Here is a 240,442-nt window from a genome sequence, read left to right as displayed (position 1 = left end):
ATGGGCAACCATAGATGAGTTTTCAAAAGGAGTATAAAATGGAAAGGCTTTTGTTTGGGTCTTTTCAAGCCTAACTTTCTTGCATCCTGATATATAAGTAAAAACTGTAAAAAAAAAAAAAGGGGGGGAGGGCTCCACAGTGTACAAATATGATCAGTGTTCTTTTTTCTCCACAAAAGGAAATCATCTCAATCCTCTCTGTATCACTTTAATAAATTCAGAATCTACAAATAGGGCCCCTGCCCACCTTTTTCAAAAACTCATAGCAGGTTAAGCGATCCAAAAATTCCCAAAGGAAAATCCGGCTGTGACACACCTGAAGGGAAGGCCTGGTGGCCTTTGTCATTGCATCTTATAGCCACACGATGTCACTGTTCGCAACCTGTACTTTCCAATTGGGCAAAGGATGCAAGTCTGTAGCACAGCAGGTCCCACAAAGGCCAACAGGGATCTCCCACGGAGGGCATGGTGTCTCTCACAAGGAGGTCTCAGGGTCACAGCTTTTAGGATTCAACTTTCAGGCCCATACTCAGCCTTCTTCCAGGCAGCTGGAGCCACTATGAGTTTGATCTCTGTGTCTGTCTGCCCCATGCAAACATGTCCTCACCCCACCGCCACCCCCAGCCCTTTCCATACTTAGCTATTCACACTAGCCTGGTTGGCAGATTTTCATTTTCAACACTTGGAACACAAAGAGTCTCACTGCTTGACTTTTCCAGGGTAATATGGTGACTTACCCACTTTTCTGAGTGTAGCTGCCCTAATTATAGCTAGGAGGCCAAACATCATTGGTCAATTAGGATTATTTGCCTGCAAATAGAATAGAAAATCTGATTTTAAAAAAATCTGATTCAAACTGTCTTCTTAAGCAATAAGGAAATTGATTATCTCACATAACAGGAAGTCCAGGGGCAAGACAGACTTTGGACTTGTTTGATGCAGTGGTTCAACAAGTTACCAAGACAAGTTATTGGAAAGTACAGGATATCAAGTTTATCAAGTTACCAAGGAAAAGTTTACCCTCTGGTGTGGGTGTTCCTTGAGTCACATGGATTACAAGAAGGAAACATGGCTACTTGGGTAAAATTGGAGTTCTGTAAGTATCAAGAGGAAAATGGACACTACATGGATGATCACCAGTATCCTTCACAATCTTCAAAGCAAAAAAGGCTGTTTATTCTCTAATTCCTAACAATAGAACCTCTCTCCCATCACTCCTGGATTTTGTATGTAGCAAGTGGAGAGGAGGAAGCTCTAGAGCACTGTCCTCCAAAGGAATCCCTTCTTCTGAACCCCTAAGGCTTTTCTAGCACCTCTCTGCCAGAAAAGGAAAGGGCCCTGCACACAAGTTCAGTCTTTAGGTCAGCATCCTGCTGCACTGGTCTCAAGAGTCTTCTATGGACCTCATCTACCCACCAGGATTCTAATGGTTCTAACACTCATTTAACATTCGTTCATTTACAAAAATTTATTAAGCACCTGTTATATACCACCGATTGAACTAGATACTTTCTACGGTGGTGAGTAAACCAGATGTGGTTCCTGCCCTCATGGAGCTTACAGTATAGTTGGGAAGAGAAATATGGAATACAAATAAGCATATAATTATAATAATTGCTATGAAGGAAGAGAATAGAGTTACATACAGGAGACCTCCCTGAGGAAGTGGCATTTAAGCTGAGATCCAAAGCCTGTCTTCATTTCGTCGTACTGCTTTCCTCTGTGTTTTGACTTCCCAGTATAATTTTTTTAAGGTTTTATGTATGTATGTATTTAATATGGCTGCATTGGGTCTTAGTTGCAACACGTGGGATCTTTGTTGCCGTGTGCATGATCTTTGTTGCAGTATGCGGGATATTTTAGTTGCGGCTTGCGAACTCTTAGTTGCGGCATGTGGGATCTAGTTCCCTGACCAGGGATCAAACCCGGGCTCCCTGATTGGAAGCGCAGAGTCTTAGCCACTGGACCATCAGGGAAGTCCCCCGCAGTGTAATTTATAGCCTACATTAGCAATTAAAATAGATCTATTTTCTAAATTTCTAAATTGATTCTCAAATTTTCTCCTGAGTATAGAATTATCAGGTGCCACAATAAGAAGTATAGCAAATATGAATGAAGAATTCTTGCAGATTCTTTGACTCACAAGTCTTTTAGACTTAGAATCCTTTATTACACTAATACATTTGCTCTGCCTCCCCTGGGGAGGTATGATCCATGGGGACATGGATCATACCTCACTAATCTTTTTCCAGTACCTAGTTTAGTCCCTGGCACATAGTAGGTGCTCAATACAGTGTTGAATTACATTGTTAAATCTGAGTCAGATTTATACAGCAGCATTCACCTTCAGTAGCCATTTTCCAGTATGAAAGACAATAAGCAAACAGCTCAGGCAAATATATTAATAACAAATGCTTAAGAATCCATACAGCATAACAACAGTTAAATGAATCGAGCCCTTAAAATGTGTCAGGCTCTGGGCTAAGTACTTTCATTTTCTAACTTGTTGACGCTTCACAACTTTAATGTAAGTACCGTTATTATCTTTGTTTTACAAATGATCAAATTAGAAAATAGAAGTTTAGAGAAATGACTTGCTAAGGTCACACTGCTAGTATGTGGCTGAGCCAGGATCCAGGATCTGAAACCAGCATTCAGGCTCCAAGAACCACTTCTCCCAATGGGCATCTGCTCTACCGTAAGATTGGTGTAGGCACTTATTCCAACTTGCAATTATTTCATCTGTCTCTGTATTAGTTATCTATTGATGCATAACAAATTACCCCTACTCATAGCAGCTTAAGCCAAACATTTATTACCTGGAAGTTTCTGTGGGTCAGGAATACAGGAGTAGGCTAACTGCAAGGTCTGGACAGACTCTTTCGTGATGGTGCACTCAACGGGTTGGCCGGGGCTAGAGTCATCTCAAGGTTCAAGTGGACTGAACGATCCATTTCCAAGCTCACTCATGTGGTTGCTGGCTGGCCTCGGTTCATTCCTTGTCAAGTGGACCTCTCCACAGGCTGCCTGAGTGTCCACATACGTAGCAGCTTCCCACAGAGGAAGTGATGAAGAGAATGTGTGAGCACCTAAGACAGAAGCTGAAGTCTTTTTTATAACCTGATCTTGGATGTGATATAGCATCACTTCTGCTGTATGCTACTGATTGCACAAACCAACCTTGCTAACACTTGGACAAGGGCTATACAAGGATGTGAATACTAGGAAGTAGGGAGCTCTGGGAGCCATCGTGGAGGCAACCTACCTCATTGCATCCGTTTGCTAATTTTTGTGACTGTCTTCTCCACTAGAATGTAAACTTCACGGGTGGGGAAAAGCCATCAGTGCTTCTCGTTGTCATATCCCCTCACACGCTGCCTGCCATATAACAGATTGTCAATAAATAGTGAATAAATGTGATGATGATGGTGATACTGTTACTGAATTAAGTTGTATGGACCCTACTCAGGCCATAGCCCGGCCAAGGGCCTCTGCCTTGTCAGGGGAGGGTTCTTTTTCCGTTTGGGTTCGAGTAAATAATGAAACGGAAGCTGAGATGAACACAGCACAGGCTTTATTCAGTGGCCAAAGAATAGAGAAGCGGGGAACTAAGTTCACAGATCATCTTCTCACCCACCCGGCAAGAGGGATTTAATGTTAAAAAGTACTGTAGGGCTTCCCTGGTGGCGCAGTGGTTGGGAGTCCGCCTGCCGATGCAGGGGACACGGGTTCGTGCCCCGGTCCGGGAAGATCCCACATGCCGTGGGGCGGCTGGGCCCGTGAGCCGTGGCCGCTGAGCCTGCGGGTCTGGAGCCTGTGCTCCGCAACGGGAGAGGGCAAAAAAAAAAAAAGTACTGTAAAGACAAAGGGAGGAGGAGTGAGGCTAATGATAGGGAGGTATATGCATAAGTCTACCAGGGAAGGGGCAGGGCTTTTTCCAAAGGAGTGGCATACCACCCGTTTTGATCCTTTTTGTTGTATAATGTCCAGCCTTGGTGGCTGGTAGGGTGTGTCATTTAATATGCTAAGGTAGTTAAATCAACATATAATGAGACTCAGGGTCTGTTGTAGGTCAGATTCATCACCATCTTGGTCCCAGCTGGTTCCACCTGTTTTTTTTTGTTTATAGATTCCTTTCTTATCTCTGGACCCTTTAACTTAAAGATTTAGGTGAACTCGTGCTAAAGGTGGGGGGTTGAAGGGTGTGAGCAGAGACCAGGGTCAGCTCTGGCAACAATAGGAATTCCAAAGGGTGGCTTCCTATAATCCCGTCCCGCTCTCACACAAATTCCCAGTTGCCATGCATGGTACCATGTAAATACTTTTTTAAGGCAGAACTATATCATGCCCTAAAACATGTACTCATGTATATAATTTCTATATAACTATAGAAGGTGGACTTGGAAGCAAACACACCAAACCCCTGAGAACGTTGGCCTTTGGGGAGGAGAAGAAAGTAATGGTGCTGCGGGTGAAAGTCAGATAGGGTTTAATCTTCTACTGGGATTTTTTTTATTGAGCCAACATTTAACGATGGTCAATTCTGGGTGGTGGGAATATGGGTATTTTTCTCTGTACTTTTCCATATTTTTAAAATTTCTCAAAATAAACTAGATATAGATTTGTAGTCCTAAGCAATTGGAACATGTGCCTTGGAATGATCCTTAGGCACTTAAAAAGTGCCTTCCTTTGGCTCTTTGCTCTAATTAAGGGTGTATCTACAAACCCCACTCTCCAGATGACTCAGACCAAAACCTATTTTCTCCTGAAATTGTCAAACTTTTCTGGTTTGAAGTTCTACAAAATCACCTTGGTTCGCCGCTTCTCCACTTTCTGTGTTTTGTGTAGATAGAGCCAGAGCCTCCATGGGCTGAAGGAGAGAGACCCAAGCAGCAGCAGCAGCCTGGCTGGCAACAGGGGGTGTGGTTCCTGGCACTGGTGCTGACATACAATCCTTTGAGGCCAGAGTCCTGGACCCCGGGCTCGTTTGAAAAGCACTGGTGCCTCTTCCTTTAACACACAGACAACAGTCACGCTGGACCAACACTGGAAGGGTGCATGGAAAGTTTTAAACCTGTAGGTATCAGATTATGCAACTTTTCCCTTTTTTTTTTTGTTTTTTTGCGGTACGCGGGCCTCTCACTGTTGTGGCCTCTCCGGTTGCGGAGCACAGGCTCCGGAGGTGCAGGCTCAGCGGCCATGGCTCACGGGCCCAGCCGCTCCGCGGCATGTGGGATCTTCCTGGACCGGGGCACGAACCCGTGTCCCCTGCGTCGGCAGGCGGCCTCTCAACCACTGCGCCACCAGGGAAGCCCCTTCCCTTTTATTTTGATGTCCATTCATGCTGTTTAAGTAGTAAGTTCAGAAAATCAGTCAATCCATTAACAATTTCCTTTTCCAATGGAGGCCCGACGAAAACATGGACTATTGTGAATGAAAGCACTTTTAGCTGCTGTCTTAACATAAATCACTGACATCCATGGGCAGGTTGGTGAGAGGCAGCTTAAGAGGTTAGAGCAACATTTAGGTACTTCTTGGGTAACAAGAAGACACTCTGAGAGTGGAAATAAAGTCAAAAGCAGGATCAGCCAGATGAGTACGTTTCACACTCAGTTCAATACCTTTCACAGTATTTTGTTCAGACTTTATTTCTTTCCATGACAATCCTGTTTGATAACAAGCGACTATTCCTATCTCCAGTGTCCTGGACCCAGGGAATGAGTAGGTAGAAAATACAGCCCAAACTGGTGTGTTCCTTAATTCCAGGTATCCCAGAACCTATACCCAAGGAGGAAACAGTGGCACAGAAGAAGCCAGCGGAGAAATCCGACTGCCTCGCCTATTCTGGGGACAGACTTGGGTACACTTCACGAGTGGGCTGACCCCCACTACATTCTGGGGCCCCTGGGAAGAGGGGCTCCCCAGGCCTCTAAGACAGGACCTATATTTCTGTTCATGCACAATTAATACTTTTTTAATAACAGGCCTTGTTAATATGAACTTTTCAAATCCCACAGGCCTGGCTCCACAACTTCTGAAGGGCTTTGGGTCTCTCTGCAAAATGGGTGTAAGTATAATCACTGGACTGTTGTGAGAACTACAGGCAATGATACACAAGGCACAAAGCAAGCATTCGATAAATTACACATCCTTGGTCTTGTAAAAGATATTCTGATTCCCAAAGTTTTACAAGAAAATATGACTCTTCATTAAACAATACTTTTGAGCTGCTGCCCAACCAGGGTTTCCTGGTCCTAGCCCAACAACTCACAGCTGTTTCTCAGAAGAACTAAGGATTGGGAGAAAGGAATTAGGGAGGTATCTTCAGCTAGCCTTGTCTCATCTCTGGAAATCACCACTCTGAGGCCTTTTACCTTTGCCCCCTAATTCATTCTTTTAACAATCATTTATTGAAAACTCTCTTTTCAGGACATTAGTGCAGAAAAAAATACAAATATGAAAAGTCTTTGTCTTCAGGGAGCTTTCAATACAGGGTGGCAAACAAGAAATCAGTGCTCTCTGAGATCCAGTCTACTACTTTGCAGAGAGGTTGACCTAATCAATAGATTGCTCTTTATTGTTTCTCAACTCCCCTTCTCTCACATACTTGCTCAGCACCCTCACTACCAATCCCAGAGGTGAAACAATCCTTTTTAACGTTAACATCAAGCTGCAGGAAGAAATTACACAATGGGGCCTAGATGTCCCTGTACCTCCAAATCTTCAGAGCCCCAGGACCCCCGGAGAATCACTTCACATGTCTCTACTTTGTTGCTGGGACCCACTCTCCACAGGGACCACTCACTGCTCTTCTCAGATGGCCCACTCACCCACGGTCCTCCCTCCCTGCAGTGATGCTGTCTCTTCCTTAAAGTGAAAAAAATCGAGGCCACCTAAAACATTACTCAGGCCTGCTCTTCATTCATTCATTTAACAAATATTTATCAGAGCCTAATACAAGCCTGCACTGTGCAGACGTGGGAGATGCTAGAGTGAGAACCGATCAGCCACCGTCCCCGCCTTCTCGGACCTCGGTGTACAATTACACTGCACATTCAGCAAAGATTACAAAGAATACTTGCACACCCTGAATGGAGCTGAGAAGGAGAATTCCAGGTGTTGCAAGCCTTAGGGGCCAGCGTAGTTTTCCTTAAGAAACGATATTTGAAGAACAATCTCAACAGCAAAATGGAGGTTAACTAAGGGAAGAGGCAGGGAGGAGCGTCCAGGCAGAGGGAAGAGCACGTGCAGAGGCCCTGGTTGAGAAGGACCTTGCAACATTTGAGGATCTAAATGAAGCCAGAGGAGGCAGGGGCAACATCAAACACAGCGCCTTGCGCCAACCCTAAGGAGTTTTGATGTTTAAAGAAATAGCCAGCAGCCTTACAGGGTTTCAAGGAGCGAATGCCACGATCGGATTTACCTGCCCCGCGGCTACAGAGCAGGTAGGGTTTGGCCCACCTGTTTTTCCCCGGCGTCCGACCAGCGCCGGCTATCCGCTGGCTCTTACCGAGGAGCCTAGGGAGGGGGTGAGAACACAAAGCCGGCGGCGGGAGCAGCGGGCGGGGTTGGGTCGCCGCGCGGGGAGGAGGAACGCGGCCTGCGCGGGGCACCCCTGGGGACCTGAAGCGCGACAGAGAGTCGGCGCGCTCGGGACTCGCGCCTGCCGAGCTCTCGCTTCCGCGGAGGCTGCGTCTGGTTCTCGGCGACGGGACGAGGCCACGCGGCCTAAGTGGCCGAGTCGGCAGAACCCACCGGTCTCTGGGCCCAGAGCCCCGCCGCGGCCCACAGCGCCCAGGTGAGCCCCGCGCTTCAGGTGGGGCGACCAGGCCGCCCCGGAAGCCCTTGCCCGCAGCCCCAGGCGACCCCGCCGCGGCGCTAGCGGCCGCCATCTCCGGGCGGCTGCGGCGGTGGGCGCGCCGAGCGGTGGGCGGTGTCTCCGCGGCCTGGCGACCCTGCGGTGAGGCCCGGGCCCGCACGGGGGGCAGGGAGGGGGCTCCTGGTGTCTCCCCGCGGCCGGGCCGCGGGCGGGGCGGGGCAGGGACCGGGGTGGGCGGCGGGGCCCCCCTACCCGGCCAGACCCCGCGACCCGCGGCTCTGGCCTCTCCCCGAGTATAAATTCATACTTGTCGCCGTCGGAAAAGTGGAGCAGAAAAGCACAAGCAAGGAAGAGCAGGAGCCGAACCCCCTCTCCCGGGAGACACTCGGGTTAACATTAAGGTGTATTTCCTTCCAGTCCCCTTTTCCCTGCAAGCATGAGCGAGCTGCAGTTTTGCTGAACCTGGATCATAAAGTGCCGCAGCTCGGCTTCTTTGTCTTACTAACACATCCCACGCGTCTGCGCGCGGCTTTCGATGTTTTTCTCCATCCTTTTCATTGGCCGCGCTAGGCTGTGTTGGGGCCAGGTTGACCGCGCCTGGCCGGGGCTTGACGCTCGCTGAGTGACAGGACTGTGATTTACATAATGGATTATCTCTCTGATGGTGAACGTACAGGTGGTTTTCAGTTCTTAGCTATTACAAAAAGCAGTTCGTTGAGCACTGTTCCGTCTGGTTTTTTGAGCACGATTATTTGTTTAGAGAGAATCCCTCGTAAGGCTTGTGGTATACGTTGCAAAAATGCACCTCGGAAAAGTTATTTCCGTTTTTGTGCCTCGCATTTGGGAACACCTGGCTTAGGGAGCTTTCTGACAGACTTTGCTGGAGATCCCAGTGCTTCACAAGGGATCCGCCGGACGGTGTCAACACCTCTTTAAGTTTGACCTGCCTTGTAGCTGGCCTTACCTAGAGCTTTGCTGAAAAGGAACTGTGAGTACCTTAGTAAATTTTAAAACTGACTTAGGTTTAGCTTGGATAAACCATTACAGTCTCCAATACGACTAAACCTAAGTTAAAGCAAAATTCAAGCTGGGGTTAGATGAACAGTGGAAACTGTTTTATATTTAAGTCATACTCTCTGATACATGGATGCTGGGTTGCTAGGGAAGGGATTTTAAAGGATTATGCTGATGGGTATGTCACCAGATACTCAGAAAGCTTCCTTTGAAGACATGTAAAGTTTCAAGTGAGTGAGTGACATTGCCCTTATCAGTGAAAATAAATGGAATTTGTTTCTCCATCCTTTTTATTTACATCCTTAAAACTTTGTGTTGAAACACAGGGGATTTTTCTTTGTAATAATCATTTTCCAGTTTGGTCACATGGTCGTGATAATTAAATGTATGTATGGTGGATGAATTTAGAATATGACATGTGTTTATTAAGTCCAATTTGTAGCTTAGAGATCTGTGTGAGACAGATATTTCTCATTATTCATATGAGTAAGGTAGAAATCGGGGACATGGACAGCTCTGATCATCTCTTGGTTATAGGTGTAATTATATTCCAAGAAACACTACTGGCAGGGCACCTGGGTTTTTTTTTTTTATATATAGTAATCTTTTATTTATTTATTTATTTTTATATTTATTTTTGGCTGTGTTGGGTCTTCATTTCTGTGCGAGGGCTTTCTCTAGTTGCGGCAAGCGGGGGCCACTCTTCATCGCGGTGCGCGGACCTCTTCACTATCGCGGCCTCTCTTGTTGCGAAGCACAGGCTCCAGACGCGCAGGCTCAGTAGTTGTGGCTCACGGGCCTAGTTGCTCCGCGGCATGTGGGATCTTCCCAGACCAGGGCTCGAACCCCTGTCCCCTGCATTAGCAGTCAGATTCTCAACCACTGCGCCACCTTGGGAAGCCCTGGGGTTTTTTTTTTTTAAAACAGTTTTGCTGAGATATAATTAATATAGCATACAATTCCCCCATTTAAAGGGTATAATTCAACGGGTTTTTTGTGTATTACAGTATTAATTTTTTAAGTTGTGGTAAAATATATATGACATAAAATTTGCCATTTTAAAATGTACAGTTCAGTGGCATAAAGTACATTCATGATGTTGTGGAACCGTCACCACTATTTCCAAAACTTCTTCAACACCTTAAACTGATACTCTATAAATAAATGTTGAATGTATAAGTGAATGTTGATAGTTGAGGGAAAAAGTTTTTTTCTGTGATCTTGATTTCTAACCTTTCTAATTTGCTGTGTTGTCTTTTATACTTTATATGAATTATAATTATAATTAATATGGTACCATGCCTTATGTTAGTGTGATAATATTTGAAGTTCCTTATAATGGAAAATTGGGCAGTTCTTTCAAGTTCGCTGAATTACTGAACTTTCTAGAGTCTCTAAAAGTTGTAGAGCAAATTTTGAATGATATCCCAAAATCTACTCTGATTTACAAAGGATGCTTATTTAAGTTTATATTATGCTGTTGGCTTACTCTATTGCTATGTATTCTCTTTGCTTTGATAGTTGCAGGATACCCTCCGCTTTCATAGGAGATATCCTAAGAATTTTTTTTAAAGATTTTTTTTGATGTGGACCATTTTTGAAGTCTTTATTGAATTTGTTACAGTATTGCTTCTGTTTCATGTTTTGGTTTTTTGGCCATGAGGCATGCGGGATCTTAGCTCCCCGATCAAGGATGGATCCCGCACCCCCTGCATTGGAAGGCAAAGCCTTAACCACTGGACCACCAGGGAGGTTCCCCTAAGAAATATTTTTAAGACTAGAAAAATCCACAAATATATATAAGGTGCTAAAAAAAAGAGGGATTTATTTTAGGTACAGTGTGTTTTGAATCTTTAGCTTTCATTCCAAAATGCTTAGCTTTTCTTTGCCTGTTGGATCGCTTTTATGGATGCTAAGGTCTTTAATATCTTTAAATTTTTTTAATTAATTTATTTATGGCTACGTTGGGTCTTCGTTGCTGCGCGCGGGCTTTCTCTAGTTGCGGGGAGCGGGGGCTACTCTTCGTTGCGGTGCGCAGGCTTCTCATTGCGGTGGTTTCTCTTGTTGTGGAGCACAGGCTCTAGGAGCACGGACTTCAGTAGTTGCAGCACTTGGGCTCAGTAGTTGTGGCTCACGGGCTTTAGAGCGCAGGCTCAGTAGTTGTGGCGTACGGGCTTAGTTGCTCCGCGGCATGTGGGATCTTCCCGGACCAGGGCTCGAACCCGTGTCCCCTGCATTGGCAGGCGGATTCTTAACCACTGCGCCACTAGGGAAGCCCTTAATATCTTTTAAAAAACAATTTGTGGCTTCTGGCTGTTTCCAGACCAAAACGATTGTCAATCTCCCGTTTTTTACAAGGAGTGAGCACCCTTGGACATCTATACAGAAAAGGCTAGACTGGAGTAGATCTTGGGAGCAAAAAATAGTTGAAATTATTTTTCAGTAGGTTTGGCAGGGGTACAACTGTTAATCCCAAATATTCAAATGTGGGGGGTTTCCTATGTGTGTGAGTATAATGTGTGCTTCTGATTTTAGCATTACAGCCCAGATACTGTTTAGTGAATTACACAGGAGTTCTGGACTTTAGTTTTGGCTTGGGCTCTTCTAGTGACCTGAGCAAACTACGTAACTTTTATGGATTCATTATTGGCACTAGTAAATTAAGTGGGCTTGAGTAAGTGGGCAAATTACGTTTGCTCTTAGAAAGCAAACTGGCATATCCCTGGATGCTTCTTGCAAGCTTAACACATATACCATACATTTCACCCATTTAAAGGGTATAATTCAATGGGCTTTTTATATATTACAGTATTAATTTTTTAAGTTGTGATAAAATACATATGACATAAAATTTGCCATTTTAAAATATACAGTTCAGGGGGCTTCCCTGGCTTCCGTAGTTCAGTGGCATAAACTAGAGTTTATTCTCTGGTTTTAGGAAATTATAAATCCATAACAGGTAAAAATATGATTGGCTAATTTGCGTGATTTAACTTCTTTCCCTGAAAATTAGATATTGCAATTCTATTGTATGTAAACGCTGTTTCATCAGAAACTGCGTGCAATTTAAGAAATGGATTGCAGGGTTAGAAAAACTCTTTGCAGATGTCATCTTTGTTGCTCTCAGTCTTTCTTTGCTGCAATTCTCCTTTTCTCTTTCCTGGCTGCTAATTGGATTAAAGACTGTTTTGCCAACCATGGCATCTGGAGATGACAGTCCTATCTTTGAAGATGACGAAAGGTAAATGTCTTACATTGCAATAAAACTAGCTTAATGAAAATTTCAAGAAGGTTTTAATCATTCAGGAGAGGTATTTATCCAGGCTACTTTTTAAAGGACACATTTTGTAATATTGCAGAACACATAGTTTTGCTTTTCTGTGACTTTGAGCAAGGGTGGTAAACACCTGGCATGGAGGTAGCCAGCACTAATGTGGCATCCTTTCCCATAGGACCTGGATGTAAGGTCTCCAAATCCATCTCAGCACAAAATTCTTGGCAGTCACTTCAACATGATATAAAATCCATTTACTGTCTTTGATTTAGACCCTACAAAGGAGATAGAGTGAATGAAGAGTAGGATGTAGTTAAGAGACAGACTCTGGAGCCAGAGTCCTAAGTTTACATCCCATCTGCCACTTACTGTCATTGTGACCTTAAACGAGCCCTTGGCCTCTCTGAGCCTCAGTTTCCTCATCTATAAATAGAGATAATGATAGTACCCACCTCATGGTGAGGATTCTTTGAGTTAATATATATAAAGCTCTTAGCACAGTGATTGACACACAGTAAGTACTAAATAACTGTTAGCTATGATCATTATTGCTGTAATAAATGTTACTTCTCTCAAAGCTAAAGATCTATATCAGTATCAAAATAGTACTTACATGTTACATATTCATTATACATAACAGGTTATTCACATAGGACACACATATAATATATATTTTATATTAAATTGTGCCAGAAACTTGACAAAACAGAATCCTTTATATTTTTAATAAGATTTCCTATAATAATGACAAGATTACTATCTTCCATAACATTTTTATATCTATTATAGAACATTTCTTCCATGACTTCTTTTTTCCTCAGTCTTAGTATTATAAATTAGAACCTTTTTTGTTAAAATTAATCCCTAGTTATTGGTTTAAGTATAAAATGTTTTGAGAATTCTTGCTTTAGAGTGATTGGACCTGAAAAAGTAAAACCAAAATTAAATACTGTGCTTTTTAAGTGACGGGAGGGAGAAGTAGAAACTTTTTACTGACCTTTCCGAGCATTATTCTGTGGCCTAGCTTAGAATACTGTCGTGGATAAACTGACTGATTCTTAATCCTATTATATTAAGGTGACTTTGGAATTATCTGACTATATACCCATATATAGTAATTTCATCTTAAAAGAAGAATGCATAAGAGGGAGAAGATAGTTACATGTACTTTAAGTAGGCTTTCTTAGCTAATATCACTTTAATATTTTATAATTTCAGGGCTTTTTGAAATCTGATATTTTCACCTTGGAAGGATTAATTGGTTATTCTGTTACTGTTTTGGCCTATTATAATTGCTTAATTTTATTCCCTTAGCCCTCCTTACAGCCTGGAAAAAATGACAGATCTCGTAGCTGTTTGGGATGTTGCTTTAAGTGATGGAGTCCATAAGATTGAATTCGAACATGGGACCACATCAGGCAAACGAGTGGTATATGTAGATGGGAAGGTAGGAAAAACTGTCACTTTGTAAAATATGGTGTACAGGGAAGCTTGATTTTGCTAATGTCGATTCTTCATATGTGAATGCAAGGCTTTTCTCTTACAGTGGTTATCTTTATATATTGGCCTGTATCATTTTGCCGTACAAAGTAAACTAATAATAGTTGTGCAATTCATAGACTATAGCATCTAATATTTAAACTTAAAATGACTTTATTTTCTAAAACCTTTGTATCGTGAAAATATTAAATTTTCTTCCATTTATGTGTTTTCAACTTTTATATTTTATTACTTAGGAAGAGATAAGAAAAGAATGGATGTTCAAATTAGTGGGCAAAGAAACCTTCTGTGTTGGAGCTTCAAAGATGAAAGCAACCATAAATATAGATGCTGTCAGTGGTTTTGCTTATGAATATACTCTGGAAATTAATGGGAAAAGTCTCAAGAAGTATATGGAGAACAGATCAAAAACCACCAATACTTGGGTATTACATTTGGATGGTGAGGACTTTAGAGTTGTGCTGGGTAAGTGAGAGCCGTTTCTGCAGAATTTGTTGGCTTTTTATGGTGGCCATTTAATTAGTTCCTCTAACTTTCCAGACCTTTTATGGGAGCTTTGAATAGGAGAGAATGTTAAGTGCAGTTATATTTCTCACGTGTCCTGTGGAAATGAAGTATTCATTAAATCGACTGATTTATATGGAAAATATGAGAGCCAGATTTTATAGTGATGGATTCGAGGATTATAAACTTGGGTTTAAAAAAAGAAATATTGATATAGACATTTGTTATTATTTGATATTTCTCTTTAAAACTATGTCTAAAGGCAGTTGGAAATTAAAGATTCATCAGTAAAAAGGGAATTTTTCTCTAGATAGCAATAGGTTTAGGACTGCAGCAGATCAAAATCATCAGTCCAGATAAAGTAGATTAAAAAATAAAAAGTAAGCCATTACTCTTTGAGCTAAGTTCTGCTATTACAGATTGCCATCTGTGTTCTCAGTTTCTATTGGGCCTACAAAACTTGCAAGACAAATATTTACTACCTTTTCACTCTTCTGGTTACTCTTAGTATTTCCTGCTTCTCATATCACTAAGTTAAGACTATGTAGATCATCTCATTAATTCACTGATTCATTTATTAGGTAATATTGAGAACCTCTTAAAGGGCAGTTTGTGTACCAGGCCTTGAGGATCCATAAATGAAGAGACTTTGTCTGTGTCTTTTAAGAGTATATAGTCCAGGGCTTCCCTGGTGGCGCAGTGGTTAAGAATCCGCCTGCCAAGGCAGGGGACACGGGTTTGAGCCCTGGTCTGGGAAGATCCCACATGCCACGGAGCAACTAAGCCCGTGTGCCACAACTACTGAGCCTGTGCTCTAGAGCCCGCGAGCCACAACTACTGAAGCCCTTGCACTTAGAACCCGTGCCCCTCAACAAGAGAAGCCACCACAATGAGAAGCCCGCGCACCGCAACAAAGAGTAGCCCCTGCTCGCCGCAGCTAGAGAAAGCCCGCATGCAGCAACGAAGACCCAACACAGCCAAAAATAAATAAATTTATTTTAAAACAAAAAGTATATAGTCTAGTTGAATGCTAGAAAATACCTTAAAAATTTTTTTTAAGAATGAAAAATGTTTATCAGGTAATAAATGCACATAGTTGGGAAAAAAGGAAACCAAAAACTCCTGTATGGTTTATTTATTAAAGAAATTGGGTCAATTTTTCTTGAAGAGGATAGGAAACCACCAAATTGTCTTCCAAAATGGCTGTACCATTTTGTGTTCCTCCCAGCAATGAGTGAGAGTTCCTGTTACTACACATCTTTGCCAGCAGTGTTGCCAGTGTTTTGGATTTTGGTCATTCTAATAAGTGTGTAGTGATATCTCACTTTTAACTTGCTAGTCCCTAATAATATGTGGTGTTGAGCATCTTTTCATATGCTTATTTGCCATCTGTGTATCTTCTTTGGGGAGCTGTTTCTATAGAGCTTTTGCCCATGAGAGCCAGATTTTATAGTGATGGATTCGAGGATTATAAACTTGGGTTTAAAAAAAGAAATATTGATGTGGTTTGTTTTCCTACTGTTGAGTTTTAAGAGTTCTTAGTATATTTTAGATAACGAGTTAAAAAAAGTTGGAACCATAACTTTAGTGCCTTATGAGATTTACGTATCATGAGAAAAAAGCAGATTAATTTTTTCAACCATTTTGGCTTCAGTTATATTTAAAAGACTATGTCTAGGTTGCCATTTAAATACTTCTTGTCAGTCAATAATTCTAAAAATGTAACAAAGATATTTAGATACACGTTCTTTATCGGATACGTTTTGCAGTTATTTTCTTCCAGCCTGTGACTTGTACTGTCATCTTTATTTCTTTTGATTTAAAAAATTTTCCTCCTCTTCATTTTCTGTTTCTATTAAGGAATTATTTATTATGTTTGTTTTGTGTTCCTTTTAGTTGAGTCCTCATTTATGAAATTATTTCTAATTTTTACTGAGTTCTATACTTCATTTCTCAGTTTCTCTAATCATTGTTTAGTCACTTTCATATCTTGTATGATTTTCTTAATTTCTTTCAGCTCGTTTTGAAATAGTATTTTACAGCTTTACCTTTCATGTAAGCATGTCTTTCTGATACTTCTATTATCTATAATGATGGCAGTCTGTTCTTTTTTCTTACAATTTTGTGTGGATCTAGAGCTCAGTACCTCTCTTTGGTAATTCTTATATGATCTTAGTTTTTCTGAATTTATAGAAGGGAGTGTGGTTTTGTGTAGCTTTTTAAACTTCAGGTTCTTGAGTTCCCTTTTCTGTCGTTTTTGGATGATGTTAAAAATCATTGGGGCACACTTTCTGAGATGGCTGCTGTTTCCTTACCCCGTTTTTTCTAGATTTTCTCTTTTACTCGTTTCCCTGGGTGCTCAGTTTGGATTGTCTTCCCACCTCAGTGTGGGGTTTGTACTGTAAGGGAGCTTCGGCGGGTTGGTTTCAGGGTTCCTGGGGCCCAGACTGCTGTAGCCCTTTCAGACCCCTCCCGCTGCTCCCACACCCCATCCACTGTCAGGATGTAAAAACCCTTATAGTTCAGCTGCTCTTCACACATCCCCGCTCCGAATGCTCCAGTTAGAACCGGGACTGCTGTCTGGGGATTCTTAGGTCCACCAGAGGCTCTGCTGCTTCCCTCTGCTTCCTTCTGCATGGTTGCTGATACTACAGCTACGGTCTTGGAGTTGCCGGTGGTTCCCCCACCTATTGGTACTGTAGAGTTTGTGGTGTAGATACTGTCCTTCGGGTCTTTGGTTCTGTTCTGTTGCCCTGTTTTAGCAGGGGAAATTTGGAGACTGTAAAAAACTCATGCCTGTGCTACCACTACCACCATCTTCATCATCAGCTTTCAAATTTACTTCATCCCCTGTTGAGTAAGATAAGGCTGTGAACATATAGTACCCCCGCCGCTCCTCTCCCACCTTTACCACCTTCAACTTCTGTCTTCTCTACCTTTTCTTTGACATCATCAGAGTAGTTAATATTTTTATTCTGTTCTGTAGCCATAACTGTGTTGTTTTTTCTATAGGTTGATTCTAAAATTAAAAACCAATAAATAATATTTATATTATTGTGATTTTGTAAATATTTTTGGAGTGGGCCACGGTTACATTCTTTCTCTATATTATTGTCACACCCCCTGTGCCACTCAAAGGAAGTTGTTTTTAGTGTCAAGGTCAAGTAAGTGAGTTTTCTGTTCTATAATCTACCAGTTTCTCAAAATTATACCTCATTTTTTGTTTACTTCACAATTGGACCTTGATTTTTTTTTTTTTAGTCATTTGTTTTTCTGGGCTCTTCTGGTGGCTTTTCTCTTTTCTTGTTGGAAAGGGAAATATATCTTCTTTGCTCATGTTCCTAATGTCTGTTTGCATTTTTTACTCCTATTATCTATTGCTTTGAAAACTTCTCATTCTTAATGACAGTATTCTTGGGCGTCTGTTGACTTCCTGTTCAAAACTAGATAGTTGCTTCCCAGGCCTGCTGCCCAGTGGCTGTCCTGGGCTTGCTTTCATGGAACCCTGGCTTTAGTTCCATCAGTTATTGAATCCCACAGCTGCCAGTTTTACCTTTGTTTACTGGAAAATATCCTTAAGTGATTTCCTAATAAAGGGTGTCTAGGAGCTAAATATTATATGAACCTTATACGAAGTTGATACTTTTGTGGAGTATAGAGTTTGAGCTTTAAAATGTGTTTTTTTTTTTCCCCTGAGAAATTTTGAAAGCCTTGTTCCATTGTCTTCTATTCTCCATTGTTTTGAATGAGAAGTTCTATGCCAGTCTGAATCTCATTAGTTTTTTCTTTCTGGAAGCTTTTGGGGGCTCATCTTTATTTTCCAGAATTTTACAGTGTTGTGTTTAGAAATGTAGTGGCTCACCAGTCTTTACTTTTAGGTGAAAAATGGTATTTCAGCATGTTTTTTATTTGCCTCTTTCAGAATTGCGTGAGGTTGAGCCTCTTTTCATGTGTTTAAGGTCCTTTTGTGTTTCTTTTCTGATAATGCCTGTACGTGTCCTTTGACCTGTTTTCCCTTGGGTTGTTGGTCTTTTTCTCCTTGATTGCTAGGAGTCCTTCTATTACTAAAATTAGCTCTTTGTATTGTGAGCTTCAAGTATTTTTCCCAGTCTGTCATTTATTATATGACTTTGCTTATACGTATGCATGTGTTTTTTTAATCATGCAGAAATCTTTTTTACTTTCATGTAGTCAGATTTACTTACCCCTTTTCTTTTATGGCTTCTGGATTAGCAATGTTCTTCAGAGGCATGTTAATAACAGCTATTATAGAAAATATGAGTACAGGTACACATTCAGTTGGCCCACTAAATAAAATTCTGATTGTCACCACCGTCATGGTTTATTTGAGCACCCTGTGCTCTGACCCAGGTGGCTGAGCTGGGTTTCCCCACAACTGTGGCCGTAGATGCTCCCCACTCAGGCTGCCATTGGGCTTCCCCTCCCATACCTCCTGGGCCCCTCTGCTCTTCTCTTTCCCTCTAGCCCAGTTCAAAGTCCTTTCTCCACTCTCTAAGTGAGGCTCACATCTCGAGGTGCAGGGAGAAGAGACCGTGTTCCTGGAGTAGACAGCTTGTCAGTGTCAAGGCATCCAGCCTTGACACCCAGGCAGGTTTGGTTGGTTTTTTTTTTTAATATGAATAGTACTTTTTTTTTCTTTTTAAGAAGATGTTGGGGGTAGGAGTTTATTAATTTATTGTTTTTGCTGTGTTGGGTCTTCGTTTCTGTGCGAGAGCGTTCTCTAGTTGTGGCAAGCGGGGGCCACTCTTCATGGCGGTGTGCGGGCCTCTCACTATCGCGGCCTCTCTTGTTGCAGAGCACAGGCTCCAGACGCGCAGGCTCAGTAGTTGTGGCTCACGGGCCTAGTTGCTCTGCAGCATGTGGGATCCTCCCAGACCAGGGCTCGAACCCATGTCCCCTGTATTAGGAGTCAGATTCTCAACCAGTGCGCCACCAGGGAAGCCCGTGAATAGTACTTTTTAATGATTTGAAATTTAAATGCAAACAATTACCAGAAGAAAGCATGTAATTTTTTTTTGAATTGAATTTTTAAATTTAATTAATTTATTTTTTATACAGCAGGTTCTTGTTAGTTATCTATTTTATACATATTAGTGTATATGTGTCAATCCCAATCTCCCAATTCATCCCACCACCACCCCTCCTTTCTCCCCTTGGTGGCCATAAGTTTGTTCTCTACATCTGTGTCTCTATTTCTGCCTTGCAAACCAGTTCATCTGTACCATTTTTCTAGATTCCACATGTATGCGTTAAAATACGATACTTGTTTTTCTCTTTCTGACTTACCTCACTCTGTATGACAGTCTCTAGGTTCATCCACGTCTCTTTAGATGACCCAATTTCGTTCCTTTTTATGGCTGAGTAATATTCCATTGTATATATGCACCACATCTTCTTTATCCATTGCTTCCATGACCTGGCAATTGTAAATAGTGCTGCAGTGAACATTGGGGCCCAGGCAGGTTTTGACCCCTGGGCTCCGTATGCACACACAGGTCCCGCTTCTCTCTAGTCTTCGTTATAACACCCAAAGCTTGTCTTCTGGCTGCTTAATGAGTGCAGTCCTCCCACCTGCCACTCCCTGGGACATTGACATTCACAAGTGGCTCTAGGGATCCTTCCCCAAAATGCATATGCGTTTGTGACACGCGCACACATGTACACACCTCCCTGGAGTGAGCTGCGGCCGCTTAGCTAATGCCCAAGTGTATCGTGGCAGCATTTCGCTCTATCATGTCAGCACTGTGATCTGAACAGTCTGTCAAGTACTATGCCTATATTTTTTTCTTATGATCCAGTAATTTTCCTCAAAGTGAAACCATAACAAAATGAATAGAGATTATTGTGCTATCCAGTATGAAATTTAAGGCTAAATTGCTATCTATCCTGTATGAACAGCAAGGTAGCCTTTTTTGGCGGTCTCTTTGTGCCATCATCCAGTCGGGTTAGTGAGAGGCAGGAGGAATCATCTAGTCACTGATGTTAAAGGACATTCTAGGAGGGATAAATTAGGAGTCTGGGATTAGCAAATACACACTACTATATATGAAATAGATAAATGACAAGGTCCTACTGTATAGCACAGGGAACTCTACTCGATATTCTGTAATAACCTATAAGGGAAAAGAATCTGAAAAAGTTGTGTGTGTGTGTGTGTAAATGAATCACTGTGCTGTACACCTGAAACTAACACAACATTGTAAATCAACTATACTCCAATAAAAAAAAAGAAAAGCAATACTTGCTATAATCCAAAAAATAAAAATAAAAAAGGGATAAGGTCAAATATTGCATTACTTAAAGTACGTATGTTTTTTAAAGGCCAAAAGCACTCTTTAATTTGCTAAAATATATTGGTATCCTAAATGGAAACACATTGTAATCCTGGGAGTGTGTAAACCCTTCTTTGATTCACAACCAGACCTTAAAATTTTATTAAAACATTTCAGATGATATGAAAAAAAAGATATTCTGTGTGGAAAGGTCCCTCTTCGCATTCATTTGTCTGCATCCTCCTTTAAAGATTTTCTTTAACAAGTCTTCATTAATTTGTATTGGGATCATGATTTTTTCTTAAAAGATTGCTTTCATTTTTATTTCGTCTGCGAACAAAAGATAAACACAGTTTCTTCAAATTTGGAAGAATTTCAAAGCCATGAATGGAATTAATGGAGTTTTCAAAATCCAGTGTAACAGACTCTTCTTAAAATAATAAAGTGTTAACTTTAAATCACAGATTATAATTTTTTTTTCATCTGTTACTTTTACAGAAAAAGACACTATGGATGTATGGTGCAATGGTAAAAAAATGGAGACAGCAGTAAGTTGACCTTTTGATTACTCTCACCATGTGCGTGAGTGACCATTGAAATGTTGCTGTGTTTCCTAACTGGAGATTTTATAAGTAATGAAGGTCCTCTTGGTTAAAAACAAAAAAGAGATGAAGTAATACTGACTCCAAAATCTGAAGAACTTTTCTGGGCAGTGCCTGGGGCAGTGAGAGTTTGGTAACAACTTATGTGTGGCACCAAGCTCATACTCTACCTTTCCTCTCCTGGACCAGCCTCTACCCTGAAAAGAGTTCCCACATTTACAAAATCCTCCCCGGCGCGGTGCAGCACAGCGCAACCTGCTGCACGTCGGGACCGGGGTCCGTAGCGGAGAATCCTTCGTCCTGGGACACGGGCGCGCGGCTAGAAAGGTGGCCGCCCCCTCGCTCATCACGCCCATTTCATGAGGACCCTGGTGCTAAACCATTCAAAGATGATCTCCTTTTGGGTCTGGGTTTCGTACCTAGCAGAGCAGCTCCCTTGCTGCAAACTTATTGAAAGTCAGTCCTCGACACAAGGGTTTGTAAAAAAAAAAAAAAGAAAGAAAGAAAAAAAAGTCCTCCCCAAAGGTTGAGTCCTCCTGTATTTATCCAGGTTAAAGAGGTGCTTTATACCACTGCTTCTCAAACTTGCATGCATAGAATCAGTTGGGGTCCTGTTTAAGTGCATATTCTCACATGTCCTCAGGTGTTGCCAGAGCTGCTGGTCCACAGGCCACTCTGAATAGGAAGGCTTTACGCCATACACTCAGAAAGCAGATAGTACTTCTCTAAAAGCAAAGATTGTGAAAAAGAAATGATGCACACAATGTCAGGTGACACAAAGGCAGGTAGGAAAGGGCACTGTCACGAACCCCAGAAGACAAGTGGAATTTGTAGAGTAGCAGTGCTCAGAGGCTACCCCACCCATTGAAGCCGAGCACAATGAAATCCCCATCCAAACCCCAGTGTGTTGGGCTTTTGCTGCTTGCACTGTTAGGGCTGTGGTGGGATGAATATAGGAGTGCATCTCAAGTGGGAAGGAAATAATAGTGGTATGTACAGCAGGGGAGGAAGTGAAGCAGGGGAGGTGGTCCTGGACAGCTGGGAGTGTGGAAGCAGGAGCTGAAATCTTTGAGTGGAAATTCCCATGTGTTCTGGGGTCAGCTGGCAAGCAGGTGGTATACCAGCCCTGGTGTCCCCTTTCATGGCTTCAGACGTGAACACCAGGGCTAGAGATCGTGAGAAGCTCTCTTCCCCTGGCACAGTTTAGCTAGTTGCAAGTTGTGGTTGCTGCTGTTATCTCCCTTCTCTATTGTAGGTCTGGGAAGGTGAGGAGATGTGCTTGGAGGGAAGGTCTGGGATGAATGTATTCAGCAGACTAGCTGGGTCTTATAGCCAATCTGCTTCTAAGGAAGTGCCCAAGCCAGAAATCAAAGGTTACAAAGATTAATGCTTTTCTCTTTATTAATCCTAGTTTTAATTCTTGAAGGGAAATGTAACCAGGGCTCAATCAAAATTGATCCTCCAGAGTTTGATCCACCCTCTGGGTTAAACCTACCCATCGAGACTTTTATGCAGAGAGGCTTGGAGAGCTCTTCAGTATTTTATGTCTCCTTTTGGACCAGCTTAAGTTTCCATGCCTACTGTGTGCCCGATGCCACATCTACTAGTCCTTCCTATTCTCTCTTTCCTACCCTGGAATTCCCTAGATGGAGAGTCTGCAGTTTGGGATCACATTCCTTCCACCCTCCAGGAATTCTCCAGTGCAAATGTAAAGAGAGATTTAAGAATGTGGTTGTAAATAAGTAGGGAGTTGAAAATAATGTCCATCCACAATGTCTTTGTTCCTCAGTAATTGACAAGAAACCACAAGTGTTTGGACAATAGCTCTGTCTCACCCAGTTGCCTCCTCATTGTAACTACGACCTAGTTTGCCGGGCAGTCTTCCCCAGCACTATGCACACCTGCTCTTGCTGCCTGTGAGTTACAGCTTATTTTCTCCATTTCCTTTTCATCTCAAAGCATCGTGACCAAGACCATGTATCTGTCAAATTACCAAGAAGCTACTGACAAGGATTGTATTATTCAACCCTTCCTCTGCCCTCTAAATTGATTTTTACAGAAGTATGACCTGAGGGATTTTTTCAAAGCTCAATGTGAAAAGGGGTAAAAAGAACACACTAGACTCCAGGGCCAGCACCCCCAGTCCTTGTGGTCAGTACACCTCCGTGTTGGCCAGATTCTTCCCAGAGCGAAGAAAAAGCTTCCCTCTCTGATGCCTCCTGTGCTTTCTTTGGTTAGATAATGTTAGCTACGGGGCCTTGCTCTGTCTGCTTTGGCTGCCAGGAAGCTCATAGCCAAGTTGTGAGTCTGATGGTGCTTCCTTGCATAATTCACTTTTATCCTCTAAGCCTCCTGCTCTTCCTTCCTTCTCCGTACCACTTGGCCCCTATCTTTTTACTCTAGATCAGTGCTGTTCAATAGAAATATGAGCCACAGATATGAGCTTCATATATAACTTTTCTAGTAGCCAGATTTCAGAAGTTTTACAGTGAAGTTCATCTTAATAAAAATTTGACTTAAATCAGTATATCAAAAATATTATCATTTAACATGTAATAAATATAAAAAGTTTCTACTGAGTCATTTTACATTCTTTGTTTCATACTAAGTCTTCCAAATCCAGTGGATATTTTACCCTTAACAGAGTATCTCATTTTAGACCCACCTCATTACATGCTCAGTTGCCACATGTGGCCAGTGGCTACTGTACTGGACAGAGCAAGTCTAGACTCAGTAGTGTTTGGTTTTATGTTATTTTTTATGTATTTATTGTAAGCCACCTTATACACTGGGGAATCAGATGTTCAGAGTGGTTAAGAGCACTCCATCCCTTACTGACTGGGGCCTTCAGCAGGTAATTTAACCACTGTGTGCCTCAGTTTCCTCACATATCAAATGTGGATAGTAATCGTACTCCAGTCAGGTTATTGTGAGGATGCAATAAAATAATGCATGTAAACCATTCTTTGTATAGAATAAATCACTAATAAATGTTTGCTATCAGGTTTATTATTTTTACTTTTGAAAATGGTCTACATTGTCTACATAGTATATGTTATAGACACATAGCCATTAGGTACACTTTTTTTTTTTCTCTGAAACTTAAGATTCTTAAAGATTGTAGGGGGTACAAATAAGAAACCTTCATAAAAGAGACGTAAAAGCATCTAAATACAAGCTTCTAACTTTAATCTTGCAAAGTTTAACATTGAACTAATATGTACTTCATTATACCTCCCTTTTTGGGTGATGTTAATGCTCTAGACAAAGATAAATGTTTCTGGAACACTAATTCCTCCTTCTTTTGTTTGCCCAGGGTGAGTTTGTAGATGACGGGACTGAAACTCACTTCAGTATTGGGAACCATGACTGTTACATAAAGGCTGTCAGTAGTGGGAAGCGGAAAGAAGGGATTATTCATACTCTCATTGTGGATAATAGAGAAATCCCAGAGATTCCTGAATGACTTCATGTTAATGAATTTTAATCTTAAGATGTAAAGATCAGGACTTTTAAATTACTGTGGTTATTAAATATGTTCAGTATGTACTTTTCAGTACATCTAGTCGCCATGTTTTTATTTTTTAGTTACCTGAAACTGTAATGTTCCAAAGGTCAGGAAAAAAAATTATGTATCATAATAAATATTGCAATTTATTTTGTAAAGAATGTAAAATGTTTTAACGTCAAATGGAAAATAAGATACGGACCAAAAATCACTAGTGTTTTACAAGAGCAACTTTTACTATAATAAATGCTATAAAATGAAATTGGTGCTGCTTGATTTGTTTCTTAAAATGGATGTCTTTGTATATTTTTAACCTGTGCAGATAGATTGTCTAGTTTAAAGCAGTTGGTATACAATGATATTATTAGTTTAACTGAAATGAGAAACATTTTCTATCTGGAAACAATGTTAAGGAGATGTCAGAGTGTCGCGTAAGAATAGGTTTCTGAAAAAAAAAATAGGTTCCTGAAAATCCAGTTGTTTAATCAGCATGATCAGGACAAAAAAAAAGGAAGAAGCAAACTTCTTTACACCAGACAGCATTAGTTGCATTGCCAGGCAGTGTTTAGAAAGAGTTGCACACCTGTGTGGAGGTAGCTAGCACCAGTGTTAGCGCTTTGTGACTGAAGCACACCCACCCAGGCAGATTCACAGAGATGCCGCCTCAGTATGGGAAGTGGTCCAGATTGTGTCAGTACTCGTTTCTGAAGGTCTTTCAGAGCAGGACATGGTTTAATAGTAGAGCCTTTTATCGGGATATTTCATGTCCATTATCACATGGGGATCCTCCATAAGAGGGAGAATTCTCCATTTTCTAGACTTGCTCTGTCCACTAGGGTAGCCATTAGTCATGTAGCTATTTAAGTTAAATTAACTAAAATGAAACAATTAAAAATTCCTCTACCACACTAGCCACATTTCGGGTCCTCAGCAGTCACATGAGGCTAGCAGCCACCACATTGGACAGTGCAGATACAGAACATTTCCATCATCATACCAAGTCTGACTGGACAGCACTGGCCTGGAGACATTGCTTCAAGCTTAGTGAGCTGTTCTGTACTGGAACAGGCAGGATTTAGACCCAGGTTTTTCTGACGCTAAAACCCATGTGCTGTACCTTCTTCCTGCCGCTCACGTATTTCTAAGATTTGGGGCAGAACAGAGGCACAACCACGCTCTAACATCAGGCACGAGGAACTGAGGGGCAGGACAGCAGCGAGGGAACGTGGCTCAGACAGGCGGGGCCCTGGCAGGCAACATGCGTGGTGGCAGAGCATATTAAAATTAGCCTGTGAGTTACCTACTCTGACATTTGTTTTATTTGAAGTCTTAAGACTGGAAGGTTAGCATACCACATGTATAGAAATCATCCCCCTGCTCTCCCCATGCCACCCCCCAGCCTTCCTTCACTGCCACTGGAAGATTAGGACATGAATGAACTAAGAGGGACTCTTCTGAGGCTTAAACTCATTTTGGGGTTTGCTTTCAAGTGTTTGGGTGTGGTCATTTTCATTTCCCTCGAATAAAGGACGTTATTTATTTATTTATTTATTTAATGGCTGTGTTGGGTTTTCGTTGCTGTGAGCGGGCTTTCTCTAGTTGCAGCAAACAGGGGCTACTCTTCGTTGCGGTGCGCGGGCTTCTCACTGCAGTGGCTTTTCACTGCAGTGGCTTCTCATTGTGGAGCACGGGCTCTAGGCGTGCGGTCTTCAGCAGTTGCGGCATACGGGCTCAGTTGTGGCTCGCGGGCTCTAGAGCACAGGCTCAGTAGTTGTGGCGCACGGGCTTAGTTGCTCCGCGGCATGTGGGATCTTCCCGGACCAGGGCTCGAACCCATGTCTCCTGCATTGGCAGGCGGATTCTTAACCGCTGCACCACCAGGGAAGCCCCTAAAGGGCGACTTTTAATGGTCATATTTTATCTGGTACAAAAAATGTTTTGTGCCATGTCCAAAAGCAAAGCAATTATTTTTAGGCACTTTGTTTTGAACTCTAGCTATTAGCAGTCAGAACTGTACTTTGCAGTGTGTTATTATGTTCCTCAGCAAACACATGGGGATACAGTTTGATTCAGTCTTATGGAGACCAAACCTTGAGAATGTAGTTTGCCTTTGACTTGGTGAACCCATGTTTTTTCTTTTGTTAATTTAAAGCAGCTTGGGGGAATTCCCTGGCAGTCCAGTGGTTAAGACTCAGCGCTTTCACTGCCGAGGGCCCAGGTTCAATCCCTGGTCGGGGAATTAAGATCCCACAAGCCTTGCGGTGCAGCCAAACAAACAAACAAAAAACCCAGCAGGGTCACGAGGAAGGTGTACAGCCTGGGTTTGAAGTTCGGCACCAAAGGTTAAGTTCTTGAGCCTGTGTTTCTCCAACCTAAAAAATAAGGCTATTTGTTTTGTTGTTTTGCTTAATGAGATATTTTAAATGTAGAAAAAATAGAAAATAATAAAACAAACACTTGTATTATTTAACTGGGTTTACCTATCATCCAGTTTAATAAGTAAGGCATTAAAATACAACTGAAGAGCCATATACCCTTGCTATTCCCATACCCCTCCCTTGCCAAAGTAATCACTATCGTGAACTTGATGTTTACCATTCCCATGCAAGTCTGTATTAAACTGTGTAGGTATATATCCCTAAAAAAATACAGTATTACTTAAAATTTTAAATGTTATATTCTCTGAATCCTTCCTGCATCTTGCTTTTTTTCCATTCAATATTGATTTTGAGATTGATCTAGGTTGGTACATGTAACTCCAGTTCCTTTTAACTCTTGCATTCAACCATATGAATTTAGCCATCCACTCGCCTCCGTAGTTTTCAGATGATCATTATACCATCAAAGCTCTAATGAACATCTTTGTGTCTCTGTGTGTCCCTTGAGAATATGCTCCAGTTTCTCTAGGGCTTTGCTGTTTAAAGTGTGTCCCTGGACCAGCAGCAATGACATCACCTAGGAGTTTGTTAGAAATTAAGAATCTCAGATCTTTCCAGCCTACCGAATCAGAATCTGGGTTTTAATAAGATCCCATGGTGATTTGTATGTGCATCAAGGATTGAGAAGCACTGCTTTAGGTATGCTAAGAAGTAGAATTGCTGAATGAAAGAGTAGTGCAAATCATATTAAAGATTTGCCAAATTGCTCTCAAAGGTGGTTGTACCATTATAAACTTTGGCCAGCAGCTTTTTTTTTTTTTTTTTTGTGGTACGCGGGCCTCTCACTGCTGTGGCCTCTCCCGTTGCCGGACGTGCAGGCTCAGCGGCCATGGCTCACGAGCCCAGCCACTCCGCGGCATGTGGGATCTTCCTGGACCGGGGCATGAACCCGCGTCCCCTGCATCGGCAGGCAGACTCTCAACCACTGTGCCACCAGGGAAGCCCTGACGAGCAGAATTCTTTACCTCGAATCTTCAAAGCTTGATACAGTCAGGATTTCAGAGTTTTGCCAATCCAATCGTTTTTTTAAAAATGGTATGTCATGGGAATTCCCTGGTGGTTCAGTGGTTAGGACTCCACGCTTTCACTGCCGAGGGTGCGGGTTCAATCCCCGGTCAGGGAACTAAGATCCTGAAAGCTGCGGGATGCGGCCTAAATAAATAAATAAATAAAATGGTGTATCTTTTGAATTTTCTCTGATTACTAGTTGAGTGTCTTACATGTTTATTGGCCATTCAGGCTTCCTTTTCCAAGAATTACCTTTTCATTTCTTTTACTTATTTTTCTGTTGTCTTCATTTTCTAATAGATATGTAGTCCTTTGACTGTAGTCTTTCCCTCGAAGCAGTACAAAATGTGCAGTGGATCAGCAAGTATCCCAGTCATCCCTTCCATTCCACACAATATATCCTCTAACAAGCTCTGAGGGCAGGGACAGCATACTGCTGTATCCCCCAGGACCTAACACGCCCCTCACAGATGGCGGGCAATGAGATTTGTATTACTGCAGCTCAGAGGAGAGGTCTGGGATGGAGATATACCTGTGAGCATCATTAACATATACAAGAGATTTCATGCAATGGAAATGAATAACATCAACTAGGAAGGTTGTAGAAAGAGAAAAAAAGAAGCGACGGTTAAACCCTGAAGGGCTACAGCATTTAGGCAAGGGAGATCTTCATTAAGTAAGAAAATCCTGAAGCTATCAAACAACAACCTATCTGATTATCTAGAAGTTTAAAAGTTGTATGGTAAAAGATACCATAAGCAAAGTCAATAAACAAACAATAGATATGGGGAAGACACTTATAATGTAGATGACAAAGTCCAACATATATATAAAGAGCTTTTAAAAATTGATAAGAAAAGTCAGGCTAATTGTAAAATGGATAAAGGATGTTAATAGCCTATTTACAGAAAAGGAAATCCAAATGGCCAACAAATATATCTTTTAAATGCTCAAATTAATTTATAGCTAGGGGTATTATTTTAACAATGAAAACAGCAAAAAATATTTAAAAGAGCAATGACATATTACTGACTGTGATATGGAAGAAAGGGTACCCCTTCACACTTTGGTGATGAAAATAAGTAAGTTCTTAGGAAAGCAATTTATTAAATTGAAAGTTCCATTTATATAAAGCTCAAAAACAGGCAGAAACTAATATATAGTTTTAGAAGTCCACATAATGCTCACTTTAGGGGGTAGTTAGTAACTAGGAGCACGAGAGAAATTTCTGGGATAAAGGTAATTTTCTATTTTTGATGTGAATGCCGTTTACAAAGATGTATTCACTTTGTGAAAATTAATGAAGCTATATACCAATATGATTTTTACCTTTCTGTCTGTATGTTATATTCTGTATGAATGCTTAAATTTCAGTAAAGATTTTAAGGCGTACTTATAAAGTTTTTAAAAACACAACTCACACACACACACACCTCTCACACACCCTTCTCTTTGGGAATCTATCCCATAAAAACAAAGCCTTCAGTATCAGCATAAGGATATTTTTACAAGGATGTTTACTGCAGCATTGTGCATAGTGGGGGGGAAAAAACTGGAAATTGTGAATGCTTACCTACAGAGAAATGATTGAATAAATTATTATACACCATTAACTACAATTCAGCCATTTAGAAGAATGAACTGGAGAGATTTCCTTAAAGTATTTTTGAATAAAAATACTTACAGTAGGGCTTCCCTGGTGGTGCAGTGGTTGAGAGTCCACCTGCCGATGCAGGGGACGCGGGTTCGTGCCCCGATCTGGGAGGATCCTGCATGCCGCAGAGCGGCTGGGCCCGTGATCCATGGCCGCTGGGCCTGCGCATCCGGAGCCTGTGCTCCGCAATGGGAGAGGCCACAGCGGTGAGAGGCCCGCATACCGCAAAAAAAAAAAAAAAAAAAAAAATACAGTAAACCAAAATAAAAGCAAATTGCAGAAAAGTGGGCATAATATAGTCCAATTGTGTAAAAAAAAAAAAAGAGAAAGAAAAATAGACACCTTGTATAATGTGTGTGTGTATATATCTTTTTCTGTATACGATTATACAAGCATGGAGAGAAATATGAAAGGTTAGAAACAGGTGGCATGAGCTACCTAATGGGGATAGAGAATGAGGCTGACAGTGGGGTGGGGATAACCAAACAAAATTCAAGAAAAAAAAACAAGATTTCAATTTTAAAAAAGAAAGCATTTATGATCACATTTATGCATTTGTTAAAAATTTTTTGTAAGAAATGTACAAAGGAAAAACAGATTGTATAGAAGAGAAAGTGTTAGAAAAACAGACTGAGGAATGTTTTGAGACAGTGGAAAATCTTAAGGTGTACAAAGTATTACAAAACAGGAATAGTTAACTATGTCAAATTGCTGCTGAGAAGATGAGAAGCATGAGAACTGAAAAGTGTCCATTTGATTTGGCAACATCAAGGATGCTGGTGAAAAAATTAATAAGCTCGGTCTCAGTGAAACGAGGAAGAAGCCATATGAAAGTGGATGAAGAGTTAGTAGAGAAAGGAGTAAAGGTGGACAAGGTAATGCTGACAAATCTCTTGCCAACAACTGAAAAATTGGTCAAAATATAAAACATATCTTCTTGAAGGCACCAGAAAGCAAAAGAGGCAGTGATGAATTTCTATGCCAAGGTGCAGGAGGAAAGAGAAACCAGAGTAGTAATCCAGGCGTTTGGATTACTAGCAATCCTGGGAATGTTTACTGATTCCGCAACAGGAGGTCAGGCATCTAAACAGCACTCTGGACAGCCTTGCAGGGCTAGGGAGATGAACGTGGGGTCCAAGAATGCCAATGTTGGAGGACTCTAGCAAAACTCCCACATTCTGGGCTGGGACCCAAAAGACCATAACTTAAGAAATAAGAGGAACTTCCCTGGTGGTCCTGTGGTTAAGAATCCACCTTCCAGTGTGGGGGACACAGGTTTGATCCCTGGTCGGGGAACTGAGATCCCACATGCCGTGGGGCAACTAAGCCCATGCGCTGCAACTACTGAGCACACAGGCCACAACTAGATAGCCCGCATGCCACAGCGGAGGATCCTGCACGCTGCAACAAAGATCCTAATGAAGATCCCGCGTCCTGCAACTAAGGCCTGATGCAGCCAAAAATAAATAAATATTTTTAAAAAAGAATAAAGAGTTGATCTGTTCTTGAAATAAGAGTTACCTTGGATGTGAGTATACAGCATAAATAAATAAATGAGCAAACAAGGCAGGGCAACATGAATGGGCATCAACAGAAATAACCAACAATAGAAAGAGGCCCACAGGGTCTGCAGATTAAGAATTCATTAGATGTAAAGCTTAACATAATTATGTTTAAAATGTTCAGGGTAATGAAAAGACAGCTCTGAGAATTTCACAGAGAACAGAAAAATATAAAAAGACACAGCAGAATTTAAAAAGAACCAAATAGAAACTGTAGAACTGAAAAACGCAATAATGAAATTAATAACTCAAAATCAGAGAAATAATAAACTGGGAAATAGGTGAAAAGAAAATAGGAGAAAAATACAAAGAGATTATAGAGAAAGGAGTAATTAAAGTATAGACTACATAATTAAAGGTCAAATACATGTAAATGGAGTTCCAAAAGGACAGAGAATTATGCAAAAGCAGATTTGAAGAGAATTTTCCAAATGATGAAAGGTAGCAAGCTATAGATTCAAGATCTGCAGACACCAAGCAGGAAGAGTAGAAAGAAAACCAGCCCTCAGTATATCATAGGAAAACTGCTAATAACAAAAGACAAACAAAATCTTTAAAAGTGGCTAGTAGAAAATAAATACACATTAAAATACTGTTAACTTTTTTGTGTGTGTGTGTGGTACGCGGGCCTCTCACTGTTGTGGCCTCTCACGTTGCGGAGCACAGGCTCCGGACGCGCAGGCTCAGCGGCCATGGCTCACGGGCCCAGCCACTCCGCAGCATGTGGGATTTTCCCGGACCGGGGCACGAACCTGTGTCCCCTGCATCGGCAGGTGGACTCTCAACCACTGCGCCACCAGGGAAGCCCAATACTGTTAACTTTATAAAAGAAATGATATAAACAAGAGGACAATGGAAAAATCCCTTCAACGTGATGAAATAAGCAACTTCCAACCTAAATTTCTGGGCCCAGACAAACAAAAGTTGAAGGAATTAACCAAGAGTAGAACAACTTAAAAAAATATGAAATGGTATTCCTTGGTCCAAGAAACAAATGATCCCAAATGAAAGCTTGAAAATGCAGGAAAAAAGATAAAAAGCAATGATAAGAGTAAAAAATGTATATACATTTGACCCTTGAAAAACATGGATTGGAACTGCACAGGTCCACTTATAATAAACTTTTTTCCCAATAAATACGTACTAAACAATTCACAGTTGACTGAATCCGTGGATATGGAACCACATATAGGGAGGGGTGACTGTAAAGTTATATTCAGATTTCTGACTGTGCAGGAGGTTGGCCCCCTCAACCCCCATGTTGTTCAAGGGTTAACTGTATATTTAGTGACAGTGGCTGTATAAAACAATACTTTCTTGTGGGATTTAACACTGATATATCATTAAAATCCAACAACGATAGCATATAGGTTGGGTGAGAAATAAACAGATTTAAAGAGTTCTAAGGTTCTTGCATTGTCTGGGAAGATGATAAAAGTACCAATAAACATTAGACTCAGATAAGTCTAATACGCAAGTTGTCATCTAGTGTAATCAATAAAAGAATGGTAAAAGAGTGTATGATTTCCAAATTAATGGGAAAAGTTATTTCAGCATTCCATTAAAATGGGAAAGAAAATAACTCAAAAAAGAACACAAAGAAAGAAAATCTAGGAAAAATAAAACTACAGAGTAAGGTGGTTCACTTAACCCCAAACACATAGGCAATTACATTAAATATAAATAGACTAAATGTTTCAATTCACAGGTAAAGACTGTCAGAGTGGATTAAAACAAAACAAAACAAAACTACATCCTATTTACAAGAGAGACATTTATAATATAAGGATTCCAAAAGGTTGCAAGAACACACCATGGTTGCAAGAACACACCATGCAAAAACCAAATGAAAGCTAATATAACTCTATTGATATCAGTTAAGCAGACATTGAGGCAAAACACATTATCAGAAATGGTTTAACACTTTAAAATAATTTTTTAAAATGGTTCAATTCACCAGGGATATAAATCATCTCTAAATTTGGATGCACCTAATTATATTGCTTCAAACTCCATAAGATAAAAATTGACATAACTAGAATAAGCAAATCCAAAATCATAGTAGGGTATTTTAACTTATCGCTTTCATAAATGCTAGGCAAAAATTCAGTAAAAATATATAAATTTAAACAACATAGCAGAATTGATCTAATGAACATATGTAAAACAGCTGATCAAAAGCTGCAAAATATGGATTTTTTCATGTGCACACTGAACATTTATAAAACTTGACGATACTGTGAGTCATAAAAAAATAAGTCCCACAAATTTGAAAGAATTTAACTCATAGATAAGTTCTGTGAATGCCATCCAATCTAGAAATCAATTTAAAAAAATAAGAAAATTAATAAATACTTTGAAGTAACCAGCACGTCACAAAGAAACCAAAATGATAATCAGAAAATATTTTCTATTGAATGGTTTTGAAAAGACTTCGTATCAAAACTTACGGGATGCAGATAAAGACTGTTATTATAAAAGCTAAAACTGATCAGCTAAGCAACCATTTTATAAAGTTGTAGGAGAGGAATAACAGCAAAATAAACACAAATAAAGTAGAAGGAAGGAAATAATAAAGGTAAAAGCAGAGTAGAAAACAAACATACAACAGAGGGTCAAAAAGGTCAAAAGCTTATTTTTGTAAAGACCAATACAATTAAAAAACCTCTAGTGAGACTAAAAAGAGAGAAGGCACTAACCAAAACCAAGAATGAAAAGAGGACATCACTATCAATCCTGCAACATTAATGAACTCTTAACACACGGGTTACTTTATAAAAATAAATTTGAAAAGGTGTATGAAATGGACACATACCTAGAAAATCACAACTCTTCAAAACAAAACAAACAATATAAAAATCTGAATATTCCTCTAGCTATTAAAGAAATTAAATCCATACCTCAAAGAAACATCAGACATAAAGTCACTAGCAAAATTCTATCAAACTTTTAAGTAAGAAATAATGCCAATCTTACCTGGGTTATAAGGTCGCCAAAACCTTGATAACAAAATCTGAAACAGACCTTAAAAGAAATTTATGGACCAATCCGATGAAAATAGACACAAAAATCCCAAATGAATTACTGGCGAATCAAATCCAGCAATATATTTTTAAAAAGATAATACATCACAATCAAGTTGGGCTCATTCAAGGAATGTAAATATTTGGTTAAATATTTGAACATCAATCAATATAACTCACCAAATGAGTAAAACCATATGATCATCTTTGTAAAATGCAGAAAATAACTTGATAAAATTCAGCATCACTTCATGATTTTTGAAACAAATTCAGTGGGAATTGAAACATGCTTCCTTAACCTAGTAGAAGATCCAGATTCCAGAGCAAACACCATACCTAATATGGAAGACTTTCCCTTTGAGATCAGCAAAAGGTAGAATACTGCTTCCATTCAACCTTTTCTGGGAATTCCTAACCAGTGCAGGTCAAGAAAAAGAAATAAAATGTTGAAGGGAATGGAAAGAAAGAAATAAAGCTACTAATCATTTGTAGATGATACAAGCAAAATCAAAATAATTTCTATAAATAGGATTAATTAGAATGTTTCATATGTCTGAGAAATAGAAATATTATTTGTATATCTACTGATTGCTCTGAAACTTTAGTTAAAACTATTAAAATTCAGGTTGCTCTATTCCATCTCCCAAGTTTCTGATTTAGTAGGTCTGGGGTGGGGGTCAAGACTTTGCATTCTAATCAGTTCCCAGGTGATGCTAATACTCCTAAGTCAGAGGACCACACTTTGAGAACAATTGCTATATAACAGATCAACAACAAGGAAACTTAAAATCACTTACCCAGGCAGGACAGGAACAAAGACGCAGATGTAGAGAACAGACTTGAGGACACGGGGATGGGGAAGGGTAAGCTGGGAAGAAGTGAGAGTGGCATGGACATATATACACTACCAAATGTAAAACAGATAGCTAGTGGGAAGCACTGACATAGCACAGAGAGATCAGCTTGGTGCTTTGTGACCACCTAGAGGGGTGGGATAGGGAGGGAGGGAGGGTGGGAGGGAGACACAAGAGGGAGGAGGGGGCTTCCCTGGTGGCGCAGTGGTTGAGAGTCCGCCTGCCGATGCAGGCGACACGGGTTCATGCCCCGGTCCGGGAAGATCCCACATGCCGCGAAGCGGTTGGGCCCGTGAGCCACGGCCACTGAACCTGCGCGTCCGGAGCCTGTGCTCCGCAACGGGAGAGGCCACAATGGTGAGAGGCCCGCGTACCACAAAAAAAAAAAAAAAGGAGGGAGGAGATATGGGGATATATATTTACGTATAGCTGATTCACTTTGTTATACAGCAGAAACACACCATTGTAAAGCAATTATACTCCAATAAATATGTTAAAAAAAATCACTTACCCAGGAATCTAACAAAATATAGACAAGGCTCTCCATAGAAAACTACAAATCACAGTGGATATAAACTGAAGAGGATCTAAATAAAAGATACTCCACTGTCATGGATTTTAAGAGTCAATATTCTGAAGATGTCAATTTGACTCAACCTAATCTACAAGTTAGTGCGATTCCATTTAAAATTTCCATATTTTGGGCATCTCGACAAGTAGATTCTGAAATGTATACTGAGGCATCACTGATAACTGTGAATAAAGAGCATGGACACTTAAGACAGACTCCCTGAGTTTGAATACTGGCTCCTACTTTGTGGACAAAATGCCTCCATTTTCTCATTTGCAAAGTGGGAAAGAACAACTGTACCTATCATACAACATTGTTAAAAGGGTTAAATATATATAGTTTAGATGCATGCCTAGCACACAATATGTACTATGCATGAGTTTAATAATTAAAATAAAATAAAATAGGGAGATGAAATCTACTGGATATCTTCTAGAGTCCAGAAGCAGACTCATGCATATATGGACAGATGGTTTATGACCAAGGGGGATATAGAACAGTGGAGAAAGAAGGATTATCTTTCCAAATAAAAGATACTAGGAAAAAACACTTCATACTATATATAAAAAGCAATTCCAGGTAGACTACAGATCTAAATGGATTAGGAAAAAAATGAAGCTTTCATAAGGTATTCCAGGAGAATATCTTCATGACCTTGGAATAAGGAAAGATTTCTTAAATACCACATAAGGGATATTAACCACAAAGGAAAATAATAATGTTTGACATTAAAATTAAGATCTTGTGTTATTATAAGATAAGGCTTGTAGACAAAATATATACAGAATTTCACATAACAAAAACGAAAAAGCAAAATTAAAAAATCCTTCCTTAAAACAAAAAACCAAGATGACAGGTAACCAAATTAATAAATGGATAAAGGACTTAAGAAGGCATTTCACAAAGCAGAAAATCCAAATGGCCAAAAACAAACATGAAAAAGCAATTCAATGTCATTACTAATCAATCAGGGAAATGCAAATTAGCTCACTATAAACACCAGAACAGCTAAAATTTTTTAAATGTTGGTTAACCGGGTGTTGGCGAGAGTGTGGAGCAACAAGAATTAAGTACCAGGAAAAAATAAATTGGTACAACTACTACTCATTTTAGCATTACTTGGTAAAAAAAAGATTACATAATTCTATGACCCATCAATTTTAATCTTAAGTATATACATCCAAAGAAATATGTACATATGTGAAGCAGGAGATAAATTATCACAGCAGCATCATTTGTAATAGCCTCAAACTAGAATCAACCTGTATGTGTCCCAACAGTAGAAAGGATATGTAAATTATAGGGTATCCATAACATGGAATACTGTACAGTGATGATAAATAATGAACTGGAGATACATGCAACTAAATGGCTGAATCTTAAAAACATGATGTTGAGGGGAAGAATCCTGATGATGGCCATAAAAGAAGAGGTGGTGATTACCTTGGCAGAGAGGGAGTCTTCACCAGGAAGGGGAATTTGTAGGGTTCTGAGGTGTTGTCAATGTTCCTTCTTGACCTGTGTGGTGGTTACCTGGATGTTTGCTCTATCATATGCTAATATTATTTATGTTATTGTTTTATGCACTTTTCTGTATGTGCCTTTTTCCACAATAAAAAAAGGTAGAAGAGGAGAAGGTGGAGAAGATCTGAAAGGCCAGACCTCTAAGTGTTAAAACTGAGCTTTGCTAAAAGTAGAAAGGTATTAAGAGTTCCAAAAATCTATTAGTTATACATTTTCATGTAGGAATAACCCAGAAAGTGTTGTCAGACAGACAGTTTTTCCATCACTGGAAAAGGGGACAAAGCTGCTACTGCTACTGAAAGAGGAAGAGGCTCCAGGATGTCATGACTGGTGTTTAGATCCTACCTGGGAAGAGATGCAGCATTCTGATGTGGAGGAAGGGCAAGAGGCAGTAGAAATAAGCAATTGCTGATCCTGTTAATGCCCATGAATCATGCTTTATATATGCTGTACCTTCCTGCCTAATATGCTCTTCCCATTACCTGTTCACCTAGCTCCTATCTGTCCTTGAAGACTCAGCTCAGAGGTCCACTTCTCCAGGAAACCACAGCCCCTGTTTCCTCCCTCCTAAGAGCTGCTTGTCCCGTATAGTAAGGGTCACATGGCATGGTACCTCTCTGTTTTCCACTTCATGGACCAATCTTTCACCTTCTGCAGACAAGTGAATCCTGCATTACAGGCTGCCTGGCTAAGATCTGGTGCTGACAGGGATATGGGCTGCACAAGGCAGAACTGAAAATGCACTGGAAGACAGGAGACAAGCATAGAGCTCTGGAAGGGGTTTCCCTTCCCTGAGATTCCTCCCTTCAGGAGGGGGAAGCAGGGAAAGAAATGAGATTGCCTCTGAGTTGGGACTCAGCACACGTTCCAATCACAGTCTTAAACTAGCCTCTCCCACAGAAGTGAGTGGGGCAGTTATTACCAATCCCACTTTACAAATAGGAAGCTCAGATCCTGAGAAAGAAAATAAATACCTTACTCCAAGGTCAGAGAGGCAGAGCTGGATTGCAAATACTAGCTTCTGCAGCCCAGGGTCTTGAATATAGACATGAGAAGAATACTCAGGAATTAACTTGTTCAACAAAGTCATCCTTTGTCTTCCCAGTCCAGGGTAGACACAGATGCTGTCCTCAGGTATGGAAATGTATAGAGCTTCCAAAATCTTGTTTTGGGAAATAACCAAAAGACAGGGAGCCAAAGCATTGGGTAACCAGCCCCCAGGCAAGGAACTATTCCTACAGCCCAGAGCCCTAATCTGCTCTGTTGGTTGGCTATCCTCTGCCTTCCACCTCCAACTGTCTGGCTCAGGCGGAGGCCCTGAGAATCAGGGACATGCAAGTCAGCAAGTGTGTAGGGAGCACCTGGTAGGAGTGCTCAGCAGCTACTGAGGGCTATCGTGCTATCTATGGGGGGTCTACGGCAGAGGTGGTGAAGAGCCATGCTGGCCTCAGGTCCAGCACTGTCTGGGGAGGTTCGTTTCCCTTTCTTACTCTTAAAGACATTCACATTCACCGATTTAGCATATATTTACCAAGGAAACTATGGGCTGAGGAGACCCCTCTGGAAACAATGGTGCCCACTTCTGCCTGGCAATGCTCACCACTCTTCAAACCCCTGATCCGTAACCTGGTACATGTAATGGTGGACTGCTATCAGACAAAGATCCCTGAACAAACCTGTCCTCCTACAGTCCTATTTCTGCAACTCTCACCAAGTCTAGAGCAGCCCTGGGAATGGTCAGTTCAGAGTTCAATCCCCACCATCAGCTGAGTTATTTCCAAGAAACTGTGCTCTGAGCACCTGCCCAATAGAAGAGAGCTACAAAGTGGCTAGTCTAGCCTTGGGTACCAAGTAACTGAAGGGATGTTCTTCCAGACCTCAGGATACCTCCCAAAGGCATGGAAACTCAGTGAAGACACCCTCTTGCCTCAGGCTCCCAACCAAAGTCCAAAAGGCCTCCCATACTGCTTGATGGGGTTGGGAAACAAGGAGAGAAGTCACGGAAGAGACCATGAGCCTTAGCTTACCCTGAGGTTGGTTCGTCTATTGACTTGACCATTTCTTAAAGAGTCCCAGTGCCAAGGTCCTGTGCTGCCCATAAAGAAGAGGCCCACACATCCCAAGAGCAGCCAAAAACAGCTCACCCATTTATTTGACTGAGAACATTAAGGAAGACAACAAAATTAAACAATCTTTAATAAAATTCCTATAGAAAACTCAGTCGCAGGGCAAATACTCAGTTCTCTTTCCCATGTCATTGAGGATTGAGAGCTCCCAATAGTCTTTGGAGAATAAGCAGTAGTTTTGCTGGATGTTGCCAGTGCTCAGGAAGAGCATCCATTTACACATTCAAACCAGTAGTTCCTATTGCACATATTAACATTTTCTGCCATCTAGCACCCTAAATATATGGTACCTCAACAAATAAATTAAAGAATTCCATGTGGCATGAAACATTTCAATTTGAACTAATATCCTTGAAAAATCACATTATTACAAGTTTTAATAAATACAGTAAGAACAGCTGGCATTTTACTAAAATACTGAATTTTAGGCCTGGAGTTTATTCCATAAATAGTTTCCTTTTCATTTGCTTTCTGTCTTGGATACATTTGCTCAAGTATTATGCTCTATGAAGTGAACTCTTTCATAGATACCACGTAAAAACTGTATTAATATGTGCCTCATTATAGAAGCAGCTGGAAGAACTGGATCACATAGTTAACTAAAAAGTAACTTAGGAAAAAGCTCTGCTTTTGTAAAACTTTAAAACACAGGCTGAAGAAAATCAAAATAACATCCTTTTTATGTAGAACTCCCACTAGAAATTTTATAAATATATATGCAGCATAAATTATATTTGCCTCACCAAGCAGATTTTCATCAAGTCTGGCTGGGATGATGCTATCACAGTAGATAAGTATCAACAAAAGAATTAATGTTTCCACAGGTTTAAAAGATTTTTGAAAAATCATAATTTCAAATTATATTATAATTTGTAGTTTCCACATTTAAAAAGGGAAGAAAGAAAGCTTTCTTTTAAGCCTCATTTGGAAAGTAAGAACAGCTACTAGTCCCCAGGTGTGGATAAGTTGGCTGAGTGATAACACTTGGTCACAATATGAAAAAGAAGTATTTACACCTTTCCAGAAAAGTACCAAATACTTAAAAAAAACAAAAACAAAAAACAGAAAGACAAAAAACAATCTCTAGTAGCATTCCTTGGCGTGCAAAGTCAGCAGGAAATGATTATCCATAATGTTGACAGTTTGCATGATGAATCTCGGAAGCATTCAAAAGCAGAGGGTGGTCATCAGGGATTGTTCAGATTAGGTTTCTGTGGGATGCCATTGTTTTTAATTTAACTCTGGGTTCCAGGATTTCATTCCCTTTATAACATCTCTGGCAGGGTCACGTTCAATTTAGTGCAAGTGCAAAATGAAAACTAAACGAAACCAACAAATACATTAGGAGCAAAGGCTGATCGTTAAGATCTGTAGTCTTTCCGAACTGTGTGGGCCATCCAGTTCACTTTAGTAGTCCAGCTTTCCCTGAGTGCCTCATCAAATTTTTGCTTAAATTGCTTGAGTGCTTCTTCTTCACTCTTCCCTAAGGCAAGAGAGTCCTGAAAATGAAGGGAAAAAATCTGATTTTATATATTCTCTGTAGTGAGATGCGAATCTCAAAAGTCTGCAGGAGGCTGACTTGGCCACACAGCATACCCCATGTCCTTATTCAAATACCATTTATGGGAGAGAGAATGAACACCAAGGTATGGTGATAATATGACCTCTGCCAGAGGCTTTTTGAAGATGAAATGAATTTATGATTACTGCAAGACAACTACTTAGCTGCTTGTCACTACCACTCCTGGGTAAAACTGTCTCACAGGAAATGACTTTGTTCCATTCCCTTTGAACATCTGAATGAAACAGGTAGGTACGGCTGAGCTCTATGCTCACAAAGTCCAATTTACAAAGAAAAGAGGTTTATACCTTAAGATACTGTATATCCTTGACTGATGTGAGCTCAGGAAGCCCTGCAGTCAACATCAGTGCAAAGAGAGTGATGAAGAGATTCCCATGCCGTCGTAAAATCAGATATGCATCCTCACAACACTGGCGGAACCTTCAGTTGATGCAGCAAATCACAAGAGTATGATGTTAGAACGGAAATAGCAATTTCATAAAGGAAAATGAGTGATATAGCTAGACTTTCCATAAGAGCTGGAAAATTTCTACTGAACTAAAGGTTCGTTTCTGAGTTTTACCCTTTTGAAAATTGTCCCAGGACTAAAATTTACATAAAATAAATCAAGTTCTCTAAAACCACACATATCTTTTTCAAAAACAAAATTAAATAGAAATTATATGGTAAAAGGCAATTTAACACTTAATCTAGGCTTTTTAATTCTATGTGTCACAAAAATTAATTATAAAAAAGTGGTGATTATAATCCATAAGGATTTCTAACCATAATTCTAGATTCTAGATTTGTGGTCTGACTCCAGAGACTTAATTTCTTTAATGTCCCCCAAACCAGTGTCAATGAATTTGCATTGTACCTTTCTATCATCTTGCCTTCCCTCTCTCTCCTCTTCAAGCTGGTCATTCAAGATGACCACCCAATCCTATCTCCCTAATTTTGCCAAAGAGGAAAATGGATCCAGAGTTATACTCTGCAGAAACCCATGCGGAACTCGAAATGATACTAGCAATCATTTGGTAAGCATATGGATGAGTTGATCACATCATGTAACATATCTCTCATTATCAAAATATCCCTGAAATATAATTATTTTTGTCCCCATTTAAAATGAAGAAGACAAGATGACAAGTAATGTGCTTGGAAACCTACAAACAGCAAGGAATAGATCAGAGATTACAAGGTCTTTCCCTGAACCCTGACTCTCTTACTGCACTTCACACAGAATGACAGCAAAATGCCAGTCCCTCTCAGCATCTCACTATCAAATGTCTTAACAGTTTCAGAGAATTTTCTAATACAGGTAAAAGGTGGTATACTATTGGAATAAAACAATAATGTATTTCAAATTTCTAGCTTTTTTTTTTTTTGTGGTACACGGGCCTCTCACTGTTGTGGCCTCTCCCGTTGCGGAGCACAGGCTCCGGATGCGCAGGCTCGTTGGCCATGGCTCACGGGCCCAGCTGCTCTGCGGCATGTGGGATCTTCCCGGACCGGGGCACGAACACGTGTCCCCTGCATCGGCAGGCGGACTCCCAACCACTGTGCCACCAGGGAAGCCCTCTAGCATTTTTCTTCTCTTCTTTGAACCAGAACAGGATCTGACAGGCAAGTTCCCCCAAAGCCTCCTGTTAGCAGACTGACTATCTCCCCAATCTAAATATACCTCTCAGCTAAATGCTAGTCTAGCTGGTCAGTTGAGAAAACATTAGATGTGTTTACACTGACACGAGGACAATACTCACCGGCCAAACTTTTCCGTGTTTCCTGTTTTTCCTTGTTGAATCACATGAATGAAATCATAGGTAAGAATAAAAGGCACTCTCTCCCTTTTAATGCCAAATTTAGACTTGAAATTTCCAAGAATATGTCCAAAGTCAATGTGGAAGAGCTGGAAAACAAATGGGATTTAATTTCCCCTTTTTTTCTGGTGGGTTCCAAATAAAAATCCAAGGCCTCAGCAGTCCTAGATGCCCATGCACTACATCAAATGGAGTAGTAGTAGACACACTACACGGCCTCCTGGATCATTTGGGAAAAGAGTGCTCTGACATTCGAAGGTCTTTTATATTCAATAATAACCCTGATATTAAACTGCATATACACAGTGGGAAAGATGAATCTTTAAAAAAATACATCCAAATAATAAACATGTTTGATTTTAAAAAATCAAATAGTTTTATACACAGAAATAAAACAAAGAGAGAGTACATCCTTGCCCCACCAGTTCCCTCACCACCTTAAGCGCTACTACTTAGAGGTAACTTCTCCCTACCCGTCCACGTGTTTTTCCTGATATATGTCTCCATTTTTCTAAACAGTATGTTTATAATTATTTTTTACTTCCTAATTTTGGATTATTATGGAAGGTAAAGATTTAGTACTCCTGTGCTGATGTCATGCCTCATAATGCAACACATTATATCATAATTTCTGGTTAAATCAATATCCAGTGTTTACTGTTCGAAGTACATAAGCCATGTGGTAATAGTATACTATGATTACACTTCCTTTTCTTGCTCATCTTTTTTCTTGACAAAACTATTTTTTGTCTTAGTGTTCTATGATCTGGTCATTAATTCTTCACAAAATCTTAAAAATCTAAAAATCATTTCACAACAGTTTTCCACATGGTCAGGTAATCTGTTAGCTCCTGTCTGGGCTGGCTGTTCTCTAAGCCTGCCAAAGAACCATCACCCCGTGCTCAACCTTCACTCTCCTCCCATTTGCAGTCCCTGTTTCCTGGGTTCCACATCATTTCTCTTTTGGTGTAGACCAGGCTTTCTCACTTTTGGCATTACTGACATTTAGGCCCTAAAATTCTTTGTTGTGAGGTTCTATCTTACATACACTATAAGATGTTTGGCAGCACCCCTAGCCTCTACCCACAGATGCCTGTAGAATACCCCCTCCCGCATCCTGACAACCAAAACTGTCTTCAGGCATTGACAAATGTCCTCCAAGGGCAAAAGCACCCCAGTTGAGACCCTTATTTTCATGGATGCCCTTATTCTGGCATCCTCCTGAAAAAAGATGCAGAAGAGACACAGCTTTTGAAACCTTATGTTTGAAAATGTCTTTGTTCTACATTCATACTGAAAGTCTGGTATAGAATTCTAGGTTAGAAATCATTTTCACTCAAAATCATGAAGGCTAATTCCCACTGTCTTAAACAGTTTCCAACGCTGCTATTTTAGAAGTCAAGTCTTTCTGACTCCTGAACCCTGGTAAGTGGCTTGCTGTATCTCTGGGAAGGTTTTAAGACCATCACTTTATGCCTGATGCACTGAAATGTCACGGTGCATGGCCTTAGTAAGGGTTGTTTCATCTACTGTAAGGGAACTTCCGTGCCCTTTTGACTGGATAGTCACAAACATCAGCTTTGGGAAATGTTTTTGTATTATTTTTGGGTAAGTTCCTTCCCTTCCTCTTATGTGCTACTTCTTTCTGTAACTTTTATTAGGCTAGATGGTGAACCTCCCTGGACTGATCCTCTATCATTTCTGGATCCTCTTTCTTCTACTTATCAGATATCTTGGTCCTCTTCGGGATATTAAAGGGCAATACATTGCCTGGTGCCTAAAAAACAGAATCTGGGCCAAACTGCCAGGATTTAATCCTGGTATGTCCACTCTCTGTTGTGTCAATCTTCTCACCTGTAAATGGGGATAACACTACCACTTACTCTGTACGGTTATCATAAGGATTGAAGGAGTTAACGTATATAAAGAACTTAAAGCACTGTGCTTTCCACAAGTTAAAGAGTTCAAGAAATGTTAGTTGATCTTTAGTTTATACTATTTTATTTGTTCCTCTTTTTAATTTACAGGAATTCCATTTTCTAATTTTTAAAAATAGAATCTTACTACTTCATAGATGCAGTATCTTTTCTGTTTTTACTTCTTAAATCATCCTCTGTTTACTGCAGGTACTGTTTTCCCAGAGTTCTTCTTTCCCCCTCCCCCCATTTTGCTTGATTTGGTCTCTTTCATGGTGGAGGCTTTCAACAAATGTCTGATAATCTTTGGCTGACCATTCATATTTAAGAATGAGTCACTAACAAGATGAATGAAAAATCTATGGACATGGTAGGATTGTTGATCAGTGGGCTTCCTTGCAGAGTATCTGGGGAAAGACCTCAAAAGTCAGCATCTGTAAGCCTTTTCACTGGAACTGATCAGTTTCTCTTGAGAAGAACCATGTAGTCTATTGCGAGAGTGGGAATATACACCTGGTTGCTACTGTTCTTGGAGCAAAGCAAGCAGAAGTGGCTGGGAATCATACCATTTATCATGCCAACTTTCACTCCATCCCTATTTTTAATATGGCATCATACCCTTGGCTTCCATAGAAGCTGTTTGTCCTTGAGTCAGAAGAATTGGTTTCTTCAGAGAATAAATCCTCTAGCCCTTCTTGGAGTTGGGAAGGAGATATAAGCACCTAATTGCTCCATATATAAACTGCCAATCAATCCTGTTTTCAGCCTCTTCCCTTCTCCCCACCTTCAGCAGCACCTAGTGCCCCTGATTCCAGAGCTTTCCTCAGACTGACACACCCTTCCACAAGTAGCCATTTTCTCAGTTATGCCGAGTCACTGCTATTTTTCCATTTTCCTTTTGCTCATCCCCAAATCTGTTGATGTCTTTCACCCACTGTTGGCCTCTTTTCCTATTATCTTTGACTTCTTGGATTTACATATTTCTTATTCCTCAATATATTAGAAGGGCATCAAGAAAGAATGGAGAAAAACCTGTGTTTCAGCTTGATTAACCAGAAGTCGGAGGGAATCCTTTTAAGTGTGAACACAAGGTTCAACTCTCAAAAGATCAAGCCAGAACTACCCAGATCTCCAAGGAGGTGTAAAACTCTGGGTCCCACCTAGGGCCAGAGTTCACAGAGTGACTCAGAGTCTTTACTCTGGAATGCCCCTAGTGTCAGGGAATTCTAAGGGTGGCTAAACTGAAAAAGTCTCAAATTATTTCATCTGTCTTTGCTTAATATTAAAGAATTTACAAACAAAAGTCACTCTGAAGAATAAGAAAATTTTCACTTCAAAACTAAGAGCTTCTTTGTATTATATAACCTGGTCTAGCTCCCTAGCTACCCCAAAATGATATTAGGCATACTCCGTATCGCCTTACTCCCACAGATGATTATATTTGATATTCTAAAAGAAAAAATGCCTCAAGTGGGGTTTGTCTCAACTTTTTCTTTTTTTAACACTTATCTTCTTTAAAGTTAATACATCCTGCACATTATCTGCTCCTTCTGCTCTTGGGCACATATGTGTCCCAAATACAATTTCTTATATTGAAGGAATAGGTCACTTGTAAATAACCTAAATAATTTTTTAAACATTTAAATAAATGCTTATCACCTAACTTCAAGCAAACAAACCAATATATGAAGCAGATGGCATATGAAACAAGGGGTGGGAAATAAAAGGAAAGACAAAGGCATGACTGAGACTCATAAAGAATCTGAGTTTCACAAGAGACTGTGCTGCACATAAGTAACAGCATCACTGAGGCCCTTGGCACTCTGGGAAGTTGCTTACCTGGCCAGTTTTTTTGACCATGATGTTATCACTATGTCTGTCACCAATCCCAAGGACATAAGAAGCTACACAGTAGCCGGCACAGGACAGGGTAAACTCCTCAATGGCTCGGTCCAGGTCATCCCTGAATAAGAGAAAAAAATAGGAGCAAGGAAGGTTTTCAGCCTCCAAGTGTGTGGGACGGAGCCAATCCACACTTCTGTCTCCTTTTTAATGTGAGAACAACTGCAACACAGAGCTGCCAAAACCATATAAGGAGAAGATGCTGGATCAGCCAAGAGTGAGGATGATGATCAGAGGAGCAGGGCAGGGAGGAGTCAGCAGGCTTGCTCAAAGACATCAGGTAACTGGACATCAACTATTCAAACTGCTGTGTCCTGGGGCTCACATTTCTGTCGGGGACGGGGGTAGGTTCATATGCATAGTAATGAGAGGAGACCATCAGCTTGGCTGAATGATGCTGGGCTTTGGAACATTTTTGTAGTTTTGACTGAAGACTAGAATTCCACATTTAAGAGTTAAGTATTACAGTGCCAACCATTAAAGTCACTGACTTATATCAGAAGTAACTAATATAGACCCTTTAGGGACAAGGCCCTAAAATCAAAATATGAAAATTAATTCTCACATACAAGTTCTTGGATTTTATTTATTTATTTATTTATTTACTTTTGGCAGCATTCGGTCTTCACTGCTGCATGCAGGCTCTCTCTAGTTGCGGCGAGCAGGGGCTACTCTTCATTGCAGTGCACGGGTTTCTCATTGCGGTGGCTTCTCTAATTGTGGAGCACGGGCTCTAGAAGCGTGGGCTTCAGTAGTTGCAGCACACGGGCTTCAGTAGTTGCAGCATGCGAGCTCAGTAGTTGTGGCACACGGGCTTAGTTGCTTCACAGCATGTGGGATCTTCCCAGACCAGGGCTCGAACCCAAGTCCCCTGCATTGGCAGGCGGATTCTTAACCACTGTGCCACCAGGGAAGTCCAAGTTCTTGGATTTTGCCAATGATAACATTTAAGTCTGACTTCAAAATCTTCAGCCAAAAATACTTGCAGTGTTTTCCCCTCACTGTGAAATTCCTTAATTTCCTATGTATTAGGGCTTTTCCAACACAATAATTGTAAGTAACACAATTCCTAGCACTGTATTTTTTAGTTTGGAAAGATCAGCCTACAAGCTCATTTACTTCTATTTTAAAAATCTATTGAAAATTTACTTAGGTTCATACATTCACATAATTATGGAAGTTCATGCACTTAAAAAGTTATATGTTATTTGTTAAACACTTAAGTTCTTAGATTTTTAAACTACTGCCCAGCTCTGAAATTTGATCTAGATGAAGCAGAATTCAATGCTAATCTTCAGTTAAGATTTTAGGAAGGCCTATTTGTCATTTTGATCTAACCTGAAATGAAGCAATAAATAACACTAATATTTCCTCTAGGACACTGATGATTCTAACTGCGAGAACAGTTACTTGTTTGGCAGTTTGTTCAGAAGAATGATAATCAAACAAAATACACTAACCCAGAATTGTATTCTTTAAGCCAGTTCAGAAGGGCATCTTTGTTGAAGGCTGCTGCTGCAGCCACATTGCTACTGTTCAGCTGAATGTCAGCAATTGTTTCAGAGGTGCTCACAACTTCAATGAGGCCAGAGTGGTCTCCTGTTGCTAAACAGCCATAAGGCAGCATCCTGAAAAGAAAAAAAAGGGGCATAAAGAGTCACATGTGTATGCTATCCATAAAATGAAAACACTGAGAGAGTATGTTTTTTCTTTGATTTTTAAAAAAGTTTTATTACTATTGATAACCTTGCCATTACTGTATCAGTCATATAGAAAAATATTAGTTCCACTTTCTATTAGAGTGTAAATACCTTAGTGAACAGATGGAGTAATTTACTAAACTCCAATGTGCTAGCTAAATGTATAATTTGTTATCTAATTATTCTGGTGAAATATTCTATTTGTTTGTGTAGGTGGACACAAGCACATCAGATAAAGGAAAAGTCTTTCATTTTTACCCTAAATTTTGGGGAAGGGAACCACCCTTTATGTAGCATCTAGTAGATGCCACACAGCAGGCTAAGCACTCTACACGTTACCTTGGTTAACAACAACTCCATCCTTCCAGTTGTTCAAGCCCAAGACCTTGTAATCTTTCACTTTTCCTCTCATGCCTAATATTTACGTACCTTGAAAATGTACAGAGTCTAAGTAGTTCTCTGTCTCCACCCTTCCTTAAGCTACCACCCTAGTCCAGGTCACCATCAACCCCTATTCAAAATTCAAGTTTCCTAATTAGTCTACCTGCTTCCACAGCATAGTCTGTTCTAAATGCAACAGCAACATAATCCATTTAAAATATACTCATATTATGTCATTCCCCTGATTGAAATTTCAGCCATGACTTCCCACCTAAGTGAAAGCCAACCCGCTTGTTGTAGCTCACAAGGCCTTCAATCTCGTCCCCCTTCACCTCTCATAGTATCTTCCACTTGATCACTTGTTCTTACTATACTGGCTCCATTGCTATTCCCCAAACATATCAGGTACAATATTCCCTCATTCCTTTATCTGTGTTATTTTCTCTACTTGGAACATTCTTCCCCAAGACATCTACATGGTTTACTCCCTTACCACTTTGAAATCTTTGCTGAAATGTCACCGTCTCAGTAAGGGATTCCTGAATCATCCTATTTAAAATAGCAACACAGTGACATACTAACTGCCATCCCTTCCCTCCTTTATTTTCCTCTATAGCCCTCAACACTATCCAACATCCTGTACATTTTATTTATGTGTTTGTTTATTGTCTGTCTCTACCATTAGGATGTAAATTCCATCAGCCAGGGATAATTTGTTCAGTGTGTATCCTCAGTACCTGAGAATGTGTTTGGGCACAAAGCAGGCACTCAATAAGTATTTCTGAATGAATTAAACAAACAATAACAAAATCCCTATAAATAGGTAAACTCCTAATTTTATAAACGAGACATAAAATTAATTTGCAAAAGAGTCATACATTTAACCAAGTGGAAGATCTAAGACTTAAAACTAGGTCTGAGTGGCTCTAAAACTATCTTTTTAACCTAACACAGTCTACAGAGTCACTGTGTAAGAGGTCTCTCAGGCTGCTTCTTGTGCCAAATAATTTTTGCTAAATCTATAGGTAGGATTTTGCTTTGCTTTGCGTTTATATGATCCCTAGTGCAAATAAGCATTTTCTCAGGTCTCTTTTAGCCATTTTATGTAGAATTTCTTTTGTGAATTAGCTAATCACATACTTGGTCTATTTATTAGAGTTTTAAACATTTTCCTTAGAGATTTATATGAGTCCTTCATATATTAATATTATCCTTTTCTCATTTTGGTTGTCAACATTTTCTTCAGTTTTCTAAAAATGGTATTATCACTAGAGCAAATACAAAATGGAATAAAATACCTCGCAAAGTTCAAATAAAAGTCAGGTGACTACAGAAAATGCAATGGATGGAATTCACGGGTTCTATACATATATGAGTGCAGCTATGTGCCAAGCATTGTGTTAGCTGCTGGTGACACAGAAATGAGCCAAAAATGCAGTCCCTGCTCTCACTGATCAGACAAACCACAAATGCACAATGTGCATGTGATCAATGGATAAATGAGAAGTGCCAGTAGAACGTGTCAACAGTCAAGAAAGATCTCTGTGAGGAGGAAGGACATGAGGGACAGAGGAAAGTACAGGGGGAGCAGGTGAGGGGAAAAAAGAGTCAGTGTTGGAAAGACCATGCAGACCTCTATCTGCCACATAAGGACTTTACCAAAGAGAAAAAATGTGTGTGTGTGAGTGTGTGTGTGTGTGTGTGTGTTGGGGGAATGAATGAGTGTGGTAGCCGTGTAATAATCAGATAAAAGAGGAGAGTTTCATTTAATAGTTCCTAAATTTCCTTCCAACCAACAATTCAATTTTATGCCTCTTTAAGCACTTCCCTAGTTCTAGCGAAATACGGTTGGAAGCAAAATTGTGAAACTTCATGCTGACAGCCTGATATACCAATAGCCTGCTTTACATATGCATTATTAATTTATTTCTCTTTTTTTAAATTTTATGCTTCACTAGAAAAGGTAGCTATGGAGCATGAAAGTTTTTACCAATACCCCTATCCTTATCGTGACACAACACATGTGAAGTAAACACTGTCTGGTTAAACTGCACTTTGGCTCACTTTCCTACATCTCCTCCTACTCTACTTGCAGTCAAACTGGGCAAAAGTCCAACAATTTCCTCTTCAAAAGCAGACAATGATGAAAGCATTTAGCGTCTTGAGGATGGAATGCTCACAATGGGAAGGAAAAAACAGCCTTGTCATAGAGACAGTTTGACAGAAGTCAAGCTGGGGACAAACTCTTGGAGCCCTGACCACCTTACGGGGGCACCCTTTGCACTCAACTTCTTATAAAGGCCATGACAACGCTTAGTAATGTTTATCTTCCTTTCTCAGACTCTCTGACCCAAGGAGCAATTTGTTATCTTTCCATTAAAGCAAGAATTGTAAAATGAGATAAATTCTACAGCAGTGGGGATGGCAGCCCCATCACCCTACTCTGAATGAGTATGTAGAAAGTTTTCTCTGGCCTTGACTCCAAGTCTCAGTGGTACCTTAGCCCACTGCTTCAAAAGGAGGCAAGTATAATTCTTTTACCTAAGGCTTGCATTGCTTCCATCTTCTTCCTTCATCCTTCTAACTACTGAAACCAGTGTCATTAGAACTGCTGTGTAGCTCTCTTAAAAGGGAAGTAAACCCCATTAGTGCAACTCAAATATAAAGTCACAGTGAAGACAACTCTCCAAAATTCAATGTCATCTGTATGGGGTGGGGGTGGGGGCACGAGATGGGATTGTCAAATCTACCAAAAATCCAGGTAGACTTACATGCAACCTATCAGACTTGACAGAAAAGTCTAATTACCTATTTGTTGACCAAAGGTCAGGGTGTTCTAACATATTGATTGCTTACAAATGTTCTAATTTGGCATGGAAGATACCAAAAGAATATTTTGAGACATCAGAGAAAAATGAAAATGAAAAATATGCACTTTCATTCATGCTAACATGGCACTTTTGCAGGTGCTAAAATATTCTGATCAAAATAGTAATTTGGAGAAGGTATCTGAAGATTTGACATTGAACCTAAAAGAGTGTGTGCTACATGAACAGGTTTAACCTAAACAGCTGGCCAAAAGAAAAACACGTACAACAGGAACACTGGGGCATGTATATTTATAGAAACAGTAAAAAATGTTTGGTGGGAAAAAAAAGCTATTGGTTTGAAAATGAACTCAAAAGAATTGAAGTCCTGCATATTTTTTTAAACATGGGGTCAGAGTACAAAAAGTCAGCAAAGATCTCACTGAACAGGCAAGTTCCTTTTTCTTGTTACACACATATTGCTTCCCCTCAGACAGATACCAGGTTTATTTCTAGCACTCCCACATGTGGCTGCCTCCCTTTGCCTGAGGTCACAATGAACTTTATTTGATGCTAAATGTGCTTTACAGTTAAATAGAATGGGTAAAACAAAAAACTAAGAGAAAAGAACTTAGTTGAGGCTTTCAATTAGTCTGACTGAACTGAGGACAAAGTCTTTAGCTCAGCCTTTCATAATTAACAAGACATCATATGGCCAGAATCTGCTCTTAGCAAAGGAGACCACTATGTAGCTTATGTGCTGACCTTGGAAAGAACCAACAAGTTACGAGCCTATGCTTGAAAAGTTTTCCCCATTTTTTACGGACAAATAAAGTAAAATCATTTTCACTGGGGTTTACTTTATAAGAAGGGTCAATAAACATTTACTGGACTGAACCAGATAGTAAATATTTTAATTTTAGGTGCTATAGACTATAAGGTAACTAACTCAATTTTGCAGTTATAGCATAAAAGCAGCCATAGACAATATGTTAACAAACGGGTTGCGGCTGTGTGCCACTAAAACCAAAAGAAAAAGAAAAAAGGTAGGCCAGAACCCTCTGGGTTTGTGTTCCCCAGGGAGAGTTTCTTAAAATCACCCATTCTCCTCTTATCTACATAGTATTTCTTATGAGTAAGTGACTGACCAAAAGTTTTGCTACCTATTCAAAACTACCTATTCTATTTTTACACAGCCGTATTAGAAATTACTGCTAATTTAAAAGCAAAGCTCTTTGTCATTTATGGTACTCAAAGGTCCTTTATATATGAACCATAATCTCACTTCTGTATTCCGATACTTCTGTATTCGGTATTCCTACAAGTCCCATTCAAGGAACAAAACCCACAGCAAATTGTTCTTTCTACCTCAATAGCACTAGAAAAGTGTATGCTGGAAAAAAAATCTAAAGACTAAAAACCTCTTAAAAAAAAAAATCAATGAAAAAAAAAAAAATCAATGGACAATTACATATTTGGGGCACCAGAATACTTTGATAAACAAATAGTTACTAGATAGGTCTTACCACAATTTTTCTCACTTACACTACCAAAATAACAGAACTGAAATCAAGTTTAGTGTCTGACAGACCCCAATTTGAATCCAGCTCCCCACTTATTATTTTTGTAACCTTTGACAAACTGTTTAAAGTCCCTTAAGTTTAAATTTCTCATCTGCTAAAAAGGAATAACACAACTTCATAAAGTTGTAAATTACATGTCATTACACATGTGAAGAACCTAATACAAAACCTGTTTCAGTCAATAAATATCAACTGTTTTAAGTTTTTAAATAAATTAAGCTTAAAATGAAATCAAGAAATACTTATAATCTTGCAGGGATAAAGTCAATCACAAGTGTAACTGTTTCTAGCAACCTTGTGGACAAAGTTGCTGTAGATACTAAAACATATTTAAAAATAACAGATAAAGTAAAAAAGTTTTTTAAAAGTTATGATTAATAAAGAAAAAAAGGAGACTTATATATCTCAGAAATATAGATTATTCATAGTAATGGCTCAGGAAGTTACTGACTTGGTTAACATTTTAATGCCCATGAGAAAAGAGACGGTCTTGAGTCCGAGAGGCAGGATCAGGACATGGCAGGAGCTGGGGCTCTAAAAGGGCTGTCAAATGTATGAAGGGAACTAGAAAAGGTCTGCTCATTGATGAGACGATATACCATGAAAGTCTGCCATCTAACCTGGGCCCTGGGTGAGCAATAAAAATGGGGGGGGTGTTCATGAAAGTGCAAAAAAACCCAAGCCTTCCCATATTCTTATGAGATTCAAATATAATATAAATACTTATGAAGTATGAGAGCCTGAAGGCAAAGAATTAACATAAAAACTGATTGATCGTGCATAAAGAGCTTGGGCAAAAGCACAAACTAGACCAAAATTCATTTTGGGGGGCAAACTTTCACACCCTAGGGAGGAAAGGACCCTTACAGAAAACACAAAACTCACCAATAACGAATTCAAAACCAAATATTATTAACTACACAAGGAAATGAATAAGATTAAGCAGATAAATGAAAAGGTGACACCCTAAGAGATAAAACAGAACAATATGAAAGAGATGCTAAAATGATGAAAGACATGAAGAGGAATAGAAAGCATAAGGAGAGTACAGTATTAAAAAAAGAACAGGTATACAAAACAAAATCAAATACAATTCCTAAATAAAAACAGTCATTGAAATAAACATACTACACTGATACACAAGAGATGAGACAATACTGAAGAGATAATTAGTAAAATGGAAGAGTAAAAGAAACTACAAAAAAAATGCTGCATAAAGAAGGAGAGAAATAGGAAAGAGGCTAAGAGAAACACAAGGCAGAACAAGGAAAACCAATATACATCTATTAAAGTTGCAGAAGACTGTGAGAGTGAGAGAACTGCAGTGTTGAAGAATATGGATACATTCTGTAGAAACTAAAAGAGGTGATTTTCTTTGATTGAAAAGATACAATAAGAATGGGGAAGTAAAAATAAAAAGAAATCCATACACAGACAAATTACAATAAAACTGCAGAAATGAAAGGCAAAGAGAAATTTTTTTCTGCAATGTCAGTTTAGACTGACAGCAGGCTTTTAAAAATAACAACAGACGTCTTCCCTGGTGGCGCAGTGGTTGAGAGTCCGCCTGCCAATGCAGGGGACACAGGTTCGTGCCCCGGTCCAGGAAGATCCCACGTGCCGCGGAGCAGCTAGGCCCGTGAGCCTTGGCCGCTGAGCCTGTGCCTCCGGAGCCTGTGCTCCGCAACGGGAGAGGCCACAACAGTGAGACGCCCGCGTACCGCAAAAAAAAAAAAAAAAAAAAAAAAAAACCAGACATCAGAATACCATGGAATAACATCTTCAAGGTGTCTTTGGAAAGCAGCTGTATAACCAGGTAATGTCAGCAAAAACAGGGGGTTAAGGACATTTGAAAATCCACTCTTCCATAAAAACAACAAGAAGATTGGCAAAAAATTGTCAAGGATCAACTATTTCAGTAATATGGAAATACAAAAATGTGCTGCAACAATCTGGGGAGTGTTTCTTGAAGAAAATGGCTGAATCTCAGTTGAGTTTTACTGTTACTTATTCCAATCTTACCTACTTCCCAGTTCTGCAGTAGACTTGGCAACAAATGGCACATAATCATTGTGACTACAGCAATCTGGTAGCCACTAGAGGGGGCAAAAATGGGGCTGGAGCTCCTTCAAAGCCTCATTTCAACGTAACTGTCATTCTTTGAACTCTCTAGTAGTTTCCAGGAAGATCCCACTCACACTGTTTCTTTGACCTGACTCAGACCTTGCCTACTGTGAACTGCCTTTTAGCTGGAGGTGTTTCTCAAAAATAATCTGAATCAATTGTTTAACACTGCAGCTGTCTTAGGGATAAATAATAGTTGGGGTAAACAATAAGCTAACTAAAAAACTTAAAGAATAAACTGTGGAATGAGATGTTCACAGGGGACAGTGAAAGACTACAACATTCCCATAGGAATCTAGAAGCCATGTGCATGGCGATGGTTGTATGCATTCCTGGGGCTGTGCAAATGGACAGGAAAGAAGCTAGAAGGCCCTAGCTCTCACCTCTTACTAACTCTGAGGCTTACACAAGTTAAGGCTAAGGCACAGCTCTGAACTACCTGGCTGACTCCTGACGGAATGCCCCAACATGCACACAGAACCCCTCAGTAAAGACTGAAAGACTTAAGAATTCCAGGCATTTAGGGAAATCTGTGGTCAATCATTAGCTGACCAATAAACTAACCAGGCAGAGAAATCAGTGACAACACATGACAAAGAACAAAAACCTTACATAATTAAATGAGAAGTCACGAAACAAACAGCAACAACAAAAAATCCTGAACAAGGGAGAGAATCTGATTTGCAGGGTTGTGAAATTTAAAACCCCTATTTTAAGTATGTTCAAAGAAGTAAAAGGAACCATGTCTAAAGAACAAAAGAGAAGTACAAGAATGATGAATTACCATAGACTATAAATAGATATCATTTAAATGAACCAAATACCATGACATTTTTCACAGAACTAGAACAAATAATCCTAAAATTTATATGGAACCACGAAAGACCCCAAATAGCAAAAGCAATCTTAAGGAAGAAAAGAACAAAGCTGGAGGTATCACCCTCCTAGACTTCAGACTATACTACAATGCTACAGTAATCAAAACAACATGGTACTGGCACAAAAACAGACACATAGATCAATGGTGCAGAATAGAGAGCTCAGAAGTAAACCCATGCATGTATGGTCAATGAGCCTACGATAAAGGAAGCAAGAATATATAATGGAGAAAAGACGGTCTCTTCAATAAGTGGTGCTGGGAAAACTGGACGGCTACATATAAAAGAATGAAAACAGAACATTTTCTCACACCATATATGAAAACAAACTTAAAATGGATTAAAGACCTAAATGTAAGACCTGAAACCATAGAACTCCTATAAGAGAATGTAGGCAGACAATTCTCAATTTCAAAACTTACTACAAAGTAATCAAGACTGTGCACAGAGACAGACATGTAGGTCAATGAAACAGAACTTAGACTCCAGGGAAAAACCCTCACATTTACAGTCAATCCATGTTTGACACAAGTGCCAAGATCATTCAACGAAGAAAGAACAGTCTTTTAAACAATGGTGCTGAGACAACTGGATACCAATACAAAAAAAATGAAATTGGACTCCTACCACATACCATATAAAAATTAACTAAAAATGGATTAATGACCTAGATAAGGGCTAAACTAAAATTTTCAGAAGAAAGGATAGGCATAAATCTTCATGACACTGGATCAGACAATGGTTTCTTAGACCTGACACCAAAAACACATGCAGCTAAAGAAAAAAAATAGATAAATTGGACTTCATCAAAGTAAAAAATTTTGTATATCAAAGGACACTATCAAGAAAGTGAACAGACAACCCACAGAATGGGAGAAAATATTTGCCAGTAATTTATTTACTAGAAGTCTAGAATTCAAAATATATAAAGAACTCACAACTCAAAAGACAAATAATCCAATTCAAAAATGAGCAAAGAACTTGAATAGATATTTCTCCAAAGAAGATATACAAATGACAAGCACATGAAAAGCTGGCCAACATTATTTGTCATTAGGAAAATACAAATTAAAACCACAATTAGAAAATTAACAAAATTGCAAGCAGAAATTGACAAATGCACTTATAATGGTTGGTTTTAACATATGTCTGAAGTGACAAACAGGTAAAAGTTTGATGAGAATAAAGACTTGGGCATAATTAACAAATTTGATCTAATGGACTAATTTACAATCTTATGGTTAATAATTACAGCATCTGGAACCTTTTCAATCACAAATGTGACAGAAAAACTAGACATATGGTAAGGCATAAATAATCTTAAGAAATATGACCCTGATCTTATACAGACCACATAATCTGACAATAGTCAGGTACAATAAAATTAGACGTCACAGGAACAACAACAACAAAAGTCCAGTGCAATTTGGGAGTCAAAATAATTTAAACTAGCTCAGGAGTTGAAAAATACAAATGGAAATAAAACATTTAGAACTGAATTCCATATAGTGTGATGTATTATGAAAATGCATAAATAAGTATATTTTAAAACTTATGGGATGCAGCTAAGGCAGTAGTTAGAGGAAACATGGTTTTAATTTGTATATATGAAAAAAATGGAAATTAATGTTCTATGTGTTCATCTCAAAAAATCAGAACAACAGAATTAACACAAGTAAAAGGAAGGAAACTATAAAGATGTAATCAATGATAAAACAGAAATGAAAACATAAAACTAGAAGGACACTTTTAAAATACTAAGATGGAAACCTCTAATAAGGCTAATAAGGAAAAAATACTGCATACAAAATAATTTTACAAATGCAAAAGGAGAAAAAAGTTAAACATAGTAGAGGTTTTTAAATTACAAGAGGATGTTATAAAAAAAAGTATGGTAATAAATTCAAAAACAATGATGAACTGGACAATTCTTAGCCTCAAAGTGACTCAAGAGGGAAAACAACCCAAAGAGTCCAATAACCATTAAGGAAGATCAGTAGTCAAAAAAACCTATATTCCAAAAAATCAATACCAGGACCAAACTTTTGCAGAGACAGAAGAGAAGAAAGCATATCAAGTTTTAAAATTTGGAAAATAAAATATAAGACAGCATCTTTAAGATAACTGTACAGGGAAGGATTTTTTAAAAATAATAAAACAAAAAGCATAAACCTTGAAGTAACCTAGGTAACTTATAGCAGAGAGAAAACACAATACTTATAAACATTGAAAAATTACTCAACCAAACAAATGCAAATTAAAATTCTATGAGATACTGTGTTGTATCCATTAGATTTGCAAAAAATTAACAAGTCTGATTGGCAAGGAGATATTTCTGGGTAGAAACATAACACTGGTACAACCATTCTGGAAGCCAGTTGGGCAATGGTGGTAAGGTTGAAAATATGCATGCCTTATGACCTGGCAATTCCACTTCTGGCTATATAAACTGAAGAACTCTTCCAAACGTAAGAGAAGTGTGTAAACTTTAGGTTTAAAAAATAAATAAAAAACAAAAACAAATGAACACAAATAGCTTCTAATAGGGGAATGGATAAATTTTTGTATTTACTCAAAACATTAATAGAGAAGTGACAATAACAAATTAGAACTTCACATATTAATCTTAATATATCTCAAAAAATGTAATAAAAAAGTAAACTTCAAAAAGTTACATGTGATATGACAGTATTTACTGGAAGTTCAAAGCATTCAATGGATACATAATATATAATTAAAGCACAAAAACATATATATTACAGTTTAGAATAATGGTAAATCCTGAGTTGTGAGAAAGTAGAAGAGGATAAGAATGCATTAATTTTAACTGAATATTTAATTCCTTTTTTAAAGAAGTTAATATGGAAACATGTTAACATCTGTCATTTAATAGCTAAATGTATACTCAAGTCTGGGTTTACGAACACAAAAAATGTTGTCAATTATCATCTATATTTCATGTTTGAAATATTTCACAATTAAAAAAAGAATTAGGTAAAAGATGAAGTTATTCATTAATAACTAGCATAGAAAAAATTTTTTTAATTGTATGGCCCTGTATTGTATCATGAAATATGCTTAATGTTTTTTCCCCCTTGATTAAAAAAGGAGTACACCATAGAAAACTAGCTAAACAGGTATACCAAAAGGGGGGACAGGGAGGAGAGATTGTATCACCTTTAATCCTACCACCCAGAAGTAATGTCTACTATACATTTTAGTTTCTGTCAACATTTTAGTGTGTCATTTTTCAGGGATTTTTAACTGGCTGAAATCATTCTATAAAAATATTTTTTTGCATCTCACTTATCTCATTTGACATTTGAAGATAGTACTTTCTCTAAATTGTTAGCAATTCTCCATAAACATTACTTTTAAATACCTGAGATGTTTGGTCATATGTGAAAGTTAATCATCTTTTAAACTGTTGTTCTATTGAGCAAATGTTCAAAAGAGTGTCCCAATGGTTTTTTTACTGTAAGTAAGTCAAGGATGAATATCTCTGTGCATAAGTCACTGTTCACATTTCTAATTTTAAATTAAATTCTGGAAATATTGGATATAGGGAATAAATAAACTTGATTCAGAGAGGTTTATATTCATTCAAAATGGTATATGACAATATTTTTGTTTTTGTTACTTCAACCGTGTTCCAGACTACATTTCACTTAACAGAATTTTTGCAAGGAAATCAATGCTATATAATTGTTCTTTTAATTCATACTTCTACATTAGAACTGACAGTCTTCGCATAATTACTAGTTTTTTTATTTTATAACTTGAATGGCCTTTTCATATCTTCTCCCCATATGTTTATTTCTATGAACTCTTTAAATATTTAGAATTATTATCCCCCTGTCCTGTTCATTATGAATATAATGCCCAGAGGCTTGATTTTTGTTTGTTGACATTCAAATCTTATATTTTTATGTGGTCTTGTTTGCAATTATCTTCATCTGCTCTTTATCTTGAAAGATTTTATAATATTATTTTATAATATTTATATTTATATAATATTTATAATATTATTTTATAATAATTAAACTTTAAAATCCATTATGTTTCCTCTTTCTTTGTCTCCATAAACCTGTTCTACTCATTGTCTACCCCTAACAATGGTGGCCAGCAAAAAACCCTGAAAGCTAACCCTAAGAAGAGAGGCAGGCCCTTCTCTGTCTTATCACTCCCATGACCACCAGTCATCCTTCCTGAGACCACCTTCAAAACCACAGATTGGGATATGACTCTTGCTGTCACGTGTATAGTTTTACACTTGATGAGGTTTCAATAAGATAATGTATTTGAGAGCACATTGTAAACTATAAAGCGTTATATAAATATAATTATGAACGACCAATAATAATAGCAGCAAGAAATCAAAAAATCAAGTTTTTATAATTTTTAAATTCTATTGTAGAAGAACTACAACATGAGATAAAAATAAATTCACTAGAAATCTCACCTAAGATCCAGACCAGCTTCTTTCCAGAGTAAATCCATCAAGCGCAGCATTTGGAGTGTCAACATATCCTGCCGTAAATCTAAGGGGAAAGAACCCTGCTATGTTATAAGTGCTTTCCACTTTATGCTTAATAACATTTATTCAAGATTAGCTAATTCAACCAGAATTAACTGGGTGGGAAAAAACATTGACAAATAACTGCTCTGTTAACTTTTAACAGAATTTTAATGCTGACCATACTCAATATGTTAAATACTAGGTTTGTTGGTTAGCATGCTCCAGTAACTACTTCAGAAATTAAGTTTTAAAATATTTTTAGTTGTTTACCATGTGCAAGCTACTATACTACTTGTACGGGTGCTGTAATACTGCTATAATACAGTAATGCTGTGTTACAGCATCCATACAATTCACATTGCTAACTTTTCTTCTTCTTGTTTGTCTTTTGGGATGCAGAAGAAATTCTTAAGAATCACATAAGTAACTGTATGATGGGTTCACAAAACTGTAATAGTTGATTTTATTTATTATCATGTCCAAGGGTAAGTTTTATGTAAGAGGTGGTGAAAGTACAGACTTCCACATAATGACATTTTTACTATCAAGTGGGGTTAAATGTCTAGGAAATACTAAAACTTCTTTTAAAAATAGTTGTAAGCAGAGAAATGGATAAAGAAAATGTGGTAATATATACCATGGAATATTACTCAGCCATAAAAAGGGACGAAATAGTGCCATTTGCAGAGATGTGGATGGACCTAGAGATTGTTGTACAGAATGAAGTCAGAAAGAGAAAAACAAACATCGTATAATATTGCCTATATGTGGAATCTAGAAAAATGGTACACATGAACTTATTTGCAAAGCAGAAATAGAGTCACAGATGTAGAGAACAAACTTATGGTTACAAAGGGGGGAAGGTGGGGTGGGATGAATTGGGAGACTGGGATTGACATATATACACTACTATGTATAAAACAGATAACTAATGAGAACCTACTGTATACCACAGGGAACTCTACTCAGTGATGTGTGGTGACCTAACTGGGAAAGAATCTAAAAAAGAATGGATATGTGTATACGTATAACTGATTCACTTTGCTGTATACCAGAAACTAGCACTATAAAGCAACTATATTCAAAAAAAAAAAAAGTTGTAAGCATATACTATGCTAAACACATATACTTATGTTATCTCACTTAATTCCATTTAATAAACCCAACACAGAGATGCTATAATCCTCATGGACAAGAAGATCCTGAAGCTCAATGAATTTTATGTGATTTGCCTGAAATCACAAAACTAACAAGTGGTAGCAGTCATGACTGCCTTTTGGTTGGTGTGATTACTTCACAGGCATTTCCTTTATGAAGTATGGGTAAGATATTTTAATTAAAACACAAAACTATGAAACAGGATGTATGAATATATTATTGAAAATATTCTCTTGCATTTCAGAAGCTTTTTACCAAAGGAGTAGACAGCTTTGTATTTTGTAGGAAAAAAGGAAGGCTTATTAGAACAACGTATGTAAGTAAGCTGTAGAAATCATTCTCCAAAGCGAAAAAAAAAAAGGGGATTTATGACATGCCAAATTCAAATTTATGACCACTGATAGCTACCTCTTGGCTGCCATCTGTTCGTTATACATTTACACATCACCTTTCAGATAAAGCAAATGGACAGCAAATGAAAAATACTAAGGAATTTGGCACTGTGAAAACCTCTGTACATACCATCACCATTTTTAAAAATCACTCCAACTGAATCCTCACCAAACACCTTGTTGTTGTACACCAGCCACAAAGGCTTCATTTTGGAATCCATGTATTTACACTTTTCAATACTGAAAGGAAGAAAGGGGAAAATTAGCCCACTTCAATTTAAAGATACGGCAAGACTGTAACGTTGCCATGATATACTAGGCTTGGGAAAACCCCTCACCTGTTCCAGGTATACAGAAGTCAGAACGAGAACATTTCCTCTTGGCAGAAAAGCAACCGCAATGTTAGCCTTGGCTGGCATGTAGTGACGCCAGGTGAGCTGGACTGAAAACCCAGATTTGCCCTTCTCATGGCTACATTTAAAATTCCTCCTTTCCTTCCCTTATTCTTCCTTAACTTTATGTTATTATACATAAACAATAAAAATCAGAATGTAACATTGGGTTGTAACTCCATTCTTGATTTCTTAAAGAGGGATCAATTTTGCATACTGATATACTGAACATAATTATCACTTTCCCATTATTACTTTTGTAGGAAAAGTAAAAATGAGAAATAATTTTCTAAATTCATTCAAAAATCTCATTTTGAAATAGGAAAGTTTAATTAGTAAATAATCTATGATGGCTGCCAACATTTTGCTTACATAGGATTTTCAACTCTTAGAAACCAGTAATATAGAAAGCAAATTTAATTACATACAATTGAAAGGAAATGAACTTGCATTAACTTTCACTAATCCCACAGGTAAATTTAGCTAGAAGGCATATGTCCTATTAACACCAGAATAACTTTTGAGAACTTTAACATTTTCCTTTTTTAATTATATTCCGCTTACTGAGGCTAACAGCTGTCCCTACTGCTCCCCTAAGGCAGTCACTCAGAAATCCCTTCTGCATTGCTATTTAATGGGAGATTCACTAAGCCCAGTACAGAAGGTCACTTACTAGAGTTCTGAGAGGATAACACATGGGTTCAGAGGTGATTGCAGGTCAGAGAGGGCTTCCCGATAAGCATTCTGTTTTAAACAAGTGTGCATTGCTTCTTTCCCTTTGGCTCTATTTAGCTTCATTGCATTCAGTTTGATTAAACTATTTAAAGTTTTTAACTTATTGAGTGCTTCAACCTGAAAAATAAGTTTCCCCACCACCAAAATTCATTTATGTTAAAAATAATATCATGTGATAATATTAATCAATACCATTCCCTCACCACCCTCCTCCCCACAATACACAGGCAGGACAACCAGCTAACATAAAAACAGTGCTTGCTTTATGACAAGAATATTAGATACAACGAAAAAAATTGTTACCTCTTGTTACTTAAAGCACCATTTTTCAAATGTTCTTGAACCTTTTCTTAAATAAAATCTTATAAATTAGAGAAAAGTAAAGAGACATAGATTATAGGTAAGAAGATAAGTATGAAACTTTACTCAGAACTCTGCAACTAACTGAGTAATAGAGTTTGAAATACAATTAATCTGAACCACTGTAATTGGGCAACTCCATAGTACGAAAGGAAAATCTACGTACAAGTAACCCTGGGGTTGACATTCAACCTTACTAACTTTGTCATCACTCTTCTATAACATCTTCTCAGTATATTCTCTTTCCACTAAGAGTATAAAGTAAATTTTTGTGCAATAAAATAGATATGAATATAGACAACAGTAGCTATTGTTCAAGTCTAAATTAACTGGTTTTTATAATGAGGTAACTCTGGCTATCAAAACTTATGCAAAAAAAAAAATCATGCAAGTAGTACAAGGGGAATCAACAATGGCCAACTGGATCAAAACCATGTGTTTGGGACTTCCCTGGTGGCGCAGTGGTTAAGAATCCACCTGCCAATGCAGGGGAAACGGGTTCGAGCCCTGGTCCGGGAAGATCCCACATGACGCGGAGCAACTAAGCCCATGCGCCACAACTACTAAGCCTGGGCTCTAGAGCCCGCAAGCCACAACTACTGAGCCTGTGTGCCACAACTACTGAAGCCCTCGCGCCTAGAGCCCCGTGCTCCACAACAAGAGAAGCCACCGCAATGAGAAGCCTGCGCACCACAACAAAGAGTAGCCCCCGCTCGCCACAGCTACAGAAAGCCCATATGCACCAACGAAGACCTAGTATAGCCATAAATAAATAAAACCATGTGTTTAAAAGTCAACTTTACTGGGCTTCCCTAGTGGTGCAGTGGTTAAGAATCTGCCTGCCAATGCAGGAGACACGGGTTTGAGCCCTGGTCTGGGAAGATCCCACATGCCATGGAGCAACTAAGCTCATGCACCACAACTACTGAGCCTGCGCTCTAGAGCCTGCGAGTCACAACTACTGAAGCCCACACACCTAGAGCCCGTGCTCTGAAACAAGAAGCCACTGCAATGAGAAGTCCGCGCACCACAACAAAGAGTAGCCCCAGCTCGCTGCAACTAGAGAAAGCCCGCACACAGCAACAAACACCCGACACAGCCAAAAATAATAAATAAAATAAATAAATTTATTTAAAAAAAACAAGGAAAGAGAAGTCAACTTTATTGTTTAGTAACTCAAGGTCTTTCCATGTAATATTATGTCAAATTCTGTAAGACCCAGCCTCAGCCAGGTATAAAACATAAAAAGGAGTATTTTATTTTATCATTATGTCATTAAAACTGGAAACAACAAATGATAAAAACAGAATACATATATCAACATGTGAATTGTGTAAAACAAGCATATAAAATATGTAGGCAAAAAAAAATATGTAGGCACAAACATTATGAACACCATGGCTTGCATTTTGATGAACAGGAGATTTATTTTACACCATATTTTCATTTTTGAACTTTGCTTCTATGCAAGGAAACCACTAAGACTCTGTAGGGAGGTGAATTCGGCATGCAGTTTTTACAGACAGGCTGAGGGCTTGCTCACAGGAAACTGGGAAGGTTCTATGTAGCCTGGTGATAAAATTGAGATTGCTGAAGCTTGCCAAGTTAGCCATCTGTCAAAACCACAGACACCCCATTTCTCAACAATTTCAGGAGCTGTACAAACACTGGTGAAAAGGGAACTCGCTGAAAAATGGGCTATGCAAACAAGAACTTTTTAAAGTATTTCAAATTTGAATTTCTTCCATGTTTGTACAGTTGTGAATTTTCAGGGCCTAACCCTAATTATGTTGATATCCATTTCCTGGAACAGCGTTCGGAATACCCACATGGCCATAAGTCAAATACTTTAAGTGTTTCAACACCTTGTCACACTATAGGTTTACAGTGATAACAAGAACTGCCATGTAAAGGGTACAATCTTCCCCTGGCTATTCATCAGTCAAGAAAAGAGTAAGAATAATGTGATCAGATATATGTCATATGTTTGCTGGTATAAACGTCAAACTGAGGTTCCCAGAGAACCAAAAAAACGTCCAGTGTTGTCTGCTCATATGAATGAGGCCAAAGAAGTAGGGACCTCATCAAGTGGGGTCTTAATAGCCTTTGTTAAAATTTGGATTTTATTCTCTATGCAATGAATATTACTGCAGGGATTTTAAAAAGGGAATACATCTACATTTTAAAAAGATCATTTTATCTGCTGGGTAGAGGATAAAGGTACGTGTGTGTGTGTCTGTGTGTGCGTGTGCACACATGTGTGCGTGCAGAAGAATGGAAACAAGGGGCACAATTTAAGAGGTTAATGAAGACATCCAGGTAAGAAAGGATGGTGGGTTGGACAAGGATGGTAGTCATGAACACAAGAGAAACTGATAGGTATGAGATATCTTTAAAAGGACTATAAAATTAAGAGGACTAATAGTATCTGACTATAAAATTAACGGGACTAATAGTATCTATCTCATATTCTTGTGAAGAATAAATGGCCCACAATAAGCGGTGAATAAACATTAGCTATTATTACCATCATTAAAGGGCTTTCCAAAAAGGAGGGATCAGATGCAGTTATTTTAACATGAATAAAAAACCGTAAATATTTTTTTACATCTTTATTGGAGTATAATTGCTTTACAATGGTGTGTTAGTTTCTGCTTTATAACAAAGTGAATCAGTTATACATATACATATGTTCCCATATCTCTTCCCTCTTGAGTCTCCCTCCCTCCCACCCTCCCTATCCCATCCCTCCAGGCGGTCAAAAAGCACCGAGCTGATCTCCCTGTGCTATGCAGCTGATTCCCACTAGCTATCTACCTTACGTTTGGTAGTGTATATACGTCCATGCCTCTCTCTCGCTTTGTCACAGCTTATCCTTCCCCCTCCCCATATCCTCAAGTCCATGCTCTAGTAGGTCTGTGGCTTTATTCCTGTCTTACCCCTAGGTTCATCATGACATTTTTTTTCTTAAATTCCATATATATGTGTTAGCATACGGTATTTGTCTTTCTCTTTCTGACTTACTTCACTCTGTATGACAGACTCTAGGTCCATCCACCTCATTACAAATAGCTCAATTTCATTTCTTTTTATGGCTGAGTAATATTCCATTGTATATATGTGCCACATCTTCTTTATCCATTCATCCAATGATGGACACTTAGGTTGCTTCCATGTCCTAGCTATTGTAAATAGAGCTGCAATGAACATTTTGGTACATGACTCTTTTTGAATTATAGTTTTCTCAGGGTATATGGCCAGTAGTGGGATTGCTGGGTCATATAGTAGTTCTATTTGTAGTTGTTTAAGGAACCTCCATACTGTTTTCCATAGTGGCTGTATCAATTTACATTCCCACCAACAGTGCAAGAGTGCTCCCTTTTCTCCACACCCTCTCCAGCATTTATTGTTTCTAGATTTTTTGATGATGGCCATGCTGACTGGTGTGAGATGATACCTCAGTGTAGTTTTGATTTGCATTTCTCTAATGATTAATGATGTTGAGCATTCTTTCATGTGTTTGTTGGCAATCTGTATATCTTCTTTGGAGAAATGTCTATTTAGGTCTTCTGCCCATTTTTGGATTGGGTTGTTTGTTTTTTTGTTATTGAGCTGCATGAGCTGCTTGTAAATTTTGGAGATTAATCCTTTGTCAGTTGCTTCATTTGCAAATATTTTCTCCCATTCTGAAGGTTGGCTTTTGGTCTTGTTTATGGTTTCCTTTGCTGTGCAAAAGCTTTGAAGTTTCATTAGGTCCCATTTGTTTATTTTTGTTTTTATTTCCATTTCTCTAGGAGGTGGGTCAAAAAGGATCTTGCTGTGATTTGTGTCATAGAGTGTTCTGCCTATGTTTTCCTCTAAGAGTTTGATAGTTTCTGGTCTTATATTTAGGTCTTTAATCCATTTTGAGCTTATTTTTGTGTATGGTGTTAGGGAGTGATCTAACCTCATACTTTACATGTACCTGTCCAGTTTTCCCAGCACCACTTATTGAAGAGGCTGTCCTTTCTCCACTGTACATTCCTGCCTCCTTTATCAAAGATAAGGTGACCATATGTACGTGGGTTTATCTCTGGGCTTTCTATCCTGTTCCATTGATCTATATTTCTGTTTTTGTGCCACTACCATACTGTCTTGATTACTGTAACTTTGTAGTATAGTCTGAAGTCAGGGAGCCTGATTCCTCCAGCTCCGTTTTTCGTTCTCAAGATTGCTTTGGCTATTCGGGGTCTTTTGTGTTTCCATACAAATTGTGAAATTTTTTTGTTCTAGTTCTGTGAAAAATGCTAGTGCTACTTTGATATGGATTGCATTGAATCTGTAGATTGCTTTGGGTAGTAGACTCATTTTCACAATGTTGATTCTTCCAATCTAAGAACATGGTATATCTCTCCATCTATTTGTATCACCTTTAATTTCTTTCATCAGTGTCTTATAATTTTCTGCACACAGGTCTTTTGTCTCCTTAGGTAGGTTTATTCCTAGATATTTTATTCTTTTTGTTGCAGTGGTAAATGGGAGTGTTTTCTTGATTTCACTTTCAGATTTTTCATCATTAGTGTATAGGAATGCTAGAGATTTCTGTGCATTAATTTTGTATCCTGCTACTTTACCAAATTCATTGATTAGCTCTAGTAGTTTTCTGGTAGCATCTTTAGGATTCTCTATGTAGAGTATCATGTCATCTGCAAACAGTGACAGCTTTACTTCTTCTTTTCCGATTTGGATTCCTTTTATTTTCTCTTCTTCTCTGATTGCTGTGGCTAAAACTTCCAAAACTATGTTGAATAAGAGTGGTGAGAGTGGGCAACCTTGTCTTGTCCCTGATCTTAGTGGAAATGCTTTCAGTTTTTCACCATTGAGGACGATGTTGGCTGTGGGTTTGTCATATATGGCCTTTATTACGTTGAGGAAAGTTCCCTCTATGCCTACTTTCTGGAGGGTTTTTATCATAAATGGGTGTTGAATTCTGTCAAAATCTTTCTCTGCATCTATTGAGATGATCATATGGTTTTTCTCCTTCACTTTGTTAATATGGTTTATCACATTGATTGATTTGCATATATTGAAGAATCCTTGCATTCCTGGGATAAACCCCACTTGATCATGGTGTATGATCCTTTTAATGTGTTGTTGGATTCTGTTTGCTAGTATTCTGTTGAGGATTTTTGCATCTATGTTCATCAGTGATATTGGCCTGTACTTTTCTTTCTTTGTGACATCCTTGTCTGGTTTTGGTATCAAGGTGATGGTGGCCTCGTAGAATGAGTTTGGGAGTGTTCCTCCCTCTGCTATACTTTGGAAGAGTTTGAGAAGGATGGGTGTTAGCTCTTCTCTAAATGTTTGATAGAATTCACCTGAGAAGCTATCTGGTCCTGGGCTTTTGTTTGTTGGAAGATTTTTAATCACAGTTTCAATTTCAGTGCTTGTGATTGGTCTGTTCATATTTTCTGTTTCTTCCTGATCCAGTCTTGGCAGATTGTGCATTTCTAAGAATTTGTCCATTTCTTCCAGGTTGTCCATTTTACTGGCATAGAGTTGCTTGTAGTAATCTCTCATGATCTTTTGTATTTCTGCAGTGTCAGTTGTTACTTCTCCCTTTTCATTTCTAATTCTATTGATTTGAGTCTTCTCCCTTTTTTTCTTGATGAGTCTGGCTAATGGTTTATCAATTTTGTTTATCTTCTCAAAGAACCAGCTTTTAGTTTTATTGATCTTTGCTATCGTTTCCTTCATTTCTTTTTCATTTATTTCTGATCTGATCTTTATGATTTCCTTCCTTCTGCTAACTTTGGGGTTTTTTTGTTCTTCTTTCTCTAATTGCTTTAGGTGCAAGGTTAGGTTGTTTATTCGAGATGTTTCCTGTTTCTTAAGGTAGGATTGTATTGCTATAAACTTCCCTCTTAGAACTGCTTTTGTTGCATCCCATAGGTTTTGGGTCGTCGTGTCTCCATTGTCATTTGTTTCTAGGTATTTTTTGATTTCCTCTTTGATTTCTTCAGTGATCACTTCGTTATTAAGTAGTGTATTGTTTAGCCTCCATGTGTTTGTATTTTTTACAGATTTCTTCCTGTAATTGATACCTAGCCTCATAGTTTTGTGGTTGGAAAAGGTACTTGATACAATTTCAATTTTCTTACATTTACCAAGGCTTGATCTGTGACCCAAGATATGATCTATCCTGGAGAATGTTCCATGAGCACTTGAGAAAAATGTGTATTCTGTTGAAAAACCGTAAATATTAAAATCATCTATGAAAACCTACGGTAGTTCCTCTGGCAATGCAAATGAGTTAAAAAACTGTAGTGGGGGCTTCCCTGGTGGTGCAGTGGTTGAGAGTGCACCTGCCGATGCAGCAGACACAGGTTCGTGCCCTGGTCCAGGAGGATCCCACATGCCGTGGAGCGGCTGGGCCCGTGAGCCATGGCCGCTGAGCCTGCGCGTCCAGAGCCCGTGCTCCGCAACGGGAGAGGCCACAACAGTGAGAGGCCCGCATACTGCAAAAAAAAAAAAAAAAAAAAAAAAAAGGTGTAGTGGAACTGGAAATTATAATACTACAGAGAGCTGATATAAAATTAGGGTGTGATACCACAGAGGCATAGGAATGAACAGCAGGTTAGGAGTGGTGAAACAAATGGCCTTCAAATGAGATAGAGAAGTTAGAAAAGGTAAAAAGGTAGGGGAGTCTTTGCCACAAGGAAAAAACAATGTAGTACCGAAAAGTAAAGTCTGGGAGAGAATATTTAATACTACAGAAAATTTCAGTTATGTGGACTGAATATACTGATTTCAGTTTATATCAGCTAGATGAAACTACCCTGCTAATACTTACAGCTTACATACTGTAATACTTACAGTCACATACAGCTTATGGTCTACGTTTACACCATGACAATAATAAACATCTCACTTCTCTAACATGTACTCATAGGCTTAGACACACTAAAAAGTTAATAAATCCCCCAATACTTTCATCAACGCTGAATGATGCCTGTGAACTCTCCTATATCAACCAGACTGAAACTGACTTTTCCCTGGCTTTCCCAAAGGGACCCATGGCCTTTTACCATAGCAACTGCACACTGGGGGAAAGGAAATAATCAGAACTTTCAGGGACTTCTGGACACTGGTTCTGAATTGACACTAATTCAAAGAGATCCAAAACATCAGAGGTCCACCAAAGTAGGGGCTTAAGGAGGCCAAGTTAACAATGGAGTTTTAGCACAAATCTATTCCATGGTGAGCCCAGTGGATCCCAAACCCATCCTGTGGTTATTTCTCTAGTTCTGGAATGCATAGCTGAAACAGATATACTCAGGAGCTGGCAGAATCCCTATGTTGTTTCCCTGACCCGTGGAGCGAGAGCTATTATGATGGGAAAGGCCAGGTGGAAGTTATTACAACTGCCTCTTCCCAAAAAAAACAGTAAAAACATTCCTGGAGCAACTGTACAGATTAGTATTATCATCAAGGACTTGAAAGATGCAAGGTGGTGATTCCCATCACATCCTCATTCATCTTGCCTATTTGGCCTGTGCAAAAGATTGATGACTCTTAGAGAATTACAGTGGATTGTTACAGCATTAACCAGGTGGTATACCAGATGTAGTTTCACTGCATAAACACACCCCCTGATACGTGGTATGCAACAACTGATCTGACAAGTGTTTTTCTCCGTATGTGTCAATATGGGCCCCCATAAGTAATTTGCTTAAGTTAGCAAGGCCAACAATACAGTTTCTTTGTCCTAACTCAGGGGTACATCAATTCTCCAGCTCTATGTAATAGTTTAGCTTGCTGGAACCTTAATCGACTTTCCTTTCAATAAGATATCATGCTGATCCATTACAGTGATAACATTATGCTGACTGAACCTAGTAAGTAACATGTAGGAACTACTCTAGACTTAAAGAAATTTGTATGTTAGAAGGTGGGAAATAAATCCGACAAAAATTTGAGGCCTTCAATCTCAGTGCATCTTCTAGGGTTAAAGTGGTATGAAGCATGTCAAGATATCCCTTCTAAGGTGAAGAATAATTTATTTGCTTACAACCAAAAATAAGGCACAACACCTAGTGGGCCTCTTTGGATTTTGGAGGCAACATATTCCTCACGCACTCTGGCCTATTTACTGAGTGACCCAGCACCTCAAAAGGTGCCGGTTTGTTTTTTTTTTTTGCGGTATGTGGGCCTCTCACTGTTGCGGCCTCTCCCGTTGCGGAGCACAGGCTCCAGATGCGCTTGTCAGCGGCCATTGCTCATGGGCCTAGCCGCTCCACGGCAATGTGGGATCTTCCCGGACCTGGGCACGAACCTGTGTCCCCTCCATCGGCAGGCGGACTCTCAACCACTGCGCCACCAGGGAAGCCCGAGGTGCTGGTTTTGAGTGAGGCCCAGAACAAGAGAATGCTCTGCAGCAGGCCCAAACTGCCATACAAGTTGTGGCCACATGATCCAGCAGATCTAATGGTGCTAGATCTGTCAGTGACATATAGGGATGCTATTTGGAGCCTTTCGCAGGCTCCTATAGGTGAATCACAGCACAGGTCCTTAGGATTTTGGGGAAAAACAAAATCTACCATGCCCTACTGATAACTACTCTCCTTTTGAGAAATAGCTCTTAGCTTGCTTCTGGGTTTTAGTAGAAACAACGCTTAACCACTGGCCATGAAGTAACCATGCAACCTGAGCTGCCGGTCATGAACCAGGTGTTATCTGACCCACCACACATAAAGATGGGCAAGCGCAGTGGCACTCCATCATCAAGTGAACGTGGTTATATACGAGACTGGGCCCAATCGGGTCCTGAAGGCACAACTGACATGAAGAAGTGGCCCAAATGTCCGTGGTTTCTCACTCCTGTTATACTACCTTCTCTATTCCTATCCTGCAGCATGGCCTCATGGGGAGTTCCTTATGATCAGCTGACACAGGAAGAGAAGACTTAACCATGGTTTACAGATTATTGGATTACAATAGGTAGGCACCATACAAAAGTGGACAACTGTGGTACTAGAGCCCCCTTCTGGAACATTCCTGAAGGACAGTGGCGAAGGGAAATACTCCCAGTGTGAAGAACTTCAGAAAGTGCACCTGGTTGTTCACTTTGCTTGGAAGGAGAAATGGCCATATGTGCAATTATATACCAATTCACGAGCTGTGACCAACACTTAGCTGATGGTCAGAGACTTAGAAGGAACATGATTGGAAAACTAGTGACAAGGAAATTTAAGGAAGAGGTATGTGATAGGCCTCTCTGAATGGGCAAAAAAATAAAAGATATTTTTGTCCCACTGTATGCTCACCAAAGTTTAACCTTGGAAGATTTTTATAATTAAGTGGATAGGATGACCCATTCCATGTACACCAGCCAGCCTTTCCTCAGCCAACCCGGTCACCATCCAATGGAGAACAGTGGCAGGGATGGGGGTTATGTATGTGCTCAGCAACATGAACCTCCACTCACCAAAGCCCACCTGCTACGGCCACTGCTGAGTGCCTGATGTGCCAGCACCAGAGACCAACACTGAGCGCCCGATATGCCACCATTTCCTGGGGGTGATCAGCCAGCTATGGAATGACAAGTTGATAACATGGGACTGCTTCCCTTCTGGAAAGGGCAGTGTCTTATTCTTACTGGAACAAACACTCTGGATATGAATTTGCCTACAATGTTTCTGCCAAAACTACCATCCATGGACTTATAAAACACCTTAGCCACCATCATGGCATTCCACATAGCATTGCTTCTGATCAAGGAACTCATTTCACAGCAAATAAAGTACAGCAATGGGCTCATGCTCATAGAATTCACTAGTCTTACCATGTTCCCTACCATTTAGAAGTAGCTGCCTTGATAAAACAGTGGAATGGCCTTTTGAAGACAATTACAGTGCTGGCTAGATGTGAATACCTTGCAGGGCTGGGGCAAGGTTCTGTAGAAGGCTGTATATGCTCTGAATCAGCATCCAATATATGATGCTGTTTCTCCAATAGCCAGGATTCACAGGTCCATGAAGGTGTGAAAATGGAAGTAGTACCCTCTCACTATTACCCCTAATGACCCACTAACAAAATTTTTGCCTCCTGTTCCTGAGATCTGTTGGCACAGAGGTCTTAGTTACAGAGAGAAGAATGATTCTACTGGGAGACACAACAATTCCATTGAACTGGATGGTAAGACTCCTGCCCAGCCATTTTGGGCTCCTCATGCTTCTGGATCAACAGGCAAAGAAGTACATTATGGTGCTGGCTAGAATGATTGATCCTGACTGCAAAGCAGAAATTAGGGAAGAGTATGTCTAGAATATAGGTGATCTCTTAGTATTACCATGTCCAGTGATTAAGATCAATGGGAAATTACAAGTCAATCCAGGTAGGCCTAGACTCTTCAAGAATGAAGCTTTAGGTCATCCCAGCATGTAAAGAACACAACCAACTGAGGTGCTTGCCGAAGACAAAGGGAATACAGGATGGGTTAGAAGATGGTAGTGATAAATACCAGATATAACCACGTGATCAGTTACAGAAATGAGGACTGTCATGAATATCTTACTTTGTTAAGAATATGGGTGTATGCACACATATATACACACACATATAACAAATATCTTTGTTTCCTTCTCACTCTTATTCCCTTAACATGTAACATAAGATACATTAACTTTATATCATTACTTAAATCTTAATATTTAAGTATTATTAATTTTACAACATACTATTTAATTTACAGGGAATTAAGGAGAAGAACAAACGCCACTCAAGGAGATTATCTCCTCCTCTGAGAAAGAAGTTAATGAGTAATTGGTGGTACTCAGCCTCGTTGTATCATGTTAGGTGGAATTTTGACCTTGTTATTGGCTTTATTTAGAGATTAAGTAAGGGTTTAAGGAGCTACATATGGATGCCAAGTTGACCTGTGATGGCTAATTTTACATATCAACTTGACTGGGCCACGGAGTGTTCAGATATTTGGACCAACATTATTCTAGGTGTTTCTGGATGAGATTAACATTTGAATAGGTAGACTGAATATAGCTGACTGCCCTCCCTTATGTGGGTGGGTCTCATCCAAACATTTGAATAGAACAAAAGGCAGACCCTCCTGCAAGAAAGAAGGAATTCCACCTGCCTGACTGCCTAGAGCTGGGACATTGTTCTTTTCCTGCCTTCAGACTTGAACTGAAACAATGGCTCTTCTTGGGTGTCAAGTCTGTCTGCTTTCAGACTGGTACTCATATACTGTTGGCTCTCCAGGTTCTCAGGCCTTCAGACTCAAGGTTGGAACTACACCAACTCTCCTGGATTTCCAGCTTGCTTGACTGCAGATCTTGGGACTTCTTGGCCTCCATAATCACATGAGCCAATTCTTTATAATAAATCTCAATCTCACCCACCTGCCCCCTTCACTCTTTCTCTATATAGACACAAACACAATTGTCTCTCTGTAGAGCACTGACTACCACACTCTCCAACTAGCTAACCAGATCATCGAAACCCACAACAAGTGTCACCTGCACTGTGACCTCTTGCCTAATGCCCTAAGCTAGAATATGTGCCTCTTTTTTCTGCTACCATACATAATACTCCCATTAATAACACTGCCATCATAATATCACTAATTTGTGTACCTACTCTGTGGAATATAAAATCCTTGATGACAGCAACATAGCTAATATGACTTCACATCACCAACAGCAACACAAACCCTAGCATATAGCAGGTTCTGAGTAAATATATATTAAACCATTTTAAAAAATCTTCTTGAGTTATGTTAGATAATATTCAATTTAGGAAAAACTATTGCTAGAGAACAAGAGCATATCGTTGCTATCTGTCAATGAAGGATTCCAGCATGAAGAAGCTAATACAGGGCTGCTTTACCTGACGGCAGAAATGCTCTCATCTCATCCTTCAGGGGACCAAGAAGACAGCAACAAATCAAGCTTGGGCCAAGGTTATGTTTCTCATTTGCAAGAAAGCTCTTTAAAAACCATTACTATTTGTAATTACTTAGAGGTATAAGTCAGGATTATCTCCAAAATAAAATACACAAATAACTGGATACTGAGACAACTGTCAACAATAACGCCCGATGAAATTCTGTGTTCAATAAAACAGCATCATGATTCTGTTTAATGGCTTATGTTTTATTTTAGCTTCAAAGATACATTTATACTGATAAAATGACATTGTTGTCTATTTTGTAAGATGGGTCTATCTTTGAGTTTTGATTTTAAAAAGAGAGGTTTTGCTTAAAAGGTTTGAAAACTCCCGGTATAATAAAAAGAGATTTAGTTTTATAGTTGGACAGAGAGCTAAGTCTGAAACTTACTCTTTTACTTAATAGTTGTGGGTTTTTAGGCAAGTTACTTAATCTCTTGGAGAGATTGTTTTTTCACCTTGTCAAATCCAGACAGTAACAGTAAATACTGTGGCACATTATTAGGAGAGTAAAATAGCATACTTTAAACACTTAGTATACTTCCTGGCATACAGTAAGCATTTAATATCTGACCTATTAGTATCACTAATAACTCATCACCTGAAATGATTAGAAAATGAAGGCCTAGGAAGAAAATGAGGGAATGTGGGAGAGCATCACAATTTCAGGCATGTATATATAGTTTGAAAAAGCAGCTTGAGGATTCTGAATTCTAGAAGCTGTAACACCTACAAAGTTAGGTGTCAAAATATCTCAGTTTAAAACAAATGGCAGAGCGTATGAATCATAAATACTATACTAACTGGAAAGAGTAACTCAGGGGTATGGAAAAACAGCGTCTAAAGATTTCATAATCTTTGTTACCATCAAATCCATTGTTAAGCATGTCTAAATAGGTATTTCCTACTAAAATTTAAGGCATGGTGTTAATACTATAAGGAATCCTAATTTTTCAGATAGCATTCAATTAATAATATTCTGCTGAATTTGTTGAAAATTCATTTCTTGGCTTACATTTTGATTAAAAAATGTATTAACTGGGTTCAGTTATTGAAACTTCTATGAAATACTGTGATAGGAGAACCAGCATATGACACAATTTATCAAATACCATGTGACAAAGTGAACATGAAGATTAAAATAAGCTGATACCTGCTTGGAAAGCGCTTTCATGTGACCTACGCTTCCCCGGCAGTATGCTTCAAGGATGACACCAAATTGTACTGAAACAGCAGGAATGTGCACTTCTGACCTGCAGAAAGTTAATATTATGAAGATTTATCAAACACTTCAGGTCACCAAATAAAAATACTGACTTCTTTATTCTATTATGAAATTAACTTATTATGCTAATCAAAGAAAGGGAGAACACATCATCTTGTACCAATCACAGATGGGATGCTCAACTTTTAATTCTTTAAACACTACAGTTCAAAAAGATATGTGATTTTATCATTAGTTAATTGTTTACTCCAAGAAATCCAAAGTTATCACATCTTATTTGTTTTTTTGGAGTGAAATGGTAATACTACCAATTTACAGACAACTCAGATGAAACACAGATCTGACTCAGATCACACAATTGACTAATCCCTCAATTAGCTTCTATGTGATTTTTTTTTCACTTAAAGAATGGTGTACACATTTGAAAAAGGAAGGAATACCTTATTTTGTTATTCCTTGAGGGATTTAAAAATAAGAAGATTGAAATGGATGAGAAAAGAAGACAAGTTAAAAACAAGAAAGGAAAAACTATAGATAATAAAGAAATCAAGATTCAGAAATATAACTCCTAAAATTAACATCAAAATACTATACAGCTTATTTTCCTTAAGAAGCTTAGCCAAAAAGGAGAAAAGTTATTTTTTTCTGTTAATGATTAGCTTCAGTACTCTGAAGTCCAGATGGAAAAAAATCACAAATGTCCAAGTATAGAGTGAGAAATGAGGAATTGACAACCTTCCTAGGCAACAAAAGAACTTTAGTTCTCTTTCCCTATTTTACTCCTATATAAACTTGGTTTAATAAGATTCATGTATTTCTGAAAATGACCTAGTTAATAAAGAAGCAAAAAATAAAGTTGCTGTTGTTATAGGAAAACTTTAAAATCTTTATTTATGCAATAGTAGCAATGATGATACCACTACCCAATAAGTACGTTTTTAGTCCAAAAATATTAACACAATAAGTAAACTTTACTGGAAAATAGCAATACATTATAATTATTATTAATTATAATAATTATCATAATAAAAATTATTAATTTCAGTTATAAATCAAGGAGGCATAAAGGGACACTTATCTCAGTTACTTTGCCAAATCATGAAAATTGAGAGTCTGGGTATCAAGAAATAGGAGTAGATACCAAGAAAGCATAAATGTTATGGATGACTCAGAAACAACTAAAGCAGCTAGACTGTTTTACTACATGCCCTGTATTATGCTGGTTAATATTTACAAAAGCACGTGGTGGATTTGATTTGAAATATAAAAGACTTACCTAAGGTGCCAAAATAAAAACTGCCCTATCCTCCGATTAGCAAGTGCTCTTTCTAGTAGGAATCTAGAGAGGGCACAATCAAGAAAAGGCTCATATTTTAAAACTTGCACCAACTGTAAAAGATACTGAGAGAGTTCTTCATCACTGAAAAAAACAAAAGACACAGTAAGTCACTCAACAATCGGTGCTGGAAAAAGACCCATTCCTATCAAACTTATCAAATACTAACTTACTGAAACACAATGGTTCTTTTGGGTCAAGCTTGGGGCACACTTACATTCACTGTTTCACTGTTACAATAACATAAGAAAAGCTGAGAATTTCTGATGGGCAGAAGAGTGAAAAGGAGCAAAGAACAGATATATGGGGCATTTTTATTAAGTTAACTAGGTTTATACAACTGATGATTGTATTTATAATCAGCCGAGAGTTATAATAAAATTAGGTAATAATTTTCTGTTCATGCTGAAAAAGTTACATGCTCAGTCAACCAACCAGCTTTTTAAAATACAAATTCCATCAGTACTTCAACTTATTTTCCTTTCATATCATTGGGATTAAGTAATTTTTGCTCCCAGAAAATGAATGAAACAATTAAAATCTTCAAATAGTCTGAAGGATAAAGAGTGTATTTGTAAGTGGGAATGGATTCATTGAATTGACATAATATTGTAATTAAATGAGCTGAATTAATTAATGTTCGGGCTCTCTATTTTGTATCCATCTCCAAACCATTCACATGTAAACACACTCCCATCAAAGGCAATTCCAGTAGTCAGGTAAGATATGTATCCCAAGTCCTCTACTTGGTGACTATAGTCTTGGACAATAAATGGTTAAGCAGTAGTCTAAAGCAGACCTGGGAATGAAACCTACGAGACTGACCTGGGACTGAAACCTAGGATACTATACACCAGAAAAAAACCTCATACCAGAAAATTTAACATAGGAAGATACATTAGAATTACCTATATGGAACATGGGGATCACAGCAATCTCCTCCTAGGGATCAATATATTTAAGAAAAACACTTAGCTCAGTCCAAGGGGGGCCAGGTAGCCCCTCCCCTTCAGATCTCCAATGCAAACAGAGAGACTGAGGAACAACTGGGAGCCTCATTTTTTAAAACTATCTATAAAACCATCTTAAGTTTATTGTAAAATCCATGCCCACTATAAAATCTGTAAGTAGTGTAAAAGATAGAAGTATAGAAAAGAAGAGGCTTCCTCTTTCCTTACACTTCTTATTTCACTCCCCCAAAATAACCACTGTTAAAGAGTTTGTATAATTTGTTTTGGAGAGCACACAATTTAAAACATAAATGATTTATTTTAAAAAGAAGAAAAGGAAAAAAAATGTATCACAGTATCCATAATTTTCTGAGAACTTTTGTTTTTCAAATGACCATATGGTATAACCCTTCATTTTGAGGCTAGTAAGAAAATGGATAAACCTGAAAATGCCCATTGTCTAAGACTGTCTCAATAATGACATTTCATCCAAGAAATCCCATAGATTCTCACACATGTACTACCCTAAAGAGACTGTACAAGCATGTTCACTGTAGCATTGTTTGTTAAGAGGGAAATTTTGAGAAAATTTAAAATGTTCCTCAATAGAGAAATGGAGTAAATACGATACATCTCTATGAAAGAATATTACACAGTAGTGAAAGGAATAAACTACATTTATATGTAACAGGAGAGACTGACCTCAAAAACCTAATGTTGAATAAAGGAAAAAAACTATGTAAAACAATATATATGGCAAGACACAGTTGTGTGATTTTTAAATGTACAATATTATCCCATATCTGTATTTTATAGATATATAAATGTGGTAAAAACAGAAAATTATGCTATAGAAGGATATACACCAAATTCGTGATACAGTTGCCTCTGGGAAGTGAAAATAATCAGGATTGAGTAAGGAAACTATGAGGACTTTAGCTGTAACGTTAATTGCTTTAAAATACAAACTTAGGGCTTCCCTGGTGGCACAGTGGTTAAGAATCTGTTTGCCAATGTGGGGGACACAGGTTTGAGCCCTGGTCCGGGAAGATCGCACGTGCCGCGGAGCAACTAAGCCCGTGGGCAACAACTACTGAGCCTGTGCTCTAGAGCCCGCGAGCCACAGCTACTGAGCCTGCATGCCACAACTACTGAAGCCTGCGTGCCTAGAGCCCGTTCTCTGCAACAAGAGAAGCCACCGTAATGAGAAGCCCGTGCACCGCAGTGAAGAGTAGCCCCCGCTTGCTGCAACTAGAGAAAGCCTGCACGCAGCAACGAAGACCCAAGGCAGCCAAAGAATAAAAAAAAAATTTTTTTAAGTTTAAAAAAATAAATAAAATACAAACTTAAAAAAAGTCAAAAATATTAACATTTTAAAAAAGAAAAAATATTAACATTCCTTCATTGTGGGTAGTGGACAGAAAAGAGTTAACAGAGGAGCAAGCCTGACTGCTATCCTTTGATAAAGCATGCTTACAAGGTTAGCCCTTGACTGGCATCTGGGAATGTAGATTTCGGAAGGCTTCCCACCACCTTAACAGATAAGAGTGGCTTACTATGCCTAAACTGTTTTTGCAAACAGTATGTTTTATGCTCAACACGCATTTTTGTTCCGGGAGTCTAGAATTTGGGAATATACTAGGCAGAGGGTGCTCATGTGACTAGCACTGCCCTCCCCGCAAAAAAAACCCTGGCCACCAAGTCTCTAACAAGCTTCCCTGGTAGACAGTATTCAGGTGTGCTGTCACAACTTGTTGCTGGGGAATTAAGTGTATTCAGTGTGATTCCACTGGGAAAGAACTCTTAGAAGCATCTCCCTGGTTTCCTCCAGACTTTGCCCCATGAATTTTTTTCCTTTGCCAGTTCTGCTCTGTATACTTTTTCTGTAATAAATCTTAGCCAAGAGTGACGATATGCTGAGTCCTATGAGTCCTCCTAGTAAGTCATGGAACCTGAGGGTGTTCTTGGGGACCACCCGATGCAGTTTTTGCTTGCTTTTTTGTTTTACCATATAAAGTGGGGACTTCCCTGGTGGCCCAGTGGTTAAGACTCCACGCTTCCACTGCAGAGGGCACAGGTTCGATCCCTGGTCAGGAACTAAGATCCTGCATGCCAGGCAGCCACGCCAAAAAAAAAAAAAAAAACAGAGAGAGAGAGAGCACGAGAGAGTCGGGGAGGATCGGAGGAGATAGGGCGGGGTGGGGGGAGAAAACAGGAGAGACTGTGGGAGAGAGTGGGAGGAAGGAGGGAACAGATGCTTTGAACTCGGTCATTCCTATCCTTTTCCTTTCTTACAAGACATTCAAGCAGACATCAACTTCTCTTCCCACCCACAAGTTATTCCTTGACCCAAAAAAGCCTCCTGCAGGAGATACCTCATCTGTTGCAGACAGCCCACAGCATATTCTCGCACGTACTGATCTGGATAGTTGAAATCTAGAAGCTCCAGGGCCTCCCGGGGGGGCAGTTTAGGCCAAATCTGAAGTAGTGCCTGAAGCTGTTTAAAAATTGAAAGTGGTTCAGAAATTATAGGAGAGAAAAGTAATCTATTTTTCCTTGGTACACAGGAGCAGAGATGGGTCAAAAGAAAGGAGAAGCATACTTGCAGTTACTAAGGCCTCAAAAATCCACTATTGTTAATACAGATTAATAAAGATTGTCTCTGTTGAAAGATTCTATCGGTAAGCAAGTGAAAAAGCTATTATGTACTTACCTGGAGGTAGAATGATACATTGAATATATGAATTCTACAATCATTAAATAATTTTTTAAAGGAAAAAAAGATGGGGGCAGAAGGTAGGGAGGAAGGGGAGAGGGGAAACAGCAGAAGGAAATAATCAAGAAATACTTAAAGGTCAAATTCAAAGTACAAATATAAGCTGCAAGGCTCAAACTAATGAAAGGCAATTTACATATAAAAAAGTGCATTATAACAACATAAAATTATCTTGAGGAAGTTTACTTTTAGTTCTTAATATTTTTAAGAGTATCACTTTACAAAACTTTATTGACTATAACATGTTTAAATCCATTAAATCACAGTACCTAGTTATTTTATATACACAAGATAAATACAGCCAGTTTCCCATTTACAGATGCCGCTTAGAAATGACCTAGATATAGGATAAAAAAGAGTCCCATGGGTGAATGAGCTGGGAGTACTGGTGAAGGGTGGGTTCAGATGGACATGGCCACATCTTTGGAAACCCTAGTTCCAGAAAACCCAAATCTCTAGAAAGGATTCTTACCTGCCTCCCATCAGAACACAGTGAGACTCATCAGGGTTGATTTTTTTTTAAGGGTCGATTTTGGAAAGAGTCCCTTCCTCCTCATGGTTTTGATATGTTTATAGCTTACATCCTTATCAGGGATGGTAAGTGGGAAGAAAAGTGGTTATGGAGGAAAGCAAAACATTTTTTGATAATTATGATTTGTGGCCCTCCAAAGCTCAACCTTATCGGACAAAATCTTATTCCTTAATATCTGATTTATATTGTTGGGTTTTCTTGGGTATCACTTATGTAGCACTGACATCAAGTCCAAGGAAGAAACACAAAATGTATGCAAGATGAGAGCTACAAGAATATGGCAAATAGATGGCAATGGTTGGAGGCTTTTCTCTCAGTTGCCTGCTCAATCTCAAAGTCATGTTGCAAGAGATGGCTTGCAGTACCTGCTGCCTGCCTTGTCGTTTGTCACTTGAGCATCTGTGAGAGACTTGGGCTTTGAAAATTACATAAAAATAATTTACATTTTATTATTTTAATTCTCCAAATTATTCAACCTCTCATTAACTTGTCAAGTGCTCAAATAAGTCAATATCTAAATGAGTATCTAGCAGCTAAGTTAAAAGGTATCTTCTCATATGAAGCAAATTTAAAAGTTAAGTTCTCTAATGATATAATTTTTTAAAAATTAATTTTCAATTATTTTACATTAGCAGAAAAAATAACCCTTTTGAGTAATTTTTAAAAGTTGACTGCATTGCCTTTCTAATATATATTTACATAAATTACTAACATGGATATGAAATGTGATACATTACAATTTACATAATGAATTACATCAGTTATTCGACAAATACAACAAAATGTTAGTTTTTACATTTTAACCTTTACCTTAAATTTTGGTTCAATTATTCTTAAACTTGTACTGAATAAAAAGATTGTCTTATACTTGCTCTTTTAATATACAAAGTACATATATGCATACACTACATAGGCAGACATACACTTATCTGTGGTATCAAAATCCCATGGGGATGGGGCTATTGGGGAAAATATGTAAAAAGGGTCCTAAGGAGTGTAATAATTGAACAAAAGTTTGAGCAATACTGCTTTAAAGATATGAAACACCTACATCACCCCACATTTTATCACTGATGGGGCTCCCTGCCCACTTTCCCCAAGGCCCTAATGGACTAGTAGTCCTCCTTATGGATAAAGGGGACTGTTTTTTGAGGGTCTGAAATGATAGCTAAAAAAAACCTCTTAGCATCCCCAGTTAACACATGGAATATACACTGCTCCACAAAAACAATACTGTAAAGGATAGATAATGTTATGTAATACCAGAGGTTCAACTATGGTATAGGTTAAAAACAGCCCTACTATTGAAAAGTTATAACTTTTGCTAAGATTATTAAATTATTAAATCAATAATATAAACATAAAATTAAATAAATTACCAAAACTCATCGCTTCAGTTTGGAGAAAGCTATGGAAGCAAACAGGGAAGGGAAATCTGACTCAGCCATATAAATAGTGAAAGCAGTGCTGACTAATTAATTACCTGTCTGCTGCAAGAGACTATTGAAACCCCTTCTGCAGTATGCCAACAGAATGTTTTCCTGTGGATTAATGGGAGGCTACCCTTCTATAGAATTTTCACCTGTGGCATATGCCTGCAGAATATGTGCACCAGGTTCTGACTCTCCACTTCTCTTAGGTAGTCAATTCATTGAAAATACAGTTTATATTCTCTTATACCAGTTCAGTGTAACTGGCAATGGGATAGGGCTGGGGGAGAAGCCAAAACACATTACTTTTTATTTCGTTGATTTTCTTTTCTAGACTACTAAAAGGGGGGATTAGGATCATGAAATTCATGCCTTCCTATACTTCCTTACACACATTTAGGTTTTTCTATAAGAATATTAAGTTACACTACAGACTTTCTTCTACCACAATGGAGGAAGTTAAGTTATATCTGAAAACAATGCTTTAGATTTACTCATGGAAATGAGACAAGTATACTAAACTAAACTCCTCAGTGTAAAAATTTCTGCCCCTGGGGTTCGAATAAAGAAATATTAAGCCTGAATTGTCTCATTCCATTTTCTGACAGTTGACATACAAAACCTCCCTCTCAGATATCTTTAGAGTACAGCAAGAAATTTTTTTCTATTCTAATTATATGTAAAATAATAATATGATGCATTTCTTGGATAGGCACTTAGAAATGAATGCTATTCATTGAGAAGTAGGCAAATGTGCCAGGTAAAAAATGCTTATATTCAACCATTAGGGGGGGTTCACAGAAAACTAACCTTGAATTTAAATAAATAAACGGTTAGAAGACAACTGTGTCAGAACAATTAAAATCTATCTAGCTGACAAAAATAGTTCCTTTTCAGAGTAAGTAATTTTCACGTGGTCTGTGTAACCAGTTTAAACAAGGCACATCATATAATTTTGTAACATGATTCCAAAAAAATTGTTAGACCCTAGGAATAAATTCAAAAGAAATACTTTCTAAATTTAATTTACAAAGTAAAACAATAAAATCAAAGATTTAAAAAAAATATACCTGATTAAAAGAAATATACATTTCTTGACTAAATTTTTAAAGTCATTATAGATTTAATAAGACAAGAAAAATTTTTAAAAGATCGGTTGAATTCAAGTAAGGTGAATATCGTTATTTTAATATGCCAAATGTATTCATTCTGATTAAGAAATAATTTCAAGAATCTTTCTGTAGAGCACTGATAACCAAGTGAATTTAATAATGCCAGTGCTTTTTCACATAGTCTTGAAAATTAAATCAAGTAGCTAAAATTTGGTGACTTTTTTGGATCAAACATTTTTTCCCCTTTTGCTTTTCTGCTTAAAGACAAATATTCATCAACACTGACCAACTTTAAATAAACAGTAAAATTGATCTGAATGGCTTATGATCTAAAATGTTAACTTTTACAAATAGAGGTAATTTTCAAACAATACATATTCACTTTAGGACACTCACTGCAAAGGGTCTTAAGATTCAAACCTTGGAGTTCATTGATGAAACTGTTAGAAGTAGCCGAGAACCTACCACATGCTGGTAGTAATTACAGATGATTACACCAAGGCCTAAGTCTTAACTATCTGTAGTAAAAGATATAGAAAACTACCCGGAATCTGGGATTTTGAAATCTTAAAACTTTCTGGTTTACCATTTAGACCAGAATATGTAAGAGTTGAAAACCTCAAAATTTCTCCTGCAGAAAATTACCCAACCTTTGGAAACATACCTATGTAGGAAAGGACAATTTACATGAAATCAACAAAGTAACATATACTGCTGAATGGAGTTACAGAAATGATCTTTTATTACCTGAGCAACATCCTCAAGTTTATTCCACTTGATTGACAGCAGTAATTTTGGCAATGACTGTGGGAAATTCTCTCTGCAGTCTTGTCGCAAAGTCCAAATAAGATCCATTTCATTCTCACACAGTTGAGACAACGGATCCCTGTCCAAGATTTCTTTCAGTACAGCAAGAAACTTCTTTCCACCTCGACTCTAAGAAAGTAAAATTACTCATTACAGAACAAAACTGTGTGAACATCATGGGCAGGCCTTGAACACAGGGGTTAAAGGCACCAACCCCCAAGCAGTAGAAAATCCCTAAATTCATAGATTCAACCAACCACGGTTCACGTAGTACTGCAGTACTTGTTTATTGAAAAAAATCCACTTGTAAGTGGATCTGCACACTTCAAACCCATGTTGTTCAAGGGTTAACTACACAATGAATTTTTCAACAATTTATGAGCTTTAAAATTTGAGATATTAACAATCTAATTCCATAAAAAGCTGGATACCCCTTTTAAAGTTTTTACTAAGCTGAATATTAAATTAGTAAGCTAAGGATGAAGGAAAAAATTATTCTCAGTTTTTTAAAAGAAAAAAGAATACTGTTAAAAAATCTGTATGCAAACACTAGGTGGCAGAATTGTAATTTGGATTAAAAAGAAGTCATTATTTGACTTTCTCATCTTCCTTTTTTAATTTTTAATTTCTATAAAGAAAAAAACAAACAAAATCAAAGATGAACCAAATTTATAGTTTTAAAAAAAGTTAATAGGTGCCTTCTTGGCTCTGAGGCATTAAAACATTTAGAGTAAGGACTGAAACTTGGCTAAAAGTAAACATAAAAAAAATACAGTTATCCCATTTTCTTTCCCAATCCTTATAAGAATATATTAAAATAAAGAAAATGGACCATACTATTTTTTGGATCCAGACTCTGAATTACACTAACATTAAAAGAAAAAGGGGGGCTTCCCTGGTGGTGCAGTGGTGAAGAATCCGTCTAGCAATGCAGGGGACACTGGTTCGAGCCCTGGTCTGGGAAGATCCCACATGCCGTGGAGCAACAAAGCCCGTGCGCCACAACTACTAAGCCTGCACTCTAGAGTCCGCGAGCCACAACTACTGAGCCTGTGTGCCACAACTACTGAAGCCTGCGTGCCTAGAGCCTGTGCTCCACAACAAGAGAAGCCACTGCAATGAGAAGCCAGCACACCGCAATGAAGAGAAGCCCCTGCTTGCTGCAACTAGAGAAAGCCCGCACGCAGCAATGAAGACCCAATGCAGCCAAAAATAAATAAAGAAATTTATTAAATAAAGAAAAGGAAAAGAAAAAGGTACATTTCCCCATACTTAAAGAAAAACTAAACCATTTAGGCGAAAGCATATCCCTTCCTTATCCCCCACCCCCACAAAAAAATCTCCAGAATTATCTGACAAGATTCTGTAAGGATTTATGTTCCATTAGCATATTATTTTGTACTTGAAATTATTTTAACTGGGATTTCATATAAACATTAAAATAAATAAAAGTCATATCACTAATTTTCTGAAGTAGTGAGATTCAAAATAGTATATGCATATGTAAAAATAATTAGGATGACATGATTGTCTATGTAGAAAATCTGAAAGAATCAACAAAACCACCATTGGAACTAATAAGCAATTACAGCAATTGTGGGATACAAGGTCAATATATAAAAGTAAATCCTTTTCTTATGTATTAGCAATAAATAAGCGGAATTTGAAATTAAAAATGCAATAACATTTACATTAGCACCCCAAAACAAGGAAACAGGTAAGAAATTAACAACATAATTACAAGATCTATATGAGAAAACTACAGAACTCTTACGAAAGTAATCAAGTAATTAAACAAATGGAGATATATTCCATGTCCACGGATAAGAACATTGTCAATATTCTTATCCATGAACTGACAATCACAATATTGTCAGTTCTTCCCAACTTAATATCAACAGATTCAATTTAAACCCAATTTAAATCCCAGTAAGTTATTATGTGGATATCAACAAACTGATTCTAAAATTATATGGAAAGGCAAAAGACCCAAAATAGTCAACACAGTATGGAAGAAGAAAGACCAATGTTGAGGGACTTCCCTGGTGGCGGTTTCACATTTCCTTATTTTAAAACTTACTACAAGGACCTCCCTGGTGGTTCAATGGAAGAATCCGCCTGCCAATGCAGGGGACACGGGTTCGAGCCCTGGTCCGGGAAGATCTCACATGCCACGGAGCAAGTAAGCCTGTGCGCCACAACTACTGAGCCTGCACCCTGGAGCCCGTGAGCCACAACTACTGATGCCCGCACGCCTAGAGCCCATGCTCTGCAACAAGAGAAGCCACCGCAATGAGAAGCCTGCACACTACAAGGATGAGTAGCCCCCACTCGCCACAACTGGAGAAAGCCCGCACGCAGCAAAGAAGACCCAACACAGCCAAGAATAAATAAATAAAATTTATTAAAAAACAACAACAACAACAACAACAGGGCTTCCCTGGTGGCGCAGTGTTGAGAGTCTGCCTGCCGATGCAGGTTACGTGGGTTTGTGCCCTGGTCTGGGAGGATCCCACATGCCGCGGAGCGGCTGGGCCCTTGAGCCATGGCCGCTGAGCCTGCGCTCTGCAACGGGAGAGGCCACAACAGTGAGAGGCCCGTGTACCGCAAAAAAAAAAAAAAAAAACAACGCTGAAGGACCGATACTACCTGACTTAGATAAAAATAAACGTGAAAAGCAAAACTATAAAACTCCTAGAAGAACACAGGAGAAAATCTAGATGACCTTGGGTTTGGCAATAACTTTTAACCTGTAACACCAAATGCATAATCCGTCACTGAAAGAATTGATACCTTGGACTTCATTAAATTTAAAATTATCTGCTCTGCAAAAGACGCTGTCAAGAGAATGAAACGATAAGGCACAGACTGGGAGAAAATATTTGCAAAAAGACATACCTGATAAAGGACTGTTATCCAAAATATACAAAGAACTCTTACAACTCAACAACAATAAAACAACCAGACAAAAAAATATGGATCAAAGACCTGAACAGACACCTCATCCAATAAGATATACGGTTGGCAAAAAATATATATATAAAATGATGCTTAATATCATATGTCAGCAGGGAAATGCAAATTAAAACAAAAATGAAATATGACTGCATACCTATTAGAATGGCCCAAATCCAGAACACTGACAACATCAAATGCTACTAAGGATGTGGAGCAACTCTTATTCATTGCTGGCGGAAATGCAAAATACTACAATCCCTTAGGAAGACAATTTGGCGATTTCTTACAAAACTAAACATACTCTTACCATACAATCCAGTAATCATGTCCCTTGGCTATTTACCAAAAGGAGTTGAAAACTTATGCCCACACAAAAACCTGTAAACGGATGTTTATTTGGCTTTATTCAAAATTGCCAAAACTTGGAAGCAACCAAGATGTCCTTCAGTAGGTGAATGGATAAACTGTAATACATACAGACAATGGAATATTACTTAGCACTAAAAGAAATGAGCTATCATCCCACAAAAAGACATGTAGGAACCTTAAATGCATATGACTAAGTGAAAGAAGTCAATCTGAAAAGGCTACAGGTAAAATGATGCTGACTACAACATTCTGGAAAAAGGCAAAACTATGGAGACAATAAAAAGATCAGTGGTTGCCAGGGATAGAAGGTAGGGTGAGGGAATGAATAGGCAGAGCACAGATTTGCAAGGCAGAGAAACTACTTGGTATGATATTATAATGATGGATATATGTCATTATACATGTGCCCAAACCCACAGAATGCACAACAGCAAGAATGAAACCTAAGGTAAACTATGGACATTTGAGTGTTATGATGTATTAATGTAGATTCATCCTTAGTAATAAACATACCATTCTGGTAAGTGATGTTGATAATGAGGGAGGCTATACATGTGCAGGGGCACGGATATATGGCAAATCTTTGTACAGTCCTCCCAATTTTGTTGTGAGTCTAAAATGCTCTTAGCAAAAATAAAGTCTTACACACACACACACACACACACACACTCTCACACACACACATACTCTCTCTATGTATGATTACAGTTTTATATTCAGAGCCTCAATCTAAAAAGGTATGCTTTATTTTACAAAATTGACTGAGTTTCTTTTTTCTTTGCAAAATGATCATGAGAAGTTATCAGAATTTGAAAATGTAACTCCTACACTTACATATAAAAGTGAAACCCGTTACTGCAAACAACAAAAAGTATAAATTGTTCATGCCGGAGAAAGGCAGACTGCTGTCAGGTTAAATAGCACAAAACCTAGCAGACTACTGTAATTTCATGGATCAAAATTAGATGCTACAGACCTACTGTAAGTAAATATCCTGAAGACCTAGGAATAAATGAAGAGGGAAGAGCAGGGGGTTAGCTGTATAATTGTAGTGTGATTGTTTACTGAGCTATGAAAAGCACAGCACTGGATAGAGCCAAAGTAAAAACAAACAACTACCAGAAATGTGGCAGTAAGCCAAAAAAACCCACAGAATCTTACATCCTTTTACAAAACTCAAAACAATCAGCAATGAAAAATTACACTGTAGTGCAACTGATGAACTTACACACATGTTAAAATGCTTGCATTAAAATAGTGGTAAAAAGCAATGAAAGTTAACACCTATATTCTCTGCTTTGTTTTTATGTTTAGATTTTTCGTAATTATATAGACATTATGATATAATAGTGATTACTAACCAAAATAAAACACAACATATATATCTTGCCATAGGCAAATGAAAAAAAAGACTATGGCTCTTTCCCATTCCTTACTGGGGTGGTGGGCCTGGAAAACTCATCTGTCATATTCAGAGGGGCTAGAAACTCAAAACAGCGTGTTAGCCATGTGCTTGTCAAGGATGGAATTAACTATGTGTTGGCCAGACTGACCAACACACAACTGGGGATGAGACAGCCCATGTAGTCAGGGCTGGTGGGAAAGAGACTGAGAAGATGTTTATATGATTGGGAGATTGATTACAGAGGATTGAGCAAATAAGTAAATATGTTAAGGTTCATAGGAATCCAGACTTCTCACTGTCAGAAAAGGTAATTTAAAATATGTTAAGGCAGAGGCTAGAAAAAAATCCTGTGGTGGTGAATCCAAATTGGAGACATTGATAAGAACTCACAGTTTTTAACAGACAAAGAAATATATCTCTGTGCTTATATATGCTCAAATAGTATGCAGTCAAACACATACTACCTAGTTCTGTTTCAGGAAAAGGCCTAGATGCAATTGCATGCCAAGGGTAATGAGCATACCCAGTGCCCAGAACTTGGATTCTAAATACTTTTAACAAGTAAAAGGAATCAGATCTCCTGGGAAAAATGACTGAATCCAAAGCTAGGGTAGAGAAAATACCAGATGAGCCTTGGAACACTTTGTTGTACCAGAAAGAAGGAAACGCTCAAAGAATGATAAAGACATGTCAAAAAGACTCAAGATGGAACATGAATGGGTTGCCACTGGCCAAATCTAGGTAAAATCTGAACATCAAAATTAATGACAGTTACTAATTATAAGTCATTAAATAAAACAAATCACAAATCCAATAATTTTTTTTAAGTAAGTAAATAAATGGGGGAGAAGAAAAACCTCGACCCTATGGTATGTCAACTAACAAATCCAAAAGGAAAATAAATTTGAAAATCAGCACGGCAAACCACTGTAATAATACTGGTTCAGGCAAGATATATTAATATTAAAACAAGTGGGTGAAAGTTAGATGTGAAACAGTATGTTTACTTAGTCTCAAAATATGCCCACAAACTACTTACTTATTAACTTTACAGTAGAAAAACCTAGTAGACACTATCCTAACCAAGTGATGTAATAATTAACGTCAATAGTAATAGGACAGGTTGACATTGTTTGCCTTTGAGTGAAATGCAGTAAGAACAAACTACCACTTCAATCTATTTATGCTAAAAATGCGTAGCTGGAATCTGATCATGACAAAACATTAGGCAAATCCAAACTGAGTGACATTCTACAAAGTAACCGGCTTGTATTCTTAAAAAACATCAGAGTCGTTAAAGATAAGGAAAGACTGAGGAACTATTCTAGAATGAAGAAAACTAAAGACACATGTTAAAGAAATGCAACAAGTAATCCTCAGTTGGATCCTGGACCTATAAAGGACATTATTGAGACAACTGGCTAAATATGAATGGAATGTGTGAATTAGACAACAGAACTCTATCAATATTATTTTCCTGATTTTTATGAATTGATTCTGGTTAGTTATGAGAATGTCCTTGTTTTTAGGAAATATACACTGAAGAATTAAAGGATAAAATGTCATGATGTATGCCACCTCATCTCAGATGATTCAGAAAGAACTGAATACACACACTCAAAATGATAAAACAAATGTGGTAAAATGTTAACCGTTGGGGAAGCTGGATGAAAGTTGTATGGGAATTCTTTGTACTCTTCTCCCAAGTTTTCAGTGAGTTTGAATTTTTTTTTAAAATGTTTGCTCTTTCCTTCCCTAAAATTGAAGGCTGTAAAGACCCCAAATCATTCTACTAAGAAAACATTCTAGGTAGATCCCCAGAACCTCTGAACTAAAGGCTGAGTCATCATCTTCATTAACAAAAGCCAGCCATTAAGATTTGGTTTCTCAGCCCCCATGCTATCTTGTTGTAGGAGGATGGTCCTGTACATGGTAGACAGTTTAGCAGCCCCTGAACTCTACTCACTACGTGCCAGAAACAACCTCCCATGACTTGAGATAACTAAGAAAATTTTAAGACAATGCCAAATGCCCCACTGAAGGCAAAACAGCCTCAGGTTGAGAACCACTGGATAGGAAGATCAAAAGCTGCCAATTCAATAATCATAATTCACAAAGGTCACATTTTTTTCTATTCTACAGACCCACGATCCTTGGCAACCACCTGTTTAAAAAAATGCCAACACTGGGACTTCCCTGCTGGTCCAGTGGTAAAGAATCTACCTTACAATGCAGGGGATGCAGGTTCAATCCCTGGTCAGGGAACTAAGATCCAACATGCCATGGGGGCAACTAAGCCCATGAGCCTCAACTAGAGAGCCTGCGTGCCGCAATTACAGAGCCCATGGGCTCTGGAACCCTCACGCCACAACTACAGAGCCCACGTGTCCTGGAGCCTCAATGTCACAACTAGAGAGAAGACCGTGCACAGCAACAAAGATCCCTTGTGCCGCAACTAAGACTTGATGCAGACAAAAAAAAAAAAAAAAATTGCCAACACCTATTAGGCTTAACACCATCAAAAGAACAGAAGTGGTGGGAAGGATATGGAAAAACTGGAATCCTTTTGCAGTTGGTAGGAATGTAAAATGGTACAGCCACTGTGGAAAACACTGGCAGTTCCTCAAAAAATGAAAAATAGAATTACCACATGATCCAGCAATTCTACTTCTGGGTATATACCCAAAAGAATCGAAAGCAACATCTCAAAAATATATTGTACACTCATGTTCATAGCAGCGTTATTCACAATGGCTAAAATGTGGATGCGAACCAAGGGTCCATTGATGAATGAATGGATAAACATAATCTGGTACATACACGCAATGGAATATTATTCAGCCTTAAAAAGGAAGGAAATTTTGACATGCTATAACATGGATGAACCTTAAAGACATTACACTAAGTGAAATAAGCCAGTCACAGGAAGATAAAATAGTGTATGATTACATTTATATGAGGTTTCTAGAATGGTCAAATTCATAGAGACAGAAAGTAGAACAGTGGATGTCACGGTCTGAGGGGAAGGGAAAATGGGGAGTTGTTTAATGGATACAGAGTTTCAATTTTGCAAGATTAAAAACTTCTGGATATCAATTGCATAACAATGTTTTAAGTATATTGTGAATATACTTAACACGTGTGAACTGTACACTTGAAAATGATTAAGACAGTAAATTTTATGTGTACTTTACCACAATTAAAATAAATTTTTTTAATTCCAAGAGCAGGTTTAAGTTCCTTAGTAAGGTGTTGGTAAATTCAAAAATAAATTGTATGTGTGTACATATTATACGTATACATGTTTAATATATATATATACCTATAAATGTACACACACACACAATTCAACAAGTCAACTTACCATGATCTTATTAAGGAATGTAACATGCTCTTGGCATATACATGAAAGTGGATTAAACAGTGGAATGAGAACTTAGTTCTCTTCATTCCTTTCATTCAAAAGACCATGAAGTGCCTTAAGTATTTAAAAATACTTATCAGTGGGACTTCCCTGGTGGTCCAGTGGTTAAGAATCCACCTTCCAATGCAGGGGACGCGGTTTCGATCTCTGGTCGGGGAACTAAGATCCCACATGCCACGGGGCAACTAAGCCTGCATGCTGCAACTGCTGAGCCCGCACACCACAACTAAAGAGAAGCCCGCACCACAACAAAAGATCTCGCATGCTGCAACGAAGATCCGTGGGCTGCAACTAAGACCTAACGCAGCCAAATAAATAAATACAAATATAAATATAAAACTATAAATCAGTAACAGTTCTAGGATACAAAGGAAAATGCGTAACATAGGAATCCTTTAATGAGAGAAAGTAGATAGGATCAGGGATCAGGTCTGCTGAGATTCAAGCGGTAGTGAAACACACAGTTCCAGGAGGCATTCCGGCTCAGAATCAGAGGATACAAGGGATGAGAGGAGGCCGGCGGGGGGGAATCGTCAGGGGAGTTATCCCAGGATCTGCATATGGAGCAGCTGCTTTGGTCAGGCATGCCCCTTGCTCTGTTTATGCTGAGCTGAAACAGCAATGGGATCAGCCCTAGACTGAGGTGAGGAGCATGGGTACTGAGTCATAAGGAGCCACCTGATCTCAGAAGGTATGGAAATCTTCATACAGGAGACCCATTGTCAGCACAGTCTACCCTAAGTCTTACAGATATTGAACACAGATTACAGTGAATAAGCAAACAACCAGGGAGTCACAAGTACAAAAGAGCTAAACTAAGAATCACCAAATATTGAGAAAAACCCATATGAAGATAGATAGATGTCAAAAGCAGAAGCAAGACCACTTCAAAAACAAGATTATTTAATTCCTCAGAGAGAACTAAGGTGACATTATAGCCATGAAAAAGGAATTAACAGAAATCTTTTAAAAGATAAATAAAATTTTAAAAAGAAAAAAGAAACAAACTCCAACCTGACTAAAAAGAATGCAAGTTAAAATAATGTGACACCATTTTTATGTTCACAGTGTGGGTGCGTTGTAAATTTTAACTCTTTTAGGGTATGCAATTTGGCAGAATTCTTATTAAAAAGGGACATACCTTTCAATCTATAATTTCATTTCTAGGAATCCATCATACAAAATACAGACATGTATATAAAGATGTACAAAGTATTCATTGCAACACAGCTTCAGTGGAAAATAATTAGAAATAAGCAAAACATCCATCAGTAGAGGTATGAATATTTAATAACTAATGGCCACCAATAATTAATGCCATGAAATATAAACAAGGCTTTATAAAGAGAGCAGTGGAGCTCTTCATACAGACATGACAAGATCCATAAAATGCGTTACATGAAAAAGGACGAAACTACATATATAAAGATCTCATATATTTTTAAAATATATAGATATTTACACACAAAGCTAAACTGTATAGTTATCTCTGGGCGAGAAAGGTAAGTGGCAGTTATTTTAAAAACTTTCATTTTTGGTTTCACACAATTTATTAATGTACCCACCAAAAAAAAAAAAAAAATACATCAAACCTGGGCAAGAGGGACTTCCCTGGTGGTCCAGTGGCCAAGACTCCACACTCCCAATGCAGGGGGACTGGGTTTGATCCCTGCTCAGAGAACTAGATCCCACATGCCGCAACTAAGAGTTTGCGTGCCACAACTAAAGATCCCACATGCAGCAACTACAAGATCCCACATGTCACAACTAAAGATCCCGCATGCCGCAGCTAAAAAAGATACCACATACCACAAAGATCTTGAACATGGGATTATTTAAAAAAAAAAAAAAAAAATCCGGGCAAGAATATTGCATCGTCAGTAAGGAGGGAACTCTCTGATTTAGGTAAGGTAGCAGTAGATCACAGCAGAAATAATAAAAATTAATTTACGCTTCTGATGTTCAAGGAGCAATATTAAGACTAATAAAAGGTAACTAAAAATAGGCATGAGAATGAAGATAGGCCTATATAAGTGTTATTTCTTAAACTGTAATTATATGTTTCAGTAATTGTCAGACAAGCTAGTAAGTGTATACTTATAATAAACTTATTTCATTAAAGAGAGCTACCACGCTTGACCCTTGAACAACATGGGGATTAGGGATGCAGACCACCTGCACAGTCAAAAACCTATGTATAATTTTACAGTTGATACTCTGTACCCAAGGTTCTGCATCCATGAATTCAATCAAACTGCAGATCATGTGGTGCTGCAGTAACTATTTAATGAAAAAAAATCTGTGTTTAAGAGGACCCACACAGTTCAAACCTGTGTTGTTCAAGGGTCAACTGTACTCTTAAAGTATTTGTAGTAGCAGATAACTTGCAATGAAAGGCTGCTGAAATTTTTGAGAACTCTAATGGTAAAGCAGAAGACAGCCTGCAGAATAGCCAAAACAATTCTTGAGAAAGAAGAATGGAACTGGAGCAATCACGCTCCCTACTTCAGACTATGCTATAAAGCTACAGTAATCAAAACAGCATGGTACTGGCACAAAAACAGACACATAGAGCAATGGAACCGAACAGAAAGCTCAGGAATAAATCCACACACTTATGGTCAATTAATCTACAACAAAGAAGGCAAGAGTACACAACGGAGATGACAGTCTCTTCAATAAGTTGCACTGGGAAAACTGGACAGCTACATGTAAAAGAATTAAATCAGAACATTCTCTAACACCACATACAAAAATAAACTCAAAATGGTACTATAAAAATCCTAGTGGAAAACACAGGCAAAACACTCTGACATGAATCAGAGCAATATTTTTTTGGATCTGTCTCCTAGAGTAACTGAAACAAAAGCAAAAATAAACAAATGGGACACAGTTAAACTTAAAAGCTTTTCCACAAAGGAAATCATAAACAAAATGAAAAGACAACCTACAGAATGGGAGAAAACATTTTCAAACGATGCAAGCAAAAACGGATTAATTTCCAAAATATACAAACAGCTTATACAGCTCAATATCAAAAACAAACAAACAACCCAATAGAAAGATGGGCAGAACACCTAAATAGACATTTCTCCAAAGAAAACGTACAGATGGAAACAGGCACAAGAAAAGATGATCGACATCTCTAATTATTAGAGAAATGCAAATCAAAACAACAATGAGGTACTACCTCACACCAGTCAGAATGGTCATCAACAAAAAGTCTACAATTAATAAATGCTGGAAAGGGTGTACAGAAAAGGGAACCTTACTACACTATTGGTGGGAATGTAAACTGGTGTAGCCACAATGGAAAACAGTATGGAGTTTCCTTAAAAAACTAAAAATAGAGTGGCCATATGATCCAACCATTCCACTCCTGAGCATATATCTGGAAAAGATGAAAACTCTAATTTGAAAATATCCATGCACACCGATGTTCATAGCAGCACTATTTACAATAGCCGAAACATGGAAGGAAACTAAATGTCCAATGATAGACGAACGGATAAAGATGTGGTATTTGCATGTACATACACACACACACACACACACACGCCACAATGGAATATTAGTCATAAAAGAATGAAATAATTCCTATTGTATAACACAGGGAACTACATTCAATATCCTGTGATAAACCATAATGGAAAAGAATATGGGTATATATATGTATAACTGAATAAGTTTGCTGTACAGTAGATACTAACCCAACATTGTAAATCAACTATACTTCAATAGATTTTTTAAAAGATGAAATAATGCCATTTGCAGCAACATGGATGAACTTAGAGATTATCATACTAAGTGAACATACAAATGAACTTATCTACAAAATAGAAATAGAAAGACATAGGAAACAAACATACAGTTACCAAAGGGGTAAGGTGGAGGGGATAAACTAGGAGTTTGGGATTATAGATACACACTACTATATATAAAATAGATAATCAACTATATTCAAACTATTGAATATAGTTTCCGGTGTATAGCACATGAAACTATATTCAATATCTTGTAATAATCTATAATGGAAAAGAATGTGAAAAAATATATATAAATATATATGAAACCGAATCAGTTTGCTGTACACCTGAAACGCTGTAAATCAACTATACTTCAATTAAAAAAGAAAACAAGGGCTTCCCTGGTGGCGCAGTGGTTGAGAGTCCGCCTGCCGAAGCAGGGAACACGGGTTCGTGCCCCGGTCCGGGAGGATCCCACATGCCGCGGAGCGGCTAGGCCCGTGAGCCATGGCCGCTGAGCCTGCGCTCCGCAAGGGGAGAGGCCACGACAGTGAGAGGCCCACGTACCGCAAAAAAAAAAAAAGAAAAAAAAAGAAAAGAATAAAAGGGAAGCAAACAAAAAAAGAAGACAGCCTGGGCCAGACGTTTCTCCAACTAACCAACATTAAATAGTGCTTTCATTCTGTGCAAATAACAAAAGGATATACATTATCTCCATTTGCCTCCTGGCTTCTATCTAATTACCATTCTATATAGAATGGCATTACTAAAATCACTCGAAAGTTATAAACTGGTGACATGAAAAGAAAAAAACAGATGAAAACTCAGCGAAGTCTTAAAGTGAACGTCAAAAAATTAAATTAAAAAATATAGATGGTAGAAATATTATATATATTGTAAACTAAATAAAGTAATCTATTTTGTAGTCTTTGGGCAGAAACTATGGGAATGGTGTATGTAGCAGAGACTGCTATTTGTCTCTCAATATGCATTCTCCCCTTCTTACTTTATTAACTACAATCTCTTACTCTTAGCCAAGCCCAGGACTGCCCAGCTAACGACTACATTTACAAGCCTCACTTATAGTTAGGTATGGCCATATGACTAAGTTATGGCTAATGAGACGTGAGCAGAAATGAAGCATATTAATGATATCCTCAAAAAGAATGGGTACGGCCTCTAGTCTTGCTTTTCCTGTTCCTGTGGGCTGGAAAGTAGTAATGTAGGAAGCTGAAGCACCGATATTACATGAGACAAAAACTACATATTAACATGAAAGAGTGCCAAGATGCAAGAAACCTGGGTCCCCAGCATTGTGAAACCTGCCTTGAATATACCTGCTCTGTTATATCAGAGAAATAAAGAAAATTACAGCCTCCTCATTCAACTGAATAATATTTAAAAAGATGGTATTGTTAATCTATGAAGTGTCATAGCATCCCTTACAGACTACCTGCTGAACCTGTGCTTGTATCAGAAAAGGGCTTACCACCTGAACACAGACCAACCACAAACAGCTGCCATTTAACAAAATATTAGCATGTTCATACTCACGCACACTCAGACTGTTCTTGCATATAAGTATGGTCTCCTGTATGACATGAAGGTAACTAATAATGAACACAACTTTGTAATAAGGGCTATTTTAAAACCTTGATACTTACTGATACATTAGCACTATCACTGCTTGCAATCTCAGCTGCCTTTTCAATAATCTGTTTAAAAAAATTAAGAAAATTAAAATTTGGCTCTTGTATTCATAAAATTTTAAGTGTAAATTACTACATTTGTACATACACTATAAGGAGCTACATATGATCTGGCATTTCTATGGTTTATAACGTAAGCATGAATTTTAAATGCAAAATGGTATTATGCAGTGATTCCCAGTCTTCAAACTCTTGACAACCAGGAAGCAATGGTATTACTATAAAGGACTGTTAACTCCCAGGGTACACTAGGATTGCCTATAGATAAAATAAGCAGTGGCTTGTATATGTGAACGAAATTTTAATATAGGTAAATATTTTCTGGTTAAGAAAATGCAAAGTTAAGTAAGAGTTACAAAACAAAGAATAAGTTTTTGTCATTTGTCATGTTTTCTTCTGAATTAACATATCAAAAGTAGAAGTAATGTCAAGGGAGAACCTAAAAATATTTTTTAAATTCATTAAGTTCAAAAGAGGCTCTGATTCTTGAAAAGATGGGGAACCCACTAGTCTACTGGGAAGACTCAGCAGGTAAAAAAATCTGAAGATCCATGTCCAGTTACTGAGTTGACTAATTCTCCACAAATAATTTAATTGAATCCTTATGTTTAAAATGTACTGGTAATTTCCATCCTATTTCATAAGGTTGTTATGTGATAAAATGAGATTATATTTAATAAAATTAAGCAATAACCATAAAAGTTGATTTGAAAAGCAAAATGTATACAAGTACAGCAAAAAACATTAAATAAAAATACAAGGAACTTTCACTTTTTATATCTGCATTATATTTTTAATGATCATATATAAAATTGTACAATTAAAAGAAAACTAATAAATATAAATATATTATACATATTTAAAGACTAAAATCTCCATCCCAAGTAGATCTTCAAAGACAGACTCTCCAAGGGATCAGAAAGGCAAAAGGAAAGTTTAGTGGCCAGTTGTAGACGACTCTGTTGACAACAATGCTGAAACAGAACATTTTAAAGAAACTGGACTTATCTTGAAATATTAGATTAAAAATACTTAAATTTGCCCAAGATGTTATATTTGTAAAAACACTTCAAAAAGCACCTCATTTGATCCAAAAGAAACTATAAATGACTGCTGAACATATACCATAATTGAACACAAAAAAAGTCAGAGCTTGGACTTTTAACTGTATCACAAGTAGCTATAGTCTATGGATAAATTCCTATTCTAAGGAATAAAGCCATAGCAGAAATGTAATGGATGCATCAAAATGTACCTTCTTCTACTCTGTGTAATACAAGGTATATGGCTCTTGACATGTGAGATTTCTACTACTGTAATAATCACAAATTTTAATTTTGCTGTATATTACTGATCGGAAGAACATTTTAAAAAAATGAAATGAAAAATTACTTCTAACGTGGATAAAATTCAACTAAATTGAAAGTAAAGAAACATCTGAGTTACATTAATTTAATTTACATACTATATTTAAAATCTACTCTGTATAGGTCTGATAGTGCTGAATGTTAAATACAATTAAGTATATAGGTAGATTAGCTGAAATTTTAGTATAATACCAATTTTTAAAGGCAGCTTGGTCTCACATGGATTAAGTAAATCAAATAAAATTCCTGTTTATTATGTGAGAATTTGCTCAAAGATTTCCTCACGAAAATCAGCATCAATCATACCTGAAACAAAGAGGCCAAACCTGAAGGTACAACATATGACAGCTCAGCTCTCTTAACATATAAATGATCACAGCCCAGTTTTCAACCCCCACCAGACAGTCTCCATATCCCCAAAACATGCAGCTTGTAGACTAAGGAAATGTGTTGAGAAATAGAAGCCCTTGCTATAGATTCTACAAAAATAACAGCACCTTAGGAAGTCTTATTATATTTTCAACATAAATAATCTGTTCTTTGAATACCAACTCTAACACAGTAGTGATTGTCTTTAATCTGAACCAACATGCTGGGCACGTTTCACATGTTTATTAGAGTTACATATGAATGCATTTATAGCCCCTGTAATTGAAAAGGACCTCAGAGAACAATTATGATTTCCTCATTTTATAAATGAGGAATCTGAACTCCAGAGGGGCCATGTCTCACTTGGTCAGTGATAAAGCCAGTACTAAACACAGTTGGCTTCCTGCTCAGTGGTCTTTCCACTGAACCAAGATGTAAATGTATTTGATGTCTTGAAAGAGAAAGACATATATCGCGTAAATGATAAACATATAGACCCGAGAACTAATAATCCAATTATTTCATACACAGTGGACCTTTAAATAATTAGCTTACCTTATCAAAGGGAGGATAGTAATAAGGTTGTTTTTTATTCTCTGGGAATCTGATGTGCAAAGCTGTTGCATTTTCAGTATATGGATTTGTTTGAACAGTTCCCATTGGATTCAACATTTCTTCAAGTTCATCTAAAACATGCAAATAATTTTGATTCTTAGGAAATGTTTTTGAAACTAAAACAAAACTTTAATGGATTTCAATCCATTACTTTAAAAGTGTGTCACCTAAGGAAGTTTGGCAGACAGTATCAGTAAGCCTCTAATTTTCTTAATGCTTGGCACAAAATTTGAATATGAGTTTATATACATTTTTAAAATGAAAAAGTTAACAGAAATTAATGGCTACCTCACCTCTTTCTTCAAATGTGTTCAAGTATTCTCAATCTACAAAAAAAAAAATTGGAACTGCTCTCGTCCCCTCAAAATTAGGTGGTCCATAGGAATTTTTATTATTTCATCACTATATATCAATTTCTTAATCACATGTTCTGATTTCCGTGGTCATCACAGTACCCAAACTGATATTTTGACAGTCATTAATAACATTCCTTTTGACAAACCTAATGTTGGTAATGTTCCTCTATGATCTCATAACTGCTGATGTAGTTAAACACCTTCTCTGGTAGTTTCTCAAACATTCCATCCAAGTGGTACTTCTTTAACCTCACCAACTGTGACATTCTTCAAGGCACTCCTTCCTCTTCTCTACCACCCTAAATATGTTCCATTCACAGACTGGGCATGTGAATCAGAATTTCAATGTTATCTTAGACCCTAGAGCTCATATAACTTTCTCATTTCACAGAGAAGTAAACTGTTGAAGAGACATTAAACTCTGAGAAAACAAGAGTTAGCAGTACAAACTAAAGTCTCCCCTCTGCAAACTAATTTCTCTCTTCTTATAACTGATTTTTTGCACAGTTGTCCTTTTGTACTTCCTAAGGAAATAAAAGATAAAAGTACATTCTGTCCAGGCCTAATGTCCAGGTGGTATGCACACTGAGAATTATCTCCCAAAGCTAGAAAATCTTTACAAAGTACAGGGTGGTCCAAAAGGTTCGTTCAGTTTTTTCCGTTAGATGGCTCTAATAGCACTTAGTTGTCTTTAACTTCATTCGAAACAATTTTGTTAGACTGTATGTGACAGCTGTCATATCAGCGTGCATTTAAAAAAAGACATCAAAATTGGTGAATTTTTGTGTAGACATTTTAATACTGAAGATGGAAGAAAAAAAGCAACATTTTCGGCATATTATGCTTTATTATTTCAAGAAAGGTAAAAACGCAACTGAAACACAAAAAGATTTGTGCAGTGTATGGAGAAGGTGCTATTGACTGTTCGAATGTGTCAAAAGGGGTTTGCTAACTTTCGTGTCGGAGATTTCTCGCTGGACAATGCTCCGCGGTCGGGTGGAACAGTTGAAGTTGATAGCTATCATATCGAGACATCAGTTGAGAACAATCAGCGTTATACCACACGAGAGAGAGACGACATACTCAAAATATCCAAATCAAGTGCTGAAAATCATTTGCACCAGCTTGGTTATGTGAATTGCTCTGATGTTTGGGTTGCACGTAAGTTAAGCAAAAAAAAACCTTCTTAACCATATTTCCGCATGCAATTCTCTACTGAAACGTAATGAAAGCATTCCGTTTTTAAAACAAATTGTGACGGGAAATGAAAGGTGGATGCTGTACGACAATGTGGAATGGGAGAAATAGCGGGGCAGGCGAAATGAACCACCACCAACCACACCAAAGGCCGGTCTTCATCCAAAGAAGGTGATGTTGTGCATATGGTGGGACTGGAAGGGAGTCATCCATTATGAGCTCCTTCCGGAAAACAAAACAATTAATTCCAACAAGTACTGCTCTCAATTAGACCAAGTGAAAGCGGCACTCGACAAAAAGCGTCTGGAATTAGTCAACAGACTGATCTAAAACGCATAATCTTCCATTAGGATAATACAAGACTGCATGTTTCTTTGATGACTAGGCAAAAACTGTTATCGCTTGGCTGGAAAGTTCTGATTCATCCGGCTGTATTCGCCAAATATTGCACCTTTGGATTTCCATTGATTTTGGTCTTTACAAAATTCTCTTAATGGAAAAAATTTCAATTCCCCGGAAGACTGTAAAAGGCACCTGGAACAGTTCTTTTCTCAAAAAGATAAAAAGTTTGGGGAAGATGGAATTATGAAGTTGCCTGGAAAATGGCAGAAGGTGGTGGAACAAAAAGGTGAATATGTGGTTCAATAAAGTTCTTGGTGAAAATGAAAAATGTATCTTTTATTTTTACTTAAAAAACCGAAGGCACTCTTTTGACCCATCCAATATTTACAAGTTTCAGCTCCTTAATCAACCCTTTGCTTATCTTGTTTAATACTCTCACATCTCACGGATTCCATTTTGACCTGGACTGAAGGAATTCTCATAATTTATACACTTCTGAAGCTGATTTCTCAGCAAATTAATATCCTATATTTGTGCTATCTAGTAGCATTATATTTATTAGTCCTATCAAATGCAACCTATCTAAAGTCAAGTGTACCAATTTAGTATTATCTGCCCCAAACATATGGAGAACAGAACACTGCACAGAATATGCTATTTTATTTAAGAATAGGGAGAAAAGTAGAAATTTATATTTGTATTTTCTTCTATATACATGAAGAATTCTGGAAATACAAAAGCAACCAATAAATGTGATTATAAACCTTCTAATGATGACCTAGGTACTCTAGAAATTAGAGTATTTGTAGTTCCTGTGTTTCTGGCTTGCTCGTACTAGGATAAATGTGAATTCTAGAACCAAACATGCAGAACAAACATCTCTAGCATTTTGTTAGAGATAAATTCAGGTCCATGATATGCCAAGTTAATTGCAAAAAATTGTCAATTTTTCTAAAAATATCAGTTAAGTTGCTTACTGATTTTGGAGAACATGTGTGAGTCTAAATTAAGATTTTCAAAAAAGTTTACTGCTGAAATGAATAATTTTTACTCTAACTGTGAAACTACAGTTCCTCTTAAGAAGAGCACACTGCTCTCCTATATTTGGGGAATAATGTGATTAGTGAAAATTATTGGAGGTATATGCAGGAAAGGGTAGGAATAAAAGAATATACACAAATAAAATGCTAGGATATGAGCAGTTTATAAATATGTTCATGGATAACTGATTATCCAAAAGCAATTTCTCAGGTAGCAGCTACTAAAATAGAACATTTTTAAATGTCTGTCACCCACAAAATAATTTTTAAATGCAAGTAAGGGCACAATTTTACTATATATATTAACCAACTATGAAGACCAAAAAAAAAACCCTCACTATTATAATGCAAAGATAACACTGAAAATTTCCCACATTTGGGAAAGCAGTAGGAACAATGGAAAGAGTCAAGCAATCTTTTGCACAAATCCTAGGTTTGAAGAACCAATTATGTAAGACTGACTTATGGCTGAACTTCACTTTTCTCATCTATAAAATGGGACAAAGCCATCTACCTCACAGGGATACTCTGAGTAGTATTTGAGAAATATAGGCTTATGGAAGGTGGTCCTCTTAGCTCAAATTTCAAGATAACGCCAACTAAAGAGGAAGTGTCTTTACTATCCTTCCCATGTTAGAATGTTCCTTCTAGTGCAGAAGCAGAAATTCAGTACAACTAGGAACCACAGAGATTGTTATAAAGAAGACATTGTTCCTTAGAAGAATGTCTCAAAAACCTGTAACAATAAAACATTTGAAGTGAGAAAACAGTTATCAAAATAAATATATTCAGATACAAATCACTTTTAAGTATATTAAAATAATCTTGGGAAATCTGTTTTAGAATAAACAATAAAAATATGGTTTCTTAACTGGACTGAAAAAAGAGTGAGTCATAAAAAAATGTTAACTAGTCCACATGCCAAAAATTCTTCTTTAACACTAAGGATTAGGATGTAAATCTTACCAGGAAATGAAGACCAGCTGTGCAATATTATATCTCCAGATCTCAACTGTCCTTTAAAGTCAAAAACCATCGTATTTACCCAGGCTACAGGATAATCCTGTTGAAAAGATACCATTGCGTAAATATACTAAGAATAAACTTTAAGGTGTGAACACACACATACCCTTTGCTTCAATAATGTTAGTTCTAGAAGTTTCTAGCTTTCTAGGTGATTTCCTCCAAAACCATCCAATATAAAAACAAGATGTACATGGAAAGATGTTCAGCATCTTTATAATGGTTAAAGAAAATCCTAAAAGCCAATTAATGTCTCAGAATAAAATACAGTATCCAAAACGTAGAATATTTATTGTGCAGCCATTGCAAATGATGAGGAATTTTTAATGATTCAAGAAAATATGTGCGATATGTTAGATTATATGTTTTAAGATCTTTCAGTCTATATAAATCTTAATTTAGCAGAAGGCAATGTCTCTAGGTATTGTAGAATTTATTTATATTTCTAAAAAGGAGGTACCAAGCTAATAGGACTTTTATGTAGACACTCAGACTAATTAATCTGGTCACAGTCTATGAAAAAACTATAAATACTTGAACACTCTGAGTAAAATTCTCTATCAGTGGAGGAAAAAAACTAAGGAAATAACTCTATGTGACTTTTTAGACAATAAAATTCATTTTTTTAAAAACTATATGATAATAACCAGAGGAAAGGCTTATATTCTCATGTTAAGAATAAAAGGATACAAATTCATGTAGATAAATATAGTCACCAGACTTTTTAAAATGCATAAAATTCATGTCTCCATCCTCCAAAAAGAAACGTTCCATAAAGAAGAAAATTAAAAAGACTTGAATAAAAATATGAAATGGAAGATGAGAACATAAGAACACGTTCACCATCCTTTATCCACAATTTCAAAGTCCAAGAAACTCTGACAACTAAAGGTTTGTTCATAACTCATTTAACAGTAAAACATGACCAGAAATAACATGAAGCTAAATGACAGCCTCCATTTGTCTCATTTAGTGAGAATATTCATATATTTCACTGCTAGAAACTGATGTGTTTGATTACAGAGTTGTGTCCCAGACCCTACAAGGTGTGTTGAGTGATCTATGATCTTTCTAAAATGCATAAAATTTTGAATTCTCAAACGTATCTGGCACCTGAAACTTCAGTTAAAGGACTGTGGACCTATAATATTTTAAATCTCTTCATTCTTTTTAAACTATTTCCTAAAAAGGATTACATTTATAATAGAACACTTACAGTATGACATATACTAAAATAAAGTTGCCAAAAGAAAAATGACAAGGACATAAAATGGAGACTTACTGTCTTTTTTAGAAATCAGTTCTTAGGGACAAAAGTTATATGACATAATTTCATTTATATTACTCTATTATTTCAAAGTTTTTAAATTATTCCATTATGTTATTATTAGTCCATTATAAAAACTTTTCAGAAGTTAGTATATAATTACCACTTTTCCAGATTTCCTGATGGTCTGATATTTAGAGGGATTAATAGTTTTAGTTGATTTCTTCGTTTTCACTTTATCCAAAACTGCATAAACAGCGAAACATAATCGAGCCATTCGTGGCAGGTCACAAGTACTGATATCAAATTCCAGTGGTTCATTCCAAATATGATCGTTTTTCCCTGATATCTCTGAGCTTACGACGGTTTTACACAGGAGTTCGGTACCATGAAAAAGGCCAGCCCTGACATGAACCTGTAATGATGGAGACAAAAACAAATACAGAATCATGAATACTGCACCACTAAAACACCTTTATTTGGGAGAATGAAGAAATACATACTGGCAGAAGCAGACAAACTCTAGGAAAGCATATTCGTCCACAGAACCATTAGACTATAATTCATCAGCATATAATTCACCACACTGTTAGTATAACCTATTTTTCACTTACTAAGCAGACCAGCTAAAAAATGCCAAAGGTCTCAATGGTATAAATGGGTCTAAAGAAACCAAGACCATAAATATAAAAACTACTATCGGGCTTCCCCGGTGGCACAGTGGTTGAGAGTCCGCCTGCCGATGCAGGGGACACGGGTTCGTGCCCCGGTCCGGGAAGATCCCACATGCCACGGAGCGGCTGGGCCCGTGATCCATGGCCGCTGAACCTGCGCGTCTGGAGCCTGTGCTCCGCAATGGGAGAGGCCACAACAGTGAGAGGTCCGCGTACCGCAAAAAACAAAATGTGTATGTACCATGTGAAAATAGAGAATGGAACTGAATAGATATCTGGGGTGGAAGCAAAGGCTTGAGAACCATAAGCAAAGGTAGGACAGTTTTTTCAATTTTCTTACAAAGAAGGTATTAGTTATTGTTTTCCAAGATCTGAAGAATATGAGCAGGAGGTAAACCACTAAGAGGTATTGAGGTAGGGTCCACATGCCTGAAGCAAACAATCCATCTGACCTCTGAGGACCTTGCCATCAAGATCTCCACAGTACTTTCTCTCACTCTCTTCAGCCACACAATCCACAATCTCACCCTGAATTTGACTTTACCACACCCTAGCACCTCCAAATCAATAATTCCTACATCTTACTCTCCAACTATCTCACCTTCCAACTCACTCCAACACTCCCAAAGGAACACTTCCCTGCCCTCACTAAGGCCTCCATTTCAATAATCAACACCTCCCCATTTCTCCATTAGCTTTGTTTGCCTTCACCCTCACCAAAACCCTCTGCCAGTGCCTGTCTCTCCTTTGCCACACTCATCTGAGGCCCATGTCCTGGATAAACCTGATTATCTGCCTCTCCTCCATGCCAAATATTACTGGGCAGACCAGCACCATGACCGACCAAAGCCAAATGTAAAATTATTCTTTCATCACTACAAGAACTATTTCTTACCTTTCCTTCACTGCTGAGAACTTCCACAGAGTTACTCTCCTCTGAAAGCCCTATTTAAGCTACTTGTTTTGTCTGGTTGTCTATTACTTGAAGATGACATGTTCTGAAGGATATGTCCTATCTGTCAATCTACTCTATTTAGAAGTTATGAAACATTAGGGCAATAAAATACTAAACAACTATTATTTATAAGGAAAACAAGTAATGAGGAACACCAAATTATGTACCGACTATAAAAATCAGAATCCAATACTTACCAACTACAGACAGATCATTGTTACTAAATTCTGAAGTCATGTGGGTGGGGCAGATTGAGGATAGGGTGTATGTTACATGAAGTAGAAGGCTTAAAGTGTATTTTCTTCCTGAAAAATGCAGGTTAATTCATAGACACCTGACACTCCACAGATCTCCACGTAAAGGTGTATGGCTGATGGGATGGGGTTGTCATCTATTCATACGTAAAACCCACGTAGGAAATCCATGTCTATAAGACTACTTTAATTCCACTCTAGGCTTTGATCTTTATATATATATATATATATATATATATATCAATAATCAATATCAGATATATATATATATCTGAGCTTAAATGGCCACAACAAAGTCTCTGCTGCCCAATCTTTATCCAAACCCATTTTTGAGTAAAAATACATATACGGAACTTCCAGAAAGTCATGCAATATATTTATTTCTTCGGAAAGTCCAAATATTACCATTCAACTAAATACTCACATGGTTGAGTATAGCACTTAGACTGAATTACAGTCAATATTAAATTTTAAGTCTACCCAGTGAAAGACTGGGTAAGAGACAGATATGTGAAACATTATAAGAGACAGATATGTGAAACATTATTTATGAGAGACAGATATGTGAAACATTATTTTACCTACTATAATGATGTTGGCAGGGATTTTGGTGCACACTTTATCACCCACTGTGTCTCCTTCATAAGGAACTGCTAAACATCTCTCCATTTCCAACATAAGGATGAACTACAACCATATGAATAACTAGATTATTTTTATCTCAGAGATTCTAAATATTATAACTGATCATGTTTCCTTTGCTTTGGCTACTATCTACATTGCCAGCAGAGAGTGAAATTGGTAGTCCACATCAAGCAGTTATACAGGACCCTATTATATAACTACCTGCTGCAAATCTTGCTCTTGGCTTTTTCAACTAATAAATATCCTCGATTATTTTTTAAAAAGTCACACTTTGTATATTTTTTTGTGTATATATGAGAGACTGGGTGTGCGTGGTGGGGGTGGGGGGACACGCAAGCGAGTTTACCTCAAACCATTTGTGAAATGAGATTGGATAAATCATAAATAAAACAAAACATACATAAAACTTTCGTATGATAGGATGGAAGATAGGCATTTCAGAATAAAAATGATATTCAATTCTTACTCTCAGTGACATTAAAGACTTATGAATTTATCACCTTTTGCATAAAGAATATATAGTTTATTCAGAAAAATCACAAGTTTAAAAATAAATATTTTTCCACGTTTTTGTGATAAAAACAAGCTACTTAAATTGCTGAGCTTAAAAACATTTGCGTCTCTTGGTTTTTGACAGTTTTTGAGAAATAGAAACAAATGAGCCCACTACATTATAAGTATTCAATAAATGTTTATACTTAAAAACCAAAACAAAAAATGCTGGTTATAGTTCTATCAACCAAATTCTGGCAAAATTCAGATATATGGAACACAGTAAAATTATGGATCGGTTGGATACAAAGCTCAAAAAAGAACTCAAGTATAATGACCTAGGAAAGTCCTATACTAGCTGTAAACAGCAACAGCCAAGGGTGTGGTGTGGAAAAGAATAACAATAAAGAATGAATCTAACTTGGGTGTGGTAACAATAAACAAAAATGACCCTGCACATTCTGAAGAAAACTGTTGAAATATCATTCTCTAATAGTCAAAGTGTGATATATTTAAGACCAAGTCATCAGGACTATGTTTCATTGCAAAATCTCCTGGTAATTCACTAAAATGACTGAAGTTCATACATGGTTAAAAACAAACAAGAGAAGAAAAAACTATCTACATTTAAAATAAAGTGAAAAAATCTGTGTTTTCTGAGCTTAGAATTTCCCATAGTAGAAGACATTAAAAAAAGGGTTTTGTTTTCAGAAAAAGCAGTAAGAAAAACCATTCTCTAAATTTATATCATGTGAAATTTTGTCAAAATTGTCACATTTCCTGATGCTTTGTCTCAATCACCTTCAGGCTCTGAAAAGTTGAGAATTTTAAAGGACCATCATGTTTAATTACAGTCACATGTTTCATTGTCCAACTTCAGCAAGCTTCCAAAGACACTTTTTCACAAGTCCCAGAATACTTGGAGATGGAGAGAAGGCAGGCTTTGTTATGTAAAGGACGTTCAACTGTGCCACAGCAAGGGTGTGCCAAGCCTGCAGAGACCGCATTCCTGAACTCACCAATTAAAAATGTTGTGTTGGCCAAGATGTGAAACTTTTTCCCAACATCAACACCTAATTTCCTTCTTGTTCGACGATATGGCCAAAATCCACTACATTTACCCTTCTGATATTAGACACCCAAAAAAAGATCAGTAACATGAATAGGCTGAAATTCCCAGGGTTTCATGAAGTATATCACAATAAAAAGGCAGGTTTGTTCTGGCTTAGTGGGAGGAGTCCTGTGCTACCTTTAACTAAGGATATAAAGATGTTAGAGACAGTTACATTAAAATGTATTCATTCATTGCACAAATATTTATTGAGTGTTCTAGGTACTGAAATAAGAAGATAAAAAGATTAAGATAGTTTTTTCTTTCCTAGGTTGTATCTATTTTAACAGGTTAGGAGTGGTGAGAGCCATGTAACTAGGCTTATGAGGTGTTATGATTTTTAACTAGGAAGAGTCAAGTTATGATTTTTGATACGGAGTATATCTGAGCTTGGAATTCTCTGGGTTTATCACGCTTAGGGTTCGTTGGGCTTCTTAAACATGTTATATTTATGTCTTTTGCCAAATTTGGAAAGCTCCCAGTGATGATTTCTTTAGTTTAGTTTTTCTCAGCTTCATTCCTTCCCTTTTCCTTTTGAGATGCAGATTACACATGAGTTAGACCTTCTGATATTGTCATACAGGTATGAGACGCTGTGAAGTTTTTTCTCCTCCAACTATTTTTCTCTCCATTCAAACTAGAAAATTTTATTGATTAATCTTCAAGTTCACTACTCTTTCCTTTCACACTACTTCCATTATTGAGTCCATTGAGGGTTTGTTTGGCTTTTTTTTGAGGTACGCGGGTCTCTCACTGTTGTGGCCTCTCCTGTTGCCGAGCACAGGCGCCGGACGCGCAGGCTCAGCGGCCATGGCTCACGGGCCTAACCGCTCCATGGCATGTGGGATCTTCCTGGACCGGGGCACGAACCCCTGTCCCCTGCATCGGCAGGCGGACTCTCAACCACTGCGCCACCAGGGAAGCCCCACTGAGGGTTTTTTTTTCCCCAGAGTTTTTTAATTAGCTGGCCCTCCTTATCCACAGGTTCTGCAACCACAGATTAAACCAACCACTGATCAAAAATATTTTGGAAAACAACTTCCAGAAAGTGATAAAAAGAAAAACTTGAATTTGCTGCACTCCAGTAACTATTTACGTAGCATTTACATTGTATTGGGTATTATAAGTAATCTACAGATTATTTAAAGTACAGGATGTGGGGCTTCCCTGGTGGCTCAATGGTTGGGAATCCGCCTGCCAATGCAGGGCACATGGGTTCGAGCCCTGGCCTGGGAGGATCCCACATGCCACAGAACAACTAAGCCTGTGTGCCACAACTATTGAGCCTGCGCTCTAGAGCCCACGTGCCACAACTACTGAAGCCCGCACACCTAGAGCCCATGCTCCGCAACGAGAAGCCACCTCAATGAGAAGCACACGCACCGCAATGAAGAGTAGCCCCTGCTTGCCGCAACTAAAGAAAGCCCACGTGCAGGAACAAAGACCCAATGCAGCCAACAATAAAATAAGTTTATTAATTTTAAAAATAATAATAAAGTACAGGATGTGCATAGGTTGTATAAGAATACTATGTCATTTAATATAAGGAACTTACTTGAAATTCTGGGGCTTTTGGTGTCCTCTGGGGGTCCTGGAACCAAACTCCTGCAGATACTGATGGACAACTGTATATGTTGGCTGAGGCTTTCTATTTTTCCATTCCTTTTCATTGTTTGTGTTTTGCCCTTAGTTGTTAGAGCATTTTTATAATAACTACTTTAACAGCTTTGTGAATAATTCCAACATCTATGTCATCTCAGCACTGATGGCTGTTGATTCTCATGGTCCGTACAACTTGAGATTTTCCTGGTTCTTTATATGCCAATTAATTTTGAAATATATCCTACATATTTTGACTATTATGTTATAAGATGCTCGGTTTTGTTTATATTCTACAGAGAATGTTGATGTTTGTTTTAGGAGACAATGGTTAGGTTCAGGCTGCAAGTTCCAACAAACCTTCTGTGAGTTGTGGTTCCAATACCAGTTCAGTTTTCAAATCCTTTGCAGGGCTATCTGGATCTGTCCTGCATGTGCACCATACAGTGACTAGTCTGAGACTTGGGTGGTGGTTTAGGCCACAGTTCAGGTCTCAAAGTATACAGGCAGTTATGACTCTGATCCATAGATGTACAGCTCAGGAATAAACCTAGAAATTTCCTGAGCTCGTCCCACTCTGAAATCATCCAAGTATTTTTTGGTTGCCTGGGGCCCCTCTTCTTGTCACCTAGCCAGAAATCTGAGGCGTTATTCACCCACATTTCCTACAACTATGCCAAAAAGAGAAGGACAGAAAGGGAAAGGGGGGAGGCCAATCAGGACATGTCCAATTCTCTTAGGGCTACAACTCCTCTAGTCAAAGAGGAAGGCTCAACTCTGCATTTTAGGCCTGTCCCCAATGCTGTTGCTTCTGCCACTGCCGCTCTGCTACTGCTGCCACAGGACTTCTTGGGATACTAGGGCAAATAAGAACAGAGAAAAGAACAGAAAGCAAAAAGGAGAGGGAAAAAATGGGGAGATCCCCACTCTCTCTGAGAGTTAGAAGAACCCATTCCAACTAGTGCTATAATTAAGAGGGCTTTCTGAGTTCTATCTGCACTAATACCATCTTCTAGATTTTGAGCAACACTGATATAAGGCTTCTGCTGAATATTAAGATGCAGACCTGAAAAGGGAAATGCCACGAGGCGGGGAAAAGATCAACCAGGAAGCTGTATACTACAGAATTCAAAGCACTTTAACAGTGAAAGACATTCAAATGCCAGCCAGGCAGAGTAGTGAATCTTCACCGAACACCTAGGATTTCATTACAGACTCCAGAGAATCATGTGCCCAGTAAGATCTCTGGGACTGCCATTACAATGGATTTCACTACCGTGATTACGTTTTACTATATGACATAGGTTACTTTAAGGAAGGGAGGGATTTCCCTGGCGGTCCAGCAGGTAAGACTGTGCTTCCACTGCAGGGAGCGCCAGTTTGATCCCTGGTCTGGCCACATGCTGAGCGCCATGGCCAAAACAAAATAAAACAAAGGAAGGGAGATTATCCTTCATGGGCCTGACCCACTCGTGAGCCCTTAAAAGGGATCAGAATCTTCTGGCAAGAGATTCAAAGCGAGGAAAGGATTTAATGCTTAGGAGAGCCACACAGCTAGGACCTGAAAGGTGCTTCTAGTAACTGAGAGCAATCCATAGCCAAAATCCATCAAGCAAAGAAAACCTCAGGCCTACAACTGCAAGGAACTGAATGTGGCCAATAACTTGAATCATCCTGGAAGCAGATTCTTCCCTAGAGCTTCGGGAAGGAACGTAGCCCAACTAACACCTGGATTTCAACCCTGTAAGACCATAAGCAGAAAACCCAGCCACACCATGCTCAGACTTCTGAACAACAGAAATATGAGCTAATAGATAGGTGCTGTTTTAAGCTGCTAGGTTTGTGGTAATTTGTTACACAGCAACATAAAACTAATTTGAGGGGTTATTATGAACTTAATGCCAAAAAATTTATCAACTTAAATTCTTCAAAAGACAAAAATTATCAAAGCTGACATAAAAGAAACAGAAAATATGACTATCTATATATCTATTAAAGAAATTAAATTTCTAATTAAAAACCTTCCCATAAAAAAAACTCCAGGCTCAGGTGGCTTGGAGTAAATCCTACCAAATATTTAAGGAAGAAATAATACCAATCCTACATAAACTTGTTCAGAAAATTGAGGAGGGGAAGGTTTCTCAACTTAATTTATAAGGTCAACATTTTCCTGATTCCAAAACCAGAGGAAGACATTACACAAAAAGAAAAGTGCAGACCAATATTCCCTGTGAACACAGACATAAAAATTCATAACATAATATTAATAAATCAAATCCAGCAATATATAAAAGGGCTACTACATCTTCAATGTGTAGTACATATTTCAGAAATGCAAGGTTGGTCTTAACTTTTGAAAATCAATCAAATTAACTGACCAAAATATAAAAACTACACAATCACCTCAATAAATACAGAAAAAGCAGTGGACGAAGTGCAACTTTTTCTATCCCTTTCAGGATAAAATCTCTTGGCTAAGTAAAAACAGAAGAGAACTTCTTGAATAAAGGGCACGTACGAAAAACCTACAGGTAATATTATACTTAAAGTTGAAAGACTAAATGCTTTTCTTTAAGAACAAAACAAAAATGTCTACTATGATGGTTAATTTCGTTTCCCGTGTGACTGGGCCTTGGGGCATTCAGATATTCTGGTTGTTTCTGTGAGAGTGTTTTTTTTTCCCCCTGATAAGATTGACATTTAAATGGTGGCCTGACAAAAGCAGATTACCCTCCTTAGAGTAGGTGGTGGTAATCCAATCAGTGGAAGAAATGAATAGAACAAAAACACTTGTCCTACTTAGAGTAAGAAAGAACTTTTGCCTAACTATCTAACCTCAGCTCTTCCTGGGTCTTGAGCCTACAGAACTTCAACAGGAAATTCATGATAGGTGCCTCCTGGTTCTCAGGCCTTCAGACTCAGACTAAACTATCCGTTCTTCTGGATTTCCAGTTTGCCAACTATTTATGTGAGCCAATTCCTTAAATAAATCTGTGTGTGTGTGTGTGTGTGTGTGTGTGTGTGTGAACACAAACATGCATGCACACACACACCCTATTATTTCCCGCCCCCTTTGGAGAATCCTGACTAATACCATCTACTCTCAGCAGTTCTATTCAACATCATACTGAAAGTCCTAGCCAGTACATTAAGAAAAGGAAAAAGTCTGGAAAGAAAGTTCCCTGCTCCGCATCTACCCCTCACCTTCTTTTTTCCCCCCAGATTTCTCTTCAACTTTGTAAAGGAACTCCTAACCTGTGTAGCAATTAAAAAGAATGAGGTGTACCTACAAGAAAGTCATGCCATAATTGCATTAATTTACTTAAATTCAACTATGTAACCCCACTGGAAAGAGAAAAAGGTGGAGGAGGGGGAACTAGAGAATTAGCTGGAGTGGGGGGGAGGGTACTTTAAATTAAGCCAATTATTCCTATGAATATATGACCACAAACAATAGAATGAATCCAGCTTGAAATAGCTGATGGAAGTTGTTAAAACCTATGAAAATAAAATGTCACTCACAAATAATCTGTCAATGACAAATATAAAGCATAATGCTCAAGAAAAATAAAGCATGTAGTGAATGCTTATTTGGTCCTCCTTCAGGAAGAAACTAAGTAACAACAAAAGGCTGTAGAGAAATAATAACTACAAAAGCATTAAATAAGTAATAAATACAATAACCTAAAAAATGGGAACAAGTAGGAATTCCCATTTTTAAAATGTAAATTATACATGTATACATACAAACTACTAAACAAAATCATACATATATGTTAAAAAAACCACTCCATATGACTTGAGGGTATATTTGCCTATACGTGATTTCTGCCTTTAGAAATATAATACCCGAGGGAGGAACCAAGATGGCGGAGTAGAAGGACGTGCTCTCACTCCCTCTTGCGAGAACACCAGAATCACAACTAGCTGCTGGACAATCATCGACAGGAAGGCACTGGAACTCACCAAAAAAGATACTCCACATCCAAAGACAAAGGAGAAGCCACAATGAGATGGTAGGACGGGCGCAATCACAGTAAAATCAAATCCCATAACTGCTGGGTGGGTGACTCACAGACTGGAGAACACTTATACCACAGAAGTCCACCCACTGGAGTGAAGGTTCTGAGCCCCACGCCAGGCTTCCCAATCTGGAGGTCGGCAACGGGAGGAGGAATTCCTAGAGAATCAGACTTTGAAGCCTAGTGGGAATTGACTGCAGGACTTTAACAGGACTGGGGGAAAGAGAGACTCCACTCTTGGAGGGCAGACACAAAGTATTGTGCCCATCGGGACCCAGGGGAAGGAGCAGTGACCCCAGGGAAGACTGAACCAGACCTACCTGCTAGTGTTGGAGGGTCTCCTGCAGAGGCGGGGGGTGGCTGTGGCTCACCGTGGGGACAAGGACACTGACAGAAGAAGTTCTGGGAAGTACTCCTTGGAGTGAACCCTCCCAGAGTCTGTCATTAGCCCCTCCAAAGAGGCCAGGTAGGCTCCAGTGTTGGGTTGCCACAGGCCAAACAACCAACAGGGAGAGAACCCAGCCCCACCCATCAAGAGTCAAGTGGATTAAAGTTTTACTGAGCTCTTCCCACCAGAGCAGCAGTCAGCTCTACCCACCACCAGTCCCTCTCATCAAGCCTCTTAGATAGCCTCATCCACCAGAGGGCAGAGAGCAGAGCAGAAGCAAGAAGAACTACAATCCTGCAGCCTGTGGAACAAAAACCACATGCACAGAGAGACAAGATGAAAAGGCAGAGGGCTATGTACCAGATGAAAGAACAAGATAAAACCCCAGAAAAACAACTAAATGAAGTGGAGATAGGCAACCTTCCAGAAAAAGAATTCAGAATAATGATAGTGACGATAATCCAGGACCTCGGAAAGAGAATGGAGACAAAGATCGAGAAGATGCAAGGAATGTTTAACAAAGACCTAGAAGCATTAAAGAACAAACAAACAGAGATGAAAAATACAATAACTGAAATGAAAACTACACTAGAAGGAATCAATAGCAGAATAAGTGAGGCAGAAGACGGATAAGTGACCTGGAAGACAGAATGGTGGAATTCACTGATGTAGAACAGAATAAGGAAAAAAGAATGAAAAGAAATGAAGACAGCCTAGGAGACCTCTGGGACAACATTAAATGCAACAACATTCGCATTATAGGGGTCCCAGAAGGAGAAGAGACAGAGAGAAAGGACCAGAGAATATATCTGAAGAGATTATAGCTGAAAACTTCCCTAACATGGGAAAGGAAACAGCCACCCAAGTCCAGGAAGCGCAGCGAGTTCCATACAGGATAAACCCAAGGAGAAACACACCGATACACACAATAATCAAATTGACAAAAATTAAAGACAAAGAAAAATTATTGAAAGCAGCAAGGGAAAAATGACAAATAACATACAAGGTAACTCCCATAAGGTTAACAGCTGATTTCTCAGCAGAAACTCTACAAGCCAGACGGGAGTGGTGTGATATACTTAAAGTGATGAAAAGGAAGAAACTACAACCAAGATTACTCTGCCCCCGCAAGGATCTCATGCAGATTCGATGGAGAAATCAAAAGCTTTACAAACAAGCAAAAGCTAAGAGAATTCAGCACCACCAAACCAGCCCTACAACAAATGCTAAAGGAACTTCTCTAAGTGGGAAACACAAAAGAAGAAAAGTATCTACAAAAACAAGCCCAAAACGATCAAGAAAATGGTCATAGGAAAATACATATCGATAATTACCTTAAACGTGAATGGATTAAATGCTCCAACCAAAAGTCACAGGCTTGCTAAATGGATACAAAAACAAGACCCATATATATGCTGTCTACAAGAGACCCACTTCAGACCTAGGGACACATACAGACTGAAAGTGAGGGGATGGAAAAAGATATTCCATGCAAATGGAAATCAAAAGTAAGCTGGAGTAGCAATACTCATATCAGATAAAATAGACTTTAAAATAAAGAATGTTATAAGGGACAAGGAATGACAGACACTACATAATGATCAAGGAATCAATCCAAGAAGAAGATATAACAATTATAAATATATATGCACCCAACACAGGAGCACCTCAATACATAAGGCAACTGCTAACAGGTATAAAAGAGGAAATCGACAGTCACACAATAATAGTGGGGGACTTTAACAGCTCACTTACACCAATGGACAGATCATACAAAATGAGAATAAATAAGGAAACAGAAGCTTTAAATGACACAACAGACCAGAGATATTTAATTGATATTTACAGGACGTTCCATCCAAAAAGAGCAGATTATACTTTCTTCTCAAGTGCGCAAGGAACACACTCCAGGATAGATTACATCTTGGATCACAAATCAAGCCTCAGTAAGTTTAAGAAAACTGAAATCATATCAAGCATCTTTTCTGACCACAATGCTATGAGATTAGAAATGAATTACAGGGGAAAAAAACGTAAAAAAAACAAACACATGGAGGCTAAATAATACGTTACTAAATAACCAAGAGATCACTGAAGAAATCAAAGAGGAAATCAAAAAATACCTAGAGACAAATGACAATGAAAACACGACAATCCAAAACATATGGAATGCAGCAAAAGCAGTTCTAAGAGGGAAGTTTATAGCTATACAACCCTACCTCAAGAAACAAGAAAAATCTCACGTAAACAATCTAACCTTACACCTAAAGGAACTAGAGAAAGAAGAACAAACAAAACCCAAAATTAGCAGAAGGAAAGAAATCATAAAGATCAGAGCAGAAATAAATGAAATAGAAACAAAGAAAACAAGAGCAAAGATCAATAAAACTAAAAGCTGGATCTTTGAGAAGATAAACAAAATTGATAAACCATTAGCCAGACTCATCAAGAAAAAGAGGAAGAGGACTCAAATCAATAAAATTAGAAATGAAAAAGGAGAAGTTACAACAGACAACGCAGAAATACAAAGCATTCTAAGAGACTACTACAAGCAACTCTGTGCCAATAAAACGGACAACCTGGAAGAAATGGACAAATTCTTAGAAAGGTATAACCTTCCAAGACTGAACCAGGAAGAAATAGAAAATATGAACAGACCAATCACAGGTAATGAAATTGAAACTGTGATTAAAAATCTTCCAACAAACAAAAGCCCAGGCCCAGATGGCTTCACAGGTGAATTCAATCAAACATTTAGAAGAGAGATAACACCCGTCCTTCTAAAACTCTCCCAAAAAATTGCAGAGGAAGGAACACTCCCAAACTCATTCTATGAGGCCACCATCACCCTGATACCAAAACCACATCGAGATACTACAAAAAAAGAAAATTACAGACCAATATCACTGATGAATATAGACGCAAAAATCCTCAACAAAATACCAGCAAACAGAATCAAACAACACATTAAAAGGATCATACACCATGATCAAGTGGAATTTATCCCAGGGATGCAAGGATTCTTCAATATACACAAATCAATCAATGTGATACACCATATTAACAAATTGAACAATAAAAACCATATGATCATGTCAGAAAAAGATGCAGAGAAAGGCTTTGACAAAATTCAACACCTATTTATGATAAAAACTCTCCAGAGAGTGGGCATAGAGGGAAACTACCTCAACATAATAAAGGCCATATATGACAAACCCACAGCAAACATCCTTCTCAATGGTGAAAAACTGAAAGCATTTCCTCTAAGATCAGGAACGAGACAAGGATGTCCACTCTCACCACTATTATTCAACATAGTTTTGGAAGTCCTAGCCACGGCAATCACAGAAGAAAAAGAATTAAAAGGAATACAAATTGGAAAAGAAGAAGTAAAACTGTCAGTGTTTGCAAATGACATGATACTATACATAGAGAATCCTAAAGATGCCACCAGAAAACTACTAGAGCTAATCAATGAATTTGGTAAAGTTGCAGGATACAAAATTAATGCACAGAAATTTCTTGCATTCCTATACACTAATGATGAAAATCTGAAAGAGAAATTATGGAAACACTCCCATTTACCACTGCAACAGCAACAAAAAAATACCTAGGAATAAACCCACCTAGGGAAACAAAAGACCAGTATGTAGAAAACTATAAGACACTGATGAAAGAAATTAAAGATGATACCAACAGATGGAGAGATATACCATGTTCTTGGATTGGAAGAATCAATATTGTGAAAATGACTATACTACCCAAAGCAATCTACAGATTCAATGCAATCCCTATCAAATTACCAGTGGCATTTTTTATGGAACTAGAACAAATCAACTTAAAATTTGTAAGGAGACACAAAAGACCCCGAATAGCCAAAGCAGTCTTGAGAGAAAAAAACGGAGCTGGAGGAATCAGACTCCCTGACTTCGGACTATACTACAAAGCTACAGTAATCAAGGCAATATGGTTCCGGCACAAAAAGAGAAACGTAGATCAATGGAACAAGATAGAAAGCCCAGAGATAAACCCACGCACCTATGGTCAACTAATCTATGACAAAGGAGGCAAAGATATACAATGGAGAAAAGACAGACTCTTCAATAAGTGGTGCTGAGAAAACTGGACAGCTACATGTAAAAGAATGAAATTAGAACACTCCCTAACACCATACACAAAAATAAACTCAAAATGGATTCAAGACCTAAATGTAAGACCGGACACTATAAAACTCTTAGAGGAAAACATAGGAAGAACACTCTTTGACATAAACCACAGCAAGATCTTTTTTGATCCACCTCCTTGAGTAATGGAAATAAAAACAAAAATAAACAAATGGGTCCCAATGAAACTTCAAAGCTTTTGCACAGCAAAGGAAACCATAAACAGACGAAAAGACAACCCTCAGAATGGGAGAAAATATTCGCAAACGAATCAACGGACAAAGGATTAATCTCCAAAATATATTAACAGCTCATGCAACTCAATATTAAAGAAACAAACAACCCAATCCAAAAATGGGCAGAAGACCTAAATAGACATTTCTCCAAAGAAGACATACAGATGCCCAAGAAGTACATGAAAAGCTGCTCAACATCACTAATAATTAGAGAAAGCAAATCAAAACTACAATGAGGTATCACCTCACACCAGTTAGAATGAGCATCATCAGAAAATATACAAACAACAAATGCTGGAGAGGGTGTGGAGAAAAGGGAACCCTCTTACACTGTTGGTGGGAATGTAAATGGATACAGCCACTGTGGAGAACAGTATGGAGGTTCCTTAAAAAACTAAAGGATATGATCCAGCAATCCCACTACTGGGCATATACCCAGAGAAAACCATAATTCAAAAAGACACATGCACCCCAATGTTCACTGCAGCACTACTTACAATAACCAGGTCATGGAAGCAACCTAAATGTCCATTGACAGACAAATGGATAAAGAAGTTGTGGTACATATATACGATGGAATATTACTCAGCCATAAAAAGGAACGAAATTGAGTCATTTGTTGAGACGTGGATGGATCTAGAGACTGTCATACAGAGTGAAGTAAGTCAGAAAGAGAAAAACAAATATTGTATATTAACGCATGTATGTGGAACCTAGAAAAATGGTACAGATGAACTGGTTTGCAGGGCAGAAGTTGAGACACAGATGTAGAGAACAAACGTATGGACACCAAGGGGGGAAACCGTGGTGGGGTGGGGATGGCGGTGTGCTGAACTGGACGATTGGGATTGACGTGTATACACTGATGTGTATAAAACTGATGACTAATAAGAACCTGCAGTATAAACAAACAAACAAAAAACAACTAATATTAAACTTTCTTTAGGTTATTTGTATGGAAATATGTTAATATAAATGTTTCAGGCATTACATGAAATTTCTAAAAATCTTATACGTTCTGGTATAATGTTACAGTCATAATTCTAGTTATTACTTTAAAATATATATCTCAGAAATAACTAAATTTCCTTGTCAATTGCATTATTATGAACTCTCATCAAATCTTTAACCGTGGTCATTTTTAAGTCTTTGGTCATTTACAGACAGTTCTGGGTATAGTCTGATGCTTTCACAAAAATGTTCCTATAAAGGGGTTTCATCTTCAAGGAATTCATGGAAAAGACTCTGACAAGTACAGGTTTCTGGTAACTGACTATACTACTGAACTGAATGAATAAGCATTTTCAGAACTCTAATGGAAAACTGATGAATTAATAAAAGTGCTAACAAAAGATCAAGATGAAAAAAAATTAATTACATGGGACTGGGTGAACTGATGAGGATGATTATAATTTTTGTGACTTTCTGTTTGAATAAAAAAAAAAATCCCACAAGGACTCAGAGGCAAAAAATATACAAATCAATTTTCACTGCAAAGTAAAGGAGCTGTTACAGTGGAGGATTACTGGACTGAATGTCAGTATTATGACATTGTATAAGTGTGTTTCGTGTTTGGTAATTGCAATCATTGTTGCTTTTGTGGTCATCCATTTACAACGCTTGGTGTCAGTTTATCTCTTGTAAAAATAAAATACAGTGTGTGTGTATGAAAAAAATAAAATGTCAAAAAAAACCAAAAACCATTAAAAAAAAAAGAAATATAATTCCCGAGGAACTCTACTAAATATTTAATAATCCAGAGGACCATCCAAGATATAAAGTGAAGAAATCAAATTATAGAATAAATATATATAACATCATCCCTTTTCTTTAAGAAACCGACCAATCAACAAAATAAACACAACCATATGTTTATATATATTTGTATAAACCATACGTGTATATATATTTGTATAAACATGGAGGTCACTCAAGGCCTATTGACCTTGAATCCCATATGATGGTAAAGAGATGGGGAGGAGAGATCAGCAGCTTTTTTCTTAAATAATGTTTGGACTTTTTTTGCCTGTTGCAACAATCATGCTATACTTTTGCCCCTGGAAAAAATTAATAAAGAAAACTTAAATTAAAGGGAAAAATTAAATTACCACTAAAATAGAAAACAAAGGCTAATTGGCCATAAGGATACTCATTAAGAATTAAAATCTAGCTAAGAATAAAAGTGAAAAAAATCCCTTATTTTAATGACAGCTACCCAAAGAATCTTTAATGTCCATTTATAAAAGCAAGCCACTGGTAATCTTTGGCAAGGTGCTCCTGAATATATCCTCATGCCAGCAAACATCTTAAACTAACTGAATCTCTTTCTTGGATCACAAAACTATTCATTTAATTTCCTGCCAAGCTAAATAGAGGAAAATGTATGCTTTACACTTTCAGACAAAATGCCTTGTTAAGTCTTAACTGTAGGGGTGGTGCAATAAATCCTCATGTGTTAACAAGTTGTGGTCTACAACAGAGTCATGTATTTTATTTCAGGAAAAAATATTACATTTTCTGTGTTTTCAGCAAGTTTAAATGGAAAAAAAAGGGGGGAGGGGGTAAGAGAGGCTATTGTGCAGCTCTAAGCAAAGCTGAGAAAAGAGAGTAAGCCTGCACAGAAACTTGTGACTTATAGGTTTGGCTTAAATTTCACTTGCTGAATTCTTGATCTAAACCCATTTCTTTTCCATAATATACACTGGGAAAATGTCAATCTATCCAGTACATCTCAAACTATTCAAAGAATATTTTAAAACAAAAATTCTTAATTGTCCTATATACCATACTCTATCTCCTGTAGTTAACCAATATGGGTAAAATTCGTCTCCAATGTGACTTTCACTGAGCATATCAGTGACTTATTCAAATAATGGAGCTGAAGATAAATTCAAATCTTAACAAGTACTCACTTTTACAGTTTCTTCTGTGTTAAGTTTATTTCCCTTAACCAAGACAATTTGGAAAGGGTTGTTATTTTCCCAAACATGCTGTAAAAAAATGAAATAAACAGAGTATTTTAACGAAAGAAATGAATATTCTATGCTAGCAATGAAATCGCCTTATCAGTTCTCATTTCCATTGGTAAAGTAATGAAAATACACCTCTGAACTAACAACTGAAAATCACATATATTAAATTAACCATCACAACCACTAGCACTTAGTTCTCAAGGCAAAACAGGCAGCATTCCAGTATTGCTAAGAAATTCACTAAACACCATTAAAAAATAGTATTAAAAGTTTTGCATAAATTAAGAATTGACCAATAAATTAATATAAAGATAATAACTTAATCATCAAGGAATGGTTAAACATTCAATTTCTTAAGACTGAAGAACTATTTTAAAACTGTTGTGTTCTAATGAATACAAACTTAAGATTTGCTTTATACAAATATATTACATTCAAGAAAAAAATGATGGCTTTGTTACATTTAAAGTCTAAAAGTATTCAATAAGAAAGAAAGAAGAAAACAGACACATTATACCAAAACACTATTATAGATAAACTGAAAGAAATGAGATATACCAGAAAATCAACTGTCTCTGCACATCTAACTTTTCTACTAGAATGCTCAACTTGCTCTTTGAAGTCCCATTTAGCTCTAATCTCAAAATATCTCAAATTTGAGGGCATTTTTCTTTAGCACCAAAAGATAAACGAAAACATAAATGGCCTGTTTACAATCATATGTAGCCTGAGTAAGGAAAAAGAAGGGTAGCTAAAAAGATAATTACTAATAAATGGTGATGGATCTTTGGCAAATATGCATTAATATTCTGTGGAATATTAATATTAATTCATATTAATATTCTGTGGAAAATATGCATTTTCCACAGAAGGAAAAGTGAGCAAAGAATATACGTGTGAGGCTTAAGCATACAACCTAACCAAAAAAATCGCGTGCCTTCTGGGGTTACCAAAGGTTCACACGTGAAACTTACAGAAATAATTCGAGTTTTCTTTGGTGGTAAAGGAAGAGGAAGGTTAGATGAATTTCGATTTATGGCAGCCTCTATGGCAATCATTTCCTGTTCATACAGCTTCTTGATCTTGCAACATTCCACAAGTATAAAATGGGGCAAGGTCCTATTCATTACACAGTTCCGGATATACTACAGTGGCAAGAAAGAATAAGGTAAGGATTTTCAAGCAAAACTTAAATCAACAGAAGCATAAAATTAAGCTGAACAACACTAGAACAAATGCACTGTGAAAGAGTATCTTAAATAACAACTCAATGTCAAGAATATGAGCAATAAAAATCACAACATAAAATTGCTACAATTAATTGAACATCTACATACCTGAGAACTGAACTAGATACTTCTTATATGTTAGAGCTAATCTTCATAACTCTCAAAGACAGATTTTCCCCTTTTAATAGACTAAAGAAATGAAAATCAGAAAGCTAAATTACACAGCTAGTATCTTTAACACCTGGATTTAAATCCATTTGTCTGACTTCTTTTCTGTTCGCTAAACTTTGGAGAAATATGTGCCACAGTATAGATGTTTTATTTTCTCTTCTCTGCACTTAAGACCTGACAGTATCACCAACTGGCACACCTTTCCAGGGGCAGGACTTGATCGTCATAGACTGTGATGCCACATTGCCACCTCTGACCAGTAAGTCAGGAAAGGTGAATATGTAGTACACATGTGGCCATTTTTTATAAGTCCTGAGGTGGCCACATTTCCATGGATCCCTGAGGCAGACCTGGCACCTTTTCAGCACAGGCCTCCAGGCACCCATTACTGCCTTTCATTCAAAAACTTACTGGCCATTTGAGCTTGATGCTGTTTCATTTCCATGAAACCAGGATGATTCTCCAGAGGCATATAAGAAGAGGGGTGGTTATTCACATTACCAAAGATTCCTAACATAATGAATAGAAATCCAATGTACTCCTCACTATAATAAATTTCCTATACAGATATAAAGTGTGACTCAGTATATTGTATTCAATTCAGAACCACTGAAAATACACTTCTGGAAAAAAAAAAAATTTCCAGAATGGCCTATAAGTGGGAGTTAACATGATACTATGATAAATAAATTCATTCAAAAACTTTTCACTATGAAAGATGTATCATTTCATTTCCTTCAGGTTCCTTCACCTTCACTGTATATTTTCTTTCTCACATGACCTTGTACAAAAAACACACGTCTTTAGTTTTCTTTGTAATAACAAATTCCAGTTTGAGCAAAACAATGTACTTTCCTCCTATTAAGGTTTTTAAAAAAAGTGTTAAATTAAAGAAGCAGGAGCCTACTTAAAAGATGGTAGAGGGCTTCCCTGGTGGCACAGTGGTTGAGAGTCCGCCTGCCGATGCAGGGGACGCGGGTTCGTGCCCCGGTCCGGGAGGATCCCACATGCCGCAGAGCAGCTGGGCCCGTGAGCCATGGCCGCTGAGCCTGCGCGTCTGGAGCCTGTGCTCCGCAACGGGAGTGGCCACAACAGTGAGAGGCCCGCGTACCGCAAAAAAAAAAAAAAAAAAAAAAAAAAAGATGGCAGAACATGAAGGGAAGAAGTCAGTACTTAGATGCTACCACCAAGCACTTTTCATCTTCCTTCTTCCTCTCTGGACACAGGTTCAAGCCCTGGTCAGGGAAGATCCCACATGCCGCAGAGCAACTAAGCCCATGCGCCACAACTACTGAAGTCCATGAGCCTAGAGCCCACGAGCCACAACTACTGAGCCTGTGTGCCACAACTACTGAAGCCCATGCACCTAGAGCCTGTGCTCCACAACAAGAGAAGCCATGGCAATGAGAAGCCCACACACCGCAACGAAGAGTAGCCCCCACTTGCTGCAACTAGAGAAAGCCTGAGCGCAGCAAGGAAGACCCAATGCAGCCAAAAATAAATAAATAAAATAAATTTTTAAAGAAAGAGTAATCACATATTTTCCTAAAATTCTGTTACTATTTACCTCTAACTTGGCACTTAACCCAGTATTCTTTATGTAACAACCATTTTTTGGTCTCCAAATGTAATTTCAACAAAAATATCCTCAAGTTCCTTGAAGGCAAAGCTTCTTTAAATAGCATACCTTATGCTGGGGGAAGGGGTGTCACAATGCACATATCTTATTTAAACTCCACTATACTCCAAAAATAACCTGAGGCACATCAATTCCCTGCATAAAACATCTACACAAAGAATTCATGACTAAATGTAAATAAATGTTAAATTGATAGTTAAAACACATACCTGGAACTGAATTAGTGGGTGATCACCAAACACATATTCTACTCTCCCACTGACTTGCAACACATAGTCACAGGGGCTAACTTCATCTTCTTTCCCATGAATAGTCAAACGTTTTTGGATTGCCAATTCATTTATTTTGATAGGATTCATATTAGGAGATACTTGAAAGCTAAACACATCCTAAAAACGGGGGTAGAAAAAAGAAGCAATTTTGTATTTACACTGGAAAAAAAAATCACTCTTTACATTTGTACTTATTATTAAGTACTACAGTGTACACAACTATACATAATGTTTATACATGTACATCCTTTACATTTAATTTCCAGTAAATTTTCTTTCCCCCTACCAATCCTGGAAAATCATTTTTTAACCTAAATGAATACCTTGTTACAGTTCATCTCATTTTTAGTTTAGTGTTCCCACATGCTGCTTCCCAATGCTGGTTATCAGCAGTGATGGTGAAATGGCCAAATGAGAATTTAAAGAATTTGAGGGGGGGGTGGTGGGCGGGGAGATGCATGTATGATGGAGTCAGTTGCCAAACATCCTTTATTTTGAGATTCTGTCATTCCTATTTTTTGATGGTAAAATGTTTATTCACTTATGAAATAGTGCTGGCAATAAATTATGGTATGGGGTTTGGTTTTTTTTAAAGCAATAATAGCCTAAATAAAAATCTATAAACTTGGGCTTCCTTGGCGGTGCAGTGGTTAAGAATCCACCTGCCAACGCAGGGGACACGGGTTCAAGCCCTGGTCCGGGAAGATCCCACATGCCGCGGAGCAACTTAAGCCTGCGAGCCACAACTACTGAGCCCACGTGCCACAACTACTGAAGCCCGCGTGCCTAGAGCCCATGCTCCACAACAAGAGAAGCCACCGCAATGAGAAACCCGTGCACCACAATGGAGAGTAGCCCCCGCTCGCCGCAACTAGAGAAAGCCCGCACCCAGCAACAAAGACCCAACACAGCCAAAAATAAATAAATAAAATAAATAAATTTATTTTTTAAAAAAATCTATAAACTCTATGTGACTTCCTAAAATTATTTCATGACTTAAAAATTTACTATTCTGTATGATCAAAAACTCTAAGAATTTTTGGTTTAATCCCTGGGAAGTATTTAGCCAAAAGAAAAGGAGACTAAGGAGACATATGATAGCTATATTCCAATTATCTGAATATCTGGCATGTAGAATAAAGGGAGATTGAATGGATACATATTAAATAAGAAAGTATAACCAGATGAGCAGAAGTCACAGAAAGCTAGTTTGAATTTAATTTCTTTAATTCAAAATTTAAATGTGTGCTTGCTCACAGTGAAAACATGCTACTTCGGTAGGCAGAGGGCTCCCATAGCAACTGGATGCATTTGGTTAGAGACACAGGATATAAAGGATGGTGAAAAGAATTATTATGTTATATAGAGTCTGCCTAGATGATGTCTAAACTCCTTTCACTGTTAAGTTCTATGACTGCTTGAATCCAATAAGATTTTACATCTATATTTCTCTTCTAACTTCAAAACACTTCTTTTCACATATACTTTGTTACAATGATGATCACATTAAAATTTGTATATCCAGTAGAGGTTTGACCCATATGTGATGAAATTCAAACTGACCTAGATGGACAAACTGCCCGGAGCAGGTATTTTCAAGTTGAATTCTAATCACCTTTCAACAGTAAAATTCCCTATTTCAACTCTTTCAACAATGCAGAATTCCTTAAATGGTATTTTAAATTTGATCTTTACACTTTATGATATCCAATTCTCGGCTTAAATTGAACTTGAGTCTCAACATATCTCAGTATAGAGTGGCAAATTGTTTTCTTTTTTTTTTTCTCTAGACAAACTTCCTTTGCAAAATGCCTGAATGTAGGATCCTTTTTTTACATCTGACTTAACAAATACTTAATAACGTGTTTTTGGCAAGGAGGCCGACTTGATAAAATGAGAAACACCTGGAAAAAATCCTGGCTCTACCACTGACCACCTATGAAGCAGGGCACAAAAGAACTCAAACTTCTCTCCCTTTCAGTTTCTTCACTATAAAATGGGGTTAAAATAACAACACTTTATTGGGTTGTTGTGAGAAGTAGAGAATATATTTCAAAAATACCTTTCATAATTTCTGGCATAGTAAAGTGCTCAACATAGAAGAGCTACTGATAAAGGTTTTGTTATTGTTATCACAGTAACTGAAGAACAAAACAAAATATCCTTGTACTCCTACCCTAATTCCAAGGCCAGAGACTAGATGATAAAATGAGCACACTTCATACAAAGGCAGTAGCATAATCTAGTTTGTAAAACTGCTATGAACATTCAGATACAGATTAACTGTATATACACTCTATTATAATGCCCAATTCCGAACCAGCACTTAGTTCACGTATCCACAGAATGCAAATGTAAGAAAATGGAAAGAAAGAGCTCTTTGATCAAACCTTTCATTTTATAGACAAGAGAAAAATCACATGAGAAAATAAAATTATATCTACATTAAACAACATTATCTGTACCAGGCGTTGGCAAACTTTTTCTCTAAAGAACTAGCCTTTGCTAACAACATGTGAGTATCTGTCGCATATTCTTCTTTCTTTTCTTTTTAACATCCTTCAAAATTCTTTGAGTTTTTTACATCCCACAAAAAATATAAAAACCATTCAAAACCACTGCAGTTTGCAGACCCCAATCTAGACAAAAATGCATCAAAAAACCATATATGTGCAAAGGATGTGTCACTTTAGGTTGTCACATATAATCCTAAATATATTTCCATCTTAAATCTAAAAATGATCTATGTCAGTCTTTACTAGGTGAGCAACAGCCTCCTCTAACATTGGTGCTGCATTCTGGTAAAATTCACAAATTTATTATAAAGTATTTCTTAAAATAATATAATACTACCTGACAATTTTCAAAATGAACAGCCACAATGAGCTTTCCTCCGTAAAGTTTATCTTCTAAATTTTCAGGAATGGATGGTTCATGCTCTGGTGGATAGGTTTGCTTTAGCCAATCCATCCAAGACAATCCCACAAGCGACTGAATCTTTTCCTCACTGAATCTGCGCATTTTTATTCGGAATTCATTCACCTCAGGATCCTTCAAGGCATCAAATTCATGCAAACCTAAACAAAAATTTTAAACGTGTCATTTTGAGTAGCTAAGAGAATACAAAATATACTCAAAAAAGATAATTTGGATGCTTGGTTTTTATGAAGCCAACGAAACTGAAAAGGAAAATATTATGAAAGATAAAGAGAATATTATGAAAGATAAAAAAATATTCAAGATAAAATAACGAACTTCATGTATAGAAGATGAACATACAATTAGATTTCTAAAGAATACAAACTTGAAACCTCTTAAAGAAATATAGCTGGTTACCAATTTTAAAAAGATAATCACTGAAATTCACAGTACTATTTTAAAACCACATATGAAAAAGCCAGTTTTTCTTTACAAATCAAGTAAATCACATTTAAAGTATTTAAGAAAGGCTAAGACTCTGAAAACTTTACAAATAAGCCTAAAACTCAAGTTATTACTTAAAACTCAGTAAACTTCAATTTTATAAACTTTCAGTTTACTGTGATTTTTCAACAATGGTTATAGCGTATCAGTTAGTCAAAAATCTCATAAACATAAAACTATTTTTTGTTGTACTGAATTATGAACCACTTCTGCCATGAAGATAACTATATAACAGCCTGTTCATAAGCTTATAATTATTCTAATAAATAATTCTAGATATCTAAAATAATAGAAGAACATGCATAAATTTTTATATGTGCATTAATTTTTACCTATCAGATTGGCAAACATTTTAAAGTTGGACAAAACCTTAAGCTGGAAGGGACAGAAGAGAAATAGGCATATTTAATATTTATTAGAACTCACACACACACACACACACACACACACACGTTTTGACCCTGGTATTCCACCAAGAGGAAGTGCAACCTGAGAGACTCAGGACCAACTAGTGAAAGTCAAATGTGTTCCCCAAACCAACCACGTAAGATGCCCAGCTTCTTGTGAGCCCACCTTGCACTTCCTCCTGCCAGCAACTTCCATCAGGCATACATGAAAGCCATCCACTTTCTCTACCATAAAACTTTATCACTCCCCTGCCTGAATCTGAGTCACTGCCAAACACAAAATTCCTTTATTATAGCAAGCTCTGGGTAAAAAGTCTGTTCTCATTTGCATGATTGTTTATTTCCACAAATCTATGGAAATAACTGTACAGATAACATGATATCAGTACAAGCATGTTCACTGTAGCTTTGTTTATAATAAACAAAAAACTGGAAATAACCTAAAGATAATCATTAAGACCTGGTTAAAAAAATTAAGATACATCCATATACCATGATAGAGTGGTACAAGTGCTAAAATGAATGAAGTAGATCTGTGTTGTTAGGATAAAAGTCCCAGATATATTAAATATATAAAGCAGGGACACAATGGGTCTCGCAAGATTCCTTTTATGCAAATTCAAAAGAAAGAATATAGAATGCATATAAATTTTTGCCTTGAAAACTGAGATAATATTAACAGCATTTCATAGTGTTGGAAAGGGAAGCACAGTGCGGCAAGCTGTTACTTTTCATTCTGTAGGGCCAAATCAATACTATATCATTTGAATATATGCACATCAATGAGTGTTATCTTGATAGTAGACTTACCTGCATTGTATATTTACGTCTATTAAAACAGTCATTATTTCTAAAATAAATATTAGCATTGATTTGAGGTATTAAATATAGAAAAATTAAAATGTTTAAGCTCCATAATACAACAAAGGTAAAATCTTGAGGGTAAAATATGATTTCTTGGATAGTTTTAGATCTGGAATAAAATATATTACTCTAAATCAGCTATGTGAATGAACTGTAATTTAAGCGAACTACCTTAAGTATCTTAGAGCTTCTTCCTTTGCACTGTTCAAACTATTTCTATTCACAGATCATCGGTACTACAGATAAGGACATGGAAATGGATACCTAATAATAGATACATCTAACAAAAATCAAACTCTTTATCTCCCTTTATCTACTAAAAGTCATGTCTAATCCACTTTCTAAATGTCTCTCAACTCCGTCTAGTTCTCTTAGGTCCTATAGCCATTACCTTAATCCTAGCTACCATCATCTCTCCCATGGATTAATTATTACATCAGTTTTTCATTAATTTCTCTACTCACAATCTTAATCCCTCCAATCCATTTCCATTCCCCAACCTAAATAATTTTTCTAAAATGAAAATCTGATGATGTTACTCCCCTACTTAAATCCCTTCAATAGCTTCCCAATTGCTCTTACGAATTAAATCTCTACTTTTTACACGGCCTGGATGGCTCTGCATGCTCTGAAGCCGGTTGCCTCTCTGGACTTCCTGCTTATCCTAGCTGTCCCCTTAAGCAAATCATAGTCAATTTCTTCTATTCCTTGAATAGGCCATCATTCCTATATGCCATTCCCACTTGGTTTTCCTTCTTCCATCTCCTTTCACCTACTCAACTCCTAATGAGCGCTTAAGTCACAGTTTAGATGTTTGTCTGCAAAGAGGAAGGCCCTGACTCACCCAGTTGATTTAAGTGACCCTCTTTGACTTATAACAGCTTACACATTGTATTGTAACTGTCGGTTTACTGATCCATTATTTCCCACTGGATTGTGAGCTCCAAGCAGACAAAGACCACATTACCCAAGTTCAGTGCTGTGGTTCTCAAGTATAAACACTCAATATAAACTGTTGAATTGCAATTGCTATTGTTTTGGTAATTTTTTTCAATATAATATAAATAAGGGACTCTTTTCACATAACTATGAGAGACAACTGAAAAGTACAGATTTCTTTCATACATCCCAGACTCACTAAATCCCAATCTCTGACAATCTGCTTTTTAAGAAACTGATGAATGGTTACCTAATCTAAAACAAAGGAGGCAAGTGGACTTCCCTAGTGGTCCAGTGGGTAAGACTCCACGCTCCCAATGCAGGGAGCCCAGGATGTGATTCCTGGTCAGGGAGCTAGTTCCTGCATGCATGCCACAACTAACACTCTGCATGCTGCAACTAAGAAGCCCACATGCCACAACTAAGAAGTCTGTATGCTGCAACTAAAGATCCCACATGCCACAACAAATACCCTGTGTGCCATAACTAAGACACAGCACAGCCAAAATAAATAAATATTTTAGGGCTTTCCTGGTGGCGCAGTGGTTGAGAGTCCACCTGCCAATGCAGGGGACACGGGTTCGTGCCCTGGTCTGGGAAGATCCCACATGCCGCGGAGCAGGTGGGCCCGTGAGCCACGGCTGCTGAGCCTGTGCGCCCAGAGCCTGTGCTCCGCAACGGGAGAGGCCACAACAGTGAGAGGCCCACATACCGCAAAAAATAAATAAGTAAATAAATAAATAAATATTTTAAACAACAACAAAACAAAGGCAAGCATATACAATGTAGACAAGACAGTCTCTTCAATAAGTGGTGCTGGGAAAACTGGACAGTTACATGTAAGAGAATGAAATTAGAACACTCCCTAACACCATACACAAAAATAAACTCAAAATGGATTGAAGACCTAATGTAAGGGCAGATACTATAAAACTCTTAGAGGAAAACAGAGGCAGAACACTCTCTGACATAAATCGAAGCAAGATCTTTTCTGATCCACCTTCTAAAGTAATGACAGTAAAAACAAAAATAAACAAACGGTATCTAATTAAACTTAAAAGTTTTTGCACAGAAGGAAACCATAAACAAAAGAAAAAGATAACCCTCAGAATGGGAGAAAATATTTGCAAACAAAGCAACCAACAAGGGATTAATATCCAAAATATACAAATGGCTCATGCAGCTCAATAACAAAAAACAACCCAATCAAAAAATGAGAAGACCTAAACAGACATTTCTCCAAAGAAGACATACAGATGGCCAAAAAGTACATGAAAAGATGCTCAACATCACTAATTATTAGAGATATGCAATCAAAACTACAATGACATTATCACCTCACACCGGTCAGAATGGCCACCGTCAAAAAATCTACAAACAATAAGTGCTGGAGAGGGTGTGGAGAAAAGGGAACCCTCTTGCACTGCTGGTGGGAATGTGAATTGGTACAGCCACTATGGAGAACAGTATGGAGGTTCCTTAAAAAACTAAAAATACATATGACCCAGCAATCCCACTACTGGGCATATACCCTGAGAAAACCAAAATTCAAAAAGAGTTCCAAAGTGTTCATTGCAGCTCTATTTACAATAGCCCAGAGATGGAAACAACCTAAGTGTCCATCATCGGATGAATGGATAAAGAAGATGTGGCACATATATACAATGGAATATTACTCAGCCATAAAAAGAAACGAAATTGAGCTATTTGTAATGAGGTGGATAGACCTAGAGTCTGTCATACAGAGTGAAGTAAGTCAGAAAGAAAAAGACAAATACCATATGCTAACACATATATATGGAATTTAAGAAAAAAAAATGTCATGAAGAACCTAGAGGTAAGACAGGAATAAAGACACAGACCTACTGGAGAACGGACTTGAGGATATGGGGAAGGGGAAGGGTGAGCTGTGACTGGGCGAGAGAGAGGCATGGACATATATACACTACCAAACGTAAGGTAGATAGCGAGTGGGAAGCAGCCGCATGGCACAGGGATATTGGCTCGGTGCTTTGTGACTGCCTGGAGGGGTGGGATAGGGAGGGTGGGAAGGAGGGAGATGCAAGAGGGAAGAGATATGGGAACATATGTGTATGTATAACTGATTCACTTTGCTATAAAGCAGAAACTAACACACACACACAAAAAAAAAACTAAAAATAGAACTACCATATGACCCAGCAATCCCACTCCTGGGCATATATCCAGAGAAAACCATAATTTGAAAAGATACATGCACCCCAATGTTCATTGTAGCACTATTTACAATAGCCAAGACATGGAAGCAACCTAAATATCCATTGACAGAGGGATGGATAAAGAAGATGTGGAACATATGTACATTGAAATATTACTCAGCCATAAAAAAGAACGAAATAACGCTATTTGCAGCAACATGGATGGACCTAGAGATTGTCATACTGACTGAAGTAAGTCAGACACAGAAAGATAAATATCATATGATACTGTTTATATGTGGAATCTTAAAAAAAGGGGGGGGTTACAAATGAACTTATTTACAAAACAGAAGTAGAGTCATGGATGTAGAAAACAGTTATCAGGGGATACGGCAGGGGGAGGGATAAATTGGGAGATTAGGATTGACATATACACACTACTATATATAAAATAGATAACTAATAAGAACATGCTGTATAGCACAGGGAACTCTACTCAATACTCAGAAATGGCCTATATGGGAAAAGAATCTAAAAAAAAAAAAAAAGGGAGTGGATATATGTGTATGTATAACTGATTCACTTTGCTGTACACCTGAAACTAATACAACATTGTAAATCAACTATACTCCAATAAAAATTAAAACGAAAAAGGGAGGGGAGGGGAGGGGAGGGGAGGGGAGGGGAGGGGAGGGAGGGAGGGAGGGAGGAAGGAAGGAAGGAAGGAAGGAAGGAAGGAAGGAAGGAAGGAAGGAAAAAAAGAAAGAAAAAGGAAGAAATGGATGAAGCCTGAATTGGGGAACTACTATAAAGATCTCTTACAAGTAGAAACTTTGCCAAAAATAAAAAGTTAGGCTAAGGAATTTAATTTTAAGCCTAGTTAATTGCCTATATGTCTTGTGGTATGAAAATTTGATAGCAAAGCTTAAATTTTAAGATAAGAGTACTGTATAGTTTACAGTCAAATATAAATTTTTGATATTAAAAAAGTACTGAATGAACAATTTCTTCATATTAAAGATACTGTTAAAATCCTACAGACTATGTATTTCCTTCACTTTAAGGTATGCCACAGCTTTAGATAGGTGAGGAGAAAAAGGAAGTGTTCAAATACTTTTTTCAGGATGCTGACAAAATCCTCTGATCAAGATTTACTACTGGGTATTTGGAGAAATTAATGCAGGAGTAACAAGTATCTTCTCTACAGAGAATAATCAGAACCCCAGCAGTAGCTCTATAAATAATTATTGAGAATAAACAGAAAATGAAATAATTAGGCATATCATCTTTCAGGAAAAGGTATTTTTAGACCCGTCAGGGCAGTTATGTCTGTAAAGGTTCTATTGTTTTCGCTGGGGAGGAGGAGGCAGCAAACTTGTTCCTGAAGTTAAATTGAAATAATTGTTCATTGTTTTCCCAGGAGGCATGAGCTCACAAAGTCCCGGTTGTAGTCATCACATACAAATCAGCAACTGCAAAAAATGACTTGTTAGGTATTTAAAGTAAAATTTCATTCTAAAACATCAGAACAGACTTACTCAACTTCCTAAATGACTGTTAACATTTGAATTTGTGTATATGATCATAAGGCCAGCTTTCCTAAACTGCTAAGGGTCTAAAGTACAATTTATAAATTTTAAGAGCTTATAAACTGTTTAATTCAATGCAATAAAACACTCGTGGCATTTTCTTAGTCATTCAAATTGCAGGGCACATTGCATAAAAAAATTTTTGTACAATAAGCTTTATACACTAAATGAAATATGGTACATTGTTTATAGAAAGAGAAATTCAATTCTAATATATATTAGATCTCTGTGCTGTTAGTAGGGTGAAGTTAGAGTTGTCATTTAAAAACAAAAAAACAAAAAAAACACAGTATGTCTAGTTCTATTTGAATTTTAGATAAACAGTGAATGACTTTTTGGCATTAAGAGTATCCCATGGATCTACTGTATTTTTATTTGGTAAATCTGACAAGCTTAGGTACAGATAATGGTGGCTAATGATTCCATATGCTTTGGAGATCAAGACCCAAAGAAAGCACAGAGATCTAAGTTTTGAAAAGATGGTAAATCTCAAAAAGACACCTATATTCTCATAAAAGTTAACTCTCTCTGTGATGCTAACCTTTTGAATTGTCAAATATTTCAGCTTCCCTAAATATCAGCAGAAAAATACAGAAAAACAATATTTTCACAAACATGCACACAAAACTGCTTAAAAAGAACTATATCAAAATATTATTAGTGGATATTCTTGTCCTGGATAAAACTAAGTGATATTTTTATTCTTTCTACTTTTACATATACTCTAATTCAAAGGAAAAATTTTTATTAATGGAGAATAATTAAAAGTTTAAAAAAAATCTTAGGAGCTCTAAAAAACAGAAAGGAATGCTTTCTATTGAAGCTATTAATATATTTTTGAAAAATCTGTATGGTACACAATTACAAGCCTATTTAATGGGGGGAAAAGTCATTGCCAAAGCAAACTAGCTAACATCTGAAATAATCAAACATTTTTAAATACCAGGGTGTCATTCAGTAACTAAACAAGCTTCTGTTCTAAGTACCCAAAGGGAAGAGTTTAGTCCCACTGTGTAATCATTAGCTAGCCTGAATTAACTATAGGTCAAAGATCAAAGAATAGTATCTTAAAGGTACTTACTATCTTAAAGGGGACGGTACTATATTATCCTATAAGAGTGAATGTGATCAATACAGGTAGCCAATCCAGATCCAACACTCTTCAGATATTTTTGGTTTTGTACTTTAAGCCTCCTCTTCAGTAATCCCTTGCAGTATGCAAATTCAAGTTAATACCCTGTCTAAGGCAGGATACCATTGGCCCTTTAGACATCTAAGATTACTACAGCAAGAGAGACTGCTCCGTGTTTATTGTGTTACTCACAATTCTCCCTGAAATTAATATGCAAAGAATAATGTGGGCATGATATATCTTGACTTGCTATAAAAGTAACTTCTACTTAAAACATAATTTTACTTATGGAGTAAAATTTATGGAAACATCAATCAGCTTAAAGTCTCGGTTAGCATAGAGTTGTGCATAAATTACGTTCATACTAGACGGGTAGTTCATAAGAAACTTAGGATGCATCTCTTAAAAAGGGCTTTTCAAAGTACCTGAGGCAAAGGAACAACTTTTTCATTTCAAATTTGCAAAAAAACAACACTTTTATAAAATAAAAATAATTCACTAGACATATAGATTGCCAACAAGCACATGAAAGATGCTCAACATCGCTAACTATTAAAGAAATGCCAATCAAAACTACAATGAAATATCACCTCACACTGGTCAGAATGGCCATCATTAAAAAGTCTACAAATAACAAATGCTGGAGAGGGTGTGGAGAAAAGGGAACCCTCCTACACTGTTGGTGGGAATGTAACTTGGTTCAGCCACCGTGAAAAACAATATATGGAGGTTCCTCAGAACACTAAATATAGGGTTACCACTTGATACAGCAATCCCACTCCTGGGCATATATCCAAACAAAACTATAATTCAAAAAGATACATGCACCCTTATGTTCATAGCTGCACTATTCACAATAGCCAAGACATGGAAACAGCCTAGATGTCCGTTGACAGTTGAATGGATAAAAAAAATGTGGTATATATACACAATGGAATACTACTCAGCCATAAAAAATAATGTAATAATGCCATTTGCAGCAACGTGGATGGACCAAGAGATTATCATACTAAGTGAAGTAAGTCAGAAAGAGAAAGACAAACACCATATGATATCACTTATATGTGGAATCTAAAATATGACACAAAAAAACTTATCTACAAAACAGAAACAGACTCATAGCCATACAGAACAGACTTGTGGTTTTTCAAGGGGCAGGGAAGGGGGATGGATGGATTGGGAGTTTGGGACTAGCAGATGCAAACTATTATATATAGAATGGATAAAAAACAAGTCCTACTGTATAGCGCCAGGAACTATATACAATATCCTGTGATAAACCATAATGGAAAAGAATATGGAAAAGAATGTATATTTATGCATAATTGAATCACTTCTTTATAGAGCAGAAATTAACACAACATTGTATATCAACTATACTTCAATAAATAAATTTAAAAAAATAAGTCACTGGAAAAGAAAAAGACAAAAAATACACACACCCTTGGATGTTGTGGCAATATCACATCGCTAGAGAAGTTTATTCTCGATTTCTATACTTACTTTATCTCAGACTGCTAACAATGTACAGACCAGCACTGGTCCATGGACCACACCTTGCAAAGCAAGGTCTCAGATCATACTTACTACATGTTTATACAGATAGCAACAAACATGTTAAAAATTCAAAATAAGAATTTTTTTAATTACCTCTTCCTATAAGGACTCCAATTTTTGAGTCTAATTTTTCCCCTGGGTCACAACTTCTTGTCACTAATTTGAGAACTGGAAGAAAAGGTCTGACATCACAGAGTCTTCTTGTTTCATCTTCAAGCTCCTCATATACAGCAGTTTGATTCACACATGCAAACATATAGGAGTCAATTTCCATAAGGAGGTTAAACATTGGGTAATTATGAACTTGTTTCCATAACATCTGCAGGAAAAAGTAATAAGACATTTTCTGAAATGGAAATACTTGCTCAAGTGTACAAAGATGTATCTACAAGGATGCTCACTGCAGCACTCTTTGGAAAACTCAAAAACTGAGGACAAGCAAACTGCTTAGCAATAAGGGATCAGTTAAGTGAATTACGGAATATTACAGAACTGTGAAAATAAAACAGAAAAACACGGTAACGTGGAAAGCTATACGAGATATATTAAGGTTGGTTCCTTTTAAAAACAGCAAATTGTAAGAGAATATGAACGGTATTTAACCCATTTTTGTAAAGCAATATAATGGTATAATGCAAAAAAATGCATTTATATAAACAAAAGTATTAAATGTGAAAATCTATGAAGAATAAGAATCACTGAAGACTTCCATATTTAGCATTTTGGTGGACATAAATAATTTCTAATTAAAAAAAGAACATTTAAATTATGTATCATCTACCACCTCCATACAAAATTTACATTATTTTTGTCCTGAATTCTTTTCTATTCACCAGAGTTATCTCCATTAACTCGCACTGTCCTGTTAGGATGAGCAGAATCAATTTCTCATGATCTCCCCTGAAGTCTCCTGGATGAGATCACATAAAAGGTCACCACACAAACACAAGGTGGATTACATATTTTAACTGCAACCAGGACAAAAGTCAACAGCTGAGGGATAAAAATCGTGGCCAATCCTCAGATTCAGTTATATGAAACAAACAAGAGAAACTGATGCTAGGCAAAAAACAAATTAAAAAAATAGGTAAATTGGACTTCATCAAAATTAGAAACTTTTCTGTATCAAAGCACACTATTATGAGAGTGAAAAGGCAACTCACAGAATAGGAGAAATTATTTTCAAATTATATGTTTGATAAGAGATTACCATCCAGAATACATTAAAGAACTCCCATGACTCAAGAACAAAAAACAATTGAATTAAAAAATAGGCAACAGTCTTGAACAGACAATTCTACAAATGGTCCATAAGAACATGAAAAGATGCCTGAAATCATTAGCCATTAGGGAAATGCAAATAAAAACTAAAATGAGAGGGCTTCCCTGGTGGCACAGTGGTTGAGAGTCCGCCTGCCGATGCAGGGGACACGGGTTCGTGCCCCGGTCCGGGAAGATCCCACATGCCGCAGAGCGGCTGGGCCCGTGAGCCATGGCTGCTGAGCCTGCGCGTCCGGAGCCTGTGCTCCGCAACAGGAGAGGCCACAAGAGTGAGAGGCTCACGTACCGCAAAAAAAACAAAAAAACTAAAATGAGGTACCACTTCACAGCCATAAGAATGGTTATTACTTTAAAAAAAAAAAAACAAAAAAGGAAAACAAGTGTTGGCTAGCATTTTGAGAAACTGGAACCCTTTTTGCATTGCTGGTGGGAAAGTAAAATGGTACAGTCATTGTAAAAAAAAAAAGTTTAGCAGTTTCTTAAAAAGTTAAAACAGAATTACCATATGATCCAACATATGGAGAGCAGGGATTCATACAGATACTTGTGCACCAATGTTCAGAGCAGCATTATTCACAAAAGACAAAAGATGGTTATAACCAAAATGTCCATCAAAAGATGAATGAATAAACAAAATGTGGTATATCCATACAATGAAATAATATTCAGTCTTAAAAAGGAATGAAATTTAGATACCTGTAACAACATGAATGAACTTTTAAAATATTATGCTAATTGAGAAAACCAGACACAAAAGGTCGACTACTGTATGATTCCACTTACATGAGGTAGCTCGAATATACAAATTCATATAAGCAGAAACTAGAATAGAGATTACCAGGGACTAGGAGAGGGGAAGTTTATTATTTACTAAGTACAGAGTCTGTGTTTAGGATGATGAAAAGTGCTGGAAATGGATAGTGGTGATGGATTGGGCAACACTGTGAATATACTTAATACCAAGAAACCGTGTGCCTAAAAATGACTCCTACAGTAAGTTTTATGTTATACGTATTTTACAACAATAAGTTTTTTTTTAAGGAGCATGGTTTCAGTGGTTAATTCAGCTTCAGCTATAGCCACAGGCATCCATACCTGTCACTTGTGACTATAAAAGTAAGTGTACTATCTGCCCCTGTAGGGTGCCCAAAACAATTAAAAAGTGATCCCTTTTCACTTAAGGGATTATGCAGTTCTGGAATTCTTATGTCTCCCTGATGAAGAAGCTTGGAAAAGAGTTAAAAGGCTATCCAAAGTCAAGCGTTTTAAAAAGGTTTGTCATAAATACTTTTTCTTAAGTATGTCATAAACCCCAATTTCCATATTGGGTTCAGCTATTTGAAAAACATTAAAGAGAAAGTTTAGGAAAATAATTTTACTTACAAGTCATAATCTTCACAAATCAATAGTACTCATCAATTCGCCTGAAAGAAATCATCCAACAAAACATGCAAGGCTTGCTATGTGAAAGAATTTGCTTTCAAATGAGGACATAGCATTGATTACTGGGGGAAAAAAATCTACTGAACAGCAGAAAACCTTTTTTCCCCCCAGAGTGACCATGAAAAATAGTGGGGATGGGGACAGAAAATGGGGATTAGAAAGGGAAGGAAAAGGAGAGAAGAGACAACCAACGAAAAATCACTTGAGGAAAAATAAACGTGATAAGCTCAAAGACAATTCATACAAAGATCTTACCTCAAAATAAAACTTTCTAGAACAATGTCAAATTCCTTTTGATAACCTGAACAAGCCTTTCAAACTAGCTAACATAAGCTAATTTGTCTTCATTTAGGTATCACACGTGGATTTTTTTAAAAATTAAAAGTGAGTGGGAGTGAGAATGAGAATGTTTTATATAGCCAATAAACAAGATCCAAGACACAGTATGGATCAAAATCTTTAAAATATAATGACTTATAAACTTCTCTCAAATTTACCATATGATTTACATTAATAACATTCTAAAATGGAGGAACATTTTCCCCTAAGTGATATAGTAAGTAAGCTATGTTTATAGAAATTCAGCCTGATAACATACCTGTTTAATATAGGAAATGGTAGCTTCCCGAGGTACCTCCAACTGGATATAAATCCCAGTGGGCAAAAGGAAATCCACAGGTATGGAGCCATCAGATGCTATCTGTGAATCCACTGCCCAGATGTCAAGGATGTCTGCCATAGCAGGAGGCATTATGAAGCGGAAGCACACTCATAACCATGGGGCTCTAGAAATCAGTGAGTAAAACTTAGTGAATTAATTAGCCAAATTTTATACTAAAACATGATAAAGCTCACCAATCCATAATTAGTCCTTGGATTTCAATATAGCCAACAATGTAGCAGGAGGTCAATTAAGTTAAGCAAGAGTAAGACACCATAACTTAAAAATACTTCTGGTTATCACTACATAAATTATGTATATATACCATACTGATTCAAATTCAACATAATAAGTATATGACTTATTATGTGAAAGATGAAAGGTTTAAGGAGTACAGGCTCCTGAGAAATCCAGTTAACAACCACTCAACAGGGGATTCTCTCCAGACTTTACTTAGAGAATTGATATCCGCTTCTTCAACCAGATTTTTCTTGGCAAACTCCATGAAAAATGGCAATCAAGAGGGCCTTCCTTCAAAAATAATTTTCTATCAAGCTCACGAGAGAAACAAAATGTCATGAACCCACCACCAAAGTATTAAAAAGACCAAATCCCCCAAACCAGCTGGCAAGGTGCTTTATGCTATGACTCTGGCCTGTTTTCCTTTGCTTCTCTGACTACTCCACAATCCAGGCTCTTGTGCCACAAGTGCTTTTTGCCTCCTGCTGCTAGACCTATGTTCACAGATATGTTGACACTGCCCGCACCAAACCACTATTCCAACAAATGCACCCTTCAACTGGACCATTTAAGTCTCATCTATTCCTTAAGGGCTTCCTTCAAGAAAGCACAACAATAATCCTGGGAAGAACATGGGCACTGAAGTTAAAAAAAAACAAAACAAGGTTCAAATCCCATTTATTCAAAACATTCAAGTATCATGTCAAAAGAGACAGACACCAACCTGAAGCATTTTGGGGCATCAAAATCAATAATGACATCCATGGATTGAAACACATGAAATATATACAAATGTGAGACAATGATGATAGAGAAAAACCCTTTATTGGTCAACTTTGGAGACTGATCTGAAACAACCTGGGAAATTTAAATATGGATTAAATATCAGACAATTGTAAGGAAACTGTTCATTTTGTGAGGTATAATAATGGAATGTTATGTTTCTAAAAACCAGTCTTTATCAGTCAGAGACACATAATGAAGTATATATAGGGATAAAATGACACTATGCTTGGCATTTGCTTTAAATTATTCCATTTTTTAAAACGTGAATGGGCAGCTGATTTCAACAAAGATGTAAAGGTAATTCGATGAGAAAAAAGAAAGTCTTTTCAAAAAATGGTGCTGGAATTACTAGACATCCATATGCTAAGAAAATGAAGCTCAATCCATATCTCACATCAAAAATTATAAACTCAAAATGGATTGTAGGCCTAAATGTAAACGCTAAAACTGTAAATCCTCTAGAAGAAAACATAGGAGAAAAGCTTGTGATCTTGCATTAGGCAAAGAATTCTTAGATACGACCCCATAAGCACAATTCATAAAATAAAAAACTGATAAAATGAACATCACCAAAACTAAGAACTTCTGCTCTTAAGGAAGACACTGTCCATAATATAAAAAGACAAGCCACAGACAGGAGAAAATGCTTACAAATCATATAAAGAACTTGTATCCAGCATACATAAAGAACTCTCAACATACAATAATAAGAAAACAGCTCAGGGCTTCCCTGGTGGCGCAGTGGTTAAGAGTTGGCCTGCCAATGCAGGGGACATGGGTTCGAGCCCTGGTCCAGGAAGATTCCACATGCCGTGGAGCAACTAAGCCCACGTGCCACAACTACTGAGCCTGCGTGCCGCAACTACTAAAGCTCACGTGCCTAGAGCCCGTGCTCCACAACAAGAGAAGCCACCGCAATGAGAAGCCCGCACACTGCAACTAGAGAAAAGCCCACGCGCAGCAATGAAGATGCAACACAGCCGAAAATAAATTAATTAAAAATTTTTTATAAAAGAAAATTCTGAATTCCTAAATTTGTTTAAAAAAAAGAAAAACAGCTCCGTTTTTTTAAATTGGCAAAAGATTTGAACAGAGGCTATCAAAGGAGATGGATGATAAAAGGGCTCAATATCATTAGTCATATAAATTAAAACAACAGTAAGACACCACTACACACCTCTTACGTGGCTAAAATTAAAAAGACCAACCATACTAAGTGTAGACAAGGAAGAAGAGGAACTGGAACTCTCATACACTGCTGATGGGAATGTTAAACACTAGAGCTACTTTGGAAAACAGTTTGGCAGTTTCTTAACATACACCTACCATATGATCAAGTCATCCCACTTCTAAATATATACCCAAATGAAATGAAGGCATATATCCATGTAAAAACTTGTATATAACTGTTCATAGCAGCTTTATTTATACTAGCCAAAAATTGGGAAAAATTCAAATGTCCATCAACAAGTGAATGAATTTTTTAAAAAGTGGTACACTCATACAATAGAATACTACACACTCAAAAAAGCAAAAGCAAACAAAAATCCACTACAGACACATTCAACAATGTGGATGAATCTCAAAATAATTACGCTGAGTGAAAGAAGCCTGACAAAAAGAGTACATACTGTATGACTCCATTTATATAAAAGTCTAGAAAATGTAAACTCGTCTATAGTGACAGATCAGTGGTTGCCTTGTGTGGGAGAGGGCAGGGAAGCAGGAAAAGGTAAGAAGGAGGGATTACAAAGGGACACAAGGGAACTCTTGGGAGTGGTGGATATGTTTATTTACCTTGATTATGGTGATGACGGTTTCAGGAGTGTGTACATATGTCAAAATATATCAAATTATACACTTTAAATATGTGCAGTTTACTTTAAGTCCATTATCCCTCAATAAAACTTTTTAAAAGTGACAGAAATAGATGAAATGAGAGGCAAAATGTTGGTATTTACTGAATCTGGGTGATGAGGAGTACACTGTATTACTCCTCTGCTTTTCTGTATGTTTGCTATTTTCGTAAAAAAGATTTTGTTAAATCCCATCTAAAGACGTCCCTGGTGGCGTAGCGGTTAATATACCTGCCAATGCAGGGGACACAGGTTTGAGCCCTGGTCCGGGAAGATCCCACATGCCACGGAGCAAGTAAGCCCACGCACCACAACTACTGAGCCTGCGCTCTAGAGCCTGTGAGCCACAACTACTGAGCCCGTGAGCCACAACTACTGAAGTCCGTGTGTCACAACTACTGAAGCCCACGCGCCTAGAGACCATGCTCCGCAAGAAGAGAAGCCACTGCAATGAGAAGCCCGCGCACTGCAACGAAGATCCAGTGCAGCCAAAAATAAATAAATAAAATTAATTAATTAAAAAAATAAAAGATTAAAAAAAAAATCCCATCTATACCATTTACCAGCTATGTGAATTTTGGTAAGTCACTTAAACTTCCTGAGCCTCCATTAACTAAAAAGGGGATTCATAATAAAATGCTCCTCCTGGGAACACTGTGACAAATGAAGGAGCTAATATGTGAGAGCCTGACACATTGCAAGTTCTGCTAAATGACAGCTTTCTCCCTTTACTGAACATCCTGGCCATTACTGATTCCTCCCTCCTAAGTCTTACACCCCATAGCCTAGATCCACCACACTGACACTGTCATAAAGGTCCTGAATCTTTCAGATGTGCAAGCCTTGTTTCTGTAGGCAGAACAGAACAACGATTAAATATTGTGTTCTCAGAGTATAACAGCTTAGTTGTAAAACCTGGCTCCATCACTCGCTAGCAGAGAGATCTTGGGCAAATCACATGCCTTCTTCCTACTTAAATTCCTTTATCTGTGAAATGGCGAAAACAACAGTAACTACCTCATAGCATACTTATTAACACTGAGTAAAGAATGCCTGGAATATAATAAGCCCCATGTTTGTTGCTATTTATTAATTTTTTTAATTCAAAAACTGTTAGTTCTTTTGAGCTGTGAGCCACATATATTCAACTACTTTTGTTTCCCCAAAAGTGATTAGCAGATAGTAGCCATTTGTAATTGTTTAATGAACTTAAGACCAAACAGTATTATCCCTACTCCAACAATTAAAAAAAAAGGAAAAAAAAAAAAGCTCACAGGATAATAGAATTTGTAACACCTAAAGGTAAGTACTTACTATGTGTCAGCATTCTAATAAAGTCTTACATGTGTTACTATATTTTATCCTTACTACTACCCTGTGGTAATACTACTACTCCTCAAGAAGCACCTGAGACTTAGAAAATCTGAGATCTCATGGATAAAAAGCAGCAGTCCTAGGATTTGAAGTTGGGTCTAACTCTAGAGGGTGAGCCCAACACCACACTCTACGTAATGACTACTAAAGCACCATAAAAAGAGTCTGAGACATTTAACCATAATAAACCACATTACGTTGACTGTAAGCTCCTTGAGGTCTTGTGCCATGCTTCTTAAAATACTGTCTCTCACCACAGTGTACAGAGAAATCATTATACGTTTATACGTAGAAATTCTAAACTGATAAACTTTCAGAGACAAGAACAAAATTACACAAAGTTACTACAGATGTCATTAACTGTCGCTGATCCTAGAAACACTTTAGGCAAATCACTGCAGAACAGCCTTTAGAGATTGTCTTCAGTGGAGGAGCTTCTCAACTTTCCAAGTATTAGGCATTCAAGAAATATTTGAGGAACGAAAACATGCTACATCAAATTTTAAAGACCATGCTTTGCTTACCTTCAAATACCACCATGCAAAGACAAACAGGGAAAAGCCATCTCCTGAACACCAAGTACTACATATGAGTTAGGAGTTGTCAACAAAAGCTGACAGGACAAACTAAAGTTAGCATTTAAAACTGAGATGAGTTTATGAAACATCAGCCAACTGTCACAGAATTACAATCAAGATAAACCTGTATACTCCCCTGGTTTCTTCAGCATAGATTCTTGGCAAGATTCTCACAACTGAAGCCAAATCACCTGATGAATATCCATAGTAATACAGGAGCACGAAACCATAAAAACAAAAACTCTGAGACCTCACCCTTACCAGACAACTGGAAATGATGAGACTTCCTGAGACTGGAGCCCAGAGCAGCAACCTTTTCAAGGAGACTTATTGCACCTCACTACCCAACAGCATCAACTCCCCAGATTCAAATTCTAAACTTCTTGGGTATTAGAGGCAAAACCACAATGGCAGATTTAAGAATTTCTTGATGAAGTAGTCATACCTAAAATGAATTACAAGAATGAATTAATGGGCCCCTACCTTTCTTACTTTCTAAATATGTCATTCAACACTCCCACACATACTATCCTTAATCCAGCCTTGCTGAACTGCTGATACTTGCCAGCATTTCCCATACTCTCTCCTGCCTCCTACCTTTAACCTATCATCCCTCTCCCTAGGTTGTCCTCAGCTACATATGTCCTGACCAACTCTTAGTCTTCTAGACTCTTGGAATCCACCCCCAATACTCCCCTGTGCACTCAAGCACCAGGGCATATCTATGTCAAAGCAGGAGCACACTATATTGAAGCTTGTTGCTTAGTGAGAGCTTCCCAACCTCCTACTATTTCTGGCTCAATAAATATTTACTTCTGTCTGAATGAATGAATTCAAATTCTATGCAAATTACTAGAACAATTATATTGGATCATTAAAAAAGTGATTTTTTGGGTTTCCCTGGTGGCACAGTGGTTGAGAGTCCGCCTGCCGATCAAGGGGATGCAGGTTCGTGCCCCAGTCCAGGAAGATCCCACATGCCGCAGAGCAGCTGGGCCCATGAGCCATGGCCACTGAGCCTGTGTGTCCGGAGCCTGTGGTCCACAACGGGAGAGGCCACAACAGTGAGAAGTCCGTGTACCGCAAAAAAAAAAAAAAAACAAAAAAAAACTAATGTTTTTTGTTGTTGTTGTTCCTTTGGCCACACTGTGCGGCATGAGGGATCTTAGTTCCTGACCAGGAATCGAACCCATGCCCCCTGCTGTGGAAGCACAGAGCGTTAACCACTGGACCGCCAGGGAAGTCCCCCTTAAAAATGTGATTTAGGGACTTTCCAAGTGGTCCAGTGGTTAAGAATCCGCCTTCCAATGCAGGGGATGTGGGTTCAATCCCTGGTCAGGGAACTAAGATCCCACGTGCCACAACTACAGAGCCCACGTGCTCTGGAGCCCATGTGCCACAACTAGAGAGACACCTGCGGGCCGCAACAAAGACCCGACGCAGATAAAAATAAATAAATAAATAGCATTAGGAACTGGCAAAGTAAATTACAAGGGTCAAGTATTTCTCTCCTGCCATCTCAAAATGCATCGTAAAGTTTAATCCTTTAGCTTTACAGTTAACCATGCTCTTTGCTTACTAAAGCAACATCACACCCATCTCCAAAATCAATTCCCCTATCTTTAATTTTTTTAAAGTTATTTTATTGAAGTATAGTTGATTTACAATGTTGTGTAAACTACTACTGTACAGCAAAGTGATACAGTTACACATACAAGTACATTCTTTTTCATACTCTTTTCCTTTATGGTTTATCATAGGATATTGAATATAGTTCCCTGTGCTGTATAGTAGGACCTTGCTGTTTATCCCTCTATCTATTTCAAGGACAAAATTCTCATATTGAAAATATCAACTTTTTGACATAAAATCATCGGAAAGATTCTAATGATTCATCAAAATATTGATGATGCTTGAAAAGCAATACTGTGTTTAAATGAGACCTAGAAATGTTTTTCTCAAAAAGGAGTGAATTATCAAAGGGAATACAGTAGGCCCTCTGTATCCATGCCTTTCACATCCCCAGATTCAACCAACCACGTATCAAAATTTCACAGATAACAGTATAATGACTGTATTTATTCATTATACTACACCATTTTATATGAGGGACTTGAGCATCGGCAGATTTGGTATCTGTGAGGGCTCCTGGAACCAAACCTCTGTAGATACTGAAAGTGAACTGTAATGAAAGGTTACGTCCAGGTACATAAATTTCTACCTTGATATTACCATATTAATAAGTTACTAATAACTGAGTTAGAATGGTTGTCAGACTTTGTAAACACTACAGATAGACATATACCATGTAATTACAGCCTAACATATAGGCTGTACTTGTGTGTCACTTTAATAAAAGCACTTTTATTAGACCACTTCTCAAGGTTTTCAAAGTACTTTAAGTTAAATACTACCTAAGAGACTGGTTGTCAATCTTCATATTCAATATTCTTTCTAAATAAGTATTTTACAAATACTTTAAAAATCTGAAATGAAATTATTCATATAATTTACATACATATATAGCCAATTTCAAAATATATAATGTCCTAATTATAATATAAAGGGAAAATAAAAGAAAATAAGACTATATTTCAGTATGTGAATACTTGGACATAACCATACCCCTACACAATGAAGTAGTCAGAGGTTTGAATCTATACATAGAATCACCATGGATGTGACAACTACAAATGCAGACTGATCAAATGCCATAAAAGCCACCGGTGCCACTGATTTTACAAATCTTTATCTTCCAAGTTTATATCTTCCAAAATTAATGTATTAAAATCATGTAGGGCTTCCCTGGTGGCGCAGTGGTTGGGAGTCTGCCTGCCGATGCAGGGGACACGGGTTCGTGTCCCGGTCCGGGAAGATCCCACATGCCGCGGAGCGGCTGGGCCCGTGAGCCATGGCCGCTGAGCCTGCGCGTCCGGAGCCTGTGCTCCGCAACGGGAAAGGCCACAACAGTGAGAGGCCCGCATACCACAAAAAAAAAAAAAAAACAAATCATGTAAAAAATTCTGTGTATTATATTTTTATGTAAATAAATAAAGCTCAGATCTAGGCTCAGATAATAGTAAGACGTTTAACCATTACATAATAGTAGCACCTCCCCCAGTCACTGTATCAGCAACAGGTACAACAATATCACCCCCTACAAATTTCAAAAGCATCTTATAGGGGGGGATTTCACACTGTGCAGTTTCAGAACCCCTGCTCTAGGACAATTCCTACTATTTCTCAAAGGGTTAATGGGGTCTCCAAAATTCAAGTAGACCTAACTGTAGTCTGTATTTAAAACAATAATGAACATAATTTCCCATACATTTCTACTTGACAATCAATAGTGTTTCCTGTATTTGGCTATGTTATCTTTGGCTAATTCTTGAAGGGTGAAAGAAGGTCTAAGTCAAGAAAACTTTAGCCCCCTAACCAATCAGAGGAATGTAAGGCCAGTATAATTGGCTCTTAGTTTTCAAGACCCTTACTAAACATACTGATGGGGTAGTCTAACTAAAACTACAGGGGAGTGAATGGCTGATTCATTTTGTTATGAAGTGGAGGCTAACACAACAGTGTAAAGCAACCATACTCCAATAAAAATTAATTTAAAAAATTAAAAAAAGAACATAAGCCATCTATTACCTGGCAGAAAAGTTAAAGAAGGATCTTTTTTCTCCTGTATCTCCCAGCTTGGAGTGTGCATAAAGGAACTGATGGCTACAATTCACTTTTATTTCTGTCTGATACAGGAGAATAATGGTTCTTTTCTCAATTCCTCCTAGTTCCTTTCTAATCAGTAAAGAAAGAGAGGTGCATCAGTTCTAACATTTTAGAAAGAAAAAATGGCCCCCCAAGTTAAGAGATGCCTCATTCCTCTATGTCTTGATGATTTACAGTTTTTAAAAAAGAATTCATATAATTGTTTTTAGAGCAGTTTTAAGTTTATGGAAAAATTGAGCAGAAAGTCTCCCCCACAGCTTCCCCTATTATTACCTCATATTAGTGCAACACATTTGATACAACTGATGAACCAATGTACTATTATTAAATGAAGTACATAGTTTTAAAAAAAAAAAAAACAAAACAAAACAGGGCTTCCCTAGTGGCACAGTGGTTAAGAATCCACCTGCCAATGCAGGGGACATGGGTTCGAGCCCTGCTCTGGGAAGATCCCACATGCCAAGGAGCAACTAAGCCCGTGCGCCACAACTACTGAAGTCTGCGTGCCTAGAGCACGTGCTCCGCAACAGGAGAAGCCACTGCAATGAGGAGCCTGCGCACCGCAACGAAGAGTAGCCCCCACTCGCCGCAACTAGAGAAAGCCCGCACGCAGCAACGAAGACCCAACTCAGGCAAAAATTACTTAATTTTAAAATTCCTTTAAAAAACAAAACAAAACAAAAAACTACAGGGTAACTTGTAGCACTTAAGAGCTTCTTGCATAACACTTTTTAAAAAAAATTTTTATTGGAGTATAGTTGCTTTACAATGTTGTGTTAGTTTCTACTGTACAGCAAAGTGAATCAGCTATATGTATACATATACATTTTCTTTTTTTAACCTTTAATTTTATTTTTTTAATTGATGTATAGTTTATTTACAATATGTTTCAGGTGTGCAACATAGTGATTCAATGTTTTTATATATTATACTCAATTACACTCCATTTGAAGTTATTACAAAATAATGGCTGTATTTCTCTGTACTGTACAATATTTTTTTAATAGATCTTTATTGGAGTATAATTGCCTCACAATACTGTTAGTTTCTGTTGTACACCAAAATGAATCAGCCATATGTATACATATGTTCCCATATCCCCTCCCTCTTGAGCCTCCCTCCTGAGCCTCGCTCCCATCCTCCCTATCCCACCCCTATACACATAACTTTTAAGGTAAGTATTGAGAGAGGGGGCATACTTACAAAATGTGCTGTGCTGTAATTAAAAATAGTATATCCTTTATCTGATCTAAAACTGACACTGTTGCTAAACAAATAAGGTAACAAATCACGTGGTAACAGATAAATCTTTTATAAAGATATTCTGAAGAAAATGAAATTACTGCTACATAATTGAAAATAAATATATTCTAGTTCTGGTTCCTATTTCCCTTAGTCACCCTTATTTTATAGGAGCATCACACACAAGAGTCCAGCCTGAGAAGTAACTCAGAGTTTCAGGTTGGAAGGTACCTTAGGAGTGACAGACTAAGGCCCAGATGAATCAAGTAAATTACCCAGTTAACACAAAAACAGAGCCAGGACAGAAGTAAGATTTATTTCCAAGCAATTAACATACTCTATAATTATTTTTTCTTTACCTTTTTTTTTTTCCTTCTTTTAAAGGAAATGTTCTTCACAGGGTTGCCTTAGCACAACAATCCTTCACAGGGTGACTCTAGCACAGGGTTAACCTAGTACAGTATCACTCTTTTGTTTGAGCATTAAGCAAATGATCAAAGGATGAGGACAAGCATGAAACTACTTATGAAAACAACTTTTCAAGGAAGCTATCAGAGGGCACAGGAACTTCAGTAGTGACAATTAGCTCAACTAAACACTTAGGCTGTAATTACAAACCCATATCCTGCCAATTGTTCACGAGCAGAAAGAGAGGAAAGGGTTTAGATATTCTCAACTTCCCTAGCAATGTGCCAGCAGAACTACAGGATTTTACTTCTTTCAATCAAGTGATAAGTAGAAACCAACATAAACTTGTTAGACAGATGAACAAGTAGTTCACACAAAAACTTCTTTGGAAAATCATGGGAAAAAAATTTAAGAGAGATTGAAAGTGAATATTTTAAAAATATTAAATGCAATAGTATTTACCTAGTATTTATTTCTTTACTATTATAAGATATAGCTAGAAGACAGGTTAATGTTCATAAAAGAACTGGAAGGGGCAATGCACTTATCATGAACACCACATTTATTATCTCAACCTTCAGGTTTCAATAACAGACAATTTAAGTGATGGGATTTTGATTTACCTGGGTTTCTGTCCTTCCCCTCCCCCCACTTCTACTGTTCAAAGACAAGAAATCAGCCTTGTTTGCTGATTTGTTTACAATGAAGTATGCATTATACTGAACACTGAAAAACTGAACAATATAGAACTCCATTTGTTAAAGATGGTTATTTTATCTGAATTACTGTAATTCCATGTAAAAGGTCTCTCTAAAGTAATTCTACAAATTATTAAAGAATAACTGCTAAAACAGTACTGTATACCTTATCATTTATATTGAAATAACATTCAAATTTATCCTCTTAAAATAGAAGGTGAGGGCTTCCCTGGCAATCCAGTAGTTACGAATCCACGCTTCCACTGCAGAGGGCATAGTTTTGATCCCTGGTCGGGGAATTAAGATCCTGCATGCCGTGTGGTGCGGCAAAAAAAAAAAAAAAAAAAAAAAGGGAGTGTGGTGTGGCAAAAAAAAAAATAGAGGGGGAGGGCAGGAGGGGGAGGAGGGAGAAGGGGGAGAAGGAGGAGGGGGAGGGGAGGGAGAGGAGGAGGAGGCACTCTAAATAGCCTTTAGAAAATATTTGCAAATATGCACTGAGCCTTGAAAACTTTTTAAACCTACTAACCCAGTAATTTACCTATTTAAAAACTTGAATTCAGGAAAATTTTCATACACAAAGCAAAAACATACAAACGTGACAAACTTGAAAATAACCTAACAGTCCAAATATCAAGAAGTAGTTAAACAAACAATGATATACCCATTTGATGGCATATTAAGCAGCTATTTATACTGAAGTCTGTCATATGTGTACAATACTATGGACATGTTTATAGATGATATGGATAGAGTAAAATGTAAAGCAGTACAAAAAGTATAATCAGAATTCTGTTAACTGTAAAAAGGAAAAAATCATACGTACAATCTAATGCATGGAAATTTAGGCTGGAAAACCAGAGGCTGAGAGGCGGAAAGGGAGGAAGGGGGAATTAGATGAAGTTAGTCCAAAGTATAACCTCCCAGTTATAAGATGAATAAGTACTAGATATGTAATGTACACATGATGAAAATAACTAACACTACTATACATTATATACGAAAGTTGTTAAGAAAGTAAATCCTAAGAGTTCTCATAAGGAAAAAACTGTGTATTTTTTCTATTTCTTTAATATTGTGTCAATATGAGATAACAAATTTTCATTAAATCTACTGTGGTAATCATTCCATGATGTATGTAAGTCAAATCATTATGCTGTATGACTTATACAGTGCTGGATGTCAACTATATCTCAACAAAACTAAAAGAACTAAAGAAAGAAAGAAATTAAAGATGGAAGGAAATATACTAATATAGTTCAAAAGTAACTATAGGGGCTTTCCTGGTGGCGCAGTGGCTGAGGGTCCACCTGCCGATGCAGGGGACACGGGTTCGTGCCGGTCCGGAAGGATCCCACGTGCCGCGGAGCGGCTGGGCCCATGAGCCATGGCCACTGAGCCTGCGCGTCCGGAGCCTGTGCTCCACAACGGGAGAGGCCACAGCAGTGAGAGGCCCGTGTACAGCAAACAAAAAACAAACAAAAAAAAAGTAACTATAAATAAATGTTTTTTCAATGTTTCATTAATGAGAGCATACAGATTACATACTTTTTTTAAAAGTTCTATTATTCAAGACACTTAGAATAGTCCAAAGGAAGAACTCAGATTACAGCTAGGCTAGCTATTCTTAATATGTCGGTGTTCATCAGTATTTCCAAAGTCAGATTTTCATTCTTAGTAGTTAACGTTAATATAAACAGAATACATTTATAAGTACTTAACATGCCTCTATAAAACAAGTATATTTCTTATAAGCCAGATTTATTTCAATCTCTATGAATGCAGAGCAATTTTTTAAAACCACAACACAATACACCAAGACAGCTTCTGTGTCTAACCTAAACACTGACAAAACTAACTCCTGTATTGCTTAAGCAATTCCTCTCTTTTAAAACTTTTCCCAACAAGCAACCTATAATGCACAAACAGCTGGTAATCACAGTAAATATCCTGAAGAGGTAAGTATATATCTAAAACTGAAATAGTACAGGGAATTCCCTGTCAGTCCAGTGGTTAGGACACCAAACTTCCACTGCAGGGGGCCCGGGTTCGATCACTGGCTGGGGAACAAGGATCTCACAAGCCACATGGCATGGCAAAAATAAAAATTTTTTTTTAAATTTCAAAATCGTACAAATTTAAATGAAATATTTAATATTACTAAATTCCCCTCCAAAAACCAGATTACTATCCTAAGGCCTTAAAAGACACAGCTCCAAAGCATAAACTTCAAATTCAATAAAGGAATCATTTCATAAAATTACTTAGTATGTAAATGTTACATTTTCTATTTTGAATATTTAAAATAAAGTCTAATCTTAAGTCACTGAACCCGTCATTCTGTCATTATCTTTAATCTAGTATAAAGTTCATTAATATCCAGATCCACGAAGATTTATTAATGAAACACTAAGTAGTCCTTTTTGTAATATTGTTTCACCAACATATTTTTTGTATAGCTTGGATTTCATAACCTTAGATAACTAATTTATGAATAAGAACTTTCCACCCTGCAAAGCTAAAGGATTAAATAAAACAGCACATACAGAAAAGAACTTTGCACAGCACTTCACATAAAAAAGCACTCAAGGGACTTCCCTGGCGGTGCAGTGGTCAAGACATTGCACTTCCACTGCAGGGCACGTGGGTTTGATCCCTGCTTGGGGAACTAGAATCCCATATGCCATGTGGCAAAAAACAAACAACAACAACAAAACACAAAATCTCAATAACTGATGACATATTAATTTACAGTGAGACCAGTTTCTTCCCAACAAAAGGAACACCCGTGTCTCCTATTCACAGCATAAATCATCAGTCTTGTTTGCTTGATGTGAAAGAAATTAAAACAGTAATTCTTAAAAGGTGGTCTCTAGTGATCTACAGATGGTTTGCTCACATGCATTTCCCAAAATTAATAAAATTTTCTACAAAAATCCCACAACACAACTCTATGCTAGCAGAGCTGTGCTGTTCAATTTCCCTGGGATGCTTCCAAATCTTAGCAAATATATTTTTACTTCACTTCTGCTACAGCATTTACTTTTGTTAAGTATTTATTGTTAGTATCATGTTGTATCATTCACCTTAGTTCAGTGGCTCAAAACTAATTCAAAGAGACCAAAATCAGAGAGGCAAAAATTAAAGTTACATTCCTTGTAACAAGACAAACACAATTTCACAACTGCAAAAAAAAGAAGAAAAAAAGGTTCCAATGATAACGTTAATGATAATACTCGGAGAGAAAGCAGAAAAAGCTACTGCAAAATTCCTTCACCAAGAGGGGAGAGAGCAGAAGCAAGAAGAACTACAGTCCTAACAGCCTGTGGAACAAAAACCACATTCACAGAAAGATAGACAAGATGAAATGTACCAGATAAAGGAACAAGATAAAACCCCTGAAAAACATCTAAATAAAGTGGAGATAGGAAACCTTTCAGAAAAAGAAATCAGAATAATGATAGTGAAGATGATCCAGGACCTTGGAAAAAGAATGGAGGCAAAGATCAAGAAGATGCAAGAAATGTTTAACAAAGACCTAGAAGAATTAAAGAAAAACAGAGTTGAACAATACAATAACTGAAATGAAAAATACACTAGAAGGAATCAATAGCAGAATAAGTGAGGCAGAAGAACGGATAAGTGACCTGGAAGACAGAATGGGGGAATTCACTGCCACGGAACAGAATAAAGAAAAAAGAATGAAAAGAAATGAAGACAGCCTTAGAGAACTCTGGGACAACATTAAACGCACCAACATTCACATTATACAGGTCCCAGAAGGAGAAGAGAGAGAGAAAGGACCCGAGAAAATATCTTCAAAAGAAAGCTGGAGTAGCAATACTCATATCAGATAAAATAGACTTTAAAATAAAGAATGTTACAAGAGACAAAGAAGGACACTACATAATGATCAAGGGATCAATCCAAGAAGAAGATATAACAATTATAAATATATATACACCCAACACAGGAGCACCTCAATACATAAGGCAACTGCTAACAGCTATAAAAGAGGAAATCGACAGTGACACAGTAACAGTGGGGGACTTAAACAGCTCACTTACACCAATGGACAGATCATCCAAACAGAAAATTAATATGGAAACACAAGCTTTAAATGACACAACAGACCAGATAGATTTAATTGATATTATACAACATTCCATCCAAAAACAGCAGATTACACTTTCTCCTCAAGTGCACACAGAACATTATCCAGGATAAATCACATCTTGGGTCACAAATCAAGCCTCAGTAAATTTAAGAAAACTGAAATCATATCAAGCATCTTGTCTGACCACAATGCTATGAGATTAGAAATCAATGACAGGGAAAAAAACGTAAAAAACACAGACACATGGAGGATAAACAATACGCTACTAAATAACCAAGAGATCACTGAAGAAATCAAAGAGGACATCAAAAAATATCTAGGGACAAATTACAACGAAAACACAATCCAAAACCTATGGGATGCAGCAAAAGCAGTTCCAAGAGGGAAGTTTATAGCAATACAAGCCTACCTCAAGAAATAAGAAAAATTTCAAATAAACAATCTAACCTTACACCTAAAGGAACTAGAAAAAGAAGAACAAACAAAACACAAAGTTAGCAGATGGAAAGAAATCATAAAGATCAGAGCAGAAATAACTGAAATAGAAACAAAGAAAACAATAGCAAAGATCAATAAAACTAAAAGCTGGTTCTTGGAGAAGACAAACAAAATTGATAAACATTTAGCCAGACTCATCAAGAAAAAGAAGGAGGGCCTCCCTGGTGGCGCAGTGGTTAAGAATCTGCCTGCCAATGCAGGGGACATGGGTTCAAGCCAAGGTCCAGAAAGATCCCACATGTTGCACAGCAGCTAAGCCCGTGTGCCACAGCTACTGAACCTGCATTCTACAGCTGGCAAGCCACAACTACTGAGCACAAGTGCCACAACTGCTGAAGCCTACGTGCCTAGAGCCGGTGCTGCATAACAAAGAGAAGCCACCACAATGAGAAGCCCACGTATAGCAACGAAGAGTAGCCCTTGCTCACAGCAACTAGAGGAAGCCCGTGCGCAGCAACAAAGACCCAATGCAGCCATAAATAAATAAATAAATAAATAAATAAATAAATAAATAAATAAAATTAAAAAAAAAGAAAAAGAGGGAGAGGACTTAAATCAATAAAATGAGAAATGAAAAAGGAGAAATTACAACAGACACTGCAGAAATATAAAGCATCATAAGAGACTACTATAAGCAACTCTATACCAATAAAATGGACAGCCTGGAAGAAATGGACAAATTCTTAGAAAGGTATAACCTTCCAAGACTGAACCAGGAAGAAACAGAAAATAAGAACAGACCAAACACAAGTAATGAAATTGAAACTGTGATTTAAAATCTTCCAACAAACAAAAGTCCAGGACCAGATGGCTTCACAGGTGAATTTTATCAAACATTTAAAGAAGAGCTAACACCCATCCTTCTAAAACTCTTCCAAAAAATTGCAGAGGAAGGAATACTCCCAAACTCATTCTATGAGGCCACCATCACCCTCATACCAAAACCACACAAAGATGCTACAAAAAAAGAAAATTACAGACCAATATCACTGATAAATATAGATGCAAAAATCCTCAACAAAATGCCAGCAAACAGAATCCAACAGCACATTAAAAGGATCATACACCATGATCAAGTGGGATTTATCCCAGGGATGCAAGGATTCTTCAATATACACAAATCAATCAATGTGATACACCATATTAACAAACTGAAGAATAAAAACCATATGATCATCTCAGAAAAAGATGCAGAAAACGCTTTTGACAAAATTCAACACCCATTTATGATAAAAACTCTCCAGAGAGTGGGCATAGAGGGAACCTACCTCAACATAATAAAGGCCATATACAACAAACCCACAGCAAACTTCATTCTCAATGGTGAAAAACTGAAAGCATTTCCTCTAAGATCAGGAACGAGACAAGGATGTCCACTCTCACCACTATTATTCAACATAGTTTTGGAAGTCCCAGCCACAGCAATCAGAGAAGAAAAAGAACTAAAAGGAATACAAATTGGAAAAGAAGAAGTAAAACTGCACCGTCTGCAGATAACATGACACTATACACAGAGAATCCTAAAGATGCCACCAGAAAACTAGAGCTAATCAATGAATTTGGAAAAATTGCAGGATACAAAATTAATGCACAGAAACAGAAACCTCTTGCAATCCTATACACTAATGATGAAAACTCTGAAAGAGAAATTAAGGAAACACTCCCATTTACCATTGCAACAAAAAAAATGAAATACCTAGGATAAACCTACCTAGGAAGACAAAAGACCTGTATGCAGAAAACTATAAGACACTGATGAAAGAAATTAAAGATGATACCAACAGATGGAGAGATATACCATGTTCTTGTACTAGAAGAATCAATATTGTGAAAATGACTACACTACCAAAGCAATCTACAGATTCAATGCAATCCCTATCAAATTACCAATGGCATTTTTTACAGAACTAGAACAAAAAAAATCTTAAAATTTTTATGGAGACACAAAAGACCTCAAATAGCCTATACAGTCTTGAGGGAAAAAAACAAAGTTGGAGGAATCAGACTCCCTGACTTCAGACTATACTACAAAGCTACAGTAATCAAGACAATATGGTTCCGGCACAGAAACAGAAATACAGATCAATGGAACAGGACAGAAAGCCCAGAGATAAACCCACACACCTTTGGTCAACTTATCTATGACAAAAGAGGCAAGGATATACAATGGAGAAAAGACAGTCTCTTCAATAAGTGGTGCTGGGAAAACTGTACAGCTACATGTAAAAGAATGAAATTAGAAAACTCCCTAACACCACACACAAAAATAAATTCAAAATGGGTTCGAGGGCTTCCCTGGTGGCGCAGTGGTTGAGAGTCTGCCTGCCAATGCAGGGGACACAGGTTTGTGCCCTGGTCCAGGAGGATCCCACATGCTGCGGAGCGGCTGGGCCTGTGAGCCATGGCCGCTGAGCCTGTGCGTCTGGAGCCTGTGCTCCGCAGCGGGAGAGGCCACAGCAGTGAGAGGCCCACGTACCACAAAAAAAAAAAAAAAAAAAAGGCTTCGAGGCCTAAATGTAAGACCGGACACTATAAAACTCTTAGAGGAAAACATAGGAAGAACACTCTTTGACATAAATCACAGCAAGATCTTTTTTGATCCACCTACTAGAGTAATGGAAATAAAAACAAAAATAAACAAATGGGACCTAATGAAACTTAAAAGCCTTTGCAAAGCAAAGTACAAACAAAACGAAAAGACAACCCGCAGAGTGGGAGAAAATATTTGCAAATGAATCAACAGACAAATGATTAATCTCCAAAATATATAAACAGCTCATACAGCTCAATATTAATAAAAAAAAAACCCAATCAAAAAATGGGCAGAAGACATAAACAGACATTTCTCCAAAGAAGACATACAGATGGCCAAGAAGCACATGAAAAGCTGCTCAACATCACTATTAGGAAATGCAAATCAAAACTACAATGAGGTATCACCTCACCCCAGTTAGAATGGGCATCATCAGAAAATCTACAAACAACAAATGCTGGAAAGGGTGTGGAGAAAAGGGAACCCTCTTGCACTGTTGGTAGGAATGTAAATGGATACAGCCACTGTGGAGAACAGTATGGAGGTTCCTTAAAAATCTAAAAATAGAATTACCATATGACCCAGCAATCCCACTACTGGGCACATACCCAGAGAAAAACCATAATTCAAAAAGACACATGCACCCCAACATTCAATGCGGCACTATTTACAATAGGCAGGTCATGGAAGCGACCTAAATGCCCATCGACAGACGAATGGTAAAAGAAGATGTGGTACATATATGCAATGGAATATTACTCAGCCATAAAAAGGAACGAAATTGGGTCATTTGTAGAGACGTGGATGGATCTATAGACTGTCATACAGAGTGAAGTAAGTCAGAAAGAAAAAAACAAATATCATGTATTAACGCATGTATGTGGAACCTAGAAAAATGGTACAGATGAACCGGTTTGCAGGGCAGAAATAGCGACACAGATGTAGAGAAGAAACGTATGGACACCAAGGGGGGAAGTGGCGGGGCCAGGTGTGGTGGGATGAACTGGAAGATTGGGATTGACATATATATACTAATATGTATAAAATGGATAACTAATAAGAACCTGCTGTATAAAAAAATAAAATTCAAAACGAAAAAAAAGAAAATTCCTTCATCAAACTACACACTAGGCGCTGCATAATATCAATGGCATAGAACATGACAGAGCAATTACTACCTCGTGTGTACATTAGTGGACATTTTGCTTTATGAAGGCCAAAACCCCTGGAGTATTTATCACAGCTCCTGAGAGAGAAGTGTTCAGTGACTTTTTGTTCTGTTTGTGAATAAAAAGCCATGCAACCAGAGCAAGGGTTTTTCATTTGGTTTGTTTTTTGTGAGCCATGATGTAGAATCAAAAATAGCAGCTGCATGTACTTCTCATGGAATTTAAGTTACCAACACAACATCCCTGTGTCAGTCTTTACTTGTAGTCAATGCATTCACAAGCGATCTAACTACAGATACAGGCATCTGACTACGGTCTACTACAGTTGTATCTGAGGGTTTACGTATTTTTTAGCATGTAAATATCAAGCTATTTTTTTTATCACAAATGAACTTCCTTTATATTATAGTTAAAGCATATTTTTCTTATGTGTGTAAGTAGATTATGTTACCTATAAATTTCTTTTCAGTATAGTAAAACAAGTATTACAAAACATACTACAAAAGGGGTTGGGTCTAACAGGGTTTAGAATCTTTATTATAAACTTCTTTAAGATTCTTTACACATATTGCAAAACTTCTTAGAAAGGTACTTTCAAGAAAGGTTTTACCAATTTGTATCCCCACTACATTAATGGATGTACACAGTATCCATCAACAGAACTGTAATAAAGCTTTTTAATCTTAGTCAATTATTTGAAGTTATCTGAGTTAATCTGCATTTATGATTACTTGCAAAATCAAAAATTTTTTAAAGACTACAAGAACTCCATGGGGAGGGAGAGAACAGGCGGAGTGTAGGAGGGTAAGACACCATTCCCAAAGAACTGTCTTACAACAGATTTTTGAGTTCAGGCCTTGCTCTTTGCCTTGCTGCTGCTGCTGTATTTCAGTATACAATAACACAGCAGGGCTTCCCTGGTGGCGCAGTGGTTAAAGAATCTGCCTGCCACTGCAGGGGACATGGGTTCCATCCCTGGTCCGGGAAGATCCCACATGCCGCGGAGCAACAAGGCCCGGGCGCCACAACTACTGAGCCCGTGTGCTGCAACTACTTATGCCTGAGTGCCTAGAGCCCATGCTCCGCAACAAGAGAAGCCACCACGACGAGAAGCCCGCACACTGCAACGAAGAGTAGCCCCTGCTCACCACAACGAAGAGTAGCCCTGCTCGCCACAAGTAGAGAAAGCTCTCAGACAGCAAGGAAGTCCCAACGCGGCCAAAACTTTAAAAAAATAATAATAATAACACAGCAGACTGAGCCCAGTACTATAGGGGTGAGTGGACAGATAACATGAAGGCTGCCCCAGAGCTCTTCTGGAGAAAGAAGGAGACCCAACAGAAGCATTACTTGGGACCACCCACAACATCGTGACTCCCTCTCCCTCTCCCAAGTCCTTATACACTCAAAGCAGTGGGCAACTGCTGAAAAGAGAAGAGGGTTATTTTCAATCTCTCCATATTTTGGTTTTAGGCATGTGGCTTATCAATAAAATTTGCCTGAGATGTTAAAAAATCAAAAATTTTTTATATTTACTAGAATTCGTATTTCTGTATATGTTTGATCACACTGATGTAATTTATGTTAGAGGTCATTTCACTTCAACATTGTCTTCTTGCATTTCATAGTGAATGATACTGCATGAAAATGTTAGAACTGAGTTGTGATTTTATTGACTTGTTGCTTGCTTACCTTAGGCTTTGAAACTTTTAATATATTAAAGTCTACTATCCAAATAAACTGAATACTTCAGTATCTTAGAGATTATTTGCTTTGAGAATAATTCTTATTGTGATAAAATAGAGCACCCCACAATAAAATCCTGTTTTCCAAGAGAAAAAAAATTCCAAATACACTCCAGTTCCAAATATTCATCTGCAGTAAATTTAAATTAAACTACAGTTTATCAGCTAATGTAATGCCCTAAGTGGACTTCACAGAATGCTGACATATCTATTTGTCATTCATGTTATATTAAAAAATTATTAGGAACTACATTTTTTCCATTTTAATTGTATTGCTGCTGCATTTTTTCCTTAAAAAATTCCATTCTCAGCATACTCTGTGTACTAACATAATGTATTCAGTATTCAAATAAAAGACATTCTGTTTTTAAAATAAATTAAATCAAATTAAACCAACTGTTGTCACCCATGGCCCATTTTGGAGTGTCAGTGTTTTTCATTTCTAACTGGTATGGTATCTTTCTCTGAGGATTTTTATGTGGTAAGAATTTAGGCCTCTCCAAAATCAGTCAAGGCTAATCCCAGAAGCCTATCATCTAAGAACTTACAATCTTGAAGGTCACACAGAGCAGCAGAGTCTGAGCAGTAGTCTATGCTTTAAGACAGGTTTAGAAATGCAGTGAACCTCAAAATGCATGTGGAACGTCAAACCACAGCGTGCTCTACAATTCATACTTTTTACCCTACCTTTTTCTTGCTCCTTCCACTGATAATCTCTGAACAAATAATAAGGTTTGAAACAAGCCATATAAATTAGAATTAGTTAAAAGATACTAAAGAATTTTAAATAACTACCACATTCCCAACAACTTTTTAAGTCATTATTGTCAGATAAAAGTATAAATAGAAATTTAGATACATAATCCATAACAATGACGCCAATGGGGAGTGGAGACAGGACATTATTGGTATTATTTCTTCAGACCAAATGGGCTAATGAAAAAATTTAATTCAGCAGATTCCCAGGTCTAAAGAATGTTAACAATCTTCCTACAAAGATTATAAAAAAAAAAGTCACATCACCCCACTATTCCAATAGATTGTATACTGCTAACCTCTTTAAGATACTCAATTTAAAATTATTTAAGTGGTTTTGATTCAAATATTTAATTTTTATTAAATAATGCTAACTAATTTTTTTCAGTGTTCCTAGTTTTCAGTCTGCTCTCCTGTATTCTAATCTAAATGTTCAATCATACTTACCAACAAGAAAGAAATAATAAATTATTCTAATTGGGTATATATTACCAAGAAAGATATATTTCATCCCTACAATGTTCTCCCTTCACCCTGTCCCTTCTCTTCCACTTCCAAATGAATAGTATTTGGGGCATGGGAACTGTTAAACCTACTTCAATCACTGGTAGACCGTTACCATGTTTTAGGGTGATTATTTTCCTAAATATATCATATTAATAGGACAAAGACTTACTACTAATATCTACTATAAAATATGGTGACCTTCTGTAGCCATTGAAGATACAGCTGAGGGAATTCTCCTACATGATGAGCAAGTACTTTCTTTCTATTTTAAAATATTTTTCTTGTTTAAAATAATATATAAACAGAAAAGTAACAAACGAATTCCTGTAAAACAAACCACAAGCCAGGTCAAGAATCAGAACACTGCCAGCACCTCAGAGACTCCTTGGATGTTTGTTCCAGATACCAACCCCCTCCCTCATCTCTCAGGAATTCTGACTTCTGTGTAGCCCATTTTTGCATTTTAATCATTTTAGGCAATAGCACTAAAGTGAAGCAAATAATTCTGGCTTACTGGATACAATTTTGTACCTATCATGGGATACATATTTTACACCAAAGTTTCATAGTCTGGACAACTGCTTCTGTTTTTCAATCCAGTAGCAATGGAACCAACAGACTAACTAGGGTGGGTTTTTTTGGTTTTTTTAAATGACAACAAATCTTCACTCAAGACATGGTATTCAATCAATCCTGGTACTTGTTTATAACAAGTGACATCAAATAATCAGCAATGACTGTATAGCAAAGGGTACCCACATATAAGTGCTGTGAGAGTGAGTCATGAGCCAGACTGTACAAGTGTGTAGTGATGCTGGTGAGTAACTAACCAACACCTAGGAACTGATCCAGTGCCAGAAAGCCATCTGAATGGCAAACAGCAACATGAGAAGAATGTTAAATAGCTTACAGCTGTAGAAAAAGCACTATCCCAGGCTCTGAACCTTTTAGTTATTTCCGTCTGCTGTCATTTTGAACATAAGTTGTATGATGTAAAAATTAAATGAGAGTCCTAAAATACTAGCATTTCTCCCAAGCCATTTCAGGATTATTCTTCTGCACACTGGTGTTAAGTTTGGTCTAAGCAGGTACCTGTTTGTCTGTTTTAAAACTCTTCCTTGGAGACCAATTTTCCTCATAAACTATCCAGCCATGAATGACAAAATGCTTCTGTGTCTAGTTTTCACAGCCCCTTTACTACCGACACTAAACAGGGAATACAAAAAATAAACCTAGGAAAAATTGAAGAGATATCTGTCCCTGGTACCACCTTTTCTTTCACTGCCTATTCTCTCTACAGAACACTTCAGGAGAGGCAGGCTGATAGTGTCATCTCAGTGCTAGGCCTCAATCAAGAGAGAAGAGAGCAAAAATGATTGGAATGCAAGTTCACAAATATTTACTAAGTACTCGTTCTGTTTAAGATGCCATATCACACACTTGACTGGGGGAGGAGGGGATCAAAAAAATAAAATGGAGAAGTTTGCAACCCAGTGTGTACCAGAGCACTGAGGTCTGCTGAAAGAGACTAGTGGGAGGAGGTATACACGTGTTCTGTTTCATTCACAAGGTGCTCCTTCTCAGACTGCTGGGGAATATAAAATAAAGACAGATACTGAAGCTTACATGACTGCTTGCAGTGTTTTCCACCTCAACCCACACAGAATCTCAACCACAAGAGATGAGGATGGAATATTGAAAAGGGGAAGTATGGAGTACCTGTTTAAACTTCACAAAGTGGGATAGAAAGTAGTATTGGCTGGGGATCAGGAGACCTCACCACCATAGTATCACTGTCATGAAACCCCTTCATTGCCTTACTGGGAGTTACGCGGCTTGGAGGATAATAATTCACCATAGGTCACTATTTCTAGGTTCCAAAGAAATCCGAAATCTTCATCTATTTATGCTTCAAACTCGGCTTTTGGATACTGTGCTGTATTTAATTTACAAGACTACACTGTAGGTAATCTAATAAATCCATTTTGTTTCAAAAACGTCAAACAGCATTATTTCTAAAATGGCATTCTTTTTTCTTGTGATGAGAACTTTTAAGATCTACTCTCTTAACTTTCAAATGTAAGACAGTATTATTACTATAGTCACCATGCTGTACATTACATCCCCATAACTTATTTTATAATGAGAAGTTTGTACTTTTTGATCCCCTTCACCCATTCTGCCCTTCCCCCACCACTCCCCTGCCTCTGGAAACCAACAACCAACCTGTTCTCCGTATCTATGAGTTTGGGGTTTTTTGATTGTTTGCTTATTTTATATTTCACATATAAGTGAGATCAAACAGTACTTCTCTTTCTCTGTCTGAATTATTTCACATAGCACAATGCCTTCAAGGGCCGTCCAGGTTGTCACAAAAGGCAAGATTTCCTTTGTTTATGGCTGAATAATTTTCCTTTGTGTGTGTATCTATATCTATCTATAGATAGATATAGATACACCACAATTTCTTTATCTATTTATCCATCAATGGACACTTCGGTTGTTTCCATGTATTGGCTATTGTAAATGATGCTACAATGAACATGGGGACGCATATATCTTTTAGTGTTTTTGTTTCCTTCAAACAAATACACAGAAGAAGAAATGCTGAATCATATGATAGATCTATTTTTAATTTTTTGAGGAACCTCTGACTATTTTCATAGCGACTACAACAATTTACATTCCCACCACTGCTAAAGGGTTCCCTTTTCTCCACATACAACACTCATTCTGCATTTAGGATTTTCTCCCATTTGCTAAGTTGCCTTTTCTTTTTGTTGATGGTTTCCTTTGTTGTGCAGAAGCTTTTATTTTATTATTATTATCATTATTATTATTATTGGCCATGCCATGTGGCTTGTGGGATCTCAGTTCCCCAACCAGGGACTGAACCTGGGTCGTGGCAGTAAAGTGCCGAATCCTAACCACTAGACCACCAGGGAACTCCCTGAAGAAGGTTTTTAATTTGATGTAGTCCCACTTGTTTATTTTTGCTTTTGTTCCCTTTGCTTTTCATGTCAAATACAAAAAATCATCACCAAGACCAACAACAATGAGGTTAAAGCCTATGTTTTCTTGTAGGAGTTTATAGTTCCAGGTCTAAAACATTTAAGTCTTCAATCCATTTTCAGTTTATTTTGTGTATGGTGTAAGATGGTGGTCCAGTTTCATTCTCTTGCATGTGGCTGTCCAGTTTTCCCAACACCTTTTATTGAAGAGGCTGCCATGTTCCATTGTATATTCTTGGCTCCTTTGTTATGGTCATAAATTAATTGACCATACATGCATGGATTTATTTCTGGGCTATTATTTTCCATTGGTCTATATGTCTGCTTTTAATGTCAATGTCATACTATTATGATATCTATAACCTTGTGACATAGTTTGAAATCAGGAAGTATAGTGTCTCCAGCTTTGTTCTTTCTCAAGAATGCTTTGACTATTTGCGGCCTTTTGTGGTTCCACAGAAATCTTAGGGTTCTTTGTTCTGTTTCTGTGAAAAATGTTATTTGAATTTTGGTAAGGATTGCATTGAATCTGTAGATTGCTTTGGACAGAATGGATATTTTAACAACATTAATTCTTCCAAATCATGAGCATGTAGTATCTTTCCGTTTGTGTCTTCTTCACTTTCTTTCATCAATGTCTTAAAGTTTTCAGTCTTTGACCTCCTTGGTTAAATTTATTCCTAGATATTTTACTCTATTTCTTGCAATTGTAAATGGGATTGTTTTCTTATTTTTTCTTTCTAATAGTTCATTGTTAGCATACAGAAATGCAACAGATATTTGTATATTGGTTTTTGTATCTGCCAACTTTACTAGATTCATTTATCAGTTCTAACATATTTTTGGTGAAGTCTTTAGGGTTTTCTATATACAATATAGAATATCATGTCATTTGTAAATAGGGACAGTTTTACTTCTTTTCCAGTTTGGATGCCTTTTTTTTTTCCCTTGCCTAATTACTCTGGCTAGGACTTCCAGACTATGTTGAATAAAAATGGCAAGAGTGGGCATCTTTGGTCCCTGATCTTGAAGGAAAAGCTTTCAGCTATTTCTTTTCACCAGTGAGTATGATGTTAGCTGTGGGCTTGTCCTATATGGCCCTTATTATGTTGAGGTACGTTCCCTAAATACAGTTTGTTGAGTTTTTATCATAAATGGATGTTAAATTTTGTCAAATTTCTCCACCTATTAAGATAAGCACATGATTTCCATCCTTCATTTTGTCTGTGTGGTGTTATCACATTGACTGATTTACAAATGTGGACCATCTTGCATACCTGAAATACATCCCACTTGATCATGGTGTATGATTCTTTTAACATACTGCTAAATTTGATTTGTTAATATTTTGTTGAGGACTTCTGCATCTATGTTCATCAGGGATACTGGCCTGTAATTTTCCTTTGTTGTGGTGTCCTTGTCTGGTTTTGGTATCAGGGTAATGCTGACCTCATAATATGAGTTTGGAAGTGTTCTTACTCTTCTATTTTTTGGAAGAATTTGAGAAAGACTGGTAATTCTTCTTTATATGTTTGGTAGAATTCACCAGTGAAGCTACCTGGTCCTGAACTTTTGTTTGTTGAGAGGTTTTTGTTACAGATCAATCTCTTTACTAGTAATCAGTCTGTTTAGATTTTCTATTTCTTCATCATTCAGTCTTGGAAGGTTGTATGTTTCTGAAAATTTATCCATTTATTTTAGGCTGTCTAATTTTTAAGTAAAAGCTACCATTAGAGGTCCATTTGACTTCATGTCTCAGCTTCAAAACTGACATCATGTGGAAACTGAGGGAATACTCTCAAAGAATTTTAAAATGTATTGGTTAAAACATTCGCAATGAAAGAGAGCTTTAAGACTCCAAATTATCTAACAGAACATGGAAAACTAACTCAAAAGGACTTATAATTACATGATAAAGAGTTCTGCCTAATGACCTGCGATGAATTTAAAACAAGCCCCCCAATTCTTTTACCTTCCTCCTATTAAGAAGTGAGGGCTATGTTCCCTCCCCTTGAATCTGAATTTGGTGACTGCTTGACCAATTAAATAAAGCAGAGGTAATACACTAGTAGACCCAGGTTTAAGAAACTGGCAGCTTCCACTTGTTATCTATTCCAACACTTGTTTGTGAGATGCTCATTTTAAGAGCCATATATAGGTGTTTTGACCAACCCCAAATGACTGCCAGCACCAACAGCCAGACTTCTTAGTGACTAGGCCTTTACAACTCTGACCCTCAGACTTTGAGTTTCTCCATCTGAGGCCCAGACATCATGAACCAGAGACAAGCTTACCCTGCTGTGCCCTGTTCAAGTTCTTGACCACAGTGCAAAGGCATAACAAAATGGATGTTTTACATCACTAAGTTTTGTGATAGTTTGTTACAGCAATAGATGATTGGATATACTAGGTTAAGAGAACAAATTATACTACAGCCAAGAATTGATTCATTTCTTTTTTTTTAAATAAATTTATTTATTTATTTATTTTTGTCTGTGTTGGGTCTTCGTTGCTGCCTGCAGGCATTCTCTAGTTGCTGTGTGCGGGCTTCTCATTGCGGTGGCTTCTCTTGTTGCAGAGCACGGGTTCTAGGCGCACGGGCTTCAGTAGTTGTGCCTCATGGGCTCTAGAGCGCAGGCTCAGTAGTTGTGGTGCACGAGCTTAGTTGCTCCGTGGCATGTGGGATTTTCCCAGACCAGGGCTCAAACCCGTGTCCCCTGCATTGGCAGGTGGATTCTTAACCACTGCGCCACCAGGGAAGCCCTCATTTGTTTCTTTAAACACACACACACACACACACACACACACACACACACACACACACACACACACTTCCTTAAATACATATTTTTCTCAACGGCATTTCTCATAAGAAATCTTTTCTACTTATAAACAAATAGCTTCATTATATTAGCAAATAAGTTAACCTCTGAAATTATAATCACTCAGACCAAAATCCTATTGATATTTAAATGGAACTGAGAAATAAAAGCTAAAATTAAATTACCAGTTATAATCTTGTCTAGTAATCTAGTGTCATTTCCCTCAAATAAGGAGGTATATTTCCATTACTCAACTTTGATCTATCAAACTTCAGTTACAAAAACTATGAAGACAATTTTCTTGAAATCATAACTACTGAAAAGTAGAATCCAAATTTATGAACAAACTGATGCAAGCTCTAGTCAGCTTCCTTAATTAGATGTTTGTATGTAAAATTCTTATGTAAACAAGTTCTTAATTTAGTATTTCAAAACCAACTAATATATTTGTCTACAACCTGGCACAAACACATAACCTCAGAATTATTTCATCTCCCATAATAAGCTTCCATTCACTATAGGACCATGATGAGGTTTGTACCCAGGACCTGGATAAAGTTACAGAACTATAAGCAGCCTGGCTGTGATAACAAGGAACGAACAGTGATGAAAAGCAGCTTTATCACCTCATATTCCTTAAAATCTGCATTAGAAGAAGGTGAATGTAGGGACTTCCCTGATGGCACAGTGGATAAGACTCCACGCTCCCAATGCAGGGGGCCTGGGTTCAACCCCTGGTCAGGGAACTAACTAGATCCCACATGCATGCTGCAACCAGGAGTTCAAATGCCGCAACTAAGGAGCCAACGAGCCGCTTAAACTAAGGAGCCTGCCTGCCACAACTAAAGAGCTGGTGAGCCACAACTAAGAGGCCCTGGGGCCGCAACTAAGGAGCCCACCTGCCACAACTAAGACCCAGTGCAACCAAATAAATAAGGAAGGTGAATGGAGACACAATGGAAACACTTTCCTTGTGCCTTTTAATGTGAATCACTAAGGAAGTAGGATGTGTGTGTTATAAATCTTCTGAGTACAGATCTTTTATTTTATACATTAAGAACTAAGACTACAGAAATAAGATGACTTTCTGAAGACCACTGTAGTAGAGACTGCTTATCTCCTTCCACAGTTATGGGACTGTGGCGGTGCACTTGGCACACTAGATATTCCAACCTCCTGTGCAGTAAGAATGATCATATACTAAGTTCTCTCCAGTGGAATGTTGAGTAGAAATGACCTGTGTCACTTCAGGTTAGAGCGTTTAAGAAAGTCTGTATGCCACCTACACCTTCTCTTTCCTCTTTCACTGGTCACAAAGGAAGAAAGAGTCATGAGACGAAAGAAACCACCTGGAATAGAACCACCTACCAAAGAGGACCATCCACTTTGGACTGTTCCATGAGTAAGAAATAAACGTCTATTATGTTTGAGATATTATTCATTTTCAGTCTGTTACAGCAATTTGGACTTCACTAGTTTAGTCAAACACATAGTTTAGGTAGCTGCAAGACCGTGATTAAAAATCACATATGAACACAAAAGACCGCAACCATCTTGAGGAAGAACAAAGCTGGAAGTATCATGCCCCCGAAATAAAACTACATATACTATAAAGCTACAGTAATCAAAACAGTATGGGGCGGGGGGGGGAACCTCCCTGGTGGTCCAGCGGCTAAGGCTCCACACTCCCAATGCAGGGGGCCCAGGTCTAATCCCTGGTCAGGGAACTAGATACCACATGCCACAACTTAGAGTTTGCATGCTGCAACTAAAGATCCCGCATGCCGCAGCAAAGATCCCACATGCCACAACAAAGATCAGGCATGTCACAGCAAAGATCCAGTGCAGCCAAATAAATAAATAAATATCTTTATGAAAGAAAAAACCAGTATGGGGGAATTCGTGGCCGTCCAGTGGTTAGAACTCCACACTTTCACTGCCAAGGGCCCAAGTTTGATCCCTGGATGGGGAACTAAGATCCCACTAGCCATGCAGCACAGCCAAAACAAAACAAAACAGAACAAAAAAAATAACAGTATGGTACTAGCACAGAAACAGACACACAGATCAAGGAACAGAATAGAGAATCCAAAAATGAACCCACACTTATACATCAATTAATCTACAACAAAGGAGGTAAGGATATACAATGGGGAAAAGAGAGCCTCTTCAATAAATGTTGTTCAGAAAACTGGACAGCTACATGAAAAAGAATCAAACTAAACTACTTTCTTACATAGTATACAAAAATAAACTCAAAATGGGTTAAAGACTTAAATGTCTGAAACCATAAAACTCATACAAGAAATCACATGCTGCATGCTCTTTGACATTGGTCTTGGCAATATTTGGGGGGATATGTCTCCTCGGACAAGGGAAACAAAACCAAAAATAAGTGGGACTACGTCAAACTAAAAAGGTTTTGCACAGCAAAGGAAACTATCAACAAAATGAAAAGGCAGCCCACTGAATGGGAGAAGATATCTAGAAACAAGATATCCAATAAGGGGTTAACACCCACAATATAAACTCATACAACTCAACATCAAAAAACAAACAATCCAATTACAAAATGGGCAGAGAACCTGAACAGATGTTTTTCCAAAGAAGACATACTGATGGCCAACAGACACATTAAAAAGATGCTCAGGGCTTCTCTGGTGGCGCAGTGGTTGACAGTCTGCCTGCCGATGCAGGGGACACGGGTTCGTGCCCTGGTCCAGGAAGATCCCACATGCTGCGGAGCGGCTAGGCCCGTGAGCCATGGCCGTTGAGCCTGCGCGTCCGGAGCCTATGCTCCGCAACGGGAGAGGCCACAACAGTGAGAGGCCCGCGTACCACACAAAAAAAAAGATGCTCAACATCACTAATCATCAGGGAGATGTAAACCAAAACTACAATGAGATACCACCTCCACCTGTCAGAATGGCTATCATCAAACAAAAAACCAAGTAACAAGTGTTGGCGAGGATGTGGAGAAAAGGGAACACTGTGCATTGTTGGTGGGATTGTAAACTGGTGCAGCCATGATTGGAAAACAGTATGGAGACTCCTCAAAAAATTAAAAATAGAACTGCCATATGAGCCAGCAATTTCACTTCTGGGTAATCTGTCCAAAAATAATCAAAATATTAATTCAAAAAGATATATGCACTCCAATGTCTACTGCAGTATTATTTACAACAGTCAAGATACGGAAGCAACCTAAGTGTCCATCAATAGACAAATTGATAAAGAAGGTGTAATATCTGTATCTATAGTGGAATATTACTCAGCCATAAAGGCGGGAGGGGATCTTGCCATTTTTGACAACATGACTGGATCTAGAGGGCATTATGCTAAGTAAAATAAGTCAGACGAAACAACAAATGCTGCATGATCTCAGTCACAAGTGGAATCTAAAAACCAAACAAATAAAACAAAATGAAAACAGACTCATAGATACAGAGAGCGAACAGGTGTTTGCCAGAAGAAAGGGGGGTGAGGAATGGGCAAAATAAGTGAAGGGGATTAAAAGGTACAAACCTGCAGTTATATAAGTCACAGGTATATAATATACAGCATAAGGAATAGGGTCAATAATAACTTTGTATAGGGATAGATGCTTATTAGACTTATCTTGGTGATCATTTCATAATGTACGCATATTTCAAATCACTATGTGGTACACCTGAAACTAACATAATATTGTACATAAACTGTTTCAATTAAAAAAAAGAAAAACCTCATATATGCTCCCTCAGTTACATTCAGTCCAATGCTCTGTGTACTCTACCACTGTGTTTTCCTTATCGCCCTTCTCCAACCAAACAGAAAACGGAATTATGAAGAGGAGTGGGCAACAACATTGATGAGGCTAACATTATGATGTCCCCAAATCATTCACTATTTAAACTCAACAGCTTTAATCCTTGTTTATCACTTTACACATACATTTTTTAATCCCCTGGTAGAAAAGAACATGTTGACAGCTCTCTTTCTCCTCCTGACTAGTCATCTGACTAAAATTACTGTATTTTTCATAAGTAAGTATAGAGACACAAAGTATGTTGAATTTGAGGCAAGTAGAGCCAAGAGCGTTTTCCAAGAGAAGGGGATATTTTAACACAGACTTGAAGAGGAAATTGGCTAGGCAAAGGGAAAAAGAACATACGCAAAGACCTAAGAAACCTTAAGTATTTGAGGAATTCAAAGATTACCCTTTGGAACAGAGCGAGATGGAAAACAGAGGCAGAATGGTAGTGGAGGGGCTGGCCAAATCTCCATTCTGGCAGGCCACATTAAGGTATTGCTCTTCATGCAAAAAACAAGAGGAGACTCAATGAAGAATGTTAAACAAGTGAATAAAAGCTGATAGAATAAATTAATTTTAATACACTTCAGTGAGAAAATGAATAGGCAAAGAACATAAACCCAACAGAAAAATGGGCAAAATAATTAAATAGAAATTTCACAGGAGCCAAAAGTCCCATAAGCATATGAGGCAGGGGTAGAATATTCAAACTCATTAGTCACCAAAGAAATGTAAATTAAAACCACAATGAGATACCATTTCATAGATCACTGCTGGAGGGAGAATGAATTGATTCAACCTCTTCCAAGAAGTTTGGCATCAAAAATTCCATTAGAGGGGGCTTTCCTGGTGGCGCAGTGGTTGAGCATCCGCCTGCCAATGCAGGGGGCACAGGTTCGTGCCCCGGTCTGGGAAGATCCCACATACCGTGGAGTGGCTGGATCCATGAGCCATGGTCGCTGAGCCTGTGCGTCCAGAGCCTGTGCTCCCCAACGGGAGAGGCCACAGCGGTGAGAGGCCCGCGTACCGCAAAAAAAAAAAAAAAAAAATTCCATTAGTGGACTTCCCTGGTGGCAGAGTGGTTAAGAATCCTCCTGCCAATGCAGGGGACACAGGTTCCATCCCTCGTCCGGGAAGATCCTACATGTCGTGGAGCAACTAAGCCCGGTGCCACAACTACTGAGCCGCACACCTAGAGCCTGCGCTCCACAACAAGAGAAGCCACAGCAATGAGAAGCCTACGCACAGCAACGAAGAGTAGCCCCTGCTCACTGCAACTAGAGAAAGCCCGCACACAGCAACAAAGACACAATGCAGCCAAAAATAAATAAAATTAGAAAAAAAAAATTCCATTACTAGGTATACATCCTAGGAAAACTCTTATCCAAGGCTGTCACACGTACATGGGTATTCAATGTGAAATTTTTCACAGTCTCCAAAAACTAGACACAACCTAAATGTGCATTAATAGAATGGATCAATAAATTATATATTTTACAATACAGGAAATTAATACAGCTATACACATCACCATGAATGAACCGTACTAACAATGTAAAATCAAAAAAAGAATATTTGATTCCATTTACTTAAACATAAACATAAAGTCAAATATTGTTCAGAGATGCAAACAGAGATGGTAAAGTTATAAAGAAAAGCTTAAGAAAATAACAAAAAATTCAGCAAAGTATAGCTTGGGGAGAGGGAGGGAGATACGATCGAAGAAGGCACTTATTACTGATCTGGCTGTTATGCAGAGTTGTTCATTTCTCATCATTCTTTAAACTAGAAATTTAAGTTCTCATGTGCTCTTCTGTATAGATGCTAAATTTCACACTTTTTAAAAATGGATTAACAGCAATAACAGATGTAAAGCCCCTCGGCAGCATCTGGCATGGAGAATCCATTTGATGGGAACCCACTCCCCATTTTACTGTGACTATGACCTCAGTGTTACTGATAAACCTAAGTTCTAGATTTTTGCTATCACCCACAGTTGCTTCTTCTCCTCTCTTCCTACCTAAGAATCCTGACCGTCCTCATGCCCCTAACTACTTCTCCTTATCACCTTTGTCTTTAACTCTGGATTCTAGGAGGGAAGTGACATTAGCATCTACAGCAAGGAATTGTGATCCTGTTCATCTCCATTCCTGCCACCCTTGCTGAAACCTAGAGAGTGAGTTCCTGAATGACAGTTACAGGCTCTTTCGTCTTTGCAGTTCTTTCTGCACAGTGCCTGATACAGGACCTCAGTAACTATCTGCTGACGGATGAATAAATAAATACATTACAGAGCTAAGCTACTAGTGAAAATAAGATTAAAGTAAAATCAGGCTGGTGCTTCCTCATGTTCTCTAAGCCCTTTCACAGTTTTAAAGACTCTCTTGGCTGCTCAGGAACAACAGAAAGACAATTCCAAAGTTGCTTTAAAACCTCTGCCCACAAAAATAGTAGATGTGTAGTCATCAACTGTATATAATAATCTCCATTCATTAATAATTCTTAAAACTCTGAATAAAAAATTTAGATCCTTCTTCAAAGTAACAAAAATGATTTTCCATTTCAATTTTTACAATTATAATTTACTATTATTTTATTTTAAAAATTACATTTAAAATGTACTCTATGTATAATGCATAAAACTAGTTCATCCTCTACATAAACAAAACGATGATATTTGATAACATGTGACTGTTTAGCAAGCTCTTATATTGGAAAATTGTACTGAGATCAACAAGGCAGCCATTTATATTGCCTTTTATACACTACTTCCCCTGTCATGTGGCAGTCAAAAGGCTAAGTGAGATGCTTACAGCAAAGAAAACAGTTTTGAAAGGTCATGCTACACAGATAGCCAGAATTTCTTTCACAATATCCTTACTGTCTGTGGTAGACTATATGACAATCTAACCACAGTTATTTTCTGAGTAAAAGCAAAAAGCATGTTATCAAAGAACCAGAAACAGTAGGCACTCAACAATATAATCTTTATGAACATTTTTCTAATGCAGAAACATCCAGTGCATATTAAAGAAAAAGAATCCTGAGTCAAAGACAAAGAACTGGAGGAAGAGGAACTAGTAAAATCTGGAAGGCAAGTTTAAACCACTCAGTTTATTCATAATATTCATATAACATGATAAGCTTCTAAAGTAAACTTTTTCAAATTAAAACATGTGATTTACCAAGGAAAAGCATAACTATAACAATATTGAAGCATGAATATGATCTATTTCAAAATTTCCAAATCTTAATGACAATTGCAAACAAGGTACAAAGCTTCAAAATCCTCTCTGCAGGAGCTGTAATCCCATCAGCACTTTTTTTTTCCCCTTAGTAACTTTTATCAGTCTATTATCCATCTGAACAAGGAATGTCTTTTCCCAACTGTTACACAGACAGTGTGTCAGTCAACAGCATGATGAAAATTTCTCCACCTCCTTATAAAATTTCCAATTTTCAAGTGTATCCTTTGGGGGGAAAAAAGCATTCTAACTCATTTAATCATCTTGTCCTATCCTGGGAGATCATAGTTATTCCTGTCCAGTAATCAAAACACATAGCTTTCTCCTAAGCCAAGTGAAGGTACTTGGTACATTAAACACCACAGCCAGGTTACATAGACAGAATAACCATAAGTTTTTGGCAATGAATTCTTTTCAAGGGTCCATAATTTTAATTCCTGTGAGGATCTCTCACTAAAATTTAACCAGGTGACAACTTTCTTTACCAGTTCTGACCTTATAGCAGAGCATGAGGATGTGTTAATTCTAAACCTACTAGAAAATGATCTAAGATAAACCTTCTTTTAAGGAAATAAATATACTTAAAACATTCCACTGTTCAAAACCAAAAACAAACTATAAGCCAAATCCAGGCAAAGATGTGGAGAATTATAACCCTTGTATGTTATTGGTGGGAATGTAAAATGGTGCAACCACTGTGGAAGAAAATATAGCAGTTCTTAAAATATTTAAACAAAACTACCAAATGATCCAGCAATTCTACTTCTGGGTATATATCCAAAAGAATTAAAAGCAGGGAGGAAGTCACACAGGTATTTGTACACCCACGTGCATAGCAGTATTATTAACAATAGCCATAAGGTGGAAACAACTCAAATTTCCCTCAATAGATGGGCGGATAAACAAAATATGGTATGTACATACAATGGAATATTATTCAGCCTTAAAAAGGACACTGTGATACATGCTACAACACAGATGAACCTTGAGGACATTATGCTAAGTGAAATAAACCAGCCATGAAAGAACAAACATTGTATGATTCCACTTATACGAGCTACTCAGAATAGGCAAATTCACAGAAACAGAAAGTAGAATAATGTTTATCAGGGATTGGGCTGATAAAAAAGTTGTGGAGAGGGATAGTGGCGATGGTTGCACAACACTGTGAATATATTTATGCCAGGGAATTGTACATTTAAAAACCGTTAGGGACTTCCCTGGTGGCGCAGTGGTTAAACAGTCCGCCTGTCAATGCAGGGGACATGGGTTTGATCCCTGGTCCAGGAAGATCCCACATGCTGCAGAGCAATTAAGCCCATGCGCCACAACTACTGAGCCTGTGCTCTAGAGCCCACGAACCACAACTACTGAAGCCCGCGTGCCTAGAGCCCGTGCTCTGCAGCAAGAGAAGCCACCGCAATGAGAAGCCCGCATACTACAACAAAGAGTAGCCCCCACTCACCACTAGAGAAAGCCCGTGCGCAGCAACAAAGACCCAATGCAGCCAAAAAATTAAAATAAAAAATAAGTAAAAAACAATAAAAATAAAAACGGTTAAAATGGTCAATGTTCAGGAAGAACATATTGAGCTCTTTCCAAATGCCCACATTTGTACATATCCCAAATTTAATGATTCCATCATTTATGAAATTTATAAAATTCCTTCATTACTTATTTCAGAGGGAAGTTACTGATAGGATGAAATATGATGACAAAATAAGAACAATAAGGTCACACAGAGTTGTAGATGCTTAACATTTATTTAAGCTCACTCATGCTGAGTACTTGTCATGATGCACTCGTAATAAATGCCATTTTACTGGGACACAATTTGGAATCATGTGTTTTGGAGATCACAGAGGATCTTTGAATATGTTAAATTTGAAAATGTCAAGGGTGAGGCTAATGTATTTTTACTTCACTAGCTTTAGGCAGCTAAGGAACACTGGATTTAGAGACAACTCGGAGTTCTATAGCTGTGGGGGTTTTTTTCTTAGTATTCAATGTCAATGAGCAAAGTAACCAGACCTCTTCTTTCAATTTAGAGGAAAAAGTCTTTATTTTATTTTCTGGCTGCACTACGTGGCTTGCGGGATCTTAGTTCCCTCACCAGGGTTTGAACCTGGGCCCTCGGCAGTGAAAGCTCGGAGTCCTAACCACTGGACTGCCAGGGAATTCCCAGGGAAAGGTCTTTAACTGATCATGAGTGTTGCTTCTATACTCCTGACACCATCTCTCAATCAATCATGATGTGATTTGGAAATCCCCTTTTTATTAAAGTTTTTTAAAAGGGAGTACTCTTGGGTATTTCATTTCTCAATTTACAGGTAGAAGCAACAGCAAGAGAAGGCCCCCTTGACAATGTGAAATGAGTCAACTTATTCTTTCAATCCATCTCAGTCGTATATCTGCTTTGAGTAAAGAAAAGTGAGCAATACTGTGCAGATGAAACTGAACATTCAGATGCTTTGTACGCATGAAGAAGCTTACCTAATTCATGTATAGCAAGTGTTAACTTATCATAAAAAAATAAAGTCAAACTGGTCAATTTTGTTATGCACATTTTACAATTTTAAAAAGCCCGGGGCTTCCCTGGTGGCGCAGTGGTTGGGAGTCTGCCTGCCGATGCAGGGGACACGGGTTCGTGCCCCGGTCTGGGAAGATCCCACATGCTGAGGAGCGGCTGGGCCCGTGAGCCATGGCTGCTGAGCCTGCGCATCAGTGAGAGGCCCGCGTACCGCAAAAAAAAAAAAGCCCAAATCCAGGGACTTCCCTGATGGTCCAGTGGTTAAGACTCCACACTCCAAATGCAGGGGGCCAGGGTTCGATCCCTGATCGGGGAACCAGATCCCGCATGCTGCAAGTAAAAGATCCCGCATGCTGCAACTAAGACCCGGCGCAGCCAGATAGCCAGATAGATAGATAGATATTTTTTAAAATTAATTCATTAATTTTAAAAAACCCAAATCAAAATAAACTTAATTATCAGGAACTACAAGGCCTTCATGCATCCAATCCACCTTTCTCTACTCTTCCTACTTCCCTGTGGGATTAAAAAATCTGTTTTATTGTACATCCCCTTCTCTTATCATTGCCTCAGACACTTCAAACATCTGGCCTCACAGTTAGCCACAAGCTACACTGCTCAGCCATAGCCTTGCCTTTCACCCCTCCTGTATCTTCATCCCTGGATCTGCACCTCCACCATCAAAAAGAAGAAAACCCAAAGTCTACAACCTGACTCTAGCTCTTCTACCTTCACAATGTCAGCTTCTACTTCCTCGTGCCTCACTTACTCCATTTCAGTCACACTGGCCCTCTTACTGCTCCTAGAACACATCAAGTACAGTCCACCCTCAGCTCCCCCACCCCTAAGCCAAATATCTACCTGGTCTACTCCCTTAACTTCACTTAGAGCTGTGAGCCCAAATGTCACCTAATTAGAGAGGGTTTCCCTAAATCACACCTTATAAAACAGTAAGCCTACCCTTCCCCTGTCAATATCTACCCTTCCCTAATACATTTCCCTAATATATTTTTAATGGTACTGATTACCATCCATCACAGTATATATTTACTTACTGTTTATCTTCCCCACCCTCATTAGAACATCAATTCCATGAGAAAGGAGCCTCTGTTTTTGTTGACTGTTATAACCCCAGCAGCTAGCACAGTTCTTGGTATATTAGGAGGTGAATATATTATCAATAAATATGTGTTGAACCAATCATGGCCTCCAATCCCTTGTGCATTACCTTTTACCAAGCCTATATCTCCATAGACAGTTATTCCAACCACCAATGCCAAATTTCTCATTTCCATCTTAAAGGTTACGCTAGCTAAATTCACACTGCCTGCCATGTCAAGTTGTTTATGTTGAACTAGCCTTTATGATTGGTCAACAATCCTTTCTATCCTATCCTGGTGATCATATTAAGTTCCTCCACCATGGTCTCTGACCTGGTCAATTCTAACAGTCTCTTAACTGATCTCCTTGCTTTTCCTGTACTCCTACAGTCCATCTTTAATAAAGCAGCCAGAGGAATCTTTAAAACATGTAACATATCATGACTTTTCTGTGTAAAACCTTTCCTTAAAAGGTTTCCTTGAGTCTAAACTCTTTACCATGTCCATAGGAACCAACATGGCCTGGCCCTGCCTACTTCTTTAACTTCATCTCATGACTCTATGGTTCTCATCCACTCTGTTCCAGAACTCTGGCTTTCTTTCCATTCTTCAAATACATCAAGCTCATTTCTACCTTGAGATTTTCATGCTAGCTTTATTTTCAAGTGACTGAATCCTTGTCTTTCATACCTTACCTTAAAGTCACCTCCTCAAAAGTAGCCAGTAAGTCACTTTATCAACTGCCCTCCTCAGATCACATTACAATTTGGTGTTTTTATTGTTCGTTTCAACGATCGGCTTCATGAGAAAACTTATCAGGACTTCCCTGGTGGCGCAGTGGTTAAGACTCCACGCTCCCAATGCAGGCGGCCCGGCTTCAATCCCTGGTCCGGGAACTAGATCCCACATGCATGCCGCAACTAAGAGTTTACATGCCACAACTAAGGAGCCAGCGAGCTGCAACTAAGACCCAACTCAACAAAATAAATAAATAAAAACACACCTGGCACAAAGCAGGTGTTCAATGAATATCTGCTGAAGTTGGAAATTACCCTATAACATTTTTCCTAAATGTTTTCTCCTTCCAGAATCCCAACCCCACCACTGATTAACGATTTGCCTTGTAGATAACCTCAATCCCCATCTTCAATTAACCTCTCTAAAAAGCTTTAAACACTACTGACCCCTCCTCTCTCCTTCATGAAGTTGTGTTTAATCTGTGGTAAACATAATCCTAAGTACCTGAATATCTTAAAACAAGGCCTAGGACTTCCTTCCCATCCCCACCCCAGAATAACTAAAAGATTTAGGATCTAAGCAAGATTCACATCTTCCTTCTATACTTAACTTCTGAAAAAATGATATAAGTAATTAAAGATACGAAATTGGATACTTACCTTGAAATGACAGCCCCCATTTCAGTCTTTTAGGAAAACAGATGGCATTACTTATTTTTTAAAAGTGAAGTTTTCATGGAAGACTTTTTCAGATTAGAAGATACGCTGCCAAAAAGGGTGAAGATAAAAGATATTAACACCTAAATGGACTAAATTAAAAATAATTTTACTACTTATATGACATAATTGCTTATAACTGTATTTTTAAATATGGGGAAAATATAGAAAACACATGAACCACAATATTTAAGTTACAGAACATTACAGCTGAAAGGGAGTTAAGTGGACGTCCTGTGCAACTATCTGGATTCTCTTATGTAGATTACCTCCTCTTTCTTGAAAACTTTTCTGTAATATGCTAGTTTTCTTTCTATTTCCCAACCCATTCCTCCAACTGGATCATAAGCTGCTAACCATGAGTAGCTTATTTCATTTTCCCCCTTTTCTTCTTTAATGTAATATTTGACACACACAAAATATATGGAAAGATGAATGTAAGCAAGCATTAAGATGAACACTGTAAATTGTAAATCACCACGCCACATAAGAACATCAGTAACATTACCTACATGCTCCTCTCCTCCCAACCTTTATCCTAAATATTTATTATTCCACTACTTTTTAAAACATACTTTGTCACATATGTATTATGTCATTAAACAATATTTTGTTTAGTTCTGTGTCCCCTGCTCCCTTTTTCAGCTTGATAACTTGGTATGCTAAGTTATCACAGCATACCAAGTCTTCGGGGACTTGAATTTTTTCACTCAATATTTTTCTAAGCTTTATCCATGTTACATTTTCATTGCTCTATATGGTATTTCACTATATAAATATGCCACAGTGTATTTATCTACTCTGTTGACAAACATTTGGATGGTTTAGTTTTTTGCTTTTATCAACATTACTAAACAAGTCTCCAGGTACACTTACAGAAGAATTTCTTAAGGGTTAGGCTTTAAACCTAGAAGTGGAAAATTGGTGAGTTATACATAGGACATCCAAATTCCCAAGTTTACCAAAAATGCCAACATGTCTTCAACTGAATCACCTTACCAATTCTCCAGCAGTATATGAATCGCTAACACATCTTCTCCAATACCTGGTAGAGTCAGATTTCTTAATTTGTAGCAATACAGAACACATAAAATGGCATCACACTGTAATCTGTTTGTCCTTGATTAGGTTGAAGATCTAATAAGGTTGAAGACCTTTTCACAAGTTTATTAATGATCCATGTTTGTTTCTGCATTCCTTTGTTCACAGTTCTTAGGCAATTTTATTGGATTGTCTTTTTCTTATGAAATAATATGCTTTGTATATTCAGGACCAGGACTGGCTACATAATTTGCAGTGCCCAGTACAAAATAAAAAAGCAGGGCCACTTATTCAAAAATTAATTTCAAGACAGTAACAGCTTAGCGTTAAAATACGTGTGGGGCCCTGTATGACTGCACAGGTTGTACATCCATAAAGGTGGCCCTGTTCAGGACACTAATTCTCTATTACATATATTACAATTTTCCTCCCAAGTTTGCGGTTTATCTTTTCATCTTCCTTACGGTGTTTTTAGATGGACATTAATTTTAATGTAGTCAAAAATATCAATCATTTTTTGAGTCAGTTTTCTGGTTCACTGAGAAAATCCTATAGCCTTCATAAAACTTTATGGCTTTGCCTTTTCATCTGAGCCCTAATTCATGAGTGCTTTCCAAGGATCAGTGAGCTCACAGCTCTCTTCTCTCAGCCATTATGCCCCATTCTTCACAAACAACATTTCAGGACTTTATGACCTTTGTGATAGTAGCCTCCTAATCATTATCATTGAATTCATTTCTGGGCAAGCCCACTCAGATTGGATTGGAGGGACTTCCCTGGTGGTCCAGTGGTTAAGAATCCACCTTTCCAATGCAGGGGACGCGGGTTGGATCCCTGGTCAGGGAACTAAGATCCCACATGCCGCAGGGCAACTAAGCCGGCGCGCTGCAACTACTGAGCCCGCATGCTCTGCTGCCCGTTCACCACAACAAAGAGCCCACACACCTCCCACGTGCCGCAACTAAGACCAACACAGCCAAACAAATTAATTAATTTTAAAAAACCAAATTGGACTGGAACTTGTGCCACATGCCAAGTCTGGAATTGTTTACATTTGTCAGTAATACTCCAAGTCAGAAATTTTAATAAAAAATTTCAACCATCTGGTTAGAACATTTTACGTTTAAAAAAAAGGGAGAAAAGGCTGAAAAATCTTCAAGTTTCATTAAATTAGCAGGAATCAAAGGAGAGCATGATTGTTGTTATTAAAGTTGAAAATCTTTTTCATTTGGAACCTTCAAAATAAAATTTGGCTAGGAAGCAAATAATTTAATTCTAGTCTTGGCTTCTTTTCTTTTGAAATAAGGTGAATAATATGCTTTTAAAGTGAAAGCAATGTTATAAAACAAATTTTAGAATGATGTCAAAGTGTATCAGACTGTTTACTTTCCCAAAAGTAAGGTAATTAGTCAACTCAAAAATAACCAATTTGCTGGTACAGGATGTTGACAGCTGAGGAGGCTGTGGGGGGGGGGGGGGCTGGGATAAATGGGAACTCTATGTGCTTCCTGCTCCATTATACTGTAAAACTAAAACTGCTCTAAAAAAATAATATCTATTTAAAAGGGAAAAGGAAAGCAAAAAATAATAACCAATTTGACACAATATAGGGCAAAAACTAATGGGCAAAACTAATTCTAGGGTGTTAGCTGTCAGAATAGTGACTACCCTTGGGAAGGAAGCAAGCAGAAGTGAGTGGGGTGGGAGGTGGTATACAAAAGCAGAGTTTCTGGTCTCCTGGCAGTGTTCTACTTCTTGGTGATGGTTACATGGATCTGTTTACTTTGTGATAAATCATGATACTATATATTGATGATTTTTTGCCATTTACTGTATGTGTTATACTTCACTGAAAAAAGTTAAAAGAAAAAACACAGTGAACCACTATATCGCATTTGTTAGACTGACAAAAAGATCTGACAGTATCAACTGTTTGAGATTATGTGGAATAACCAAAACATTTTACCTTCCTGGTGACAGTGTAAATTAGTATGACCTCTAAGGAAAAATCAATCTGGCATTATCTAACATATTTCATTATTTTTGAGATGAAGTGTTTTCCACATTTTTTTTTTTTTTTTTTGCGGTACGCGGGCCTCTCACTGTTGCGGAGCACAGGCTCCGGACGCGCAGGCTCAGCCGCTCCGCGGCATGTGGGATCTTCCCAGACCGGGGCACGAACCCATGTCCCCTGCATCGGCAGGCAGACTCTCAACCATTGCGCCACCAGGGAAGCCCTGTTTTCCACATTTTAACACCTTTGATATAGAAATGCATCTTACAGTCACTATCAGGTAGCAGGAATGCCTCATGTGAACTTGATTCTTTTTCCTGATGTCCTAATAAGACAACTACAACCTTTAATATTTTAGTACACAAACCATGTAAGGACCATTTGAAAAAAGAATATATATCCTGGCTGTAGTCTGAAATCTTTGTTGACATCTTTTGGTAAAAATCACCAAAAAACATCCAGAATGAGTGTCAGAGGCTTATAAAAAATCCACCTCACTACACCCTTAAGATTTATACACTCTGCTGTACATATGTTACACTTGAATTAGAAAAAAAAAGTATAAATAAGGATAACAATTTCTGCTTCAAAAACCCCATGAAATAGTTAAGTTCACAGAACACGGGGCGTGGGGGGAGTCTTAAAAATATGGACAGACTCCCAACCTCACGCATTAGAAAAATGCAAATTAAAATTACACAATTTTCAACCTGTTTACCATGGTACATTGTTGGCAAGGCTGTGAAGAAATATACGTCATCCAGCATAACAACAACATAATGTAAGTATGTGATTTATGTAACCTTATTGTGGTAAATATTTTGCAATATATACCTGTATCAAATCATTACACTGTACACCTTAAATTTACATGATGTTATATGTCAATTAAATCTCAATAAAGCTGGGGAAGGGGGAGAGAAACACACATTACCTCTTTTCATTGGTGGGAGAGTCAGGGTCCAAACATAAGGGCAATTTAGCAATCTATCAAAATTACAACGATATATGGCCTTTTATTAGTAATACCACATCTGAATTTATTCCATAATTATATACTTGCATATGGGCAAAATGCCATATGTACAAGGTAGTTCACTGCAATACTGTTACAATAATAAAAAACCAGAAACAAGCCAAACGTCTACCAACAGGGAATTGGTTAAATAAATTATCCAAAGGGAAATCATACAAGTTAAAAAACAAAACAAAACTATATACTCTATGGAAAGGTCTTTGGTAAAGATCTCCACTGTTAAGTAAAAAACACAATGTACAAAGGGGAGGGTAAGAAGACCAATCTGCAGAACAACGGGTATAGTACGCTACCTTTGGAGTTGGTGAGTTTTTTGGATAGAAAAAAGTGTCTGTACTTTTATTGCCTTTATTTATGTAAAGAAACTCTAGAAGAATCCCTAAGAGGCTAATAAATAGTTTCCGGGACAGAGTGGAGTGTTGGAGGAATGCAGTAAATAGGAACAGGGTGGCTGAGGGCTAGAGGTGGGAAAGTTTCTACTGTTTAACTTTCTTATATTGAAAAGGTTTTTAATCCCATGGGAATCTATTACTATTATCCATAGATTAGTAAATTAATAAACCAAAATAGGGTCCAAATACTATCAACATACACACACGATGACAAAAACTATTCTTTTACTGTCTCTGTAACTGAGGCAACAACATTATCCATCTCACTGAAGTCTGTAGTGTGAACACATCTATCTGGCCTAAGTCATCAGCCCAAGATCTCTAATACTACTTTCCTTGAGAAAGTATGTTTCCTCCGAAATTCCATTTTGCTTCTCTCAGAGTCAGGGTCAACCTCCTCTCCCCTAACAGTTATATAAAGCCTCATGTCTCTTCTGAACAAAAGCCTCACCTAAGGATTCTCACACTCTCACCTGGTAAGTCCAGGGGCTAGTCTTTTCTACTCACCAGTAATTCACCCTAATAACTAAATCATGGTCTAATAAATAAGGGAATGTACAAAAGGGAGGCATCTAGTGTTTGCCGCCAGTAGTATCTCCTCCTTAAACTAAAACAATGAGATAATCCCTATACTGAATTGTCCTCCATACTGAATTATATCATTCATCTCTCATTTACCTAAAATGCAAGACACTATTTGACTAAATTCTGGTAACGACAAGATTAAGTATGAGAGAGTTTGGGGTGCAAGCCTCTGTGCAGATGTTGCTGTCTGTCCATCAGGCCAGCTCCTATGCACCTACACCAGTTCAGGTGGCATTTTCTCTAGAGCCCTTTCTGATCCCCCAAGGCTTACTCCCATGGGATCCTGCTATGACTTGTATGTAACTCATTTATTACAGTGCATTACAAATATTAGTTTGCTTATCTCCCCTGCAGGACTGTGGATCCCTCAGAGCAAGTAGAGAGTCATATTCATATTTACAATCCAAGTACCTGCAAAATGCCTTTGATTAGGGCAGGTAATCAAAAATGTTCACTGAATGAATTAAAGAAACTACACGTGTAGCTAAAATCCCACTTAATGTTCTGCTTAACCCCAAAGGCATTTTACTTCATTCAGTCCCTGTTTTGAAGAAAACAGCAACTCCAATAACACTTTTCCTTACTGAAATATATCAGTATCTTAGATGTAAAGCTTTCATACATATAGAATCACTGAAAATATTAAGAAAACATCTCAATCAGTTTAGAAGTGTTACATAAACCTATGTAAAAAGTTAAGTATGTCTACTAGGGCTTCCCTGGTGGCGCAGTGGTTGAGAGTCCACCTGCCGATGCAGGGGACACGGGTTCGTGCCCCGGTCCGGGAAGATCCCACATGCCACGGAGCGGCTGGGCCCGTGAGCCATGGCCACTGAGCCTGTGCATCCGGAACCTGTGCTCCGCAACGGGAGAGGCCACAATGGTGAGAGGCCCGCGTACCACAATCAATCAATCAATCAATAAAAAGTTAAGTATGTCTACTAAAAGTTAATAAAGGGACCTCCCCGGCAGTCCAGTGGTTAAGAATCCATGCTTCCATTGCAGGGAGCACAGGTTGGATCCCTGGTCAGGGAACTAGGATCCTACATGCCACATGGCATGACCTCCCCCCCACAAAAAAAATGGTAATAAAGTAGAAAAACAGCTGCTGTTGGAATGCTAAATTTTTATGAACTTTTGTTCATTTTTTGTTTTAAAGAAATTATGAGATATAATGATAACAAGAAATAAGTATATATAACATTTTCTAAGAAGGTAGACAGCGTTATAGGGACCAAGCATTTCTCCCAGAGTCTCAAACACTAACTGATACAGACATTCCAATAAGGGCTGTCCCATGTGGCTTGAGGAAAAGGAAGCAGAGAACAGAATAATCAACTATTCAAATACACCTAAGAACTGTGCGACAGACAGGTGTTTACAATTCAAAATGGGTTTTCAAATTTTATCAAATACTGGCAAAAGCTGGGAAACAAGGAGAAAAGCAAACTTTAAGGATGCCTTTTAAATACATCCTAGTTAACCTAGTTAACATAGAAGATAGTTATTCTTTTGTACTCTGCTTTTTTTCTTTAACAATCCTGGAAATTACTTTGTATCAGTTCACAGAGATCTTCCTGATTCTTTTTTTACATCTGGACTGTACTTCACTGTGTAGATATACCACTGTTTATGGGTATTTAGATTGTTTCCAATATTTTAACAGTGTAAACTACTGATATCCTCCTGTTCTGCTTCCCCTCAAACAACATCTCAGACAAAAAACCAAAAAAAACTGGCTCTACCAGCCAAAACATATCAAACTCAACCAACACTCCCACTGTCCCTGACACAGCCTCAGTCTAAGCCAGGGGTCCCCAACCCCCAGGCCATGGACCGGTACCACTCCATGCTCTGTTAGGAACCGGGCTGCACAGTGGCAGGCGGGCAAGCAAGCAAAGCTTCATCTGTATTTAGAGCCGCTCCCCATCACTCCCCATCGCTCGCATTACCACATGAGCTCCACCTCCTGTCAGATCAGCAGCAGCATTAGAGTCTCATAGGAGAGCGAACCCTACTATGAACTGCGCAAGCGAGGGATCTAGGCTGCGTGCTCCTTATGAGAATCTAATGCCTGATGATCTGGGGTGGGGCTGAGGCAGTGATGCTAGTGCTGGGGAGTGGCTGCAAATACAGACTATCATTAGAGAGAGGTCTGACTGCACAGAGAGACCATAATAAATCAATTGCTTGCAGATTCATATCAAAACCCTATCAGTGAGTGGCAAGTGAAAACAAGCTCAAGGCCCCACTGATTCTGCATTATGGTGAGTTGTATAATTATTTCATTATATATTACAATGTAATAATAATAGAAATAAAGTGCACAATAAATGTAATGTGCTTGAATCATCCTGAAACCACCCCCTTCCCCAACCCTCTGTGGAAAAATTGTCTTCCATGTAACCGGTCCCTGGTGCCAAAAAGGTTGGGGACCGTTGGTCAAAGCCACTATCAGCATTTCTGGGCTGTTCTGCTTCAGCACCCTCCTAATCAGTCTCTCTGTCTCCACTCTAGCTGCCCTACAGTTTATCTGTGTCAGAGTAACTACAATGTACCTCACAGAGCAGAAATCAGATTTACTCCGATTGTTTGCTTAATACCTTACAAAACTTCCCACTGTAACCCTACCTGAGTTGCAACTATGCACTACAAAGACCTTTTATGATCTGGTACTTGTCTACCTCTGACTTCATCTTCCATTCTTCCTCACTGACTTCTTTCTAGTCATAATGATTTGCTTTTTGTTCCTCTCACTCTTACTTTGTTCCTTAACTTAGTGCTTTTGTACTTGCTATTCTTTCAGATTAGAATGTTCTGCCCCAGGTCATCTACCACCTTCTAACATCCATGTCTCAATTCAAAAGTTACCTCTTCTAAGAAGTTTCCTGTGTACCACAATTAAGATTGTAACCTGGTTCATTCCCTACCACTTTACTACCTTCATAATAGTTAACAGTACTTGCAATTCTCATTTATTATTTACATGTTTTTTTCTTCCACAGGAAAATACGAAAAGTCTTGAGGATAGCTTGTAATCCATGTAACTTTAACTCTCTATTATTTTTTAAACTTTTCTATTAAGTCTGAAATTGTTTCCAATATTTCTCCATGGAATTGCCTATTCTGGACATTTTATATAAATGGAATCATACAATACATAGTCTTCTGTGACTGGCTTCTTTGACAGCATAATGTTTTCAAGGAACATCGATACTGCAGCATGTATAAGAATTGCATTCCTTTTTAAGACTGAATACTATTCCACTGTATGGATAAAATGCATTTTGCTTATCCATTCATTAGCTGTGGACATTTGGGTTGTTTCCACTTTTTGGCTATTATGAATAAGACTGCTTTGAACACTCATGTACAAGTTTTTGTATGAACATGTGTTTCAATTCTCTTGGCCATAAACCTAGCAGTGGAATTGCCGTGTCATATGGTAATTCTGTTTAACATTTTAAGGAACTGACAAACTGCTTTACCAAAACAGATGCGCTACTTTACAATCCAACCAGCAATGTATGAGGATTCCAAATCCACATGCAACATTTGTTACTGCCCATCTTTTGATTATAGCCATACTTGTAATGTGAAGCACATCTCATTATGGTTTCAATTTACATTTCCCTAATGACAGATAATGTTGAGCAATTGTTCATGTGCTTATTAGCCATTTTTATATCTTCCTTGGAAAAACATTTATTCAAACCAGTTTGCCTATTTTTAAGTTGGGTTATTTAAATTTTTATTATTGAGTTGTAAATGTTCTTTATATTATTATATATATTCCTTATCAGATATATGCTTTTCTAATATTTTCTCATTGGCCCTCTATTTGAACATTCGGCTCTGAGTTTTCTTATTAACTTAATCTCTAGGTTCAGAAGTCTGTCAGAACTTACAACCATAACTGACATATTAAAAACAGTTTACAAGAATTTGGTATCACTGACAAATGGTTACCTGAAACCCACATTTTATAGGAAATACAATAATTTCTTTAAGGACTTGAAGTCACAGATTATTCATCTGTTGTCAATGTTAAATAGTATTGTAAGCAAAGAACACCCTTGATATACAAAATGCTGACAGCCAATTTAGCAAATAAAATCAAAAACACAATCTTCTAACCTCCTTATATTTAAAAATACATATATAGTAAAATAGTAAATATATAGTAAAATAGCTTCCAACAGCACTTCATATGTAAGGTTAGAAATTAACATATTTTAGAAACTATTTAGAAACAAACTTCTCAGTCTGGCATACAAGGCCTTCTGTGATTCACCTCTTCCTACCTATTTTCTGAAACTCCCTCCCTCTTTACATTACAGCTGGCAGATTTTTAAACACCTGTCACTAAGCCCTGGTATCACCTCCCACAGGAATACTTCCTTGCCCACCTCTCTCCTGAAGACCAGTTTAGAAATTTCTATTCCAGTGGTTCTTAAACTTTTTGGTTTCAGCTTCCCTTCACACTCTTAAAAATTACTGAGAGGCTTCCCTGGTGGCGCAGTGGTTGAGAGTCCGCCTGCCGATGCAGGGGACACGGGTTCGTGCCCCAGTCCGGGAAGATCTCACATGCCGCGGAGCGGCTGGGCCCGTGAGCCATGGCCGCTGAGGCTGCGCGTCCGGAGCCTGTGGTCCGGAGCCTGTGCTCCGCAACGGGAGAGGCCACAGCAGTGAGAGGCCCGCGTACCGCAAAAAAAAAAAAAAAAAATTACTGAGGACTCAAAAGCTCTTGTCTATGTAGGTTATATCTATCAATATTTACTGAATTTGAAATTAAAACCAAGGATTTTAAATTTTTATTCATGTAAAAAATAGTAAACCTATTAAATGTTTACTTAAAAACATTTTATTTTTAAACATATTTTAGTTTTAAAAACCACATTTTTCAAAGAAAACCTTTCGTGAGAAGAGTGATACAATTTTACACTTCTGCAAATCTCCTTAACGTCTGCCTTAATAGAAAACAGCTAGATTCTCATCTCTGCTTTGCACCCAGTCAATTGAGATAACACAATTTATATTGCCTCTGGCAATCTCCATCGTATACTCGTAAACAAATAAGGGCAAAAGAAAAGCAAATAATGTCTTAAGTTATGAAAATAGCTTTGACCTTGCAGATCTCTGAGAAAGAGCTCGGGGACCTCCAGAGGTCCCCAGACTGTACTTTGAGAACCACTGCTCCATTCTTTTTGTTTGTTTGTTTGTTTATTGGAAATCATCACTGCTCCATTCTATGCCTCCCACAATACCGTGAAGAGGCTCTATCATTTGCATGTAACACACAGTATTAGAATTATCTGTTCATTTGTCTGTCTCTCTTAAAGTTCCTTCAAGCCATGAGCTTTCTTCAACTTTGCATCCCCAGTGCCTCATAGAGCATATATCTTCTCAATAAACATTCCATGAATAAATGGTAAATATAGGAAAATATTCACACTCTAATAGATAAAGGTATATGTGAATGAAGCAGATTTTCCATGGCCAACTCTTCAGCTAACAGAAATGTATAAAAGAAAAATCTTATGATAAATTGACAACAATGCTAGAAGTAGAATAAAGGATACATTCAGACCTGGCATAATCATACTAGATTAGACTTTACAAAGTTCAGCCCTGAGGGAAAAAGAAAAGAACATCCTAAAAAGCATCTTAGACTATAAACAAACACCCACTGCTCCAGCCTTCTGACTAAATAAAAGTATCACCTCTGCAACAAGACAATTAAACCACTGTTTTAAAAAAAAATGGGGGAGGGGGGGTTGGTGTCAAGGTAGGGAGAGTGCCAGTGATGGATGACTAAGGATCAAACAGGCATTCCCAGCTTATGAATTTCTTAAAATTTTGTCAACCAAATTAGAATACGAAAAACATATTTTCTTGTCTTTATTTACATTGTTTGATTTCAAATCAATGCCTCCTTACATTTCTATGAATGAACATCACCCTCCCAATCCAATTAAACAACATCATAACATCATTGAAGATAGGACACATACTTGCCTCTCTCTCTTATACCTAGACCAATAACCTCAATGCTCAACCAATATCTCTAGGTTTGTTCATTAACTGGGTATCTGAAGAAGTACCTGTGCCAGGGAAAAAGAAATCCTTTTAAAGTAAGGCCTGGGATGGGGTTAGGGTGGGATGTCACACTAACCAAGTCGATGAGAAAAGCTCTTGGAACAATTCTCAAGCATGAAGGGTAAATTCAATGCAGAGCTAAAGGAGCCTGCGGCCCTAGGGAAGCCAATGCAGCCTGCACACCCTAGAGGTGGCGGCCTCCTTCTCTAGGTCTCCATTCTCAACTGTAAAATAAAGCTCTAAAATGCAGAGTCTCTCTGCCATAATTTTCAGGAAGTCTTTACCTTGCATGCCTAGGAAAGCCCCAACCTCTTGCAATAACAAATCTGACATTCCAAAGGTCTGAATTTTGACCAGAGTCAGCTCACTAGTATTCCACATCATATTAGCAAAGCATTCAATTACTGTTAAATCACTTACAACACAGGTTAATACTGTTACCACATTTTCTAGACAAATTACTTGACCTCTTAAAGAGAAAAAGCCATGTGAATATTTTAGAAAATAGTCATTAAAATAATTTCCCAGTTCCTATTATGTTTTATAAAAGCAGATCACTTAAACTTTTAGTAGTTAAAATCACGACATATTTTTCACTGGAACCACAACCCGTAAATATGGTACCACACAAAGACATTCACTTTGGCATACTCTTAGAACAAGGTTCACAGAACAATAATAATGGCATAGTTTAGAAAACAGACTTTTCCAGGAGTCCCCTGGTGGTCCAGTGGTTAGGACTCAGCGCTTTCACTGCCATGGCCTGGGTTCAATCGCTGGCTGGGGAACTAAGATCCTGCAAGCCATGTGGCATGGCCAAAAAAAAAAAAAAAAAAAAAAGAAAGAAAAACAGGCTTTTTTTCTGAAGGGGAGAGAAACTGTTATCCATTATGTTCACTACAATTTCACTATATTCTCATTTTTATTTATTTATTATGTGACCTATTCAAAAAGCCTCAGGGACTTCCCTGGCGGTTCAGTGGTTAAGACTCCAAGTTCCCAATGCAGGGCGCATGGGTTCAATCCCTGGTCGGGGAACTAAGATCCCGCTTGCCACCTGACATGCCCCCCCCCAAAAAGAAAGAAAAGCCTCATACGGCCTTTAAATTAAGTGGATACAACAATGATTATTACTCTCATTTGATATTCTCACCAACTGTTAAGAACATCTTTATAAAATTAGCTAAAATCTGGTCATTAAATGCATGACACACAATTCCTTAAGAATTCTTAATTTCTGCAATTTCTTTCCTAGCATACTTTGAGCACCAGCCTTTAGAAAACTCAGTAAGGGGACTTCCCTGGTAGTCCAGTGGTAAAGAATACGTCTTACAATGCAAGTGATGTGGGTTCAATCCCTGGTCAGGGAACTAAGATCCCACATGCCGCGGGGCAACTAAGCCCGCGCACCACACTACTGAGCTCATGCACCTCAACTAGAGAGCCTGTGTACCGCAAACCACAGAGCCCACGCGCTCTGGAGCCCGCGCGCCACAACTAGAGAGAAGCCTGCCCACCACAACAAAAAATCCTGAGTGCCGCAACTAAGACCCAACGCAGCCAAAAAAAAATTAATTTAATAAATTTTTTTTTAAAAAACTTGGGGCTTCCCTGGTGGCGCAGTGGTTGAGAGTCCGCCTGCCAATGCGGGGGACGGGGGTTCGTGCCCCGGTCCGGGAGGATCCCACATGCCACGGAGCGGCTGGGCCCGTGGGCCATGGCCGCTGAGCCTGCGCGTCCGGAGCCTGTGCTGCGCAACGGGAGAGACCACAGCAGTGAGAGGCCCGCGTACCGTAAAAAAATAAAAAATAATTTTAAAAAAAGCTTGGCAGTTTGACTCCAGAGCCAGTTTTTTTTTTTAAATAAATTTATTTATTTATTTATTTATTTATTTTTGGTTGCCTTTGGTCTTTGTTGCTGTGTGCAGGGCTTTCTCTAGTTGTGGCAAGCGGGGGCTACTCTTTGTTATGGTGCGTGGGCTTATTGCGGTGACTTCTCTTGCTGTGGAGCACAGGCTCTAGGCGTGCGGGCTTCAGTAGTTGTGGCTCGCGGGCTCTAGAGCGCAGGCTCAGTAGTTGTGGCGCACAGGCCCAGCCACTCTGCGGCATGTGGGATCTTCCCTGACCAGGGCTTGAACCCATGTCCCCTGCACCAGCAGGCAGACTCTCAACCACTGTGCCACCAGGGAAGCCCCCAGAGCCAGTTCTTAAAAAAAAAAAAAAAAAAAAAAAAGAGGGGCTTCCCTGGTGGCGTAGTTGTTGAGAGTCCGCCTGCCGATGCAGGAGACACGGGTTCGTGTCCCGGTCCTGGAGGATCCCACATGCCGCGGAGCGGCTAGGCCCGTGAGCTATGGCTGCTGAGCCCGCGCATCCAGAGCCTGTGCTCCGCAACAGGAGAGGCCACAACAGTGAGAGGCCCGCATACCGCAAAAGAAAACAACAAAAAAAATAATAAAACTCAGCAAGTATTAAAATCAGCATTAGGAAGTCCATTTCCCATTTCAAAAGGATTCTTCCCCTTACAAAAAGAAGCAGGATTTCCTTAATTCAATCAGCAAGGCAACAGTTTCTATATAGACTAAGAGATATGTTAACACACAATTATAAGCACATCAGTGGTTTGTTTATAAAATCTTCAGTGATTTTCAGACTTGAAAAGAAACATTCAGAGGACTATCACTGTTTCATTCATTCAGCCACATGATAACTATACACGCTCAGCAGAAAGAGGCACCCCAGGAATGAATGAGTTGACACATTACATTAAGTAGAGGTACATTAAGTGTGGGGGAGGAAGCAATGTGCAGAACAATGTTTAGAGAATGCTATGTTTTTGTTTCTTTAAAAAAAAAGAAGGGAGATATATAAATACGAATATATTTGCTTATACAGCACTTAGGAAAAATGCATTTGTAATCACTGGTTGCTTCAAGGAATATAAATTGGGTAGCTAGGAGACAGGCAGAAAGGAGACTTCACTGTACACTCTTTGTTTCCTTTTGAATTTTGAATCATAGGAGTGTACTACTTGTTCAAAAACAATAAATTTGTTTAAAAACCCACAAAATCCAGCATCTTGAGGCATCTAATTCCTGTACTTGAGGCATCTGATTCCTGCCAAGTACAGGAAAGGGCATTTTCAATCCCCTCTACCAATCGGATCTTTCACCTCTGAATGCAAAAACACACACCTCACGTGTGTCTCCTTGCTTTCTTTCCATCCTTTTTCTCCTTTCCTCATCAGCCAAGATTATCTCCATCTGTCTTTCCCCACTAGCTCCCTTACTGCCTACAATCTATATTTTGTCCCACCCCTCAATTAAGAAAATTTTACTGCCAAGTCCTTCAAGACCAAATTCAAGTCTGGCTTCCAGGATGCCTTCCTTTACTAGTCTAGCTCACATTGACCTTGGTCTCCTCAGAATTTTAGGGTTTTTTAAAACACAATTAAACATTACCCTACACGTTGTCTCTCTCTTTTTTTATTTTTAATAAATTTACTTATTTATTTTTGGCTGCGTTGGGTCTTCATTGCTGCGCATGGGCTTTCTCTACTTGCGGCAAGCGGGGGCTACTCTTCGTTGCAGTGTGTGGGCTTCTCATTGCGGTGGCTTCTCTTGTGGAGCACGGGCTCTAGGCATGCAGGCTTCAGTAGTTGTGTTGCGTGGGCTCAGTAGTTGTGGCTCGCGGGCTCCAGAGTGCAGACTCAGTAGCTGTGGCCACGGGCTTAGTTGCTCCACAGCATGTGGGATCTTCCTGGACCAGGGATCGAACCCGTGTCCTCTGCATTGGCAGGAGGATTCCTAATCACTGCGCCACCAGGGAAGGCCCTATATGTTGTCTCTTAATGTTGATTTTTACTGTATATGTCTTGTACCCTCAATCAGAGTAACGGCTGGGAAAAGATGGATTCATTTTCTCCATATGACATATGATAATTCAATTCTGAAATTATTAGAACTTTTTATTCACCTCTAAAGAAGTTCTAAAATTTCATTTCACCATTTCTAACCATGAAACTTAAGACTGACATCTATATCCCATCCAAAAAATTAAAGGGAGAAAAAAAAGCCAAAATATATTACTTATTCAACTACTAAAAATCTCTCACTTAAAAGAAGCTCAAAAAGCTATTTCTGATGTAAAATGCAAAACTATGAAACTTCCAGGGGAAAATCTACGTGACCCTGGGTTTCACTATGAGTTTTCCAGCCAACATCAAAAGCAGGATCCAGGGACTTCCTTGGCGGTACGGCGGTTAGAACTCCGTGCTTCCAATGCAGGGGGCACGGGTTCGATCCCAGGTTGGGGAACTAGGATCCCACGTGCTGCATGGCATGGCCAAAAAATTTTTAAAAAGGAGAAAAAGAAAAACAAAGTACGATCCATTGGGGGGAAAATGGGAAGTTGGACTAATTAAAATTAAAAACTTCTGTGAAAGACACTGTTAAGAAAACCAAAAGCCAGGTTACTTACCATTGCAGTGGCACAGTTAAGCAACAAGAAGCTGGGATGATTTAGAGTTGGAAACATTAGTAGAAACTCATGTTTAGTTTAACATGGAATGAGATGGTTAAAAATATTTATTTAAAATTTTAAAAACAAGGGACTTCCCTGGTGGTCAAGTGGTTAAGATTCCACGCTTCCACTGCAGGGGGCATGGGTTTGAACCCTGATTGAGGAACTAAGACCCCGCATGCCACGCAGCATGGCAAAAAAATTAAAAATTAAAAACTAATAAACACAATAAAAGAAATATCCATAGAAATTATATATTCACAGGTTCAGATATTCACATATTTCCTTGCTCTGTCAGCCAAGAAGGCCTTGAAGCAACGATACCCTAGTAGTAATAAGCACACAGTGCTCAGATCTTAGTTTCTAAATACCATCCTCCAATGAAATGAACCAGGGCCCCTTGGAGAAATGACTGATCCTAGGAGTGAAGAAGGAAATAAACAAGATAAGCCCTGAACATCTTGTGGTACAAGAAAGTAAGAAAGTGCTAAAACAACAACAACAACGTCAAAAGGACACAGAAGCCAACTGAAAAAGTTCCCAGTGGCCAAGCTGTAACATTTTGAACAACAGAATTAAGTAGTATTGAATTATAACCTAAAGTATAAAAATCCACAAGTCCACACTAATATAAATGACTAAACAAACAAATAAATGGGAGTTGGGAAGGAGATGTATATCCCATGCAGAAGAATTTCAAGTAATTTATGTAGATACGCACCCCCCTCAAAGAGATGGAGCACAACTCCCCTCTCCTTAAGTGTGGGCTGCACATAGTGCCTTGCATTCAAAGAGCATAAGATGAAAAGGGGAAGAAAACAATAACTTTACAATGGAGAAACCTGACAAACACCATATCAGCCAGGTGATCACCCTCAACATCAACAATGTAAGTCATGTTGATAGTATGTGATGAAAATGCACTTTATCTCTGTAGTCTTCCTCCCAAAAAGTCATAACTACAGTCTAATCATTTTTAAAAAATCATCAAGAGAGATCCAATTGAAGGATACTGTGCAAAAACACCTGATCAGTATTCCTCAGAACTGTCAAGGTCTTCAAAAATAAAGAACGTCTGAGAAACTGTCAGCTAAGAGGACCTTTAAGGAAATACAGCAACTCAATGCAATGTGGTATCCTGGACGAAATGCAAAAACAGAAAAAAGACATTAGGTAAAAACCAAAGAAATATGAATAAAATATGGACTTCAGTTAATAACAATTTATCAACACTGGTTTGTTAAATGTAACAAATGTACCACAGTAATGTTGATAATAGGAGAAACTGGATGCAGAGTATATGGGAACTCTGGACAATCTTTGTAATTTTTCTGTAAACCTAACATTGTCCTAAAAAAATTTTTTTTAACTACCTCTGCCTTCAGATTCTCAAACATGCTTTTATCATTCCGTAATTCACGATCCAATCTTAACTTCTCAAGAATTACCCCTTGGGCTTCCCTGGTGGCACAGTGGTTAAGAATCCACCTGGCAACGCAGGGGACACAGGTTCGAGCCCTGGTCCAGGAAGGTCCCACATGCCGTGGAGCAGGTAAGCCCGTGCGCCACAACTACTGAGCCTGTGCTCTAGAGGCCACGAGCCACAACTACTGAAGCCCGCGTGCTACAACTACTGAAGCCCACGCGCCTAGAGCCCATGCTCCACAACAAGAAAAGCCATCACAATGGGAAGCCCACGCACTGCAACGAAGAGTAGCCCCCACCTGCCGCAACTAGGGAAAGCCTGCATGCAGCAACAAAGATCCAACGCAGCCAAAAATAAATAAATAAAATTTAAAAATTAAAAAAATTACCCCTTACATTTTTCTCTTAAAAATTATACTCTTGGGGAGGGTCTAAATTTATTATCCTTTTCTATACAATTTACCCCTTGCCTTTTTAGGCTTGCTTTTATATTATTAACATATATATAAGAAAGAATTGTTTTTTCTACTTTGTCAACTGGATGCTCAAGTGGAAGTCAGCTTTGCCTTTTTGCTGGCCTTTAAAAGTTTATCACCATTTTGCAACCATGATAATAATAATTCAGGTACAAAAAAAAACCTCAAGGGATGCTAACACTGGTGAAAGTTTGATGAGAAACAGGGTCTTTACTTGGACTCTGTAGTATCCTACAGAGTCCTCCCACGAAAGTATCCTCCCACGAAAATACTTATCAATGACAAAAGCAAAAATTAATAACTTTAAATGGAGAAATCAGGCTGACATCACTTTAATCAAGTAATCAAAGTTAAAATGACCAACAATGGAATGAACTGCCATCATGCATATGCTAAGGGATATACAATATCATTTCCATGGTTCTCCTGACAAAAATGAATAATCTGGATCTAACCATGAAGAACAACAAACCCAAAAAAGGGACATTCTACAACATAAACTGATCTGTATTTTCCAAATATATCAAAGTAATTACAGACAAGAAAAAAGGAATTGTTCCATGTTAAAGAAAATTACAGAGACCTGACAATCATACTCATAATGTGATACTGGACTGGGCAATGGTGGCAATAGTGTAGAGTATAATTAATACAACTGGTATAACTGGAATATGGATTATAGATAATAATATTTTATCAATGTTATATTTCCTAAATTTGAGAACTATAATATGGCTATGTAAGAGAATGTCTACTGATAATGCACAGTAACTTGGGTGAATCTTCAGGGCATTATGCTGAATGAAAAAAAGCCGATCTCAAAGGTCACATACTAGAGAATTTACATAGCATTCTTTTTTTTTTTTTTTTTGGCCACGCCACTCGGCTTACAGGATCTTACTTCCACAAACAGCGAGATCGAACCTGGGCCCCTGGCGGTGAAAGTGCCGGGTCCTAACCACTGGACCGCCAGGGAATTCCTTACATAGCATTCTTAAAAATGACAAAATCATAGAGATGGAGAACAGATTATTGGTTGCCAGAGGTTAAAAAGGGTGGGAGGGATGGAAGTAGCATGGGAGAGGCTTGTGATATAACTGTTGTATCTTGACTGTAGTGGTGATCGCACAAATCTATACATGTGATGAAAATGCACAGAACTAAATACACACATAAATAAGTACATGTAAAACTGCTGAGTTTTGAATAAGGTGGATGGATTGTATCAAAGTCAATTTCCTGGCTTTGATTTTTTCTATAGTTATGCAAGATGTTACCACTGGGGAAATATGAGTAAAAGGTAACCAGGATTCTTCCATATTATTTGTTACAACATGTGAATCTACAGTTATCTCAAAATTTTAAAAAAATTAAATGGTACCTACCATTTTTTTTCAAAATGTTAAAATTTTATTTACAAAGCTTCTTTGTTGTGCAGGAAAAAATGCTGTTACAATCTCACTGTAACTGATAGATGGCAGACTCACCAATCACACCTATCCACGCTCCAGCAAGAGTCTTACACAAAAACCTAACAATGCTTACAATTTCATTTGGGTGAAGTTCCCACAGAATTGAACTTCATTCCTTTTTGGGATGACTACAATGTACATAACAATGTTTAGAGTATGCTATTGTTTTACTTTTAAAGAGGGGAGATATATAAATATGTGTGGGGGTGTATATATATGTGTGTGTGTATATATATATATATATTTGTTTATATAAACCGAGGAAAAACGGTTGCCTCAGGGAATGAAAATTAGGCGGTGGGGGAAAGGGTGGAAAGATTAGCATTTCTCTAGGTTCAATGTTCCTAAGGCCCAAGGCTTTATTCAGTTTAGGTCAAACATTATCAAGTGCCTACTATATGCCAGGCACTGTGCTAAGTATTTTAGTGGTGGTTGCAGGGTGAAACTAAATTATACAAGACACTACAAGAGATGGTTCCCCACCCTCAGACGGGGGTAAATAATTAGATATGGGAATTTCAAAGGAATGAGGTGAAATCTAAGACAAAGGTACAGGATACAGAAGTGGGGCTCCTGGTGCAACCTAGATGGTTTTGTAGAGGAGTACACCTGAGCTATAAAAGGCTGAATAAGAGCAAAGCTGGGGGTGGAGGGAGCAGAAAGCTTTCTCAATGTGGATGGATGCTGTACCAACAGCTGTATGTGTTATTAACATATGATGAGGTGTTATTATCCCATTTTGCAAATGAGGAAATGGAGGCACAGAGAGAACAGATAACTTGCCCAAGATCACATGGCTAATAACTTGGAACCATCTGGTTCCAAGACAGCAATAGAAAGGTTGAGGCTGGTTTTAGTATCTGCCGTGGAAAGACCTGGGTTATTTCACTCCTATCCTTTATTCCTCTCTCCTTCACTTTTTCTCTTCCTTCATTCTCCTAGCTCTCCAAATTTTCTCCTACTCATCCTCCTCCCTTGTCTCAATCATTATAATGGCCCTTCTCTCTCTCTGTGCCCACACATACCTTGCAAACTTTGATTTCAAATCTGGCCACTTCAAAACTAGTCAAAAACTATAGCAAAAGATTAGAAACAATTTCAATGTCAATTCACATACAAATAGAGAAAGTTTATGTTATATTGATACAACAGAATACTAAGAAACCATGAAAAAGAATAAAGCCGTTCTGAAACTACAGATCCATAATATCAAATATCTTTTTAAGTAATAAGAAAAGACACAAAGAACAATGAGTATGCCACTCTACCATTTGTGAGGGTGGGGGTTTACTCGTGTATATATTCATAAAGGCATAGGTTATCTAAGGAACAACACACAAAAAGTTAAGAGTGATTTCCTCCTGAGAATGAGGAGAGGCAGAAGACTTACATTTCACTGTATTTGTTTTAAATTTTATATGATATGCATGTATCAACTATTAAAAATAAATATGTATCTAAATAAAATAGTTAAACAGAAATAGAACTACCACACGATCCAGAAATTCCAATCCTGGGTATATATCAGAACAGAAACAAAAACATTAATTTGAAAAGATACACACACCCAATGTTCATAGCAGCATTATTTACAATTGCCAAAATATGGAAGCAACCTAACACACACAATGGAATACTATTCAGCCATGAAAAAGAATGACATCTTGATATTTGCAACAACATGGGTGGACTTGGAGGGCATTATGTTAAGTGAAATAAGTCAGACAGAGAAAGACAAATATTGTATGACATCACCTATAGGTGGAATCTGAAAAATACAACAAACTAATGAATGTAATGAAAAAGAAACAGACTCATATACAGAACAAACTAGTGGGGAGATGGAAGTAGGGAGGGGCAAGATAGGGGTAGGGGATTAAAAGGTACAAACTACCATGTATAAAATAAGCTACAAGGATACATTGTACAACAAGGGAATATGGCCAATATTTTATAATAACTATAAATGGAATATAATCTTTAAAAATTATGAATCACTATATTGTACACCTATAACATATAATATTGTGTACTGACTATACTTCAAAAATTTTTTTTAATTTTTTTAAAAATTAAAAAAAATAGGGGGCTTCCCTGGTGGCGCAGTGGTTGGGAGCCCGCCTGCCGATGCAGGGGACGCGAGTTCATGCCCCGGTCCGGGAGGATCCCACATGCCGCGGAGCGGCTGGGCCCGTGAGCCATGGCCGCTGGGCCTGCGCGTCCGGAGACTGTGCTCCGCAACGGGAGAGGCCACAGCAGTGAGAGGCCCGCGTACCGAAAAAAAAAAAAAAAAAAAAAATAGGGACTTCCCTGGTGGCACAGTGATCAAGAATCGGCCTGCCAATGCAGGGGACATGGGTTCGATCCCTGATCCGGGAAGATCCCATGTGCCACGGGGCAACTAAGCCCGTGCGCCACAACTAGAGAGCCTGCACTCTAGAGCCTGCAAGCCACAACTACTGAGCCCGCCTGCCACAATTACTGAAGGCTGCGTACCTAGAACCCATGCTCTGCAACAAGAGAAGCCACCACAATGACAAGCCCACACACTGCAACGAAGAGTAGCCCCTGCTCACCACAACTAGAGAAAGTCCACGCACAGCAACAAAGACCCAACGCAGATGAAAATAAAAAATAGATAAAATTTTAATTAAAAAATAAATAAAAGTTAAAGGCCGGAAGGTGGTTGTCTCCTTGGAGACTATTACTTACTTGCTTAGTAACAATGGGCCTGCATTCACTCTGAGTCACGAAATAGTACCAGGGATTCTTGAGAGCCTATTCACCTAACCTGGGTGAGCACATAATGCCACCAGTGTAGGACAAAAACATGGCTAATAATACAGAGAATTAAGTACACATAAACTCTTTTTTTTTTAATAGTAATCTTTTATTTTTCTTTTATTTATTTATTTTTTGGCTGTGTTGGGTCTTCGTTTCTGTGCAAGAGCTTTCTCTAGTTGTGGCAAGCAGGGGCCACTCTTCATCGTGGTGCGCGGGCCTCTCACTGTTGCGGCCTCTCTTATTGCTGAGCACAGGCTCCAGACGCGCAGGCTCAGCAGTTGTGGCTCACGGGCCTAGTTGCTCCGTGGCATGTGGGATCCTCCCAGACCAGGGCTCGAACAAGGGAAACCCTAAACTCTTTTTTAAAAATAATCTTCTGGGGAATTCCCTGGCGGTCCAGGGGTCAGGACTCCAAGCTTTCACTGCCAACGGCCCGGGTTCAATCCCTGGTCGGGGAACTATGATCCCACAAGCCATGCGGTGCAGCCAAATAAATAAATTTATAAAAATAATCTTCTGGGGCTTCCCTGGTGGTGCAGTGGTTGGGAGTCCGCCTGCCGATGCAGGGGACACGGGATCGTGCCCCGGTCCGGGAAGATCCTACATGCCGCGGAGTGGCTGGGCTCGTGAGCCATGGCCGCTGAGCCTGTGCTCTGCAACAGGAGAGGCCACAACAGTGAGAGGCCTGCGTAACGAAAAAAAAAAAATCTTCTGAACAAGATCTCAACCAGAGTTCCTATTTCCTGATTTTCAGTATTATTTTAAAGTACGGTTGCTAGAGAAGAGCTTTGCTATAGAGAACATGAACTAATCTTTGCAGGTAACCATTTATTCTATTGAACTAAAATATATAACTAGGTAAAAAGTCAATGCAGAAAGAAGAAATGAAGATTCTAGTAAGCTGGTGGCCCAATTTATATCCTGATGCTGGGGGAACATACGTGTAAAACTCATTACTTAAAAATAAATTATTGAGCCAGCATGTATGGGAAGTAAAAGTAGAGGGCATACTATCTAGAAGGGGAGACAAGCACACTAACATACAAAACTATTAAAAAACTGAGCATAAGTCAAGAACGAACTCGTACTTAGTGATTCTGTTTAACCAAAGGATAAAATCACGGGCCTGACTTTGCAGATGACCATTCCCCACTACCTCCAGCCTGCACACAGCCATCCAGCCATCTCCTCCATCTTGGAATTCTCTTGCTCAAAACCTGAAATGCTCCCAAACTAATGAACTAACACCATCAAGTTCAAGCTCCCGCTCATCTGTTAATTGTTTTACCTTGGGAAGGTTCCCTTAACTTTCATTTTCTTATTTGTAAAATGGGATGGTTAAATTACATGATCTTTAAAGTCCATTTCAGATATAATTTCGCTTGGTCAAACAACTCCATACCTCACAACACCCCAGCTTTTGTTCTAGTCAAACAAATCTCCAAGCTTCTTCCTCCAAGGTCCAACACAGACTCTACCTCCCTCTTGAACTCATCCTATATATCCCTTATTCTACACATCTCTCCCTTTCCCTCTCCTCTCAAGCTATATATGGCCTCCTTTTTCGTTTCTCTAAGATGCCAGGCTCCCTGTCACCAAAGTTTTCCCCTGTGCTGCACACCACCACATCCCACCTACCCTCGGGTTCGCAGTCACGTCAGACCCAGTGCTCCCTTTTTTTAAAATAACAATTATTTCATAATATCCCTTTAACATTCTGAAACATAATTTACAAATAATGCAAATTAAACATAATTTTAAATATGTATAGGTTAGGAACAGTCCTAAGTATTATAAAGTAGAAATAAAAGGAACATAATTCAGTACCAAATAATATATATATGTTAATGGTAAATGCTCTGGTACAATTACTTTAGATGGGAGTGGAGCAGCAGAATGCTATTTTTTGTTTGTTTTTGTTTGTCTTTTGTGAAGTTATACTTTTATTAATGTTGTTGCTTGCAATGTGCCATTGATGACAATTTAGACACAAGGTTTTTTTTGTTTGTTTTAAAATAAATCCTACAGCTTGGCTTGGGTTGTTACTCTTTTTATATTTACTTATTTATTTGTTTATGGTTGTGTTTGGTCTTCGTTTCTGTGCGAGGGCTTTCTCTAGTTGCGGCAAGCGGGGGCCACTCTTCATCGCGGTGCGCGGGCCTCTCACTATCGCGGCCTCTCTTGTTGCGGAGAACAGGCTCCAGACGCGCAGGCTCAGCAGTTGTGGCTCACGGGCCTAGTTGCTCCGTGGCATGTGGGATCCTCCCAGACCAGGGCTCGAACCCGTGTCCCCTGCATTAGCAGGCAGATTCTCAACCACTGTGCCACCAGGGAAGCCCTAGACACAAGTTTTAAACCAACTGGACAGGACTGTGTCATTACTTTCAAACACTGTTTGGATACTATATAGACCCTCAAAAAATGCTATTGGTTTTTTTTTGTTTGTTTATTTAGTTTATTTATTTTTGGCTGTGTTGGGTCTTTGTTTCTGTGCGAGGGCTTTCTCTAGCTGTGGCAAGCGGGGGCCACTCTTCATCGCGGTGCGCGGGCCTCTCACTATCGTGGCCTCTCTTGTTGCAGAGCACAGGCTCCAGACGCACAGGCTCAGTAGTTGTAGCTCACAGGCCTAGTTGCTCCGCGGCATGTGGCATCTTCCCAGACCAGGGCTCGAACCCGTGTCCCCTGCATTAGCAGGCAGATTCTCAACCACTGCACCACCAGGGACGCCCAATGCTATTGTTTTTGATAACAAACCTTGGAGGACTATTTGATCCTTCAAACCATACATATGAAAGTATAACTGATTTATAAAGACAACAAAAACTAGGTATCAAGAATCCTGAGTTCCAGGGACTTCCCTGGGGCCTAGTAGGTAAGACTCCACTCTCCCAATGCAGGGGGCCCGAGTTCAATCCCTCATCAGGAAACTAAATCCCACACGCATGCTGCAACTAAAGATACCGCATGTGGCAACTAAGACGCGGTGCAGCCAAAATAAATAAATACGTATTTTAAAAATAATAAAAATAAAACTTTAAAAAAAAAAAGAAAGAAACCTGAGTTCCAATACCAGTTTTGCCAGTAACAAGCCTAAAATCACTTCTGATTTTTTTTTTTTAATTCTTTAAAGTGACTTCACCTGTCCAGCTCTGCGTTCCAGCCTGGGTGAAGAGAGCAGACAAGGCTGGCACAGTCCCTGGGTGGTGATCAAGCAGGTGGAACTCTAAGTTTACTTCAACCAGAACAGCAGCTCAGCTAGGATTTGTTTATATATTGCAGCTAGCATCTGTTTAGAGAAGGCTTCTCAGTTAGTTCTTGTATGATAAAACGGACTGTGGCGGTTTCTTATAAAAAGCTAAACATGCATTTACGATACAATTCAGCAACTGCACTCTTGGGCGTTTATCCCAAAGAAATGAAAACTTATGTTCGCACAAAAAACAAATGTTCATACTCGCTTTATTTTTAACAGCCAAAAACTGGAAACAATCCAAATCTTTCAACAGGTGAATGGTTAAACAAACTGTGGTTCATCCATATCATGGACTTCTACTCAGCAATAAAAAGGAACAAACTACTAATACATGCAACATTTGGATGAATCTTTAGGGAATTATGCCAGGTGAAAAAAGCCAATCTCAAAAGGTTACATACTGAATGATTTCATTTACATAAAGAACCACAGTGGGGAATGGAGGTGGGCAGGGTGGGTGCTAGAGGTAGATGTGGTTATAGACATGCAACACAAGGGATCCTTACGGCGTTGGAACTGTTAGGTTCCTTGACTGTGGCGGTGCACATAAAAACCTACACAGGTGATAAAATTGTGTAGAACTTATTACACACACGTACGAGTAAAACTGGAGAAATCTGAATAATGTCAGTAGATTGTATAAATGTCAGTATTCTGGTTATGATACTATACTATAGTTCTACAAATGTCACCACTGGGAGAAACCTGGTCAAGTATACAAAGACCTCTATTACTTCTTACAACTGCATATGAATCTACAATTATCTCAATTAAAATTTCAATTAAAAATAAAATCCTGGGCTTCCCTGGTGGTGCAGTGGTTGAGAGTCCGCCTGCCAATGCAGGGGACACGGGTTCGTGCCCCGGTCTGGGAAGATCCCACATGCCACATGGCCCGTGAGCCATGACCGCTGAGCCTGCGCGTCCACAGCCTGTGCTCCGCAACGGGAGAGGCCACAACAGTGAGAGGCCTGCGTACCGCAAAAAATAAAATAAAATAAAATAAAATCCTGAAAAAAATTAAAATAAAAAAAATAAAAAAAATAAAAAAATAAAATCCTGAAAACCTAAATCCACGTAACCAGAGGCTCCCTGAAAGCTGGAGCCTAGACATTTGACAGTTCCTTGTGCTTTTCAAACTCAGTAGTAATGAACTAGTGGGGTTCCCCCACAATTGAAGCAATCCAGTACTTTCCTAAAATACAATAAAAAGAACTAATAGAAAAATGAAGACAAAATACAAACCCATATTTTCTTATTATTAACTTTTGATTTCTGAAGGCTATAACAGTGGGCATGGCAATGGGCACTGGGATCACACTTTTGAGCAGTGATGCATCAACACAACTAAGCCTACTCATGAGTTCTTACCACACCAGTTCCATCTCCTGAAAATTCAACAGAGACATCATCTGGTTAAAGAGATACTTCTCATGTTCTTGAAAAAGATCTTAAAATACTTATGTGGGGGGAAAAAAACCTCCTGTCTATTCATGAAAAAGCCCATCAGAGCCAAAAAAACAAAAACAAAACACTTCAGGAACCAATCTCTTTATAAAAAACAACATATGTTAAATGTTCTTTGATGCCTGATAGATTAACTCAGAAATCACTATTTAAAATACTGGGAATTCCCTGGAGGCCCAATGGTTAGGACTTCCAGCTTTCACTGCTGAGGGCGCAGGTTTAATCCCTGGACGGGAAACTAAGATCCCACAAGCCATGCCGGGGGTGGGGGACGGACGGGACGACACAACAAAATACCTGAGATTAAATTAAGGCAACTCAAGGTGTTCTGTGAAACTCTTTACAGGAGACTAGTCTGTACTGGGTTTCACAGTAAGAGTGCTCCAGATATGAAACTGTCTCTTTTCCAACACTATAATTCTACATCTGACTATCTTCCACCTTAATTTAAGTTCAAGTGGAGATATTATAGACAGTATTTATTAGCTCAAATAAATAATAAATTTATTAAATAATAAATAATAGAAGAGACACTGCTTTGGAAAAGACCCCCAGTGTTCTCCTTACTTGTGCAAGTAATAAATCCTTCTCCCGAGAAAAATAAACAAATACTAGGGGTTGTGGGAAAAAACATGAAAAAGTAAATCCAAGAGTAATTCCCAAGTTTCACACTCCTTTTAAAATAAAATGCTTGCCAATGATATTAACAAACAGCTCACTCTTTTCCCTCTCTTTGCCAACACTATTAGAGACTTATCAATACACAGCAAAATGTTAACAACTAGGTGATACACAGAAGGAAAACCTAGGGCATGGATACTCCTGATTAACAGCCCTAATACGTAGCAGAACACATTTATTAGTGAAATTGAAAGAGGAAACAGAATTATTCAGCAATTAAAAGGAAGTACTGATACCACAGTATGGATGAACCTTGAAAACATGATAAAGAAGCCATTCACAATGACCTCATATTATGATTCCATTTATATGACATACCCAGAAGAGGCAAATCTATACAGACATAAATTATTCATTGCATAGAGCTGGGAGCAAGGATGGGATTGAAAATGACAGCTCAAAGGTTCCTTTTTGAGGTGATAACATTTTTCTAAAATTGATTTTGGTAGGTTTGCACAACTCTGAATATACAAAAAAAATTGAAATGTACAATTGAAATGGATGAACTGCATTATACGCAAATTATATATCAATAAAGCTGCTGCCAAAAAAAATGGGGGGGGGGAGAAACAGCATCAGGCTCCACAGATAGTAGACAGTAACTGCTTACTAAATATATAACAAAAAATAAAGAAATGGCTCTTTCCCGGCTGGAACCATGGAAGGTGCTGAGGAGAAGAAAAAGAAGGTTCCTGCTCTGCCAGAAACCCTTAAGAAAAAGCGAAAGAATTTTGCAGAGCTTAAGATCAAGCGCCTGAGAAAGAAATTTGCCCAGAAGATGCTTCGAAAGGCAAGGAGACGCTTATCTATGAAAAAGCTAAGCGCTATCACAAGGAATACTGGCAGATGTACAGAACTGAAATTCGAATGGCTAGGATGGCAAGAAAAGCTGGCAACTTCTACGTACCCACGGAACCCAAATTGGCATTTGTCATCAGGATCAGAGGTATCAATGGTATGAGCCCAAAGGTTCGAAAGGTGTTGCAGCTTCTTCGCCTCCGTCAGATTTTCAATGGCACCTTTGTGAAGCTCAACGAGGCTTCAATTAACATGCTGAGAATTGTGGAACCATACATTGCATGGAGGTACCCAAACCTGAAGTCAGTAAATGAATTGATCTACAAGCGTGGTTATGGCAAAATCAACAAGAAGCGAACTGCCCTGACGGATAACGTGTTGATTGCTGGATCTCTTGGCAAATACGGTATTATCTGCATGGAGGATCTGATTCATGAGATCTATACTGTTGGAAAACGTTTCAAAGAAGAAAACAACTTCCTGTGGCCCTTCAAATTGTCTTCTCCACGAGGTGGAATGAAGAAAAAGACTACCCATTTTGTAGAAGGTGGAGATGCTGGCAACAGGGAAGACCAGATCAACAGACTTATAAGAAGGATGAACTAAAGTATCTACCATGATTATTTTTGTAATCTGGTCAGTTAATAAACAGTGACTGCTCTCAAATTGAAAAATAAAATAAATTAAAAAAATAAAGAAATGAAGTGAGGGGATTTCCCTGGCAGTCCAGCACTTAATAGACTCGAGATTCCACTGCAGGGGGCACAGGTTCCATCCTGGTCAGGGAACTAAGATCCCGCATGCTGCATGGTGCAGCCAAAAAGTAAAATAAAAATTTTTAAAAAATGAAGTGAAAGGATTAAGTGCTTATATAGAAAAAAGAAAGAAGTACAGAATTCTTTCACATATACCTAGTGACAGAAATGCAGAAGCAAAACTGAATCAAGTCTACTGAGTACAGAAATGGATGAAGGAAGTAATAACTGGTCTTAGAATACTTTATACAGATCAACTAAAGAGCTATGCATATTATTTCTGTAGGTCAAGGCTAGCTATCATTCATGGTACAATATACATCAGTTTCCCTTTCTGTCCATAATTCCAACCTCTACTAATTATTTATGTAATTTAAAAGAAGGGAATATGATATTTACATAAACAGTGTGTGGAAGAGTAGAATACATACACATGTATATACTGGAAAAAGCAAAATCTCGCTGAAGGGCATATGAGAAACTTACGGCTTTGGTTGCCTGTCCAGAAGAGAGGAAGGGTGTTTCTGGTACTTTCAAATTTTGAAAGTAGTATCTATCATGTAACCAAAAAAGTTAAGAATTTGAATAAAAAATATCTTTCAGTGAGTCTGAAAGCCCTCCAGCTTGACACAGATCCATTAAGCAACTACTCTATAGCTGCTTGGTTAAAAAAACATGCCTAAAGCCATGCAATGGTACTATATCATCCATTCTTCTATCTCCATCTTCTTTTTTTTTTTTTTTTTTTAATCTCCATCTTCTCACCAGAGTTCCAGAGAATGAAACTCTATGTAAGTGGAAACATAGAACACTGGAGATATTCCTCCTGAACAGTAAACACAAGAGACCCAGTTTCCTAGTCTAGCAACTAAGTGATCCCTAAGTCTTCTCTTAAATTCTGAGAACCTATGAGATTAAATGATATTTCGCCAACCACATTTGTGTATGGTGTGAAGCAGTGTTCTAATTTCATTCTTTTACACGTACCTGTCCAGTTTTCCCAGCACCACTTACTGAAGAGGCTGTCTTTTCTCCACAGTATATTCTTGCCTCCTTTATCAAAGATAAGGTGACCATATGTGCGTGGGTTTATCTCTGGGCTTTCTATCCTGTTCCTTTGATCTATATTTCTGTTTTTGTGCCAGTACCATACTGTCTTGATTATTGTAGATTTGTAGTATAGTCTGAAGTCAGGGAGCCTGATTCCTCCAGCTCTGTTTTTCTTTCTCAAGATTGCTTTGGCTATTCGGGGTCTTTTATGTTTCTGTACAAATTGTAACATTTTTTGTTCTAGTTCTGTGTAAAATGCCATTGGTAGTTTGATAGGGATTGCACTGAATCTGCAGAGTGCTTTGGATAGTATAGTCATTTCACAATGTTGATTCTTCCAATCCAAGAGCCAACCACATCTGTGTCTCTAGGTTTCCCCTGTTCACATATCCCCTCCCCAACTTGAACAGATTTCAAAGAATCTCTTTAAGGAAAAAGTCTGTGTAGCACAAATCTGAAAACATAAATAGGTGTTAGAAAAATATGTGGGGACTTCCCTGGTGGCACAGTGGTTAAGGATCCACCTGCCAATGCAGGGGGACACAGGTTCAATCTCTGGTCCGGGAAGATCCCACATGCTGCGGAGCAACTAAGCCCATTTGCCACGACTACTGAGCCTGCACTCTAGTGCCCACAAACCACAACTACTGAGCCCATGAGTCACAACTACTGAAGCCCGCGTGCCTAGAGCCCATGCTCTGCAACAAGAGAAGCCACCGCAATGAGAAGCCCACACACCACAACGAAGAGTAGGCCCCTCTCGCCACAACTAGAGAAAGCCTGCGTGCAGCAAAGAAGACCCAACGCAGCCAAAAAAATAATTTTAAAAAATAATAAACTGGAGGCTTCCCTGGTGGCACAGTGGTTGAGAGTCCGCTTGCCGCTGCAGGGGATACGGGTTTGTGCCCCGGTCCGGGAAGATCCCACATGCCGCGGAGCAGCTGGGCCCGTGAGCCATGGCCGCTGAGCCTGCGCGTCCGGAGCCTGTGCTCCGCAACGGGAGAGGCCACAACAGTGAGAGGCCCGCGTACCGCAAAAAAAAAATAATAATAATAATAAACTGGAAAAATACGTGTTAAAGTCAAAAATGATAACTGTCTTGGTAAACTTTAATCAAATATAAAAGAGATACTTATAGAAAATGTAAAATGATCCTATTTAAAATAAATTATATATCTGTAATATGTTACTCTTTGTAAAGAGGAATTAAGAAAATATACATGTACCTACTACTTTCTGCCAAAGAAATAAAGATAACCCAGGAAAACAGATAGATAGATACATAGATAGATATGAAAATGTACAGAGAAAGGAATGCAGGCTATATGCCTGAGTATAACAATAATTATCTCTTATCATCTCACACCAGTCAGAATGGCCATCATCAAAAAATCTACAAACAATAAATGCTGGAGAGGGTGTGGAGAAAAGGGAACCCTCTTGCACTGCTGGTAGGAATGTAAATTGATACAGCCACTATGAAGAACAGTATGGAGGTTCCTTAAAAAACTAAAAAATAGAACTACCATACGACCCAGCAATCCCACTACTGGGCATATACCCTCAGAAAACCATAATTCAAAAAGAGTCATGTACCAAAATGCTCATTGCAACTCTATTTACAATACCCAGGACATGGAAGCAACCTAAGTGTCCATTGACAGATGAATGGGTAAAGAAGATGTGGCACATGTATACAATGGAATATTACTCAGCCATAAAAAGAAACGAAACTGAGTTATTTGCAGTGAGGTGGATGGACCTAGAGACTGTCATACAGAGTGAAGTAAGTCAGAAAGAGAAAAATACCGTATGCTAACACATATATATATGGAATCTAAAAAAAAAAAAAAGGGAAAAAGAAAAAAAATGGTCAGAAGAACCAAGGGGCAAGACGGGAATAAAGATGCAGACCTACTAGAGAATGGACTTGAGGATATGGGGTGGGGGAGGGTAAGCTGGGACAAAGTGAAAGAGTGGCATGGACATATATACACTACCAAACGTAAAATAGCTAGTAGTGGGAAGCAGCCGCACAGCACAGGGAGATCAGCTCCGTGCTTTGTGACCACCTAGAGGGGTGGGATAGGGAGGGTGGGAGGGAGGGAGACGCAAGAGGGAAGAGATATGGGGACATATGTATAACTGATTCACTTTGTTATAAAGCAGAAAGTAACACACCATTGTAAAGCAATTATACTCCAATAAAGATGTTAAAAAAATATAATAATAATTATCTCTGAGGAGGGCAATGGGAATGCGGAGAACAGAGGAGGTTGGAGTAGAAAGGTCTGAAAGGGGACTTTCACTTTCTCTTGTATTTTCCTTCTTTATTTGAATTTTTTACAACTAGCATATGGTTACTGAATAACTAGGGACATTTCAGGAAAGGTGAAATGTACCTAAAAGCTAATTCCCATTAACTTTATTTTTTTAATAAAACCTGAAAGTAGCAGGAGTGTTATCTTTTTCTAAAAGCATTACTTTTCCTAACAGAAGAAATTACCCAAAATGTGAATCTCTTACACACCACACACACATATATGTACCTAAACACAGTCCTGTTAAACAAAATTAAAGAAACTTTCCTTTTCCTCCTGATGTTTCTATTCCTTCTAGAAACCCAGTAACTTGCAAAGTGTTCAATATCGGGACTTCCCTGTGGTCCAGTGGTGGAGAATCTGCCTTACAATGAATGCAGAGCACGCGGGGTCAATCCCTAGTCAGTGAACTAAGATCCCACATGCCGCCAAGCAACTAATCCCACATGCCACAAGTACTGAGCTCACGCCCCTCAACTAGAGCCCACGTGCTGCAAACTACAGAGCCCACGTGCTCTGGAACCCACGCATCACAACTACAGAGCCTGCGCCCTGGAGCCTGTGCGCCACAACTAGAGAAGCAAAAACCTGCATGCCACAACTAAAGAGAATCCCACGCAACACAACGAAGATCCCTCATGCTGCGGCTAAGACCCGATGCAGCCAAAAATACATTAAATAAATATATAATAAATAAATCTTTTAAAAAAAATGTTCAATATCTCTCTAATGCAAATTTCCCCTTCTCAAAGCCACTGTCATAGTTAAGCATCCCTCACTGCTCTTCTGGACTGCATATATTTTAATACTTCCCCTCCCTGTCTCCCTACCTTTGAAGGGAATCCTTCCAAGTCTGCCCTCAGATCACAGAAGTATATTTTATAATTCTACTCCAAGGATCTTGGGCTACTTGTACAAATGCAATCAAGGGACAGTTGAGCAATTCTCCAAATAATCTGATGATTAGAGGCAACCAAATTAATCTATTTTTTAAATTTCAGACAAATTTTAATAGCTGCTAAAGCAGTCCGATAAAAAGATTGAAGCGTATGGAGTAGAAACTATTGACTAAAATAATTATCCTGCTCATTCTGGATCGGTTTGATATCTCCTTCAAAGAGACAGTAATAGCTTTGGATCCTGGTGTGTAGCAAAATGTGAATACATCTGAGAACTGCCACCAGTGAGGATTTGATATTAAAATTACTTTTCTTTTAAATTAATTATTTATGGCTGCATTGGGTCTTCGTTGCTGCATGCGGGCTTTCTCTAGTTGTGGCGAGCGGGGGCTACTCTTCAATGCGGTGTGCAGGCTTCTCACTGTGGTAGCTTCTCGGTGCGGAGCACAGGCTCTAGGCGCGTGGGCTTCAGTAGTTGTGGGACGTGGGCTCAGCAGCTGTGGCTCACAGGCTCTCGAGTGCAGGCTCAGAAGTGTGGCACACGGGCTTAATTGCTCCACGGCATGTGGGGTCTTCCCAGAAGGCTCAAACCCGTGTCCCCTGCACTGGCAGGCAGATTCTTAACCACTGCCCCACCAGGGAAGCCCTAAAATTGCTTTTGACAACTCAATACAGGAAAGAGGTAACAACTGAAATGAAAACTTAATATTTCTTTTTTTTCTTTTTTTTTTTTTTTTGCGGTACGCAGGCCTCTCACTGTTGTGGCCTCTCCCGTTGCGAAGCACAGGCTCCGGACGCGCAGGCTCAGCAGCCATGGCTCACAGGCCCAGCCGCTCGGCGGCATGTGGGATCTTCCAGGACCGGGGCACAAACCCGTATCCCCTGCAGCGGCAAGCGGACTCTCAACCACTGCGCCACCAGGGAAGCCCCCAAAATTAATATTCTTGATAGTAGCCCTTCCCTCAGAGGGAAAGCAGCAAACAAGCAATGCCACCATAAAGGATTTAGCATAGTGCCTGCTATATTGTAAGCATTCCATAAACCTTGGCTATCATTATTAATATGCCTAACACAGGGTTAGACCTCCATCTTACCCACCTATGCATTAATTGTACAGGTATAATACAAGTCAATGTAGAAGACAGAATAAATACAATTTTCTTAAGCTTTAATGATACTTAAACTAAACATTATAGTGTCCACTGTGTTTAATTTTGTAATACCTTACAAAATTACCTTTTTAATCATCAAAATAGCTGAATTTCTTTACTTTGTAGGTACATGCATTGATTACATAAATTCAAAATCACAAAAGGAAATTCAAAGGCACATAATTCAAAAGCACAAACGGATATACAATAAAGTCTCCCTACCACAAATGTCTCTCAGCATCCGAGGTTACACTCCCCAGAGGCAAACAACGTATAGCAGTTTTTGGGTATCCTTTCAGAAAGCCTGCATCTAGGGAGTTCCCTTGTGGCTTATTAGTTAGGATTATGGGCTTTCACTACCGTGGCCTGGGTTCAACCCCTGGTTGGGGAACCGAGATCCTGCAAGCCACACGGCATGGCCAAAATAAAAATAAATAAATAATAAAAAGGATTAAATTATATGTTTATGTACCAATTATCTTCAGAAAAGTAAGCCAGAAAAAGTTGATGTTATTCATTAGGTTTTAACTGAATGGAGCAGTTCCTTATAATATCAACTGCATAGTTGGGAAATAAAACACTAACTTAACGTGTATTCAGTTTAAATTGGTATGTATTTTTAAATTCCCGAAAAAAATAAACAACTTTGTACATTAAAAAATAAAGAATTTTTCCATTTTAAATAATAATGCAGGGAATTCCCTGGCGGTCCAGTTAGGACTCTACGCTTTTCACTGCCGAGGGCGCAGGTTTGATCCCTGGTCCTGAAACTAAGAGCCCACAACCTGCGTGGCACGGCCAAAAATTTAAAAAAAATTTTTTAGGGATTCCCTGGTGGTGCAGTGTTTTAAGAATCTGCCTGCCAATGCAGGAGACACAGGTTCAAGCCCTGGTCCGGGAAGATCCCACATGTCACGGAGCAACTAATCCCATGTGCCACGACTACTGAGCCTGCACTCTAGAGCCCGTGGGCCACAACTACTGAGCCCACGGGCCACAACTACTGAAGCCCACGTGCCTAGAGCCTGTGCTCCACAACAAGAGAAGCCACCGCAATGAGAAACCCGCACACCACAACAAAGAGTAGCCCCTACTTGCCACAACTAGAGAAAGTCCGCTCACCACAACTAGAGAAAGCCCGCGTGCAGCAACAAAGACCCAATGCAGCCAAAAATAAAATTAATTAATTTAAAAAATAAAATAAAATGACCTTAGCAATTTTCTAAAAAAAAAAAAAAATTGCTACCTTTTAAGATTACATGTTAAGGCAAACATTATTGACACTGTCAATAATATATGAAGACTTCAAGAAGAATTGTATTCCTTAAAAATATTTTCCTTTACTAAAATCAGATCCCAACCTTAGCATACAGCTAACTAGATGTAGTCAGTCCAAAACTTCTCTTAAGTTATTAAATAGTTCATTTTCAAAATGGATAATACATCGGTGGCTTTAGGTCTCCACACCCACTCAGGAATGACGAAAGAATACCTGTAATTTTGTAACTACACAGTTCTCATCTATAGACACCATTGCTTATAAATGAATTTAAAATAGTGATTAGCTCAAAACAATTATTATGGAATTTATAAGATAGGATTTTCCTGTTCTAAGTGCTTGCATTTTATTTTGTAAAATAATACACAATTTGGGAAATAATGTTAAAGGCGAACTGGGTAACTAAAATAACATTTGTGAGTCACTGAGATTACTGTCAACAGAAAAAAGTTCAGACTTCTAAGAGGGAAAAGTGACCCACCTGCCCCAATTTGAGCCCACACACGGCTTGTCTATGGGAAGAGGCATACTCAGTAAGAGCTCAACTCTTCAGCTGTAAAGAAAATAATCACAAATCCCCCATTTGCAGATTGGATGTGCTGTCATAATGGCTTATAATGGCATCACAACCAGAAACTTGCCTGAAACAAGTTAACTGGGCTCCAGAGTTAGAAAGAAAACCTCCATTGTGTCCTATGCATCTCCTTCTATGTGTCTGAGTACTACTAATGGTAGATGTAATGTTAACGCTCACATTCCTTTCTCCTGTGAATGTGAAAAAAAAGGCCAAATAGTATTAATGCTTCTCAATTCACTATTTTTTTAAGTTAAGGGATTAACAACTGTAGTCTATTGGTTCATTTATTCAAAGTAAATTTATGGAAAAAAAAAGTAAATTTATGTCTAACTTCCTCTATTCCCAATAATTTAGGATCAAGCTTAGCAACATGTTTTAATATACCACCCAAACAAATTACCTAAGCAGAAGAGGAAAAAAAAACTGTGTTTTCTTATTTTAAAACTCTGTAGGGCTTCCCTGGTGGCGCAGTGGTTGAGAGTCTGCCTGCTGATGCAGGGGACGCGGGTTCGTGCCCCGGTCTGGGAAGATCCCACATGCCGCGAAGCGGCTGGGCCCGTGAGCCACGGCCGCTGAGCCTTCGCGTCCGGAGCCTGTGCTCCGCAACGGGAGAGGCCACGACAGTGAGAGGCCCGTGTACCGCAAAAAAAAAAAAAAAAAAAAAAAAAAATCTGTAGAGATGATCTACACAAGCGGACTAGGACCTCTAACTATACAAAGTCATACATTAAGTATTTTTGTTACTTACACATATATGACAAACCACAAAACCACAGTCCAATTGTAAAGCCAAGGGAAAAGGAAAAGCTCATCTTACATTCAAAACAAAGGTATGGGACTTCCCTGGTGGTCCAGTGGGTAAGACTCCGCAATCCCAATGCAGCGGGCCGGGGTTTGATCCCTGGTCAAGGAACTAGATCCCGCATGCCTGCCACAACTAAGAGTTCACATGACACAACTAAGAAGCCCACATGCCCCAACTAAAGATACCGCATGCTGCAACTAAGACCCAGTGCAACCAAAATAAATAAATAAATATTTTTTTTTAAAAAAGGTACACTATATCACATAACTAATTCATTGTTTAACTCTTAACTCTAATCCATAAAACAGGACTATACACATAAAAACTTGTTTAAGAGTAGTGAGTGAAAGTTAATGGTTAAATGATTAGAAAATTGCTTCCTGTTTTCAAATACCCAGGTACTGTAAAATGAAGGTGGTGATTATTACACTAAAAAGCAACACTTTAAACTTATATAGTCTCGGGCTTCCCTGGTGGCACAGTGGTTAAGAATCTGCCTGCCAATGCAAGGGACACAGGTTTGAGCCCTGGCCTGGGAAGATCTCACATGCCGCGGAGCAACTAGGCCCATGCGCCACAACTACTGAGCCTGCGCTCTAGAGCCCACTATCCACAACTACTGAAGCCCACACGCCTAGAGCCCATCCTCCGCAACAAGAGAAGCCACCACAATGAGAAGCCCGCGCACCACAATGAAAAGTAGCCCCTGCTCACCACAACTAGAGAAAGCCCGCGCACAGCAACGAAGACCCAACACAGCCAAAAATAAATTAATTAATTAAAAAAATAAGAAAGGAAAGAGCCCTCTTCAAAAAAAAAAAAAAAATATATATATATATAGCCTCTTTCAACCTTCCTCTGAAGGACCTAACAAATAAAAAAACTATTGAGGCAATCAGCTATAAGCATAAATTCTACCCCAGTGTTCACAGCAACATTATTTACAATAGCCAAGATATGGAAGCAACCTAAGTGTCCATCAACAAATGAGTGGATACAGACGAGTGGTGTATATATATATATACACACAATGGATTACTACTCCGTTATAAATAAAAAGAACAAAATTTTGCCATTTGTAACAACATGGATGGATATGAAGGATATTATGCTAAGTGACATAAGTCAGAAAGAGAAACACATGCTGTATGATAACACTTATATGTGGAATATAAAAATTAAAACAAACTAGTGAATATAAGAAAAAAGACTTACAGATATAGAGAACAAACTAGTGGTTACTAGTAGGGAGAGGGAAGGGGGGAGGAGCAAGATGGGGTAGGGCAGCGGTCCCCAAATTTTTTGGCACCAGGGACCAGTTTCGTGGAAGACAATTTTTCCACGGCCAGGGCAGGGACGGGGGGGTGAGGGCAGGAGGGGGTTCAGGTCATAATGCAAAAGATGCTTTAGGCAGTAATGCAAGCCATGGGGAGCGGCAGATGAAGCTTTGCTCGCTCACCTGCCACTCATCTCCTGCGGTGCGACCCAGTTCCTAACAGGCCTTGGACCACTACCGGTCTGTGGCCTGGGGGTTGGGGACTCCTGGGGTAGGGTATTAAGAGGTACAAACTACTATGTATAAAATAAATAAGCTACAAGAGTACATTGTACAAGACAGGGAATATTTTATAATAACTATAAATGGAGTATAACCTTTAAAAATTGTGAATCACTATGTTGTACACCTGAAACTTATATAATATTGTAAATCAACTATTCCTCAAAAAAAATAAATTTAAAAATAAATAAATAAGCAAAAGCATAAATTCTAGAGTCATACAGACCGGAGTTCAAAACCTGACTCTCCCACTTAAAAGCTGTGTGCCACCTGGCATGTTAACTTCCCAAAGCTTCAGTTTACTCATCTCTTTTTTTTTTAATAAATTTATTTATTTATGGCTGCATTGGGTCTTCGTTACTGTGTGCAGGTTTTCTCTAGTTGCGGCGAGCGGGAACTACTTTTTGTTGCACTGCGTGGGCTTCTCATTGCAGTGGCCTCTCTTGTTGTGGAGCACGGGCTCTAGGCACAGGCTTCAGTAGTTGTGGCACGTGGGCCCAGCAGCCGTGGTTCGTGAGCTCAGTAGTTGTGGCACACGGGCTTACCTGCTCCGTGGCATGAGGGATCTTCCCGGACCAGGGCTCGAACCGGGAACCCCTGCATTGATTGGCAGGCGGACTCTCAACCACTGCGCCACCAGGGGAGCCCTCCTCATCTCTTAAATGAGGATATCATTAGTACCTTCATTACAAGTTTGTTATGAAGATAAAATGAATAATGCACAAAGAGGAGTTAGCATAACCTGACACATAGGTGAGCATTCAGTAATGTTAACTTTGGTTATAGTTTAATCCTATATAGTAAATCACACAGAGGAGTTTTTCTAATAGGCTATATTGACAGTCACAGCTTTAAATGACAAAAGAACATATTGATAAAAGGAAGCAGATAACAACAGAATACATAGAATTAAAGAAGTCACTGATTAAAAAATAATTGCCTGGCTCTCAAGGAGAAGATAGTAAATTCTTCATAAGTTAAAGGTAAAACAATTGTTACTGGTTGGTACAGCATATATAGTTCTCTATAACACACACACACACACACACACACACACACACACACACACACAGTAGACATTCCTTGTAGGTAGAATGAGAATCTAAAACCCAGAAGCCTCTCAGTTAGGGAAAATTTTAATAATTTAATAATGGAATGTTGAGTGAAGTACATCAAGAGTTAAGAACTAATGATTTCCAATGAAAATGTGAAATTTCCACAGCCATCAAAAGAACAAAAATAAAATAATTATAATTGATCATAACATTGTCCAAAATCAACAACCATCTTCTATGGATGTTTCCTTAGTGCAAAAAACAAGTGTGTTAAGAGAATTCCAGTTGGTTTTCCCCAGGACATGCCTCTAATAATTAACTACAATGAATCTCATTGGAGGAATGATGCCCATGTAACTGATAAACATGGAACCTAACTTTTGAAAATATACAACTGCAGAAATAAATTTTAAATAAATTTGTATTCAGATAACATAAGGGCAGCAATTTGTAATGATTTATAAAGTCAGAGGAAAACACCGATTTTAATAGTATGATATCTAAATACAAGATCTACACTAAATCAGTAGTTCAAGAATAAGCAAGTTTAAATGACCATATTTCAACTATTTAATAGAAATTAGTTACTGTGTAACTACATGTAAGTAACATGTCAGAGGTAGTAAGTAGTGGCCTGGCTACAAGAAATGAGCACCTCTATTTCAAATAGAAGGTCTTCATTTTAACTCCTATGAAAATGTTTAACAGGTTAAGTGATTAAATAAACATTAAAGAGAACTTCAAATTGCAGTAAATTTATAATCTGACAATCTGCAATACTCATTTAAATCACAAAAGCTCAATCATTTAAGCTAGTAAAGTACAAATGTCTCAAAATGGAGTTTGGCCTCTTGTTGACAGTCACCTCAAATTTCTTCCAGTGGCTCAGCAGGTAAGGAATTCATGGAATTCAGGGCTTCAAGGTCTAGTAAGCATTACTAAACCTTACTGGTTAAACCATCCAGTCAACACCAAGTTATGTGGGGCAATGCCTGTAGATTATCTAACTCCTTTGTCCCTTCCCACATATTCTCTACTTCATAACTACCATTACTTCTAAACGGTACAAAGAGGTAAACATGAAATTGGTAAATATTATAAAATTAGTTATTAGAAATGCAAAGAAAAACTATGGTCAGGAATGTGGTTAAACTGCAGTTTAAATAAAGCTTCTGGATTACCCATGGATTTCTTTTAATCCACATAATCCTCCTCCTGAAGGCATGGATAATCAGGTTCGCATTTCCATTGAAGGCAAATGAGCATTTGCCCGGTGGTCTCCCAAGTAGCCAGAGCAGCAGGAGACAAGCTACAGGGTCAGGGATGCAGCAGTCCCTCCAGGGTTTGCAGTAGGGGATTGTGAGCTGCTGACCTGTGCTCTAACAACACCACAACACAGGGGACTGTCAGATTAACTTTCTTTATTTTGGCGGTAAATTCCCCCTATTAAAGGCTCAACAGATAATAACCTCAGGTGACCTACTTTAAATAATCAAGAAAATAAGGAAATATACATTCTTGGTGAAGAAGTGGGGGAAAGACAGATCATGGAGCCAGGACTCAGGGGAAGGATGTGTAAACTTTTTGAGGAAATGAGGGAATTTCTAAATTATTGACTGCTTTAGGCTGGAAAAAAGTTAAATGAATAATGGAAAGCTACCTTTGCAATACACCATAGCTATAAAGATAGCACATCTTTCCCTCAAACCCTAGGAGAGGTGAATACCTGAAACAACTAAGTGCTGGAATAAAATGGATAGTCTAGCAGAGGTGACAATGCTAGAGAGAGAGAACAGAGAAAAGCTGAGACTTCATAACATAATCCCTGGCAAAATTAATCTCCAGTTTACCCTAGCTTACCCTGCGATTGCAGTAAATGGGATTCTGGGTTTATCAAAGACACATGAGAAGATATGTTATACCATCCTTTATGATTTTATCACAGACTTAGCCTCCAAATTTCTTTGTTAGATGCTCCCTATTGTAACTTGACATCATGGGATTTGCCTCACTTGACAGGTTCCTGAAGTTATACAATAATTTTTTTTTTAATTTAAAGCCTTTTAAACATTCCTCCATCTACAAAGTTTATTACTTTATTGCATGTAAACCCGTTATGTTGAAGACTGGAGTTCTTTCATTTATATTTCTAAAAGAAAACCAACAATTAGGTTGATCAATTATCCACTTATTCCAAGTTCTAACATATTCTATGCATGAGAGACTTTCCCTTTAAAAAAACAAATAAATCCAGGGAATTCGCTGGCGGTCCAGTGGTTAGGACTCTGCGCTTTCACTGCCAAGGGCCTGGGTTCAACCCTTGGTCAGGGAACTAAGACCCTACAAGCCGCATGGTGGCCAAAAAATAAAATAAAAAAATAATTCCAAGTGTTAAAAATGAAGGGGAGGCTGACCACAAAGGGGTAACATGAGGGAATTCTTTGGGGTGTTGGAATTATTCTGTACATTGTTAATGCTGGTGATAGTTACAAGAATCTAGGCATGTGTTAAAACTCATAGGACTGTACATGAAAAAGTTTTTGTAAAATTTTAAAATTCAATGTCACTCTCCTTTTAGAAATGTCTTTTTTATTAAAAAAAAAACAAAAACTAACAACTCAGAAAAAGAAAGGTCTAAATTAGAGATACGCAATCTGCATTATCAGAGCAACCGGTAGGTAAGACACTATACACACCCAACCATACATCTAATACCTTTCATTTTTCCTCTCTCAACTGTAAGCTTGTGACTCAGGATTATTTAACCTGGAGATGATAACATAAAGGTTACCATGGAATATATGAGAGAACAACTTAAAAAGGAAGTACACCAGTTTAGAATCACTCCAAAGGGTAAAGCTGGACCCAGTGGCTGGAAAATACAGGAAGTCAGACTTTGATTATGAGAAAGCAGAAAGGCCTCTTCAAGAAAGGATAGTATCCTTTCACACAAGGTGTCCCAGCAGACCTCAAACTACCAAAAGCACATAGGCACTCCTTAGAAAAATAGCCCATACAAATCAGGCAGTGGAGAGAAGGCAGAGGGAAAAAAAAAGTGTCAAAATTTGGAGAGGGAGATGAGAAGGTAAAAGGAGTGAGAAGCAAAGTTGCCCCACACAAGCCTGAAAATCTATAATATTCTCCTTTATCTTCCTTTTTTTCTTCTCTTCTACTAAATTTCCAGTATTGTTCTTATAGTCTAGGATTTCCTTCTCCAACGTATCTTTTTACTATTATCTACTCTGACAATGGAATTCTACACCTTGATTTTTCCATACTCTTCTTTCTTCACAAACCTACTAGATAGTCTTTGGGGCTTCAGTCTCAGGCAGGGGGAAAATCCTAAATTATTTGCCTCTTTCTACAACATGGCAAGGCTTGCAAGTGAGCAGTTAGCAGAAGCCAAATGATAGGGACTTATCTCTCCAAGATATGGTAAGATATGATAACTGAATCAAATGGTTCTGAGGATATTTACATAAATGCACACAAGGGGGGGGCTCAGATTTTTAAAAAATAGCGTAATTGAAATAAATAAACACATCTGTTCTCTGTAAAAATTGCAACTGCTACCCTATAGGATTTGGTATGCAATACTGGATTAAACTACCACATTCTATAGAACCAGTCCCCTCCAGTCAAGACCAAAATTCAACGCTTCTAAAGAACAAAACAAGGCTGGAAAACTTGTATGGTTTCTTATTCACAAAAATGCTAATGCTCCAGTATACAATGAACAAAATCCACATTTGTTTTTGTTATTAACGACTTGACGTCTAAATGCTTAGCCTTTTCAGGAGGTACCTTAATGAAGACTGAGAAAGTAAGGATACCTAATAGAATAACTCTAGGCCCTGTGATCACTTCCTCATTTGCACAAATCTGGGACCAAAAAAGGGTCAAGTGTGTTCAGTACATGTTATACTTGGAATCGGAAGATTTTATAATGTATTTCATTCACACATTCATTCATTCAACATTAGTTAAATTTTCCAGACACTGTTCTGGTTACTGAGAATACCCCAGGGAAGACCAAGTCCCTTCCATCAGAGAGTTTATAATATGTTGGAGGGAAAAGACCATAAACAAACAAGAAAATAAGCAAGATAATTAGCTGATAATGCAGGTAGAGTTTGGACTTACTTTTTAGTGCAATAAGAAGCCCCTGGAGCAGGAGAGTAAGTAAAGATCACTCTGACTGCTGTCTGAAAATGGACTGTAGGAGAGCAAGGCCAGAGGCAAGGAGACTAGTTAGGAAGCTACTACCTAGGAACAACTGGGGTGGTGACAATAAAAAATAAAGTGAAGTAGGGACTTCCCTGGTGGTCCAGTGGTTAAGAATCCATCTTGCAATGCAGGGGACGCCGGTTCAATCCGTGGTCAGGGGAACTAAGATCCCACATGCCACGGGGCAGCTAAGCCCACACTCTGCAGCTACTGAGCCCATGTGCCACAACTAAGACCCGATACAGCCAAAAAGTAAATAAATATTTTTAAAAAATAAAAAATAAAGTGAAGTAAATATATTCGGGATACATTTTGGAGGCAAAATCAACAGGGTTTGCTGAAGGACTGGTTGTGTGGGGCAGTGGGGGAGCAGTGAGGCAAAGCGTTGAATTAAGGATGACCACCAGATTTTTCACTTAAGTAGGTGGAACAGGGGGGTAGAGGGGTGCTCTTATGAAATGCAGACTGCTGGGGAAGGAACAGGTTGAAGAATGGAAATCAAGAGCTCCACTTTGAACATGTCAAGTTTAAGATAGACAAATGAAGTGAAGATATGTAGGCAGGTAGAAGAAATGTGAAGTTCAGAACTGGAGATAAAAATCTGAGAGTCAACAGCACAGTGACAGTATTTAAACCACAGGACTTGATGAGATCACTCAGAGAGAATACAGGTAGAAAAAAGTAGAGGGACGGACTTGGACACCCTGAGGCATTAGGATGTTTTGAATTCAAGAAGAGAAGGAAGAGTCAACAAAAGAGATAGAGAAACAGAGTGAAGAGAAGGAAAACCATAAAAGTGGAGTATCCTGGAAGATTCCTTTATATAATATGATACTCTAATCCACCACCACCCTCCCATCCTGCTGGCCACACACTCTCAAATTCTATAAAAAAAAAAAAAAAAAAAACTGAGGCCCAGAAAGACTGGGTGACATCCCCAAAGTCTCAGCTACCTGGGACCCAGGACCACGCCTAAGAGCCAAGGTGTGACTTCTGACCCCCTAGCCTTTTCACAGTGGCTAGCAGCGCTTCTACTGTTGGGTTCACCAGTGAGACAACAGGAAAGGTTATAATCTAGGAAGAACACAATGAGACTACAAGGAAGAAGATAATTTAGATTACAAGGTTAATTTTTAATTTTTTTCTATGTATTTTGTTTACATTCACAAAGCAAGTTGGATCAAAAGCCTTTATGGATGAGTCTCTAAGAAAAGCAAGAAATACAAACAAGAGGTGAAAAAAGGCAATAAATCAAAACCCAACTCGATTTTCTCCACTTCTAAAAAACACTGTGGGTCTTCCCCGGTGGTGCAGTGGTTAAGAATCCGCCTGCCAATGCAGGCAACATGGGTTCGAGCCCTGGTCCGGGAAGATCCCACATGCTGCGGAGCAACTAAGCCCGTGGGCCACAACTACTGAGCCTGCACTCCAGAGCCCGAGAGCCACAACTACTGAGCCCATCAGCCACAACTGCTGAAGCCCACGCACCTAGAGCCTGTGCTCCACAACAAGAGAAGCCACCACAATGAGAAGCCCGCACACAGCAACGAAGACCCAACGCAGCCAAAAATAAATAAATTAAATTTAAAAAAAAAAAAAACCACTCTGAAGGTAGAAAACCCTCATTAGGATGTGAATCAGGGGTTGTACAAAAAAGTTTTTTGATTTCAGTCATTTTTGCTTTAGTGAATACAATCCCAGTTTTAAAGCTAAAGATTTTTACTTTGTTCCACACTTGCCTCTGGAACTAGGTTAAGATCTTTATCCTGACCACCCTTTCCTATGCTACTTTATCATGACTTAAGCAGTTCTGCTTTTACCATAAAAATCTTACAGTGTAACCTAAAAATCCCCAAATGATTAATGAACTGCTGAGAATTCTGACTCGTTGGAGATGATTTTATTAGGAATCATATTTCCAAACACCCATTCAGTGCTTCAAAATAAGTACTCATCTAATTTAACTATGATGACTTCACCAGAAATAACACTGCCCACGATGATGTTTACAAAAGCACTTGTCACTCCCTTCGTATGTAGCAATGCAAAAAAAGGAGTCTGTTTCCATATTCTTCTCTGTTTATACTCTGTAACAAGTGATAGTTTAAGTGTCACTTAAGATTATTTAAACAGCAAAGCACTTCAAGTTTGATATGTCCCCACCACCTTGTATCTGAAGCGAATCCTAAAACTCGCTGTTTTATTTAAACAGCAATTCCCACTCGGTACCTGAGACAGGTATTCCAAGGCAGCCTTAGAAAAAAAAAAAGAGACTCCAGCATTCTAGGATGAGGCTATAGGATTTGTATTTTGGCCACTGTTAAGATAACAGGCTCCTGTATTAAACAACTCCAGTGGAGGTTACTGCAACATCAAAGCGCTTCGGAAATAAATGCCCCCCAAAAGTACACCCGCAGCCAAGAATCAGCAATAGCTAACAAGGGAAGATGCTGCAGCAGAGTTACTCTTAACAGCCTACCACTGACCAACCACTCGTTTTTCGGTTATGTACATCATCCTGTCCTAGCTTCACGACAACCCTGTGAAGTACGTATAATTATTCCCACTAACAAATCCGGATACTCTGGCTCAAGGCCCCAGGGCTGCTCAGTGGCGGCGCCGGGATTTGAAAACACGACCCTATCCCAACAGGATCCCCGCCCCTAAAATACACCCTGCGCAAAAAGGCATCTGAGGATCAGGAGCTCGCGGGTGTCCGCACTGACACAAGGGGCGAGGACGCCGCCTCTCCCCAGACGCCCCTCTGGAACGCAACCCAAAGGGCCGCGTCCCTGCCGCCCGGAGGCCGGGGAGAGCCGCTCACCTTGGAGAGCCCCGGGAGGGCCGCAGGCTAGCGAGGCACCCCCGCGGGCCGGCGTCCTCCGCGTCGGCAGGAAGCGCGGAGCGGCCACTCAGTCGCCGGCGCCGCAGGCTGTGGCGGGCAAGAGCGCGCCGCCGGCCCGCGCGGGGGCACCTCAGAGGCCCGCCGCGACCGCGCCGCCCCTCAGCCTCGCCGCATCCGGGTCCCGCTCCACTGCACTCACCTGCCCGGCGCTCCGCCGCCGCCGCCGCCGCCGCCTGCCGCCGGCTCTCGGCTCCAGGTGCGCAGTTAGCAGCCCAGGCCACCGCGACCGTCCAGCTGCGGCGCTCCCATGCCCGTCTCTCTCAGTCGCCACCCGCCTGCCCCGCGCGGCGCTACACCAGCCCGTCGCCCACGGCCATGGCCAGCTCCGCCGCCGCCGCCGCCGCCCCGCCGCACCGACCAACGGAGCACGCGCGCGCCGCCGATGGAGCGCGCGCGCGCGCGCGCGCGCCCGCCTCAAGAGCCCGCCTCCCAGCAGCCCTCGCCCCGCCCCGCGAGCCGCTCCGGCCAATACCAGGTCTGCGGGCTGGGCGGGGCAGAGTTGGTCGCGGCTGGGAGGGGAACCGCCGCCTAGTCCTCTCGGGTTGATGCCTGCTGGGAGGCTGAACCGCCGCCTAGATTTCTCCGGCTGTCCGCCCAGCAGCGGCGCTGCTGTGCGGCAGCTCCTCCTTGAGGCTCCCGGAGGACTCGGAATCGGGAATCCCCAGCAAGCCGCTTTCAGGAGAGACCCACCACCTGCCCCGGCCTTCGTAGCCGCCTCCGAGAGATTTCTCTGTTCCTAGTTTCCTTGCCGGCCTTCTCTTCACAGCCACTCTCCCCAGTTCTGCGACTCTGAACTGATATCTCGGTTCCTGGGCCCTACACTTTGCTTTTCCCTCTCCCCCTGTGTCACTCCTCTTCTGGGGGTGGGGCCGCTAGGTCGGCTTACCCACAGCTGGCCCTTCAATCCCTGCACTGGTTATAAAGCAAAAGTCCAGCGTTCCAAGCCCAAGATTCTTTTTCTGTGTGTTCATTTTTGCGATAATTAACATTTATCTGCAGAGGCTTACAGTTTACCCAGCCCTGTTCGCATACCTTATCTCCTGTTATCTTTTGACCTCAACCGGGAAATCTCATGGTCCTCTTTCTTAATGGCACACTTCAATTTCACTTACTGAAAACCAAAAATTTAACTTATTGTAAAGCTACTATATTGTAAGGTTATTGTAACTTATTGCTACTGTAATAGCTCAGGCAAATAGTTGAGTAGTCTGGGATGGAATCTCAAGTAAACCTAATATAAAGCACAGGTGGCAAACAAGCCTGTGATAAAAGAATAGTTTATTTGATCAAGGATCCTGATTTAATTGACTATTCATAATAAATCTAGAGCCATACCATATTCAAAAATATGTTCCAGAAGAGTTAGACTTAAAAATGTACAAAACAAAGACTTAGAGGAAATTTTTTAAAGAATAGTAATATAACTTTAGCGAGGGGAAACTTTAAGCAAGACAGGAAGCTCAGAATCATCAAAGAAAAAAAATTTTCTACCTAAATATTTTGAAAGTTTTGCATAACATCACACTAAGACAAGTTAAAACAAAAAACAATAGACGGAATAGAACTGCACAAAACATATGGCAAACACATATCTCTAACATAAAAGAGCCTCTATTGAGAAAGCAAACTAAAACAGTAATCCATTTTTCACTCATTAGACTGGCAAACATTAACAAGACCAATCGATACATAGGAAACAAGCTCTGATGGGAGTGTAAATGCCACAAACTTTCTAGGAGTAATCTGAGAATACCTATTTAAATTTAAAATACATATACCTATCCATTGACCCAAAAATGCATTAACTCTGCCCTATAGAAAAACTAAAGAAAATACTAATTGTAAGGATGGATCCAAGGATGCTGCGGTGGGTTGAATGTTGGCCCTCCAAAAGAAGCCCACCTGGAACCTGTGAGCATAGCCTTATTTGGGAAAAGTATCTTTACAGATGTAATTAAGTTAAGGATCTTGAAATGAGATCATCCTAGATTTCGGGTGGGCCCTAAATCCAATGACAGGCATCCTTACAAGAGAAAGGCAGAGAAAGATTTGAGATAGAGACACAGAGATAAAGGGGATGTGAAGAATGAGGCAGTTAGGAATGATGCATGTACAAGCTAAAGAATGCCGAGGATTGCTGGCAGCTACCAGAAGCTAGGAGGGGGCCACAGAACAGGTTTGCAGAGCCTGCTAACACATTGATTTCAGACTTGGAACTCCAAATCCGGGAAAGAATCAATTTCTGTTATTTTAAGCCACTCAGTTTGTGGTTGCCACAGGAAACTAACACAGATGCTTATTGTGTTATGTGAAGTGCAAAACAAACACAAACAAACTAGGAACAATGTGATTGTCCATAGGTAATGGAATATATGAACCAATTGTACTCCCTCCATACTCTGCAATATTATACACTGATCAATGATGAAAATTAGTTAGACCTATCTGTATTGACCTAGAGGGATGTCCTTGATATATTGCTAAAGTGGAAAATGCAAACTGAAGAGGGATAAAGAGTGGTGTGATCCTGTTAGTATATTGCTGACCATTTATAGATATATCCATGGGGGCATAGAGAAAGGGATTTAAGAATTTATACTAGGCTGATCACATTGGATAGCTCAGAGGGCTGAAATGTCTTTATAGATATTTGATATCTTACTGTTAAAACCATTGTTTGGGAGATATCAGGATATATGTATACATATAGCTGATTCACTTTGTTGTACAGCAGAAAGTAACACAACATTGTAAAGCAATTATACTCCAATAAAGATGTGAAAAAAATTGTATGTATTATCTTATGCATTTAATAAATACAGCTTTAAAGAAAATAAATACTTGTGACTAGTTTTTAAATCATGATTAAAGTGGTGAACATAAAGAAAAGGTTCTATCTGTTCAATTTTAGAAGATTCAAATGTTCTCTACTTCCCCACTACTGAGTTCTGAGTTATACATTCAATACATAATCTTTTGGTGTTTTTTAGGGGGTGTTTTCCCCCTTTTTTCCTTCTTCTTACTTATGAGTACTTCCTTATTTCTGAGAATTTCCTAGGCTCAGAAACATTTTTTATTTTTCCTTTTTAGAATTTGAGTGCTTCCTCTTCATTTTATAAGTAGTAAATATGCATGATTTGAAATCCAAAATATACAACTGAACGTTCAGTAAAAGCCTCTCTCTCAGCTATTACTCGCTCTTCACGACCAAAGTTGTCAGCTTCTTGAGTATCTTTCCAGCCGTATTGTATACATTTATAAGCAAGTACAGGTATATTTCTCCTTTTTTTTTTTTTTTGCGATACGCGGGCCTCTCACTGTTGTGGCCTCTCCGGTTGCGGAGCACAGGCTCCGGACGCACAGGCTCAGCGGCCATGGCTCACGGGCCCAGCCGCTCCGCGGCACGTGGGATCTTCCCGGACCGGGGCACGAACCCGTGTCCCCTGCATCGGCAGGCGGACTCTCAACCACTGCGCCACCAGGGAGGCCCTATTTCTCCATTTTTAACACATATGGAAGTGTTTGATTCATGCTTGGTTTTCTTTCCACATAATATCTATCAGGTTGTTTGATATCAGTGCTTATAGAGTTTATCTATTCTTTTACATTGTTACTGCTATACAGAATAGAAAAAACTGCCCACGTCATAAATTTTCACAAACGGAACACACCTGTGTAATTGCTTCTCAAATCAATAGAGAACATGACAAATATCTCAGAACCCACTTGTGATCCCTTTCAGTCACTGCCCTACCCCCAGGGGTTACCACAATCTCTATCACTAGAGATTCCTTCTTCCTGTTTTTGAACTTTAATTAAACAGATTCATACAGTGTGTGCTCTTTTTGAGTTTGGCTTCTTTTGCCCTACATTTCCTCTACATTGTTTTGATATTCATACACTACTGCATATAACTGTATTTTGCTCATTCTCATCGTGATACAGTATTTCATTGTATCTGCATTTATTTTCAGGCTATATAATGTTCCATTGTAAGGATATATCAATACTATATTTATCTGGTCCCTTATTGATGAATATTTTTAGACTATTTCCAATTTTTTGATATACAAACAATGCTGCAATGAACAACCTTGAATTTATATCATTTTGTGCATATGCAAGTGTAACCACAGAATAAATCCTTAGAAGTAGAACTATTTGGTCAATAGGTATAGGTATTTGTAATTTTGAAGGATATTGCCAAATTGCCCTCTCTCTGGGATGTACCCTTTACACTCCCACCAGCAGAATACTTGAGAGCTTATTTTCTTAGAATTTTAGAGCTTGGAGCTTGGAGACTTAGAAATTACATTGTATAGCCTACTCATCTTACACAGGGAGAAATCTAAGCCCTTAAAGATGAAAAGAGTTGCACAGAGTCCTAGAACAAGTTACTTACCATCCCCAAATTCTGAAGGAGGAGGCCTGGATGCTCGTCTCCATATCAGACAGAGCCAACAAAGCCTCAAACATCCTGTCCTGCCACAGCTATTGGCATGCTGCCTCTCTCTCCTCCTCTTCCCCAACTACCTTCAAAGACCACTTCAAAAAGGTGCACACACACACACACACACACACGCACACACACATCAAGGCCAGGAACCTTAGGAGAAAGGAGACAGAAAGTGAAAGGCAGTGGAGGACAGCGGGGACTCAGGGGGAACAAGACACATTCTCCAGGAAAGCAAAGTAAGATATATATAAGGCTTTGAAGGGAAATTCAATAAAACAATTACTTACACAGGTGAGCACACACATACATACACACGGGTCATAACTGAATTATGTGACTGTATACAACTGTAAAAATAATGAGGCAGGGGCTTCCCTGGTGGCGCACTGGTTAAGAATCTGCCTGCCAATGCAGGGGACACGGGTTCGAGCCCTGGCCCGGGAAGATCTCCCATGCTGCGGAGCAACAAAGCCCGTGCACCACAACTACTGAGCCTGCTCTCTGGAGCCTGTGAGCCACAACTGCTGAAGCCTGCACACCGCAACAAGAGAAGCCACCGCACCGCAACAAAGAGTAGCCCCCACTCACTGCAACTAGAGAAAGCCTGCGCACAGCAACAAAGACCCAACGCAGCCAAATATAAATAAATAAAATTAATAAATTTAATTTTTTTAAATAATAATGAGGTGTTTCTATATGAACTGATCTGGAACAATCTCCAAAATATTATTTAATGAAATAGGCAAGATGCAGAACAGTAAAGTCAGCTACAATTTGTATATGCATAGATTATTTTCAGAAAGACAGAAGAAACTATCAGTGGTTGCCTGGGAAAAGGAGAACTAGAGGTTGGGAAACGAGTGGAAGGGAGAATTAATTTTTATGGTTATTGTCTTTTATGCTATTTGAAATTTTATCATGCTCACATATTACCTATTATATAAATATAGATAGATAAATATATGTATAGAGAAAGCATATAAAAGAGTTGTAATTTAGCCAGAAGTTTGACCATCATTGAGTAAGGAGAGGCAAAAAACAAGAAAGGAAGTGGTGGAGCCCTAGTAAGGGAGCCAGTGAGGCAATGGGTGCACTAAAGGACAGGAAGGGCACTCAAGGACTAGCCTTGCAAATTGAGAATGCTTATCACACTGTATGTTAAGCGCAATTTGTCTTCAGCCTTATTAACTTGCAAGTCTAGAATGGTGTCATTCACTAAAGAAATATAAGTTGAATGTTGAAAAATAATAAATCAGGCACTTTTAAAACCAATTAGCTCTGGTATGCAGTGTTAGCTGGATCAAAGATTGTACCCCTGGTTCCCAAGGGGTTTGGGTGTGACTCTGCCTTGTGGAATGTGAGCTCTTTATCAACAAAGGCTCTGCCCTGTTTGTTGTTGTGGACAAGCCACCTGAAACTGCAGTTTAACCTGTTTCTATAAAAAAGGATGCAATGTAATTAAATTAACATTTTAAATAACCTGCTACCTTGAAGATCTGGAATCCAGAAATTTCTGGCCCATTAAGAAGGCATCAGAGGCAGAAATGTCTCAAACTGGCCAGTGGCCTATTTGCAGTTTCACCCTGATTCACCCACTACTGAAATTTTATTGGAGAGCCTATACTCAGCTCCTGTGGTAGCTCACAGAGCCTTATATTTGCAAAATAAAGCCCTAACTTCAAAGGGAACTCCTTTAGCTAAAAAATGAGCTTCATCAGAGCCTTTTTTCCTTTAAGCAAACACCAAACCAAAGAGTTGGCTTTACTTCTGCTTTTTAATCAAGTCAATATTTCAAAATGTAAGTAGAAGAGACAGTTTGGCTTTTTGTAGCAACTTTAAAAAATATATTTAATTATTTAATTACTTATTTTGGCTGCTCTGGGTCTTAGCTGTGGCACGTGGGATCTTTGCTGCAGCATGGGGGATCTAGTTCCCCGGACCAGGAATGGAACCCGGGCCCCCTACGTTGGGAGCTCAGAGTCTTACCCACTGGACCACCAGGGAAGTCCCTGTAGCAAATTTTGATACTTCAATCAAGCCGAGCTCACATGTCTAGAGCAGGATTGAAATACCTATGCAAATGAATGGGGAAAATAGCAGGTACAGGATGGCTCTGGAAAACAGAAACCTGGATCGCCCAGTTTGAAAGACTGGGGACAAGAGCAAAATGTGAAATGACTCCTCTAGTCCTCAATCCCCCAGATTGGTCAAGGGGTGGATAAATGTTCCTCTTACAAGGATCAAGATTTACACATTCTGGGGACTTCCCTGGTGGCACAGTGGTTAAGAATCCGCCTGCCAAAGCAGGGGACACGGGTTCGAGCCGTGTCCGGAAAGATCCCACATGCCACAGAGCAACTAAGCCAGCGAGCTACAACTACTGAGCCTGTATGCCACAACTACTGAAGCCCGTGCTCCACAACAAGAGAAGCCACTGCAATGAGAAGCCCACGCACCGCAACAAAGAGTAGCCCACCGCTCACCACAACTAGAGTAAGCCCGCGCACAGCAATGAAGACCCAACGCAGGCAAAAATAAATAAATTTATTTTTTTAAAAAAAGATTTACATATTCAGAGGGTTCAGGGATGTTCCATCCGGACAGAACTTCCACAATGAAATCAGCAATTTTTGTCAAGTGTCTCCTTAATAGATACCATGAGAAATTCATAGAAGACAGTGTTTTTAAATTCCAATAATACACAGGCTGTTTGGAGGGTTTAAAAAAAAAAAAAAATTGTCCCAGACTCTTGAGAATATTCTCTTCTTCATTCACCAGCAACAGTCCCAGGCACTGGATAAATGGTGGTGATATGGGGGTGAGCAAAACAACATGATTCATACAGCATCTGCTGCAAAGGAAGAAACAGTCATTAATGAAGTCATCTCATGATTAACTGCAAATTACATCTCTAAGTGCCATAAGGTGGGGGGGTGCCTGACACTTTGAAAGTAAGTAATAATGGAGGAATTTACTGAGAGGGGAAAGCAAGTTTCTCTAAGGAAGGGAAAACTTGCCCCAGTCTGAAGGAAGATGAGACCAGGCAAAGAGTGGAGGCCCAGAGTATCGCAATCAGAAAAAACAGCCAAGGCAAGGGTCCTTTGCATGGCCACTTGAAAAACCAAAAAGACCAGCTGGAGTGCAGGAAGCATGGTATTCTTGCCAAGTTGGTCCACTGAACCTGCGCCAGGATCCTAACCCAGGCCGAGACCCCTTGTCTCAGACAGGGAGGTCCTTTTTCCAACCAGATTCCCACAACCAATAAAGAAACCTATACTGAGACTAGAAGAGCACAAACTTTATTCAATAGCCAGAAAATGGAGAAGCAGGAACCTAGTTCACAAATCAACTTCTCATTCCAATTCTGGTGGAGACACCAAATATATTGGAGGGTCAAAGTAAAAGGGAGGGACTTCCCTGGTGGCGCAGTGGTTAGGAATCCGCCTGCCAATGCGGGGGACACGGGTTCGAGCCCTGGTCCGGGAGGATCCCACATGCCGGGGAGCAACTGGGCCCGTGTGCCACAACTACTGAGCCTGTGCTTTAGAGCCCGCTTGCCACAACTGCTGAGGCGCACGCACCTAGAGCCTGTGCTCCACAACAAGTGAGGCCACTGCAATGAGGGGCCAGGGCACTGCAACGAAGAGTGGCCCCTGCTCAACACAACTAGAGAAAGCCTGCGTACTGCAACGAAGACCCAATGCAGCCAATAAATAAATTAATTAATTAAAAAAAAAAAAGTCCACAGAATAGGCCTTAAAAAAAAAAAAAGTAAAAGGGAGGGATTTGGAAAGAGTAGGAGGAATATTCATGAGTTATCCTAGAACAGGGGTGTGGTTTGGACCTGGAACTGATGCAGATCTCCTTTTCAGTCCTTGTGTGGGCTTTTCTGGTTGTGGTCATGGCAATTGTCAACTGTCATGGCCTGGTGGCTGTGTCATTGAGCATTCTAATGCATCACAATGAGCATATAATGAAGCTCAAGATCTACTGGAAGTCGAATCTTACACCATCTTAGGCCTAACCAGTTCTTGTTTTTTTCTCTTTGCATCTCCCTCCTGAAACTTAGATAAGAATAATTGGCTTGCATTTGAGGGAGGGGCAGGAGTATGATTCTGGGGCAACAGCCTTGGTAACAGTATGAGACCCTCAGGAGAGATTACCACCACTTGCTAATACTTCCAGTTCTCTTCCCCTGCAGAGCACTTGGGAGGACTGTACTTCCCTGCTCCCTTGAAGTTAGATGGAATCCTTACAGTTGAGCAGAGCCATAAGGCTTGCTTTGGCCAAGGAAATGTGAGCAGAAGTGGCATCTGCTACCTCTCAATGGAAGCATTTAAGAGATGGAGTGTGAGGGAATTCCCTGGCAGTCCAGTGGTTATGACTCTACACTCCCACTGATGAAGGCCTGAGTTCAATCCCTGGTCAGAGAACTAAAATTCCATAAGCTGCAGCATGGTCAGGAAAAAAAAAAAGAAGAGAGAGCAATGGAGTGTGTTTTTCTCCAGATCCTCTTTCCCACATGCTGATGTAAAGGTACCACAAGAAAGGATCAGTGCTGTGGATGTTGGAGACAACACATGAAGGATGGCTACCCTGGAGAGCTGACAGGAGCCAACTGAGTGTGAACTAGAAATAAACCTTTGCCATATCCAACCACTGAGATTTAGGAGTTGTTTGTAACTGCAGCAAACCTATATCTTACTGATATAGACCCAAATTTGAGAAACTCCACAAAGGAAACACATAACCCAAAGGAAGACCATTAAAATAATTCAAAATTTACACACTTTCTTTCATCTACAACTATATCTACATCTCATCTGCTTTCACAGACCTTTATTCAGTTATGAATTTCCATATCTAGCTTTTCAAAACTGCACCTGATTTGTACCATCTGATTTTCTGTATGATGTCATAAACATTGAAGACTGTTTTTTTCATTTTATAAAGCTGAATAGAAAACATTTATCACATGCCTCTCTACCGTCTATTAACACCAAGCTAAGTATCTGAATTTGTTCATTTCACGTTCCTAATAGACTGAATGAAGGTCTATTATATGCATTTTCCAGATGAGAAAACTGAGGCTCAGTTGTACTTGTATCTCCTACCAGATTGTATATTCCTTGGAGACAGTGGATGGTATAGTGTTTATTTCTATACTTCCCACAGTTGACACAGGGCCTAGCTCTGAATGAGTCTTTAGCAAATGCTTATTAGATCCCTTCACCCAAATCTACATAGCAAGTCCTGAAATAGGGATTCAAGCCCAATCTGTTCAGGACAATAGCCCCAGTTCCTTCCACACCACACTCACACCACCCCAGTCTCCCTGAGTTCTATTCCTCCAGGATCTTAATTAATTCAGTGATTTCTAGGAATATGCAGTTTATGGCCCAACCATATGTGGCAGCAAGAAAAAGTTTTTTTAAATTTTGTATTCAACTTTGAAAACCATTAAGTCAACTGTTTCTTTGTGTGTTTTTTTTGCGGTACGCAGGCCTCTCACTGTTGTGGCCTGTCCCATTGCGGAGCACAGGCTCCGGATGCGCAGGCTCAGCGGCCATGGCTCACGGGCCCAGCCGCTCCGCGACATGTGGGATCTTCCCGGACTGGGGCACGAACCCATGTCCCTTGCATCGGCAGGCAGACTCTCAACTGCTGCGCCACCAGGGAAGCCCAAGTCATCTGTTATTTGAAAAAGAAAGAATAGAGAAAACACACTTAACTGTACATATGATTAAATGGCCTTGAGGATGCAACACAAGCCAACCAAAGCACAGAAACCCAGAGTTCACTCTACAAGAGCATCTTGAAATTGTGTCTCTACTTCCACTCTGGGTTTTTGAATGAGAATGAGCTTCCCATGTGTTATTTTCCAGTGATGACATGATGACATCTGGAGCTCTGGATTGATCTGAACAGGAAAGATACTATCTTATCACACTTCAGTCCAAGCAGCTTCATGCAAGTCTCCCAAAACTTTCTGACCCACCCTCTAGTAAAAGAAGCATTTTACTGCAACCCAGTAAGTAATACATAAGGAGGTGTGTGTATGTGTGTGTGTATTGATATTATACG

At 38.5% G+C, this 240,442-nt stretch overlaps 2 protein-coding genes and 1 pseudogene across 17 annotated transcripts; 2 read left to right on the top strand and 1 right to left on the bottom strand.

Moving 5' to 3' along the window:
• Positions 1-7,100: 7,100 nt before the first annotated feature.
• On the top strand, positions 7,101-24,776 carry FAIM (Fas apoptotic inhibitory molecule). Of its 4 annotated transcripts, none has more exons than XM_089911090.1 (5): positions 7,101-7,798; positions 13,422-13,554; positions 13,844-14,072; positions 20,903-20,952; positions 22,966-24,428. In XM_089911090.1, exons 1-5 carry the CDS (start codon positions 7,359-7,361, stop codon positions 23,011-23,013), a joined length of 900 nt encoding a protein of 299 aa, XP_089767216.1. In that variant the 5' UTR covers positions 7,101-7,358; the 3' UTR covers positions 23,014-24,428. The 4 variants fall into 4 exon arrangements, with proteins under 4 accessions (XP_089767216.1, XP_022438314.2, XP_022438315.1 ...); XM_022582606.3 differs by having other exon boundaries at positions 7,115-7,798; positions 24,323-24,776; XM_022582607.3 differs by lacking the exon at positions 7,101-7,798 and adding an exon at positions 7,857-7,960 and having other exon boundaries at positions 24,323-24,776.
• Positions 24,777-39,263: 14,487 nt separating this feature from the next.
• On the bottom strand, positions 39,264-230,242 carry PIK3CB (phosphatidylinositol-4,5-bisphosphate 3-kinase catalytic subunit beta). 13 transcript variants are annotated; one of them, XM_030761527.2, is made up of 25 exons: positions 230,042-230,242; positions 183,224-183,328; positions 148,191-148,374; positions 143,033-143,219; positions 139,804-140,029; positions 130,476-130,699; positions 127,560-127,739; positions 125,286-125,456; positions 124,252-124,329; positions 106,964-107,215; positions 105,477-105,573; positions 101,516-101,646; positions 99,180-99,230; positions 85,554-85,742; positions 81,332-81,453; positions 77,947-78,090; positions 76,599-76,698; positions 63,081-63,259; positions 62,146-62,255; positions 60,409-60,487; positions 47,934-48,101; positions 46,411-46,534; positions 42,599-42,744; positions 41,144-41,276; positions 39,264-40,773 (listed from the first exon to the last, which is right to left on the bottom strand). In XM_030761527.2, exons 4-25 carry the CDS (start codon positions 143,183-143,185, stop codon positions 40,636-40,638), a joined length of 3,195 nt encoding a protein of 1,064 aa, XP_030617387.2. In that variant the 5' UTR covers positions 143,186-143,219; positions 148,191-148,374; positions 183,224-183,328; positions 230,042-230,242; the 3' UTR covers positions 39,264-40,635. The 13 variants fall into 13 exon arrangements, with proteins under 13 accessions (XP_030617387.2, XP_022438316.2, XP_089767207.1 ...); XM_022582608.3 differs by lacking the exon at positions 148,191-148,374 and having other exon boundaries at positions 230,042-230,241; XM_089911081.1 differs by lacking the exons at positions 148,191-148,374; positions 230,042-230,242 and adding an exon at positions 229,822-230,005.
• On the top strand, positions 211,168-212,213 carry LOC111179236 (large ribosomal subunit protein uL30 pseudogene; annotated as a pseudogene).
• Positions 230,243-240,442: the final 10,200 nt, after the last annotated feature.

Source organism: Delphinapterus leucas, chromosome 4 (genome assembly GCF_059928025.1).
Source record: "Delphinapterus leucas isolate spDelLeu-1000000601 "Yukka" chromosome 4, BTC_Dleu_Yukka2, whole genome shotgun sequence".
Lineage (NCBI taxonomy): Eukaryota > Metazoa > Chordata > Mammalia > Artiodactyla > Monodontidae > Delphinapterus > Delphinapterus leucas.
This window is presented reverse-complemented; position numbering and strand designations above follow the sequence as displayed.

Bases quoted from the DNA above. Each gene is read 5' to 3' on its own strand.
- FAIM (XM_022582606.3), top strand. From the start codon at position 7,359: ATGTTTAAAGAAATAGCCAGCAGCCTTACAGGGTTTCAAGGAGCGAAT. The intron at 7,799-13,421 runs GTGAGCCCCGCG...TTATTCCCTTAG, and splicing joins CCGCGGCCCACAGCGCCCAG to CCCTCCTTACAGCCTGGAAA. The intron at 13,555-13,843 runs GTAGGAAAAACT...TTTATTACTTAG, and splicing joins TGGTATATGTAGATGGGAAG to GAAGAGATAAGAAAAGAATG.
- PIK3CB (XM_030761527.2), bottom strand. From the start codon at position 143,185: ATGCCTCCTGCTATGGCAGACATCCTTGACATCTGGGCAGTGGATTCA. The intron at 125,457-127,559 runs GTATGTGTTTTA...TTGCCACTGTAG, and splicing joins ACCCACTAATTCAGTTCCAG to TATATCCGGAACTGTGTAAT. The intron at 124,330-125,285 runs GTAAGTTTCACG...ATTTTTTTACAG, and splicing joins AGAAAACTCGAATTATTTCT to CATGTTTGGGAAAATAACAA.